The sequence below is a fragment of the Vidua macroura genome, chromosome 16 (assembly GCF_024509145.1).
Source record: "Vidua macroura isolate BioBank_ID:100142 chromosome 16, ASM2450914v1, whole genome shotgun sequence".
Classification (NCBI taxonomy): domain Eukaryota; kingdom Metazoa; phylum Chordata; class Aves; order Passeriformes; family Viduidae; genus Vidua; species Vidua macroura.
The window spans coordinates 16,668,500-16,927,821 of record NC_071586.1 but is presented as its reverse complement, the minus strand read 5'-3'; the positions used below and the strand labels follow the sequence as shown (position 1 = coordinate 16,927,821).

The window sequence follows — 259,322 nt, the reverse complement described above, 5'->3', positions numbered from 1 at the left end:
AGAAAGTTAGGAGAGAAAGAGAGTTAAGAGAGAAAGAGAGTTAGGAGAGAAAGAGAGAGTTAGGAAAGAAAGAGAGAGTTAGGAGAGAAAGAGAGAAAGAGAGAAAGAGTTAGGAGAGAAAGAGAGAAAGAGAGAAAGAGTTAGGAGAGAAAGAGAGAAAGAGAGAGGACAGAGAAAGAAAGTTAGGAGAGAAAGAGAGAAAGAGAGTTAAGAGAGAAAGAGAGTTAGGAGAGAAAGAGAGAAAGAGAGAAAGAGTTAGGAGAGAAAGAGAGAAAGAGAGAGGACAGAAAGAGAGAGTTAGGAGAGAAAGAGAGAAAGAGAGAGTTAGGAGAGAAAGAGAGTTAGGAGAGAGAGAAAGAGAGTTAGGAGAGACAGAGAAAGAAAGTTAGGAGAGAAAGAGAGAGTTAGGAGAGAAAGAGAGTTAGGAGAGAAAGGGAGAAAGAGAAAGAGAGTTAGGAGAGAAAGAGAGAGTTAGGAGAGAAAGAGAGAAAGAGTTAGGAGAGAAAGAGAGAAAGAGAGAGGACAGAAAGAGAGAGTTAGGAGAGAAAGAGAGAAAGAGTTAGGAGAGAAAGAGAGAAAGAGAGAGGACAGAAAGAGAGAGTTAGGAGAGAAAGAGAGAAAGAGTTAGGAGAGAAAGAGAGAAAGAGAGAGGACAGAAAGAGAGAGTTAGGAGAGAAAGAGAGAGTTAGGAGAGAAAGAGAGAAAGAGAGAGTTAGGAGAGAAAGAGAGAGTTAGGAGAGAAAGAGTTAGGAGAGAAAGAGAGTTAGGAGAGAGAGAAAGAGAGGAGAGAAAGAGAGAAAGAGAGAGGAAAAGAAATAGGAAAAGAATGGCAGAGAGTAAAAAATGAGAAGGGTTACAGTGAAAAAGAAAGAGGGTGAGAGTGAGAAAGAAGACAAAAGAATAGAGAAAAAAAAGAAGAGAAGCTGGAGAGAAAAAGAAATAAAGAGTAAAAGCATCAACTAGAGAGAAAAATAAATAGTTAGAAATACTGAAATAGACAAACAGAAGAAAAGACATACAGGGAAATAGAGAAGCAGAGAAAGACACTTAGAAACAGTGAGAAACAGAAACAAAGTTAGGGATGGACAGAAATGACGAGACAGAAAGAAAACTAAGAGAAGAAGCAAAGGAAGAAATACAGTGGGGAAAAAAAAATGACTAAACCACACCAAAAAAACACAGGAGCCAAAGGGGGAGGGGGAGGGAGCGGGGGGCATCATTATTAGGGTTGATTCAACTTTATTGAATGAATTCTTTTATTTACACTCCAGCAAAACGCATGGAAACGATGTATACAAATGGGAGCGTAGATACAATCCGTACGCTGACCGGTAGAAATCCCGCTTACGTACTGAGCCGTATGTGGAAATGCGGCGCCAAATGCAAACACGGAACGATACGGGGCGATAGAAACCGAACGCATATTAACACAATATAACCTTTTTTCTATTTACATTACATTTTGTTTGATTGTTAGAGGAAAGACCAAAACAAAAATAGCACACAGAAACCAACAGTCATCCACCGTGACCGCCTCCTTCACATTGCACGCAAACTCACCGTCGCTCTCGTTGCAACCGCTCCGTTAAGCCCCGGCAATCGTTGTTCCTCGGGAACGTGGTTCCCGGGAGCCTCCGAAAAAATCCTCCTGCCTGACGAAAACCCCCGGTCCCGGGACGGTCCGCCTCTGAACTTTGGCGATGAACTTCGCCTCGCGGACCGACCGGGACCGAGGAAAAAAAAACCCAGCCGGGGGGAAAAAAAAAAAAAACCCCCCGGCTGGGGATTTTTTATTCTAAATTTAAAAATGAGCTGAAAAACCTGAAAGGCAAAGGCCATACGCACAAGGTTAGAACCGGTCCACACGCACACACACACAAACACACACGCACGGAGCCCTCCTTCAGCTTACCCACAAACCCACCCTCGCTCTCGTCTCAACCGCTCCCCTAACCCCCGGCCGTCGACACGCCTGCACGACGCTCCTCGGGAACGTGGTTCCCGGGAGCCTCCGAAAAAAATCCTCCTGCCTGACGAAAACCCCGGTCCCGGGACGGTCCGCCTCCCAACTTTGGCGATGAACTTCGCCTCGCGGACCGGCCGGGACCGAGGAAAAAAAAAACCCAGCCGGGGGGAAAAAAAAAAAAAACCCCCCGGCTGGGGATTTTTTATTCTAAATTTAAAAATGAGCTGAAAAACCTGAAAGGCAAAGGCCATACGCACAAGGTAAGAACCGGTCCACACGCACACACACACAAACACACGCACACGGAGCCCTCCTTCAGCTTACCCGCAAACCCACCCTCGCTCTCGTCTCAACCGCTCCCCTAACCCCCGGCCGTCGACACGCCTGCACGACGCTCCTCGGGAACGTGGTTCCCGGGAGCCTCCGAAAAAATCCTCCTGCCTGACGAAAACCCCGGTCCCGGGACGGTCCGCCTCCGAACTTTGGCGATGAACGTCGCCTCGCGGACCGGCCGGGACCGAGAAAAAAAAAACCCAGCCGGGGGGAAAAAAAAAAAAACCCCCCGGCTGGGGATTTTTTATTCTAAATTTAAAAATGAGCTGAAAAACCTGAAAGGCAAAGGCCATACGCACAAGGTTAGAACCGGTCAACACACACTCACACCTGCGGACACAAGCTCTCACAGACAGACACGGACAATCACGCTCTCTCGCACGCTCTTCCGCTTACACGCTGACCGCGACCCTTACTTGAAACCCTACGTTGACGCTTCGACGCGTCTTCTGACCGCGGCTCTTCCATGTCCGGCGGTAGATTCCGGGATAACGTGTAGGGATCCGGGGACCTGCGAGACGACAGAGACGACGGGAGGCGGTCGACGAGTGACTATCTGACGGCTAGGAGCTGTTCCCGCTCCGGGCCCATAAATTTTGTACCCAAAACCCCCATAGAAGACAGATGAACTGTAAAGTTTTATAACTGCTCTACCTAACCGTGACTACGTGCCTGGGCAGGGCAGCTCCGATCGTAAGTGGCGCGACAGAGGCGTGTACAACATAAGCCAAGGTAGGTACATACAATATATGCACAATATAAGCCAACGTAGGTACATACAGTATAAGTACATACAATATAAACCGACATAGGTACATACGACATAAGTACATACAATATAAGCACATACAGTATAAGCCAACATAGGTAGGTACAACCTAAGCACGTACAATATATGCCGACGTAGATACAATATAAGCGAGGACTTGACGTAACTCTCCGGAAGATTAATTGTTGAGCCCTATACCCTTTGAGAAGGCGCAAGCTACGGAACTACTGCGGTCAGGTGATGAGGGTCTAATATGCTCCCTCTAGAAGTCCGAGAGAATAGCATGTGAAGAGAAGGCGCTACCAAAGGTGAGAAGGAAGATGGATGAGAACGTCTCCTGTACTTCTTCCCGTCTCAAAAAGTAAAAATGTAACGATGCCGGAATAAGCGATATCCAGGAAGGTACACGAGTAAAATATGGCCGATACGGCAGAGAACAATGCCGATAAAGCCTCGAGATGTAACAAAGGCCTATGACGCAGAAATCAATGGACACGGACGACATAACACAGACACGGACGACATAACACAGACACGAGTGGAAACTGCCTGCCAGTTCCACCTTATGGACCCAAGATTGCTAGTCCAAGATGAGTCATAGGCCGATGATGCCAAAGGAAAGAAAGCCCTAGGGCAATAGCATGTGATGATGAAATTTAACTCCTTTCAAGATGTTAGTGCTAAAGGACTTAAGAGGAAGCCTAAGAAGCTCAGTAGGCCTAGACAAGAAAGCGATGACTACGGCGTGACCGTGGCTAGAGCTCCGGACGTGAAGGCGGGCTCCTCGGGTGAAAAGATCCACGACGATGTCGAGAGTCGAAGAAGGCCGCCGACGCAAACCTCGCGAGGACGCGAAGATGGATCGGAACTGCCCTGCCCGGCGAAGACTCTGGTGAGGCTGAGGAGAAACCCTCTCCCTCTGCTTCCGAGGGGCCCGTCCCACTATGGGCCTCTCCTCTAAGCTAACATCTAATTGTCTCCTGTGATAGTAAAGGTTTTTCCCCTTCTCCCACCTACTGGCCCCGACACTTAGCTTTTGCAAGACGACCGGACAAAATCCATCGTCAGCCGGACGTGGACGGCGACACGTTCTCTACGTCCGCTTCGGTGCTGCCGTTTCCAAACTTCAGCTATGCGCCTCCTCACGGTACCTAAGACAAAACAGAAAATGCAACTAGCGCCCTGCAAAAGAGGAATCCCCGGAACTCTGACGCACCGCTGCCCCGGCTCACCTGAAATCTTGATGCGACTCAACAGGCTGCCAGGAGGATACCTACAAAAGGAAAAGGTACAGGCTTAGCGTGCTGCCGCATAACGGTCACCTATGAGTCACCCTGCCTAAATGCCGACTCACCCGCTTGACTCTGTTCCTTCACACGCCTAGAGCAGCAATGACACCTGCAAAGAAACAAAGCAAAAAAAACCACACTGAGATACTAAGAAAAGACCACCACCCTGACCCGACAAGTACGCCCACCTACACCTTAAGCTTGCACCCACCTGGCCTCAGACACCTGGGATCAGAGACATCTCGCAAGAGGACTGCCTAAAATAAAAAAAATAAAAAAAAAAAAAAGGGGATGCTTAGACTTTCACCAGAAACTGAGACCTGTGCGAGAACAACTGCCTCTGTCCACTGCTCACCTGGCACACTTGGCCTTGACTGCAGCTATCTGCCTGGACTGCCTAATAATAGACAAAGAACAGTGCTGTAACATAGTCACCATGTACGCTTCCCCTGCAAATACAAACAGCGACTGACCTTCTCAGGGAAAACCCCCTGACCCAGGAGGGGCGCTCTGCCACAGATCTTAAATGTCTGCATCTGAAAGAAAGTTAGGAGAAAATTCAAACAACTGTAGGATAACTTAACAGGTCCCAGCATCCTGTGTGAATCTAGGAATACCATCTAGAATACAACTACATCCCCCATTCCAAATTGCAGGTCTCCAGGACTTGTGCAATTACACCAGGCTATGCAGCAGGACAGAGCAGCTCCGGGACAAATATGTGCAGACACCCGTGACACAGGACAGGACACGACAAACGAGGGGACGCCACAAGGAGAAAAATCTCTTGGCGAGAAAAATGCCCGCGAGGACAGAGAGATTGCGGAACGAGATGACCTAGGGGAGACGGACGGCTCGGAGCCGATGAGGCTCAAAGAACCCTGCAGGAAGAAGATGCTAAGAAAACGATGTCTTCCGAGAACTGCACAAGCGGATGCCTGAAAAGCCTACGGTAAGAATGAGCTACCTAGCTCGGCGTTCTCACGAGTCCTAAGCCGCTATAATGGATCCTTGGGGCGTGCGGCTGTCGCTACCGCTCAGAACGAGACCTTCAAAGACATCCGACCGGATGCTTCTAAAGACAGATACCACTGCGATGCCTGTCGGGACTCCCGAGTCAAAAGGCCTGTGGCGTTGGGGCCGGGCCAAGGAACGCAAAGATCACAGATGCCAAGATGACCCTCAGACAGCTAAGGTAAAAAAAGACAAGTGACGTGACAGACCCAAACAACACAGAATGCACAAGAGACAAGTGACACGACCCACACCGGAACTGCTCTGCCCTGCGCACCTCAGCGCTGAGATCAAAAGAGACACTTTCCCTTTAGGTGGCCTAAGGAGACACTTCTTAGACATCCCCATCTCCAAAGCAGACTCAAAAATCCCTTCCGGGCAGTCCCAAGCCAGCACCCCGCTTCCCTCCCCTCAGTGGGTCGTAGCCCTCGACTTATCTTGCACACTTCTGGGCGTGCAAATCCCTGTCGAGTGCAAAAGAAGGCCACCTCCCCGTCTGGGAAGTTCCAGCTGTCACCAGGCTCTTATCTCTTCGTCTGCCAAGACAAAGAAAAGGAAACATCAGTGCACAATCTTAACAGCACATGGGCTAAAACCTGACAATTCTGCTACTCACCTTCTCCTAAGAGAGCCCTGGCGTTCGGGCCGCACGCTTCGGCCGTGCTCCGAGGCCGACGCTGCCGTCACGAGGTACGCCTAGGTTAAGTGGAGACAAGGTGACTGGGCACGGCTGAAACTGGAGTGGACCCCCTCTCCTCCTCCCTACCTCCCCGACTCACCGCAGCTCCTCGGCCGTTCCCGTGAGCTACCCAGACGGGACCTTGAAATACAAGATGCGTGGGCTTCATCACGGGGTCCCGTCATACTTCCGGAGGGCTCACGAGTGCAGGAAACCCGGTCCGTCCGCCACCTGATGACATGGGCTTAGCGTACGCCGAGTGGATGGCCTAAAGCACGCAAATGAGAACGGATGGTTAGAGGTGCACCAGAAACTGAGACCTGTGCGAGAACAACTGCTTCTGTCCACTGCTCACCTGGCACACTTGGCCTTGGCTGCAGCTATCTGCCTGGACTTCCTAATAATAAAGACAAAGAACAGTGCTGTAACATAGTCACCATTTATGCTTCCCCTGCAAACACAAACAGCGACTGACCTTCTCAGGGAAAACCCCCTGACCCAGGAGGGGCGCTCTGCCACAGATCTTAAATGTCTGCATCTGAAAGAAAGTTAGGAGAAAATTCAAACAACTGTAGGATAACTTAACAGGTCCAAGCATCCTGTGTGAATCTAGGAATACCATCTAGAATACAACTACATCCCCCATTCCAAATTGCAGGTCTCCAGGACTTGTGCAATTACACCAGGCTATGCAGCAGGACAGAGCAGCTCCGGGACAAATATGTGCAGACACCCGTGACACAGGACAGGACACGACAAACGAGGGGACGCCACAAGGAGAAAAATCTCTTGGCGAGAAAAATGCCCGCGAGGACAGAGAGATTGCGGAACGAGATGACCTAGGGGAGACGGACGGCTCGGAGCCGATGAGGCTCAAAGAACCCTGCAGGAAGAAGATGCTAAGAAAACGATGTCTTCCGAGAACTGCACAAGCGGATGCCTGAAAAGCCTACGGTAAGAATGAGCTACCTAGCTCGGCGTTCTCACGAGTCCTAAGCCGCTATAATGGATCCTTGGGGCGTGCGGCTGTCGCTACCGCTCAGAACGAGACCTTCAAAGACATCCGACCGGATGCTTCTAAAGACAGATACCACTGCGATGCCTGTCGGGACTCCCGAGTCAAAAGGCCTGTGGCGTTGGGGCCGGGCCAAGGAACGCAAAGATCACAGATGCCAAGATGACCCTCAGACAGCTAAGGTAAAAAAAGACAAGTGACGTGACAGACCCAAACAACACAGAATGCACAAGAGACAAGTGACACGACCCACACCGGAACTGCTCTGCCCTGCGCACCTCAGCGCTGAGATCAAAAGAGACGCTTTCCCTTTAGGTGGCCTAAGGAGACACTTCTTAGACATCCCCATCTCCAAAGCAGACTCAAAAATCCCTTCCGGGCAGTCCCAAGCCAGCACCCCGCTTCCCTCCCCTCAGTGGGTCGTAGCCCTCGACTTATCTTGCACACTTCTGGGCGTGCAAATCCCTGTCGAGTGCAAAAGAAGGCCACCTCCCCGTCTGGGAAGTTCCAGCTGTCACCAGGCTCTTATCTCTTCGTCTGCCAAGACAAAGAAAAGGAAACATCAGTGCACAATCTTAACAGCACATGGGCTAAAACCTGACAATTCTGCTACTCACCTTCTCCTAAGAGAGCCCTGGCGTTCGGGCCGCACGCTTCGGCCGTGCTCCGAGGCCGACGCTGCCGTCACGAGGTACGCCTAGGTTAAGTGGAGACAAGGTGACTGGGCACGGCTGAAACTGGAGTGGACCCCCTCTCCTCCTCCCTACCTCCCCGACTCACCGCAGCTCCTCGGCCGTTCCCGTGAGCTACCCAGACGGGACCTTGAAATACAAGATGCGTGGGCTTCATCACGGGGTCCCGTCATACTTCCGGAGGGCTCACGAGTGCAGGAAACCCGGTCCGTCCGCCACCTGATGACATGGGCTTAGCGTACGCCGAGTGGATGGCCTAAAGCACGCAAATGAGAACGGATGGTTAGAGGTGCACCAGAAACTGAGACCTGTGCGAGAACAACTGCTTCTGTCCACTGCTCACCTGGCACACTTGGCCTTGGCTGCAGCTATCTGCCTGGACTTCCTAATAATAAAGACAAAGAACAGTGCTGTAACATAGTCACCATTTATGCTTCCCCTGCAAACACAAACAGCGACTGACCTTCTCAGGGAAAACCCCTTGACCCGGGATTGGGGGCTCTGCTACAGATTTAATCTGCCTGCATCTGAAAGAAAGGTAGGAGTAATGTCAAACGGCTGCAGGATAACTTAACAGCACCAAACATGTCAATCTACGAATACAATCTAGAGCCGAACTACACCCCGCAGCAGAAATTTCAACTCCTGGGACTTGTCCTGTTACAGGCTATGCAGCAGGGCAGAGCAGTTCCGGGACAAATACGTGCAGACACCCGTGACACAGGACAGAACGTGACAAACGAGGGGACGCGACAGGGGGAGAGAGCTCTCGGTGAGAACAATGCCGGCGAGCGCCGGGAGAATGCGGAACGAGATGACCTAGGTGAGACGGACGGCTCGGAGCCGATGAGGCTCAGAGAACCCTGCAGGAACAAGATGCTAACAGAATGATTTCTTAAGAGAACTGCAGAGAGGAATGTTTTACGGTCCGAAGGCTCTAGCTAGCTTTGCATTCTTATCGGTCCTAATCGGCTTTAAGGGATCATTGCGGTGTGTGGCTGTTGACACAGCTCAGAGCAAGACCTTAAAAAACATCTGACTGGATGCTTCTAAAGAGAGATGCAATTCAGATGCCTGTCTGACCTCTGGAATCAAGAGTCCTATTGCACTGGTGCCCGTCCAAGGAATGCGGAGATCACGGATGCCAAAAATGAGGCCAGGGTTTCCGATAGGGCCCTCAAAGGGCTAAGGTAAAAAAGCCATGTGACACGAAATACCCAAACACACAGAATGCACAATAGACAAGTGACACAACACACACCGGAACTGCTCTGCCCTGAGCACTGTGATCAAAAAAAACCCTTTCCCTTTAGGTGGCCTAAGTGGATACTTCTTGCACATCCCTGCCACCAAAGCTGATTCAAAAAACGCTCCCAGCGCCTCGCTTTCATCCCCTCTCAAGGTCGTAGCCCTCGACTTATCTCTCGGACATCCGGGGATGAGAATCCACGTCACGTGCGAACGGAGGCCGCCTTGCCTGCTGGGAATTTTCTTACGATCACCGGGCTGTAGTCCCTTGCTCAACTACAATCGAGAACACCAAACATCACTGCGTGATCTTAGCTGTACAACGGACAAAACCCAGCAATTCTGCTACTCACCGTTCTCCTCAGAATGCCCGGCTCCTTGGGCCGCACGCTTTGGCTGTGCTCGGAGGCTGACGCCGTCATCGCAGGGTATGCCTGGGTTGAGAAGAGACAAAGTGACTCGGCATTGCTGAAACCTAAGTGGACCCTGGCTCCCTCTCCCTACCTCGGCGACTCACCGCAACTCCTCGGCCCTTGCCAAAGGCTACCCGGATGGGACCTTGAAATTCAAAATTTCAAGGCTTCATCACGGCCCTGAAATACTTCCAGAGGACTCACGAGCACAGGAAACCCGGTCCATCGGCTGGTTGGTGACGGGGGCTTGGCATACTCCGAGTGGATTGCCTAAAGCACACAAACAAGAATGGAGGCTTTAGAGTTGCACCAGAAATTGAGACCTGAGTGAGAACACCTGTTTCTGCAACCGGTCACTGCTCACCTTGACTGCAGAGATACAGATTTAATGCCTAAAAATAAAGACAGAAAACAGTACTGTAACACACAGTCACCATTTATACTTCCACTGCAGAGACAAACGGTGACTGACCTGCTCAGGGGAACCCCCTCTCCAGGGACTGGGGGGGCTCTGCCACAGATTTAATCCACCTGCATCTGAAAGAGAGTTAGGACAAAAGTCAAATGGTTGCAAGATAACTTAACAGCTGCAAACACCTTATGCCAATCTAGGAATACCATCTAGAGTCCAACTACACCCTGCACTGCAAATTTCAAGTCCCCAGAACTTATCCTATTACACCAGGCTATGCAGCAGGGCAGAACAGCTCTGGGACAAATATGTGCAGACACCCGTGACACAGGACGGGACAAACAAGGGGACGCTAAACACAAACAACACGTTATGACACAAACAACACGTTATGATACGAACGGCGTGACACAAGGATGATAACTTCCTGGCAAGAAGAATAATGGCGAGGAGTGAGAGGATGCCAAAAGAGATGACCGATGCTCTGGCAGTGGTGGATGGAGGAGGCTCTAAGGAGCAGAAGAGCTCCTGGAGAAGACTGGAACAGAGTGACCCATTAAAAGAACTGTTGGTCACAATGATCAGGATGGCTGTGAGACAATGCTACGTTTAGAATGCTTTCCATATCCATACAATCTGGTAAGCCCCAGGATGTTACAGCTCGTGGCTGGAAAGGATGGATGGTGATACGGCCGGGAAGGAGGCCTCAAAAGACGTCCGACTCGATGCTTCGGAGATGCGACCGAGAGAGACGGCCGAGCCCGCCGGTAAAAGAACGAACGATATCGGCGTCGTGCCGAGAAGTGCGAGCGTTCGAGAACCCAGAGATGCTGGCTGATGCTTGTGTTAAGGCCCTTGAGGGGAAAAGGCAGGGATATCTGATCCAAGGGACCCCAAAGACACACCAGATAACACGGTACATGGGACAACACAACACGGACCGGAACTGTTCTGCACTGCACACCCTACAGCTGCAATCAAAAGTAGAGCCTCTCCCTTTAGCTGTCCTAAGAGGCCCCTTAGAAGATATCCCTTTATCCTCTGCTAGTTTTCAAATCTATCCCAGGAATTTCCAATCCACTACTCCCATCTCCAGGCTGTGGCCCCGACTTATCTTTTGGGTGATCAGTGATGTGAAGCCAGGTTGGACCTGAAATGAGTCTACCTCGGAGGGCCGTGTGATCGCCTGTTAGCCTCTTAGTCGGTTACAATAAAGAACAGCAAAATCAATGCATGAGTTTAGTGTTACGTGGGCCAAATCCCAGCAAGTCAGCTACTTATCCTCTTCTGAGCGTGCCTGGGTCCTCAAGTCTCCAGCTTCATCCTGAGTCCAAGGCTATGGCTGTTATTATGAGTGGCACCTGGATTAGAGAGAGGCAAAGTTACATGGCATTTCTGTGAGTGCAGTGGATGAGCTCGTGTGCTGTACGACGCACGAATGCCTCTGCTATGCTTGTGAAAAGCCTTGGGGGGGTCCTCAAATAGACACCATTTCTCACCCTGCTACCTTCAAAACCCCCCACAATAACTCCTAACCGGGCACCCTGCTCACTCTCCCTCTCCTAGTCACAATCCTCAACTCATCTGAAGCCTCAATCTCAAACATCATCTTTGACACGGGGCAGATACCTTTTGTGACGCAATGAATCTGCTGAAAAAATGTTGTACTTGACACAACCTGGAGTTGCAGGAAGTTGGACTCCTCCTAAAAAAAAAAAAAAAAACAACAAAACAAAATCATAAATTACAAAAACACCTTACCACCCCTGAATGCAAAACCCAAATCATGAACTTAAATACTCCCTGTATTCAACGTTGTTTTCTTCACAGTCTCTTCAAAGCCTCTGTTGCTTTAGATGCTCAAAAGCACCTGCTGAAAACAACCTGAGATAAGCTGAAAGAGCCTCTTCACCAAAATGAGAGGAGAGCTCTTACCCCAGCAGATTCCAGAGAGGGAATGAAGGCCCCTGGTAAAGGCTGGGGTTAATATACCCCTGATTGGGCCCGCCTCTCGTTCCCACAATGCCTGGGAAAGGAGAGGGGCAAATCCCACCGGGTATAAAAGCCCTCAGAGTGGCTGCAGCTGTTTGGCTCCTCTGACTTGAATTCGAGGGGAGTAAAGGGCTTGCTACAGAAGAAAACTCTCCAGGGAAATGACAGCACTTTCTTTTTTGCTACAACTACTTGGAACAAAAGGGCAGAAAGCTGGTAAGAAATAAACTTTGTTTATTTGAAAATAAAAAAGAAATAAAACTTTGTTTTTAGGCAGCATAGCTAGATAAGTTGGGTAATTTGCTGTTAACTTATATAATTATTCCTCAGTGACTACTAAGTAGTACTCCACTTGTGACTAAGTAGGGTGGAGAAGAATACTAATTATATGAACAGTCTGTCTCCTTGGGACTACTACCTAGGGCTATCTATATTATAAATAAAAATAAGAAAAATAATAGCCTCCCAGGCAGCATAAAGATTAAGTACATGCCAGGCTTGCCCTGCTCTGAGATATTTAGTCCTAGGGTGCAGAAAGAAGTGCCCTGAAAGGTAGTTTTAAACCCTTAAAATGCTGAAAAAGACAGAGCCTCCTTCAAGTGAAGCCTTTAACAGCAGGAAATGGGGCAGTTACCTCCGCTGAAACTGATACAATGGCAAATGAATGTCTTCTGCCCTTTAATTCAATCCCCGAGAATATTGGGAAAAGAGGGGTTTTCCTCACTTTAAATCTCTCCAGTGATGAAGAAAGAGGGATTTTCCCCTCAATCCAAACCCTTAAGAAGGAGGGACAGCTGGGCTTTCCCCTCAGTTTAAGCCTTACTACAACACAAAGGGTTACCCTTAATTCAAATGCAGTTACCCTTAATTCAAACCCATAAAAAACATTATCAAGGTTTTCCCCTTCTATTTAATCTGGAAAATAATGGAAAATGGGGATTCCCTGTCAATTAACACCCCTAACAGCATAGAAAAGGCAGGGATTCTTTCCACTGAGACCATTAAAATTGCAGGGAAAGTGGATTCCCTCACGATTTGAACACAAGAAATAATGGAAAAGGAAGCTTTTTCTCTCAATTTAAACTCCTTTTCTCCTACTAAGCCCTCTCTTTTCTGGGACTGCTGTGGAAGGTCTGGGGGTTCTAGGGAAGGGCTGACACAATAAAAGGGGAAAGCTGAAAGCTCTCCCCTGGAACCCCACATGCTGCCTGGCCTGCTCAGGTGCTGACCCTTGGCAAGAGGGCTCTTCCCTTGGCATTTTCTCAAAGGGATGCTCCGTGCCCAGGTGGGTCTGGCTGCTCCCCAGTCCCTGCTGGATGTTCCAACCATAGTTCCTGGAGGAACGCTTGGAATAGCCCTGTTAGGCCCTCTGGACTAGCAGCTCCCTATGCAGGTGTGCCCAGGTAACCCTCTGAAAGCGGCTTGTCACACGGGGGGCTGCGACACTTTGGAGTGGGGGATGAGGTGAAGAAAGGTCCTGTGGGGAGTTCCCTCCCCCACGCAGCCCTTTGTCTGCCCCTTAAACAATGGGGTGTCAGACTTTGCTTTCCAAGGAAATTAACAGTCTTTCCTCTCTGTGTGCCCCTAGCCAAACAGGAATTGCATCCAAAATTGCAGACAGCGAACGATTTCTCACAGACCACAGATGCCAACACCAAGAACTCTTGCTGTCCTCGGGGTGAAGCACACCACCAGTGAACAGACATCAATACACGGTGAGAAAGAGTTTGGTTTTACAGGGAAAAGGACCAGCGATTGGGTCCAGAGGTCAGTGGCCCCAAATGACATTATGCAACCTCAAGGTCCGAACGGTGCAAGATTTACAAGGGAGCAAAACTGCCCCCACCGAAAATTCGGGCTGCCCTGGCAGTGACAAGAACCTCCTGCAAACTAGCATAAAAATTGGGAGTGGTGTTTTTTGTTTCACAGGGAAAAGGGCTGGGGATCAAGTTCAAGGGGCCTGTGGCTCTGAATAGGCGGCTCCCTCCACAAATCTCAATAAGGCAGGCTGACTCCCACACCCAAATTGTCACCACCAAGAATTTCTGCTGCCCTGACAGTCCCAAGGGAACCCTGCAAACTGACATCAGGAACCTGGGCTGGCCACTTTTCTTTCCCAAGGAAAAAGGACCGGTCTGTGTCTCCAGGGGCCTGTGGCCCTGAAGTGGCCGGACACCTCCAAAAATCCAAACGATCGAAGATGTGTCGCAGACCCAAGCTGCCCCCAGCTCAAACCTGTGCTGCCCTGACAGTCCCAAGGGAACCCTACAAACTGACATCAGGAAACTGGGCTGGCCACTTTTCTTTCCCAGGGAAAAAGGCTGATCTTTGCTCCAGGGGCCTGTGGCCCTGAGTGGCCGGACACCTCCAAAAATCCAAACGATCGAAGATGTGTCGCAGACCCAAGCTGCCCCCACCTCAAACCTGTGCTGCCCTGACAGTCCCAAGGGAACCCTACAAACTGACATCAGGAACCTGGGCTGGCCACTTTCCTTTCCCAAGGAAAAAGGCTGATATTTGCCTTCAGGGGCCTGTGGCCCTGAGTGGCCCGACACCTCCAAAAATCCAAACGATCGAAGATGTGTCGCAGACCCAAGCTGCCCCCACCTCAAACCTGTGCTGCCCTGACAGTCCCAAGGGAACCCTACAAACTGACATCAAGAAACTGGGCTGGCCACTTTTCTTTCCCAAGGAAAAAAAGGACCGGTCTGTGTCTCCAGGTGCCTGTGGCCCTGAGTGGCCGGACACCTCCAAAAATCCAAACGATCGAAAATGTGTCGCAGACCCAAGCTGCCCCCACCTCAAACCTCTGCTGCCCTGACAGTCCCAAGGGAACCCTACAAACTGACATCAGGAACCTGGGCTGGCCACTTTTCTTTCCCAAGGAAAAAAAGGACCGGTCTATGTCTCCAGGTGCCTGTGGCCCTGAGTGGCCGGACACCTCCAAAAATCCAAACGATCGAAGATGTGTCGCAGACCCAAGGTGCCCCCAACTGTGGGAATGGTTGGAAACCTTTTTTTTTTTTTTTTTTTACGATTCCTCAGTAGTCATATATATTACCCAAATGCATTTTACCTAATTTCCAATTTATAAACAATGGAGATAAATGTACATCAGAATTCATTGCAACAAGTGTTAAAATAATTTCCAACTCTTTTCATAGTTTCTTTTTGTCTGAAAACAGCACAATTTTAACTTTTTTTTGCTGCCTGCCAAGATTCAGGCTTTGATAGTAGATTTTTATAAAGGATGGCAAATAGTAGTATTGCACTGTAGGAACACAACATGCTTACCACACATGGAGACCGACAGGCTCTTAAAACTATTTCAAAGCCAGGAGTAAAAAAAAAAAAAAAAAACCAAACCAAAAACCAACAAAACTCCCGAAACAACCAACAAATCAAACACAAATCCGAAACTCACTTAACCAATGTTTTGATTCTCTCTGGTAAAGCAAACGCTGTGCAGCAATTCAAACATGTTTCTTGTCGCCACCAGAGAGCTTAGCTACTACTATTCAAAGAAAATAAGAGTTTAGTCAAAGAGATTATTTGCATAACCAAGGAGAAAGAACAGCTGCCCCAAACAGCATTTGTCATTCAAACTGAGACAGTTACGCTACAGTCAGCTCTCCATTAGTTTAAAACATAGAATTGTTCCAAATACTGAGAAATCCTAAACTCAGTTGATATTGCAAGTACTCTTTAAGAACTACCATGCAGAAATGCCGCATGCAAGCGTGTGAACTTGGAAGTCAGTAGCCCTTAGCAACAAGACAGACATTCAAGAGCAACTCTACTTCCAGTATAAATCGCTAGCTCACCAGGTCCTGTGGCAGGTATCAAATGCACGCCTTTTAGTGACAAGCATTTAAGCTCAGCAAGAAGTACAGAAACAGAAGCCTACTTGACCCACACTGGCCAGCTGCAGATCAACATCACCTTAACTGCACTGATTCTCAAGAAGTTCTGGGCTTGGTTTGGTTGGAGAGTGAACCTTTGTCTTGGCACAGCTCTAGTAAGGTTTTGAACTGGCACAGACCAAGAGATGAACTACTACAATGAAGTTAGTTGCACTAACACCAGGAATTTGCAGTCAAACCAAAACAGCAGCTTAAGAAGGAGCCAGGTCACTAACCATTCTCTGTGGTAACACCCGTATGGGAACTTCTGTACTTGTGGATATGTTCAACAGCCTCTTGAACGCTGTCCACCGCCTCAATGCAGCACTCCAGGCCCCCATATTCTGTGTGCAGCGATTTCACTTCTGAAGGACTGAATGTCAAGTAAGATGCAAACTTTGGGCCAGCATGAATCTTCACCTGCAACACCAGAAATATTTTGTTTGTGGCTACTGACCATACCAGAGCCTTTCAGGTGAAAGTGTAGCTTCTTGTACTCAATATGGGATAGATAGCAGTCCCTGTGGTGCTATGTTTTGGACTTCTATGGACTATGTTTTAACAGTGTTAAAAACACATCAATGTTTTGGCTGCTGCTGAACAGAGCTTGCACAACGTCAAGGTTCTCTCTTCCCCTCTGTTCCAACTCTGTGCCCCTAGCACGAAGATTAGGAGTGTGCAGGAATTTGGGAGAGGACACAGCCAACAGCTGACCAGAACTGACCAAAGGGGTGTTCCATGCCGTATAATGTCACGTGCAGCAATACAAACTGAGGGGAGGGGGTTTGTGAAGACGGTAGGCATTGCCCAAGAGACTGGCTGGGTGTTGTTTTTTTTTGTGGCAGACAGCAAGTAATTAGCTTTGCCTTGTGGATGTTGCTGGTGGGTTTTTAGTTTTGTTTTGGGGTTTACTTTTTTATTGGTTATTTTCTCCCCTTAGTCCCCTTTCTTCTTCCTGTTTCCTTCGCTTATCAAGCTATCTTTTAAGCTACAAGCTTCCTCAGTTTTGTTCTAATTTTCTCCTCCTGTCCCACTTGGAGCAGGGGAAAGCAAGCAGGCAACTGGATGGTGCTTAGCCACTGAGTGGAGTTAATCCCCAACGTGCATGCAGTGTAAGAAAAATACACCTACACTTTGGGAAACTTGGCACATAGGTGAACTAGCCACAAGGTACAATAACTGACATGCCAGGTTGGCTACCTACCATGACAAGCTCTAATTCAGGACTCATTTGAAATTAGTTAAAGCAATTGCATCAGTTAGTCACCAGGCAGAAAAGGCCAGTACAGCACTGCTAGGAAAACAGCTAAAATTCTGATGCCAGCCTTTGTTTTAAGACAGCAACTGCAGAGAATAGCGAAAGGAATGCTTCCAAGTTTGCACCTACGGAAGTCTTAAGATCTTGAATTACTTTTATCCTTTTACTCTATTAAATGATACCAGCCATCTCTGAAGCACATCTCAGACACAAAGGAGTTACTGGGTCCAAAACTGAAAAAACTCATGCAGATATTTTTCATTTGTTATAAAGAAAATTTTTACACACTATCAACCTCTGTCAAAACACCTAAACAATGAGAGATAATTTAGAACACATACAGCACAGAAATTCCATGCAGATGAATTTCCATTCAAACAGGAAATTTTGACAAGACAAGCATAAATGGGAAATAAGGCACAAGTCTACTAAATGTGAAGGCTTTTAAGACAATATCTGTAAACCAGCATTTTCTTGTGCAACTATAAAATTACTTTAATTGCGTAATCCTGCCCAATATTTCTTGTTGTCAGGTTAGATTAGACAGAGGTAATATCCTCCCCACTGTGTAAGGAGACGGGTTATGGTTGGTGGTGGAATTGAACTGGTACACATATTCCTCCCATTCAAAATACAAACATCTACCCTGCACTCTACCCTTCCCAAGAAACAACTAAACAACACATTAAAAAGCCCCAAACATTGAGAACTTGCTCCTTGACTACTTACCAGTTTCTTTTACTATAACCCTTTCAACAGCATCAAAACGTATGACCTCTCTATCTTGCGTTAATCACCGCCTGTGCACTCTATTTGTCAAATACACAGTGCTGTGTGAAAACCCTTGATTTATGTGCAATTCATACTACATGGATACTTCTTCCTGATGCATCTCTGCTACCTTTACTGAAAAAACATTGCTTGTGTCTAGACAACTGTGAAAAACGCCAATCACTTGGTTTTTACAAGTTTTAAAGTTTAATAATAATAAAATTGTTATAAAAATAGTAATACAATTAGAGTAATAAAAATTTAGAGTTAGGACAATTGCAAGACAATAAAAAGCAAAGAGTTACGGACGTCCGGATGCTCTCGGGCACTTAAGCCACGACAAGCATGTCTTGTGAACAAAGGAATCACCTTAAAAGCAACAGCCTGTTGCATATACGGAACACTTCATGATTATGCATATATTTTATTTAAAACAAGAACTTCGTCTGGTACTTGTCCAAAAGTTTCTGTTAATTCCCAGGTGCCTTTGAGTCTCAATCAGGCTTGAAGAAGTTCGTTTCTGTTGATAAGGAAAGCCATAAATTCCTCTCCTCTGGAAAATTTAGGGGTTTCTGTAATTGTTATCCTTGTGCAAAGAATTCCTTGATTATCTCATCTCTTTCTTGAGATAGTTAAAAAGTATCTTACATAGTATAGTTTCTATTTTAACATTGTGTTATAACCTAAAAATACATTCAACACACTACTTGAGAGAATTAATACAGCATAACTTTCCAACAATACACATATAATATTCATTGTAACTATTGCGTAAAGCCAATCATAAAATATGCATTTTTCACAACAACTAATTAGTATGCTGGCCTTTTGATATCCTTTGACATACCAGGAGGGAAAATGGGTGGGAACAAAGGGCATCCAAGAGGAGAATTTAAAAAAAACGCATGCATGAAGCAAATTCAGAAAGCATAAAAACAGACGGAAATTCACTTGGGTAAGAAGCTAAATTAATAGATTCAGGAAGACAAGGCTTTGCATCTGACTGAATTTGAAAAGGTAGAGAAAGGTGGTGCATATTCTTTTGTGGCAGAAGATTATTTTTGCTATATACAAGGAAGTATATAGCAAAGGTATCCCAATAACAGACTGCAGCTGTCCTGAATAAGCTGCTTTCAGATCATTTCTACAGAAACACTTGACGCTGTGTGGAGAAGCAAAGTTCATTGACATGCACAAAGACACAGATGAGTAACTAAAATGTTATGCCATGTAAACAGGGCTACACCAGCCAGACCAAATGCTTCTAAAGTTTTAGAAAGAAACCAGACAAAAACCACAAAACAAAACTCAAGTATGAGTGACTAACCTGTTCTACTCTCAACATGTCTATCATCTGATCAAACAACGGGGTTCTCAGCAAGTCTCGATGAATTAAGAGAGTTTCCTGAGCATTACAGGCAGCAGGATATTCACACTTTGAGTCTTTGACTGAGGTTTAAGAGTACATAATTGGTTACATAACATTTCCAATGAAGATTTTTGGATAATATATAAATTATAAATCACCAAAACTACATTGCAGAATCCAAAGTTCAATTACACCCATGAGACTTATATGATGGAAAAACGGGGATTTCCCTCAATTCAAGCCCTTAAAAACCCTAACCCTAACCCAAACCCTAACTTAACTTAGTCCCCCAAAATACTGGGAAAAGAGAGGTTCTCCTCACTTTAAATTTCTTATATGATGGAAAAAGGGGGATTTCCCCCTCAGTTCAAGCCCTTAAAATCCTAACCCTAACCCTTTTCCTAACTTTCTTATATGACAGAAAAAGGGGGATTGTTCCCCTGAATTCAAGCCGTTAAAAACCCAAACTCTAATCCTAATGCTAACCCTAACTCTAGGCATAATATTAAACCTAGGCATATCCGAAACCATTAGTGAGGGAGCAAAAGGTGCATGGAGGTGAGGCTGGTGCCAAGCAGAAATGTGGGGAAGGAGACATGTTGTGGCAATTCTGTGTTCCCCTTGGCGTGTCTTTTGTAGCTACAGCAGGCCTGGAGCTCTGGGCTTTGTGGTTTTCAGAATCCTAACAGTAGGCAGAGCAGTAAAAGCAGCTTTGGGCTAAGGCCGGTTCAAAGGAGAAAGCTGTGGAGGAAGCTGTGTTTGGGCAGTTCTGTGTTTGGGTTTTAATTAGGGATTTTCATGACGCATACGTGATTTTCCGTTTTTACATTTGAAAACTTAAGAAAAGCCTCTAATTTTGAAGGGAACTAGGTCGTGTTAGTACTTTACATTCCTCCTCTCCAAGAAAAGTTTCCAGAGTGCAAGCTTGAATATCTATGAAGCTGCACAAAAAGCCTAGGTACTGTATTGTTCAATGCGACATTCTCAATGCAAGCCAAACGTTTTTATTTTGGGCAAAATATTCTCCTGCCAGTGTTGACCATCTAAATCAACCATGCCTAGAAAGTTCTAGTCCAGAAAGCATGCACCCTTGAAGGTAATTTCTACATTAGTGAGTGGAATTACACACAAAAGGAAAAAAATTCAGAACACAATTGCATAGTAAAGAATCATTCCTTTACAGTTGTCTTCAATATAAACTGAACATATTCTGTAACTACCAAAATGTCAAATGAAAGTCACCTTAAGCAGCAATTTCACAGACAATCACATTAGGTATTTTTTAATACAACAATCCGCTAAGAAAAATGATCCATAGAAAAACGATGGGTTGTATAAAACTTTCCTTCAAGTTCAAGTTGATTTGCAATACATCCTGTTCATCCCTACCTGCACAATTCAGAAACGACACCTTTTCCTACCAGTGAAATTACTACGGCAAGACCGGCACAGAAAACAGCTTGAAGAAATCAAACTTTCAAGATAAGGCTGCCGAAAAACTAGAAAAACAAGTTTTTTTTCATTACAGTGCCAGTACAGCTTTTAACCAGGTGAATGCCAGCAAACTTTTGTCAGCTCCCTCACGGCAGCCGCACTCCCGTCCTCAGTCCTCCTTCAGCAGCTGAAGGGGAGCACTGCTTTCCTGGACCGTGTCTGAGACCACGATCTGGCCGGAGAGAACTGCTTCCAGTCGCTCGTCGGTCTCCCTTTTCTCTCTGAACACACACCATAGCAACAGCCACGTGCCTAGTGCACTAAGGGGCAGCACGTTCACCGACGGCCTCTCGTGGTCGCTCCCCATCGACCGGCCGACGCTCCAAAACCGCGGACTGGCCTTGCTGCCGGAGAAGGGAATGGGCCCCCCGCCCTCCCGATCCGCGCCTGCCGCACCCTCCGGGTTCCGCTGTCGTGCCAGACCCCGCCGAGTCCCGGGCCCACACGGGGCTCGCCACGCCCTGCAACGACACACGCGTGAGCGTCGCGAAGGACTCACGTAGCGTCCCGGCCTCCGTCCTCACCGCCAGCGGCCCCGGCCCCGGCCCGGCCCTCGCCGCAATCCCCGTCCTCATCGCCGGCGACCCCGGCCCGCCCCTCTCCTCACCGCCAGCGACCCAGCGCCCACATCATCCCGCGCCTTACGTGAGCGGAAGCGGAAGCGCGAGGGCTAGGCGGGCTGGGCCGCGGCTCAACGCAGCTGCCGCCGCGAGGGGAAGGCCGAAAGGACCCTGGGCTAAGGGGGTCGCGAACCGCACCACAGGAGGCGGCACAGTGACCGCAGATGGCGTGCTCGGCGTTCACCGACTGCTGCAGTGATGCTTCCTTCCACAGTTTGTGTTGGAAGAGTCCATTTTATGCCGTATTAGGTACAGAGAATTGCCAGGTATTTCCTCAACACAGCTTGAGCTTTTGTAACAGTTCAGTGATTTCATTGCACCTTTCTGTCAGATTCTGACCAACTTCCATTTAACCTGACAGCCAAAGACGACATCGACCTTTGAACACGAGTCGGTGGAGTGGTGTGGTCTGCACTGCTGTGGCAGAAAACGTTTCTTTTTCCACTAAAGTGTGCCGAGAAAACTTCTTAGCATATACATGAAATAGCATGTTCTTAATACTGTATTTAGTACCTTTCTTACAATATCTTGCAGCACTGGTCTTGAGCTGGTTTGTATTCACTCCAATTTCTACTACACTTGATCAATAAAAATAGCAGAAGCTGGGACTAGGCACACAGAATCTGTAAATTCGTGCCAAATACTGGTCTTAGCAAAGTGTTACAAACGTTGTCAGGAACTAGATAACTATTCTCATAATACTGTGCCCTCACTCGACTACACTGTTTGCTTTAGGGCAGAAATTGAAATAAAGTCAAGAATACTCACAAGAAGGTAAATCTTTGTGGCATAATACATGGTTAGTTTAATTTACATTCTGTACCACCCGAGTTTCTTCATAGAGTGTAATTCCAAATTCCTGTATTGCCATGCAGGTGCTCATCATCCTTTGACCCATTAAGAACTGATGCCACTGCAGTTGCCAGTTGGTGACTTCCATACTCAACACTGGTATTTCCAGCTGTAAAATTTAGTTTTTTAATATGACATCAGTTATTTTCGCTTTTAAACACCAAAACATTTTTGCCACAGAATTCACTAAATAATTTTGAAATAAGTCATCTACAGTAAACTGAATTCTGCTTTTGATTATAGAGTGCTAATCTGCAATAATTAAAAGAACTACTGCAATAATGACCTACCAAACAGGCAGAATATACTATGCAAATTACATCGTTAATATTTTAAATGTGCAGATAATATGTTCTACAAAATTTTTCTATGAATTTTTTTCCTAGAAAAGTTTCTCAAAGCAAAAAGAAAAAAATTAAGCGTGTCACTAATTTTAAGCTAATTTAATTAGCTCAAAGGTTCTTTGTTTTGTTGAAGTGCCAATTCTGAACATACAATCTGTAAAAAGAAAGATATATGTATTTATGTATACATGTGTATTCCCGGACATTAAATTCTCCTTTGACAAACGGTTCATGTAATAATGGGCATGATAGTCTGGAATGAGGGAAAACAAACAAACAAACAGAAAACCAAACTACAAACCTCTCTCTCTCAAAAAAAAAAAAAAAAAAAACAAAAAAAACCAAACAAAAAACAAACAAACAAACAAACAAACAAACAAAAAACCCAAAAAAAACCCCAAAAAAACCAAAAAACAAAAAACCACAACAACTTGTCTGTAATTAATCCAGATAAGCTGTGCCCCTTCGCAGCCAGCACTAGTCTTTCCTACTAGAAAAAAAAAAATGTGGTATGGTACTTACCTAACAGAAATCAAAGAGAGGGAAGAAAGAAACAAAACAGGCAACTTCAAAAAGGGAAATAGCAATACAAACTTATACAGAGAAAACTTCAAGTGTTATGAAAGAAATCAGGCCTTGTGGTTAAAATACAGAAGTGGAGTTACTTAACAGACACATTTGTGCTATTAATGATGTAATATCAATTTCCTTTTAAATTGGCACCTTAAGGACTGGAGAGAAACTTTAGTTACAACAGCAGTCAAATTTTTTCTATAAAGCTAGAATTTCAAGTCATCAACAGATTTTTTGAGGACAAAGTAAGTCCTTGTGCACAGGAATCAAAACCTAAGTACTCATTAAAAACTTTGTCTACTGAATTTTACCTCCATATATGACAGATTATTTAACTGTTACTGTAACTGAAAACAGCACTGGGGTATTCACATTCTGAGCAGACAACAATGGAAAAGAACAATACCAGAAAAACTCACCAGAATTTCCTTTGTATGCAATACCATGCTGACCTAATAAAACTCTAAGTTTTTTTATTTCTTCAGAAAGTTGCTTGTATTCCTAAGAAAGAAAATACATTAAAAATAGTCCTTCCACTTTTCAAATACATACCTAGATTGGGAGCTTTTAAGAAAAAAATGCCTCTGTGCACAGCTGTTACAACTTTTGGCTTTGAAGAACTTAAAATGCTTGTTCCAAGAACACAGAGCAAATTTTAGAAAAAGATACATGTCTGTGTTGCCAAAAGAGGAGCCAGCTTTTTTCAAGCCCAAGAGTAAAAATGAGAAATGCTTTCCGTAACTATTTCAAATCTGTCCTGTAACGAGCATTTTGTCATAGAACAAATCTTAAGTTTGCTTCAGGACTACCCTTATTTTATAATTATCGTAATTCTGCAGTCTGGAAATTTGTCAACTCCTCAGCTCTTGACCTAGTAACTTCATGTTCTTGCTCTCAGCAGTTTCTGTTACCTTACAGACAGGGACTGCTTAGTTCTTTTGAGACTTAGAGCATGTACCTGAAATATCAGGGAAGCCCCTATTTTTTGCCGCATTTTGGTGTTTACATGAAGAAAGATAGAGCAAAAGAATAAGTATTTAAGATTCTGTGTTTACCAAACCAGCCAATTTATGTCAATTAAGCTATGATGAAGCCAGAAAAAGAAATAGAAATTATTAAATACTGTTTTGTTAATGAGTGAAAAAAATTAGTCATGTGACTGTTCCAGCTCCTATGGAATCAAAATGGTGATTTTTATATTTAAGTATATTCAGCTTAACCATGGTTTTATTGGGTTATATTCATGAATTACGATATGGTGTTTTGTCTTTGCAACATTTTTCAAATAAAAAGACAACGCTTCTCTGCATTATAATGAATGAATTCCCATTCATGTTCTTTTTCTAATGGTCAGGTTGCACTCTTTTAGGCTGAGCACACCTTCTACCTCTATTTTCCCCATTCCAACTCTGTTGCAGAAGAACTGTTCACATACACAAGAGTCATTCAGAAATAAATACAGCCATTCTGCCTTTTGCTTGTGCAACAGCCAGTGCATTCTTACACAAGTCTGGGTAATTATCCACAGAGATAATTAAGAGTGTCAACATTCTCAAGGTTGGTTACACATTTATCTTCACTAGTAATTCCTTCCTGTCTCCAGACTGATATTCCCCAGAAAGAGTACCTACAAGATGTTCATAACCCAAGTGCATACACCAATTCCTTCATAACCCCTATCTTCTAACTGGGCGTTCATTTTTGCTGGTTTGTTTTTGACTTAGGGGCTATAATAAAGATACCGAATCACACTACATGCAGGCTGTTACATACTGAAACCAGAAAAGAAAACCCCATGAGGAGATTCAGCTGAACACCAAGGGCATTTACATAATGCCCTCCCAATGATACTGTAATATAGTGAAAAGGTGCCAATGCCACATTGTAAATATTATGCTCTATACCTTACTGCACTTTTCCACTGTTTCAAATTCCAGAGTTATTTTCTTACTCTGTTTTTCAACTTCATTTTCTTCTGTTGCTTTTAGAAGTCCTGCTTCCTCAAAAATCTCTTTCAGAATTTTTTTGTAACCCTAGAAAAGAAAGTTTCCAAAAGGTGACAGATCAATCTATTCAACTCTCATCTCTGCTTGTAATTTGCACTGGCCATTCCAAATCCTCAAGCTTCATTATCAGTTCATATAGCAGTTACAGAACATGAAAATTACTTTTGCCAACTGCAGAATAAATGCACCTACTCCGAAAGGAGAAACTACAGAAGCCAAGTTTGGCTATTAGATAGTAATTGTTTTTTTTTACCAAATAGAGTTGGAAAGAATTAATAAACCTGGTCGGTTATTAGTTCATCGTACAAAAGCTGCTCTGCTTCATCCCACTTCCTTTGCAGTGCTTCAGTCAGAGTTGGATAAACTGAAAAATGGAAGTCAAACCATGTAAAAACCAGGAGCACTGTCCTGCATTAGTTAATTCCTCTTCTAGTATCATGCAAGAGTATTTGTTTTAGGAACTCAATGTTTCTATACACTACACAGTCTCTACTGCTTTCAAGAGCCGGGCTTACGCATAAATTGCACTTCACACATTTAAAGTTTCTGGAGAATGACCACAAATTTTTCTTATTTCCAGATCCAAGGCCTCATATTCCTTTGCTTAATGTAATTCTAATGGAGCTTTTTTTGTAATGTAAATAAATGGGCAGATACTACAGGGCTTATTCCTACGGTCCAAGGAAAGAAAAGAAAAAAAAAAATATTCACTGGGTCTACACCAGCAATAACAACAACAACAAAAAAAATTTATAATCTCAAAAAAATTATTTGAGAAATACCTATGTGTTATAATGACTGGGATTTACAAAACCCCTTCATATAATATGTTAACATTTAATACTAATTTCTATTAAGGTACTAACTCAACCTAAAAATAGACACTCTGAGGATAGCTGTTCCATAAAGTATTTTTTAAATCTTACCTAAAAGTGAGTGGGGATGGCATACGAGAGGAGTCTCAAATGTCAGAGAGTAAACACAAGTACTTGGCTCAGACACATAGGCCAATTTATTGCTCTTTCCACAAACAAGATGAACCTAAACATCAGTAAAAAACAAAGATGAGCAAAAAATGTCTACATGAAACAATACTATCACTGACGATCTATTTGCTGTGTCCCAATGCCAGTAGATAGATTTCTGTACATACTGTCATGTCAAAGCTTCAAGCGCCTTTTTTTTTATTTTTTTCCGTCAAAAAAAAAGCATTACAGCAAGCACATCATCCATTTATTTTATCAAATGTGAAAATTGTTTTCTCTAATGGGAAATGATTCTCCCCACCAACCATTGTTCCTTGGACTACTAAGTACCACATTTCCAGCAAGAATGAGAGTAAAAAGGACGGTGAATAGGACACCTTTAGAATCTCATCTAACATAAGCACAATCTTCTTAAATTTTATTTCTGACCAATGTGCTAATTTAAGAATACAAGACACATCCAGACTGCAGAGAATTGTTTCCATCTTTAGATTTGCAGCACCAATATTTTCTGTCATGAAATGCCAGTGAAAAATGCAATCACAATATCCAAGGTCATACAAGAATATGAATTCTTTCTGCAGCTTTTATGGGAAATAAAGATGTTAAGCAGGCACCTCCATTAGAGTATAACATTTTCACTGTGGCCAGGATATGGCAGCCAAGTTGGCAGTCAATTGCAAGAGATTCAACAAGGTAAAGTGCTGGGTAATGCACTTGTAACAACCCTGTGCACTGTTCCAGGCTTGGGCAAGAATAGCTGGAAAGCTGCTTGGTGGAAAAAGACCTGGGGATGCTGGTTGACAGGTGCTACTCAGCAGACTTGTGCTCCTGACCCTTCCACAGCTCCAGTGCCCTTCTCTAGACAGGCTCCGTCACCTCAAAGTCTTTTCTGAAATGTCCCTAGTGCTGCCTGTTCTAACACCATGCTTAGCTTCTCAGCATGCTATTGTTAACTGACAAATTCTTTTCCCTCCTTTTTCCTGGATGTTTTTAATAGGCTGGCATCTTGAATTCAACAAAGAGCTCTTTATTTTGCCTGACACAAATTACAAAGCACGGTACTGTATTTCTTCAGTAGTAATTATACTACTCTATCAAGGAAAAAAGAGCTGTAAGTAACCAATGAAAATACATAAGTAAATGTCCTCAAAATTTTATCCTGATTCTAGCTTTCCTCCTCCAGTCATTCACATAGTCCCTGCAGGAATTCATCTTTATGTTTTCTATCACAGTTTAAATGATGACTTCTTCAGGGTAGGAATGTTTCAGTTTGTAGTCTCACAAGTGTAAGTAGAGTCATGCTGTCTGAATTAGCATAGTCTAAGTTGTTATACCTTTGTCTGTCTGCTTTTAGTTTCACAGGAGTCTCCTTCCCTCATCCACATTCCAACAAATGTGTTGTTGTCAATTTCCCATTCGTGCCAGATTCTGAAAAAAGAGGACACTATTTTGTTTTAAGTTACTGGACACAAAAGGATGAACCCTCAGGAAGAAAACCAAAACACCCTTATACACCATGTTCAATTTAAGTATATATAGTTCATTTTTGTTGTCTCAGTATTTCCATCTCCTACAGCAAACACCTTGGAAGCAGTGTAGTTTGTGATCCAGGTTGCTATATAGGACACATCAACAGCACCTTTTGAGAGCAGAGTTTTGGTGGATCAAATACCAGTTTGCAAACTATTTGCAGGTAGAAATCTGTGTTTAAGTCTAGTAAAATAAAGTTTATAGATCAATCCCACAAGAAATTCCATCAGGCTAAGTACCCTGTGCAACTCAGTATGATTGCAGGATTTTTAGTGCTGGTGAGAGCACCTACAAAAACCAGGTGTAGTTTTTGCTAGTCCTAAGGCAAATGATACCCTCAGCATGGTGATGTACCAGTTTCCTCTTACTGTTTTGCACATACGAAAAAAAGAGACACCTATATACAAAATATCTAGAAAAGCAATGGTCTTGTTTACACTTAGATTGATTTTAGGTATTATGATTTGGTGGTATTATGATCCAGGGTCTTTACATACTTTGGGATACTTTTTTTTTGGGTCTACATTGAGCGTTTTATAATTTTTTATATTGTTTAACAACCATTAGGCATAAAGCACTGTTTTAATTTTGTAATATTTGTATTTAACCCAAATGGCAAATAGTTAATGGCCATGAAATCTATGTTAATATAAGCTGCAGTTAGACATTATTGAATTTCTCACATGAATATATCACACTTGCAGTTGGCAGGGGTTATTAATCAGTCTCCAGCTAAAATAGGAGGTTAGTATTTATCAACAAAAAAAACCCTGAATTTTTCAAGACAGGGTATTTTTATGTATAACACCTTGGGAACTACCATGACCTAAGCTGATCAAAGGAAGAATCTTAATTTTAAAACTGCCTCATTTTTACAATCTATGGCCTGCTGACAACATAGCTAAAACATAAAAAGGTCTAAATGTCTCACCCTAAAATCCCACTATAGGCATTCCATCGAAAAGTCTGCTCATGCTGAGTGACATTATGGAAAGGACAAAACTCATACTTGTACCTTAAAAGGAGAGAAAAGAAACAGAAAATAAGAAATGTTTCAGATTGGAATAAAAAACTAGTTCATTCCTAGTAAGTATATAAACAAATATCCAAAGCCATTACTCACGTGGATTCCACAAAACTGAAACACTTGCCAGCAAGCCTAAAGAGATGTGCAGGGCCTAAAAACATCACAACATGACATAAAAGAAAAAGAATGTTTTGGTTAAATTTAAGCAAACTACTGTGGTAACAAAAGTGTGAAGAGTATGTGACAAATTAAATTTTCTGCTGTACATAAGGAAATTTTTATCTTCCATATGAATTACTGTAAGTTCCCACTAGCACTATACTGGATTGTGTCACGATCTTTAACGTTTTTCATTCTCACTACCCAGTGAAATAGATAAGTCTAATTTGACAACAAAAATGAGAAAACTGCATAAAAATAAACATTTGGAGGTCGGGTCCATAAAAGGAATCGTCAGTGCAGATCCTGCCAAAATCTAACATTGAAATCACTGAAACTCTTGCTTGGCAGCTGTCTGTCTCCAAATTCATACAAACTCTGCAAGTTTATACTAGTAAAGCTCGTTTGTTCAAAATGTTGATGGTGCTGCATATTTAAGTTTCACTGAGATTCTCAGACTGGATATTCTTTTTTGCCATTTGCCTTCGTGGTCTGATCCAGGTAGTATTTAACAAGATAAAACTTTTGCTGTCAGACTGGTCAGCAGTTGCAATTCTATTCTTTTAGTATTGACTACAAGGCTTGCTGTCAAAGAAATCCAAGACAGGTAACTTGTCATTAAAAAGAGGGCGAAAAGTTCTGAACTACATGCTAGAGGAATATTTCAGTATCTCTCGTATAAGGAAATTTACCTTGGAATTACTAAATATTTATGAGGAAAGAGGAAAAGAGATTACAAAGCAAATAAAGTAAAATCCCATCCTGGATTCTAATTCCCCACTGTCAGGATTGTGTGGGTACTTTTTCCAAGTATCTAGACAAGCAATCCTACAAACAAAAAGGTCAGACTACCAGAATCACGCCCTCCAGAATGCTTTAACCACTGGGATACAGGGATACTGGGATACAGGCAGGTGCTCTTTCCCAAGTGTTCTTGTGACTGCATGATCTTGCATTTCATTCTAGAGATGGGCTTGACCCGAGGGGTTTGCTCCTCTATTACATGAAATCTGTGCCTCAGTGATTAGGATGCTCTCCCCGCAAATGAAAAACAGCAAATGTGAATGTGTCCATAAGGAATGCATTCAACTCATGTCTCCCTTTCCAGGGCAGATGCTGTAGAAGAGAAACTGCCAGAACTATTACCCCAACTGTTTTGTAGAAGAAAAGAACAAGTATGGTTTCCATGCTAAAGAAATAATTGTGCAAGGCAGGGTCCCATGCCCTAGGTTTGTGTTCTATATACATTCCCAATTTTTGGCTACATGTAAGATCCCACAACAAAGACAGAAGGATTTCTGGTGTGCTGTCCTTTTTTCCTACTACTTTTGGCATCTTCCCATTCAGCATTCTATTACTAATCCCATTTCTAACTATTTCACATTTCACATACAGTACATGCAAAGTTATACACTTAAGTTTATAAAGCGTGACAGAAAACATTAAGCATAACCACATTCAATGTTGTCATACCAAAATGCCTATCTTGAATCTGAACAAGGTTTAAGTTTCCGCCTAAGGTTAGCAGAGAGACAAGAGTCCTCCCTTTTGCTTAGTCTTCAGTGTTTATCTGCTTTCCTCTAGAGATGGCCTAGAATTTTGTACATCCCTGTTCATTTTGCTTAAGGGGTGTATTTATGTTGTAACACCGAGGCTGTGTGTGAAACTGAGCCCCTCTGACTGGTTCCAAGACTACTGGTAGGACTTTTTTTTAAAACTATTTTTGGGTATTAAGTACTACCAGACAATGGGATGACTTTTATACGATAATCTTAATGACGTTAAGGATTGTGTCAAGAAAAAAAGAGTGTTTACTGTGGATCAAAAGGATCTGTTACAGGCTAGAAAAACACAGAATAAAATGTATCGATAGTCCCATCACAAAAACAGTATTAACAGCACGGGGACCTGGAACCACCAGTGAAGTTAATATAGGTTTTAATTCTTCAGGAGGACAATGAAATATATTTGCCCGTGCTTATTTTCCACGATGCTTCTAAAACCACACGCAAAATTCGGTTTTGCATGCATAAAGTCGAAATAGACTATTTGCACTGCAAACAACTGTTGCTAAATGATAAAAGCTGTATTAAAAAAAAAAAAAAAACTAAAAAAGTAACGGTTACATATACCTGATACTGCAGACGGAGACATCTTTGGCTGCAGCCTATTTGTTTGAGGCAAGAATGGGTTATTCAACCTTTCAAAAGAAGGAAAGTTAAACGTTTAAGGCTGAGTTATGCATCTGGGCGTCCGTACATCCTCTCCTACCTGTGTGTCTCAACACTGACGGCCGATGCCCGCGGGCCAACAGTGGGGTCTGCGGCAGCGGCCCGGCCCGGCGCCCCATCCCCGTTGGAAGAAAACAGACCCGAACCCGCCCAGTGCAGGTGGATCGCGGGACGACAAGGTGAGCAGGCGGCCACGTACCCGAACGTATTCGGCTCCTCCACGATCTTCATTTTCCCCGCCGAGGCGAAGAGACCTGCTAGGAGAGAGCAGTTGGGCGCGGCGGATGGACCAAGCGACCGGCGCGCCCGCCCGCGCCGCGGCCCCCGCACCCACCCAGCGCCGCGCTCAGCGCCGCTAGCAGCACCCGAGCCGCCATCGCCTGCTCCGCGGGAAGCGGAAGTGCGCGAGGCCGCGGGGCGGTGTCTCCGCCGAGCGCGGCCATGGAGCGCGGCCGGCGCGGGGGCCGGCGCGGGACTCGGAGCCTCGAGACTTTCGCGGCGGAAGCGGAGGCCGCGCTGACAGGTGCGTGAGGCGCCGCGGGACGCGGGCAAGAGCAGGTGGGTCCTGCCGAGCTGTGCCGCGTCACCGCTGGGCATTGATGTACTACGCCTGCTGTTTTCAGCTTGCCTGGACGACGAGAGGGCCGCGGATGGGGGCGCTCGGGAGGCCAAGTTCCCCTGCCCCCTTGCCATGTGGGAGCTCGGACACTGCGATCCCAAGAAATGCACCGGGAGAAAACTAGCCCGGAAGGGGTTGCTGCGAACCCTGCGCCTCCGCCAGAGATTCTCGGGCGTCGTCCTGAGTCCGCTGGCCACGGAGTACGTCTCTCCGGCTGACAGGTGGGGCCTCGGTGCCTGTTGGCAAAACTCGGGCGGCGAGGGAAGTGGGGGAGATGCAGACTGTGAGGGAGAGCACTTGGTTCAAATACTGTCCTGATGCTGTATTAGAGAGAGCATTTGAACCACTGATACATGGCTGAAACTCATATGGAGTAAAATTGACCTTCTTACTACGTTACACTGATGCATGAACATGAGAAACAGAGTCGTTTTATCAAATCAGCTTAACATTTTTACACAGCTAGTACCAGATGAGAAAAGCATCTGTAGATCCCAATGAAAAAGCAAAGTAGCAAACCTACGTCCTGTAGGTTAACTTCTTCAGAGCACGACCCTATAGCTACTGTGTTTTTCATCATGCTGTATTTAAGTTCTTCGGTTAGACAACCGAAGTTGGTGTTAACCAGAAAACTTTTTGCGGAAAATGAGAATTTTCTTCAAACGTGCCTGCAGAAAAAAAGATTTGTCTCTAGAAGCAGAGAGAACCTAGCAGAGAACCTAAATCGGAACTTCGGTGTAGTTGAAGGTGTGGACATTACTATTAACCACACTTCTGTCACATTTTTAAACCTAGAATTATTCACATTTCATTTTGAAACACACGGGTAAAACCTTTTTTTGCCATTTGTCTGTTTGGAGGAAAACCATGCTACTGTTCTTTCTCGTTGCGTTTCTGTTATAGGTTATTGGAAAGCATATGGGTTTTCATTGACAAAAGCAGGGGATATATGCAAGTTTGTTGCCAATATAAAGCAGCAATTGGAATTCTCACTTCATCAGTATAGTGGTGACAATTTTTCAAATACAGCGACGTTTCTTTTTTTCAGGCGTGTCATTGCTCAGAGTGGAATTGCAGTCATAGACTGCTCATGGGCCAAATTAGAAGAAACTCCCTTTAAGAGAATGAGGGGGAGTCATCTGCGGTTGCTGCCTTACTTGGTGGCTGCAAATCCTGTAAACTACGGTCGGCCGTGCAAGCTGTCCTGTGTGGAAGCTTTTGCTGCAGCGTTTTGCATTGTTGGTAGGCTCAATTTGTCTGATGTGAAATATGGTGCTAGCAATTGCTACATCCTTAATAAATCAGAAGAGATGGTCTCCGACAAAATAAACTGTAATGCTGTCGATATGGGTCATCACTTTCTTGACTTTGGGATCAGATTGTCTAGCCTTCTTCCAAGTGCACATTACCAGTCACACTGAGGTATCCGTGGAGTATTCACGTCAGCTACTAAACAGGACGCAAACTGATATTCCTCATTTTGTCTGGATGGTGTGTAACGTTAGAAAAACTGTTAAAAAAAAGAAGACGGAACACGAATCCTTAGGCAAGTTTACCTTAATGAGAGGTAGCAGCTGGCTGTTGATAGGTCGAAGTCTGGGTAAGAACAAAAGAAATTGCCCCCTCTTGTGATGTTTTGTTCTCATCACAGAACTTTGATAAGAGAAATGCTCTACCATACTGCAGACAAATCTTACCTTCTGAAAATACTGGATGTACAATTGGTCTTGTACTGAAGGGCTGTGGGACCTAGAGCTCGAATCATTCATTACCTGTACAAAATACTTTTATGTAGCACTTGCTAGAAGGCTATGAACTACTCTTGGATTCAGTTCTTGGATTCAATTCAGTTTCAAGTTAAACTGAAATTTGAAAATATTTGTAGTCTTTCCAAAAGTTTTAATCCTTGAACACTGAAAGAAACACTGGCAAACATCTTTCTCTTGTATTGACATGAATGCACATACTGAACTAGAAACATGTAAGCCGAGTGAAATCTCAGAGTAAAGAAGAAAACTGATAATTTATTTTCTGTTTTAGGATTCCCAGATCTAGCCACCATTCTTCTAAGGAAATTTAAATGGGGTAAGGCATTTATTGACCTGAACAAAAATCTCTTGGAAAAATATGCAGCCTGCCATTGCCAGGACGACATGCTAATAATTGAGAAGGACTTTTTAGCCTGTGCCCAAGAAAAAAAAGACGAAGAAGTAGGTAAGAGAAAAACAGAGAAACATTACACATGCCCTTTTTCTAACTAGTTTCTTCACAGTCTTTTCCTTAAATCTCATAAAGATATTAGCAAGGTGGAAAATAAGTGCTTTGCAGATAAATGTTCTGTCTTTATACTATGCTAAGTGTACCTGTTTGCCCATTTTTTTCAACTCAAATAGGGTGAAAATAACTAAAGCAATTTAATGCATAGAATATTCACAGCTGAACCGTAAAGCAGATACCCTTATTCAGCTAACCAAATTGGAAAACTTGGGAGCAATAAGAAAATACGATGCTTCCTTGTTTTCTATACAGATGTTAAAAGCGGAGTATGAGTAAAAAGACTAGTAATTGAGAAGGAACTATGAGAGAAATATAGGCATACAGTCAGACAGTAGGTTAGTTACACATAAATCTAAGAAGGGCCTTTAATAGACATATTTATATAATCCTCAATCAAGATGTTTAAAATCAGGCCTATAATTAAAATAATTTGTAATAAGTACAAGTAGTTTATTCCCAAAGTCTTACAGTAATTTATCGCAATACCAGTATTTCAGGCTGTATTCACCAGTGAGTGCTTGGTCTCATTCAAGACAGCACAAAGAAAGGCAAATAATCAAGAACATATGAAAAGGGATTATCCTAATTAACATTTTCCTTTCATGGTGATTAAGCCCTTAATATATGAGCCAGGGGCTCATACTGTAAGAAGATGGTCAATAGCCTTCACTTGCTCTAAAATTTGATCTCTTTGCCATGATACTGAATTAAACCATCCTCTTGGTGGAAGCCTAACTAGTTAGATTAAACTGAAGACAGCTCTTAAGAGGCAACACGGCTGTGCCACTTAAAGCACACTTCCACCTACAATCCTATGTATTTTCTGGTTGAACTGCAGAACCAAGATTGGTTTGACTTTTCTGACAGTTTGTCCCAGCTACTTCAGCCCAAGTAAGCCCAGCCCTACCCTTACTCAGCAAGAGCTAAACCTGGACAGGTAGAAACCTACTTATGCAATCTGACCACCTCTAAAGAGCTACAGAACCCCTTTGCAGGGGGTGAGGGAAAAGAGTGAAAAGCCTAGACTGGGCAGGCAGGACTTGGGTTATTTTCTCATCTCCCCCGGTTTCTCCTCAAACAACTATGGTAAACTTGTAAGAGATGTGAACTAGCCTTTCTGTGCCTTTCCCTCCCTGCCATTAATCCATCAAAATGAAGGAAGACTATTATGAAAATGCTTTTTTCATCTTCTGCAGCTTTTCCTTCTTTTTCCAGATCCATTTGATGTTGACTTAGAAAAAGAATTTTCTAATCCCAACAGGCCAGTCAATTACTCAGGGTAATGAAATTTAATTTAAATAACAGTTTTACTTACTATAAGTTATTTTGCTTTTATAATGTTGACAAATGTTTCCAGTCTAGCACAAAGGAAGGAAGACTCTGAGGAGGACAGCGTGAGCAGTCCAGATGATGCCACTGAAAGCAGTGAAAGCATTGATGAGAGCAGTCCAGAAGAAATAAAAATCCCCAACAATCCCAAAGATTTGTAACAGCTTGTATAAAGAAGTTTTCTTGTGAATACTTGAGTGTGTCTTGTTCACCTGTAACTCGGTGCTTAGCAAACCTCAGTCTTTCTGCAGGTTTGTAGGTATTTTATGCACGAGGGCTCTAGGTTATTTAATTTTTAGGTAAGTATGGAACATTAAATTAATTCTGTAACGAGTTTGAAGCTTAGTTACAAGTTTAAAAATAACCCAGTATTCTCATCAATGTGTCTGGAAAGTGGTTTATAGGGGATTATTTTTAACTAATAGTGTATTAGGTAAACTTTCTTAACTTCTGGTCTATATTTCAACAGGAGAACATGACTAAGTTGTTGCCCTGTTCATGGTACCTACCACATAGGGAGTCTCTGACTTTGTGCAGGCTTCAACCTGCCATATGTATTTCAACTACTTCATCTATTTAGAATAAACTGAGCTAAACCTGAAAGGAAAAAATGCTTCTTGGAATTGCTTTAACATTTCAGTATGTCTTTTCAGGAACTTTAATTGCTCATTTTATTTACCCTGATACAGTCCTAAGCAACAACACAGTGTTTTTGGCACTTCATATTCAGAACTGTACTGTGAAATTTCACGTCACAGGTTCAACAGTGCTATCTCTGTGTATTTTCATCACTCAAAGTGGCACTGTACCAAGTACGAAATACACATTGTCTGGTCCTTAAAGCTTTGTGACACTCGTACCAGCACTAGTATCTTAGGTCACTTTTCCCTACGCCTGCCAATTTGTATAGTGAAAATGAGCTGTTAGCAGTTGTTTTATGTATATTTAAATAGAATACTCCTTGGAATTTCAAGCACCCAACTGAAACCTAAACTTTAGTGATCCTTCAGTAGAATTGGCAGTACTAAGGACAATTCGTAGACTCACCTTCACAAATCAAAGTTCTTCACATCATAGGACTTCCTCCTCTTGTCCCTCTACTACTAGAAGGATTAAATACTAGTGCTACTGGAGCTAGAGCTGGGAGTAACAGCAGCAGTTTGCGTGGTACCAATACTCAATTTCCCTTTTAAAAACAAAAAGCACAAGTAAATTAATTCTACAAGGAGACTTTCCTTTTTGTTTTTTTCAATAACCTTCCCACCCATATGAAATCTGTCCCAAATGTGCTGCTTTAGCAAGGATTTCTTACACAGTGACAAGAAAGCAATGAAACGTAACTTTTAAAAGCCTAAAAACCATGTGAGCATGTCTCACATGGTTTAGCTATTCTAATTTGGGGGAATGCTTTTATATTATAAAGCTGTAGTGATCAAATGCAGACAAGCAAAACAGATCTGGGAACAGAGCTGTGTAATTAACTTAAGTGCTGAGCTGTAGCCTATTTTTTAATAAAACCACTGAAGAAGCTAAGCTCAGATGGAACAAAGCTTTTCACTTTTCTTTGTTTTGCAGAATTATTTTGACATTAAAATATAATTAAAAAGCAGTGAAAGTTTAATAGAGGGTGTATCAGCTTGACATACATGAAATTAACTTACATAATTTAACAGATTTCCTTTACAGAAGTAAACTAATTGCACAGAGCACATGCTTTCCCTAGAAGCTGTATGCATTAATATATGGAAAGAGAAACAAAATTGTTTCTGATAAACAAGCTCCATTAAAAATCCTCAGCATTCCTTGGACAACTTCTATTATTGTTCATATCAGTCTAAAGCTCACGATTTTATATTAACATGGTCACACCAGTATGCTGATCCCATTATACACAGTAAGCAGCTGATCTCTGTTTGAGGAACTGATCAGAATTGACTTGCTGCAGTTACCACACATGGTAGTGTGTAGTAAGGGCGGGCCACATACGTGCTCCAAGTGAAGGACAGGCAAAACAAATGAATGCAACATCTAAACCAAAGGCAAACGCAGCATCACATGCCTTAAAAACGGAATTTGCACTGAATTGTGTTCAGAGCCGTTTAAATGGCAGTCTTTTAATAATTTTAATGAAGATAAATGAAACAAAGCCCTTTATATAAACAGTTTATTTACTCTAAACAGCAACACAGACAGAATGCCATATAAACACAAAGAAAGTGATGCAGAATAAGGATGCTGGCTAACTTTGGATCTCAGATGCTCTTAAGCAATAACAACCTAGTTTCTGAAAGATAGAAAAAACAAATTCAGGGAGGGAAGGGGGTGGAGGGCATGATTTTTTTTCATACAGCCAGCTAGAGGCTAAATATAGGTCTAACATTTTAAAGCATGCCTGCATCAGATAGCAAAGTAACTAGAGATACTAGTGAATTTATAGAAGTATAAAAGTTTATAATTTTACAGCAGTTGAAATACTGACATCAATATTAAAATAAAAGCAAGTTTTACATAACAATCAAAAATACAAAAGACTGAAGGAAGAGACCCTGTATGAAAAAACTGGGGGCAATTCAGCAAATTTAGAACTGTATACAACTGGCGAATATGGAAAATGGCACACATACAACCCCCTCCCCTTATGTGGATATTAATTGTACATAGCAACATTACATTTTGCAAAAGTTTTGTAAACAAGTTCTTGCCAAACCAATCCCTTCCTTTTTAAGATGCTGTGTGACAAATGCTTATGATGGTGCAAACTTCTTGGCTTGTGCTCGAACCCTCTTTTCATATTCCACTCTGTTTTGGCTGAAAAGAGAAAGGGTAATTATAACTGGAGAATTCAGAGGCTGCATTACAGAGTTAGTTTCCTAATGAAGAGGAACAGAAGTCATTGCTGAACGCAAACCCTTTTGATAGCAATTCACGGAACACTACAATACATTAAAGACTTTTCTGGACAAGTGTGGTACTGTTCAGCTAGTTACTTCCATCACCTGTTGTCAAATGATTGCACTGACTTTGTACTGTACTGGTCTCTTAGAACAGGCTTGCACCTGCTCAAGACCAACTATACCTCATGTGCAAACATTCCCTCATTCATCTTAAGTTTTCTACTCCCCACTCACATTAAGACCTGAGGTCATTAATAACAAATTCCAGTACCTTAACAGTACAAAGTGAGGAGAGCAGTTCACTAACAGCTGGTGGACTTCATACGGTTTTAAATTATCATCTTTACTGCTTTGAAGAGAGAATGGAAACAATCCTAAGAAACAGGAAAATGATAATGGTGTGGTAATTTCAGCCTTTATCTCTACAGACCGTGACTCACAGATTTAGGTTTATCCTAATCTTCAGTTGGGAAAAAAAAGCTAGCTCAACACAGCTAAGTGTAGCATAGTTACTATACTGATGAGGGAATTATGTCCAGTCACCAAGCCTCAGACTCAAGATGTAAAAGGGCAAGTTCTTTGTTTTCTGTTCTTGTGCCAACAACGGATAGTAGCAGCATAGTAAAGCATTCATTTATATTCAGTTGTCCATTCTGTATTAGCTGTCAGAAATGTGAGTTGAGCTAAACAAAAATTTGTAACCATTACTCTTCTGCCAGAAATAGTTTAGAGTGACTAGATTTTGCAGACAGCTTTGCAGTAAATTTAACTTACTTTCAGCTATGAAGGCTTGCTGCAGTGAAAGAAAAAAAAAAGGCAGCAAATTATATCCTCAGAACTTGACATATCGAGGGGGAAGAAGAAATGAAACCAATTCTGGTCACCTGCAATGAACAATTGCTAGCAAAGAGACTGAAGATGCTCTCTTCTCATGAAGAGATTTAAAACTTTATTCTCCGTTTTTTCCTCTGAAGTTATATTGCATTGCCACATGAGAACATAGCCTAGCTTTTAAGTCTGGTGCCCATAGAATCCACACAGAAGAATGCCTTCCATAGCAGACCCTGAATGCCTAGAGCGAAGAGGAGGAAGTAGGCTAGCACCTTAGGAGTGCTAAAGTTACTGAACGACAGTACCAAAGGAATCCTGAGAGTATGTATTCTTATTCTGAATGTTTATTCTTGAAAGTTTAACAGCGTGACTAAAAGACATCTATGTAAACAATGGTGCATCTTCTGCAGTATTTATCAACTATGCCAACATTACGGATGTGTGCACAATCCTGCTCTGTTTAACTTATACCAGATATCATAAGCAGCAAGAGAGACACACTCTCAGACTGCAGAATAACAGTAAACCATCTGAAATACTCTGCATGTCCAAAAGCATAAATGGGAGACTATACATACTTGAAGTAACATAAATCCTGTAATATTTTAAGCTAAACATTTCTTCCCCCTGGAAGCATTTTAAACAGAAACAAGACTAGCCAAGACTGATTTTGTACATACATGCATGTGGGAGGTGATTAAAAACAATAAAACACAGACTATCTATACATGTACAAAAGTATATTATTGAGGCCTTCTTCATTCCTGGCTCCTACAAATGTGGCCACTTAACCGTCTTCCATATGCACTCAACTCCATCATGCCATCACTAAGTACTTTAAGAAAATAACACTGAGTGAAGCCATTATTAAATGCAAAAAACACTATCCATCCCTATGTTTCCTTTTCACTACGACCCTATAAAAAAACATATTTAACATAGCTTGCAAGTGCAGTCACATAAAATGTTATTTTTCAAACTTGGCACTCTCCTGGAGGTCTCTTCTGTCCAGAATTGTAATTCCACAATTCCATCTTGGTTACTATTTCAGTAGCTACCACTGCCAAAAGCATTTGTTTAAAAATGTTTTGCTTCCCTAAAGATCATAGAACAGATATCCATTTTTAATGGTGGGAAAACTTTTAAGACTAAGCCTAAAAAAAAAAAAAACCCAAACAAACCCAAAAAGTCTCTTTAGCTCACAAATTATCCCCTTTCCTAAGCAATGCAAACTTCATTCTGCTAATTTCAACCTACTCTTTTGGAAGATGTAGTTTTCCCAAAAAGCCGTATTTCCTACAATGACCACAGCTCTCCTCTGTCCTTCAGGCACAACTTCTTACAGGTATGCACTACTGGGCAGAAGTAAGTTACTCCTGTACTGACGAATGTGCCTCGTCACCTAATTCAGTCTCCTCTCCTCTTCTCCTGCTCTCTCTCTCGCTCTTCTCCCATTACACCACATTGTTACTATTCAGCCTTTAAGGGAAAGGACTCTGTGTTAGGCTAGAACCAGGATGAAAGTCATGATATAAGGAGTCTTCACACCTTATTGCTGTTGCTTTGCTATTAAAAGCTCCACTAGCCTAACAACCATGAAGTTACCATTTTTGTTCAAGTTTAGCACAATCTAGGCATCTCCACAGAATACAGTAATGAAGGTAAGACAATTCCCCATGTCATTTGTAAAAACAATTACATGTTATACTACAAGTAACAGACACCTGTAGGCAATATGACAGCTTTCAGGCTCATATGCAAAGACACTTACCAATAAATTGTGTAAGCCTCTGCTTGAGCTGGGTCTTGAATATTTGGTTCATTTAGAAGTTCTTGTATGCCTAACAAGATCTATGGAAAAAGGAATAGAAGTAACAGGCATATGGTATGGGTATTACTAATAGAGATTGAGTGAAAAACTCTTAGAAACCAATTTAGGTACACAGAGTGAACATCTTATATTCACATCAGATAAGCAAGCAAAGCAAAAGTATTAAGAACATGTCTAAGTACAACTAATGACCTGTTTAATTGTGATTGCTGGCCGCCAGTCCTTATCCTCCTCTAAGATGGAGAGACACACGGTGCCTGAAGGATAGACGTTTGGGTGGAATAACGGTGGTTCAAATTTACCTGATAAAGAAGAGGAAATTACTTGCATACAGTGTTAAGAGGAAGATCAGAGAGTTGGGTTAGTCAGTTGGGGGAAAACAAAACCCAAAAATCCCCAAACCAACACTGGCAAAAGATCCTCAAATAAAACCCCACCAGTTTCTGGAACGATTAATACCAGTTTTCTTCTTGGCTCAGTCCACACCTAAAACAAACTCCATCACATCTGTGATATCAATCCAGGCAATCCAACATTATCTTTTTGACTGGTAATCTTTTGGTTTAGGAATGGGAACGGACAAAGTAATTCCTAGTAGCATTGTGATAAAAACCTTTTAAAAACAATTCTGTCTTTTCAGCTTTACATACTACTACATAAAGGAAAGATACTACCCTTCACTCATCTTTTCTCTCCTCACTTTAAAATAATGGAAGTTTCACACAAGGAAGACTTAAGTTCTTAGCATTTTTTTCAGTTTCATATTTTCCTATATATAATCAAGATACACTGAACAAAAGGAACCAAGTTTAAATTATAAGACTAACTGAAGGCTTGTGCAGCTTTCCTTCTGCCACTCAATCTATATTCTGGTATTGCTTTTAATCTTTACAGGACTTAAATGCAACAGCTAGCATCTTCAGTAAAGTAATGAACACTCCTCTTGCAATACATTAAATATCTACGTATTAATGCAGCTTTCTCATCCATCTGACATCGCAAATATTCACAAGACATAACAGTCTTGCTGCCCTATGAAGTTCAGTGGTACTTCAGAAGCTGCACTGGTAGGGAGTCTTATTAGTTACATATCTTCCTTTAAGGCATGACAATTCCTTTAACACTGTCAGGATGTGAAAACTGGTATTTTTCAAGGAAATAATGTGAAATGTTTTCAGTCACAGGAGATGCTTGCCCCTGTGTTACATGTATTTAGGTGGTATCAAACAAAAGGAGAAGCCAGGAGCTGATAGAGCTGAAATATGCTAATGTGATGAGAGATGAATTGCTGTCAGAAGAGCAATTTGTCATCACCATCATTGATTTGAGAAGGTAGCCAATTCAAGAACCAAGAAACCATGCAATGTAATAAATGTTTTCAAGTTTCTTTAATAGGTGAAGTTTGAGATTATATAAGGAAAATTCAGTTCAAGAACTTAAGGAAAATAGGTATCTGAAGATCTACTAAGTTATACACAGTAGCAGAAAAAGAACAGATTAATATTTTAGAGAAAGTTGATTAAACGGTTCAAGTTAGAGAACCCTTTTTTCCAAGTTCCTGTCTTCTGAGTTCTCAGCTTAGAAGATCAACTTCACAGTAAGAACACAGGGATTTAGTCTAAGCGTGCCTACATATTAGTTTCCAAGGAGAGCTGATAATGAAGTGAGCATTTCAAGTGATGCTTTTGTCAAACTTTGAGGGAACCTACACACCAATCTCCCTCCCCTCCCAATTCTGATATGCTGAGCACTTAGCTGATTTCATCACAACTTTCTGTGATGAATTGCAAGTGGGTGGGGAAAAAAAAAAAGAGCAATGTGTCGTTAAAAAAAAAAAAAAAAAAAACCAAAAATCAAACAAAACTGTAAGAAAGTAATAACCATTTGTAAGAACCTCATGGATTAATTCAAAACTGTTCTAATAAACCTGTGGTTTTTAATTACCTGTGGTAATTTTACTTACATTTTGGGGGTGAAGAAGGGTAGTCATCCTTGAAAAGCATCCGTAGTTTAAATAAGCCTCCTTCCCACGGTGTCTATCAAGAGTTAACGCAGAATTTTGGTTTCAGCAAGGAAAAGTCAAAATTGTGGAAAAAAAGCTTACCAAGAATATAGTTTCTCAGGCAAAGCACAAGACCTTCTTCTGCTACACATAGAAAATAGCTGTCCTGCACTGTAGCACACTGTCTAGACTATGGTAAGCTATTCTACCTATAAAAGAAGCTGAAGTGGAAAAGAAGGGGTTTCTGTCTTCAGCTAGTAAGTGATGTCAACTCATCAACACAGTCAGGGTCATCACCAGTAATTCCATATAAAAGTAAAATTTTCACACTACGTAAGAACAGAATACTTCTGAAGTTTTACACTATACATGTACAACGAGGAAGGGGCTGTTGTACCCCCACTAAAGTTTGAGAAGATAGGATATGGATACACCCCTTAAGCACATGAATGTAAATTGCTTCTCTTGTGCCTTATGAGAATGTGGCTAATAAAACCACAAATGAAGTAAAAATGTGGACAGAACTGTACTACCACTACAGTTAATGAGATTCACTAGTCTAAACTAACCCTGTTTGTGTTCGGTAGAATGTAGTCTCACAGATTCCATCCTTCTATATAACAAGAAAATTTAAAAGGCTCTTTTATCCCCATCCAAAACTGGAAATGGCACTCATAGGAACAGCTCCCATGACACAGAGCAAACCAAATAAGACAGCACTACTCAAAGGGGTCATATAAACAAGAAAAAAAAACATCTAGCAATAGAGAAAAAGACTGTCTCAAATATACAAAACACATAAAGAAAAAGCCCATCTTCTGACAAACTGAGCTCTGCTACGAAGTGTAGAAAAACAGAAAAGATCCTTATAGCTGTAAAATTTATTTCTCTGATGCTTCTCTGTTACTTGCCCTTGCTATGGAAACACTGCAATGGAAGTAAATGTTGGGTTGATTCTTTAAAACAACTGGAGTAAAGATGGTCTCGCATCTTAAAAGCAAAACTGATCAAATCTTATCCTCACAGACAGACAGATATGTTTGAAGAGCACCTTAGAAGGAAATTCTTTATTATTTCCTATCTGAACTATGTGAGTTTTAGCTGAACGCAAACCAAAACACCCAGAAAACCCACATGAAAAGAGAAAAATCACTCCATTGTCATTGGTATTCATTATGCAAAGTCTCAAGCTAGAAAAGGGAGAAAAACATGCTAGGAAGTAATAAGATAACATTTCCAAAAGTGAATGAGTTTGATTCTATTTGCTATAGTGTATTTAAAGAACTCGTTCTAAATTGCTGTGGTCAGTTGTCAACAACTAGAAAAAGCCATACCTTCTCAGAGGAGTTCCTTTGTAGAAAATACAAGCTTTTTGATAGAATAAACTACTGATTTTATTTGCTTTCAGTCACAGGAAGACAAATAGCTTTTAATAATTTACACAGAAGAAGAGAACAGTTGGTGAAGTTTTTGTCATTTTTCTGATAGAGCAACATACCTTACAGGTGAAAGACAGCAGACACTCAGAAACCCTACTAAGGCTATCAGTATGACAGCAGTATCATCGAGACCATACTGCATTATGGGAATAGTTGCAGATGTTTTTTGAGTCAAATCATAGGTAGTTAACAAGTCATTTGCTGTCAAATGAGTGAACGGAGTATCCCACCCAGGACTAACACCACTTCAGTATCTAATCTGGCTGACAAGAAAACATTTTGGTGGTTTCAACTACTCATCTCAGAGAAAGCAGCTGCAGTATAGGATGCCTCCAAACATATAGGGAATAGAGAGCAACTGCTTGGTCTGGTAGAGATGAGTAAGTCATGCTGCTTCTTGTTAAATATAATTTTTTTAATCAGCAGGAATCACATCAGCCTAACTGATCTTTTCCAGGTGTGACACATTTTCTAGTACACATGAAGCTGGCTTTAAGGCCTTGTTCGCTCCATTTTGTGGTTTACAAAACTTCAAAGCAATACCATGAAGATTTTGTATGGCATATAAATTTTACCTAAGTATTTAAAGGTGACATCTCCACAAGGTATATACACTGTTACGGGGAATAATCTTGTTCTGGCAGAACACAAGGGGATGAGTTTTTCCTTACACTGAGCTAGAATATTTGTCAGTGCTTCTTTAAGAGCTAACTAATGCTTTGCACAGACAATGACCAAAACTAAGCTGTAACTGTAACAGCAATGTTATGTCCAGCATTCAACTTAGGCAGCATCACAGACCCTGCAGGTTTTGCCTACACACAGATTCTTCTGAGAATCTAAGAAACAGGATCATTAGGGTCTTTAGGCAAATTGGCAAAAGACACTAGAAAAGGCAAGGCAAAAAGGTCCCACACCAAAGACCCAAAAGAAAGAATTAAAACCCCTAAGGAATTAATAGTAGTATTTCAGAAGAAGCAGAACACAACCTCCAGTTTCAGTACAAGACTCTTAAACACTCCTCTGAAAACTTGTATTCTTAAGGTGCTACGTGCCAAGAGTTGAACAGGCTTATGGTGTACTTTGTCCAATATTCCTAGTCCACAGCACTTTTAATTCCAAAGTAGCAGCAGGACACAAACTTCTTTATCAAACTATACGTAAGGTAAATCCTCAATTGTCAGTGTAATGCATAAGCAACTTATGTTACCTTTCACCATAAATGAGAACTCAGGAGAACAGTAAATCTTACCCCTTTCTTTCCTGGAATAGCACACTCCCAGTTCATTAGATTCATTGTGCCATCTGGATTTTTGGTAGGTACTGCTACAAATCCCTGAATCAAGGCAAAAAGACATATAGTGAGGATTTTACAAGATGTACTTCAAGTACTTCATGAAATATTTTATCTTTACACAAAGTTACTTCTTTTTGTACTACTTTTTTTTTTTTAATTTAAAAATATTTATTTTAATTTTTTAAAAAATCCTATCAGGGTAATGAAAAAGTCACCACCAGAACACTGAACAATTGCAGAGTCAGATATTTGGTGGCTTTCATACTTACAAATGGATGATCTTTTCTCCAGGCTTTTCTCTCCTGTGCAAGTCTGCTAAGAGCTATGCCAGACATATTCAGAGTCCCTCTAAAACAAAAGTAATTGCTGTTAGCATATACTTTTACTTATAGCATAAACAATGCATTATGTGTTTATAAGCCCCTACTCACTCAAGAGTAATTTTGACCTCTCATTTTCACTTCAATAGCCTAGACACATGTTTCTGCACAGCCAGCAGAATTTATCATCAGGAATAATATCAAGCTTCACCATGCCATGACTTGACCTACAAAATTCCATTCTTACCTTATTGCTTTATATTTGAACCCTATCTTAGAAGAAACTTTGACAGTAGCTTGACAACTGAAGCAGTATTAGTAATGGAAAAAGTGCTCAGACTTCCTACTTGTGCAACTGACACACACTCGGTTTATCTCCTTCCTATGCCACATGAGGCATGGGAAGAAGTTTCTTCAGTAGGCAAACACCTGCATTACTCTCATTTCTGGCAAACGGGAATAAGAAATACTACTTTCTGGGTAAATTCCCATCGAAAGCCAGTATTCCCCACAAAAGCAACAGGGGCACAGAATTTAACAAAGCCATCTCAGCTTTACAGTGATGATGCTATAAAACTTCTAGACAACATCAGGAACAGGCAGCAACTCAGCTAAGGAAGAGCCAGCAGCTCAGTCCACAAGACAGATTTTCAGTTCCAGTATAAACTGAAGATTATTTCTGCACCTTCACTGCCTTAGTAATAGCCAAGCATGGTGACCATGACTACAGAAAAAAATATGCAGAGCACAGGTCATTCACTACTGCATGACACAGAACAACAGTTCCAAACAGGATGACTGCATGAGTGGTGCTTTCAAATTCAGGGGAGGATTCTCCATTCACCCAGAACAGTACTCAAAGCGAGAGTTTATTTTTCATTGTCAAACTGTATCTAAACTCAGGGTTTCACTAGCCACATGCTCAAATTCCAATTAAGGTTTTTAATCCTCCTCATAACTGCACTTTCACACATTTTAAATAAGAGATGATAATTGGCAATGGGAGAAGTCAGGCCAATTTGTTCTCAACTCCACATGTACCTAATAAGCCTTTTTGACAGCAGAATTGTAGAATGCTTCCACTTAAGTCCACAGAGTGACAGAAAGCAGTGTTACCACTCTATTAAAACAAACCCTTATACACTGGTTAAGAATTATGTAAAATTTCACAACCTCTCAATATGTTGATTATTTTTAAGAAGTACTGCAGTCTACTACTATTATAAGCATATAAATTGTAGATCTTTAAAAACACCAGATTAAGCAATTTATGCAGTTCCTAGGACAGTATGTATTTTAAATCCGTTCTCCAACCTTTTAGGCCTGTTTTGCCTAGATGGCCATACTCCCTAATTCACGTTCAAAACAGCAACTAAATTAATGTCAGATAAAGCTTTTTAAAAGGGACAATTCACACTCAGTGGACATGCACACACACAAAAATATTCCTATATTCAGTCCAATTTTTCTCTAGTATTCCCAACATACACATCTATCTTAATTATGGCAGAAGACTTGCAGGACATGTGTACACATGACTTCAGATTTTAGTCTATTCACAAGCAGGAGATGCAGAGCCATTGAAAAAAAATACCAGCAGAACTGAAAAAAAAAAAACAACCCAAAAACCAAAGACAACAAAAAACCTCTCCCTTAACCAAATTATACAGGCACCAAGTTTTAATATGTTGTGAGCAAGTTTTAATATTTTGTAAGAGATGTAAATGAACTGCATATACAGCAGAATTTCAGCTGTGCTTTTGGTACCTGGTAGTCCACTGTACTAACTTTCCCATCACAGGCCGAGAAAACCATATTTGCTTATAAACCATCCAAATATTCTTACATAGTTCACCAAACTCAGCTACCCTTTCTGCCAAAAGACACATTACAGGATGCTTTCAAATACATTTATTCCACTTCCTGTGGCTAACAGCCAATTAATTACAACATGAACCTCAAGGGAAATGCCAGTTTCTCACTGGGTAAATAAGCAGTGGATCTTCTGCAGAACACCAGTAACCCAGTAACTTTTCGAGTAATTGAAAAAAAAAAAAATCCTGAGTTTTCAGGCCATGCATCCTACTTCCTTTTGTTACACACTATACTGTGCCCTAGTACAATACAGGTTTTTCTAATGCTCTACAAATAGCTTTCCAAATCTTGAGGCATTTGACTTAGTTAAGCATTGAAAAATTTCAGCGTGTATGAGAAACAGCAGGCTTCACATACATGGCTTCCACAGACTTCAGTTACATCGACGAGAACAGACAAGCACCTAAAACCTCATCAGTCTATCAGAAAATAAGGATAAAACAAGACTGAAAGCCCATTTTCACAAACTAAGATCCCATTAATTAAGCATCCCCTCAAAACCTATAAAAAAAAAAGCTTACTGTCACTATACATTCTCTATATCCCAATCTATTTATGTACTACATTACCAGAAAGAATTTTACACCAGAGGAAGTCTATTCAATCCTATTTTGTGGCACGTGCCACAAAAGCCGAAGAGACCATTCTTCACGTTTTGAGTTGAATCCCCCAAATTCACCCCTGCCATTAAGAGGTAGTAACGTCCCTTTTACTGCCATCAACTCAGAAAGTTAACAGAAACTTCCAAATTTACTCAGTAGCTTGCCTTTGCTGCTGCCACTATTTTAAAAAAAGGCCAAAATAAAACCATGACGCTCATCACAGATGCAAATTTTTGTGTCCCATTACGGAATATCTTACCCATTTAAACCCTCCAATTGGGTGGAACAACCTATTTCCACACACAAAACGCACGTCTTGCAAGGAATCGTTCCCGTGCCACAAACAATTCCCTAAATACATCAACAATATGCTCTTTGAGGTTCAAGAACTTTCAGTACGACTTACTGATTCCAAGCAGCGAGAAAAAAGTCCCCAAAACGTTAAGACTGCTAGCCTCACATTTTTACTTTGCAGGTCAAATACTGACATAGAAAGACATTATTATGGAAGTAGTTTGCCCGGACCTATACAAACTTTATATTTCAGAAGGGTGGAGAAAGCCACGGTCTGAGCTTTAATCAAAGCACGCTAACTCTGGACTAGGATAGAAAGTCTCCTCTGTTTGCGGCAAGAGAAAGGTAGAAGAGGCCGAGCGGCGACCGGAGTCGCACATTAAACAACAGAAGATGCCGCGCGGCGATGGGCTCGGTGTTCGACGGCCAAGTAACCGGACAGGGCCGAGGACCGCCCGCCACCGCGGAGGGCCGCTGGTCCCGTCGGCCCCGCGAAGGGCCGGGGCAGCGCCCAAGGCCTGCACGGGGCACCGCGGGCCCGCCCGCCGTTCCCGGGCAGATAGCCGGCGGGGCGGGACCGGCTCGCGCAGGCCGAGCGGTTCCACGCCCTGGTCGGCGACCTCCGCCCGCCACCACCGAGACCTGCGGGGCGCTCAGAGCCTCAGGCGGGCAGCAGTGCGCCGGCCGGCCCAGCCACAAGGCAGGCGTCGCCAGGCCCGCACGCCCATGGCCACCGGTCCCGTCCCGTCGCAAGCGAGGGGCGCCAGCCCAGCCCAGCCCCGCTCCGCTCCCCGACCCCGGGCCCACACCGGCCCCACTCCCGGCCGGGCCTCACCGAGAGCCGCCGCCGCCGCGCGTGTCCCGGATCGAGGCCGCGCGAGTGACCCGGATGTTCCCGCTCCCGCTGCTTTGTCTCCACTCCGGAGTTTCCCTCCCTCTCGCCTCGGCGCGGAGCGCGAAAGCGCTATTCTGTCCCTCGGCCCGATCCGTCTGTGAGCCTATCGTCACGCTTTACGCTTCTTCACGACACAGGACCCAGAGGTGCCCCCAACAATGCCTGAGTATGAAGCACCAGAAAAACTCCACGCGGGACTATCCCAAAGCCGAGCACTTCCTCGTGCCTCTCGCTCCCACCAGCTCCGGCCGAAAGCTGAATCAATTTTTACCTCTGGCGCTGTGGGAGCCGCCTGCAACTTAAGAACGCCTGGTCCGTCGGCGGGCGCGCGCAGGTCTGGCGGGCCGCACTCAAGCCGGGCCGAACCCCGCCCCCTGTGCCCGGCCGAGCCTGATTGGAGGCGGGGCCGCTGCGCCGGAGGGGCTCCCGCAGCTGCGGGCCGGGCGGAGCGGCCTATCAGAGAGCCGGCAGGCCGCAGGAAGGCGGTCTTCAGTTCACCTCCCGGCCGCGCTAGTTTCACTGACCTTTACGGGATTTATGACCTAGGTTTTGTTTCTCGTTGCTTTGTTGGTTTGGTTTGGTTTGGTTTGGTTTGGTTTGGTTTGGTTTGGTTTGGTTTGGTTTCCTTTCCTTTCCTTTCCTTGGCGGGGGGGGAGGGATGTTGTTTGGGTTTCTAAGAACGCATTTTTAGTCGCCAGTAGAGTATGAATCACATTCTTTTCTCATCTTGAACTTCTCTTTCTTAATGAAACTGAGGAATTTTTAGTCCTGAAATCACTGCCTTGCGCTAGTCTGTGTCAATGTTACTTGAAAGATATTCTGTGTAGTATTAATGCTCAAAATGGTTTCTTCAGAACTCTAGAATTGACTATTTCAGTAAATAATCACCTAGATTCCAATCATCCCTAATCAAAATGTATGCTGAAGATCACTCTACCTAAGAAACCTTTCACCAGTAGCAAATGCCCACCGTAGACCAAGATAAACACATACTCCCCTGTGTAACTTTCCACACAATTTCAGTGACATTACGAAAAGCAGTGGAAACTGTTAACACCTGGCTTACAGTATCTCTCTCATGATATTGTACACATTACAGTCTCTAAGAATGTCACATACATATGGACTATGTGTGTATGACTACCAGGCAAGATTTCAGCACACTGAAAGATGAACAGCATCCTAAAAGGTGAATTTGCAGGATCATTTTCATCTTTCTGAAGTGAAACTTCCCACTGAACTAGTGCCAAATGAACCCTAGATGTTATGAAAGATCCAAACAGATTGCTAATGACTTAGTTGTTTATGTCTCCTTTATAACCTGTTTTCTAGTTCAGGGTAGACACTTGTCCCTTTTGTGCTCTCATTTTTCCTAAATGGTGAAAACACTTGCAGCAACAAATATGTAGAATACGAATTTGGGTTGAAAGTCATGCTAGCTGACTCTAAAATACCAATACTTTTAGTAGGACAGTCTGATGAAAATACAGATGCACACATTGATTACTTAATTACTGTAATTGCTGTACTTGATTACTACAGCAGTGTTTGTTCCTAGCACTAATTTTAGTAAAATTCAAATGCAGCAAATTAGTTTAGTAAAATTACAATTTTACTGATGTTGCTGGATATACAAGGAAATAATAGAATGTGCTTTGCACTTAAAACTGACATGATGAAATTCACTTCACATGTAACTATAGAGCCTCTAGGAATTTAAAAATCATGGGTCTTAGCTTCTCAAATTCTTACTAGCAGTTCAGAAAATAAGAGCTGTCCAGTGGTCTTCTCAATACTAATACTCAATTATAAACTTTTCTATAGTTGTAGAGGACACAGCTGTCAAATTTTCTGGATAATTTCAACAACCTGTACTTTGTACTTAAATAATTTACTTCCTTCAGCCATTTCTATCCTTGAAACTTATTATATGTTTGCCTTATTACAAAGCATCAATTCCCAATAGCTTCGTTTTTCAAACAAAGGAAGCACTTACATTAAAAAGCAAAGCAGTGGATTCTAGCATCTTTGATGTTAGGCAGGGTGGTTTCTGAGTTGTGCAAAAGAAAAGGTAAGCAAAGTGATTAGTTAAAACTTTTTCATGTGATTATATATCCATTAAAAGAAACAACTATTTCCTCCTACAATAATCAGCATGTCACAGAAACTGCAAAGGAAAATAATTTCCCAACTGGTATATATCTGAATAGACCTAACTTTTTTGTTAGTCTTTGGGGCAGCAGTGAAGGATACTTCTCCTTTACAGAGAAGAAAGCTTTACTGCTTTGAATCACTGCACAAATATGCAACTACATTTTACATCTGAAGTGCTAAATTAGGAATCATCATAGGATATGACACTATTAATATCAGTTAGTGCATTTAGAAAAGACAGATGTAAGACATCACACTTTAAAAGGGAAAAAACAGGTTTATTCCATGCAGTTTACAATACACTAGTGTTATGAAAAGAAGTTAAAAAAATACCCATACACATTTCATTTGTTTGTTTTGAAAGTGATGGTTAACTGTAACCACCTTCAAATTATTTGGGAAGCCCTAGCAGATTTTTTTCCAGGGAAATTTCCGTGAATTCAGTTTCTTGTCTGTGTCTGTGCTATGAGTTTTGGTTAATGCAAATGCATTAAAACCAAATCATAACTCAAATTTTGCTGCAGTAAGAACACTTCAGAGATAATGAATTGGCACAAAATAAAGTGTTATTGCTAATCCACTATCCAGGAAATAACATGTTGCAAGTATGGCCACTTAGGTATAAGCACAAACAGCTGATGCACAACTAATTTTGAGACCAGTGATTTGGAGGAAAAGGTTAAAAAGAACACATTTGTTGAATTGGGTAGGTGATCCTAAAGAGTGCATAGGAAGTTGATTTCTCATAGCTAGGTTGAGGTAAGGATAAGGGCAGAAGCAGGTGGAAAAAGCTGCCATTTGATACTCCTTCAGTTTGGTGATCTTGTTTCAGTTCCAGTAGAGAGGTTGGTAACATTCCTTTTTTTAAGAGTGCCTTGGCACTTGCTTCATTCTTGCAAGTACACATGAGCCAAGTTAATGTGAGTAAAGTTGTGCATAAGCTTTTGGAAAATCTTCAAAAGTAGCAAGAATCATGTACATAATAAATACATTTACTCTTACTCTACTTATCTCAGATGATGAGGCCTCAAAATCACAACAGGTCTTGGGTCAAAATTTAGGCTCAGCTTTCTAAGGCAAGGAGAGCTCTGTCACAGAACCTCTTCCCTTTCCATTCACCCCCAAAATAGCAAAATAACTTTAAAAGAAGTTTCTCTCGTTATAGTACTTATTAAGACACAATATCCTGAAGATTTTGTGAAATATCTTTCCAGATAGCCTCCAGAAAGCTATATTTGCAGCAGTATCTACTCACTGAACTTCTGAGAAGTTTATGCCTTGGTAGACATCACTAAAGTAAAGGTCAACTAAGTTGCAAAGAAATATTCTGTGATTTCCTGGGGCAGAATCTTCCTCAAAGCTTCTCTATTGCCATTGCTGTTCATAAAAATTGTTAGATTTCAGCAAAGGTAATAATAAAGTGGAGGGTAAGTGTACTGCCTTCTCTAGTGTGCTCTTATCCAATCTGGATATTGAAAATCCAAGCCATATAGGAACACTTACATCTGCAATTGGTTCAGACATTTGCAAAAATTATTTTAAGAGTCCATGAGTTGAAATGAAAACTGACTAGTTGTTTTTTAGACATTGTATGTCTCTGAAACCTCAAATTAGCCCTGGAAAGCATTTTAGCCCTTAGCATTTCTGCTCTGAAAATGAAAAGAGTTCCTTCTGTCAGTCATTTAGGCAAACTGGACAGTAAGATCTATGTAGCCCTTTAAAGCCTCTGTTCATTAAGAAGCCTTTAAAGACAGGTCCTGATTTTTGTGAAACAAAAGAAAACTTGCATGACACTGAGTTCAGAGAGCCTTCCATGTTGTTTTTTAAACTGAATATTCATGCTATTTAAAGAATCAATAATTCTACTCAAAGCCCCACATAAGATCCCAAGATTGTCCTCAAAACTGGAGATAGCTGCAGTCTAAACTACAATAAAGTAACAGGCAGCATCGTAAGGCTTAAGTATTTCAAATCTGTTGTGTTAGAAAAGACACTTCTCCAATGACCACTCAGGTTTTAAGCCTACTCTCTTAAGATAACAGACACTGTTAAAGGCATAACAAAATTTCATCTCTTTCAAGAGCCCCACAGTTCGAGGGCTGATTGAAAAAGTTAATTTGAAAAACTTGAAACTTTTGATGTGCTGAGAGAGTAAAAATAGGAGAACAGCACTTTCTGATTTTATCACATCTTAAGTGAACAAAACCCCAGACTTCAGGCTTTCATTTGACTTCCATCTTCTTCAAAAAGCCCAGGACAACTTCACTCTTCTCCCAGTACTTTCCAAGGAATACATTCTAGTATACCTGGGTAATTATAATCCAGATTCTATTTAATTCCACTGAAGCAGATACTACTGCATTTTTGCACTCCAAGTTCATTTTTGTAATATTAATAAAAATTTGTAAGTAATGTATGTTAATTTGCTGGTGAGAGCTCTCTACAGTTTAAACAGAGATGACAACTCAACAACTTCAACAGACATTCACAGAATAGTGTTCTGTTATGAGAAGCACTCTTCTGGTAACACTATCACCCTCCTCAGCAGACTTGTTCCCTTGGTTGCATGCCTGCAACCAAGTTATCTTTTGTTTAATCTGCCAGTTTTCATTTTTCTCCTGGAAAAAAAAAAACAAAAATACCTCAGAAAAAGAGGAGATTGATTCAATTTTTGCATCTGCAGGAAATAGTCCTGTTTCTAATCCATCATAACTGTGCATTCCCATTGCTAGAAATGGAGCTACACAGCTAGTGTCTAAAGAAAATCTCAAAACAAAAAAGTCAGATTCACTGAGCTTCATTTTTAAAGAAATGCCTTCTCCTAATGCTACAATGCAGGATGAAAGGAACTTTTATCATTACAAGAAATCTGAGTTTGAAAAAAACACAGTACACTTTCCAACTTTTATGAGTATATGATTGTGATGATGGAAACTTTAGTAAAGAATCAAAAAAATAAATTCAATCAAGTCTTTGACACACAATTAAATTACTGTGGGATTTAAAAAATGCAATTAACTGTAATCCATGGAAATCCCACACTAAGTAGGACAAAATCCCAGGTAACCTTTGGGCTGGATGCTGCTGAGTCAGAGTATATGTTTGGACAGTTATTATGAACCATGTGGCATTCATGTCTTTAAGCTCTCAGAATTACTTGTTCATTGCAGACAAATTCTGATTCACTTGCTGCTTGAAGAAGTCAAAAGCATGTAACATAAAAATGGCATCTCCAATAAAGGAAAAAATAGCCTCTGAGAAAACCTAAGGCCAACAATATGCTGTTTCCAAACTCAAAGCAAGAAATTGCTATAGCAACTTTGAAATTCTGTTTTTAAACAAGTTTTGCAAGAAGTGTGTCATGTAAATGCCTTTAAGGAATTTCATCTCTCTCCCTTCCTGCTTTATTACTTCTGCTATGATCTTTTCAAGCTCAGGATCTAAAGTTCTAACCTGGAATACTGTTCTGATTTAACAACAGAGGAGCTGTGTATGTCCAGAGTTAAGTCCAAGTGGTTTGCAGCACAGCTTTGCAGATCCAGCCTGACAGTGAACCCCTCAGCTCTGCACAGTCACAGACAATTCTCAGGTACGTACTCTCCAAATGGCAGAAAAAGAACAAAGGACTCCAGTTTTAACTGTACAGGTACATTACTTCCTTCTTGCAAGATCTTAACAGATGAAGCAATGTTTGCAAAGCCTGGTCATGCAGATTGGACTCTACTACAATTACCTTGTTACTGTCACTAACTTTATTTGAAACTGCAACAGTCAAACAAAAATAAACAAAACTTATTTAGGGATAAATGCTTAATGCCTTGAAAAAAGCTGAAGAGAGCATTTCCATCTATCTGAAAGCCTCACATGATCACAAAAATTAAAGCAATAATGACAATAGCAAGAACAGGAAAGTAGTTAGTTCAGGTGGCCTCAAACAACAGCGTATTTAAAATAATTTATAAGGTACCTGCCTACTAAAGTTCTCTCTTTTCTTTCCTTCTTAAAATCTTTGTGAGATGTAGGAAACAAAGTGCAAAAAATTATTAAACACTCATTTCCCTAAAATTAGCTATGACAGGGATACAATGTAAACTAAACTGCATGTAATCTCAGCATAGAAGCAGGTTTTAAAACTGAAAATATTCCGGTCGGGAAAAAAACCCCATACTTTGAAAAAGCCACTCTTTTACATACTCTAGATTTGTTCAGTTTGCTCAGTTTGTTACTCATGCTTTGCTGATGGCATTCAGGAAAATTTAACTTTATTAAACAGTCTGGCCTTTTTGGGTTTAATAAGAGAGGCAACAGAAATGCTGATTCAGAAGGATCACTGTAAAACTGGTATTTTAGGCATTAAAATCCACTTAGATCAATGCTGAATTACTCAGTAGAGCACACCAAGAAAACAACAAGTAATACAGTTGGCTGCAATGAGCCGGAGAGCTCAGAGAATTTGGTGGAGTCATACTGCTTAAAAACACAGTGACTACTGCAGCAGAGGAAATGTTTTAATATGCAGTTAACACAGACAATTGTTATGCTTATTTTCAGATACACAAGATAATCCATCACTATTTACGGGACATCTGTGTGCTCAATTTAAGCTGATAAAATGTGGGTACCTAAAAAAGTATAAAAGTATAAACATTTCCCCCTACACAATTACAGTTTTAGTAAATTAAATTCAGTTTTAACTTCTTAAAAAAAGACAAAAATTGTATGTGTTGTGGAGGGGCCAGCAGCTTCCCGTGCAGACCACATCCAAGTCACAAAATGCATTACAAATCCTTTCAAGCATTAGGCACACGGACAAAACATTTAGCCCATTGCTTAACCTGTTTAGTAGAAATGTTTCTTACAAATTGTTTTGCCAAACTTTTATCAATGTCTAAGTCCTTTAAAAAATGAAATAATAATTAAAAAAAAGTAGACCCTGGGTGTTTGAAAATCAGGCTTTTGTGTAAAGGATTACCTACAGTATATGCATAAATTCTGAAATTACTAAGAATGAAAACTGTAATGTCTTTAGAATTTAAAACCATCTTGTAGCTTTTTGAAACTCCCTTCCATTGGTTCCATGAGTCAATGAAGCCAAGTTTTACACTGTCCATTTTGTTAAGTGTTTTAAAGATGTGCTAAAGATTTTGCTCAAAACATAGTGTGTGTCTTGTGTAGTAGCCTTCATCAAGGACAAACTAACAAAGCTGCACCACATTCTGTTCAAACACTGTTCTTAACTGCATAGCTGAAACTGTATAGAGTTTCAGAAAACAAAGAGAAAGGTTTCTCAACAAAGAGAAAGGTTGATTAAAGGGAACCTGAATATCCAAAGTAATCAGGTTTTTCAACTGGATGAGTTTATGTTCACACTAAGGTTGATTTTAATCCGAGTCATAGAGACAGGGACGTAGGACTAGCCAGCTGTATTTCTGTAAAACCTTCAGCTCTAGAAATATCTCTACCCTAATCCACACAGTTCAATGCTTACAGGCATTTTATAGAAGCACAAACACACATATGAGTACAAACACCTCCAAAGAAACAGAATGTTCAGTTGGTCATTTTAAGTGAATTTTGATTCCACTTTCAAGCATGTGATCAGGACTGGAGCATAACTTTTGCAGGAGACTGTTTTAACAGAGGGAACATTAAGAATAACTCAGAGGAAGGCCATTTTCTCTGAGTTTAGTCTTCCCTTTGGGTATTAAAATAAGCTATACATCCAGTCAATATATACACCCTTCAGAGAAACCTTTTCTCTTTTGTGTAACTTTTACACATGCTAGTTTCAGTTGATCTCCGAGGCTGTTATTACATAATAGATTATGTCACAGAACCATAAGGAATGTGCAGTATAATACAGTCAACTGGGGCTGACACTGATTCTGAAACAACGTATGCCCAAATACTTGCGTTTCTGGGCTGTAACATTTGTGTGTGTGTATGTGTGTGTAAGTGTGTGTATGTTTGTGTGTGTGTGTAGCACCAATTACATTGTCCTTTTAAGGTTTACAATGATTAGTAGGAAAAGGTCTCCAAACTGATCAACATTGGGTCATCCAGCACCAGACATCAAGTGCTACATGTCTCCGAGGAAAATATGAGTGCATGGTCATTTCTTTTCAAATGACCAGTGTCAATAAGCCACCAAGAGAGCACAACCATGCACTACAACCAAAACTTAACACACATTCCCACACCATCTATTCCCATTATGTAAACTTGCAATGCTTCCAGAAGTTGACACCAGCTTATAGGCAAATACGGTTGAACCCATATCAACAGAAAATTGTCTAAATCAGATTTTTTCTTTTGCAGCCAAGCCTCTTCAGTGTGACAATTCACTGCATCTTCGAATAAAAGAAAAAAATTGTCATCGTTCAATACTGTCTTCACATCCTGGAACCTCGTTCTTGCAAAATCTGAAATAGACCAATAAAAATTCTATAAATGAAAATTAGCTCAATGTCATTCCTAAAGCATGGAGATCAAAGAGCAACATAATGACTACTTTAAATTACTGGTAATGTGTCAGGGACCTGGTTCGAGGAAATTCCTGGGATCTGTGCTTTAAAGCTGAAAAAAGACAAGATTGATATGTACAATGTCTATTATCAAATACCATTAAAACACTGCTAGGAAATGAGTATGATTAATATAATTCATTAATACATTAATAAGACTTAAGAGTTGGCAATTGTAAAAAGTAAGCCACTGCACCTCAACCTAGTTCGGAAGATCCTGAGGTCCTATGTGGTAAATTAACGTGGGTACTTTACTAGGAACTGAATTTAATCTTAATTTTTCCTGTTCCAGAAAAATGTCCTTAACTTTCTGAAGTTTCAGATGCAAATTGTGTTCCATAGATTAGTACTGAAAACATGAACTAGCAAGTTAAAATGTGCAGAAATGTCACACTGGGTGTGTTGATGCAAGAAGCTTTCAAAGGCCAAATACAACCTGGCAAGTTTTAAATCAACAACATCCATTTTACTTCCAGTTTGACTATTTTTTGTCCTTTTCTGTTTCAGTTTATTTTGTCCCCGCCAGAGAGGAAAGGATTCAAGTCTTAGGACTGACTGTTCAAGCAATTATATTTTAATGTTGCTGCTCTAAACTGAATCACAACCAGCAATAATGAGGTAAACTGTCAAGCTGCATAGTACTCTAGACTGTGTCAGCAGGCTGTAGAACCAATCATGACAAAAGGCAAACAAAGCATTAAAGCAAAGCTTCAAACGTACTGAGCATAAGTACTTAAGAATGTTAATCTGTAAGTAAAAGTCTTATGATACTTCATTTTCTTTTGCTTCTTGATAATTTTGTTAGTATTGGGAAGGGCTCTTTATTTCAAAAGCTGAAAGAAAGCAAAGGCACAATTCCTGGACAATGGCAGAGCTGCCCTCAAGATGGATTTTCTTTCTATTATGATCTTGGTGTAGCCTGATGTTACAACAAACACTCAGTAGCACATTCCAGCCCATAGAATCTGCCAGCACACACAACACTTCAGTCTCTGTGCTTGTAGGGTAAAGGCTGGCAGTTGATTCACACAACAGTTTCAAGTATGGTTTTAAATTTTAAAAGCTGAGCTATTTGATTTCCTTTTAATATTGTTAAAATGGCTATATTGTCTTCCATAGTGACTGAAGTTAAGCAAGGTCTCACCTGCTTTGCCCAACTCCATGGGATTTTTTAAGGGCTGGAGTTCATGAAACACCCATTACCATTTGTGTAGCTCAGGGACAGTTCAGAGGCAGTGTGGTGTTAGCTCAAAAAATTAAAAATCCACTTTATCACTTGCTCACTGCATTCCCTCCTACACCTGGATCTAGCTTTGTGCATACAAAGTTCTTTTTAATTTCAAATTCAGCATTATTGTTTTGAAGTTATGAAGCCAGATGTCAGCGTAACTACTTTGAAAAATTTCCAAAATACAGAAAGACATTTTCCACTGTCCATATCATGCTTTAAGGTACATTTTAGAAGAAAACACCTCTTATTTCATTAAGGTAATTTATGAATGTTACACATGACTATGTGTACTAAGCAAAAAGCATTCATATGAAACTGTACGAAAGAGATAAGTGAATTCTGTGGGGGAAAAAACAGGCTCTATAAATTACTCAGCAACTGCTTGTGTAATACATGCCAAAGGGACTAGATAAACTTACAGATGATAGTGCCACTGATACCAACTCATGGTATTACAGTGTCATTGTAGCTTCCATAAAGTGACCTGGATGAAGGCTTGAAGCCAAAATTCACAGACTGAGTTCTACTGGAAGGTGGGGAAATATATCAGGAATAGATATCATAAATGCTTCATACTTAAACTCCTTCCCCAAGTATTTGCTGTTGATCAGAGTAGAGAACAAAGTGCTGGAGTAGACGCCCACAATTGAGGATAACAGTCTGATGCAGCAAATGGAGTCAGTAAGTGAAACCATATCCAACAGAGACAAAAACATGGCTGAAACAAATACCTGTGCAACTAGAAAATAATACTGGATCAATTACTTTTGTTATTATTTCCAAATTAATATGAAGTATTTGAGTTCATTTATTCCTAGAAGAGTATTTGCAAGATTAATAGCCTTAGAACTATTTTCTGTAGCATCAGGAACACATGCAGTAAGATAAAGCAGAGCCAGATCTGGACGCTGAACTTTGCGCACTTTACTGAACCAGTAATCCCAACATAAAGAAAAAATTCTATTCCATCAGGCAATATTTTAACACACTTTTCTTGATGCTTCTTCTGTAACCTTCACCTCTACTGAAGGGGAAATCATAGAATCACAAGAGTGGGTTTGGTTGGAAGGGATCCTAAAGATCATCTCATTCAAACCCCTGCCCTGGGCAGGGACACCTTCCACTGTCCCAGGCTGCTCCAAGCCCTGTCCAACATGGCCTTGGACACTTCCAGTGATGGAGCAACCCCAGCCTCTCTGGACAACCTGTGCCAGGTGTCTCACCACCTTAATGGTAAAGAACATGCTCATCATTATATCCAATCTAAAGCTAGCCTCTTTCAGTTTAAAAACCTCACCCCTTGTCCTGTCACCATGAGCCCTGCTAAAAAGTCTTTTTTCATCTTTCTCCTAAGGCTTTTAAAGCATTGGAAATGCAGTAACATCGGCCCTGGTGCTCTCTTCTCCAGGCTTAACAATCCCAACTGTCTTGGCCCATCTTCACAGGAGAGGTGTTCTAGCCTGCAGGCCATTTTCGTGTCTCTCCTCTGGACCCACTCTCACAGGTCTTGTACTGGGAATCCCAGAGCTAGATGCAGCATTAAAGGTGGGATTTAATGAGAATAGAGTTGAGGGGGAGAACCACTTCCCTCAACCTGCTGGCCATGCATCCTTTGTTGCAGTCCTGGATAACTGGCTTTCTAGTCTGCAAGGATTGCTGGCTCAAATTCAAGTTTTCACCCACCAGTATCCCCAATTCTGCAATGCTGCAGTAAATCCATCTATCACCCAGTCTGTACTGACACTGGGGATTGTACCAACTCTAGTACAGATCTGCTGTATAGAGGATTTTCCTTATTTTCATATTTCTGTTTTATTTTCCCTATAGGTGCACCAGATCCAAAGCTGCCTTAAAAATTCTCAACAATGCTGAATGAACTCTCATATTCTAGGGGCCTGAATGTGATTTTTTCTTAGGGAAGCAGATCATGAAAACTATTTCTTCCCATTCAAAATAAAGCTGCTGCTGCTGCTAGAAATGTGTTTTAAGGACTGTTTGCCTCTCAGGCAGCTTAAGAATATTACATTCAATTCCAGCAAAGTGCCAATTTACTTTGTTTCAATAAAGTTTCAGATTTGATCGATTCCTTTCAGCCATTCTGAAGACTGTCAAAAGGCTTTGCACTACCCTAGCAGTAGCTTCTGTCAGCATCATTTCAGAAAATAATATAGGCTCTTTTTCAGCCATGTGCAGTGACTTCATAGAATCACAGCATATCCTGAGCAGGAAGGGACCCACAGGAATCCTTAAGTGATGATCCTGGCCTTGCACAAGACAACCTCAAAAATCACACCATGTGCCTGACAGCATTGTCCAAACTTCACAGATAAGTGTTAAGGCTGCTTTACAGCTAAAAAGTTCAGGTGTATAGGTGAGAAGCTGAAGTTTCATCTCATGCAATGGTAAAGATCTTCAATTTATACAGGCTCAAGTGACCACCCACACCATACCACTGAACATTCAATGGTATGTTATCTTCTAGAAACTACAGTGGAATAAATATGAGTAGTACTTAAAGACACATTAGGAAAAGTGCCTAAGTTGTTTTTCCAGATGCAGCCTTTTTTGTGCTCTTCCACTTGTGACTTTTAATGTAGCTTGATCTTCAATCAGATGTCAAACTACAGCGGAAAGGATCCCTCCCCAGAGTTGTTTCCAGTTGTTTCCAGGAAACAACTGGAAACAACTGCAGAACCAAGATCACACTATTTACTTCTATTTGCCACATCTTTACTAAAAAAAATACTTAGTTTCAAAATTACCAGTTAAGACCACCTTTGGACGACGTTGCACTTCAATCAAGTTTGTTAAATTATTGCCAAATAAGACATTTACTGAAAAGGTATACAGTAAGTTTGTATCACATGCCTCTGCATGTAAAAAAACCTATCTCACAGAAAAGCTGGTGCACATAAAAATAAGAAAGAAATGAATGAATGAAAAGCAATTATGGCCCTAGAATCTACATGAAGAACTTTCCTTCTCAGCAAAGCTTTAAAGGTACTTCTCACAATACAGTTTATAAAAGCAACACTAATTATTCTGTCAAAGAAGCAATATCCAGAACACAAATTCTACCTTTGCCAACCATGCCACAACTATAATCACAAACACACACACACCACCAGGACTAGCCGAAGGACAGCACTAGTGGGGGTGGGAATTGGATGGGGCAGAAAAGAATCTGGTTAAAATCCTAGGGCAGCTAGTGCTCACCATGACATTTACACTTAATCTGAGTCATTCATATCGTAATCCGTTTCTTCATCCTCACTCTGAGTGTCATGCAGCATGCAGCACGTATAGAGGAAGGAAGGGAAAAGAAGAGATTGCAAGTGAGTCAGAGCTGCAACATGAGTACATTCCACTTACACCTGAAGAATGTCGCAATGACATTTATTTACTTTTACCTGGGACCTCCACTCTTTGTATAAAAAAGTATGACAGCTGACCATTTCAAGAAGGAATGTAACAGATTTCATGACAATTTCCTCTTTCAAATATCCTTAAGTCAGCATTTAGAAGCCAACAGTCAGGTCCATGAAGTGGTTTGAAAGAGAAGACTGCTTGTGGGAATACAGGTTATCTTTTGGTTGTGCCATGGCTACCAGTAAAGGCCAGTGGAATCATTTAAGATTAATTTCCTCTGTTTAGGTGTATTAGAAGGTTACACAAAAGTCATCTACTAACTTATTATGCTGTTAACTAAAAAAAGAAAACACAAGAAAAAAGTCCCAAGAAGGAATGGAGGTGAAGCTTGATTAGATGGCTTTGGAAGATTAGAAAGTATCAGAAGATACTTTCTCCTATTCTGAAAATCCAGAACTATTAAATACAACTGAAGTGCTTGTCAATAAAAAATACATACTGGCACTGGCAGCTTTTTTTTTTTTTTTTCCTCTAACTCAGTCTGCTGTAAAATAGGAGGAGTTTCTTGTAAGTCAGTCCCACTGTATGAACATATTATTCTGTATATAAAAGTGGATACAAGAATTTCAGTCATATGTACTTCATGAAGACCAACTCAGACACTACCAAGGCTGGAGGATAGTGCTTGCTAAGAGGGAACTATGGAGACACCATCTCCCAAAGTCAGGACTCCAGAACACAGCTGTCAGAAACCTCTCAAGTAAAAAAAAACTATTATTTTTCCTTTTTTTTCCCCAATCACAACATATACCTATATACAAAAATATTATCATTTAGAAACTTAATATGTAAAAGAATTATTCTTCAAGTATTGCCTATTAATTGCTAGGAACAGCTTAACTCTTCCAGGACAAAATGAGGGAATGTTTATATCTCCAACCAAAATTAACAGTAATTCCTATTCATCACAGTGGTCAAATGATGCTTTGCTCTCTTCTCTGAAAAAATGACCAAGCAGCACAATAATGAAGATGTCTAAGGCAGCCTCTCTTAGCACTACTCCATTTACACAGTCATAATGCAGTCTCAACTAGCTTTTGGTTTTTGTCTTTAACACTTATTTTTGACCCATATTTTCTATTACATTAAGGATGCAACCTAACTCTGGCAACTTCTAAAATTACCTGAGGATGCACTACCATTCCTTATGAAGATATTTATTACACTCTAGAATTCCACATTTTATTTCAAGTAGATATCGCATCCCAAAATTATTACCACGCACCTCTGACATGTCAACTTTCAAAGTCTTCCTCAAGCATCCTGGCAAAAGCAGACCTTAACTAGGGTTTTGAAAGAGTAAGACATTGCTTACCCAGTTTCACTGTTTACCCCTAACTACATTAATCCTTTACAACTCTTTGGAAGTTTTATCTCAACAGTGATGAACATAAATTACTCATTTCACTAGGAATCCAACATACAGCTTAGAGTATTTCTATAGTTCAAATGATAAAAATTATTCCATATGTGTAGCTGCATAAGCATGCTAGAAAGCACAGAAAGTAATGAAGCTTTATCTGAGGCCTCAGTACCAAGACTCAGACCCATTCTTAGCATTATTTCAAAATCAATTTCTTTGAAGGCGATTTTTGAAAAAGCAAGCTTTGATGATTTACCAATTGTTTTCCAGCTACATAAGGGAAATCAAAAGCTTTTAAGACAACTACAGATGTATCCAGTTTGTCTGCAGTCATCTCCTCATACAAAGCAGAAATACAATGATAAAAGCTGTTCACTATTCATGACACTGAATACACTTACATTACAGAACTGCTCTGCCTTATGGTTAGTCAGCTGTGGCTTTATGTTTTCCTTTGTACAAATTCTGAAATACAACTGAGTAAAATGCTAAGATACTGTGTCCATTACAATCTTTTTGTAAAGTTGGTTACAGAAAGTAAACTTGGTAGAATCCTAAAAACATTATTAATAAGTACCCTCATTTTATAACATATTGCACGTGACTGTTTTACAGAGATAGCATCTTTCAAGTTCCATTCTCAGCAGCAAGATTTCTTCAGCAGAAGTCAAGCAAGAAGAACGGTTTTTAACTGAACCAGTGTCATTCAAATGTATAAGAAACAAAACCTATTTTCTCAGCTGTAAAGAGCAAGTATTTGCCAATGCCTGAAAAAAAAACAGATACTGAAAAAGTACAGAGTACTGTATTTAAATAATTCAGGCATGCGTAACAAATGTATGCTGACCATTTACAGTCCCTCATACAATGGACAGGGAATCATTATAAGTCCTGAACAAGGGGGGAAAAAGGACAATGAAGTAATAGTCCAGAACAGAGGTAGATCTATCATGACTTGTGAAGCCCACCCAATTCAACACCATTTCTTTAGTCCAATGTCTAGTAACTCACCTTTGCTTTTTCACTGGGTTCACTGGTTGTGCCATAAGGAGTGTTATGCAATTCCTTTGAGACAACACACAGAAATTCAGCCTGATCTTCATTGCCATAGTTATAGGAAGAACCAATACTGACCAGCTGAAAGACGAAATTAAAAAAAAAAAAAAAAAAAGAAGTCAATTGTATCTCCACATTAAACCAATTCCATAAAGTCTCACGATTAGTACAAACATTCCTCCCTCTTCAGACTGTAGGTTGTGCCTGAAGCATGATTCTCCACTTCAATGCAAATACGTTTTGATGCTGACAAATACATTGACAATACACACTCTGATGATAAGATATACAGTTTTTTTGAACAGTTAGAGAATTAATGATTCACTGTGAAAGAAAAGACTGTGGAGGCAGGCCAGTGAAGAAGTAGCCTGTTCCCTGTTTCTGTTATTTACTAGAAACCTTCCTATCCTCCAAAGTTAATTTTTAAAGTGGTATCTTAATGTGGCATGATTTAACATGTAAATGGCTGCATGCAGGAACCTCTTTAGCCTAAAGGGATACCCATCACTACTTACAGAATAATGGTATTTCTATTAAAACGTATTTTGAACAAACAAACACAATATTTGCATCTGATTGGAAAACAACAAGACACGGTATGGTGGGACATCAAGATTAACATCTGAAATTCATACATACTGCTACAAGGAAGCTAATTAAGAAAGTGCTACAAGCAGAAGCCATGTATAATGAAATGTGACATATTTACAAGTTTCTACAGTCTCTACATTGAATGATAAATGACAGTTTACTGAGAAAGAAGAATATACTCAACATAACTACTACTTTTTATGCAGCATGTTTATCAAATGGCAGCAATTGTCTTACCTTACACACAATACACTTACCTAATATGCTAGAAGCTTTACATGCTTGCCTGCCTTTCCAAGCCAGAATCAATTCAGATGTAGCTGGTTCATTTATTTTAAAGTTTTATTTCAAAAGCACAAGATAATGTGTGATCTACAAGATAATGTCAGATCTACTGACACAGATCAAAGTCCTAAAACTAAAACTGTTGCACAGATACACTGTGTCAATTTGCCATTACCCAAACTATATTTAATCTATCTACCAAATCACCACACATATACAATAAGACTGCCCTATTCCCCAGTCTCTACTGTACCATTTAAGTGCTCTAGAAACGGCCACATAGAAAAGGCCTAACTTATTTTTTTAGGGTAACAGCACTTAAAACACTGTAGTTACCTCTGTAAAGATAAATAGTGTACTACTGTTAGCCTAGCAGACCGCCAAAGGGTGTAAAAAATTTGCTAAAGCATGAAAGATGAAGTCAAGATGAAATCCTGATCCAGAGTTTGCACTTAAGGGATAAAATTATTCCCCCAACAAAAACTGAAGTTAGACCAAGGTTAAAAGCAGCTTCCATATAGCACTGTCAGAAGAAAACAAAGCCTCACTGTACTTTCTAAGGAGAGGAGAGAGATGTTCAGATGTTCCTGCACTGCAGTAAGCCAAGCAAGCACTTCCACAGATGGACAGAGCCAATGTCTACAAAGAGCAGCAGGCAGTGTGTCTACATAATGAATCAACTTGATGTCAGGCTTAGGCACCATCAAAAATTTTTGGAGCCTGATGATATTACAGCATACAAGGCTCAGCCTTCCATGAGCAGCACTGCCCATCAAAATTCATCACTCTCAAATTACGTACTTTAACTACACTGAATGTGATCACCAGAAACCTCCCCTGCCTCCTCCTCTTCTAACATCACTCTAGTTCTGCAAAATATATACATAAACAGTAATGAACACAGGCTGATCAAAAATTATTGTTAAAGACATTTTTTCCAACCAAAACTGTAATGAAGTTACAAACACCCAGGTTTTCTAGAAGCACCGATGCATATGAAGACTTAATTTACCTTGAGATGTTAAATCAGCTAATCTTTCACAATGAATACTCTGCAGTCTGCAGCATAACGTATTTGTGCAATACACAATCATGGAACCCACAGAGTAACTAGCTTCTCAGTTGCACAAAATGGACTAAGAAAGTCTACTGAAAAGCTGGAAAATCAACTCAAATTTACTTTGTATATTAAGATGATCTGTTGATTGTCTTCCCTATCAACAAAAAATATGCACAGATTTTCAGAAAAAAATAGCAATTAAGTTGCCTTAAACCCAAAAACGTGGCATAAAGTTTACACTATACATTATATAGCAATTATAAACTATTTCGTACAAATATAGTAACTGCTTCAATTATTAAGGTAAAAGGTAGGACATTAAACAACATTTTTAACCCACTTAAAGCCTAGAAAACATTCAGAAAGCTTGCATACATATTTAAATAAAGCCACTCAAAATTCACCTTCTCTGAAGTTTGAAGAGTAAAACTCAAGCATACAACTTAATTAATATACAGTTGACTCTTCTTCTTGGAAAATGGCAACGACTCATTATGAGGTCAGCTATGTTAACTACCAGAAGGAAAAATACTTCTTTACTTATTGACACTCTAAAGAAATAAATTACCTCTCTGAAAGTAGATACCATACAAGACCCAAACATCAGCCAAATCATCAATCCTGTTTCAACCACAGTGACAGGTCTTCAGTTGATATCTACTAACAAATGCTTCATAATCCAAGCATGTAAATCAAGCTATTGCACATAAATCTTTTTAGGAGACATGGCAGATTGAATATTTTTAGCCAGTTGGATAGGACTATCAATTTACCTGACTGCAAAACATCTAATGACTTTTTGCTACTACTGATCAGTTGATAAAGTTGCTTTTGCAGAATTAGACCCAAGTTCTTCAAAACTCCAACTCACAATACTCTCATAAGCAGTTTCATATGTGTGCAGCCAAAAATGTAGCATTTGCATAGTAGCAACTGCATGCTAGAAATGTCATTGTAGCTTTCTGAAATGATCAACAACAAGGCTGATGGCAGAAAAAGAAACAATGGAAAGTGATTGCAGATTAGAACTGAACTGTTCTGTCAGGAACAGCGATCAGAAATATGTTTTAGTGCTCCTATTCCAAAAGTCACCAGTACTGGTGACAACACTTTAAGAAGGATGCTGATAAAGTGGAAGACTACCCCTGCCATGTCCATCTGCCCCCCAAACTACCACCCCCATTCCACACCCCAAAAGAAGCCACAGCACATCAGAGTAATCTGAGGTATGAAAAACAGGTCAAAGGATTTCAGATTATCCAGACTACTGTTTCTCGGACTTTCTGAAAGGATAAACTGTTTTTGTTTTGAAGCCACAGTTGCTTCATGTAGCTTAAATTACCAGGAAGGATAAAATAACATGTTGAAACTGTAAATTCCATAGATTTGTATGCTTTTATATATATACGTACGTACGTATACACGCATATATCTATTGTTCTGCATTGGTTTATTCCTTCCATGGCTTGTCTCATTACACTCCTTAATAAAGCAGTGTGATTCTGTTTAAGCATCCCTGTGAGCCCCAACAGTGTCAGAATTGAGCACAGGAAAATACCAATGCTACTTATCACAGAAAATTCATTAGATAAGGATCCATTACTGCTTGCATGGAATAAGGGTTGATGGTACTAGCAGGCTGTCAGCTACAGTTAAAAGAAGGCAGGAATGGAAAGCTGCATTACTTTTATTTTTATTAAATCAAAGGAAATATAATTATTGCTTGAGGTGCCAATAGAGATCACGATTTTCCTGAAAAGAAATCACAAGAAGGAATTTCCTGTCTCATAATAAGGAACCTTATTTTTGAAGTGAACAAATCTCATGCCTAACTGAACTGAGACAGATCTCTAAACGAGACACATTTCAGTAACATGCCTATACAGATTTGCTGCATTGGTTTAATAATATTGATTCAAAATCTATATAGTATATTTACCAGACAAATCAGCAATAGTATTACTATCTCAGACCACTCCAGCCTGCACAAACAGCAGCCCAGTCTTCTTCTTCTTCCTTCTTCTTCTTCTTCCTCCTCTTCTTCCTCTGCTTACCACTGGAGTTACTCATATTAACCACTAGTAATTTCCTTCTTTATTTTGTGATGGTCTGATTTTCAAAACCAAGTAAATTCTATAACAATTATTCTCAAATTCTAATTTAAATATTCTTGTACTTTGAATATTACTGCTTCTATTTCAGATGTGCTGAATTCCTTGTACACTAGAAAGCTTGAAAAAACAGTCCTTTCAAAATTTTTAATCATACTATCAGCTAATAGAATTAAAGAAAATCTTCCACTCAATTTTTTTACAGAATCAAGTTGTATGAATCTAACAATGGACTGTATGCTTTTTAAACAGATAATGCATTTGTTCTGCCTTCCCAAAGGATTTGCAAAAGGTTATGAAGATACACACATATCAGCTCTTAAAACTCAGCTCTGATGACTGACACCAGGCCTGAAAGAATATTTATTTTAGGTCCCTTAAAGCAATAGTCAGACTTCAAAGCTTACTTTTTTTTATTATAATTTTTATTTTATTTTATACTTGCATTAATTTCTTCACTGCCCTCCCCACCTTCCATTTTACAATGCTGTCTTTTACTTTGAGCTATCCAGGGCATGAATGCATGAGTTAACATCATTCTGCCTGTACCCTACACGTCACTAACAAGCCACAATTCTCTCTCTGTTGCCGGAAGTATGAAACCCCCACATTTCACATTCCAAATGTTACCTATACAACTGCAAGAAACAGACAATGCTTGGTACATTGAAAGCAGATTCTGCTATAAGGCTGGGTAACACTCCAAGTTTCAAATCTAGAATTGCATGATTATGTGTCCATATAAAGTCACAAGCAAAGGTTTGTTTTTATTAAGCCATTTCACTACCATGTTATCTTCATAATGTTATACACATCTTTCAGACTAAATAACCATATATGTTGCAAGAAAAAGAACAAGTACTCCAGGCATTTTGTTGATGAAAAAAATTACAGAGCACCAGAGCACCCAAATCAATTCATATACAACACTTTGAAATGTAGCACAGATACTTAAAGAAACAGAAACTGCCTCCAATGTTACTGAGAGAAAAAAAAAACCTTCCCAAACTCACAAATATTTGGAAGTAACACAGCAATCAAAAAAGCAGAACAAGGGGAAAAGGAAGGATGAAAAAAATAGAGAATGAATGAAGCTAGGATTCTCCATTTGGATTCCAAGAAAATTTCCCAAGATGGAAAAAAAACCCAAATCAACAAAACAATAAAGCCAAGGAAACACCCAGCATGTTTTTTCAACTTGACACAAGATTTAAAACTGTCTCTTTTGTTCTCCCCTCACTCCTCCATATTTTACTTCTAAAAAAATCCTGTTACTCATTATTCAAATCTGAACATATCTCATCCACCTAAAAAAGAGTTAAGTTCTGAGTTACCAGAAATAAAGTGTTCAAACTCAGAACTTAACTGTGGTGGATGAAATAATAATTTTCCTAGTTTACCAGAAATGTCCCCTTCTGGGCCCACTGAACTCAAAGGTGTATTTTTAGGGCTCCTTACGTTTGAATTGTACTTCTTAGTTAACAAGTATAGATCAAAGGCTGTTAATTTTGGAAGAAAATGTAAGGAAAAGAAGTTACTGTGAAGGTAAGACCTCTTCCTAAGAAAAACCTTGAACTAAATAACCAAGGGATTTTTGTTTGGTTGTTTTTCTATTATTTTTACAATGTGGACATTCATAATGTGTAATGAAATATCGCGAATATAAATAAAAGCCAGTCACAAATACACACAAACTACTATGTGCTGTACATCCAGAAAAAAAGTGGAATGATCTGAAAGCAGCAGAAACGCAAGGAGGCCAAGCATATCAGTGTGAGGGCAAAAAGAATGGTGTGACACACCTCACTGCAGCATTTCTGGAAGCATCTCTCTTCCCCTTTCACTTCCCGTGACACTATCAGCAGAAACTCTGACTGCTGAGCCCGGCCACAGCTGTACTGGGAACCTATACTGACAAGCTGAAATAACCAATCAAAGCAAAACACAAAAAGAAACCTTTGTAAAGCTGAAGTACAAACCGTTATCCAAATTGTACAAGTAACAATGAGCTCAAACGTTCAGGTAACACTTACTTGCCACTAGAACAGGTTGCTATCAAGCTACAACTTTCATTTCAATGTAAAATTTACTGAGGCAGTTGCAAAGCCCTTTTTAATTTAAATGGAAGTTAAGAATTACTGATAAGAAGACAGAAAACTCCCCATATAACTGTATTGTAGTCAACTACTCTGTAAAACAAAGAAAGTTTGGTGCGTCATAAGAGTAACCATTATTTTCCTGTCATACATTGACACGTGGAGAAGGTAGCATGGATTTAAGACTGGAAGGTGTTATGTAAAGCAATTATCTTGGTTTGGAAAGACTCTCAATCTGGGACAGCAATATATAAAGCCCGGGTATTAAAGGGCTTCATCTTGTTCCAACTACTGATAAAATACAGCTAAGGAAACACAAGAAGTCAACAAGAGGAAAAAACATTGAGCGGTCTAGATTAGTTTTAGAAGGAGTCATTTACAAAAGATCCAAGAAAATAACTGGAATATAAAAAATTGTCTTGTTCCCACAAAAATCTCAACCAAGAACATTGGCCAAATGTCTAATAACTTAGAATCCAACCTCAGCTAAATTTCTCAATCTCTTATTACAAAATATATTTTCCCTTAATAACACATGGCAATTCCTAGCCCATTTAAATTAAAGCACAGTTTGTCAGCACACTTTAGAGAGATTATAACATTAATTTATATGTGAAGAGTTAGACAACAATTGCCTATTCTGAGTAAACTGTAGATTACAACATATGAGAAGGCCCATGAATAGTAACTTTATATGTATCCTGCTATTGCGTGTGAATAATTTTAAAGACAGCAGTTAAACACCATCCTCCTCATACACTGAACATACTTACGATTGCTAAGTATTATGGTGCCAGACTCAGGTTACATTAATCATTAAAATTTACATGATCAACACTGCTGCTGTCTAAAGCATTTCTATTTAACCAGTTTGTATAGCCCACAGTTTTTTATTCTGTTGTATTGTCAAAATACTGTTTTTTTCTGATTGCCTAAAGAGGCAACAATTGAAACTAAAAAAAATCCTCAACAAAATAACCCACGAAAGTTGGGCAGCATAATTTTTAGTAATAGATTTTGGACTGGGACTAATACATTACTGTACTGTTCTAGCAGAGGTTTCAAATGTGTTCTTTGGTAAAGGGCATCAATACAACTGCATTAGTGCACCAACAGTTCAGCTCCTTCCACTCCTATTTAATAACCATATACAATCATATTTAATGATAAAATTTTGAAATGCTAAGTGTAAAAAATCATTTTTTTCAAAACCAACCACTTGAGCACGTTATATATGGTTCAGAGCACAAGGACTCTTAATCTGTAAAAATATCACCCTGAAAAGGCTGATGAGTCCATCTTTTTTCACATACAGAGCATGGTGAGTACCGCACCAAAGACTGCTTCTGAAAGAAAGCATGCTGCTGAGCAGCATGGGCTTAGAAAAAATTACAGAAATGCTACAGGGTTTGAAGGTATTAACAATAAAACTGTTTATGTACAATATTCTAATCCTGCTTCAAGTGAGTACAAAGGAGGGAATGGGCTACTGTGAGGTAATGAGATGCTATGTATTATGAGATCATACAGCTGTTGTGTTTAGCTACTTCAAACTATGTGTCTAAATATATTCAACATGGGAGAGGGAGGAAGTAGGGAGACAGCTGGATGAAACAAGTTGTAATGTCCAAGAGAACCACTGGATTCTTCCAGTTCTAAAAGAGATTATAATAGGTCTTTCAGCAGTTGCACTGTCAAAGCAGTATTACTCCCAAATACAATATCCCCAAAGGGTTTAGGAAAGGCAAAAGATATGGTGTCATTTAATCTGCTAAGAAGTAAAGGAGTTCTATTTGTAATGAAAGCTAGTTTCTCCTGACAAAGAAGAATGTTGAAAAACCTTTTTCCATGCACTGGCCAAAAAACAGTCGTGTATTAAGTGAGAGGTTTTTTCGGAGACTTAAACAACATTTAGCTTGTGGCATGGCAAACATACCTGGTAATACTTGAAGTGGAGTACTGAAGCATGGAAAGCTTGCTCTGCGCCTGTTTAGTCTATTTGCTCACAGCTGTCTCCACATTACTAGCACCTTATATATTTTATCAAATATAAACAAAATGTTCTGTTTTCCCTTTGTGTCATAAACATTTTTTAAATGTTGCTTTGTTGTGTTATTAGAGTGAGACTGCACAGGATAGCGGGCTTGTGCTTATTTCAATTTCTCCTATTGTAAGCATCAGACACTGAAAAAGGTGCTAGCCAATGAACACTTGTGTTTCAGAGTTAACAGATTCATTGCTCCAATGCAGTTTAAATACTCTACTGGATTAGGAATGTGAAGGATAAAGCAGCTGTGCAGTTCATTTCTTACTTACAGAAATTATCAAAGATAACAGATAGATCTTGGGATTTTACAGTGTGTTCTGGAATGTACACACAAAGCTATTTTTACGCACTGCAAAGAACAAGAACATTCACATAGCTCACAGCTATCAAGCTTCACATCTACACAGTTAAAATCCACCCTCCTTTGTGTATCAGTTTTTCTTCTCTGAAGAACCACTCTTTGGGCCTGGCAAACATTTATATCCCAAGCGCATCTCTTTTACCCAGAGCTCTTCCTATCCAAGCTATCATTAATATAAACTTGTATTAGTTAATTCTGGTTGATTCACCCTTCAACTGCTCATGTGTACATACTGAAGAATTACATTTCAGACATGTTGCAGATGTTTGTATAGAAAGTCAGCAAAATTTACCTCCTGGAAAGCTGAATTTTTTTTTCTGTTTTTTGACAAATGCAAACACACGTATCACATTTTAACTTTGCTGTGTATGTTTATCCAAATTCTGAAAATGACTGAATAAAAAAAGATGCATGGAATTTCATTTATATTCCTCTTTCACAAAATGTACTTCATACTGATTTCTTAGAAGACTGTGTTAACCATATCCCATACGGATTTTTTACCTGTTCAAATTTCCAGCCATCGGACATTGTGGAAACCATTTGAGTGAGCTCCTCTTCCTGACACTGCAGCACTCTGTATACATGTTTGACTGGCACCTTCAAGAAGAAATATAAGATGCTCAATAGGGCATGGAATTCACTATGTTTGTGACTTGTCTGAAGTTGCCCTTACTCTCTAGAAATGGTAAGCAACACCACTTTGAACCCATTCAGAGCAACCAATAACTAGGACCATTTTAGCTGAGACCTATAGTAAATGCTATCAGAGAAACCCCGCAATCCAACAACCTAACTTCAAAAGAAATTTGTCAGTAACAATGTAAGTTTGTAATATCTCCATGAAGACTCAGTTACCAGGGAAGTTACCAGTTACCTGAGTAGCAGAGTTAACGAACAAACTTTACCATATTCACTTTCATGGAGAACATGAGGGGCTATGAGAAGAGGCAACCTCCTCAATCACAGAGCATTACAAATAAAGAAAGCAACTTTGCTACAAAAACATATGACAGGAGCTAAACAGCATCTGTACGTATGCTACATAAACATACTGTATAAACAGCAGTTATACCATAGTTAGGCAACCTCATCATATTCAGAACATTTAAAAGTCAATGAGAAAGCTATGTTCTACAAAAGCTGTTCTCTAACGTAACAATTTCCAGAAATGATATTAGAACAAATTCTACTATTACCGAACATTTGTGAACAATTACTCAGAATGTTTTCAGTTTGTAAAAGAGATCTGTGAACTTTGTAAGCAGACTGGCAGGAACCAGCAATTAAAAATATTAATCTTTGTATACTAGTGGTTCCTGATCATCCAGTGATGGAGGTAGCCATTCAGTATCTTACTGGGGAAATCAGGAGTTACATAAAAAAACAAATGGAACCCACTCACTGCTTGTCATAGAACAAATAATCAAAAGCACATGAGAAAACAGCCTCACCTGAGAGATTCTGCTGTCTCTTTCTCTTATTTTGTCCTTTACCAGTTTTATTAGAGATGTGATATTGTAGAATTCAGCCTCCTCCAGTACACCTAGTATGAAAACATTTTTTGGAAGACAGTGTAACTAAAGACTCCAGGCCAAAATCACCAACCAGTTCATAAGATCATCTTCTCAACATCTACAGGAAATTATTTATTTTTCCCTATGACAAGGCAGTTCACCAACCTAACAATTCTGGCTTCTTTCAGGTACATGTAATTCAATGTTTGGCTCATTATAAAACATTGCCCTAAACATATCTCAAAGAAAACTGATGCCATTTCACATAAAAAATGAGACAAGAAACAAAAAAATGTGCACAGATACCATTCCATAGCAGACTGATAGGACTACCATACCTACCCGTTCTCCACACACAGTATGCTTAACAATGCACATGGAAATTATATTTCATACTATTTCTCCCTTGTTAAATTGTATTTCTCTTTGATAGATTTCTTCAATATGCTATCAATACAGTTTTATTACTTTTATTACTTATACTTTATTTATATGTTTTAAACATATAAATATAAACATATAACATAAAACATATTTATATGTTTTAAAACAGTCATCCTCCATTAGGATAAAATTGACACAAACTGGGAACAAGGAGGAAGAAGCTGGGGGCAGAATTCAGTCTTTAAAAGCATATTCTATACATCTGAACATGCCAGAACTTCACTTTTAGTTTGCTTTACATCTTCTAAAGCTTGCTTCCTAGGCAGCAATCTTTTGCTTAAAGAGAACTAAACCCAAATATTTCACAGTCACACAGGAAAGATATAAGATTACATAATAAAAGGCATCTCCCCTCGTGTTTGAATACTTATGTTCCAATGAAGAATGGGGGTTGTGAAATCAGGAATTCTACTCAAAATGCTCAAATAACCCCATACACTATAACTGCATGATACCTATCACTTTTGCTTGAAACAGATAGAAATGCTATACTGGTTAAGGTTTGCCATCTTGTTCTAAATTAGTTTTGGTGATTCAAAAGAAGTGAAAATAATAAGCAAGTGGCAAGCAAACGAGATATTCAGAGATGTCTTACCTTCCTCAGCTAGGTCCTTGTTAATAACCAGCTTTCCGTGTCTGAGATAGTTCAGTACTGGCCCAAAGTAGGTTGGGTCTCTGTCTATTAAATAGGCACCTGTTTCATCCTAGATTAGAAAAACAAACAAACACAAACCAAACAAACAACCCAAAACAAAGCAAAAGAACACCAAAGCCCAAACCAACCAAACAAAAAACCTCACAATGATTTCAACATCCAAGTGGGAACTGCAAGCTAATATTCATCTTGCAGTGAGCAGGTATTCAGATATAGCCACATCCCTGAAAGCTGGATTTATTAAAGACAATAAAAGGAATTAAACAATATAACCGTCATGGTATCAGATTGATCAATCAAATAATCCAATACACAACTTCTCTTATCTGATCAATCCCCCTAACTCCTTATCAGTGATTAACAACATCATTAGCATGAAAGATCTAAGTGGTAACTGAGAACACCAAAAGTTAAGGTTAAAAATAGCACTTAAAACCAGGAAATCTTGTTTGGGAGCCTGCAGAGTCAGAACAATGGCTACATTCTAGCGAGATTCAAGTATCAGTTTTTCCTTTCACTTCTTTCTTTTTTTTTTTTTTTTTAATTAAAGGCAAACCTAATTTTTCTTAACCTCAACACTTTGCTCTAAAAACATTTGCTTTTGTCTTTGGTCAGATGTACAAATACTCACAGGGTACTGAGAACTGCTATGTACCAAGCAAGAGTTGTACATGCATCTTCTAAAAAAAAAAAAAAGTACACTGAAGATGCAATTCCTACCTATCTCATGCGGACAAGTGAAGTAATAGATGAATAGATGAAAACTAATGCTCAATTTACCAAACAGACTACAGCGTTTTGTGAATTATGAAACAATTCAAGAAATTCACCTGCAGAGCTGATATTCTTGACAAAGAGATAAAGAAGCAAAATTGGTAATTCCTATGTTATTTAGAATCTATGTGTGAACCCCTGCAATCAAGACAGTACTGACATACTTTGTGCTGGCTGGAGAACTAAGGAAGATTCATAGAAAGATTTCTAACTGATCCACTGCTCCTTTCTACTATCAAGTGGAGTACTGACTGTATTAATGCATTAGTACATAAGGTTTTGGTGCAATGGATATCCTACAGATATATACTAGAGAGATGCGGCAGCACCCCAAATACTTTTTTACTTATTCTTATTTTTAATATTCTAGTAGTTTACAGGAGATACTAAAAAAATCATCATTACCAATAATGTGGATCATACTCCCCTCAAAACCATAGGTAGTAGCAATAATTGCTACTACCAGTTTTATGGTATATGAAAGAAACTCTAGTTTCTTTCTAGTTTCTAGGTAGTATACGAAAGAAACTCTACCGACTCAATCCTCTGCATTTGAACATTAATGCTTATATGGAAAGGTTTGATTACCTAACTGTGATATCTAAAAAATCTCTCTACTTAACAGTATGTAGAGTTCGTAAAATGTTTCATTGGAAAAAAACTTAGAGGATGTATTTTCAGGTACACAGATTTAGTTTCTGAATAACTGCACTTGTCCAACTAGGATCGGTAGAATGCAGAAAAACCACAGCCTGAACTACAAAAGCCATAAACCCTTTCTATAATTACAATTAAATGCTTTACACACCTAGACACAGTGTCATTTCAAAAGAAGTGAAGTAGTGCATAATTTTGTATAAAATTACCTGTTCAAGAAAATGCTAACATATTAAAACCTGCTGGCAGTTAACCTACACTCAGACCAGACAGTGCTTGATGGAGTCTAATCACAATTTCTTCTGCACTAAGCTCATGGTCTCACAAAACTATGCATCAAAACCAGTAGATAGATAAAGTAGTATAGTTTTAATATTTAATCTACGAATATATTTACATAACCAAAACACTTCAAGAATGTGCAATCTACAGATATAACCCAAGAAATTAGAATAGCTGACAACTGTATGAATTATAAGCTGAAAAGTGTTATTTAGTAAAGGAAAAGAAACCAGTGAGGTTGGAAAGGAAATTCCAAAACAGATAAAAAGAAAAGCTGTTTTAAAGAAAAAAACCCCGTCATCATCTGAACTGCATTAAGAAACACAGGGCTTACAAAACTGGGAGTCTTCTGGGAGATTGGTAGGAAAAATCAATCTCTAGAAATAATCTTCTTCATTAAGATGATTGTAATTTTTCACACTGCAGTGCTTTCTCACATAATCTTCTGAAGCAATACTGGTCATCAGCTCTACACCACTTCAGAGATAGAGAGGTGGGTGACAGAAGGAAAGCGATTAAAAGCTCTAAATGAAATCTTAAGTAACAATGACTTCACTCCTTGCACAAAAGGCCTGAACATTTGTTTTTTGAAAGGTCTGCATTATCTGAAATTGTATTTTTCTGAGTTGATTTCTATATACTAAACAAGCTTCCAACAAAACCACAAAGGGAAAAAGCTATGTCAGGCCTTTTCTTTCAAATTCCACCTTGAGAGGTCATACATGAAAAACATACACATCTCAGTAGTGTCATGGTTTACTCTATGAAGCCTTTCAGACAAGGTGCCTTGAAAAATAATAAAAAAGAAGGCACACAAAAGTCCTATAATTTTTGCTATAATCTATTTTTTTAAAAAACATTAGAAAACATCAACAGTTAAAAGAACTCTGGCTAAATTCTAACAGTGTGCAACCCAAATTCTGTCAACAGGATTCACTTAAGCATCTAAATTCCATGCAAAAGTTGCTTACCCAGATTACAGACATAGAAAATATGCATTAATTTACATTAAGAGGAGGATGTATGTCTTGAACATTGACCTGACAGCTCAGATATGCTACACACTAGCACCAAGGAGTCAAGAGCCTTATTGTAACCATATGCAAACAACGCACAGGTGAGTGACACAAAAAATTTACTTCCTCAGCATCTTCCTATACAAAATGCCTTATCACTCCTCCTTTTGAGTGAGCTGCCTGAATATCCTTCAGTGTATGCTAAGCACTTCATGTTGAAACCACTAAGAAAGGCCGATTACACTAGATCTGTAAGGATATTTACGTAAACATAAATCCAATACAAGCTGACACAGAAGCTCTACCTAGAACTCTAAAAATATAGGTCGTAAGTCTTTCAGAATATTATCAGGACTGTTTTCATCCATACGTACATGAAAACACACTGTATTGTCACATGTAATTAGCTTTTTGATACTTTTTAATATAAACTGTTTTACTGTAAGATAAAAAAATAAATTGTAAATGTGATCCAATGCAAACTGGACAATTTAAAGAGGTAGCTAGTTTGCATGTACATAACTAGCTTTAGGCTTGCTAGCTTAAGTATTAATAGACTTTGATGTCCCAGCTATGCAATTTCCTCTGCTAAAGAGTAAATTGTTTTTTCTACAAACTTTGAGAAAGTCTGCATCTTCACTGACACAACCAGTGGTAGGTATTTTGAAGCCATTTCCTAAACTTCAGGTGAATACCACAAATGTCACAGAAACCTATATTCTAATAAGGTTTCAAAGTTCTCTCTCCTTTAGATGTATTTTATAGAAACAGGTGTTACTGTTTACCAGAACAGCAGCAGAAATTCAAGTTTCCTCTCTATTCAGTATAGTAATACCACCCCTCACTTAGAGGTGTTTCCTGCAAATGTTGACATTCTTCATAAGAAAATTCAAAACAAATGCACGTTGTCTTTGTGCATCCAACCCTAAACTGCTAGTTAATCACAGGACTGTTTGTATCTTTACCCATTTCTACTTTTGCATTACATTCTTCTCTGAAGAGTTTTTTTCTTCATTGTCTGTAAATTCTAGGCTTTTTTCATGCATATTTACAAGGACACCATTTAGAAGACAGCATTGTCTACATACAGTGAAGACTGCATTTATTTATTCCCACACTAATGTTTAGCTCAAGTTACAAACACCATGGAATTTTAGAGGAAACCTAGTAACTTGGCCTTAAATTTTCAATCACCTGGTTCAGCATACCAATGAAAAGTCAGTGTAGCTCACAATTACATTCCTTTGAAAAATACTGACCAAAGCAACTAAATTATGGATTCCAGCTGCAAATGTTTTCACTTCCGACCTTTATAGAGACTGAGGCTCAAAGGAATCATAATGAATGCTTACCCTGATCTTAGTTTAAAACACACAAAGACCTCAATTTATTTATGGTGAAATGTAACCTTTAGAAAGTAGCAGTGAAACCTAACCATTCCAATAAGTAATTACTGTCACTGCTAATATTATGTACTTTCTAGCAAGGACATCTATAGTTTGACACTTTGCTAGCTGGATTTCACAACACCTTTGCTAGACTGAACAGGCTTCACTATTAGATTTCTTGTCTCCATGTATGTACCTCTGGACTGAGAAATCACTCCTTAAACTTCTTCCCATAAAAAAGTTTTGTTCTTTAAAACTTTTTACCAAATCATATTTCACCTTGTGACTAGTCACTGCCCTGCTGTGAACCTTGAATTGCGGATGCTAGAATCCAGTACAGGATTCCAGTAGGACTCAAAAGGTGCACCAAATACATACATCTCCCTAATCCCATTTAACAATCTCCCCAAGAATTGCATTAAAACACTGGCTGAAATGTCATAAATTTATTTCCAATTAATTATCTTCATTGGGATCAAGTCATACCATCAAGCTCTTGGCTCAAAGCTGTATGCTCTAACATGAATATTTTAATTTTATATAGTTTTTAAATTTTACATAATTTACTTATTCTGAGTTCTGATAAAGGCAGCAATATGCACAGAAATACAGTAGTATTTGGTACTAAATTTGAATTTATAAATAATTGTCATCCCTATCATCTGTGCTTTTTAAATATTGAACTAGTGAATTTTTCACAAACTGTGTGGCCTAAAAACTTTGAGTGTCTGCAGACTAGCAGTACTTATCAAAACTACATCAGTAACACAACCCACCTGAGAAGTCATAAATCTCATGGACAAATTACATATATCTGTTACTTCTTAGAATAATGACTACAATTTAGATATTTCTTAATGCTGACAGTCAAGGTTGCACTACCAGGAAGACTTTGATTTTTCTAAACCACTCAGTGCTTGCGTGCTTCCTTCTTTGACAGATTCTATGGCAACTTTAGTAAGCCATTAAAAATCAAGCATGAATACTACAGCCAAAACATTATTACAAAAGTTTGACAATCTCCTTCTTAGGGGAAAGTTAAAAGAATGCTATAACAGTTTGCAAACAAAAAACTGGTATATAGCTAAAATAGGAAGATGCTAAAACAAGGAAATATATGTAAATTGTTAACAGTAACGCAGTAAAAGCATTAAAATAAACAATGATGACAAGGTGAGCAAGGCTCTGCTTGTCTATTTTATGTATTCATCTCTAAACCAACATTTAAATACCATGGAAAACAAATCCTATTCTGAACAGTAAATATGACCACTACTGCTCATTTATTTGCTGAAATCTGAAATGCTTCTTAAACAGTTTTAAAGCTGTGAGTGACATTGTGAAACCTACTAAATTCAGAGAGTCAATGTCACTATCCTAATGTATTCAACGCTAGTTTGGCCACAGGGTGTGCTAAAGGTTAGTCTTTCTCCCATTACAAGTGGAAACATACCTGACAGCTGGAGACAGGCTGCCCTGTCCTACTCAACATTAGTACCTGAAGGCAGTTTAAAGGCCAACATGCTACCTTTCTTGAAGCCTCTCAGTTCTTTACAGTAGCAAGCAAGGAAATCACAGAATATCCTGAGTTGCAAGGGACCCACAAGGATCAAGTCTAAGTCCTGGCCCTGCACAGCACAGCCCCAACACTCCCACCATGTGCCTGAGCTTTGTCAAGCTCATGGCTTGGGGCCATGACCATTCCCTGAGAAGCCTGTTCGTGTTCAACCAACCTCTTTGGAAAGAACCTTTTCCTGAATATCCTACATAAACCTGCCTGAGACAGCTCCATGCCGTTCCCTTGGATCCTGTCAGTGGTCACACAGAACAGAGATCGATACTGCCCCCCAAGAGGAACATGCAGACAGCAATGAGCCTTCCCTCAGCCTCCTCTTCTCAGCTGAAGAAGCCAAGTGACCTCAGCTATTTTTCATATTGCTTTCCCTTCAGAAACTTTGTGTTCCTCCTTCAGATGCTCTCTAAGAACCTTAGATCCCTCTGATATTGTGGTGCCCAAAACTGGCTACAGGACTCAAAGTGAGAACACTCCCCAAAACAGAGCAGAATGGGACAATCCCCTCCCTTGCCCAGCTGGCAGTGCTGGACAACAGTGCAGGAGACTGTTGGCCCTCCCATTTGCCAGAGCATATGGCAGTGCTTTATGTTTTAATTAGGAAACCTTAGAGGAATCCTTTCTTACTCTCTCCCAAACAAAGACAGTTTACCTATCAGCAAGCCACCTACATTTTTAAATTTAGTTTTATAGGTTAATTTAAGCTCTCCATAAAAACCTCAACCAAAACCAAAGACAACTACAAAACAATTCTCACACCACCACACTTCAACTTTTTTTTCTTCTAACTCAGGAACATTACATTCTGTTCCCTATCTTAAGTGTTCAAATATCCTTTCTGGAAGTTATGCCTGAAAAAACGATTAAATTTACTAACCTCACTGAAAAAAAAAAAAAAATCAAAATTTATATATAATAAGCAACTCCTTATTTTCAACCTGTTGGTTATAGTGTTATAAGCTGTTCCTTTCTTTTCCCTAACTGTACTGGAAAATGGTTTTTGTCCGTGATGCTCCAAAATTTCTTTCAGAGCCAGCACTATATACTTTATATCCATTACTACATAACATATCACAAATAAAATCTTAATAACTTTCTTACCCTACTAAAATTGAGTCAGAGTGAATACCAAAATATTCACCCACTACTTACAATCTATGCAGAATATGCAACATTTTTCTCTAAGAATTGCTGAAAAGACAGAATACTACGTCTAAGTGAGAGATTATTATCAAAAGTACTTTGCTCTGGTTCTTGTAATTGAACAAGAGAATAATGACAGTGCAGAATAATAACACAGTGTCAGTGCATGCAGATATTTCATTAAAACGCTAGAAGTAAACCCCGTCAGACAACATAAAAATATTACACAAACGTACAAACGATACTGTGCTGTCTGCTCTATTTATGAGCAGTTTTGTTATTCACGGACCCAATTGCTTCGCACGACATCACTCATTAAGCAACACTCTTCAGGAAGACTCCCTCCACGGCAACAGAGTCGTTCCTGCCGCCCCTCACCGCGGCACCGGGCCCCGCGTTCCCTTCACGCCAGCGGCCGCCTAGGCAGGCGCCACAGCGGGACCGGGCGCCAGCCGCAGCGCACCCTCAGCGCGGCAGGCGGGGAGCGGGCCCGGAGCGGGCGCGGCGGCGGGGGGAGCGGGCCCGAAGCGGGGAGCGGGCGCGGCGGGGCCCGCGCTCACCTTGTCCGAGTCCAGGTCGGGGTCGGCCTGGCAGAGGCGGAAGAGGAAGGACTTAGGGTCCCTGCAGAGGGTCTGTCGAGTGGTCAGGAAGCAGGTGCCCCCCACGTTCAGCCTGACCCACTTGCCGGGCCCCGCGCCGGGCAGCGGCGCCGAGCTACACCGACGGCAGGGCCCGCCCGCGCCGAGGCCGCCAGCCGGGGGCACCGGGAACTCACAGTGGTTCTCCGCCGCCATCCTCGCCACCGCCGGAAGGGGCCGCCCCGACTGCCTGGCCCCCGGCGCACCGCCCACCGGAAGCGTCGGCTGGAACAGCGCCGTGCCCCTTCTCGCCCGCCGGCCGAGCGGCTCCGGCTTGGGACCCCGGGAGCAGCGGTCGCGTCTGCGAAGGGGCCGCCGCCGAGCCGGAGGCCGCGGGCCCGTCTGTACCCCATGCCCCTCGCCCCACGGCGGAAGGAAGAGGCGGAGGCCGCGCAGAACCCTACATGCCTTTATTACAGACTACCAAGCATAAATGAAATCCGTCATCCAGCCACTAACTACACATCTACAGCACAGAGATCTGTCGAGAGGAGAATAAACAGTCATTAAATTATGAGATATGATTAAATCATCGACCAATAGAAAATTTATATAATAAAGCCAGAAAAAAGGTGTAAAATATAGTTTACAATAATTATTCACATTCAAGGCTGTACATCAATACATACAACACCATGGCCCCGAACATGAATTCAATCCAAATAATTCATATATTAGAATTTAAATAACACAGACTGAACTAGAGGCCAACAAGAGCCAGCAAATAACCTTAGAAGAATAAAAATACAAAAGTGTGTATCATATCATTGCATTATTTGCTTCTGTTTTCACGAGTTCTTGGAGGAGGGGAGATTGTTTTGTGGTTTGTTGAGGAGGGGTCAGGGGTTTTGTTTCTTTGGGGTGGGTTTTTTTCTTTTTTTCTGTACATCACAGTTACAGCTACAAACCAGGTAGAGCATATTACACATGTAACTGACTGCCACCAACCTGAAAACAGCATACAACTATCAAAACTGATTATGGTTCCTGGTTCCTAATTTTTCTCTTTTGTCAGAGTAGTTTTCAGTTCTGCTACCATTTCGAACATTCACCACACCAAGTCAGTTAGTACATGGCCACAGGAAGCTTTGTCAAATGGCAATCATCTACATTCATGGCCCAGCTGACAGACAGATTTCTCTCTTGACCAGGGACAGGACTCGAGGAAATGGCATGAAGCTGAGAGCTTTAGGGTTAGGTGTCAGGAAAAGCTCACAGGAGCTTTAGGTTAGGTGTCAGGAAAAGGTTTTTCACTCAGGGGGTGGCTGAACAATGGAACAGGTTCCCCAGGAAGCAGTCACACTATCAAGCCTGCCTGGGTTCAAGGTGTCTGGCACATGGTGGGATTGCTGGGGAGTCCTGTGCAGCGCCAAGAGTTGGACTTGATGACCTTGATGGGTCCTTTCCAACTCAGTATATTCTTTTTACTCTAAAACGAGGCTATTGGGTGTTTAAGAACCTCTCCAACTGTTTGTTGCATAACGGTAATTTCTTCTATGAAAGAGGAAACACTGTGAAATTATCAATAAAAAATGAAAACATGCCATTTTGGATTACAGAACTACTTGTCTGTAAGCTCACTTGATCAACTGATAAACAATCTGCATCATGAGGCTTTGCAGGAGCATTTCCACTTGATTCACAAAATATTTCCATGAAGCATTACAGGCATTCTGCAAAATTTCAGATAAAAATACTGCACCTATTTGTGCAATTTACTAGTAGAAAGAATGATCAGAATCCATCCAGAGGCCACATCTTTAGGCAACTATTAATACACAAGTTCTCTCCTCAGCAAGGTGTTGAAATCAAATGTTTTGCCCACAGGCCAAATGAAGTAATTGTCTTGACTTTACTAAATCATTCAGAAGAAAATGTACAGGTGGGAAATTCCCATAATTCTTCAAAGTTCCCAGCACAAAAAACAATTGTATCAAACACATTGAATTAAGCATCTTGAACTAGGAAAGCTGTTTCAATTCACAATTCTTTTCAGACTTATATAGAGCAGATACCTCACAATTAAATCACATCAGAAGGAGAAAAGTAGAGCACAGTACTGATAATTTGATCTTTTCACCACCTAAGTGCCTAGCAAATGGAATCGTAATAGGCAATATCAGTCTGCTAACAATGCCTCAACATCACATCTGAAGTAACTCTTTCTTAATACAAAACCTTTACAAAACTGGACTTTACGGCAAATGGTAATTTCTCAGTTTATTAAAGTAGTCCTAAACTTCTTGTGACTGGGCAGTAGTACTTCATCCTTTTTTAAGCTCCACACCACAGAAAAAGATGAAATAAATACCTTTCTGAAGTTAAATACCAAGCAAAGCAAAATTACAACATTATTGACCAGATTCTTCATAAATGATCGAAAATTGTTGAAATTTCAAGAGATGGAATGAATCAACAGATTTGGTTTTCAGTAGGTCTGCAGTAAGGAGAAATCTTAAGAAGAGTCTTCAAGTACCTATTTTTTTATTTTTTTTTTCTGCTTTGAAAACCTTGGATTAAAAGCAGAAAAATCACCTGGCCTATGTGCAGCTCTGAAGAACCTCCCTTGCACATTTCATTCCATGAACTCCCATGAACCACAGGAGTGATCTTCAGGACAAAGACCTGATTCTACCCCACATCAGGTATAAGCATTTAAAATGGGTACCAGCCCTTCATAGTATGCAGCACCTCTCAATACACATTTAAGTGGACAAACTGGTAAAATATACTTGAATCCATGATTGCTTTGTGATGCCTCACTCTATACTCTTGCCACCTTTCAAACCCACAGATTCTACACATAGTCCAAGAAACAGAAATACCTCTCCCAGGAAAGTTCTAGCCCCTTCCCAAAAAAGCAGTAGCTAAGTAAGACTGGATTAGGAATACTGAAGCTCTAAGTGGAGTGATGCCTGTAAGAGATGCTTACGGTTTTCCAATAACAGCATTGTCAATTAAAAAAGAAAAAAGGACTTCTAGAATGCAGACATCAGCATTCCAGATACCTTCTTGACAGCTTACTGGTACCAAGATCTACGAGGCTGGCTGAAAGCTTTTGGTGGGCAGAATGAAAGCCTACTGAGAGAAGATTTTCAAGGCGTGAAAATTAATTTGCTATGGTAAAATAACTAAAAATCTAAAAATTACAGAAAACACATTTAAGCAACCTAGATCTCTACCTAGTTAACAAGCCAGTGGAGGTCATTTTGCCAGACTTTTTATGTGATGCCAGGTTTTGTCACACTGAACAGCAGTGGCACTGTGAATCTCCATCACTGCCAAACTCTCCTGTATTAAGTTGGGAATACGTCTGTCTAGCTCTCAATACCAGAGACTAAATTCAAAAGTGGTAAAGTTGTCTCCAGTGGACACAATACATGGCTGGAATTTGACAGCTGGAGAACAAATGGACAGCACTGCAACAGACTTAAAATACATGTCATCTTGGTTAGAACAGCATGTATAGCTTACTACAGGCAGAGATCAAAGGTACATTGTGCTATTCAAATTTGAGTGACAAGGAGTATACTTTGTATGTGATGGAATTTCTCATGGTGCAAAGGGAACATTTTTCTGTCTTCCTCAGCCATTTACAGGACCCCTTCTTCCCCTTAACACCAGACACAGTAAGCCAGGGATTTGCTTCTCTCAGGTTTCCGTGTGTGGTGAATACAGAAGACTACAGGAATGCAGTTGCTCCAAAAGAAAAGGCAACTGCACTGTCTCTTTTAAAGACTGGAAAAGCTGAACTGCCATCAAGTTCAACTACGTAACACAGTTTTTAAGATATCAATAATAAAGCTCCTTCACCCTGTAAAAGAAAATATTCTACATTCACATATTTTCTGAGAACTCTGATAAGCCACTGTTCTTAAAATACTGCTTCTTCTAGTGAACAGTAGCCTATGAGTTTTTTCAACATTGTAGAGAAACCTTTCTTTGGTGGAAGGAAAAGCACATCATAGTATGACAACTCAAAATGCAAAGTAATGGTATATGCAATGAGTGAATAAGTAGGTGTGATGTTTATACTGCTTTTAAAACAAGGAAGGAATGCCTTTGTCCAGACCTAGGTCATTCTCCTCTGCAAGGTTTAGGAACACAAGCATGTAGAAAATACCACTGGGGAAGTTTTTTTTAGCACACAGGAAGTTGTGTCTTTGTAACATGACAAGAAATGTTTGACCACAAAAACAGCCACAATTTGAAGAGGATAAAGGAGATCAATATGAAAAATATTTTCATTTAATAGATATGCTTTAAGTACCATATATTTTCCCCTTTGTATCAATATTTGCCTTTGATTTTCTCACCAGATTACTTTATTATCTGTATTTCAATTCCTTACATTTTTTCCAGAGTTCCTGAATGTTTGGCCAAGGACCAAAAATAGAATTGATATCTCATTACACAATGAGACAAAAAAAAAAGTCAAGTAATCAATTGTACAAAGTTTTCACACTTCCTTCTCTATCCAAGAAAATAGGTTGGCCCCACTAAAGTGCACAACACATGCACACCCTGGAAAGAAAGCTTCTAGCCCTCATCTGCTGAAAAGGTGAAAAACTATCTACTATTTCAATAGTAGCCTTTTCTCCCCCATACTAACTAGTTTCTCTTTTAGTTAGCGTAAGTTTAAAAGCATGCTGGTAAGTTTATTGTCCCTTGATTAAACACACATATTACTTATATTAAAATTTAAACTTCATGTTTAAAATGCTTCAGAAGCCAACATTTCAATTTTGGAAATTTCAGTGCTATGTTCAGCATTTTACTCTCTCAAAACCTTTACCATTGGAGCCTGTCTGCCAGACAAATACATCTGATTCATTCACATAATTACTACAGTACCACACAAACCCTGCAACCAGAACTATGTTAGGAATTACACAAGGGTGCAACCAACCTGGCTATAAATGCCATATGCCAATAAGCTGGGGGACTGTGAGGAAAGGAAGAGAAAACAAAGAGGTGGTACTTAGGAGAGGCATATAAAAGCTCCCTGATGAAACACAGTTTAATGATAATCTGAGAGTCACAGAAAACTCCAGCCCCATAAAATGCAAGGCTGGTCCATGATTCGGCATGTGTGCGTGTGGATTGCTTTTAATTCATCTTAACTGAAGCTGGTAATGCAAGGTCTATCCACTAGTCTGCAGCAGAAACAGAACTGAAATGCACAAAAGCAAGATCTTCACAGCAATGATATGCATATGGAAGCCTCAACAGAAGCACAAAGAGCGAGCAAAGCAACCCTGAATTCCATTAGGTTTTTGCTTTTCTTCCTTTTTTTTCTTCTTAACCCCCCCCCCAAAAAAAACCAACCCCCCCCCCAAAAAAAACAAAACCCAAAAAACCACACAAATGAACAACCAAAAAAACCCCGAAAAACAAACAAACAAAAAAAAACCAAACAAAGAAGAAAACCAAAAACAAAAAACCAAAAACAAAAGCAAAAAAAAACATCAAAAAAAAAACCCCCAAGAACATTTCAGACGTATGCTTCCCCTTGAGATGGTAATAGGTGGGTTGAAAAGATTCCTCTGATCGGCTGCACACGGAGTTCTAGCAGCAAGTAGGGAAACTGGGAAATTTTGGATGAGCTTTACTATTTTGCAGCATTCTGGTGGTATCTGTGCCGCCAAACTTCATGTATCTTTTTGCACCATTTATGAGCATTCCCACTTGGGTCCATCAGGTAATATGTCCTGTTTGGCTATAAGTGAACAACATTTTAATGATTATTCCAAACATTGTTTAACCAAAAAGCAGTAGTAATTCTGCACCTACCAATAAAATAACTATTCAGAATTAGCTCATTGACTTTCCTAAAGTTAAATTCAATTACAGCTATATGACATTATATATTACTGATTACCCATACATCTGGCACCTGAATATTTTTAAGCAGTCAACTGACAATATTATACACCTCTCATGATTCACTACATACAAGGAGGGCTAAATGTTAAGTCCTTAAGAACATCCTTCAAAGCCCAAAATCCACTTATGGTTTATTTAAACACTAATAATAAAAATACAGTTGCATTTTTGTGATAAATGTGTATGTCAGAGCGACATTTTGTGTGATTTTTGTTTTATTATTATTCAATTTTGTTTGCGGGTGTGGATTTTAAGTTTTTGTTGGTTGACTTTGTTCAGGTTTTTGTTTAGTTTTGCTTTAAATTAGGACTATGAAATTTTGTATCTAAGCAATTATACTTTCTCCAGAAAAATCTTTTTGATAACTTACAGAAATTGCCCAAGCCAATTTACAAAGAAAATTCAGAAAATAAACTTACCGTGTGAACAAAAAATGTCTTAAAATTCTTGGCTTCTGGACGCAACTCTAAAGACCATGGAATTTCTCCTTTTAGAACTTTGTTGACAGGATCCACATAATACAGGTGAGGCCCTTCTGTAAGCAGCAATTGGCGCCGACGTGCAAACAATCCCTAACAAGAAAAGTAGAAGCAGCAATGCAAAAAAACAAAACAAAAAAAAAAACAAAACAAACAAACAAACAAAAAAAAACCCAAAAACAAACCCACAAAAGAAAGAAACAAAAAACAACCACGACAAAAAAAAAAAAAAAAAAAAAAAAAAAAAAAAAAAAAAAACAAAAAACAACAACACAAACCAACCAAACCAAACCAAAAAACACAAACAAACCATGAGGGAATTAAAAATTTAAATTTACACATCTCTGAACTGAACAACAGAGGCAGGATAAAACCAGCTCATTGCTAGGATGGTATATTTGAGTTTTGGTGGGAGAGGGGGTGTCTTTAATTTTACTTTACCTATTTGACCTCTCTCCTTTTTCAGGGTGTTGCAGTGCATTATTCTACTACGTAGCGAAACAGAAGTACTATTTTAGGAAAGTAACTTCAAGTTCTAGCAAAACCTGAAACACCTAGCAGCACAGAGTGAAGCAGAATCTATTTCTTAAAGAAGTCAATAGTCATGATTTTGTAGAAAAGACTACAAAGAAGCAGGTAGTAACTTAGATGAAAGAGAACCTTCCTTCTGCTAAAGCTGATGCAGACTATCCTTGCTTATCTGTAAACTGCTGAAATTAACACTTAAAGCTGTTCAAACACCACCTCTGCCTCTTTCAGGATAAAGGCACAAAGATCCAGGAAAAAAAGCACAGTTGAGAACAACGTTGGTAACTTTTTTTGGTGTTTTTGGTTCAAGCCACATTCAGACATGCATCAAGAAAGAGTGTTTATTAGATTATATCAGATTGGGAGGAGGAGAACAAGCAAATACTCATTTGCTACAATCTCAAAATGAAAGCATCAAAAGCAGATCAATTTAGGCTTTTCCAAGAAATCAAGAGCACATCACTAAATCAAAAAAAAAAAATCCAATCTACTCACAAGAAAACACTGAATTTTTAAAAATAACTTGTTTATAGGTGACAAATTGTTTAAGCAAGGAAGCTTTAAAATAGACTGCTTATCTATGCTGCAGTTGTACAAAAATTTGACAGCTCGATCTTGTTACAGGAAATTAAGAAAAGCCCTTACCTTTCTTTTGTCCACTGGACCCATTTTTAGGATTAAGTTATTTTCTACAAACTGATGCCTTAGAAAAAGAAAAATAACTATTACTCCAGAAATAATTCTTTCACAGAAACAGCTATAATGATCAAGCAGTTTTTCATGTCACTCCCTAGCATGTCCTTTTCCACGAGAGTCCTGAACAACTTTAGTATGTGAGTTTTGGACTCTTCCTTAGCCCAGACCAGTGAGTTTTTTCTAAAATTTGACAGAGGGTAAAAAAACCAACCAAACAAAACCAAAACCAAACAGAAGAACCCAAACCAAAACAAAAAACCAAAACAAAAAATTAACAAAACAGGAACAAAAAATAAACAAGATAAAAATAAACCCCAAACAAACCAACCAACAACAAAAAAAACCCCACACACACAAAAAAAAACCCCACAACCAAAAAAACCAACCCCCCCCCCCCAAAAAAAAAACCCCTTAGCACCCCCCTTCCACCCCCAAGAAACACAAACAATGACAAAAATTCACACATGAGAGACTTCTCTAAAGAGTGAAAAGAAATGCTGTCACATAGTCTGGAGGTATTTTGGTTAGATATCCACAGAATATTATCATGCAAAAAACTCCAACAACTTATGGCATCTTTAAAAAAGGAGGAACCTTTTCTAGTTCTAGGACTGTAGAGCGAAGACTCCGCAGCACTGGATAGCATCATTCTGCCTATCTTATAAACATACTCCACATCATCTTCTAGACCTTGTAAATTTTAGAAATATAATATTAGGGTTTTGCTGCTATTGCTTTAAAAATAGAAGCCAAGAAAAATCTAGTTGCTAATTGTTTACTTGAAAATACTAAGATTGACAAATATTAATTCGAATCAAAAGCACTTATTTTCCAGGATTCTTTATTGCTGTGCAAGTTATTTAGCTACATTCAAAGATCCTACCAAGGATTTCCACCAGCTTGTTTTGCCAGAAGTAACCTCTTTTCGTCTTCAGAAAACTGTAAATCCAGCTCAAAGGAATTGTTGTCAAGATCATGAATATACTGTTCAATATTTCCTCCTGATGTCTGTGGTGTACTTGTCTCTGCAGCAGACAGTGAATGGGAAGAGGCAGAACTAGAAACTTGCATGCAACCGAACTGACTCAGGAGATTGTCATACTAAAGGAGGAAACAAAATGAAGTAATTAAATATCTTTTATTAAAAGGCTTATTTTGCACTAAACTGTGGCTTTTAATTTAAACGTGCTTTAGTTTATTTTGCTTTTGGGACAAACCTCAGCCTATTCCCTATAGATCAGCAGGCATTTATGCAAAAAAGTATGATTGATCAAAAGCAAGCCAGTCTTGTTTTTTCAAAATAATCACTTTATCAGAAAACAACTGCTGATTTAAGTAAAAATTTAACCAGCAATATTTATTACATTCTTAATAATTAAAATCTTCATTAAAATATAACTAATCCATAGTTTCAGTAAAAATATTTATATTAGTATTTATATTAATATTCAATATTTATACTATAATGGAAGTCTCAGGCAGCGTCAGAGCTGAATACAGCAGTAGACAAACATACATTTCCATAACAGTCTTCATCATCCTCTGACATAGCAGGTAAATACGCTGTAAGTTTAGGGGGTGTCTGAAGATGTAGGTTCTCCCACACAATGGATTCGAAGAAGGGGTGAGCCTTAAGAGGCCCATATCCTCCCATTTCTTCACAACCTAATCGGTTGGTAGCATCTAGAACCTAAGCAAATTAAAATTAAGTTAAGCTGCATAAAATAATGACAAAGGGCAAGCATTATTCACATTTGCAAAGCACCATGTGAAAACATAAAACCAGTTTGTCCCCCTGCCCTAAGCATATGTATCTATAATATAAGGAGGTTGTTTATAATACAAGATGTTATTTGTCAGTATGTCTTGTCAGCAACATTTTGTATTTGATCAGCTCACAGATCTAAGGACAGGAGCACTTATTTAGGTCGACACAATTTTTTGGCTTTGCTTCTTCATAAAGACTGAAACAAACATACCAAGAAGGCCTGATGAAGCACACCTAATTTAAATTTAGTCCACCATCACATTCTAGTGATGCAAGAAGCTGTGGAAACTACAGTGTGTTAAACATCAGCCTCTCAAGCACCTTAAAATGACACAACTCTCAGGATACAACCAGGTTCACCATTCAGGAGATGCTGGCTTGGCCATAGAACTGGTCTTGGACCCAGGAAAGCTTTAAGTTGTATTTATCATCATCCACAAAGGTTAGTGTTTCCTCCCCATCCCCTGCTAATATGATAGATTATTGAACTTTAAAAATCTTATAACACCTAAAATGTTCTCTGCATGTTCACTTGAGTGTCGTGACTATAATCTCACTGATGGAACAGAATTACTTTTTTTTCCTACTTGTCAAACCTTCACAGGCACAGTAATTGTTAGGCTGATACTACTGAGACATGCTAAGTGCATGCTAAAATGCAAGGCAACTGGATTTATATTGTAATGAATATATCTGCCTGTGATGTACAGGACGCTGTTTTCAACTAAATGATCCCTTATACAACTCAAAACCAATTAATCTGAGAATTATGTAAGCCTAAGTATTTGAATCTTAATTTCTCTTTGTAATGCACAGTATCTAAAATTGTTTGCTTCCATTTCACAGAAAGACATTCCTTGTCCTTCTAACAATTCTTGTTAGAATTCAGATTTAAAAAAATAAATAAAGTGATGTTTAATAACAGAGGTTGATTTACAAGACAGTACCCTACACAGTCAATAATGCTCACAGATGTTCATATTATAAGATTTGCAAGAGTGCATAGAAACTTACAGAAAAGAGAACTACATAAGCTGAATGTTTTCCAATGTCATCAAAGCATTTAATGACAAATCAATTTCAGTGATACCTTTTGGTTCAAGAAGTTAGGCATTTAGGTACTTGGTCAGTTATTAAAAAAAAAAAAACAAACCAAAAAAAACCCAAAAAAAAACAAAACAAAAAAAAAAAAAAAAAACCAAAAAAAAAAAAACCAAAAAAAAAACCACCAAGACAAGCATACTACATTCAATAAGAAAAGCACAAATATTTACCAATAGCTTTTCCACAAGGTCTTTTGCCTTGGGAAAAAATTTTTCTGGGAAATCATATTCCAACTTTATTATCTTCTGGAATATAAGATATTCATTTCTGCAGAAGAGAAAAATATTAACTCTTGTTACTAGCTCTCCATGGTTCTTTCACCTTAACCTGAATAAAGCAGACAAATATTAAACAAAAAATCTACATGTCAAGTTACATTCCCATAAATCTTCCTAGGATGAAGGGGTATTATGATCCTGTAAGGACCAGATACTTAAGCAATAACAACAAAAGCTCAAATGACTCAACAAAGTGTTGAGGATATGCCTTATAAACCTCTTCTCACACAGTTATATAGTTACCATCATGGCACAAATTACATGTGAAATTCTAGGATAGCTTAAGGAATCTCTCTCTCAGGAACTCTAGTTATAGCTGTCTAAGCAACTTAATGACATCAAAAAGGTCAAATAAAAGCAATGACATTAATACCAGCTCTGCATAATGGTAATACTTCAGAACTGGTAGTAAGGTAGAAATCCAATCAGAGGCAATATATTTATGATCCACATGTAAATAATTAGCTCAAATCTCTTACCCAGCTCTAAATGGAGGCAATCCAGCTACAAGTTGATATATTATGCATCCCAGAGCCCAGAGGTCAGAGCTTCAAAACAAAGAGGAAAAAACACAGAATCTTTTTTGTAAAATAAATCTTTAAAATGAAATCTAAAAAGAAAAATTCTTAACCTTCTGCTACTTAAAACATAGCATGAAGCCAGTGGACAAACCTGCTTTGTATATCTTCTACAATATTTTTACTTCAGCCCTTGACAGAAGAGTAGGCTAGCATGACAACTCAAAAGAAAAAACTGTAGAGTAACAGTCCCACAAAAACTGACTCCAAGCACAAGTGGCAGACAGGTGAATTCTTAGTCAAAATAATAGGGTAAGTAATGACTTTGAAAAGAATACTGATTATCCACATGGTGATTCAAAGATGCATCCAGCTTAATTCAGTATGTGCCCCTTCAGCGTTAAAATACTTCCCACTAAATATTTGATTAAAAAAAAGAGACTATATTACAATATGGTTTTTTTGCCTTTTTCACTTTAAAGCTTTTCTTAAGACACAAACAGACAGGCGACAATGGTGAGGGAAAGCTATGTTCTAGTGCGGTGGGTAAAGGAAAGCTTTAGTGTGTTGGCCTGAAAGAACACTTTTAACTTATTTTACCTCGAGGTAAGCTACCCACAGATTTGATTAAAGCTTCAAAATCCTCATGGGAAAACTAAAATACTAACAAAGACTTAAAACTACTCAAATTAAGAGTTTTCTGAACAGGTAAAGCATTATGCAACTTCTAAAAGGAGATGATATTCTAATTAAGTCTTTCCATTAGCCAAAACAGTCAAAAGCTCTTCACTAAAAGAAGATGTGAAAAGTCTGATAGTATCTCTTATCACTTCAAGAAATGCTAGCACAAATTACTACACCTATTCACATAAATGATCCTTTTAACCTGTGATTTGTCAGTGACTAGCTTACTCTTCCATGACTGCGGTAGAATAGATATACACATTCAGTAGGATACCATCAACAAGCAATTTTAATGAGTCCAGAAATTTCTTAAGGGCATCACTCATACCAGGCAGAGAGATGAGCTTTAAAATGTTGCAAATCTTAAATACAGTTTAGGAAAGATAACTGCAAGTTGATCTAAATACAAGTCAAAGAAAGCTGCAGCCCTCTCCTTAACTGAACAGCATGTGACATTCTGTTTTTCCTACAGCAGGAAATACCATGTTTGAGCAATCTGATATAAAATAGAATTAAAATTATTATATTACTTGGATAATAGATTTTTCTGATTTATTTATGAGTGAGAAATCCAACTTCACCTTACACACCTCCTTCTCCAACAACACCTAATCCTGTTAGTAAAACTCAAAAAAGTAGATGAGCTGAGGAAACCAGCTCTTAGACAAGAAGCAATATTTAATAAGAAAAGAATTTTCAAACTCTCTTAAAATACTCGAGCATCTTCTTTCTTTAAAATACTGAGGTTGCTTGCTTGATTTATCCACTCCTCCCCATTTGACAGTTTCCTGACAGAGTCAGTAAAGTTCTGGAATACAGAGCCCTCACCTTTTACAGGCAGATTTCTCTGTCAGCAGTTCTGGAGAAACATACTGTGCTGTCCCTACAAATGAGTTTGCCCGTGCTGTTAAGGAAATAGAAAGAAATAAGCAAACACATACTTATGCATAAGCCAATATTCCCCTTCCTCCCCTGTCACCAGCCAGTTAAAAAAAAAACAACAAAACAAAACCCAAAAAGCATTCCACTGCAAGTTACATAATGCTGCAAAGAACCTATGAGAATTTAACTTCTCTACCTATCCACAAAACCTGCTTGGAAGAAACAAATCAATCTCAGTGACACCTATTTGGTTCAAGAAGATAGGCATTTAGGTACTTAGTTATAAAATCTACCAACACAAGTTTGCTACAGTTAAGAAAAAAGTGTCAATTGAATTCAGTTCAGCCTAGTGCTTTTTTCAGGCATTGTTTGCAGCATCTATTTACAAGCTATTAGTAACAACTGCAGACACATTAATTCTACAACCTTCACATTTGCACAATTCTTTCAGCCTCTGGAGTTAAACATGTAGGCAAGAGTTAAAATTTACTGTATCAGGTGAGCCATGGTACTTACTTGTTTGTATTCTTGTCTTGTAAATGAAAACTAAGTAATCTCAAGTAGTTCAACTTCCCAGTCTATTTGGTAATCTAGCTGGTATTCCACTACACCAAATACTACCTCCTCTGATATAATCTAAGTAGTGACAGTCAAAACTTTCAAGATCTTTCAGTGATTTAGGTGAGGTAATGACATTGGAAGGTTACAATCTGATAAATACAACACATACACATTTTCAAAGGATCACTTGCTATAATTATTGGTGTCACATAATGAATAATGGCAAACCTTGTCTGCTATCTGCAGATAATACTTTTGCTGTTCCAAAGTCTGTTATTTGAATGTGCATATCTTCATTTAATAAGATGTTCTCTGGCTTAAGGTCCCTGGAAAAGACAGATTTTTATACTCAAACAGCATACAAATTAAAGTTGAAAAACTGTCTAGTGACTTAGGTACATAATGCTATAATAAATGATGCATATAAACATTGTTACAACATTCTATAAACATTCTATAAACATTGTTACAACAACTTCTCTAACATGTAGCTGTCAACCTGCAGACTAACAGATTTTGTTAAATCCGTTAACTTTTTTAAAACATCATGTAAATAACCATCTCAAAACTATGCTACTGTGTATGTCACATGTTCAAAAATTTAAAAAAACAAAACAAACAAAAACCCCAAACAAATCCCAACAAAAACCCCACCTCACACACACACACAAAACCCCAGGCCCCTCCACTCCAAAGCCTTAATTTAAATAACATCTGACAGATTGATATGGCATTAAGATTTTCTACGTCTGTTTCCTCAATGCAAAACCCAAGTTAGTCAAACACTGGCAAAGCCAGCCCCAACTAAGTAGATCACCTCCATGCATAATTTGCATTTCAAATGCATGCCTATCATTTGCACAGACACAGCCTCCAATTCTGAATAAAATCAGACTTCACAGTATCACAAACACACTAGATAGCAGTACACAGTTAGATGTCAAGTGGTGCATTAGAAAAAACTTAAGAGCATTCAGTTACACTGATACGATATGCCTTTGCATCAAGTTTCCTTAGCTGATCCAAAAAACAACCTACATACTTCCGGATCTTTGAATGCTCATAAAGAAATCTAGGAGGATGGGAGGTGTTTTGTTTGACCAGTAAGAAAAAAACAGAAAAAACTGAAAGCTGTTTCTGTCAATCACTGTGCAGCACTATTTTCTTCAGATTAAAGCCCCCTACTATGGAAAAGTATGAGTTGTACAGTTTAAAGTCTGGAATCTACCACAGAGAGCAACAAGCCATAAAAATCCTATTGATTTTCTTGTACCTGTCCTACGAGAGAAGTAGAAAGTACGTGAATGGAATGGACCCTTTTAACAGTTCTGTGTAGGGCTTTTTTAAGATACATATGTATGTAGATATATTGTACTCTATACACACTTCATATATACTGTTTACATAATATATTCTATACCTTCATTAATACTGGATTATTGATCTATAGCTAGATATCTAAATACATCGAGAGAGATCTGTAATAAATTTTCTGGGGTAACCTGACATGTTAAAGTGGTTCTATCTCATGTCCTATTTCTTCAGGCAGCAAAAAATCCCAAGAGTTTTCAGGCATTGCTAGAGCTGTGTCCTCATAAACTTCATACTAAGTTCTCCAATTGCACAATTTTACTGTTTTCTTTTGAGCTCCTTGTAGGGTCCTTCATATAAAAACCAGTATAAAGCAACTCTTCTCCAATATGAGGTTTCCGATACAGGCTTAGTAACACTGAAGATCATGCCACATTAATTTAATAAGCATCCTCTCAGCCTAAACACAGGAACTGTAAAATCAAAGTGAAATTGGGAGTTCTTGAACTTCCCCCCTGCCCCTGTAGAAAATATTACACTTTCAGTATGCTCCACATCCATCCCCCTTAGATTCAAATTATTTCACAAAAACTTGTATTTAAAAGGAAAAACTGTTTTTGTAATAACTGAAAGAAATAATGGTATCAGAATTATAATCAGTCTGCCAACTAGTATCTAGTGTCCCATGACAACTGCTTGGTAACCTAAACACAATAGATTTCTTACCCAATAAGAAGTTCTGCAGCTCAGATGTCTAGCACTTAAAACTTTATTTAATAAACATGAATGACAAAACATGACTATCCAAACAGTATCTTACATCAAGAACAACTTCGAAAGTACTACTCAAAACTTCGTTAATTTCACCACTTACCTAATTACTGTGCAGCTCTGTGGAAATTGTTCATTCAGTGAAAACTGATATAGATTAATTTCATTTGATTATATAGTACACATTAAGCCACACAAAAAGAATTCTAGTTACTTTTGCTATATAACAGCACAGGAAAAAAAGTAGTTAAACAAAAAGTCAGTTTCTGGTTTTCAGGTCAACTGATGAAGCTTGAAAGTCAAGCTTTTGGTAATGTTGATTCAAGGCCAGAAGGTTTCTTTACTTTTTCCTGCTCCAGCAGTTGGTATAACAGTGATTGGCTCTCCTCCTCAACTTTGCCATGTTTAACTACTGATGTTAACTGTGCTAGGGCTGATCAAATGCAATTTGTGCTCTTTAGCTTTTCACAAAATCTAACTTTGCTTTTAGCTTCACAAAGAACATTTTTAGGAAAACACCCACCGCTTACATGATCAACTGCATGTCTGTCTCAACTTTGTATTACCTGTGAATGATTCCTTTGCCATGCAAATACTCCAGGGCTGATACAATTTCAGCAGTATAAAACCTTGTACAGGTCTCATCAAATGAGCCAATTTTGCGTATATACTTTAGCAGCTCTCCGTTTTTGGCATAGCTAAGTCCAAAATCTGAATGTAACTTAGTTAAGGTTTATCTCTAAGCCACTCAAAAACAAAAATCCCCACAATCTTATTCCAAAGAGAAGAATACTACTAAAAATACATTAACAACAGGGAAGAAGTTGGTTAACTTGAAACTCTACAAGTAGCAAGCCCAAGCAATTTCTAAAATATATCAACAACCTAGGACATGGGTCCAAATTACTTAGCATAGCAAAAACTACATAAAGGGTTAGTGTCATAGTTTTCCCAGAGAGTGACCTGGATAATTAATTTAAATGGCATACAAAATTGCCCTCAGAGTTATTTACAGTAATAACTGATAGAAGTTAAAAATTGTCCCATCACCTAGAAAGTACCAGAGCAAGTGTTTACACTACAGAAGAGGCCCCGTGAGCTCATACTGTATGATATATAGGGCTTGCCAGCACTATTAGCAGCTTTTGTGAAAACCAGAAAACTACTTACTCACCCCAGAAATACACTGATCTATACCTTTATGCTTGGCACAGCCAATTCCAAGCAGGAGGTTTAAGAGGAAGTTCACATAATTAACATTTTCTTCACAAAAAAAAAAAAAAAAAAAAGCCAACTGCCAAGCAGTGAGCTTCCAGGATGAAACTGCACTTCACAATTACTGCTAGAGAAAGCTGGGAAAACAGCAGCTCAAACAGATGATTCACATTATTCTATAAGCACTTTCATCTTTACATAAAATATTTTAATAATAGCTCTAATTGTAGAAATGAAACTAGTAGGAAATATAGCTGGCTACCCCCATTTTAAATGCAGGAATTACTGTGTTTTACTACAGATAGATAGATGGATATACACACAAATATATATATATACATCAGGAATAAAACATTTCTGAGGAATAAAACATTTCTCATATAACCCACCTCCCCCCTCCAACCCAATTTAGAATTTTAAAATTATTTTTAAACTTGGATTGTTACAAGTCACCCTTCAACCTTTACCACATGGACAATTTGTTTAATTGCTCCCCCCTGTCCCACAAGACACTTACTCTTCTCTTTGAGAGGACCTACTAATTCTATCTGCTTAGTTTCTGTTAAAAGCATGACTACAAAAATTGCATCACATACATTAAGATATTTTGAATACCTCAAGTTACTTCCATCATTTCCGTTAGACCATGTTTCAAGGAATCAAAACTGGGCATTGTTATTACATTTAAGAAAGTGTTACAGCAAGTTTTAATATGCAAAGGATACATAGCTTTTCATCATCCTGAAAGGTGAAGTACAGTTTCACAAAAAAAGGGTGATCCAGACGGGACATTACATCTCTCTCTCGTGTCACATATGGTACCTTGTTTTCTTTTATGATATGACGTTTTTCTAGAATTTTAACTTAATGAAAAAAGAGAGTAAAAATGCAAGAGGTTCAAGTAAATTAAGCCCATCTTGTTTTGGAGTTTTTTGGTTACATTTAATTAACATGAAACCACTAATTCTGTTCCTTCAACAGATGTTTTGTAACTAGACTACATTGATACTACATTTTCAAAAAGTTCATGTTAAAGGAGTCAATACTTACTGGCATATTCTCTAGAACTTGCCAATTCTCGAGCCAAGACAACCTGTTGCCAGAGGAAAGAAAGCATATTGTAACTGGCCACTAAAGACATGCACTAACATTGACCTTCCAGTAGGTATTTGGAACACAGCAAAATATTTAAGCATGTGTTCATATTATGCTGGCTTCAGCAAGACTTCTGCAGAAACTCAGTTCAGCCAACCAATGCTTGTTTTGCCAAAAGACTTATACATGTAAGAGTGTAAATACCAAATTTTTTTTTTTCCAGAATTCTGAAGATTGTAACTTAAGTCAAAGTAAACTGCCAAATTTTCTTAAAGGGGGAAATAAAAAGCAGCAAGTACACTGAGGAATACTTGTAAAAATAATTGTCATAGTACTTTCCTTAATACAGATGGCAAAGATTGAAAGGCAAATTTTATCCAAACGAGCCAAAGTAAGAAGTGAGACAGAACTTTCAACTATTTACAGTTTGTTAAGAAAAATATTTAAATAAAAGGAACAGAAGACCTCCAATTAGTAGAAGCAAGGGATGAAATTTCAGGCAAGCAGGTTTACATTTTTAAAGAGAAATGCTTTTGGAGGAACACAAGGCTCAGTTTTAAGACAGAACTCTATAAAAGGCAATTTTAGAGTCAATCTGAAAAGTCTTCTTGCATGAATTCAACCAATAACCTTGTAAGTTACAAGGTTATTGTACAGTTCTTTGTTTTTCTCATTTTAAGTTTATATGCATTTCAACACCTTGCTAAAATCTCAACTTCGTACTATTTTTTTTAATCACTGCACCAGGCTTGCTTCTAATCCCGTGCAAAATCAGTTATAACAGAGTAGTCCAAAATGTTACTACACACACCTGATGCTAAATGTTAGGTATTTAGGAAATCTAAATAAGGCATTTCTTCAGATGGAAGAAGTGCATGCAGTTGCACTCTTTAGTACTAGAAAATTGACCTCAGTTCAGTAGTAATAGGCAGCCTTAACTTTCTTTAAAATTTCATCTCCTAAAAACACATTGACATTTACAGTATTTGATCAATGAAAATTTCTATTAGAAACGTTACAAACAACCAGTCTGTTAACATCTGCCTCTCTGCAAAATGAATTTTTGAGATCCTTCTGTGTACACGTGTGACACTAGATAAGATGTGCAGCTGAATGAGAATGTTATTAACTTTTCTAATTTTTGTAACTAGGTTTCATCAACCATATCTATCATGAAAGCTTCTGAATGCAGGTCAGTTTAAAAGACAGTTATTAAATAAAACCCCATATACACAGAGACCATACTCAGATGGCAGAAAGGATTGGCTGACACAGATGAAAATACATCTTGGCAAATTAAGCTAAAGACTGACTCTCTTCCAGTCCTCCACTGTATCTAATTTTTTACCATTGTATTTCACAGGTATTACCCACACACACTGATATTGAACAGCTGTGTTCTAAGTACACTGAGCGCTTACCTGATAGCAGGAGTACTTTATACCCTTCAAGCTCCTTCCTCACCAATCAAATCTGAGCATACGTCTTAATTTCCTCTTAACTAATAATCCAGAAAGCCACAGTAGATATGCACAAAAACCAACCAACCAACAAACCCCTCAGAGGTACATATTAATACAATGTCTCTGTTATCAGGGGCCTGAATCTTATCCACCCTATGGGAAGAAGTAATATCAATAAGGAATGTAAATTCTATAGGAAGAAATTAGACATTAACTGGATAGCTTAAAAAAAAAAAAGCCATAAAACTAACAGAAAAACAAAAGCATTCACAGAACTTGTAAATGTGTAAATTGTAAATTCAGAAATGTAGTTAAACATCCGAAATCAAAGGAAGGGAAGAGGAAGGGGAGATAGGTAAAGCAGAGAACCTTCAGAGGCTACAAAGCTACAAATAACTGCCAACATACCTGACATACATCATGACCAAGCCCCACTCTAAACTTAAACAAATACTTCAGGCTGCTAGAGATTAAATCTGCATTTAAGAACTGGTTTTGGTCAGACAGTGATACTTCCTTAGAGATCCTGTTTTTAATGCCTCATTTATAGGTGGAGACAAAACCAAGGTGGAATATATATGTACCCACCATTTTGAAGGGGGTGAGCTACACAACATGCTCCCTCAATCATGAGAATTACAATTTTTGCACCAATAACAGATATTATTCTGAAAGAAGCCTGAAGCTGTCTACAAAGCAAGTAGATTCTCATTAGTTTAAAAGAGCAGAACAACAAGTAGAAGGCCCTGTATTTGTGTGTTTGTTTATATCAGGCATGGGTCCAAGAAGTTGCAGCTGCAGAAGAAGATCCCACACAACTGGAGAGTGCTCTGAAGAAAAACTCTGAAGCCACATCATGTGTATCTCTGTTGAATTTAAAATGCAGCCCTGGCATTAGGTAAGAGCTTGTGGTAGCTTCACGGAAGTCCAAGAAAATGGAATATATTCATCATGACCTTGAAGAAAATATTTTTTTTCATCTGGAGCTGTCATTGGATATACGGTAATATGAGGGCACCTATTTTTTGAGATAAATACTTTTTAGTTAGAATATTGGTGAGGATCTTGGGGGGTACAGTCAGATCTCTGAGTCTACAACCGTATTTAATATGAACAAATTATATGCTTTTTAACAAGACGTTTTGATGACGACAAAGATACATGCCACACAGAACAAATACTCTGAAGTTAATTCATCAGAAGGTTGTGCTCCCATCCAGGAAGACAGGTAGCAGGGTGCTGGACAAAGTTTATTCAGAGTCTGGGCTAAGCCCTATGAATTTCTCTACCTACATGGAACATGGCATTAACTTTCAGAGACCAAAAGCAGAAATGAAAAGTGTACTACTGAAGCAAAGTGTCCTGGTATACCCAAACCACCACAATTCTCTTGGATGCTTTAGGGAAACCTGCAAATTATGCAAACTACGTCTCTGAGCACAAATTACTCTTGACGAGTACTAGAGGCCTGCATCCTAAACACTGCAGTAGGCTGTACTGGAAGAACCAGAAAACCCCAACCTTTAGAGACCTACAACCAAAAATTGTATACAACAAGCATATGAAAAAGATACAGAAGTATTATTGTCTTACAACTGGGAACGTACCAAACCATCAAATGAAAGTATTAAATGCTTCATGGATTCATTAAGGTAACACTTAAGTAATTCATTTTTGTGCAATGCTGTGGATGTGAGAAACAAACCATTTAAGGCTACTGAACACAAACATACTGACTGTGACTCACTAAATCCTCAAGGACCAGGGGCTGAGTAAGAATACTGGAGAAGTATCAGTGCTCTTTCTTTTGAAAGCATCTGGCAGTACCTCCTGCCATAGACAGGACATCACATAGTTTTTACCACAAGCTCCTAGACCAGTTCCAATCCTTTAAATCAAACTTTTTACATAACCTACTATGGCTATCACACTTACATTAGAAAGCAATGTTGATTAAACATCCAAGCATCAAGTAATTAGGATACAACAGGACTTTTGATCAATTTAAGAGGAGCTTAAAAAAAAAAAATCACTACCCATATTTAGGGTGACAATTTTAATAGTTAAGCTTAAACCTACTATATCCTATTCATTTACTCTTCAAGCTATTCTCTCCACATTTCAATCCCATCAATCTAACACAAAAAATTTTCAAGTTTATCTAAGATATGTCACTTCTTATGAAAAGTAAAGTTACCGTTGAAAAAGATCCTTCACCAAGAATTTTCCCAAATTTGAAGTCATCAGGTCGTTTCTTTCGAGGCTGCGGAGGCTGCTGTCCTGTATGCTGCTGCAAGGAGTTTGAATTAGATCTTGATTCAGGTGCTGTGCCCTCCATGTTAGATCCCTGTCTGCTGCCACAAGCGGAAATGACAGGAGTGCTGGAATCTGCTTGGTTCCTCACCATTGAAGGGGATGAACAGGAGCATAAGACCACGCTTGACTGGATTGGAACAGCATCATACTGAAAAGAGAAAATTAAACTATTATTCCCATACCTGACATAATTACCATGCACAACTGTACTTTATTTCCATACCAGGATCATAAAAATTCTTCTTTGAAAGGGTTATCATAAAAAAAAAAATCTCTTTAGTATTTATGTTGGAAATGGCAACAATTTGCTAAATAACTCTTTTTAGGTCATGCTGTCATATAGCCATAGGTCAAACGTCTGAACATTTTAATTCAAGAATGCTTTTTTTAAACTCAAAAAAATGCTCCTAACACAAAGTTATCAAATTTCATGGCATCTTCTCCTATGAATAACATGACCTTAAATTTCTAGTCATACAATAAACATTTTATGTACCAGTACCATTAGTTCAGAGATCCAAGTTACAATGAACTCTAAATGAACACATGAAAACTTTAATGGAGACAAAGGACACATTCTTAATTTTTTACTCAGAATTTCACTTTCTCTGGTAGTATTCCTCTTTAGTACACATTGGGGAAGGACATACCATAAAAAGGCAGATCAGGTGGAGGGTTTAATAATCAGCAACACAAGGGAGATTGCACTACTTAAATTGTACATATGGCCACATAAAGACAACCCAAGTGCAAAACAAAAAGAACAGACATAGCCCAGAAAACAGCAAATACAAGAAGACACACTCCTAAAACTAACTAATGTAATATACAAAGCAAATTGTCATTTGGTACCCTTTTATCAATTTTCCATAAGTAAGCTCAAGGAACCTTGTGAGGTTGCTTTCTGCCCCTTTTGGTAATACACCACAATTAGTCTGTCAGGGACTGCTTCTGATGTTTTACTTGAAACTGGCCAGAAAACATAAACAAATAGGAGAGCTCTGCTAAACTACTGCTGACAAAAAAAAAAAAAAAAAAAAAAAAAAAAAAGTATGTAAACAGAGGAAATATTTAAGAAAGTTAACACCATTTTTTAAATCTCAGTAGTCTAACATACATCCAGCAGAATGAAACTATGACTTAATGAAAATCACCTAATCTCAAAACACATGTATTGTACAACCATGTCAGAGAGTCTGTAACATACATCATGTTACCAAATTAAAAATTACTTCTCACAAAAAGAATATTTTTACCTCATGAATTTCAATTTTAAACAGTTTTCTGCATTTTTGTCAGAAATCACCTTGGAACGGTATTGGACTGGCACTCACTCATGCACATGGTCTTAAGGAACCTAGCTCCCAAATAAGCGATTCCTCACTTGGCTGTGCTCTGTGCAGTAGAGAAAAGCTGCCTTTATTTACTGCTAAAACTGATACTATTATTATGCATATACACATTAAAGTGTATGTGCTGTAGGTCACAGTTCTTTTTATGCCTTATATACATATATTTTAGCTGACACCTTCTGCAGAGTAACTACTGTCCCCAGAATTTTCATATCCCAGATGAATCACCTCTCCTTCAGACAGCTACTCACACAGCAGAGTGTGTCTAAAGATACACACTAGCTAGAATTAAAAACAGATTGTACCCTTTCCCATCAAGACTGCAGCAAGACTGACACAAGCATGAGTGCTCAGCAACTGAAGCGATGACAGTATAAAAACCATCCCATTAAATGAAATACAGTAAATAAAACACACACACAGATTAAATATCGGGATCTAAATTATGAACTGGCTCCAGTCATAAATGAGGTTTTACAGGAAAATAAAGCAGTAGCATTGCAGGGGTGGGGGGTCTGATTAGATTCCACAGCTAGCAAGATCACCTTGGAAAAGCAAACAAGAAAAACATCCACCACAAAAGCATCAGAGCACTGTGAGAAAGGGGGGGAAAAGGTGCTGGATGCAGTGTGTTTCGTTACACAGTAGCTGAAACTAAGTCACAATGAATATCAAGTACAGAAAAATCCTGAGGGAAGAGACAGGAGTAATGGACTTGGTAAGAAAAGAAGGTTATTTTCGGCCAGAGTATAACATCAATTAGTCCCCTGACTTTCTCAAAGGAAAGTCAAGATTAGGAACAAGGAGGACAGAGGAACATGCAATAGATTTAAAAGGATCAGTTACCTAAGAAATGACAGAACTACGCAACTAGGTCTGCACCTCAACATCTACTGAAAAAGGTAATTCCTACATTTGCCCTTTCACACTCCATATATTCTTCTTTAGTACTTTTTCCTGTATTATTTACCTTCTCAGTTTTATTTTGAAAGGCTCAAAAAAAAAAAGTATGCAGAAACCATATATGCCTCTTCATATAGGTTTTCACATATGCCTAAGACAGAATACAGGCCAGCTTATCTGATGTAACCCTACACCATACTCTTTTGTAAAAATCAGACTTAAGATCTTTCTTCTGCCAGATGCAGACATTTTTTTTAGTGCGATATGAAGTCAGTAACTGAAATTTAAAATGTTCTAAACTGCATCTGCAATTCTCAGAAGCTTGAGGATGCTCTCCTTCTAGCAATTATCAACATTTCTCAGCTGGCAGCCAGTGAAAGCACAGATCCTCACATGGTAACAACAGACTGACCTATTGCATGTCATGTATCACCATGGACCATACTGATAAACACTGATCTAGTAATTCTATCTCTTTAAGAACTAGTCTCCAACACTACTTTCCCAAACCCTTAAGAGTTCTCCTTTTCATTTGCTTTCATATAGAATTAGTTTCATTCTAAATGCAACATAATTGAGTTTGAAAACCTTTCAAGGAAAAAAATAACAAATCTGCTGAATATGTGTGGCATTATAGATTAACAGTCATTTCAAAATCTCCATGAAGTAGTTTTCATTAAATAACCAGAAACAGGATTCCTTCTATTTATACATGAAGTAAGTACTAATACTGTTCTCTTCCCCACTTGTCTGCAAGCAGTAGAAATAAACTTTAAGTAAACTGGAATCAATGCAAAAAGCCGACTAGATAGGATCACATTTTTCCTTTCCTCCCCGCCGCCCAAAAGGACTCATACCTTTTCCCTTTGCAATTTAGCATTTTGACAACAGCACTATCACTGCAATTGTTAATGTATTTGTATGCATCAAACACATATCACATTTCTCTAAAGCAACTACAACCACAACTGCATCTCCACTAGCTGTTTCCCCACCACAAAATCTGCAAGAGTATTTTCCTGAGACCATTCTATCAACACTGACAGCAGCAAAAAACCCCAAAAAATTTAGAGACTGAGCTTCTAAAGCTTCCAATATCCTTCACTTCTGTACTAAGTCACAGGATATTGAACAATGAAGATGACTGAGAACATCTTTGCTACTGCTGAAATTCTACTAACAAGATCTATTACAAAGAAAATCAGTATGAACAGGATCCTGACCTCTTAGCTGTCTGATAACACAGAGTCTGACTGCTGACTATTACGGAATCTCAAGCTGCATTAAGACATGATCACAAAACCTCTTCCATATAACGATGTATAAAGCTAATTTTTTTGGAAGCAGACCTTGGTAACAGAAAGTATTTTTTACATAAAGCAACATGACCTTTAAACTTCAACTGGTACATTTGTTTTGATTATAAATAATGCTAATGAGACTACAAGCTAGAAGATTGGCACAACCCAAGATTCTGCTAAAGGCTGTTTAAGTGAGACAGGTCTGGCCTGAGCTGTTTTGTAAACTGTTTTGACCTTGTCATGTAAGCTGAAAGTTCTGTAAGTGAAATTTATTTTGTATTGCTTAAAATTTAAACATTGACAACCTAGAGTGTTAAAGTGAAAAAGCTAAAAGCTAAGCAGTTATATTTAATACATTCTTTTCATGGCACACTGGTGTTTCAGACGGTTGACAAAAATGCACCAACTGCATGTGACACACATCTCATATCTGAAAAAGAGCATCAGAAGGGATAAAGGGATGATTAACAGATACTACACACAGCTTTTCCACTGGCCTCCTCCTCCCTCATATCCCACAATTAAAATGTTAACCTTCTCTATGTTCCCCAATACCTAGTTGTGACAGTCTCCAGTTCAAAGGTTACAATGTAACATACCCTGAGAGCTCCAGCATATTCCAAAAGAAAAAAGCAACTGATCAGGTCAGATACTTATATATGGGCCTGAATATATGTCCTCAAACTATGCCTCACAGTACCTAAAATGAGTCAGCAGGCAAAAGCAGTGTAGTTGAGGTACAAGAAACTGAAGATACAAACCCACTGACTCAGAGTAACAAAATCCAACTAAATGCCTCACATTTCAGTGCAGAGAGCACAGTACAGTTTGCACCAATAAATACCAATCCCATACAGGAGCTGTTTGCAGGAAGTGTAATGATTATTGTGTGATCCCTATCAATATTTAACACCAGTTTTCCTTTCATAAATCCTGCTGCTGCACCAGAGTGAAGTACCCTCAGTGAAGAAAACCCAGAGCAATAATAGATAGTGTGCTTTCATAAACTGCAGTAAACATCAGTTCTCAGACCTTATATGCTCATGTCTAGTTTATGCTCTGGATGTCTCTCTAAAAATGGATTGTCAGACTTTCTGCTAAGTGACTAACAGCATCCTCTTTCTATTAACCAATTGTACATGTATCTGTATAGAGAGAAACAATATACTGACTAATGAAACTCCATTGTGTGCCAGTTTCTCTTTATATGCACTTTGAATATGCTTAGAAGTTTGTCAGATAATCTCAAGAATTTAACAGTACAGCTATCTGCCAACATTATTATTGCCTTTAAGTAATTAAAATACTAGCCTAAAGAGAAAAAAATGTTAATTAGAAAAGGTCACTAGATGCTATCAGTCTGTCTTTTTACTGTAACACAAAATCAAGCATGTAATGAACAGGACAAAACTCACAGTAAGTCAAGTCTCAGAAATACTTGAATGCATTGCACAGCTCGTAAACTGTTCACCCACTTAACAGGTTAACTTTGACACCAAAATACATACAGCCATATTAAAACATCACAGTAATTGGGAGGTATTTAAAGACATGTACTCTGCTCACACTTTCAGCTTGACAGAAGTTCAACATGACTTCTAAGAGCAAACACTTCTCTCAAAAAACAAACAAACAAACAAACAAAAAAAAACCCAAAAAAACCAAAAACAAACCAGGACACACTTTTCTGTAGAGTTCTTTGAAGACAATAGTAAGTAATTTTCTTCAAACTGCAGCAAACAAACCCCACTCTATGTATTAGTTATTTGTAGATATTTAAAAAGCATTAACATCAAACATTAATCTTGTGATCTCATGTAGCAGTGGTTTGCATTTATGTTGCATAGAGCTGCATCAGCACTCTTTCAAACCTCATCATCAAATGACATGCAAAAGATTACTGTAGAGAATTTAAAATTCAGCACATAAGCCAACAAACTGCCCCTTTAACACCACATCTCTTGAAGAAATTGACTTTCACAGTCAGCAAAACAGTCTGAAGCAAACAATTTGTCAAAATCTATACTTTGATCAAGGTTCATAAATGGTTACCAACTATTACATTTAAATGAACATATTCAAATATCATAGTTCAATTATAAAAACTATTTTAACAGAAATTCATTTTGCAAGAGAATCAGAAGTCATATATCTATCTATGGTGAAGTTTTTTGATCTCAGAAGTTGCCATGTGAAAAAACTATTGTTTAAAGACCATTTTTATGAATTAACCATGCAAATTTCAAAAGCAGTTAGCTGCATAAAAGGAGTGAGTTTTTGTTGTTCTTGTCCAGACAGACTGCTATGCTAACTGATTAAAGAAGTCTAGGCTCTAACCCACCAAAACAACTATGCTCACCTTCATGCCCAGCGTCATTTGAAATCTCTCTAATGCTGAAAGGTAAGCATTCATTGAAGTACTGCATAAAACTGTTTCCACCAAAAAATCTCTTAACAAAATATATTGATAGAAATAACCATAATTTAAAAGACAATAAAACAGCTTTAAAAATCATGTCCTGGTAATACATTTCAAGATTAAAGACTGTACAAATGAAAGAAGGAGAAACCTTGAAAGCTTCAAGCTTTCCCCTATTTTACCTAAAATGGCTGGTACCTCTGCAGTAGTGGCAAACAGAAGTACTGTTCATCTACTGTCATTTCTTGCTTTGTGCAGTAAATCCATAACACAGTTCATCCATAAATGAGTAATGAGGATATCAGCTTCATATTATATTAGCAAAAATATAGCCAGGAGGCTCAATGCTTTGGAAGCACAGAGAACACCTCTACATTTTGATTGTTTGGACCTTTAGGGAATAAAGGTATTTTATCCACAAGACTGTTTTCACTTCTAGAGAAATTAATTTTTCACGTACCAAGTAATGCTGATCCAAAATTTTAGTTTATGCAAATGCCTTTCTCTAAATTTGACTACTTTATATACAGTGGTATTTCTTGCCACTGACTTCCAAGATTCTAATTCCAAAATCAGATAGGGATTAAAACTAATGAAAGGATGTATAAGAACCTGCATATCAGCCAGTTACCCTCTAACCTCCTCTACTGCTAAGCAAAGCATTAAGTTCCAATCATCTTCAGAGACAGACTATTTAAGGCCTCCTTCCACTGCCTAGTATTTCAAAACAAATCAGAAACAGGAAACCACTAAAATCTCCAAGAACCTAAAGTCAGCCTATGGCCCAAACAGCCATAATGTAAACAAACCACTGAGAATTAATTTCACATAAACAGATCTAGGCTGGCTCATAAGAAAACAAAAGCCATCTGTGATCGCAATAGTCTAGATCCCAAGATAGACCACCAGCTACCTCACAAGGCACACTGATAATCAGGTGCTGCACAGCATAGATGGGGGCTCAGGCCCCCACACAAAAGTGCTTCCTATGCCAGGTTCCTTGCTAGCAGCTACAGGAGGCAAAGAGAACAGCTTGGGGTGAAGAACAGAGAAGCAGACACACCAAGGTGGCAGTATATAGATGGAGTGTATCTAAAAAGGATTCATGGCAGAGTTAAGAACTGTAAATTCCTGCACGATTACTAAAGAACCAAACACTGAATTTAGTATTTTTGCAGAAGAATGTGCCAAGCAAGTTAATCCTTTCAATTTTTCACCATAAAGAATTATAAAATATTTGCAAGTGAAGTATTTACAGCTTATCTTTTAAAGCAGAAATCAATTCTCAAGTTCAATATTTACTCACACAGCAAACCACTTATTTCCTACAGCAATTTTGAGGAGAATTCATATGGCGTGAGAAATAAGGTTCTAGACCAAATAGCTAGCTTTGTGCATTTTGTTTCCAGTCCTTTCAGGTGCTTTAGACTGCAGTAAATTTCCACAAGCTTACCTGCAAGTAAGATGTCAGAAAGGGAAGTGGGAAAGGAGGAAAATCTGCTTCTTCCCCTTTTTTCCTTCTTTATTATATATACATAATCTAACCTGGCCACTTGAAAAGAAAGTTTTTTCCATTTGAAATACTAGAAACAATAATTCCTTGGCATCATACATATTCTTTGGAAAGCTCCAATATGAGGAACTTGGAAAAGGATTTTATCTTTCAAACATAGTGCTTTTCTAAATTAAGATCACTTGCATATTTTATGAATGCCATAAATGTGCTAGTTCTACACCAATCCATACAGCTTTTCTTGACAAATATATATATATATATAAATACAAGTTTACTGTTAAAAAACAGGTATTACTAAAATATTTCACATACTCACAGACCAAATTTATTTTTATTACTTTGCCACTTGACTACATTTTTCAGTCTAACAAAGTGATTGTGCCCCTGGTTTCATGCCTTCTGTACAAAAATTCCTGCAAGTACCTCAGTAGTCAGCATCCCTTTCCAAGGTTTCTGGCAATGCCACCTTCTAACTGATCTGCTTTAGGAAAGTGCAATGAGCTTGAGCCTGCAGGGTATCTTACAACATCCAGCTACAGTAGTCTACCTGTAGAGTTCCAAGAGCTAAATTAAACTTTAGTTCTGGCACTGTAATAGATCAATAACCTAAAGAAAAATTTGTTAAAAAAAAAAAATAAATAAAGCCTACCCACACGGTAGAATCATTGTTCAGTAGAACATCCCTATTATACTCAGATTATTCTGTGGATCATGTCCTTTCCACTAGCTCTAAGAACTTTTAATGTTAGAAATATGAATGCATATAAAACTGCTCCTCTTAAAACTTCTGATTTTTCCACCTTTGAGCACCTTTTCAACATCCATGTCTTCTACTATCTTCTATTCCTGCAGCCTGCTTTGGTAAGGGATTTGATGCCTAGAACATTTACTGAAAACTTATCCCAGTTAAAAGCCCATACATGAATGATAAAGACTAGTCATGGCTTTATGATGAAAACCAAGGAGAAGAGAACATTAAATAGACAGGTTTGAAGGGTTTTCCCTACATATGTATCTGGAAGTTTTACACCTACAAATAACTACAAACAGAACTCTTAACATAGTGTAATCTAATTCTTAACATAGATGCAAAACATACTCTGTGTAAGCTCTGTGAGCCCAGTTCTTTGAAAAGTGTAGTTCATATTAGTTCCACTGGGGTAATAAAAAGAATCTAGCAATTTTGTTCAGCCAGATCCATGATACACTATAGGCTTTATCAGGTCAGAAACACTGGTATAATCTAATAATTGCTAGTGCAGCTGAACAGTCTAGTGAAGATGTTGCTACAAATGGAGATGTTAATTACCATACTTCCAGACTCCTCATTTTGAGAGGACAGGCACTTCTTGGTTTGAGACCCAATATACTCACAATAAGATTAACAGCAAATAACTAACACCACACTGGAATCTGCAACTAAAGCTGCACTAAAATACTTTCCTTCTTAGAAGTACAACTCCCTCCTTATGTCACGTCTTCAGAAAATAATGGAACATTTTAGGAATTATCCGTGCATACAAAAATACAGAAAACTGTATTGGCAGAGAATTGCTAGAACATTCTTTTCAAAGCTGTGCTCCCTAATCCCTCTTATGCATTTACAATTCAGTAATCACAGAATTCATTATGTCATTAATGCCATCACATAAACATTAACAGTAACCTGTTCAGTCTCAGAAATACTGGATTTCCCATATTTGAAAACATCTGAATTACAAAAAGGTTAGCTGAATTGGGCTACCTGTATCTAGTACTGCCTGTCAGTACACTCACCTGACCAGGAAAATATTAAATAGAATGGAAGAGAAGGAATTAAAAAGAATTAACCTGACAAAATATCCTAATTTTTACCTAAATAATCATCAGTTGCGTTCTTAATTTTTCCCCTCTCTGCATGTTTTTCTTATGGGCAAGGACCTAAAGTGTATATAGAAAAGGAACAGAAATGCAAGTATTTTTGAGAAAAAGAACTCAAAAAAGATAATAAAAATTGGTTTATCTCATAGTCCTTGATGTAGCATTTATGTGCTCTGTAGAGCTAGTCACACAGTACTTCTCATCGTCAGTGAATAAGTATGATTTTGGGTAACACCCTGATGAAAAAAATCACTGAGTATGAAGTGAGCACACTGAAACAGCATGTAAAGAATCAACACTACTGTGCTATTCTCCACAGAAAACCCACCTTAACCAATTCCAACTGATGAAAAGGTTTTAAGTGCTGCAGAATGAAGCTTGGCAACTTGCAACTGACAGAACACAAGACCCAAAAGCACAGCAGCATGCACACCAGGATAAGGGACATATCACTGCCAGGTAGTTTTGCCAACACGAGTGAAAGCTGGCAATTATTTTTCTTTTCATGAGGGAATGTCTACACTAAATTAACTGTATAACTTACAACACAAAAGAAGATTTACCATTACTACGTCTGTATACCAGCTACAACTCCATCTTCTAGATATGTCACTGCACACAAACCGAGTTTACGCTGTCAGACTAATGTAAACAACTGCGTTTGAACCGGCGTCCTACTGTGACCCTTGCGATGTTCCTCACGCGTTTGTTCCTACTAGAAAAGAAATCGATTACAGAGCGACAGGTAGCTCTCACAAGGCAACAACGCCTGTCCTCCCGTCGGGAGACGGCCCGGCATAGCCACGCCAACGCCCCGTACCGGAACCGAAAACGGAGGTCCGCGAGAGGCCGCGGTGCGGCCCCTTCACCATCAGCCTCACCTCCTCCCGCGAACGGGCCACGCTCGGGGAAGAACGGAGCCCCCCCGCGAGACCCGCGGCGACCCAGGACCGGGGGGCGGAAGAAGGACCGCGAGCAGCAGAGAGAAGAGAGGCCCCACGAGCGGTAGCGCCCGCTCACCCGCCCTGCTCCAGCGGGCGCAGGAGGCGGGGCCGTTCGCGAAAGCCCACCGCGACCCCGCCGCCGCCAGAGCGCTGGGCACGGGCGGCCACCTCTCACGGGCCGGCCCTTACGCCCGGGCCTACTTATTCCCCCAGCATCCCGAGGGCCGCGGCCCCGGGCAGACTCACCAGGGGGCTGCCGGTGTTGGCCATGGCCCGCCTGGCCCGCGGGCCGCTCCCCGCGCCCGGACTCACCAGGGGGCTGCCGGTGCTGGCCATGGCCCGCCCGGACCGGGGCCGCTCCCCACCCGTTCCGCGCCAGGCGCTCGGCCCAACCTGAGCCAATGGGGCGCCCGCGTCCCCCACCCCTGACGTCACCACAACAATCCCCCCGCCGTAGGCGGGTCTTCCGCGCACTGCGCTCGCTCATTGGTGGCGGTAACTGTTACTCACACCCGGGCCAGGCCAGAGCGTCCCCCGGCAGCCTCAGCGCCCGAGCCGACCAGAGGATGCGCAGTTGTGGGTGACGCCCCCAGGAAGTTGCGTAGCCGAGGGCGGAAGAGGGCGGGGCCGCCGGCAGCACCTACCCCGGCTCTCGCGGCCGGGTCCGGGCCAGGGCGGCGGCGCGCCGCGGTAGCCGAGGACGGTGGCGTCAGCGCGGCGGGCGGGGGTGCCGCGCCCTCCGCGCAGCTCGGAACTCAAGTGCGTCATAAATACAATTCCAGTGCGGGTGCCCGCTCCTGAGAACCCGCCTCGTCTGCGTAACACCCGCGGTCCCTCGCCAGTTCCGACAGGCTGTTTTCCCTGAGGTCTGGTCGGGCCCGCCGTGCCCGTTAACGGCTTTCTGTCAGTCTTTGTGCGAGCCCGCCGGCCGCAGAGGCCGGGAGGGACGGGCCAGCGGTGCACGACACTGCAGCGAACAAAATGAGTTTGTCAAGGAATTCCTAGAATTGTGAGGGATTACTCAAAAGGGTGAGGCAGGAAAAGACCATCTAGTTTACTGAACATCAGAATCTGCAAGATACAGATATTTAGCTTCAAGTGGGGGTGGCATGGAGGGCCAGGGTAACTGCTGTGTACCAGGGTTGATCCACTTTTTTCAGAAAGATTTTTTAAGAAGCCAGCCTAAATCAGCTTTCATGTATGACAATTTTCTCATCCTTCTGCAGATGAGTAGAACAATTGGTCATAATCTTGTAGTAGGTTGGATGTGTGTGTATATGTGTGGGGGGGGGGGTGGTTACTGTAAGCCTACGTTTGCTATTTGGACTATCGATATTTTAGACCTCTCAGAGAAAATGCCGAATACCAAAAGGTTTTGTGTGACTTAGGGCACTAGTGCTGTAACTGTGTTTGTAGCTACTGAATGACACTGATGGTTTTCGCATATGTGAGTTCAAAGAGATTATCCTGGAGAAAAGGCAGATTCTTTTCCATGTGATTTGGTAAGAATTTTCTCTCCTCTGTTTACAGTTTTGGGTTTAACTAGACAGTATCATAATAATCCACACGGCTGCATGAGCAGTTGGATTTATGTTTATGTCCTTGGATACTTTTATATGGCTCAAAAAGTATCAGGCTCATCACAAAACTAGTGAAATTTGTGGATCATACACAGCAAGTTTACAGCTATTTCAAACATCGTATTGCCAAGAGCTGTGAACACAAAAGGAAGGAACCAAAAACAGACTTGCAATAATATTACATGACTACTCAGTTAAGCTGTGTGTGTCAAGACAGTTGTGTGCAGGCTCACATCCTATTCCAGCAGGGCTTACTTGGGCACGTGTGATACTCTGATTCAGCTTCCCTGGACCTTGGATCATCTGTACAGACTATGGTATGTATGAACCAAAGCAAACACAAATCAGGCAACAGTATCACTATAGGCAATTTGCTAGGTTCTGCTGCTTAATATCAGCAAACTGTAACATTTTTATTTCTAGAAAAGCAAATGGTGCCTTTAGAATAGAGGTAATAAAGCACACAGTAGCATTTAAAGCCATGAAATATCAATATATCATATGTAATCCTTTGAGACGACAATGCTGTAGAGTCCAATGGCTTCATCTGGCAGAGTTTAGGGTACCAAACCTGCTGGAAAACTTGGACAGTAGATATTTTTATCTCCTGTTCAGTTGAAAACAAACTGAGAAACTAAAATCATTTAGAAAAGGGGACAATAACAACATCTACAATTTTTTTCATCAGTCTTCGGAAAAAGGGAGAGTAAAGACCTGCTGTTGTTCAGGAAAGGGAGTGAATGGTAGATAATGTGTAATGGATTGAAGGATAGAGCACACCTTTTTTCTTCCAGCGTTACAATCTAGTTTTAACAATGAAGGTAATAATATTCTTTTCAACAAGACAAAGCACACAAAAAATTTGAGTTGAAGTCCTTAGCATGTGTGTTAAATTCTGCAGTGACAGATGAAATTTGCCCTAAAGTATTTTTTGGGGAAGGTGAAAAAAAAAACAAAAACACCAAAACCAAACAAATGGAACAACCCCAAAGAAAAAAAACCCAAGCAAAACGTAAACAACTGAAGCAGTCTCTGCAATGTTAAAAGTTATTACTGAGAAGCCATTCAAGAAACCTGGAGGACTTCAGAATGTTGGAGTCTCATCTTCAAATGTTGGAAAAGTAAGGCCCAAAATAATGCTACACCAAGTGGATAAACAGAGAAACAATATAACTTTCATCTTTGACAAGAAAGTTTACTTGTTGCTAACAGGGTAGGTAGTATGTAATTTGAATTTGCTAAGATTTTTGACACAGTTTAATTTTAAAGAAATACTAAGGAAGCTAGTTGATCTAAATGGTAGCAGCTAATCTTGTTAATGAATTATTAATTTTTTTGATAATGTGTTTGAGTCTAAGCATTAGCAGTTCTTTGTTGAAGTGGAATGGCATTTCAAGGGGCATTCCAGGCTCAAACTTGGTCTGATTCAATATTTTCATCATTTCTGGTAATGAAATAGAAAGTATGTATACAAGATTTGTGATATTGTTGTGGGAAAGATTTTAGTCACTTGGAGAGATAAAAATGAAGAGGAAAAATATTTTGACATATTTGAAATACACTCTAATATGGAAATACCTAGAGTGCAAAGTAAAGCACTTCAAAAAAGAAAGCAAATGTATTAATATAAACTCTGAAATAATAGTTTGCTAGCAGTATATTGAAATAGGATGTGAGACCTACAGGGTACCAGAATTAACGTAATGAATTAATAGTGAGTTATTGCAAATAAATACTATTTTAGCACGTAATGACATACAGAAATGGAGAACGGCAGCTAGTGCTTATTTCATTCTTCATATAACAAACGAAGATGCAGTTGAATAAGTATATCCAAGTCTAGGCATGATGCCTTCAGGAAGAGGTGAGGCAGTTGGAGAGAATCGGGCGAAGTGAGCACTGCCTGTGGGGGGGACGCGGGGGGAACCGTCCGGGATCCGCCAGGAGGGGGCGGCCACGCGCCGAGAGGCATCGTGCTGGGTCGGAGAGGGGGGACACTGCCCCGGGGAGGGGGAGATACTGCCTCGGGAGGGGAGACACTGCCCCGGGGAGGGGGAGATACTGCCTCGGGAGGGGAGACACTGCCCCGGGGAGGAGGAGATACTGCCCCGGGGAGGAGGAGATACTGCCCCGGGGAGGAGGAGATACTGCCCCGGGGAGCGGGGACACTGCCCCGGGAGCGGGGACACTGCCTCGGGGAGGGGGAGATACTGCCCTGGGAGGGGAGACACTGCCCCGGGGAGGGGGAGATACTGCCTCGGGAGGGGAGACACTGCCCCGGGGAGGAGGAGATACTGCCCCGGGGAGGAGGAGATACTGCCCCGGGGAGGAGTAGATACTGCCCCGGGGAGCGGGGACACTGCCCCGGGAGCGGGGACACTGCCTCGGGGAGGGGGAGATACTGCCCTGGGAGGGGAGACACTGCCCCGGGGAGGGGGAGATACTGCCTCGGGAGGGGAGACACTGCCCCGGGGAGGAGGAGATACTGCCCCGGGGAGGAGGAGATACTGCCCCGGGGAGGAGTAGATACTGCCCCGGGGAGCGGGGACACTGCCCCGGGAGCGGGGACACTGCCTCGGGGAGGGGGAGATACTGCCCTGGGAGGGGAGACACTGCCCCGGGGAGGGGGAGATACTGCCTCGGGAGGGGAGACACTGCCCCGGGGAGGGGGAGATACTGCCCTGGGAGGGGAGACACTGCCCCGGGGAGGAGGAGATACTGCCTCGGGAGGGGAGACACTGCCCCGGGGAGGAGGAGATACTGCCCCGGGGAGCGGGGACACTGCCCCGGGAGCGGGGACACTGCCTCGGGGAGGAGGAGACACTGCCCCTGGAAGGGAGACACTGCCCCGGGGAGGAGGAGACACTGCCACATCCACCCAAGAGGGCTATCCAAATATAACCTACCTAAAGTCCGGGCCCAGGGGCCATACAGGAAGCAACACAAAAACAGAACTGAAGACTGTGTCACTCAGACCTAGGTGGAGGCTAAATAGAATTCCCATGCCCTGGGCAGTTTATGTGAGTAGAAGTCCCAGGTGAGACAGACAAATCAAACCAAACCAACCCAACAACCCCCAAACACAACACCAAAGAGCATACCTACAACTAAACCAAAATCTTTGTCGCAGAACATTTCCAGCTCCTTAGTGGCTTACAACCACTACTTAAATATCTTCCAAAATAGTTTGCTTTTGGCAAAACTCAACAGAAAAAAAAGAGGGAAATGCTGTCTACTTTGTTCTGGTTGCAGGTGATACATATAGCATGCACTCAGTAGTCCCAGGATGTGAAAGGCTTCACAGGTTTGACCATAGCCAATATTATGTCTCCTTATTAGACTGTAGTTATCTATCTTCCACTTGAAGGATATGTATCACTCTTAGAGGCAAAAGTAGCCTTAGAATAGTTCAGAGATTCTGGAAGAAGCTGTGAAAAACCATAGCTTGAACCTAATACCAGTCTCAAAAATTACACACACAGAAAAAAAAAATTAAAAGAAAAAAACAAAGGAAAGGGGGAAAAAAGGGGAGAGGCTATAGTTTGCTTTTTTAGAAAAATTCGTAGTATTTCAGTGGCTGAATAAAAATGAGGCTTTCTTTTCCAAAGACCTAATTATAAAGAAGAGGCATTTTGGTTTTAGCTGCAACAACTAATATTTTTAAGTAATTCCACAAAAGCAGAAGCAGCTAAAAGTTTTTAAGAGTTTCACTTGGAGAACTGCTGATGCTGGAATATCATTTCAGCCTTTTAACCATCAGCCTGTCATCATCTGCAGACTCAGTTCTTATAGCTTTCCAATCTTGCCCTAATGGACACAAGCAGCATGATCTTTGACTTTTGATTTCTCTCAAGTAATTTCTGACTACATTCAATCTCAGTTTTCTTTTGCTTCTCTATTAATGAAGTCTGGCGCTCTCCCTTTCCTAGAAGCCTGACCTGCTTCTCCTTACTCATATCTGAATATAATTGTTCCCACTCTCATTTTGCTAATATAACTGGTACAGAATACCTTATTAAAAAAAACAAGATTTTATGAAAATGGTTATATTTCTGTGCAGACAGAATGTTCATAAGAAAGGGCTGCCAAGATCTGATGAATCTAAGATACAATTGATCTGAAAATTTCAAAAAGCATCCCTCAGATACTGAAGATTTGAAATTTGGGACAATACGTCAAACTACACTATGGGGTCTAAAAGTTTGGGGTCACCAAAATCCTTCAGGTATGTGGCATTATTTTACTGATTTTCTCATCCTGGGGAAATAACAGCAACTGTTAATGACAGCAATATCACGTTCTTCTCTTGCCATTAGATTGTGGCGGAGTAATAGAAGCACCCTTGAATATAGTTTTTGTAAGTTAAAAAGCACCAAGAACCAGAAGTGAGATATTTTTTTCAGGTATCAGAAAAGCCCTTTGCTTAGAACACTGAAAAATAATCACTGCTATCACCTCCTGTAGCTGTCACACAAATCAGATGTTAACTCCTCTATCTGTTCCTGTTTTTCTCACAGATAAAGACTGCTCACAACAGTTTAGCACACTTTTTGGGAAGGATTAATCAACCCATTTTGTTTCTTCTAAACGAAATCTTTCTTTGCCTTGTCAAAACTAATCTGTGCTCTCACCAGAGAGACAAGGGAAGCACTCCAAAGAGGAAGGAATGAATGTATGTGTCATCTAGTTCGGATGTATGTGTACATATCTCAGTATGTTTGCTAAAACTGTTGAGCCCATTACATCTAAGAGATGCAACTAAGACTCCAGAAAACTGCTTGGTAGATTATTAATCATATAGAGGATTTTCTGTGTCTAGGGCAGAAAGTAAACCTCCAGAGATTCAGCTCACAAAGGCTGTACCTGTTGTGCAGATAGGCAAAGGACTTACGAATTCCGGAGAAATAATAGAAGCCCTGGAGAGGCAATGGGCCTAGCCTGTTCTGTGATTAAGTAAAGGTCATTTGTGCTGTTCTTATTTTTCCTTTTTCCATTAAATCAGCCCAGCCATTTAGCCTTGAAATAAATTTTGGTTAAAGCAGTACATGAAGCTTAGTTATTGCAAAATAAAAAGTTACAGCCATTCAAGATAATAAAGAACAAGGCGTACTGTCTGATTATCTTTAAACAGAGCAATCACAAATTCTGATCAAATCAGGAATCCCTTTAATTCATCAACATCATGTTAAGAAGCAGAATTACTTTCTTAAGCAAAAATAGTTTCTCATGATTTTGTGAAAAATCATCATATTTTTTCAAAATGATGGAGTTTAAATCATGGTTCATCTCATTGAAAATACTGCTGCTTCCAAGAGGTACACAACTATAATAGTTCTTCCTGAGGAAAACAGCAGGTCTGCTGCTGCCTCCTTAGACAAGAGGGTTACTGGATCTTGCAGCCAGGAGGTTAATTTAGGGAATGGCTGTAGGGGTACTATTTGCTAGACAGGGGACTTAGTCACAATCTTCTTCTGAAGTACAGAAGTTGAGGATGTGTTTTAAAATGATACATATTTGAAACTGTCTGCATAGTCACCATTTGTGCCACTTGGGAGGACAGTGTTGGGAGGTGATAGGAGAGCACAAGGAACTTTGTAGGCAGTATTCCTCAGGGAAGGTCACTGATCTTTCTGATGTTTAACATGACTATTACCATTAGAAAGCTTCAGTAATTCAGCAGAAATCAAATCTCCTGTGGTATCATTGTCACACAAAGTACAATAGTCACTGCCACTGAAGGACACATCTTTTATCCCCAAAGATTCTCGAAGCATAAGAAAGTCACCCTTTCCATGTTGTGAGTGAGAGGGATAATTCCTTCCAATACTAGGGCTCTCAAGGTTGTCTTTAATTATTTCAGAGATTTTCGGGCCAACATTATCATCAGCATGGTTTGGTGCAAACAATAGTCCCGGCCACATCTCTATCTCTTCTGCTCTTATGTACCTGCTGGGGACATACTGCTGGCTTGGACCTGAGGCAAATGCAAAGCTTTCTTCTGCAGTAACCACATCTGTGCTTCCTGTAGGTTTCAATGAGATTTGGGAAATCAGTTCTTGGGTGTTCAGATCAGAAACTCCATCTGCATTCACTTTGCTTGAGTTGCTGGCCTCTTCTCTTTCAAGTTGGCTACAAGCTTCATTCGGTCCAACCCAGTCCTAATGAAAGCATCAATAAGTTGGGGTAATTTTGCAGTTATTCCAAAATAAGTTTTCTTTCTTTTTATGGCTTTGGCACAATAACCCAGATGTTTAGTGCAAATCTAACAGGCAAAGTTAGAATAATAGGGTAAAAACCTAGCAGCTAATTTCACAAATTTTTACAAGAATTTTTACAAGATTACACCACCAGAATACCATGCAAACTGCTGGTATTGCTTTGGTTTTGAGAAGGTGCACCTTCTGCATTCAGTCTGAGCTGGGAGCCACTGGAGGAGTTCCACTTCTAAGGAGCAAGAGGCTGGACAAAAGCTCTGGTGGTTAGCTAGTATGTGGAAGCAGTAAAATGAGAAACTATAAACTTTCAGGAAGATCAGAATCATGTGTCAGTAACTCTGCTCAGGAGCTAGAATTATTAATCCCAGAAAAAAAAAATCCTCCTGTCATGAATGGAGGGTCATAAGAAAGAAATGAAATTTATTTCTTACCTTAAAATTCCCATTATGCAAACTATAGAGTGGCTGAAAGAAAGCAGCTGGTGTGGGAATGTTTAAGCAGGCGAGGCTTTTTGCCCTAAAGTGAGAAAACAACACTTTAAAAATATAGAATTTTTCTGTGTTCTGTCTCCATGATGCTGGTTAGAGGAACCCCACCCCACTTATGTTAGTAAGATTGCACAAGAAGGCCACTCATATCTGACTTCTTCTCATGCAATTATTTTTCTGCCACCTGTGCATGCATTCAGTGTTTCTAACCTGAAGCACAGTCTCATAAGTTTCTTTGGAATATGTCACAAACTTAATATACTGGTCTATTACTCATTATAGACGCTGAGCTATTTAAGCATTTGTTTATCAGCTTACTTGATCTAAACCACTGTTTCTGAAAGTGTTTTAAAGAGTTCTAGTTTCATTACATTTAAACAGAGAAATTCTGCCAGACATCCTTGCCCCTTTATTGGAGCCTATCCCATAAAAATATTTTATCTTGTGGACATCATGTATTCTATTTCTCTAAAAATGATGTGTTTATGGAGCACAATAATGTATGTCAAGGTAAAAAAGAAAGAGGTACCTATGCTCTGTCAGCATAAAAAAATGCAGAGGATTGTTGAACCAAGGTTCTAAAACCACTATTTTTGTCTGTACAACTTGGTCTCAAATTAATCAGAGTCAGTTTATTTTACCTATATTGGTATTTCAGCTACTGACTCCTGCCAGGAATATACCACATAGCTTAGCATTGACATCAGTTTAACCCCCTTTATAGGTTGCTGTGTACTTGCACTTTTAATTTATCTACATGAAACTTCAAATATTTCCATATGCTTAAATTTCTTTAACTTCAAGATGCCATCATCAGTTTGGACTTCAGCCAAATTTGGGAGTCCCAAAGGCACTTTGATCTCCTTAAGGACTGTATAGTGGATCATTAACTATCATCATCTGAGGAACATGTCACATTCCAAGATTGTCAGACCACCTCTTGGAAATGACTGAGTCTGTGCAGCAGAAACAGGAAGGAAAAGGAATATAACGACTCTTGATTTACCCTTTTCAGGCCATAAAGATCAAGGGGGACTTATTGAAAATCACATACCTTGAGGAAAGCTTGCAGTTCCAGAATAAATAGACTAGAGTGCCAAAACTCAGAGGAATGAATAAGTACTGCACAGTTTTGATATTTAGAATATTTTCAGAGACTTTTGGGACATCTAGGAAAAGAATCAGCACAAAAATTTATAACAAAAATCTGGAAGTCAAGATAGAACCCCAAATAACCAAGTGCTGCAAATGAAACAGGCAGCTAAAGGCCTTAAGAAAAATAATTTGGCTATGAATACTTGAAGAAAGCTAGCTCTGATTTGAAAAGCTTCATTTGACCACATATCTTCTCCTTTTTTTGGGAACATGGACATGAAAAGAAATCAAATGAGATGAAAACAACATTCTTTGTACCTGCTCTTTGAAACACTGTCGTCTGGCTCCACTCACTCCATTGACTGTGGTACGAATTCTCATTTTCAGAAACTTTGCAGCGAACTCTTGCAGCGTAAGCAATGCCAGTGTGGAGCTCTGTGGCTTCAAGTTCTACTTGTGGCAGTGAACTGGGCAGTGTCTTGTTCAATGCAACCTGCAAAGTATTACAAGTGCTGCTGTTAATAAGATTGGGCAAAAGGATGGTCTTTTAAATATTCCTTTTTGTTGGTTTTTCCCTTCTCTTTTCTTTTCCATATTTTCTTTTCTTAGATGCAAGAAGAGGGCCTGAATGATGACACAGGGTTCCTAAGAAGAAGAGCTATTGAACTTCAGTATTGATGTTTAATGTAAAATCTCTCAGCCTTAATATGGAAAACCAGAAAGGCAGTCTTAAGTCAGCTGGTGGAGCTCAGTGGCAAGGCCATTGTACCCAAAGAAAAAGGTAGGATCACTGTATGCCTCATCCAGTTACCTCCCAGGACATGCTGTACTCCTTATACTGCAACTCATATTGGAGAATTTCAGCGAGGTACCAAGGCACATTCCACACACTCCACCATATCTGGCACTTGCTGGCAGTGGCATTGCTCTGGATGTTCAAAGGTGGATCAAGTTTTACTGCAAATAGAGGAGGCAGAGTTTTTTTCACCATGTTTGGGACACCACAAAAGAAAATGCATGATATTAGGGTGACTGAAATAATGGAAGATAAAGCTGGGTCTAAAAAGGGGTACTAACACTAGCAGTAGACCAAGTTAGCTTACAGCATCTAACAGCTACAGATCTGACATAAATTAATGAGAACTCCAGTAGTCCCTAGGGTTAATCTTGCAAGCAAAGAACCACTTTGGATATCACATTCTGCCCTTACAACATACCACAAATATGGACAGGTTTTGACCATTTCTCTCTGGTACCAGGCCATGGGACATTCAGTTAAAATCCATGACCCTGCATTACATAATTTCTTAGAGAAAAATAAAACAACAAAACAAACAAATAATTGAAGCAATCCAACTGCAAATTACCCAGGGCACAAGAAAACATGGTGCAGATGAGAAGTGTTGTTGAATGGTGCTCCAGAGCCAGCCCCTCTGAAGTCCGGGAAAAGTCAGGATGGAGAGCCTCAGCGACTGCATCCTTACTGGTGCAGTTCACACAGTGCACTCTCTGGGGATGGGTAGTCTTGATTGTTTTCATTATTTTCCCTTGCTATATTTGGGACATCCTTTGTTAGACAGCATATCAGACCTATCCTGAAGCTGCTGGGCAGAGCCTCAGCTCACAGCTGTCCTGGTTCATACTTACTGTGCTTGCGGGGATTGTACTCTGGAAAGGTCACATATGTCTGATTACATCCGAAGAAGCTTCCTTGGAGAGAGACTCTATAACCATCTGTTTCCAAGATCTGGCTGGCTAAATGAATTGTGCAGTGGTACTGATTCTGCATGCTCTCTGTGGCAGTCAGTTTGCAGCTGGCATTGTGGCCCTTTGACCAGAGGCTAGAAGAATAAAAAGGCTGAAAGTTTCTTTTAAGTCATACAATTAAGTGTTTTTCAGTTTATGCACGTGCAGCACCTTAGCATAGCACTACACTCTGGAAGACCATGAACCTCTTTAGTGCAGACAACAAGCAAACCAGCAATTTCAAAAGCTAGATGGATGGCAGGGCTGGATAGGAAGAAGACACCTTCATATAACCTTACTGCTGAGAGCACCAGATCTCACAGGAGTTGCACATTGCATCCAGTAATTGTTCCCTGCTCCCTCTGAAAGTGAGAGAGCTGCTGTCATTGCAGGAAAGCAGGTGGGTAGGGGGAAGGAATGGATGGACAATTGGTTACAAATGCATAGTACAGAGGTAAAAATAAGCTGTACATTAAGTCCTCTTTCACTACAGACAAAACCAATACTGACAACAAAATGTGTTTGAAGTTGCTTTGTCTTTTTGTGGTTTAGCCATTCATTAGCAATTTTTTCACATTGCATGTGATCCCACAGGAAACTGGGATATCACAGTTTATCAGCTTGCCCATCTTCCCATAGATTTAAAATCCAGTATTAATAAGAGTAGGCTATTTTTTACTTAACCATAGCAGAATATGAGGCATCATATTGGCTTAGCATCAGAGTGGCTTACCGTTATATCATAGTTACTGGTGGTCAAGACAATATTTCTACATAACTTAAAGACATTAAACATCAACTCATCTAACTTATCCTATCAGTTAGAAAACTATTCACCTGATTTCTTCTATTAGAGGAAAAACTACTCAGATAATATTCTAAATCTCTTATTAAAGCTTATAACTGGACTTGTATTTATATATTTACTAATATACATTAAACCATTAGGTGTTTAATTCCTAAGCAAAAAGGAAAGAAATTATTAGAAGTTGATTAGGCAGCTTTACATAGGATGGGCTCTGGAAGTTCCCAGGTCATGGGGACCCAGAGGCCAGGAAGGAAAGGTTCTCTGCTCTGAGATACCTGCCAGAATGATTCACTGAACAGATGGAGAAACCACAGCTGACAGAAGATCATGCAGCCATGTGCACTTGACCTTTACTGCAGCCCCTGAGGCTGTGGGACCACAATAGAGAGCAGCTTCTGAGGTCTGGGGCGATGGGGTGGCAGTGCTAGCTGTGCCACAGGTCTCCTGCTGTGGAGGGAACAAAGCCCACAGCTGGGCTCCGTCTCTGCTTCTCAGTGCTGTCCTGTCCAAGCCAGGGCTGGGGCTGCAACAGACAGCTCTTAGTGTGCAGCTCTTACTTGGTGAAATGCAGGTGGAAAGGTCCATCCCCCATGGGCTTCTCTGTTACCCACATGCAGCTCATGGTAGTCACGTAGTTATTCAGGCAGCTCAGGTTGCCAGAGAGCTCTGCAGAGGAAGGAGACCAGGATTCGTATATCACTGGATGATGCCTTGCTCAGCACACTTAATAAATGCATTACTTGCTAGTACTTCCTTTGCTGACACTGCATCTGATCTTCCTCATCATGTTCTTACTCTCTTGTAACACACTTCACTGCATGAGATGAGATCTTAGAGCTGGGACCTTGGGCAGTGGCTGCACTTTTTCTGGTGCCCAGCTTATCCAGTATGTGCTCAGTCCCCTAGGCCTGACATTGTCAGCCAGCTGTGCTGGTTCCTGGGACAGGGCAGTCACAAGATTTTGGATTGCATACTGAAGGGTCTGTGAAAGAAAAATGAGCACAGGCATGTGCCTTTGTACAGCGGACCTATTCCAGATCTCCTCTTACCTCTCCCTGTTCCTCCACCAAAGAGTAGTGCAGCAGCAATGCACAGCTGGAGGCCCACCTGCCACACAACTCCTCCCATTCCAGATAGAATCTAGAACAGATAATCATTAAGAGCAGTTTTGTTGGTAGTTTTACCAGTAGGTTGAAGTGTTAGCTGCATGCTTCTGCCAGCCTGACAAAAGCTGATCCTGAATCTGTCAGAGAGGGCACCAACTCAGCGATATAATTTCTTCTATAGGAACTGTTCTTCTCATAGCAGTAAATAGTACATTGCACTAAAGCACCAGCTGCCTGAAAGAAAATCTACAATTCCTGCAATTTAATCAAGGGTGGGAGAAGGTGTGGGTGTTCTCTCTTTCTTTCTTCCTATATTTTTGTCATCTGGTTTATGACAATTTAAGAGCAGCGAAGAGCCACAGTGGGTTGGAACTATTATTCATTTTCCCCCAAATCCTGTTTCTGACCATAGTCAAAACCAGATGCTTAGAGAGAATCGTAGCAATAGAGCATAGATGTTCCTCTCTGAGCATTCTCAGCCCTCTGGACATTTGCAGCTCAGAGACCTCCTGGAGCAACGTTATTTCTGTGTATTCAGAAAACAGACAGAGAGTAACTGATATGATCCTCGTCAAAGCACTCATTGAGAGATATAGAATACTTAGGGCCTAGTCATTACCCCAATTCACTGAAGGGTTATGCAAGGATGTTTGAAGAGTATCTTCTGCAATATGGGACTCTACATCTCCGCAAGGTTATACTGGGCTCACTCTCTTTTTAATCAAAAATTCAGTTCTCTGAATTGTCTCCTGATGAAGTTTTAATTTAAAATTATACTTTTTCACTAAAAGTTTCTGATTTGATGATTTTATGGCAACATTTAATATGAAGAATATGGACCTGATCTATTTAGCAATATGTGTTGTTTTAAAAAGATATTTCCAGTTTATATTATTTGCTGTTACCTGAACACAGCCAATGAGCCCAGCACCACTGCAAGGAGAGGGCTGCTCCAAAGGGCCTGAAACCCAGAAAACTTGGAGTAAGTTTGTAGACAGAGACCACTAATCAGGATAAACAAAAATAGTTTCTTGAAAGTTAAAAAAAATATTGAAGGAACAATGTTTGCACTACTTGACTAGCATAGACACTGAACTGAGCTTTACAGCTAGGGTAACAAGAGGGTGGAGTGTTCAGTCTCAAAAGAGCTTGGGTTAGTTATTATAAGAAAAAAAAGGAAAAAAACCAACCAAACAAAACTTGCCAGAGATTATGATCTCTCAGAAGAAGCTGGGGAAAAGGGAAGGAATGTCAGGACAGGAGAAAAAATAAGTACAGCATTAGCACAGGAACAAGTGTATATAGCCTGACTATAGAATAATATTGTGATTTCTAAACAACAAAGGATCTGAAGCAGTCTTGAATAGAAGTGTGCGAGAAAAAGCCTATGCTTAGCAAGGGCTGTGATATCATAATCATTAGGATTGTTTCACTGAAGAGATTAAGCTACCTGATCCACGACCAAGAATACCCTTCCACTCATGAATTTCACAAAGCTAGACAACAGTATCCATGTATAACTTACATGTGATTATGCCTGTCTATAGTTCCCCTTGTCTGCATTAAATTATAAAATAATTACAATGTTTCAGAAACAGATCAAGAGAAAAGGAGTATTTCTGGCTTCACCACCTCTTCAGTTATGGGTTTTTCATAAATATCCTGTTTTGCTGCAGACTTTCTTCAGGGTGGGGGTTGTTGAGAGGAAGCATCACCATTAGCTGATTTTAGCCGGGAGGCTGGGAGGCGTGAAGTCTCTCGTGCTTATCATTCTAATCAGGTTTGCTTATGGTCCCTGTGATAAATACAGTAATACTGACTAAATATGAAATAGAGATAGCTGCATGAAGTAGAATTATTCATGTGCTTACAAGAACTTGTTCAGGCACACAAACAAGTAAACAAACTTAGGTCAAGATAAGTAAACCAGGACAGAATGTTTCCAGGTAATTGCTACTAATTTGATAAACTCCCCTCACTCCCACGGAAGAAGTTCTTTGTTCAGTTCTGCAATGTTTGAAATGTTTTAGACATTTCTGGCTGTCTAGCTCTCCTGGAAACAAATACAACATGTTTAAATGCAAATTTTTGTGTTAGAAGCCATAAACGTTAGTCATAATTAGGTCACGGAGCACTGAATTCTGAAAGACTTACCAGAAAATAATTTCAGGAAGTAGCACATAACCAGCTGAATGAGATTCTGCAGAACAAAATACAATTAGAGGAGCCAACATACAGATTGTGGATACATATAAATTAAAAGAAAAGTTATTGCAACTACATGTAGCATTTGAAACACTATTAATTATTTTCTTCTGTTGGAATCAACATTTTAAACAAGAAATTGCTGTCAATATGAAAATGCTTCTGAAAAGGGAGGTGTGAATTATTTAGTCGTGGATAACTTTACTCAGAAAGCAACAATTACAGACCAAGTAAATCTCTTTGACTTAGCCAAAGGAAAGGCTAAGTAATCATTTCACACCAGCCATAAGTATCTTACATGAGAAGATGATTTCAGGTAGGAGAAAAGTATTTTCTTTTCTTCTTTTATAAATCTATGAGGGAAAGATGGAAAGAGTCCAGTAGTTGGACACTGAAGGTAGATACAATTAGACAGAAAGGAAGTGAAGAATTTTTACAAGGTGAACTATCTTTATTGGCTGAAACCTCTTGCCTAAACATATACAAGACTTGTAGTCTTCCTATTAGCTCAGATGGAAGCCCAGTACTAGCAATGTAGGTACAATTACAGCAGCTTCTAGCAGTGGAAGACAAATCAACTTAGCTGGATGTCTTGGGGACCAGACTGCTTGCTGCTTTCTTGTGTTCTAATATCCAGTTTCTGCAGCACTGCAAAGTTGTGGGTGAAGGCAGAAAAGCTGTATGAGAACTAGAAAGGAGAACCACCTTCATTCTGCAGGAAAGAGACAAAATATCTGAGATGATGCCCTGAAATGATATATCAGGTGTGCTACCAGCAGTCTATTAGCACCAGGAGGTGGTAGTGACCTTGATTTCCAAAGTGGTCTCAAGCTGTTTGCAATGGTGTTTCCATCCTTTCTGTATGTTTCTAGGGCAGAATCCTGCCTGTTATCTGCTCAAGGAAATGAGGCCTTGCATCTTTACCTTTCCCCTCCCCTCTTGTGGTTCCTGTCTCCATTTCCCAATAGCAATTTTAAGTAATTTTAACCAGAATTTGTACAACACAGATTTTCCAAATGCTCTCAACTGCTTATTAACGGAAAGACAGATGACTGACTGTTACTGCTAAATCTATCACCAGAAATTAATATTCTGGGATTTACCCCCAGATTTGGGGTCCAGTTGAACACACAATAAAAAGGTAACATTTTCTCATAAGAATTTATAAGGTGAAATAAATTATTTGACAGATACCACTGAGAGAGGAAGTAGTGCAAGCAGTTGACAACAGTCTCAGCATGTGGGTAGCCTAGATATCATCTAGGTTTCAGAAACTCTGTAAAGCAGAGCTTTACAGGGAGACTTGAAGAATGAGGTTGGTGTAGCCCAAGAGAATTGTAAGCAGCACCTTCAATGTGTAAGCAGTAGCATGGAGGATGATTAGGAGAAGTAGATTAAATGATCTAGTGGGAGGTAGAAGCTGACATCATAGAGTTAACTTCTAGATGGGGAAGTGAGAGATGACAAGAAGACAAGAAGAGGCTGTCAGTGACACTAAAAGTGGGGACAAGAAGCTTATGCTTGATGAGATAGAGAGATAGAAAAATGTATAGATAAATGTAATGGGCTCAAAGGGATGGACATAAAATAGGATTTTTGTGTCTCTGGTTTTTGGATGGCTACAAGTAAGACCAGTTTTACAAAAGCCTGATAAAACATGAAGTATCGTATAAGAAGAGCATGAGCAAGAATTTTGCATAGAGATATGTGCATAAGATTCTTCAATATGCTTGGGTATCCTTTGATACATATGATACTATATGCCAGCCCACAGCAGACAGCTGAGAGTTCTAGGTTTTATTCCACTTCTGACATCAACTTTTTTATAAAGAATATTGCTTAATCAATGTAATTTTTTCTTGTTGCAGCTCATTCACATGATCTTGTATGCTCACCTGAATCTCAGAGGAAGTCAGAAGCTTCAGGCTCTGGACTCTTTCAAAATGTGTTTTGCTCCTTCTTGCTCCCAGAGCAAGATTCTGATTTTGACAAGACACTTGACAAGGTCTAGCAATGCATGTTTGCAGCCCAGAAAGCCCATTGTATCCTGGGCTGCATCAAAAGCAGCATGACCAGCAGGTTAAGGGAGAGGATTCTACCTCTCTACTCTGCTCTTCTGAAACCCCCACTTGCAGTACTGTGTCCAGTTCTGGGGTCCTCAACCTAAGAAGGACATGGAGTTGCTAGAGCAAGTCTGGAGGAGGCCACAGAGACGATCAGAGAACTGCAGTCCCTCTGCTATGGAGAGAGGATAGGAGAGCTGGACTTGCTCTGCTTGGAGAAGAGAAGGCTCCAGGGAGAACTTAGAGTCCTTTCCAGTACATAAAAGAGCTATAAGAAAGCTGGAGATGGGCATGTATTGATAGGGAAAGGAGGAATGGCTTCCAACAAGCAGAGGCCAGGGTTACATGGGGTATTGCACGGAAATTCTTCCCTGTGAGGGCAGTGAGACACTGTCACAAGTTGTCCAGAAAAGATGTTCCTACCCCATCCCTGGAGGTGCTCCAGATCAGGTTGGGTGGGGCTCGGAGCAGCCTGGTCTAGTGGAAGGTGTTGCTGCCCATGGCAGAGGGTTTGAAGATCTCTTCCAACTGAAGCCATTCCAGAATTCTGTGATACAATGAGTGGTGCACAGTGGGAGCAGACACAGCAGATCTGGACCCTTGAATGCTCAGTTTCCATTCCTTACATCTTAGCAATTAGTCATAAATGACCTGCTCTCCCTTGGCCATAATCCCTTCTTAGCTTATATCTCTTCTGGAGGCAGCACCAACAGCCACTAAAGAAAGATAGGACACTGACTAGCACTTACAAAGCAAAACAGTGACAGGCAATAGCATGTCTGTACCAACAGGTACACCCCTTCATCCACTAAGATTATCCAAAGTGCAGAGTCTCCAGAGCAATCTGGAGTCAATGGGGTATCAAGTCAATGGGGTACCCATTGTAAGCAATCATCCCTGCCTATAAGAAAAGATTTTTGTAGGCCCTTTAAGAAAAATTAGTGATATCTTATCTACCTTCTGAATATCTAGGCCTCTAAGCGCACGTCTGACAGAAACACATCATATGTGCACAACAGGTTCACAGGTTATCCTGGGGAATAAGGAAAAAGTAGTTGGATTTTCTTATCTGCATAGATTATGAGAGAACCCCATATAACAAGCCTTTTTCTCTCTTCATCTTTGGAGAGACATTTTCCCAACAATTTGATGCCCACAAACAGCCATGTACTTTTAGATGTGATATACTTGGATCCCAGAAAGAAAGCTGCTACAAAGCAATGAATGCAATAAAGCAATATTCATACACACACACATATATATACACATGCATTAAAAAGTATGTTTATGTCTGCAAAGTCCCAAACACTGAGGACTGTTTTGGCTGGATTCCTTTACATTCATCTCTTGCAGTCAGAGAGGAGATGTTCAAGATGGCCTTTGTTTCAAGCACAGTCCATCAGAATTATTGCAATAGTGGTGTTTTGTGCTCAGCAAACTATCAGAACAAAAGTGCAAAGACACTTCTGGTCTTCAGGTTCCTAGTTCAAGAAACAATATGGAATTCCACATTTAGATAAAGAAAATATTTTTCAATATTTTGCTCAGTAGAGGTCCCCTGATATTACATACTGGAATGCATAGAACAGAAATATGGTAAACTGTCTTACCAGCTCAAAAGAAATGTCACTTTTCACCTTGCTTCTGTCCCTTGATAGTTTAAGCTGTGTGGTTTGATGATCAGGCAGTAGCAGCAGTGGCATAATAAAACAGAGCTTACTGTACCTGATTTTAAAGATAACCTCAAGAACCAATGAAAAACTGCTCTGATTATCAGATTGAGTTAAAGTAGCTATATATGTAATTTCTCATTAGTCATGGAGAAACAGGAATTTCTGCTAAAGGGTTAACATTTAAAAGGCCAAGTAATTTGCTGAATAGAAAAGTATCTGCTTGCAACTTTTTGCCTAAAGCCATTTCCTAGCCCTGTGTGGATGTGGGGCTAAACTGTTTCCACCCAAGACCTGTGCCCAGCTGTGCCCAGACCCCTGCAGCACCCCTGAGCTGCCCTGTCCTGTACTTCTTCCACAGCCGATTTCTGCACTGTGCTCAAAGGGCAGCTCTGGAAGCAAAGGCAAACAACCATTGCAGTGCTTCCTTGTCCTGATCCTAGAGTGTATAAGGAACAGATCTTCCCATGCCCAGCAGCAATGATGCAATGGCAGTGTTACAGCCAGGATCCATCAAGTCGGTCCTGTACGTGGGTCTAGTGCCAGGGAACAGAGAGAGAGAAGCAGTCAAAGAACAGACTGAGTAACAGTCTGTCAGTATCAGCTTCAGGGGCCAAGAGACAGGGAGGCAGGGGCCATGCAGAAATGGAGATGGACATTTCCAAATTGGTACATCAGAATGGATTGTCGTGCTTCTCCCAGTACCTGCTTTTTGACCCTATTGTTCCTGGGGAAAAAAATAATTCCAAATCAGAACTACTAGATCAGGGACATTTTCAGTTTGCTCCTAAGAGGCAATGAAAACCCCCCACCTCAAACCCCTCCACATCCACAGTGACAACTCACTGACCAAAAGCTTAGTTGTTATACCTTGCTTCAAAGGGAACAACTTCCCTTATTTTAATACCCTTGTGTCACACACTTGTTCATGAAATCTGCCTCCTAGGGTGAACAGAGATAACTTCCAGCCCAACATAACACCAAACCACCAGCATGTATGAGATGTACAGCCAGATAGTGTTCCAGTAACAGAAACAGTTCCTTCAGCAGTTCTGGGGCCATCAATACAAACGGAAACAGAGCATACAGGACTGAGATGTAAAGGGCCCCAGAAAAGCAAGTTTCTCCCTTAAGCAGCCTGGGGTCAGTTACCATAGTGTAGTTTCTGAAGTGAAAAGAGCTGTGAGATGAAGCTGCAGCAGACTGTGCTGAGACCGTCAGAAATGCTTCCGTCCAGCACACATTCACATCAACACAATCACAATGCAAGCAGCTCTCATGGGACAGTGTGGGGCAGTCAACTCATCAGGGCAGTGGAGCTGAGGAGATTCTCTGCTGCCTTGTGGAAGGCATGTGAGGGACCAGTAGCAGCAGGGAGCATGCATCAGCACATGAAGACAACACTTCCCATGACAAGAAAAATGGAAAATAAGGAGGGAAGAAACCAAAGAAGCTAATATATCTTAGAACAGTACCCAGAAAGCCATTGAGCTAGGGATGTATTGAGGGAGTAATAACAACATGGACAAAACTAAGTATGTAGGTCCAAAATCAACATAGCAAATACCATGGTGGATCTGAACAATCAAACCAGAGGATGTGAATATAATGAAGTACTGTCCCAACATTCACCTACAAAAAATCAGCTTCTCTTTACTATAGTGCTCTCTCCCATTCAGGGAGCTGTGGGGTTGCCTATAGTCTCAGGTAAGAGAAGGGGGTGAGGAAAGGGAGTTTATTGGTATCACAGCAACAACAGATTATTACTACACTGCAAACATGCATCATTCATCACAAAGGTTCTCTCAAGATATGAGCTTCTGGAGCCAAGCAGTCTATGGGTTAGTAGCACTATGTCTATGTAAGATGAAGGTCTTCACATCCAATTTCAGTATTATTTTTCAGTGTCTTTTGAAGACAATTATCCTGAACAAATCAGAGATATGGAGATGTCAGAGAGAAAAACAGATTCAAAGTTACAGTGCAGTTTCATATTTGGCTTTATTAGCTAGCAGAAATTGCTCAAAATTTGTGCTACTGACCTGTTAACTGAAGAAGTGGCAGGCATATCCAGGTAGGACAATGTTTCAATAATTTTGGCAAAATTCTAAAAGCTGCTCAATTAAATTGCTTGAAAAGTGCAGGGAGAGAGTCTGACTCAATAGAAAAGCCTAGTAGTGACAATTTGTTTAGAATTATATATATATTGAAGTCTTTTCTTTTGCAGACTCCACCTGGAAAGTCTTTGTGAAACCTGAGCTGTGTTTAGTCTCTAGTACACTCATTTTTGCAATGATTACATAAGAATTAGTTTTGATCCTCATGGACAGGTCTGGAGCCCTCTGTAATTAACAGACTACTACAGCTGAGTTTAAAGAGCCAAAGATAGCAGAAGGAAAAGTAACATCACATGTTGTTTGGAAAGGTAGGGGAACTTTAACGTAGCAAACATGCCTGCCCATCGGTTATGATTCTGAGGTTCCATGTGCAACCAAACTCTTATGTCATGTGAGAATACCAGGGAAAATAACTTAAAGTTCTGTACTCTTTATAAGGTTACTGCAAAAAAATTTGCATATCTATATAAGCCAAAGGATAATTTTCAAGGTACAGTTTCTGACATTTTTCTGACATCTTTTTTTCTGACATTTTTCTGACAACAAGGGAGGGTTGATAGATGAGTCTAAAAAAAACCAAAACCCAACAAAACTCAGGAACAATCAATCACAACAAATTTGAGACATTAATAGGATAAGTGGGAATATAAACAAGCATATTTCTGTGGATCTAACAGGTGTCAGTTTATGCAATACAGCTTACACAAAGTAAACTTTGTTTCTCTTATGAATTTTGCTAGCAGTTTGCTCCTGGCACACTATGGAAAAGGCCCCACACTCATCCAGTCCTTAGTTTGTCTGTGTCCCACTGATAGGGCTCTCAGAGCGACAGGAGACCCACTGCTTAACGTAGCTCCGTGTAAAATCTTGCCCCTCCTGCTCAAGAGGGATGGGCCCACAAATGGTCTGACTGTTTTGCCCAAATTCAGAGTCAACTGGACTTCCACAGTCTGAGTCCACAAAGCCACTGTCAATAGTGTCCAAATCTACACAGATCAAAGGATAACTGTCACCAGGCTTTGTATTGTGAGGGAAGAAGTCATAGGAGCCTTCACTGTAGGAAACACTTTCACCATCAGGAGAAGGTAGAGAACCTGGATTTTCCAAATCCCACTGATAAGGCTGCAAGCAAAGGGCTTCTAGGATGCTCCCCACCCCTCCTTCCACTCCCCTTTCTCCTTGCTGGTTGACTGGGACACTTGTGCTCCTCAGGTGGTCTGTGGACACAGAGCCTGAAGCAAGTATCTTGTCCTGTGTACTCAGATCAGCCAAATGCAAGTCACTAGACATCTTTCTGTCTTCCTCATCAAGGTTAACCTTGGGGTAACCGTGTTCTCCAGCACTATCATCTTGCTTGTTGGTATGCTCATGTTCCCTGTACACATGGTTGCAGTGGCAGTTACAAGATGTAAATTCATCAGCCACAGTCACTGTATCAATTGACAAGTGCCCATATGACTGGTCCTCAGTCCCACCACAACTGTTTACACTATGCCACAGCGACTGGCTACCATGACCTGGGGTAGTCAGGCAAGACACACAGGGCTTGCAAGACAGATTCTTTCTTAGCTCATGCAGCTCTTCCTGTGGGGTGCTGTTGGAAGGATGCATGGTGTAAACTTCTAGGACTTCTGGAAGGACTATTCCCCATTCAAAGAAATCAAAGGTCATTTTCATATGGGATGCACCAACCCACTTCTGCAGAAAAAGAAACACAGGGAGAGAGAGGTTAGCATCACAAGGTTTGAGGTTCCACAGAAATAACCAAATTTCTTGCACTTTTGGAGGCAAAAATTAAACTCTAAAATCACTGACTCCTCCAATATAACAAGAGGATGCTGTTACTATGAGACATGAGCAACTGCAGGAGAACTAACTGAAGTAATTAAAAATAATTAGCTCTGAGAGTTTTGCATGGCTTTGCAGTTTTCTCTGACACTCCCGTCAGGATCTCAGGCTTCAGAAATCACATGAACTCAGCTCACACATTGAGACAGCACTTATAGAGAATAGGGAGTATAAATGTAACATAAAGATTTTAATGGCACTGAACAGGTACTGGAAACCTCTGGTTCTTATTTCTGGAGATGTTTGGCATTCATTTGAGACAGATTTCTCCTTCTACTGCCCTAATGAGAAACCCTTGCTCAGTATAGCATGATGGCCTTTTAGTTTGTCATATACTCCACTCACTTGTGTAGCCCATTATTACCTTAAAATCTCCATTATGAGCCATGTAAAGAGGTTTGAAAAAGGGAGCAGGGTCTGGGATGCAAGCCATCTTCTTCCACAAGCTGGAAGAGAAAAAAAAAAGGCTTTGGGGTTAAGCACACATTACAAATGCAAAACAAGGCATCTCCAGATCCATTTCAAGCAACTGGAATTACTTGCCCAGCCTTGTGAGTTAGCAAGCAGCTGAGGTTCCAAGGATGTCTTGTGCTGCCAGAGCCATCTAATAGCCTTTCTTGTGAACCTCACTAGAGGTGAGACCTCAGCACTTGCACACACACATTCACACTAAGGTAAGAGGTTCCAGTTTTTTCCTTCCTGGAAAAGCACCAAATGCTAGAAATGCATTTTCACTGAGGCTAAGCTGGTTTGTGGTCTGCAGGCCAGAACTTTTCCCTATACAATTCTTCTGGACCTAGGCTGTGCCAGCCCTATTTCTGCACCAGCCCAGCCTTCCTCCATGTCAGCACCTCATATCTCTTCAAGGGCGTAAGAAGCTTCTGAGAGGGACAGAGGCCTCCAGCCAGCATTGAGGGACCTATGTCAGCTTTGGAAAGGGGCAGCTAGCTCTGGCTACTGCTCTATTTGGCAACTGCAGAGCACAGACAAGACCAGGAGAACAGCTCAGAAGGCTGTGTGGTCCTTGCTTCATCCCCATGTGCCACCATCTTGGCCCAGCCAGCTGACCCAGAGAAAAGCAGGTCACTCAGGGCAGTACATCAGTCAGTGACCATTCTTGGCTGTCCCTCACAGGCTCATAGCTGCCCACCCATAGATATACAAGACTCAAGGAAGGCTGCATATGAACACCCCATTTTTAACAAGATAGAATAAAAGCATTAACTCCTGCCTCCTGAAGCATTCTTACCTCTGCTGTTTGGCCAGAAATGTTGTGATTAAGGCCATGATTGCCACGACAATACCAAACAGCAACAGCCATTCCGTGCCTGCTGTCTGTGTCACTGCTGGAGAAAGAGACAAGGTCATTCAGGCTCACCTTGCATTTATACCCTGATCAATAAACAGGAGATGGTGAGAGGAAAAAGCGTTTTTGGAATGGAAAATGTTGTCAAGCATTGGAATGGACTGCCCAAGGAGATGGTGAAGTCACTATCCTTGGAGGTCAAGAGACTGGACATCACTCTTAGTAGTATGGTCTAGTTGATTAAGTGACCATCAGTCAAAGGTTGGACCTGATGACCTTGGAGGTCTTTTCCAACCAAAATGATTAATTTCTATCCCAGAGTCTCTCACTGGGATATTGAGGCTGTCACCTGGGCATCAGTACTCCAGACAGGCTTGATTGAGGGTGCTCAGAGATGACGGCATCAATGAAAGGAGCAGTACATCAGCCCTATAACCTGGCTGCACCACAGATAGACAGCCAACATAGTTAGGGCAGGACAGCTCCTTCCCACAAAGACCCCTGGTGTTCTGACTCCTATTTTAGGGACACCTCCACAGATGATCTGTCAAGTGAAAGAGTGCAGCTGATTAGAGACAGGTGTTGACTAGATGACGGTTTGGTAGCTGCTCTCCACCTGTGATGAAAAGGAACACCTTTGAGATCCAGAACTTGGATATCCCTTGGCAAATGGAGTCTGGCCATGCTGCCACTGCACCAGGTAAACCCTGTAATACTTCAGTTCAAGCTGCAGATCAGTGAGAGCAGGGAAGCTCAGCACATACTGCTGGCATTGTCCACAGTAATTTTGCACCTGCTCTATTGGAGCAAAGGCTCCTTATTTTCATAGCCTCTGTCCCACCATGACAAGCATCAGTGTACATCCGTTTACTGTGAACTCCCTGCAGAGTACTGCAGAGTGGTGGCTACCAAACAAAACATCCATGCCCAGCATGACCCAACATCACAGTCCAGACAAAGAACTTGGGTTTGAGAGCAGGATCCCCCTCCCCTCAGCTGAAGACAACATGAAGACCCAGTAGAGGAGATCTCCCCCATTTCTGAAAGCTGCAAATAGGACCCTGGACATTTGACACTGAAAAGGAAGCTGGAGGCTGCACTCGTGCAAGTGGCATCCAAATGTACAGCCAACCCCACCAAACACTCTTCTTCTGCCACCCAGTGAGAACATCAATATTGACAGCCCAGGTTTGGGGTTCACATAACCAGTAAGGAAGCTAACCATACCTATCTTCACTGGACTGTTTAAAATTTGTTCTAATTAATTAGATTTTATTAAATTTCTGAAAGCATTCTCTGACACTGGACTAATTGAAAGGGCAAGCATGTACCGGTAGGGCTGGTTTTCAATGACAGCGGAGAACTCCATTCACTCCAAAAACCACCATAGCCACTGTCTTCCCGGGGTCGAGCTCTCACTTGGAACTCGTACTCAGTGTTCGCCTGTAGTTCCCACGGCAGGATTACCAATGTCCGTTTATCTTCATGAACAGCTTTAATCTTCTGAGTCTGTGAACGATTAAACACCAAACACTAGAGTGACTGCTCTTACTTTGCTCGCACTGCTGCACAGTGAGGATGCCTGCAAAGTAACCTCTTCTGCTTTCATGTTGTTTCTGCAAGGCCATGCTCTGACTGGTCAGCAGCTGCACGTAATCCTGGGGGAGCCTTCCAGGCAGGACAGCATGAGAATCAAATGAATTATCAGCCTTCCTCACACAGCTTCTGCTTCTCAATTAAGTTTTGGGTTTGCCTGTTTTCAGTCCAGTCAAGCAGCAGAGACATTTTTAGAGACATTTTTTCTAAACCATGAAAACCCTTCTTTCCCACCAGTGCTACTGTCCTAATTGTGCTGGCCTCTTCTTTTCTGGTACACCCTACTTGATGGTAAACTGATATCTCACTTACCTCCCAGGTATCAGTTCTTCTTTTGTAACGCAGCTGATATTCCAGCTCCTCATTCAAAAAGTAGAAGGAAGAGTTCTGGTAGATGGTTTCCCAAGAAATATTGTAACCCTCTGAGAACAAAGCGGTCAGGTTGAATGGAGGCTGTGGTTTTACTGAAAGACAGGATGGTGTTACCTTTTATAAGATTACTACAGTTAAGAGATGGCCCAACATGGTATCAGCAATGCAGAGTGAGTAGGGAACAAAGCTGCCCTTCCTACGCTAGAGAACATCCACAGCATTCCTGTCTTCAGCCCTGCACAGAACCTCACATGTGAGGAGTATAATGAAGTCAGGACTACATTTCTCTGAATATCTTCTGCTTGTCTCTGACCCTCCTCTGCCTATAGAGAAGGAAAGATAGTACACAGAGCTAATAAACTCCTGGGAGATTATTCCGTGTCCCATCTGCTCAAAAAGCAAGCTTCTGTATCCCTGCAGGGAGTGTTCGTATATTGAAAAGCAGTAACGCAGAAGTCCAGCAGTCTGCAAGGCCCACCACTGAGCTATGATGCCCTTGGATGAGGGCCTCTAGGAGATATGCAAAGCACCACTACCCAATCTCTAGTCTGTCAGTGGGAGCAAGGAGGCTTCCTGAAATGTTAAGGCATTTGTCAAAAAGATGACACTTCTCAAGTAAAGTTTCAGAAGAAGCCAAATAGAAAAATCCTTTTCCTATGTCTGCGTGGTAGCCATCTGCCTGGCTAACCACTCCTTTTCTTCACAGTTTGATACACAGCCCAGAACATACCAACCATTCCACCAAGTCAGCTATGTAGCTGACTTGCATTCAAGTCTTTGTATCATGCAGGAGAAATGATTAGGAATTGCCCCAGAAAGGGGAGCTGCCACATCCAGTACATCTGGGACACCTTGTGCCACCCAAAATAATGTCATGTTGGTTCAGGTGTCCACTGCAAAAGCCTTTTGGGAACCTCCATCTTCTTGGATATTACAAGAGAGCTGGAGAAAGATTTTGACAAGGGCATGTAGTGATAAGACAAGGGGCAATGGCTTCATACTGACAGAGGACAGGGTTAGATGGGATGTCAGGGAGAAATTCTTGTCTGTGAGGGTGGTGAGGAACTAGCATAGATTGCTCAGAGAAACTGTGGCTGCTCCACCCCTGGAAGTGTCCAAGATCAGGTTGGATGGGGCTTCGAGCGACGCGGTCTAGTGGAAGGTGTCCCTGCCCATGGCTGAATGATCTTTAAGGTCTCTTCCAACCCAAACCATTTTAAGGATTCTGTGATTTGTGACATTTGTTATAAAGTAATTCCTCCTGCCCTTTAGAATCCAGCCAAGAACAAGCTCTTGCATAGCCTAGGTATGAGACTGCTCTAAGGTGGATATTTATTCCCTACTGCTTCATGGGGAAAAGGAATTTCCGCACAAAAAGCCTGGACCAAGCCAGCTCGAAGCTCAGCCTCAAGCATAACAGCAATAATAAGAGCACAGTTCTTTATGTAGATGAGTGTACAGCAAACGTAGCCCCACACTGCTTGCTGCCACTCTCACTCCTTGTCCAGACTATGCTAGCACATAAAGTCAAACAGTATTTATGGAATTCACCATTTTTATACTTACTGTTGTCTGACAAATAAAAGACTTTGGAAAGCACATGATGCCTATCAGCTATCTCTGTAACATCCACCTGGACTTTGGTATCTGCCAGGAGTTCAGTCATGTCCACAGTGCACATGTACTGTATGTGACTGGTGTTTCTTGACAATTGCAGGAGACTGCAGGCAGCCACAGTATTTTCTGGATCTTCCTCAGGAACCCTAAAAAAGCCAAAACGAAGAAGTCTGCATGTATCACATGCTGTAGTTGGATTAATTTGTTGCTGAACCACCAAGCATAGGAAATTATTAAAATGAAAAATCAACATGTTCAAATAAAAATTATCTTTGAACTTCAACAGATTTTTTTCCCCTTCTACTTGCTCAGCTTAGCATCTTTGAGAGAAATAGGAAAGTGTTTCTGGAAAGGAAAGGTGCTTGTCAGGGCTACACAGCCCAAGACTGCATCCACTTCCTTGCCAGGGCAGAAGAGCAGCAGACTGGACAATCTACATGAGCCCTGCCAATACACAGGGGTGAATTTTCACTTTTAACAGCAGCAAAGGGCAAGGTATTCACATGGCAGCAAAGAAGGCAATGCTAAGGAAGCTGGAGTCAGCATAGCAGTCAGCAGCAAGAAGCACAGTCAGTGGAGGCAGGAACCAGGGGTCCTTTGCTAGGGAAGAAGTCAGTTTGTAACTGGAGTGCAAAATACCAAGTGAAAAACCAGCATGGCAGCAAAAACAGGATTTCTACCTAACAAAGTGGACAGAAGGTTGCCACTGTGCTATGGCCATGTGGAGGCTCCTGCTAACTGGACTTCGCTCATCCCACCAAGACATACCATGTAGCAGTGAGATTGTATGAACTGGCACCCAACTCATTTCGCAGGATACAGGACAGGGTCTCTACATAGTCCACAAAACAAGTGAGGCTTTCACAACACATAGCTGTAGGTTTGGAAAGAGAAAACACAATATCAATTTCTGTGATAAATCAACATATGCACTCCTCAGGGTTCCCACTAAATCTGAAGGGAACAGACCAGCCTCTGACAACCGTCCTCCCTCCCACTGAAAGTCTCCAGTTTTGGAGCATAAGATGTGTTCCAGCTCTACAGGGTGACAAGTCAAGGGTGACAGCAAGATAAGTGTCAAACAAAAACCTATTAAAAATGCTGTGGCAGCCAAAATCAGGAAATGCCCAAATTGTGATTCTCATAGAATCACTACAGCAGAGTCACATATTTCTGCAAGAATCTTAGCTTATATGGCACATAGAAGAGGCCTGAAACCCAGTAAGAAACAGTAGCATATTCAAACATTTTAATGATACCACTTTCTAAATTGAGTGCTGTTCATTGCTAGTCTAGTTTTCTTTGTACATCTACATAGCACTTTACACATTTTTCCAGTGCTATTTTAATAATTTTTTCTTTGCCATTCTCTTTTCTGTTTTCTAAAGCTTGATATCTGCATTATCAATACTTTTTATGTCCAGCTCCAGAGTCTTGAAGTATGTTTTTCATTAAATTTGAGAATAAAAAATACTGCAAATTTGTAGTTACTATAATTTCTATAAAACATTCTAATAAGCACAATTTATTAATTACAGACTTCTCAAGAGAACTTGAAACGCAATTGTAGAACTTATACTGGTCATTAGGAAAATCAAATAATTTTTTGAAAGGGGTCACAAAGCATCATTTATACTCTTTGTACTTGTTCTGCAGGAGCTCTGCTCACAGAGCGGTATCCAGTATGTGTTTTATAAAAGTACAATTGTCCTGTACATAGCACACTTTTCTTCCTGGATTTCAAGGCAGGCGAGATAGTAGCACAGTGAGAAAAGTCTGCATTGACAAGTCCCCTCCTGACAGCTCCCTGGGCTGACAAGAACTATCACCATTACACTGGGAATGGCTGAATGAGGAAGGGCCTGCAGGAGATGCAGCATGCCATGCTGGTTCAAACCATGCCTACTGCAGTGACCATTCATTTCTGACACATAAAGTATTACCCATTTTCGATGGAAATAAAATGGCCATCATCTAGGAAAAGACTCAAGACTGTTACATCCATGCTTAAATCAAGCATGTGTCCTCCCCTGCTGTAAAGGCTGCTCCCAGCCTCCTGAGAACACACTACTTTGCAGCCATCAGGCAACCAAACCCTTTGATGCTAACCATGCTGCAAGCTCACTTCCCTTTGTTGTTCTGCTGCTTTCTTGGTTAGAGAAGCTGCACTCCCTGCTTCCTCCTTCCCTGTTGCAACATGCTTATGTCCAGAGTCTTGTTTGCTAATGTGATATGCTCAACAACTCCAATGCCCAATCTTACATCTGAAGCTGTACACAGAGAACCACCATGGAATACAGACAGTGTGTGCAATGATGGACCAGAAACATCTGTTCCAGATTAAATGGCTGTCCACATAAACAAGTTGTCTGCATTTACAGTCACAACGAACAGCAGGTGTGTGCAGCGGAGGGTGCAGCTTCCTTCTAGGGTGGGGTAAGTCCAGAGGAAAACAAAGTCCAACTTTTCCTTGCTGAAGTCACCCATCACAGCATTTACTTCTTTGTCCTCACATATCAGAGCACACACTACTCTCCTACACAAGCTCTGGGCAGCACTGACATTTGCATACAAAATCATCCTCAACCCAAAGGTTTAGGATAGTGGCAGAAGAAATTTGGGGATGTTTGCAACAGATTGGTCCCAAGGATGTACATATGATTTTTTTAAACCTTTATTTTGACTTTTTAATTTCACACCAACTTCAGAAATTCTTTCTAAAGTTTTCATTGAGTTCTCATGTTTTATTTTGAACCCTCAATAGACGCTTCTGAGGGTCCTGGACCAAGCACTGTTTAGTTCAGAATCCTGAGCAACATACTTTTTCTCTTTTAGCCTAACTTTATTCTCCTAGAAAAAATGGGGTTAAGAATCTCTTGCATGCCTTTAGAAAGGGCAGCAAGTATTAATAGGCTATTAAGCATCAGTAATTAGTGTTCTTCTATGCTATTATGTTAATTAGTCAAACAGATTAATATTCCTAGGTAGACAGACTACTATTCCTAGGTAGCTGTTAAGTTGCAAGGGTATCTTTGGGCAAGAATCTGTTAACAAAATTAAGAGGACAGTTTTTTACTGGGAAAGGAATAATTAAGTGTCCTAAAACCAATTAGTTAGATCTAGGATGAAATGTCTCTCCTTGGCAGCTTCAGAAACAAAACTCGAATACTTTTAACAGTAAGATCTAGATTGATCCAAACTGAAATTAGTACATGGTAATTCCCTGGCTTGCATCACACAAAATTCAGATCAGACATCACAGTGGTCCCCTATGACATGAAGATATAATTCTGAATGCATCTTTTTTTCCTTATTTAGGTCTGGGGCAGGTCCAATGCTCTGCCTACAAGCAGCAGGTAAGCAGCATGATTCCCTGCAGACATGGTTGTCACTGCCTTTTTCTGTCCAGCTGATCTGTTCAGAAAGTCAGCTCTGAGTCAGCTGGAGTTTGCAGTCTGGGTAGGAGCCAGAAAAAGAGTGGGGGGGGTGACTGTATGCACAGTCCAGTCCTAAGCAAAGGGACTCAGACTAGGAGAGGTTCACTACACTGACCCTGGCTGACCAGCAAACAGCAACCCTGGGGATATCCTGGTCTTGGCCACCAGAACCTTTTCTACAGCAAAGGGTATTTTTGGTGGGGGAAATCCTACTCTAATGTCACTAGGAGACATTTCAGTGCAAGGCAGGCACTGCCTCTGCAGGTTCTCCACTGGTGCTGCTCCCCAGAGCCATGCACAGCCTGGCTGAACTCTGCCCAGCTGTGCACCTTCCTGTGCCTGTCCTCCACTCATTACTGCATGGAACTCTCTCCCCGGGGACCTTATCTTGTGCTTGCTGTCCCATGGCAACTTTATGCCATGCACATCTCATCAGAGCTGGCACATATGGCCACCAAGATAAATCCTGTGGTTGTACAACCTGAAAGAAATATCTGAGGACTTACTGTACTGGAATAAAAGGCAGAAGAAAATATTCTGGAGCCACAGTTTGTTCTTCATGGTAGTTCCCACTGGATGTCCTAGGGAAGAAAAAAAAAAACAAAACAAAACAACCACAAACAAGACTCCCACAACCAATTTAGAGCTCTGCTCAGACATTTACTTGATTAAGGTTGAGGTGGAATTAATCTTGCTTTCATTTAAACGTTTAAAAGTAGACTGCCTTATTTAGACAATTAATTTCAGCTCTCCTGTGTGTATCTATTCCATGGGCTAAGGGGGGTATGACCAACAGCCTGCCAACTTGCCATAAGCAAGGTCAGTGAAATCTTTGCTCCTTGCTAGCACATGCACAGAGAAAGCAGCAAAGTGACTGCAGCTTGGGCTATCCAGGCAACAAGAAAGACTCTTAGCTTAATTGCTAACGCATTTTTTCTTCATTAGTATCTTACAACTAGGAATGGCTTGCCACTAGAAGTGACATTGCTGCAGATTAAACAGCTATGCAGTGAATTAGCCAAATGGAGTCTGAATATCATTGTGGGTCTGTGTGAGGAAAGCTAGTGAGAACTCATTGATTTGGCCTACCTGTAGTTAAATAAGCAAGAAATATCTAGTTAAGGGACTCCAGAAAGACAGACCAGAGAAAAAAAGAAAAAAAACCCAGCCTCCCATGTTGCATCCAAGAGAACAATGTACAGTACTGACTGCAGGGAAAGGCTGCCCTGATGGTATAATGAAGAGAACCTACAAGAAAGTCTTCAGAAAAGATGACAGCAGGATGTTTAAAACATAGGAAATGGCATCACATACAAATGACTGTTCAACCCACAGCTCCTGCTCCAAGACAAAGCCCTCGAGTCATATAATGTATTTAAGGCTGTGTTTTCACAGCATTTAAATATTTATGGAAACACATGGATGTGCACAGAAAGACTTAAAATGTGCTCTCTGCAGAGGATTGGCTGTTGATACCTGGTACAGACTTCAGCACTGTTTTCTCAAGGTATTCTTAAATGGGACAAGACTTTGGAGAAGCAATGTGTATTACATAGTTTAATTGAAAGCAAGTTGCAAGGATGCACAGACAGCAGGAAGGGCCCATATGTCATGCCACAGAGTCTGATCTACCCTTTTAATTTAAAAATCATCACCCCTTGTCCTGTTGCAACAGACTCTGTTAAAAAGTTTGTCCTTATCTTTCTTACTGGCTCCCTTTAAATAATGAGAGGTCACAGTAAGGTCTCCTCAAAGCCTGCTCTTCTCCAGGCTGAACAAGTCCAACTCTCTCAGCCTGTCATACATAGCAGAGGTGCTTCAGCCCTTGAAGCATCTCTGTGGCCTCCTCTGGACTCAATACAGCAGCTCCACATGCTTGTCACATTGCGGGTCCCAGACCTGAAGGCAGAACACCAGGTAGGATCTCAAGAGAGAAGAGTAGGAGAATCCTCTGCCTCTATCAGCTGCCCACACTGCTGGGGAAGAACCCCAGGATACAGGAGCTTCCGGGCTACCAGCACATATGGCCTGCTTATGGCCAGATTTTATCCACCACTTCCCACAGGTCCTTGTCAGCAGAGCTGACAATCTGTTTGTCCCTCAGCCTGTATTCATATGGGGGGTTTCAGGTATCCAGGTCCTGGAGTGCCTATGCAGCATTCATCACAAACAACAAATACTCAGGCAATCACCCAGCAGAGAGAAACCCATGAAGCCTTTAAGACTTGGAGAACATTTGTGGTGTTTAAAAATTTCCCAGGTTTACTCAAATAAGGAAAGCAAAACAAATTTTGCAGCCACCAGAAAGCCCCTGCAGCCTCATGTGAGCTCACAGATGTGCTCTCAGGGTGTCAGTGCCCAGGTGAGACTAGAAAGACTCGCTCTGGAGGTGCCACAAACACACTGTGTCACACCTTGCTGTGGGAGCAATGATGTAGCTGTTGCCCCTTCTTTTCTGCCAAACAAACCCTGCCCATGAAGCACTGTTCCAGCTCAGCAAGGAGCCCCAGGCGCCCTGCCATCCTCCCTCACCTGTTGCCAGTGGCAGGGCAAACTCTCTGCCTTCGTACTCCAGCCCTTCTTTCTGCATCACACATTGCCTTGAGTAAACACCTTTTCTTGACCCCTCTGGTCCAAGCACCTCTCCAAGTTTTCTCTGTATAATAACTCTTGTCATTACCACTACTTCTGGCAGCGCAGTCCCTAGTCACTGAGATACAGTCCACTGTCTAACTCCACTTTAACTCCACCTTGTGATCTCACCCATCTTCCACGGCTCTTTTCCAAATCCTCATTCCTTTGAGGAAGGCTTGCTGTCATCCTGCCAGCTGAAACTTGCTCAGCTGACTTCATGCTAAGACTGGCTGCACCATGAGCCCATCTCAGCATCACTTAGTATTGTGACTGTCATGTTCCACGCTCTTGTCCACCATGGAAAACAAAGAAAGGCAACTTGGAAAAGGAAAAGGAAAAGGAAAAGGAAAAGGAAAAGGAAAAGGAAAAGGAAAAGGAAAAGGAAAAGGAAAAGGAAAAGGAAAAGGAAACCTGGGCCCTCAGAGAGGCCTGCAGACCCACCACTTATTTCAGAATCCAACTGGCAGAGCCTCTGATGCTTCGTATTCACGATATTGCAGTAGCTCCCTGCTTTTATGCTTATTCCTGTCTAAATGAACAGACCAATGCAAGGAAAGTCTTTGCTGCTTTTACCTATTGGACTGTGGTTTCTTTCAAGGGCCTCCCCTACTTTTCTTTCTCTGCTCAGAGAATGGTACCATCGACCTGAAGGGACAGGCAGGACTGAACTGGAAAAAGTCAAAGCAACGAGCCCAAGTAGCTCATTGGGTAGATGTCTTACAGAGTTCCCAGAGACTGCCATTACACAATGGGGAGAGGTTAGCATAAAGCCTTGTAATCTAGAAGGAAGATTCATGAGGAAGAGCACAGTAGCAAAAATAAGAAAACTGGTAGGATCTGCTAAAATAGCTGAAACAAAGAGACAATACTTCCTCAGTTGGGATGCCACTGTCCCATCTCTTAGCCTCACCAGTGCCCACAAATTAGTCCAACATTTATCTCTTTCTCTTTCCCTACCTCAGTGTGGTAGGAAAGGACTGTGACCTCTAAGAGCACCATAGACAGTTTCAATACTGCTGAAACTGTCTGACTCCTGGATGTGCTCCAGATTATTATCATAAGGCATGGACAGACAAGACATGTGCAGAAGAGCTGGGAAAGCTGCAGCTCTGCAGCAGCGTCTTTGTGGTCTTTGATACCAAAGACTTAATGACTTCAGTGGAAATGTATAGCAGCCCTAATTCTGAAGCATGCTCCAGTCAGGCCCCCTGCAAGCTTCAACCCCAGTCTATTATTGGGACCCCCACCTTTCCTACGTCCCTCCATTTGTTACACCCTTCCCATTTGCTTCTATCTGTCAGCATGTGATTATTCACCTGGAGGAAAGAATGGCAGTGAGCAATGAGCAGAGGCAGGAACTTACTCCCAGTCTGGCATTAGAAAAGTCCTTTCTACTGCTTCATTTCATTTTCTTGGTCTGTGAAATGGGGACTCAGAATCATCTTCACGCATCCTTGCAACACAGACACTTGTTATAAAATGTCAAGCATTGTACAGCTGCCAAGTACCACATCTGCAAACTCTGGAACATCCTTATGAGACCACAGCAATAAAGCTGAGTAGCCATTCATAATATACACATGTAAATGATGCTACTACAAGTTTTTAATATACCTGAGAATAGGAAATAGGACCAATACAGACAGACATTTATGAAGATTATTTTTGTTAAGGATCTGGAAATATGATGCTATAAGCTGCCAAACATTGATGCAGTCTAAGCTCACAGTTTGAACTGTTTTCAGGAAATGTATGTACTTAAAAAACATTAAAAAACAAAACAAAAAAACCCCAAAACCCCAAAACAACAACAAAACACACACACACACAAACAAACCCAAAAACCAAACCAAACCAACAACAAACAAACAAAAAAACCTACCAGAAAAAACATCCCCAAAAAACCAAAAAAAAAACACCAAACCCCAAATCAAAACTAATTATGAACTCAGTTTAAGTAAAAAAAAGAAAGTGAAAAAAGTATTTCCAAGCATGAGAAAATTAATTTTTTGCACCCAAGCAGAAAAGGAATGGAAGACACAGTCCACCAGTTATATGCCCAAATAAGCTTTCTTCTTGAAAAAAAATCATTATCAATGCACATTGCCATCTGATCAGAAAGCTGAAGCAACAGGGAGACAAAGGGGTGCTCTGGCTGTCCAGAGGCTAAGAGCAATGACAGCTGGGGCACAAGAGCCACATCAGCTATAAGAAAGATTTACAGTGAAGTTGCAACATCAAGCACGAACAAACTGGCAGCAGGGAAAATTGGTGGAAACATGGATATTACCTGCCCTGTTCTGTGCATTTCAGCCCTCCAACACTTCCATGACCAGCCTGGCTAAATCATTACTGCAATTGTGGACCCCGCCTGGGCAGCTGAGGAGCAGGTGGGTCTCCTCAGCACCGAGTAAGAGCAAAGCCTACTTGTGCACAAGCAAGGGCCGTGGTGTATTGGAATACACAGCGATAAATGGAGATTGACGTCACCACTGTATCAGTATTACTGTGCCAACAGAAGGATGTGGTGAGAGGAGGTGATGAATTAAGACCAAACACCCACACAACATTTATTACTGTACTGCTCTGCTTTCTTACATGAGAAAAGGGTGGGAGAGCTGATAAAAACTCACAAGCCTCGTATCTAAAAGGTCATAGTGGGGCTTAGATTTGTGCAGTGAGGAGGCATCAGTGTCAAGGTATTAAAGGGCTAAGCCAAACTGCATAGTATGGCACGAGCCACATTGGAGACAGTCAAACACCACTGTGTTCAGCTTCCATCCATTCCCAAAATGGTCCCAGGATCAGGGCAACAGCACCTGTCCTTAGACCACAGGCAGGGAGGTCATCTGGCTCCTACACAGGTGAGGGGCTCATCCCTGTCGTATCTCATGCCCGTGACTTGTGTCTGGGCTGGGTCTCTTTAGATTGCAAGGTTGACACTGAGGGAGGGTCCATCAACTCACCTAATTATACATTTAAAGGGTCTTCAAGGAACCCAGGCACACTCACTGTATCCTTGGACAAGAGGGAAATGAGCAGCAACTATGGAGGGATTTGGCACACAGAACGCAGTGTGAAGGTAGGAGGAGCTAGGAGGAAGAACAAAGAGCTGTAATTACCCAAGAAGACTGCAGCAGTGAAGTTAGCACAAAGCAGCAGGGTGCAGGATGAGGGAGCTCTATGTTAAGCCCTCCGTACCTCTGACTCACCCTGTGAAAAACAGATGTTTTGGAATGTTCAGGCCAGGGCAGGTGGCTCTTGACCATGCTTGCCAGGTAGTTGCTGGTAACTGAGCTGGTTGTACACTGTTAGAACATGCATGGAGAAGGTCACACAACTTAATCCAGAAGCTACTCCTCATTGTGTTTGGAGCAGCTTCTGTGAAAAACCAGCTCTCTCTTCTCAGGCCTTGAGGATCACTTACAGGCACAATGTCAGGCCCAAGCTTCTAGAAAAGACTTGTCTCAGCTGATGGTGCCTGTGGGTTGTGGAGATTGTCACCTCTCTTGAGTGCAGTGTGGGACAGTACAGGGTTAATGAGGCTGAGTGGCTAAGTCAGAAATTTCCTAGGCTCTTAGCAATATCTTTCTGTTGTGAGGATAGCACACCAGGACAGTGGTGTAGCTTTTGTCCCCTTATTACACAGGACTCTCCAAGGTGTGCCAATATTTTTATTTGTGCAGAGGAGGGAGGGAAAGAGCAGCATGTGTGATCAGTCCAAAGAGTGATAGTCTGGCAGTCACAAGCCACACTACTTTTAAACCATGCAATAATATGCATTTGATATTACAGAGCTAATTTTAAAAACAGCAACACTGGTAGAACTGTAAGACCAATGGCTTTATAAATTTAAACATATTGCACCAAAAGGCCTGTTTTCCTCAAATTTAACTCATAAAAACTGTAATTTCAGCCTAGCCTGCAGCAGTAATATTCATCAAGAAGCAAGCGTGAAGAGCACACAAGGGAAGGCTTGGTAGATTCTGTTATTCATGACTCAAAACCATTTTGCCATCACTGGAAGAAGGGCAACATCATTACGTATTTATCAGCAAGATAAATAATTGAAAAAACAACATTCAGAGCTGGTAATTCCTTTCTCTAGGATATAAAACCAGTCATGCTTAGAGTTATCAGGTTCATGATTTGACAAAAAAGAAAAATAAAAAACTCCAGAGAAACAGTACTACATCTCTACTTTCTTCCTGTCATAACAGAATTAAACCAATATCCCCAGCAGAGTCAAAGATACAGACCTGGCATAACTTTAGGGTCAAAGACACCATTACTGGCTGGTGACATTTAGGAGGAAGACAATCATACATTATAATAAGTGAAAAATGGCAGGAGAACAGCTGAGACATGAGTAACAGTGTTCTGCTGGAAGGGAAAGCAATAGAAGAAACCACCTCAAAGCCCAGGAAACAAGCTAAAATATGAATAAGCCAGGCAGAAAGCAGAGGTGTTAGTCAGCAAAGCAGCAGGTTAAAAAACACCAAAGCTCCACAGGTGGTGGCTGTGAGCTAGCACAGAATGCTGCAGGGGAGGGAGGAGTGCATTGTTTTCAGTCTGGTGAATACTGAATGTCACCTGCAGAGACCCCGGCATCCTGCCCTCCTGCCTCCCTTCTGCCTTTGCCAGTTATCTGTAGCTATCAACAGTGGGGTCAGTCTCTTGTTTTCCCCAATATTCATCAAGTCTGAACCCATACTGCATGAATGCTGTAGTAAGAGGACATCACTTTGGCTCTAGCCAGAGGAAAAGAGCTTACCTTCACAGAGCTGTGGCTATGTACGTCTTGCTCGCATGGAGGAGATTGCACAGAGGCTTTTATCTTCTCTTAGGAAATCACCCAACACATGCTGGTAAAGAGAAACAGGAATGACTGTGCTTGTGAACTCACCCTGACCATCTGGAACAGAAACCTACAGCTCTGCTCAGGCTCAAACCCAACATCCGCAGCTGCACCATGCAAAGCATGCCCAGAGCATCTCTGCACGAGGTCAGCAAGACTCACGCATTCCCACAGTGCTCACCTGAGTTGGCAATGCTGGCAGAACTCCCTGCTCCTTCCATGTAAGTTGGCAGAAATTGACCCCCTTAAGGCAACATCAATCAGCTTGTCCCCAGATCTCTGCTCCTGGCACATAGCTGTTTATGGCAAGATCCTCATCTGCATCTTGTGGAGCTCTGTTTTACCACAGCTGTCAAAAATTAGCATGTCCCACCTATCCTGCCTGCAGCTCTTCCACACTTGGGGCTGGTGCAGCAATGGAGTGTGCCTTAGGCAGCTTCCGGCACCTGTCACAGGGTGAAAAACACACCAGCTGTCTTCAGCCTCTGGCTGTGGCAGCATGTGCAAAGCAAAGCAAAGGCCTCACACAGCACACTGCAGGGAGGTGGCCAGCTGCATCTGTAAATCACAGAACATGCAGTCCTAACAGATTTGGTGACTTCTCATGTCACTGGCAGTGAAGTGATGTGTCTTTAGGAGAAAAGCCAGAAAGGGAGTGGCTTCTCAGAAAAGCCACCCTTGTAGCCCCTCTCCACTATAAAATCTTGCAACACAAACCCAATATAGAAGCGGATCCAGAGGTTTTTAAGTTGTAAGAACAGCAAAGGCAGCTTGACCAGAAGTGGGAAGAATTCCTAATACTTCTGAACAACAGTGTCTTTTGCAGGGGCCCAGTACAGCTCAGAATGAGGCCATGAAATAGTCAGCACAGGCCAAACTGTGTATCCTAATTCCTGCTGTAGTAGAGGAAACAAGGTATTTTGTGGCTTCATTGCCCCCCGTCATGTTGTGGAGGAGCATGCTATGTGTTTCTGAAGCACCTCAGCCAGGCAGTGGAAGGGGAAGACCGCCCAGCAGTGAACTGCCCTGCACAACCTTCAAGCCCAGGGCCTGTCAGGCATGTGCACTGGTCAGCACTTGCAGCACAGTACAGGCCAGCTCCTCCAGACCTCAGCTGGCTGTTTACCACAGGCACTAGCTCCACAGCCAGCCACGGCCAATGCACATCTGGTTCTCACAGAAACTCCCTAGGGCGTCAAAACAAGAACTGGGGACCGGTTATGAGGTTGACCCAGGCGTGGAAATTCTACCCCCAGAACGCTGTCCAGTGCTTTCTCACCTCATTATAATTCTTGTTGCTGTGTGGGTGGCTCATTGCAAGTGAAACCAGCAGTAGCTGAGCTGGGGAGAAGCAGTCAACCTCAAACCCTTCAGCTTATAGCAAATTTCCCCATTTCTAAGAGCTGGGGAAACAGCAACAAGTAGGAAAATCCCAGTACTACGTATTAGTCACCAACTTGGTAGCCTTCAATCAGAGGACAAATACCACAGTGTTATGAATGCCCTGCTCTTTACAACTGGGTAGAGACCGAATGAAGGAAATGGCTGATCCATCACTAAACTGGGGCAGGAACTCCTTAGGACGCCTGCTATGCTCCTTGGACTGGGGCAGGTCTAGCACAGTAATCCCTCTACCGAAGACAGACTGTGGCTCACAGGCTGTACTGTAACAGCTTTTGCCATGACAATTGCCTCTCTGCATTCAGAATATAGAATCTTAGGTCTCATGCAAAGATGGTCAGTTTTATAGACAGCATTCTGACTAAGAGCAAAAAAAGACCAAAACAGCTGCTCCTCCCGTCATACAGCTAAACATGCCACAGCAGCCAGTTCCCCATTCTGTTCAACTAGGGCTGTTGCCAGTTTTTGTTCTCTTTCATCTTGCAGTCTTACTGGAGGGACAGTATGGAGTTTTCAATGTTATAGAAAGCTACAGCAGGGGCAGATTGGAAGCAGGACAGCAAAAGGGACAAATAGAGCAAAGTGCCTTTGGCCAGAGTTCTGCAGAGATGTAAAGTTCTTCTCAACAAGCTTGTCATAAGGAATGAAAACACTCAGGATTTAGCAATCCAGCTGTGCTACTGATAGCTGTTATTAGGCACTCTGGGAAAACAGGCCAATGTATGGTGATTCATTAGACTTTAACTTTGGTTGTGTTAGTGAGGTATCTGGAAAGTGCTCTCTTCCTCACTTGACTGTGTTTCTTCCTTTGCTTTGGAGCAATCTGCTTAGAAAGACAACAGTCCCGCAGTTGAAAACCAAACCAGTTCACTGGTCTCCCTGCTTTTTTTACCAGAAAGTTCCTGCTGAGCTGAGAAACCAGCTTCTGACCTTATGACTTAGATGCAGTAGGAGAGGCCTTGAGGGCTGTGGCCATGACTGCAAGATCTCAGTTGCAGAAGCGTGCTGAAAGAAACGAAAATTCTGGGTAATGTGAGATCAAAATACATCATCACGTGGGAGCCTGGGGCAGACCTTGTATTCAGCAATCTACAGAGGTGAGATATGATCTGTATGTTTATGTGCATGCATGGCACACATGCCTGGGCATTGCCTAGCCATAGTCCTCCCAACAATTAATAAAAATTACCTATTTTTTGTAAAAGCAACTGCATACAAAATAACACACTTTGGAAGCACCTCTGTCAGGGCTAGAACACAAATTGCATGAATCACGCTCCCTTAAAAGGTTTTCTACAGAGAAGACCTGGTTAGGAGAAAACAAACTGTTCTCTCAGCCTCTCTTCATTAAGGAGTTTTGTCACATAATTCCATGGTCAGAGGTAAACCTTAGGGAGCAGGGTTTTGGGAGTTACAACCATTTAGTTCTCTAACCCTTTGTTCCTTTGGCCCTATCATTGCAACACTTAAAAGAACCGGTTTTCTTATATAAAGTTTGTAGCTCATGGTGGCAAACACTTGGACATCCCTGAACCCTGCCTCAACAATGTAAGGTCACAAAGCAAGATGTAGAGTCAAGCTATTTAAAAAGCTGACCCCTCCTTCACCCTAAATTAACTTGTCCCTACCCCCAGGAACCTGACTCCACATCCTCAGGGTCCTGCTCTATACTAGGATCACCCTTGTCATGTGGTTATTGTTAGTTTTCTATGGGCAATGATAAACCTCATGATTCATGGGAATTTGCCAACAGCTGATCCTTACAGGTGTGTATTTCCAAGAAGCTAACTCTGTTCAGAAGAGAAATGAAAAGAAGCCAAGCCTGTGGCATTTCTGCAATGGGAAAGGAGTGAACTATTTCTCCTGAAATGTGAATGCACTGGCTTTTTTTCTCAGGAACCTATTTCACTCATGGTGAGTCAGGTTGCTAGTATTTGGTAGATAGACAGGTGAGAAAGATGTGGAGCGATTGTGAGCAAGTAATAAATAGCACTATAACTAGGCTAAAATTTGGCACAAGCCTTCACTTGCACGGCAGTCTTTCAAAACAAACTGAAAACCAATGAATATATGCTTACCATGATCAGTAATTCCCTGTCCTGGTAGGAGCCCTTCACTCACAAAAAGGACATGCCTGGAGGGTACCAAAGCTCCTCTCTTGGGAGGTTGAGCTGCCTCTCTGTATAAGCATGCAGGCACAGGCTGGTCCCCAAGTGGTGACCTCCAGAGCTCTCAGTGCCAGCTCAAAGTCACAGCTCCCACTCACCACGCAAGGGGCAGATCACCAGCTTGGGCTAGAAATCTGTCACTTGAAACCCACCTGGGTTTCATAGCCTGGCAACAGCTATGGATGGCAAAAGTGGTAGGGTTAGAGGATGGAACAGGAAATTCAGCTCACACTACAGCCAGGCACCATGCCTGTTGTAGGGAGAGGGCGAGCCAGACACCTGCCCCCTCAACCCCACCATCTGTCTCCAGTTCTGGGTTATACAAAGACATAGGAACAGGGATCCCCCTTCTCTGAGAGTTAGGTTCCATTTCACCAGAGAAACACTGAAGGGAGAGAAAGGGAAGAATAACCCCACACAGAAAACCATCATATGGAAATGTGCAGACTGGAGGGCATAGCTATGTGGAACAAAAAAGCCAGGGAAAGGCAGAATGGAACTAGGGCTCAGCAGAGAAGCAAGTGCTGCAGCAAAGTTGGCCTGAGCAGACCTCTCCAGCCAAGCACAAGCCTTCATGGAGGCAAAATCTTTCTTCTCACAAAGAATGCAAGAGAGAGCACAGGTGTAGAAGGGAAAGAAAGCACCACGGGTGCTATGTATGTGTCCCTACATAGACACCTCTACTACTTTACCAACTTGGAAGAGAGATTTGCAGTACCAGTTGCTGTGCTTAGCATTATGGTTTCCTTTCTTATGAATAGCATTACAAACAGAGTTTTCTAAATAAGAATAGATGTATAGATTTCAATAGAAAAACTCCATTGCTTAACGGTTCTTGTTTGTTTTATGCTGTTGCCAACAGGGTGGAATTTACCATACTGAAATATATAATTATGCTGTAGAGAAATTGTCAGTAAAACTTCCTGAATAATTATCCAACAAGAAGTACATAGTGCCTTTAATGTGTGGGCTAATTCCCATTCTGATTGGACAAGAACAAGAAGCTAAAAAAAGTATTTCACTAAGGTAGGGTGTTGGACCACACATTGGATAATCCTTCTGGGAAGAAACACTGCTTAGAAATCCCTGATTCCTTTAATAGCTGCTGAAGTAACTGCTTGTTTCTACAAGATAAGAAACTAATCAATGACCAATAATATCACTGTGTAAGTGCAAATGATGGTAATCTTTATTTCAGGTCTTGATTGCGCAGGTATAGAAACATACACCCCATGCCAGGGCTAAGCACACAGGACAACATCCCCCACCCCAAAAGAAGTAAGCTGTGGAAGCTGTGTGATAAATCAAACACCTTCCCTTTGGACCTGCACCTATATCCCACTTTCAGGTGTGTCAGCACAATCCACATAACCTTTGTGTGCTTCCCAAGCAACACACAGCCAGGGCAATAATCACAAGAGCTGTTTTAAGAACTCCTGCAGCTGCTGTTCCCTTTTAGAGATTTCTCACAGTTGGAGACAGCAGCTTTGACTTTGTCCCTGTAGAGCTGTGGCTGCCACTGCTGGGTTCCAAACCCAACTGTGCCCAGGGGTCTGCACCATGTCCCAGCTGCCAATCCCAGGCAGGTGTAAGTGCTACAACCCAATGAATAATGGGTGACCTATAGCAGCCCTCACTTCAGTCAAGATTGAAATAACAAGCAACAATTCAATTTGCCATACAGTTTATTTCCAAAGACTAGTTCAGTCTTGGCTAGGCTACCTCCATATAGCAGTTGTCGTCTTGGGCAAGGGTTTGCACAAAAGTTTCATTTTTTCCTCATTCTTCCTGCTGTTTTCCATTAACAGTTCCACTGGTCTTTTTTTTTAACTGCAAGTGCCAGTCTGGAGTCCTCACTGTGAATGGTGTGAGAGTCAGAAGGATAGGAGTTACTCACAAAATGACAAAGTAGCACCTTGTCTGAGCCATGGAGCTCCAGGGGCTCTGCAGTTTTTCTGTCTAAGTTGCGCTACCAATACTGTCCAGTAATGCTGGTAAGCTGACTGTTGAGCCACACCCCCCGCCCCCGTCTGCATGCTTCAGCACCTCTTCACTTCCTCCTGCGTCTCCAAGTTCCCTCAAGTGGTTGTGTGAGTGGCAGTGGAAGTCAGTATTTTAGCCTGTTATCACCACCCTCTTGCATTACTTTACCAGTAGGGTTAAAGCTTTTCCATTTTGTTGCCTTTGTAGCTCTTTCTCTGCTGTTTAAATCTTGACATTTCATTTCTAGTAAGTGCAACAGCTGTTCATCTCTGCTGGTATTTTCATCATTGCTATCACCATACAGATCGTAAATGCTGTTGATCCAAGAGCTGCCATCACTAGTCTGTGTGTCATTCTCACTAGATGCTAAACCCGGGACAATGGTGCAGTCAGAACCCTGAACAGTCAAACACACACTGTCCTTTATCCTTGGGTCCGATTCATAGATTGCAGGATCTGGAGGTACTTCACTCAGGTTGCTGCACAGATTAATAAAGGATTCATATAGAGATGTAGACATAACCTCATTGTCACTGTCCCAGTATAGACCATTACATTTACCTGCACTACCAAAAGGCTGACAGCCAGATGGCTGAGGTGTAATGGGGCAAGAAATTATATTGCCTTTCCTTTGAACATTTTGATATATTACTTGCTTATGCATTTCTTCCTCTGAAAGAAAAGCTGAAGCACCTTCATTTGCATGTGTGGAGAAAGATGGAAAATCAGAATGTTCTGAACAGGTGCTTGGAAAATCAAGCTCAGTGCTGGGAGATCTGTAGTTGTTACAACACAACTGATTGCTAGCAGGCTGAGCACTTTGATCTCTGCAGCTGCATCCGGGCGTCTCTGACAACTGTCTCACAGGCGGTGAGGAAGGCACGCTTTCAAAGCCCAGAGTCAGGCTACTGTCAGCCATCGACTGAGACATGAGGGCATTGAAGCTCTTGTATGCAGAGCTGCTTGGCTCCTTGCATGCAGACACAAGCATATTAAAGCTCCTGTAGGCAGAGCCACAGGGTTCCAGGGATGGAGACAAAAGGGTGTCATAGCTCTTGTAGGCAGAACCACACAATCCCATGGATGCAGATACAAGGGTATCAAAACTCTTGTATGCAGGGCTGTTTATTCTGTCTGTTTTGGTTCCAAACAATGATTTAATTGTAGACTCCTGGATCAGGACACAAGAGTCAAGCTCACTTTCAGAACTACATAGAAAAAGGCTTTGATGAACCATTTGTTGAAGGTCTCTTGCATCCAGAGAAGCAGAATTTATGCTGGAGCTCTGATAGCCAGATTCAAAGGATTCTTCTGATAATTCTGACTCTTTGCTGGCTGTACTACAATTGTAGTCATCTTGAGAGGCTTTGGTGAAAAGGGGAGCTGTATGAGAAATATCACATGGTTGTGGACTCTGGGCTGCACTTTCTTTTGGATTTTGCTGTGATGGATTTTCTGACCCAATGCTCTCTAAGGTTTTCCTCTCAGCTGTGGGGATGTTTGGGCCTTCATTGTCTGGCATGTTGTTTTCATTTGCCAGGAGTGCATCAAACATGTTAGCTAGTAACTCATTGTGTTCAGGGTGCTCTCTGAAAGCACCAATGCTGCTCTCATAAGGCTCAGACATGGTGATCTGGTTGCCAGTTTCTTCTTGACTCTCAGTTTCACTGTCTGTTAAACATACACAGATTTCTATACACTCTTCAACTGGTATTGTATCAGGGGTTAAAACTGCACTGCTGCCTTTTGGCAACCACTCTTCAGACTTGCTGTGGCAACTGCAAGATTTCTCAACATTTCTGATGTTATCTTTTCCGTTGAAGTTTTGGCTTGACAAACTTTGAGCCAGACAGTTCTTGCAGCTTCTGTTTTTGGAAGTCAAAAGGAAAGGACAGTTAATGTTTATGGTAGAGGAAACAATTTTATGCTGTAAAGCAGAGTGATTTTTTAAAAAATCTTACTTACATTTGTTGTTCCATGTGACTTTGCTTTAAGTCCTGGAACGGGAACTTAATTTCATCAAAGTAGCACAAAACTGAAAACTAATAAAGATACAAATGAGATTTAGGACACATATGAGCTGTATTTAGTATCCCTTATACTAGACAGACAATGGAAATTTACTATATATTCTACTTATTATGATCAGGAAAAGGTCTTTTTTGCAAAGCTTTTAAATTACCTTGACATTTTTTACAACCAATTGGCTCTTTGCTGGATTTGGGATTTGATCCCACCATTCTTTCTTCACTCTGCAAGGGAAGAATGAAAATTACTTGTTTTGACTGCACTTGGGCTTAATCAGTGTACATTTCTCTCTTCTGTTCTCCTTTCCCTCTTAGGCATCAGCAACAGAAAGTGTTCATTTTGGGCATCTCCTGGTTTTCATTAAACCAGTGCAAAGATGTTTGTATGTTTGGTATGTGACTGCTCTGCACAATGACAGTCACCTGTTCTTCTAATCATGTTTAAAAGGATGTGTGAAATAGACAGGATCTCATTACCATTTAAAAATTTCACATTACCATTTAAAAATTTTTGAAAGAAATGAAGATATTTAGCCATCATTACTTGGAACTCCAGCAAAGACCAGGGTCTGACAACCCCTACTGTAATAAGTCTATTCTAGTAAGACTAATCAGACTATTCAGAAAATGACAGGGTTTATAAAACTGGCTTGTGTTTATAAAATCTCTGCTCACAGACAGCTAGATAAAGGTGCTGAGAAAACCCAGAACATTAGATTTCTCTGCTACCAGGAATTTGTCACCAATAGCAATACTGATATGTGTATAAACTGTTACTCTATAAACTCTGAAACAAGCAGGATATTTACTTGGTGAAACAGAAGTAACAAATTATGGATCCTGCCAAGATCAGTATGCAGGATGTGGGCACAGCCATCTGCAGAATGTCTTCAGCCTTCACCTGGTAATCTGTTAAACAAGCAAATATTTACATGTGAATGTGCATCTAAATGCAAGTACTGACAATACCAAATTATTTGCTGCTCTTCTGCAACTCAAAAAAATGCTCTTCTAGAGGATGTAAAATAAAGCTTCCATCACGTTAACAAAGACCCCCACAGCTGCCAGCAGCGATGGTGTGCAGTGTGTCAGAGACCTGGCACAGGTACTGTAAAATGGCATTATCATTGTCACTGTAGTGCAGCTATGTTTCTTGTTTTCTCTGTTGCTCTTCAGGGGTTTTTATAAACCCTCCTACCTCTATTAAAATACTGCTTTATTTGCAGTATGTATATATATATATATATTTCATTTATACTCACTTGCTCTCACATCAATGCTGCTGTTTAGTTCAAACATCTCTTCTACTTCCCTGTTGTCTATTTCATGAAATATTTATAGAGAATAAACAGATTCCTTTCAGCCTGTTTTTTCACAAGGCTAAGCAATCCAACCTCCCTTGGTCTTCTCTTCCTTGGTTTCCCAAAGATTTGCCTATCTGTGTTTAGTGTCTTTGGAAGCCTTTACAGATGTATTCACATTACATTCAAAATGATGAAGATGATGAGTCCATAACTTTCCTCCAAGAGAGCAGCAGAGTATGTAAGACTATATACCATCCTTTTACCAAGCTGTTACTTCTGACACTATTACCATAGCGAAATTCAACTTCTTCACTCCATTCACTCCAGTAGGCTGGGTAGTCCACGTAGTTACACCTGAGACTTGCAACATAATCGTAGCCTCTCTTCAAGGAGCTTGCAGTAATCTCAAAGCTTTTTGCCTGGTAGTTAATTGCTTTTACAGAAACCTGAAAAGAAAATGAGAAAGTTCACTTTGATTTCTTTATAGGGTGAAGGGTTAGTGACAGCAACTACATATCAATAGTGTTATGTGTTTCAGTGACCTTTCACAAATGAACAAATGAATGACTGTGTACAATACTGCAATTCATGTCATCAGCAGGTGGCATTTTTTACCTGCCACATGCATATTCTTCTGCTACCAGAAGCAGCTCAGCCCAGAAATGCTGGATTATTCAGAACTCACCTGCCCCACAGAGCCATCAACCTCCAGCTTCTTGATATCAAGGTGCAAATGAAGTTCAGGGAATAGAAGCATTGTATTTTCAATCTCTGCCCTGCCTACTGCAAGCAGCAGACCATTTTGGGGTGGCAGTCAGAAGAGTTTCAATTCTTTGACACCCAGCTGAACCATCTTGGTGGCAAAGTGAACTGTGGCAAGTGTGTAATCAGGATCACTGTGCTCTGGCTGGCCCTTACATTATCATTAATGAAGTGACTTTCCAGAGGACTTTTTAAACCTTAAAGCTCCAGAGACAGAAAATGAAGAGACTGAATGTCTCTTACCTCTGTCGGGTGCTGCTTCCTCCAGTATTTCACTTCATAGATGACTGGCTGTCCAGAGAGAAAGGATGGATGAGAGTAGCTCTCCTCCCAACTCAGATTGAAATTACCATTTTCAGCTTTCTCAATGGCAAGATTTTTGGGGGCTCTCGGCTTAACTGTGTGTTAAAAATACAGAACAGGGTAATGGGAGAGCACTAATAGAGAGAAGCAGAGAAAGAAGCATTCACCAGAGCCCAGAATATCATCACAGTCAATGCACTTAGCCCTTCTCACTATGCTGCAGCACAAAAATAGAGAGGCTGAACCTGAGCAACTTGAGGGTATTTATTAAGCACTGATTCCTCAAGCTGGCTGAACCAATTGCAAGCATGGTGTTTTGGTGCACTGGATGCAGCTTTCAGCCTGGAGAAACAGGAACAACTGTGCCCTGACAGTAGCAGCTGTGAGGCCAGGTGGACACAGAGCTCCAACATCACAGCCAAGCTGTCCTGGCTCCCTGTCTCTTGAAAATCGATGTGGACCTCTGCTTATTTGGCAGATAAGCAACAGCATCAATCAAGTATTCTGAAGAGAACCAGCTCTTTGGCCTGCCTAAGGTATGAAAATGTTTTTTTCTGAGTGTTTAAGGTAACAAGTGTTACCAACAAGCACACTGTTCTGACCAAACTGGGGCTCTAGGCGGAGACATGAACTGTGTCTACACTCTGTCCCATTTAGGAGCAGTCTCTTCAACTTCTTTATCACTGGCTGTTAAAATCCAACAGCAATTACTGCAAAAAATCTTCTGCTCATGTGGCATGGTTCAACTAGCATGAAAAATAAGAGTATGACAGAGACAGGAATGGGAAAAATTTCAGTAGGGATAGCCTAGTTTCTTTCTAGAAACTGAAAATAGCATGATTCCTCTTCATCTTGTAAGCCACAAGTAAAATGCACTAAAGATAATCTAAGTCCCCAAACTTCTTTTGGCTCGCAGCTGAGAGGGTACAGCTAGAGGAACAATCACTCTCTGCCTTCCCCATTACTTACATTAATTCCTTAAGAATCTAATCCAGAATCAGGTTTCTAAAACAAATGGATTTTGCATTTAAGCTGCCATGACATTTTGCCCATCTGACAAGCAAAAACTGTTCTGGGGATATGAACGAGAAGTTAGCTAGGATTGCAAAGCCTGGAACCAGATGTTACAATGACAAAGTAAACAAGTTCTTACCAACAAGGGCTGGTGTTACATTGTAATTCCACGAATCAGTGCCATTGAACTGTAGGGCTAGAATATACGTGAGGCCTAATACAAAATATTCCGGATATATTGTACAAGTGCACCTTAAACTGTCTTTTTCATTCTCAGGAACACACGTGTTTCTAAAAAACAGGCACAAAATTATGTGATGTTTAAGAGAATGTGACACACTATTGCTTGAAAAGGTGAAATCAAGTTTCCCAACATGTGTAACTAATCAGAACTGAGAAAAGTCAGTTCCCCGAAATGTTTCCAAAACAAAACTGAGATGCCCAAACAACCCACCCTTCCTAGCTACCCCCTGGATATCTGTATCACACAAATTAAAAACTTGACAGAAAGGCCAAGGATTGATCCCAAATACAACCTTTTGTCACACTTCAGCTTCTAAAGGAACATACTAACAGCTTGTTAGTAGAGAAACAGGTTTATTGCAGTGTATCAGCAAGCTTATTTGAATGTTGGTGTGGTGAAATCATGCAGCAAGGGACAGAAGAACCCAGATGCATGTTCTTGTCTAAAAGATGATGACTGGCTCTGCTCAGAAAAGGGACAACAGTCTGTGCCTGAACATGGAGCCACACTGTATGCAGAAACAATCACCTGGCCTTCAGTGGAATGTGTCTTTCACACATTCTATAGACCAGTGAACCAAGAAAGATTTCTCATGAAGAAGGTAAAATTTTGCACGAAGTTAAGGCTTTGTAAACTTCTAAGAGCCCTACCACTCCTACCAGTAGGACTTGATCCCTCCTCTGACCTAAGAGAGCAGAGAGTTCTACAGAAGAGTAAACCACTGAACTGAGGGTGCTGTTAATTGCAGAAACCCATTTTACTTAAAAGGAAATAATCCATTTTACTTTAAAAGGAATAATCTGAAGTACATTTTGTCCCAGACGCCCACAGTAGAGGGAGCGAATTAAAGCCAAGAGTGGCTATAGGATATATGAAACTCTAACAATGGCAGTGTTAACATCTTATTAAACACTTACGACACAGAAGAAGTTTCCTTGCTGTAGCAGAGCACGAATTCTTTGGAGCAATTGGTTTGTGCAGGCACCTTCCATTGACAAACCAGTTCTTTGTCATAGTCAGTGAAGCATGCAAATTCTTGTACGTGTCCTGCAGTCAAAACTAGGGGAAAGCAGCATACAATGAGAAGCAAGAGAATCAGGAGACTACATTGGACTAAGCAGAAATACTAACTTTTCCATCTAAACAGAGCTGCCACACCTCTACAAATTAAGTGGAAACACTGGGTTTTTTTTGTGTCTGGGTAAATGGAAAGAGGGGCATTAAGACTGTCTCCACCTTTCTGGAGACAACGTCTATGGTCTTGGACAGGAAGAGTCTGCAGTAGTAATATTGAGATAGAAAGGTACATTTCAGCCAACACAGACTTCCAAGAACAGAAAATACAATTGTAATGGCTCTATTTAAGACGTATCAGCATTAAACTACAAAAGAGCATCATCCCACCTATTAAATACAAAAGGTTCAAAAGCCAAAAATGCAGATAATTAACAGAGTCAGACCAGGACCACTGCTTACAGTTGTGACTTGTGTCTTACCTACAACTAAGGTAAAAGGTTCTAAGGGTCTAAGCTTCCCAAATGCATGGGAGAGCATGCTCCCAAGAGCAGCTCCCCAGTGCCTAGAAGATCTCCCTGCCACAGTCTTTCTTCTAGTATATACCTTTACTTCATTTCACTCAGTACTTCTTGTTCTATCTTCTATTCATCATTGTTATGAGAGCATTCAAGACTGAGGAGAGATGGAGTCACACTGAGCCAGGCACTGAGGAGGTACACAAAAGCACAGTGTCTGCACTCCAACGTTCAAGTTTATAACTATTTTCACTGGCGGTATTTAACCAAAAAATAGAATACACTGGTCAAAATATCTTTGATAGAACTGGAAGTGGAAATAAAATCCACAATCCTCAGTATCCCTTCCAGCCTCACTTTCCTTTATTTCAATGTGCTCCACAAGAGTGATACACAGAACAGAAGAGGAGAAGCTAGGTGACAGTAAGGCCATGTTATTATTTGGACTAACAGTGTGCCAACCCTGATACTGGACCCTGGAATGTGATCATAAGAAAATAGCTAGAAATAGCTAAAACTTTTATCATCCAAGACAATTATTTGCCTTTTCTGATGTTTGACTTCTCTTTCACAGGTAAATAATAACAGTATCTCCCTTTTCTTGCACAACCTATACAAATATAAATCCTTTTCTGCTTTACATGTCAATCTCCTGTAAAAAAATTAAAATACCTGTTTTTTTGAATCCTATTAATTAAGATTATCTGAGATTTTCCAAAGGGATTCCACTAGAACGTTTTCTGTGGCAATTATACAGGACCAAATTTTGTGTACATGGCTCAGTACATTACCAACTCTCCATGCTGGTCATTTACATTGCAAATTCAAGACTCATTTGCCAATTATTCACATCCTGCAAGGCCTTTGTCCTTCAGCCACTTCTGCTTCACAGGCTTATTCCTTCCAATAGGTACCTAAATTTCAGATTATTCCTCCCACACTTTTTTTGCTGAAAGTACCAAATTTCATTTTATCTTCCCTACATTTCTATTTTTTTATAGTCCACTTGTGTTATTTACTATGATTCGACTTCTGCATACTCTGATACAGTACAGGATCTGCAAATGTAAGATGTGATGGCCAGATACCTTTTAGTGGATATGATATATAGCACAATGGGATCTAAAAATTTTGGATTCTAAGTTGTCTGGTATATTGACTGTTTATAAACCTAGAACTGACTGTGATTCATGGTTTTATTAGTGCTCAAATACTTAGAAAATGTTTTGGTAGTTACTAAGGCTAAATATTTATCCTGTAGATAACAATTATTGCTGTTATGTCCTTTCTGCATGGCGGTACTATGTTAGGTTCCCGTTTTTTCCTGCATGGTACCAATTCTTTACCACTCATCAAAAAAGCAGCAAGTCAAATTCCCACAACTCTTTAACAGTCATACTGCTTTTTATTTTACGATAATCATTGCTGTGTTGATGTTGTTTATATTTGGTTGCCATTTTTAATTTTATTAATAGTTTCCTTTTCTCACTTTAAGATGTACTTTTAACAGAAGTACTATCAAGTTAAGGTCCTTAAAGATGAATGACATTATTTTTAATCTGTTAACCATCTTGCACTTTCAAGAATATTTCAATTAAATGAAGCTCTTCCCGTTGTGATGAATAACACTTTTACTTTATTTTGCCATTCAGTGCTGTCATGTCTTTTCAGAACTCTAAATTATATTATCTGCTCTTTTCCTGTCACCTTCTCACTTTTTCATCTCTGGTACACATATTTTTTTCAAAAAGCTCAGATATTTGAGAATTTCCTTTTGAAACCATATACAGTACAGGGTTTGTTTTTACTTTGTATAGTTAAAAGAGAGAATTGAAATACTGAATTTCTTTTTTAATCCTCAAAGAGTACACAATGCTGAACAAACTTAAAATGCATAGTTAACTAAGCAAACAAACACAAACAAAACACAATAAAATTAAACTTTGATAAATATAATTTAGGGAAATGAAAAGGTGATATTACCTAGACCAGACAATCCTGCCAATGTGTTCTTGCAAACCTTGATCCCTCTCATTAATTCAAATTGCACTATTTCATAGTATGTAAGACAGTAGCTAATAAACCTTCTCTTTTAGAGATAGGGTACTTTAAATTGTCTTTTAACTATTTTGGTTTGTTTTATAAAACAAAAGGAGATCTAAGAAACTATAGACTACTGTGGAACTAGTTAAGAAAGTACAGAAAGCAAAGTGTGAGATTCATTTTCCAGAAAATAAAAATGCATTATTGAAAACCATTACTATATATATATATCTCATTAGTATTTTTAATCAAACATCATAAAAGATGCAATGAAGACAAACCATGTTTATGGGTATGGGAAGTCAGCTTCTGCCAACTTAGCTTTATGAATTAACCCTTAAGGAACCAGCAGCATCTGCAGGCTGACAGAACCGTGGAGAGGGACACACAAGAGATCTGTCCCCTGTCTGCCCCTGGCAGGGCAAGTCAGAGCTGCTGCGTCCCACAGACAGGCCTGCCCAATCTGCTCTAGTCCAGGCAAGCAGGCAGTCACCCTGCAGCCTGCGGAGAGCGCAAACCGGCAGCAGCTCCGCAGGCGCGGCTCCGGGAGCACGGCCCCCCGCCGACCCCGGCAAACCGCAGCAGCCAGGGCACGCCGGAGCTTCCTGCACAGCTGCCTGGGCTAGCTGAGAGCTGGCTCAAAGCCAGGTGTCCAGTGCAGATCACATACTGGGGAACGAGGAGATGGCTTTCCAAACCTGCTTCTCCTTTCTGCAAATTTCTAGTTTTTTCTTGTCCAGATAGAAAAGGTCAATATAAAGATTAAAAAAAAAAAAATCTAATATTTTTTTCTAGTACAGGGATACTTCTGACATTTGAAGTTACAAATTTTACAGTAGTTAATTAGTGGTAACAGTGTTACACAGTGGTCATGGAAAAATGTTATCAAGAAAAATTTCACTATAATAATTTAAATTATTGACAAACATACCTTCATTTGTTGTATATGAAAAGAAAAGGATCCACAGGGTATATGGTGCAGCACTTGGGAGTCTTGCCATTATTGACAATAGTCAGGTTCAGTAGGAAAAACTGTGCTGCAATTCTGCCAACAGAAAATATAATAAGCTTACATCCCTGTCTCAGTTAAGGTAAAGGTGTAGTTTTTCCTACCACTCTGCTAGATGTTAGAATTCAGACTCTCTGCTGTACCTGTTTCCCACCTTTGGCCCCTAAAATTATGTCATGGAATGAGACATATAGAAGAATAAGGAGAACAGAAATGAGCTAGAAGACTTTTCTGCAAAATTTTAATTACAGGGGATATAGAACTGACATTAGCAGTGGAGCTACTCTCTTTAGCTACTAGAAAAGAAAGGTTGCTAATATGTAAAGGGTAAAAAAGGGCAAGCACTAGACCAAAATCAGTGACATTGTCACCAAAGCCCTGTGATTCCACTCAGATAAATATAAGAATTTAAGAATGAAGTGTCCAATCTATTGACTAAAATGTTTTCTCCAAGTCCTATCACCAGTACCTTGATAATCTGAGTATCACCTTTTTAAAAAAAGAATTTTAGCAAAGAACTCTGAGCATTGCTCTAAAAGAATGCAGATTCATTAAAACACTAATTATTTAAAAGTTGTAAAACACATACCTAATCATGATATAACCAACTTTTATAACCAATCATGATATAACAACTTTGGAGAAAGAAAATAATGCAGCTTTTATGTCCCTAAGCATAGCAAAACTGCCTAGGTAAATTGAAAACAGATGAAATAATTAATTTCAGACTTAAAAATAGCAAGTGTCCCCAAAATTTTTTTACCAATGTAGCTACTTAATGTGTAAGACAAGGCTACCAGCTTTCATATCACTACAAATGGATATGATGCATTTAAAATTCTGGTAAATTTGTAAGTGAAGTCATGCTAACTAATATGCTTTTGGCTTTGCTTTCAGTATAAAGAGGGATAAAATTTGTTCAGCAGCACATTGTTAAGACACAACCCATTGGTCCCTTCATCTCATGCTTTTGGAATTTTCTAACTTTCATATCTGGACAGAGTATTTTTGCTGCCTGCAAGCTTCAGGTATTCTGTTTATACCTGTAGGGCTCCCAGGTAGTACACTAGTTTTTATTTCAAAGCCTCGTGAGGAGAGGAGAGGAGAGGAGAGGAGAGGAGAGGAGAGGAGAGGAGAGGAGAGGAGAGGAGAGGAGAGGAGAGGAGAGGAGAGGAGAGGAGAGGAGAGGAATCTCCTTCAGCAGGTGAATGGTATTGGGTGTTCTGCATAAGATTGGTCAGATTCTGAAGTAGAAAAGACCACTGAAAGGTATTTGTGGATGGTGGTTCAATACTCTCTTCCCCAAACCAACCAAGCAGCAGAATCATATTACATATATCTGACAGACGTGAGTCTGTCTTGTCTGAAAATATCCATCTTAGAAGTTAAGGGATAAGGACACTTATAGTAAAAAGGCAGCGGACCCCGACTCAGGGAAGAAATGATGATCTGGCTCCAGATCAGAAGGCTGAAGGATAGCTTTATTTAAACTATACTATATTGCATTATTATACTGTTTAACGAGATACTATACTATTCTACATACTTATTTCTTACTTACCTAACTCAAACTTGTGACTCTCTGCTGAGAGTCCGAGCCACAGCTGGATCCGATTGGTCATTGAACCCAAACAACCTGCACCAGAATCCAACCCAGCAATCACTTCAGGTAAACAATCTCCATCCCATATTCTACATGGGGAAAACAAAGGAGCACAGATAAAGATTGTTTTCTTCTCTCTGTGCTTCTCCAAGAAATCCTAAGAGACAGAATTATGTCTCTCTGTCTAGAGAATGTGAATGTAACAGACATTGTTAGTCAAAATAGAAGATCAGAATGGAGACTCTTCTCTGACCTTCTCTGGGGCAGTTACTGCTCATCTAGTAATAAAGAACAAACTTGAAAGACAAATTTCTCATAAGAGCTCGAGAAAACTGTTACTCAAGAGCTGAGTTTTTTTCATAGTCTGAGAAGACGTGAAATGTGGCTAAGCACAGTAATACATTTTTTTTAAAAGAACACAAGCACCTTTGCTGTTGCTCAGAAAAAAAGAGCCAACTGCTCTTGAATTAAAAAAAAATCCTTCATTTCCCTTTTTCCTGGAATTCTCAAGAGAGAAAGCATTTGCTTTCCACTGTTAGCTAATACTGCCACATGGCTGGAGTTCCAAGAAACTCTTGGAACTCTTAGAACTTTGGCAAAGAATCCTGAACCACGTAAGCATATCCAAATGAGCAGATGGCAGACCAAAACCATCTTCTCATGGAAGAATGGATCTGCACATGTGGATGAAAATGGAATTAAGCCAGAGCTTTAATGAAACTGCAAAAGGAGAAAATTTTAAAACATCCACAACTCTTCTGCCTGTTACCTCTTAAATTTTTCATTATACCAGACAATGAAATACCAATCTTAAAAAAAGTATGTAACACATATAGACAATACTAAAATTGCAGCAAACCTAGTAACTCTGATATATTTGAGAAAAGTAAATTGTAAACACATAAGTCACTTCCCCAAACAAGGAAAAAAAATCTCTGTCGGGGTTAGAAGCAGATCTACATGGTTACTGCCACAAGCTACATGCTTTGATCACTTAACCTTTCTGTTTCTTGAAAAAAAATATGATATGATTAGGATTATTTCATTTACTATCAAGAAAAACGGTACTAACTTTTGGTTTGGTCTTCTAAGGAAATTAGGGTCACATTCTATTAACAGGTATAACCTGCAAAACTGTTATGTGCAAAGAGTAAGTCCTGCCCAAACCAAGAGGTCATGTTAAACAAGACTGCTTAATGCACCGTTGCGGCAACTGTACAGCTGAAGCATCATTCCCTGTTTAAAACTGCCTCTTTTTAAAACTGATGCACAACTTGTCTTACTCTCTAGTTTAAAGCACTGACTATAAACGCTAAATAAAATGAGACAAGCGGTACAGAGTAAAGCAGAAGTTTCACCAACAGATTCTGCATCAAACCTTGAAAAGAAAATCCGTGCAGAGGGTAATGCCTTCTGAGCAGAAAGCGCTCCTTTCCGGGCGCTCAGCGCGAACCGGCCCGAAGCTCTGCAGGGCACACGGGGGGCGCAGCCTGAGCCCCGGGCTGGGCCCGGCCGGGAGCGGCTCCGATCGGCAACGCGGCCCGGGAGAGGCGCGGCTGCTGCGCCCACCGCGCAGCACGTCCGGCAGGAACAACGCTTCGGAGAATTACACCTTTTTGTGTAAAATTCTGTAAAATGAGCACTCGCGTTAAACAGCCTCAAGGAAAGAGAAGCGATTCTGGCCGCGGGTTCCAGCATGAGCCGCCGCACGGGACGGCCCAGGGACATACGGCCGGCCAAGCTCCGGAGGGAGCACAGACCTTCCGCCCTTCCCAGAACCGGCACGGAGGAAAACACAGACCGCACAAACGGCACGTCAAGCGCAAGTAACGAGAAGAAGCCGGTCCTGACACCAGGACGAAGGAGCCGCCGGACGTACCTTGTGTCTACCGGCCCCCGCTCCGGACCTGGGCGCTCCCGACCCCGGACGCGGCGCTGCCCCGGGCCCGGTCCGCCGCCATCCGCCCCCACACAGCGCCCGGCCGGCGCGGGGCGGGGCCGGCGCGGGGCGGGGCCGGCACGGGGCGGGGCCGGCGCGGGGCGGGGCCGGCGCGGGGCGGGGCCGGCGCGGGGCGGGGCCGGCGCGGGGCGGGGCCGGCGCGGGGCGGGGCCGGCGCGGGGCGGGGCCGGCGCGGGGCGGGGCCGGCGCGGGCGGGGCCGGCGATGGCGGGCGCGCGCAGCCGTCGCTGAGCCGGCGAGCACGGGCAGGTGCCGGGGCCGCAGAGGGGGTGGTGGGAGCCCCGGGGAGCCGCTGTGTCCCGGCAGGTCCCGGCGGGTCCCGGCAGGTCCCGGCGGGTCCCGGCAGGGCTGAGGGCCGGCGGGCCGGGCGGTTTTCCGGGGCGCTGCCTCCGTGGGCTGCGGCTGGCCCGGGGCCGCGCGGGCGGCGAAGCGGCGGGGCCAGAGCTGAGCCAGAAGCGGGCAGTCGGTTGGTGCAGCGGTCGGGGAATTTCCTGAGCTGCCTTTAATACTTCAGGCGTTCTTCGAAACCTGTAGAGGATTGTTTTCTGTGCAATTCACCCGCTGTGACTGACGATGCTCAGACCAGGCTGTGTGGGGAGCAGGAGCTTTATCTAACGTGGAGTGGCAGACGGTGTTGTGTTTGTCACCCAACGCGGTTGTTTTCAGGTTTGTAAATACCGCGGGGAGCGTAATGGTTAATGGGAGGTTGTGTCGCGGTGAGTGGGCCGTGGGGCGCTCTCCAGCTCCAGTTCCTTACCAGCCAAACCGGCCCAATCCAGTTTGCTCAGCAGCACGCTGTGCAGCTTCGATGAAAAGCACACTGCATAGAGAAGATCAGTGTCGAAGTTTAGAGGCTCAGTGACCACCAGGGGTGCCTAAAGACCCTCCAAGAGCACCGGCTGAGACTAACTGTGCAGACTCAAGCGACTACTGTGTGTATAACCTTGAGCCAATTATGCACATTAAGCAAGATTTATTCCCCTGTGTATCCAGTGCTGCAGTAAAGTATTGCTTGCTTCTTAATACTACATTGGTGTTAAGAAGGAGTTTTATTCCCGATTTTGGGTGACAACGACACAATGCCTAGGTTGTTTTTTCTGTAGCTAAAACTAGTTGGACTTTATCTCTTGCACCCTTCCAGAACCTCAGAGCTGGTCACCCTCTGCATTCTGAGGACAATCTTGGGATCTGCTTTTTTTGCCCTCATTCAATGTAATAGAAAAAAATTGAAATCTTGTGTACACTTGGATTTGTTGTATTCTTAATTTGCATTAACATGTGCATTAATTCCAGCTTAAACCTCCTGCAGCACTTGAAGCCTGGTGAAACGCTGTGATGGCAGCTCAGATGACCGATGCTCATCGACGGTTCTTGCAGGTTCTGATGTCTAATGGGATAACAGAAGGATCAGAGGCCAGAAAACTACACCAGCACTGCTGTGAAACTGATAAAGGTGTGTCTGTCTTGGTGATGAAAGAACTGAGTTTTTTTCCTGCTGCAGCTTGGAAATAAATTGATTTCTGAAGGGCATGCACCAGCTAAAAATGTTAAAAAACTGTAATGATATGAGTGTTCCATCTCTTTCTTGAAAGATAAAATAATATAGCAAAGAGCAAACTAACTTCTAATCAGGCCAGGTTCATATATAGTACTTTTTATTTTATCAAGGTTGTTGTTTATAGGTTATACATATAAATGATTTAAAAAATAATAATTTTTAACACTGGAAGTGCTTCACTTTAAGTAAATGCACTTCAGTTATTTCTCCCAGGTGTTGTGTGAGAAGTGACTGCTGCAAAAACATTTCTGTGAGGATGAGATAAGGTTTCCTGGTGATTGCTGTGCTTTTTTCCCTCCTCACCTGCACTGTATTACCCATTCCAAGTCCTAGAAGCTGTGCTCCTACCAGGCTTAGGAGTGTTCCTGTGCCATGCCTACTCACTCTGCAGGGTCTCTTCTGATTTTCTGTGAATTTGTACCTACTTACTCATAGATGGAAGGTCAGAATGAAGTAATCTATTTGTATGTCTCTTGAGTCAGGAACTGTAACTTGACCTACTTCTTAGATGCTAAAATTGTGAAGTGCAACTTCAGGTGTTCTCTAACCCCTGTTCATTTTTTATGGAGAATTTTTATCCCTTTTTTTCCCACATAAGATCTATTCCAGCAGCCACTTAACATTAAAATGTAACATTAAAGTGTTACAACTGTCATACAAGAGAGTATTCTATTACCTTACCTTTCATCTCTTACCCTCTCTCACTAAAACTACCTGGCTGCTGTGTGCAGTGTTTCCTGCTGACAGGGGCCACGCAGGTTGCAAAATTATACTTCATTTTGTACTTCGTTTACTATCGTTCTTCCTGTTTGTTGACTTTGTTCACTGAAGGAATCTCGTATATGAGAATCAGGAATTCCCGGGGGGAGCATCTTATGAGTGCTGTGCAGTTTGGGAGCAGGACCTTGGCCCAGTGCTCTTACGCGAGTGAGGGACTCCTGTGACTGAGAACAGGATTAATTTCATGATAACTGGTTGGATTTTTGAGACATGAATCATTTATCTAAAATTATGAGCTGTTACTTTGTGGCAGCAGCTCTCTGGTCATAGAGAGCAACAGACAACTTTCCCAGAAAGATAGATGCCTGGGAAAGGCTGTGAGAAGATCAGAGAAAAGAATGAGAAACAATTCTTATCTTAACTTGCTGCACCTGGTATTTTGAGCATGTGGAATGTGGTGTGGAGAGTTGTTTACCAAAGGGTGGTTTCTTATTTAGCCAATGGTGATGGTGTTTTAATTAGTGGACCAATTAGGTCTCCCTATAGTGAATTAGGGTATAAAAAAAGCAATAGGTTTCTTAATAAAGAAACCATCAGCCTTCTGTAAATGCATGGAGTCTGTGTAACTTAGTACCTGGCCAGGGGCCTACTGTAACATTACTTAGCTCTGGTTTTTAAACCATAGCCTGATGAAGGCAAACAGGAGTGTTGCCACTGACAAAGTCTTGTTTTGGATGGATGTGAGGTTTGTGCTAGTGGTGTGCAGGCAAGAACCATTGTATACTCTTCCACAGAACGACTGCAAAGTCCATTCTAATTATGTGTATTATAAAACTGCTGCTAATATTTGCTTGGTTTGTAAAAAGTGACTCAAGATATTTCTTGTGTTTCTACAACACTAGAATTTTAGGTTTTCTGATATGTAACTTGAGCACTTATTTGCCATTAATTTGTGAAACCGAGCATACAGAAACAAGAAATCCCTTGTCTATAAAGGAATTCAAGTCAGTGTATTTTTCTATTGTGCATAATATTTTTTCCCCAATCATACTTTATTTTCAATTCTGCTTAGTTCAGGTCACTGTAATTACTGGATTAGTGCTATGGGTTCCCTGCAACAAGGCAGACTGTCTGGACTCTGTCAACTGATTTTTAAGGAGCTGAGCATCTCTGAAGGCCACGACACAGCAGCACAAGGAAATGATATGTCTGCTGAATAGAAGAGTTTGAATTCACGTTTGAATTCTGCCAGAATTGAAGTTTTAGCACTCTTGCCTGGGAAAAAATGTTTCACATAAAAAGATCTGCCTGATGTGTAGTTGTTTGACTTTTCTCTGTATGTTGTTTCTCTGTATGACTTTTCTCATTCATTTTCAGTTTACTATGCACAGGATAAACTGGATGATTTCATCAGCACTATTAATAGCCACCTGCAGCCTTTGTTTATGCAGATCCGGAAAGGAATATCAGAAGATGACGGGACAGCACATTATGCTGTAGTAGGTACCTGCTGTGCTGTGTTTGCATGGGGCTGGCAGTGACTGCAGGAGCTTCTGGGAGGATAAACTGTCACAGCCCAGGTGTATGGGAATAGGACATGGCAGCAAGGATGACAGCAGTGTTGGAGTTACTTAGCATAAACATTGCTTAAGTGCTGAAGTGAGATTTCCACAGGAGACTTTCTTTCCTGAGGCAGAATTTTAAACTAGAAAACACAGAGAGCTGTCCAACATCAGTTTTCTTTTTCTCCCATTCAAAAATCAACCTAGCATGAAAGGGTTGCTGAGGAGTAGCCTGTAAGTTGTTTCCCCAGGTGATCTGCAATGTGCATGTTAGAGAAGGTTATCTAGTAATTTCAGAAGACCAAACAGAAGGTATTCTAAGCTTAGCTGCTGCTTTTAACCTTTCCTTTTTCCACTTAAGTTGAGCTAATAATTAATAGTAGTAGCACATGCAATAAGAGTAGAAAACATGGGTAACTGGTTTTCACAGTGAAAAAAAAAGGTGACTGATAACATAGTTCCTGCTGCTGTCTAGCACCACACCTATCTAGCACCTGTGATGTGTCAGCTCTGCTGCAGCACTCTGTGTCAGTTCTGGGAGCTTGTGTTGTGGAATGGCTTTGCCTGGGCACAGGAAGCTCTGGAGAATTTGTGGTTGGAAGATGAGGGATTGTAAAGAAAGAACTTGAATACCATCAAGTGCCCCTCAAAGAACTAACATTTATATTAATTGTAAGATGATGTATTCTTAACCTCAGGGTTTTTTTTTTTTTACAGTTTCTGATATGAAACTACATCGGCACTTTATATCAATTTATTTTTTGTAGGTGAATTTGGCAGAAACTGAAGTAACTAAAATGGCATCTGACTATACAGAAATCGAATTGGAATTGTTCAGAAAAACAGTAAGTATGACAGTTATCACTTAATAAATCATATTATTTGTGAAGCTCTCATCTAAAAATGAATGGAAATGGAAATGTGGTTGAAGAAGTAGTTGCCATTTTACCTAAGTTTATCTGAGATCAAATGGGTGGGGTGGGCAGGGATGAAAGGATGTGCAAGTAATGATTTGCTGTTGTAAGTCAGTTATGGGTAAGGCAAAATCAGCACCAGGGAAGGGCTCCCTGGGTTAGGGACAAGACATGACTACTTTTAGTTACACAAGCAATTTTCTTCAGGATTTTCAGTCATGACTGCTGAGTTTTTCACTGGCTTCAGTAGTTTAGTAATATACAGTAGGTTTTAATGCTAGTAACATACAAAATTATTTTGCTGATTTGCATTTAAACATTTGTCTATGGTTATTGAGGTTTTTCCTCAAAAGAACTTTGACAAAGAGCAGATAAAAAGAAATGGATCTGTCAACACCGAGTGTGGCCAGGGGTCCCTGAATGCAGCTTCATTTAGGCAGCATGTATATTTCTATTTGTGGAAACGTTTTCATGGTCAAGTTCAAAACTGTCAAGGAGACAATGATTGTTTCAGCTTTTGGCCTTTGTTTTACAATTCTGGTTCAAGCCATATACTGTAGTATCGCTCACATACATGGATGCAAAAAAAAGCATATCGGCACTGTATTACTGTAAGGTGTGTCTGCCTAATTGCAGTGTTTCTAATACTTGGTAATGTTTTTTCCTGTAGATGGACCTAATAATTCTATCAGAAAATGGCTTTGCCTCATCTACAGATATTTTAAACTTGGCTGACCAACTTAAGACAAAGAAAATGAAGAAAAAGGAAGCAGAACAAGTGCTGAAAGTTTTTGTGGAGGATAAGTGGCTCTCTGAGGTAACTGCATTCAAGAGTTCTTAGTTCAATGTGTCCAGCTACCATGTTCTTACAGATGTGGTAGCTGAGACTGGAGCTCTTTTTGAATGAATGATGGCAAAAATGGTCTTATGGCATCCATGCTTATTGCTGCTCCAGTGATTTTTGCAGAAAAGGAAGTAGACTTAAATGGAAAAACCCCTTGGGTAGGTCTGTACAGGACCATATGGTTTCAGTTTCTTGTACCTAAGCCAGGTGGGTTTGTTTGTCCAGTGATGCACAGACACAACAGCACAGCATCCTTCAACCTGGAACAACAGCTGGGGAAAGCTCTTCAGAGTGATCAGTGCTGTTGCATTTAGAATTTCCTGAAAAGGAGTAAGGCCAAACATGTTAAAAACTCCTGTACCAGAAATGCTTGGGCCACTGTGCACATGATTACACCTGTTTTATTTCATGAGGGAGAGTGGAGATGAACTCACCATGTTGACCATGGTGGACTGACCATGTGGATACTGCAGTTGCTTGCTAAGTGAGGCCTTAATCCCTTTTCTGCTGGAGTCATTGCATCATAGATCTTCAACCTTCTGCCACACAGCTACTTACATGTTGAGTTGATTTAGCAGATATTTCCAAAGATACATCAAGTAGGAAATGCCTAGATTTTGTTGAAAGCTGGGAGAATTTCCTCTAACACACTCTTTGGGAGGATCCCAAAACAGCATGCCTCTATTAAGGAGCGCATGCTTGCTCACCTATGCTTTCCAAGGACTAGATCTCTGTTAAAGGTGTGGGATTTTTATTCTTCTCCTCTAAACAAAGGAATTCTGCTATTTCAAAAGTGTTCTGGCATTGCATTGTACCACCATGTTGGTTTCATGACAGTAGAAAACAGTGGCTTGTTAACAGGTGGTTAGCAAAGTCAAAAAAGGTAAAAGGAATTAAAAGAAACTCCTCATCTCAACACTTGTTCCTTAGAAAAATGGAGAATATACTCTGCATACTCGTTGCATAATTGAGATGGAACAGTACATTCTCAGCAACTACCAGGATGTGGCAAGGAAATGTAACATCTGTCACAGCCTCGCCATCCAGGTAACATGTTTTATCACCTCAGCCAATGGATTTGCATGGTCATAGCTGAGGTTTGTGATGCTTTCCCTTGGGTATAATCTTGCTCTTGTAATCAGGTCATGGTGCTCATGCATTTTGTAAATTTTTTTTTCTTTTTCATTTTAGGCATTTTATCTTCTGTCTTTAGAAAAAAAATTGTCTTGTAGGAGTGTCTCCAAGTATAAAATTGGAAAAGTGCACTCCCACAATGAGGAACATGGGTGTGCTGTCTGGCTTTCCAAACCAGCATGTTAGAGATGAACTCCTGATGCTGAAAGAGTTTTAGCAGTGAGGTATTAGCAGTGTCCTCTTCGGCCCTTGCCAATAGACATCATCGTGTGACACATTCATTCTAGGTCCTGGGATTTTAATTCAGGAATTGCTTGTGTTTGGACCTCAGAAGGAACATGTGTGCTATGTAGAGCATGCTAAAGCACTGTGTTTTGATAGCTGGGATGTTACCTGTTCCATCTTGCTTAAGTAGTTACAGCCTGGATTCGTATTCCAAAACTGCTACATTTTCTTGCTCTGTGAGCCTCCATCTTCTGATCTGCCCAGCTAACAGACTTCCATGTTACTTTTTCCACCCCAATTACTCTCATTTATTGCACTGAAATTGTTGTCTTTCAAGCTAAATTTTGTCCATGTAGGGAAATAATATTTCCTAGTTTACAGAAAAAGATCTCCTTTAACCATTTACCAGCTTTGATTGTTGAGTGTGTCTACCACCCGTATTGTGGGAACCATTCTTTGGAACAAAGCGTTGCATATCTACTGCTCTTCGTAACAACTTTCTCTTAAATTGAAGGACAGTTCAGAATGATTTTATGAATCAGCACTCCTGATTTCAGAGCCAAGTATGTGAATCCTGTGGAATTGGAATGCACTTACCTTGTGTCAGAAAGTACTTCAGAGGCCAGACTGAACGCCGCTGTCCCAAGTGTAATGAATTCTGGTCTTGTGACACCCCAGGTACTAAGCAATGTATTTTTAAAAAATTGAATGTAATAATACTAGGAAATGGGCGGTGATATTCAGTGACATTGCCTGTATTATTTATGACTGTGAGTGTCAGCTATTTCTGACTTCAGTGGTATGTTTCAGACACTAAACCACACACAGGCAGCACTGAGCCCCCACAGTGCCCAAAGAGTGCTACAGCGGCATTAGCAGACCCTGTGCATATTTTTTTATAACTATCATTAGGAGGTGGGGGGAGGAGGGAAGGAATAGAGGCACACACAACCCATGACGCTAAAACTTCTGGAAATACCGAGCTTCTAAGAATCTCTATGGAATTCCTCCATTTGTCCAGGGAAATTGGACATTGTGAACAGCAACAGAGGAATATACAAAGCATGTTAGAAAAGGTGGCTATACAATATTATCTTCTTTGTGTGTGTTGTCCATTAACCTTCCTTTAGTTTTCTTTACAGGTGTGAGTCGGATGGGCTCCCAGACTTACCACAGAGCTCCACTCTTGGCCCTAGATGACGCCAGTAAAACTTGATGTCAGTGACATCTGTTTGCCCCCACTCTGGCAGAACAGCCAGACTGTATTGTATTCATTAGTAACAGTGCTCAGTGTACTCATTTTCTAAAGTTCTGAGACTCTTACAATAAAATTATCATTGATGTTACTGTTCACAGGAATGCCTGCACAGCTTTCTTGGAGGCTGTTTTGTGTTTGTAATTTTCTATATTCTTGGGTTGGGACTCTCAGTGCGTGTTTGGGGATGAAAGATGCAAATGTTTTAGTCAGCCTGCAATCTGATATATGCAGCTGAACTCTTGAAAGAAGCCTTTCTCAGCAAGTGCTCCCTGTTTGTACAGGAACAGTACAAATTCAGTTGCACAATGGAAATCACACCTGCTGTAGCATGTCAAGCAGGTGAAAAATCAGTGCAGTGTGTGCAAGGCAGCTGGCTCAGTCTCTGACCTAGGGCCAGAGTTGGAACACTTCTTGGCACTGTGGTTGTGTTTTGTCCCTTCTTTAGATGCAGAAGAATTTGTCTTGATGTAAGGCCCTGTCATGAGCAGCTGTGCTCTGTAAGGAGGGAATATTGCCACAGAAGGATTGGGAAGCAGTAGGACAGGACTTGGGGCAATGTTAGCTTATGTCTGCAAACTGCTGAAAACATTACCATACTGAGATTCTTTAGGTTTTTAGTCTTGGCACTTCTGTCTCCAGTTTTAAGTAAGGATGTTTTTTCCTTTAAGAGTGACTTGGAAAGGAGCCAAGGGCTGGCTATTGCCAGACACCAGACTAAAATGGCAGCATTCTTGTCCTTGGTAGAGATGTGTGACACAGCAGAAGGTCTGTGGCAGATGATGGTTAATCAAAGTATAATTAAACTTCAGGTTATCTAACTGCAATTAAACTATGGATTAACTTCAGTTATGTTCTAGGCTTTAACGTGATGATGTGGTTTAGAAATGGTACTACCCAAATTAGTGGTCCCACTAAAACTCTCCAAACCACGAGATGCTTGCTCATTTCCTCCTCCCCCTACCTCTCCCCTCATGGACATGAGAACTGGGAGGTCCAAAAGATAAAGATCATGAGTTGCAATAAGAATAATTTACTCAAAACAGCAATGGAATAAGAAAATGAGCAGTAATAGCAGTAATATCAATAACAGTGTACAAGACAGACAAAAGATTCGCACAAAAAGATTCACAAGATTCAGTCACTAAGAGACCAAGGAGCCCCTTCCTGCCCCAGGCCTGCAGCAGTGGAAGGCTGAGGTGGTACAAAATAACCTCTGGGTCTGGGCCATGCCCCTCCTGGCTACTGCAAAAATTAACCCTATCCCGGCCAGAACCAGGACATTAATAACTTTTTCCATGCAGGAGACTAGAACCTTGCTTGGTGTTAGCTTAATTTTTTAAGGGACTGAACCTTCAGGTAGCACCATCCCTCTAGCTAATTCCAGGGTTTAGTGTTACTAAATCCAAGTAGAAAACAACACTGACCTGGTTATTCAGACAGAGGCTCAGGCAGAACCCTGGCAGTGCCCGTACAGAGGCTGTTTCTGATGGATGCACACACAGGACAATGACCTAACATATGGTCTTTAGGAGTTATTAGAAACATCTACAAAAATGAAGTGACTACAACATATCTTTCCACTTACCCCTTGTTACTACTTCTCCATGCTTTAGCAAGAGTTTGTTGGGTTTTGGTTTTGCTCCACCTCTAACCTCTTCTCAGAGAGAGATGCTACTTGCCTGATTTTTAATCTAATTTCAGTGCTGCTGACTACATTTCAGGACTATGACCACCAGAAACTAACAGAGAAGCTGAGCTCAAGCGATCGCACGTAGTGCCAATATTTAATTGGAATAAACAGAATCTGTCCAGGCATCAGAATGCAGGACTGAAATGCAGCCTTTGTGAAATTTGGAAACTTGACCAAGTCTGGATCTTCCACATCAACCTATAAAAAACCAAACAATCATCAGAAGAATGTCTTTACTGAAATACGTTTTGATAACATTACTGATATTAAAATTTCAGGCAACTATTTACCTGACTAGTGTTGTGAAGAATTTGGCTTTCATGGGGGTACAGGTTTTCTGAATCTTGTGGTGAATAGAGACGGATATACTTTCTTCCAAATACCTGTATATAATAAAATAAATGTTTTCCATTGGTCATTAACTGGCACATTACTGGAAGCTGTGGGCCATAGCTGGCATTTAACAGTAAAATATACCTGATTACAAGGAACATAATTATTGTTAGTAATAGACACTGCTATAATAAAAAGTTAAATCAGGCTACTGGAATTCAAGTACCTCTTCCCTTGGAGCAGATAAGAATTCGAAATACCATTGGCAAGGAAATGTCTTTAACCAGATTGCTTTCAGTTCAAAGTTCAAGGTACCCAATTTAAACATCATTATTTGGGCTCTACATAGCTAGAAATAAGAACTGAGAATAAGGAGGCTGAACCTTCATTGCTATTCACATCAACAGGCAGAGGTACTTGCACAGTGACTACTAAGCTTCCATATACCCCTCAAACGCTTATTCCTGTGTCATCATTAAACCAGTTCTTTCATTGGAGTGCTGAAATGAGAATTTGTAAGGCGAGTGGCCTGGCTTCCCGAATGCTACATGAACTGCAAGTTTTTGGTGTCAAGATGTGGCAGCATGAACGAGTCAAAGGTGAGTCCTCCACTGATACCAGTGGAACAGAAGGTTTAGGATGAAGATTCATACTCCTTGAGCCAGCATTCCAGACCACCGCAAGAGCTAGGCATGATCATACTTGTTGCAAACTGTCCTATTGTGGGTACTCTGACTAATCCCAGCAGCCTTGAGTAGCTACCCAACCACTCCTAACCAACTTGCTTTTCCTCTGTCTTAACATCCCTTCCCACATAATAGAACAGGATTTCCTGAAATCTTACCAACACCAAAGCTGTCATACTGGCTATTTAGAGTTTGTTGCTTTCAAGGATATCACGTAAATATATTCTACAGACTGGACGAGTACCAAGTACTCCTGCCCTGTCTTGCTCTTCACTATCACTGATTAAACTACTTGATCTATATAATTCTGGCTGTCCATGTGTTTTTAGGATGTCTTCCATACCCCAAAGGGATTAAGGATATTTATTAGCTTGCTAAAGAACCAAGTATTACATGGTATTTTTGGTGACATGTGGAAGTGACAAAAATGCTGGTTATTGCTCCAACAGCATGTTCTCTGAATGCTTGAGGTTTTTTTTGGGACTGCCATCAGCTGTTAACACCTCCTTCCTTCACCTGCCTCACTGGATTAAGACCTTGTATATTATAAGATGGCAGGCACCAGTTAATGGGCAATAGCCTGCATCTCCAGAGACTGCTTTTCTCATTAATGGAAAAACTATGATCTCAGCACCAGCCACCAGCCAGGATAATTTCATTTTGTTACTTGTGCTTGTGTCTTCCTGTACTCCACAGCCACAGTTTGAATGGCATCACAAAGTGTGGTAATCACACATCCTCTGAACAGAGAGAGACATAGCTCTCCCAGGATTTTCCTGAGAAGCTGTGAGAAAGCTCAGAGAAAGAATTAAAACAATTATTATCTCAATCTCTGCACCTGGCAGGCAATCTCTGTCAAAGATCTTTACAAGTAGGAGTTGTCCTTTCTTGACCAACAGGTGAAAGAAGATTCCTAAAGGCCAATCAGGTCTTAGGTCCACCATTATTTCTATAAGAACTGTGGATTTCTAATAATAAAGTGCTTTTTCATGCCTTCTGATGATGGAGTCTCTGTATCACCTTTGTCTGTGCCCGATACCCTTTCGGTGACAACAAAGTAGGGCAATTTCAACTGAAAGCTGCCAGATTACAAAGACTCTTTCACAGCACTGGCAGATAATCTCCCATTTTTTCAGGCAGAAGAAAACAAGTTCTGAGGTTTGTAAGGGAAGTATCTTTTCCAAGTCCAACAGCTCCTATAAATTTTTCTTCCACCAAGAAAAAATCCCCTCAAGCTTTTCATAGCATGAATAGTACAGTACTTCACTTTCAGAATGCAGCTGTATGTGTGTGCTGAGGAGGTAGCACACAAAAGAAATACAATCCATACAAAGTTGCACAGCAGTTGTAAAAAACCATTCTAGGAATGCCTGAATTAAGCCTCAGTTTCAAGTGAAAACATAGGTTAGCAAGATACAAATGGGACAGAGAAGTTAAAGCTCAACCCATAAATAACCATCAGTAGAAAGTAATGTCACAATCCTGCTGGAAAAGTGTGAAAGTGTAAGCCTGTTTTTTAAGAGTCTGATGGGACAGCAGTCTCCTTCAGTAAACAAAACACCTCCCAGTGTTCAAAGATTCACAGTGGTCAACTGCTTGGATCCAGAAGAATCCCTTTGACCTGTTCAGTGCTTACCACAAAAGGCCCCAGTATTTTATTGGGTTATTCTGCACTAAAAGTCATCATCAAAAAGCCTACCAAGAGGAACTCAGCAGAAATTATGTCAAAGTACAAGTTTTAATTCCTATCTCACTGCATGTATGAATATTTTACTGGGTAACCTGAAAGAGACTAAAGTATGCACCTAAGTCCACCTCAAAACCTTGCTTTCCAGATGTTCTGGCTTTGGTTGGGGTAGAACTATTTTTCTTCCCAGTTGCTGGTATAGGACTATGTTTTGGATTTGTACTGAACACAGGGTTGATAATATAGAAATGTTTTTGTTATTGCTGAGCAGGGTTTACACAGATCTGAAGCCTTTTCTGCTTATCATACTGCCATGTTGGCAAGGAAGTTGGAGGTGCCTGAGAGACTGGGAGGGAGGAGGAGAAGGAGAAGAAGTAGAAGAAGGAGAAGAAGAATAAAGGGGGGATGTTTGGAGTGACAGTGTTAGTCCTCCCCAGTAATTGTTAAGCATGATGGGATCTACTCTCCTGGGAATGACTGAACACCTGCCTGCCCATGGGAAGCAGTCAAGTAATTCTTTGTTTTGCTTTGCCTACATTCACAATTTTTGCTTATTAAACCTCAATCCACAAGTTTTCTAGCTTTTACTCTCCCCATTCTCTCTCTCATCCTGCTGGGTTGGGGGATGAGAAAGCGGCTGCATGAGGCTTGGGCATTGTCTGGGCTCAAACCACAAAACCAGAAAAAGAAACTCCTTAGTACAACATGACAGGATCCAGATTCTTCCCAACTCTGTTACAAATTCCATGTGACCTTGGAAAAGCTGCTTCTTGTGATTTCTATCTCTCATCTGTAAAACAAGGGTAAGTAATGGTCTCTCAACGAGCAACACTTGTGGTCTGTCAGATTACATTCAGTATTAAGTTGCAGTAGTGACAAATGCAATAAAGAAGCAAAATAGTATCTGCATGTTCTCTATCCTTCGATTGTTCAAGTTGTCTGCTCCCCTTGCTCTAACACACACCATAAACATTTTCTCTAAGTATTGCATTGATGGCATGTGTAGAGTAACTGGAGTACATACCTGGGCTAAAAAATTTTGCTGGGGATCCTGATGAAGAGGTGAGATTGTGCCTCCTGGACCAAACCAGGCATTAATGGTGATGTCATCTTCTTCCCCTTCCCCCAGGCAGCAGTAATCGGGGATACTGATATCTTCTTTCAGTTCTGGAATCTATTTCCACAAAGAAAGAAACATTAAAAAGGGTATGTGCTGACTTGCCAAAATATGTAATTCATAGATCAGATGAGCAAGGCTGGATGTAAAGAAAACCAATGACTGGCTGGTCCAGCAAGAGTAGGAGAAAAGTAGCTGACCTGCTAGGAATCTGCAGGAAATGTTCTCAAACTTTCTGTTCTAGTGAGCAGACTCTGTTGGAAGGAGAAGCGGGAGAAAGAAAAGGGTTTCCTCATTCTTCAGAGACCCTTTGCTTTTGCAGAAATAAGAGACACCCACAAGAATAAGTATGTTTGCTCTTCATGGAAAAGCAGCAGCTGATCTCTTCTATACTATGCTTGCTTCTCTGAGAAATTCTATTTTATGTCTCCCACCAACATAAGCTCTGGTAAACTGGAATGACCTTTCAGATTATGGTAAACATATCAATGTTGAAATCTTTCCTGCCCAAATCTCTTCCCTGACTTACGAAAGGGGCTTTCCAGGTGATATCCCCCTAAGTATATGCTACATTGTACTGAAACAGCACTAGGATTGAAGGTCTTCATCCCAAAAGGGTTTTGTTTCCATGTCTTGTAGCCAAACGGAACAAACTTCTCCCGCTGTTCCTTCAAATCATGGGAATAGAAACTTAAGAATTACTGCGAATTCTCCATATGCCCTTCAATCTAGTACAGTCAACATCTTGAGAGACAACTTGTGCTACAAAAGGAAGACATGACTGTAGGAAGATAAAAACATTCACTCAGTTTTACCTGATCAAAAAGCTGGTGCTGGGCAAGGTATCCTACATTGTTCTGAAATAAAAGCAGAGAAAGAAAAAACATAGTAATATACAGGGAAGACAGCGAGTTAATTTACTTAGAGGTGAATAGAATTTACTTACAGTAAATTCCAGTGTCATGTTCAGAATACTATATATAACTATTTTAACAGTATAAGGTGTCTTCAGAAATAGCAACTTACAGCTCTATTGAAATTGTGAGAGTGTAGGTGTGTCTCTACAATGAATAAATCATCCAGCTTGAGTTACTGAAGGAAGCTGGGACTCCCTATGGAGTCTTGACAGCTGACAATACGCTGCATCTTTCTAGCCAGACCCTGCTGGCACACAGACCAGTTCTCCTTCACGCCCTGGAACTACTCCCATACTCTATTCCAGGGTGCACCACAGTTTGTTATGGCACATAGTTCTTCCTGCCAGAAGGCCAGGAAACAGAAATGGGGGCTTGGGATCCTCACCTGTGAAAGGAAAAGGACATTCCAGATGCAGAAAGAGGAACAACACTGCTGGCTGAGGATCCCTTATTCTTAGATTCCACCAGTCAGGTTTTTGCTACATATGTATGTGTGTATATATTAATCAAATTCCAGCTACTGTACATTTGATTATAGGTAAAAATCAAACCTATTGTTGCAATAATTATTCCTAGCTTCAGGTCGTTAAAATATGTCAAACCTTTTAATTCAAAGCTGTGCTTACAGCACACCCCCTCCCTTGATATTACCTCTGAGTAGGTTTGTTGTAAGCAGAACTGTTGTCTGTACCAGTGCCATGGTGCAGTGTTTGGAAATGAAACAAACGAGTGTAACAGACCTCATCCATGATATACTGGCTGATGAAGTCACTGACAGTCATGAGCTGCTGAGACCATTCCTCGTCTGTGTACCGAGCACCCAGCTCCACAGGGACCGTGCGGCACCCTGCGACTTCACAGAAATAGTCCACACTGAAATAAAGAAATTTCCGTTAGCTTCTATATTGCTCTAATTTTGAATATAAGGCAGTCAACCCAAATCAATATTGCTCTTACTAATTTTGAATATAAGGCAATCAACCCAAATCAATCTTGTTGGGTAATAAAATTCTACTACCCTGAGTTTCTCCTGTCTAAACCAAACCAACCAGAAGAAAAAGGCAGACTAAAAGAATGCAAGCAAAAAGAAAATCAGCAGGCAGGTTTGTGTCTACATGACCCCACAACTGTCTGTTTTGTTTTGGTTTAAAAACCTGTTTGCCTCAGTTGTTTCCTTCCAAACTAAGAAGATTTAAGCTGTTACTGTCTCTTGGCAAGGGATGGCCAATCTTTTTGCTGCCTGCTGCCACATTTGATAAAATGTTGTATCTTTTACTCAGTAGTATTAGATCAACTCTCTGTCAGTGTCTATACAGGTGCCAATAATACCCATTCGAATTGTAGCCAGAGGGATTAGTTCGATGGGTGAAATACATCTCTCCATGGACAATGGTATTAATTAAACTGAGAAGTTAATCTTGTTAAGTGTCCAAAGTTAACCAGTGCAGTACCTTCCCTCAAAAATGAATAAAATCTCTATGTTATAACAAGTGTGTGCACTTAATTTTACCTTTGGTTGTTGAACTAAAGCAATTACTCAAACTAAGCATGAGTAATTTTTCCCCTTTTCTGGGGAATCATGACCTTCACCTCACAAATACTTGCGTGCATTAACCAGGCAGCACAATGCTGTTACTCAGTCCTGCACAGTGGTGTCTGAAACTCAACACTCAAACACAACACTGAACAAACATCAGTGTTTGGACTTACGAATGACAAAGTCAACCATGCTTACTCTTGGCTCTGAAATTCACTTTCCATTACAGTAATTATCAGAAAGCTCCAAGGGGTAAAAACCACTGATGCGTGTGCTTGACACATCCCCTGAGCTGTGAGCAGCTCACTGGCGCTTTGCAATGTGCACTCCTCGTGAGTTCCCAGGTGTTGCCACTGGGCTCCTGGGACGGCTGAAGGCTGGGATGGCAGAGGGTGGCCTTCACCCATGAAGAGTCAGAGGCTGGTCAAAGAGTCACCCTGGCCCCGAGACAGTCCAGCACCTGCTTCGAACGCTATGAAGAGCTTCCCTCATCTATGAAGCAACTTCCACACAGCAGTAGGACAGTGCTGCTAGCAAAATGCACTGCCCACGGTATCCATCGCCTGTGAAGGTCTGCTGCTCTATCGAGCATCAAGATATCCAACAGAGGGAACGATCGTGCCTTTACTTGGACAGGGAAGGAATTTACTTCTCACCTCCACTTCTTCATACACGGCCAGTGGTCCATGACGCCCTCCAGGACCACAGGCCGCTGGGGAAGGAGGTAGTTGTCTCTGAAGTGCTCCAGCGAAGGACAGCGAAGGCGCGGAACGGCCTCCTCCGGCCGCGCGGCGGGCGGCGGCGCCGGCCGGCCGCTCTGCAAGGGACGCTGGCCCTCAGCAGCGCCCGCGCGGGGGCGCGCGAGGCAGGCCGGGGCGCGAGGGGGCTCGCGGGGGGCGGGCGCTGCCGGCGCGCGGGGCAGGTGCGGCTGCAGCGCGCGCACCAGGCGCGCCAGGACGTTGTCCAGGATGGCGGCGCCCATGAGCAGCCCCAGGTCGCAGAGTCGCACGGCGCGCGCGAGCGGGCGGCCCGCGGCCACCTCGGCCAGCGCCCCGAAGAGGCAGCCGTAGGCGTAGACCTGGCGCCAGCCCTTGCCGACCTCCCTCCATGGCCCCGCGTTCAGCTTCTCCCACGAGTAGTCACGCAGGACGTCGCTGAGGCGCTCCAGCGCCGCTGCCGCTGCCGTCCCGGGCCGGCCCGCCGCGCCGTAGAGCAGCGCGCGAGCCCGCCGCAGCAGCGGCAGGACGCAGTCCTCCACCTCGCCGCTCAGCGCCAAGGTCAGCCCGTCCTCGGCGCGGGGCAGCAGCGCCCGCACCTCGGCCCACAGCGCCAGGCCGTCGCGCGCGCCCTCCGCGCTGCCGGCCGCCGCCATGGCCGCGCCTGCCCCGGCGGCCGCGAGGCGGCGCTGTCGGGCCGGGCCGGGGCCGAGGCGGGGCCCGGGACTGAGGCGGGGCCGGACGCGGTCGGCGCGGGGCCGGGACCGAGGCGGCTCCGGAGTCCAGTCGGGCTGCCCGTGCCGGGAGCGGAGCTTCTGTCGTACCGGCGAAGCTCGGTCTTGTCGTTCTTACCTATGACTTGACCAGCGAGTCAGCGGGAATTGCGTGACTGTGATCGGCGCTGCTTTCGCAGTAAAGGGGAGCCCATAGACGCGGTGAAGCCACGGTCTCTTCTCCGGCCGTTCACCGAGGGCCGGCGTGAGGAGGTGGCTGCCTGCGCTGGGGAAGCCTCTCAGTCCCGGTCGCGGGACAGCGGAGCGCAGGCGGTGAGTGCTGGGGGAAAGGGAGATGCGCTCTTCCCAGCTGACCTTTTGTGCTGCAAAGAAACGTCTCTGCCCGTCGCTCGAGGAGCCCGAGCAGAGCCCAGCGCGGCCCTGAGCCCGTGTCCTCCCGCTAGCTCAGCTGCTTGGTGTTAATCTGCACACAGGACGTGCTTTCTGCATGGGATATGCACGAAATTTTTCTTTCTAACGCGCTGGGCACGGCATCGCTGAGCCCCAGCTTGCTTTGATAATGTGCCCTGAACGTTCTCAGGACTTAATACTTGACTGCAAAGGCAAAATAATATTTTACTTAAAATTCAGCAACTGAGGAATGTTTTAATATGGTGAACCAAACTAAACCCCCATAAGAAAAAATGAGGAATTTTTAGCTCCTAGTTAGGGTTGAAATCTTCGGATTTGAGACAAATCCTAATTCACAGAAAAAGTTAAAATCATCATTTTCTGTACTTAGACACTCTCTCTTCTTTGTTCCATGCTCAGTCACTAGTGCTTTCCAAAAAGGAAAAAAAAGTTGATCTGAATCCTTCTGTTGCTGCTGGTGGTGGCTCTCCCCCTGCCCCCCCCCAGCTGTCTCCTCAAAATGATCACTTCTGCTCTCACACTTCTCACACTTCAGACTTGTGCATTGCTTATCATGCTGGCCTGTCTATTGCCTGTCTTCTGACTGCCTTTCTCTTGGCATCTTAAGTTCCTTCTGTGACAGTGTGATTTTAGCACCTTCATTCAGTATTTTCTCCTTAACTGCTAAATGTTAATATATGCTGCTGTAGGAGAAAGTATTTAAGTAGCAAGGGGATTTTCTTGTTAGACTGTGTTCATTATTTGCAATTTAGGATGCTAGCAAGTGTTGTTAGTCTTGTGTCTGTGGACTGTCCACTTTTTATAACCATTTACATTGACTTTTCTTTGCATTTAGGTTAGTTAATATAATTCTCATTAAATAATAGTTTTTGTAGTTTAAATATGAGTAATATTTTTCTTGAGTTTCACTTTGAAGACTAGGATTTTCTTTCTGGAATTTCAAACAACACCAAGGTCTGAACAAGTAATCTCCAGCACAGCAGTGGGGCATTGAGGCCATGATGAGCTTTATCAGTTTCACTTCAGGTGATTTTAGTTTTTGAGTATTCAGGGAGGCTCAGTGTTCCTCTGTGAGCATACATTGGAAGGCAATTATTTCTAGTCAGTTTTGGTGCAATAGTTTGAATTCTGATACAGCATCAATAGTCTTGAATCACAGAATCAACTAGGTTGGAAAAGACCTTTGAGATCATCAAGTCGAAGCTAAGACCTAACACCGCCTTGTCACCTGGGCCATGGCACTGAGTACCGCTTCCAGACTTTTCTTAAACACCTCCAGGGATGGTCACCCCACCACCTCTGTGGGCAGCCCATTCCAATGCCCAATCACTCCTTCTGTGAAGAACTTCTTCCTAATGTCCAACCTAAAACTTGCCTAGTGCATCTTAAGACTGTGTCCTCTTGTCTTGTCAGTGGTTGCCTGGAAGAAGAGACCAACCCCACCTGGCTACAAACTCCTTTCAGGGAGTTGTCATTGCAGTTAAAGGGGCTGTATATCTACTGAGCTAACGAAGCTCAGGTCTTAGGGTGTGTACTGAGTCTTGTGTGTTTGGCCTCTAACCTTGGAGGAAAATCCACTACAAGCTCATAATACCATGCTGCATCTTAACAACTTGGTTGAAATTATCCTCACTGAGGAAAAAAACCCAACAGATTTGCAAATGCTGAATTGGGAAGTTTAGCTCTCAGAGCAGTTAACCTTGCAATAATGCGTGCTAGTTTTGAAATGCCTGTAACCTACTGCAGATGTTTTGTGTGAGCTGGCTGACCAAGGAAGTGGACGACTTCAGTGCTAGACATTTCCATTTTAGGTCAAGAAAAGAGAATTTAATTCCTGCTGCCAAAGAACAAAGATTACTGTCATGTGTCTAACCTGCAGAAACTGATGGCAAAAAGAGTTCCACGAATTATGCCACCATCACTGAAACTTGTTTTCGTCAGAAGTAAATTTTTTAAAGATTGTGGAAAGCAGACTGCTCAGCCTTGTAGAAAGATGTCCCTTAAAGCATAGAAGAGAACTTGGTACCAAGACTTCCCCTGCTGCTTTCTGGGTTATAGTCTGTGCTTTTTGTTCTCTTTTATATTCTATGCATTTTTAAATATGCTCCAGCCACCTCTTTTTCTCCTAGCATGGACTTTCAGAAAGAAATTATTTACTTAAAAAACCCCAAATGAACAGGCACACAATTAAGGGAGATAATGCCATCTGTATACTATACAGATAAGACCATCTGTATTTCTCTCTTTTATTTACAGTCATAGATTCCAGGACCCACACTTGATGTTACCTTGTGTGCCACTGGTGAAAAAGTGATTAGTTACACCAAGTATAAAAAAATACAGTCGCATTTTTTGCATTTGTCTCTGTATCTTGCAAGATACACTGTATCTTGCATTTGTCTTCATTGAAAAGAGTATTGGCCAAAGAGTATTTGGCCTGTCCAGAATTTAATTTTTAAAAATTTCTATTTATAGGAATATTCTCCTTTATAGCAGTCTTCCCTCACTTGCCAATTTGAGTTAATGAACAAAGTCCTGTGATTTGTTTCTGGATTTTATTAGTTACATCAAGACACATGCTTAGTGGTTCACCACTTAAGTCCAAAGCAGGATGTTTGTATTAGGTGGATCAATTTTTAAAATGACAGCATCAGCTTGCTTGTACATATTTATTTATGATTCTTCCCTAGAATAGCAGAAGTCTGGTGAGGAATAGCCAGCTGTTGGAATTAGCAGATAGAGAAAGCAGTTATGTTCTATGAAGGAGTGTGAGGCCAGGAGTAATAAAAACTAAATATCTAAACACAAGTCAGGACATGTAAATTGCTTGCAGTGGTGAATGGTGAAGTCATCTCAGATGGGTTGCCTTGTCTGGAGTTCTTGTTAAAGATGAAACCTTCTTCAGTGCAACATCATGTCTAGCAATCCAGAGCACAACAAGTAACACTGAAGATTTTCTTTCTCAGGGCTCCAGGCTGCTGCTCAGCTCCTCGGGAATGCCATATCCCTTTTGGCAGCCTGGCACTTTGGAATTTATACCCTCCTTAAAGGGAGGATGGCAAGAAGATGGAGCCAGGCTCTTGTCAGTGATGCCTAACAATAGGAAAAGAGGTAAGGCACAGAAACTGATGCATAGGAAGTTTCACCTGACCCTGAGGAAGAACTTCACTGTGTGGGTGAGATGCCCTGAACAGATTGCCTGGAGAGGGTGTGGAAAGTCCCTCACTGGAGATATTCCAGAATGTACTGGACACGATCCTGTGTCAAGTACTCTGGGATGACTCTGCTTGAGCAGGGAGGTTGGACCAGATGACCCATCTGTGGTCCCTTCCAACCTGAACCATTCTGTAATTCTGTACCAGGGAGGGTGATCTGTTCCCTCATTTCCAGGGCTTTTGGAATGCCTGGGCATGTGCCTTCACCAGCCATCACAGAGGTAAGTGCCTGTCAGTGTTGGCAGCATCCAGGAGCAGGGATGAAGTGGAGACAGGCTGATACTTCTGCTGCCCTGCCACCAGTGCTTAGACTGTTTTTGCTTCCAGGAGTGGTTGACTGGTACCTTCCATGAGCAGTATACACAATATACTCACTTAACATTGCCCCTGTGCCTCCTCACCCATGCAAAAAAAAAAAAAAAAAAGGTAAAAATAAGTGAAAATGGAACCTAAGATGCCCTCTGGCACTTACATGGGAGTATAAATTGATGACTGCCATGAAAGCCATAGTTTTATTTTCCTTTATAGGAAATGATTGTCTCCTCTTCTTCAAGAACAAAGGTGTGAACACATAAGACTTTAAAGATTTTGGATGTCTTTCCAGGTTGCTTTTTCTGTTCCTCTGAATAGGAGATGAATGATTCTGATTAAAATATGTACAGAATTAATTATTAAACATAATTTTCCTCAAATGAGCAAGGTCTTCCTGATGGAGAGTAACACAGCCGTGTATTTTCATGGTATCTTGGAGTTGAGTGTAGATGTGCAGCGACAGTGTAATGATGGATATATCTTTATCAACCTGTTCCCTGAACTGTTTTTATCACACCCATCTGCTTGGCCAAGAGTGGCAGCTGCCAGGTCTCACAAATAGTGCTGTCATGTACTTTCATGTAGAACAACATATTATTGTAATTTCCCTGATATTACTAGATGAAATAACTTTAAGTGAGATAAGGTGACATTTTGCATGGCACTTTGGAATGCGTCTCATTGCTTTGGGTATAGGACACACAGTGTTCTTTCTGGAGCAAGCTATATCAGCACACCCAGTTCTACTTTCAGAAATCACTGGAAAATACTTACTTTACAAAAACATTATGTAACATCCATCTGGGACATATGTGTCGGTGCTGAGACACAACTGAGACAGTATTGCTTACACATGTAGCCTTAGTTACCTTTGCTGGATAGAAGTTATGTAAGACTATTTTAAAGTTCTTTTTCCTTATATCAACTTGAATCCCCTTCATATTTGCAAATACGTTCAGACAGCTCCTTCAACATTAAAGAAAACATAAAATCTTTACAGCTGTCATGAATGAGTGCTTTAAGGTTGCTTAAAGAATCACCAGCAAAGGTATCAGAAAAAGCATGTTTAATATAAAAGCGGAAGCATGAAAAAGTTTGTTCACAAGGTTACTACTACTTGGTTTAAGAACTAGAAAAAGAAAACGAAAGTCTAAAATCAATCTAAACCCAGAATCAACTCCAGAATTATCTGTGTGAAAGCTGGGGGGTGGAGGGGGAAAAAGGGTAAGGGTAGAAAATGATAAGGATAAAAAGGAATAAGGAAGACTCTTCTGCTGAGCCACAAGGTTCAGAATGGACCTCTCTGCTAAACTGAGCCGGGGTGTGACCAACGGTTTAGGCCCAAAGGTTTAACAGCTCTTAAATTTAACAACACTTAATTGACAGCTCAAGTTGAACGATTTAACAAAACTTTAATTTAACATTTATATAGGGCAACAGTAACTACCAGGCCTAATTTACTTACATATCTAAACTTAAGAATTTGAGAGCAACATTTATAGTACATTTTATATAGCATATTCACATTTGCACGTACAGAGACCTAAACACCATGTACAAGGTATATACCTGTGAAAAATCCCCCTCGAATTCAGTGAAGGATTCACACTGGATGCCTTTGCATCTTCTCAACAGGCAAAGGGTTGAGCCTCACGGAGTGGAGGCATCAGCCCAGGATCTATCTTGTCATTCAACAGTGATTGTCTGAATATAGCGAACGAGAATTCACTGGCTCTGAGGGGTCCCACTCAAAAGGAGGTCACTGGTTGCAGCCTGCTGCAGTCCAGGAGAGTTCAAAGGGTCTCATTCAGGACCATTGTTTATAGGGTTGCAAGAGAGTGGCTTCAGTCACAGTAATTTTTCATCCTGGCTGCAATTCACGTTGGTAACTTCCTTTGACATTTCGATAACAAAAATGTTGTTCCACTCAGGTTGTTATTCGGGCAAGAAAAATAAGTTTCCAAGGCTGTTTGTTAAAAACAGGAGCTCATTAGACAGCACCACTTCCTGGGAACAGACATTGTTTCTGCTAAGCTCAAGAGGAGCTTGGCACAGGTGCTGTTTGTCAAGGCCAAAGCCTAGCCAGCATTTCTTGGATCATACTGTGGCCCAAGAAGGAGTGGAGCAGATGCACTACCACAAGAACAAACCTTTAAAACAATCACTAGAGCTTCAGGTGCAAAGAAAACTGAATTGGGATATTTCTTATTGCTAATGAGTATTAGTGAGAAACAGCCTTTCTCGTGAGGCAGAAAACCGTGTTGTGATGAAGAAGGTAGAATATGTATTCCTGATTCTTCTATCATTTTCTTATTCAAGTGCTATAGGATGTCAGCTGCTGAACAGCTGATTGGCAGCCTGAAGGTCTGAGGCACAGAGACAGCTGGCTTGTAGTCAGCCTGTTTGGAACACTGCTGCAGGTAGAAAGATTTCCTGACAGGAGTGTGGAAGGAAGTGACGGCACAGGTCCTTTATATTTTTCTGTTTTATCTGAATGGATGTGTAGCTTTGGCACTTCATTGCTAGTGAGGCAGAGGCCACTGGAATTGTGAACAATGTTCTCCCAATGGCAAACAGAGGGCCAGGCCGGAGGAAAGTCTCTTGGCATTTAGGTGATGTTGTACACTCTGGAAATGTAAGGCTTACCTGTCATTCCACTAGTGCATTTCAAGAACTGATGCAGGCTCCTGCCATTGTACTGATCTTGAGTGCACATCAGATTCCCTTTTTGTGCTAAGGGCTGGGGCATGTAATTTTCATTAGCCACACTTTATAAACATTTACGTACCTTAAGAGGAAGAATATTTATACATATATATAAACATTTTTGCCTTCCTCCCAAGATTTAAAAAATCTCATTTGAAACTTGTGTTTGATTCATCCCCTGGACTAGAGCTATAAATACTGCATGAATTTGTTTTGTGCTCTAAGTATACAATTTATCTCTGTTCCTAAATCATATTCTTATTAATGAGCACAGTTGTTGCACACCACAATTGTTGGTTGTTTTGCCTTTTGTTTCTGTGGATGCTTTTGAAAGATATTTTAAAGTCTTTGTTGGAGTTTGCATGTGCTTCAAAAATTAAATTTAGTCTGTGATTTTATTACACTTTTAATTTAATTTATTTTAACTGGTGCTTTCAAGCTGTGAACCAGCTGTTGACTTTGAAAAAAACATTGTTCAATTTGAAAGGAGCATTTTAAAGCTTAATGTAATGGCTGTAAGTAATCACTACAGCAATTATATTCTCTGGTTTTGTGCGTCACTATAGTAATATTGGAGGCTGTTAGAAAATGCAGGAAAGAAACCCATCAGGTTCATAGGTCTCAGTTTTGTCTGCAATGCCCAGCATCTGTCTGTTCTGTGTAGCTTGGTGTCCCTGCTTGAATTGTGTCAGAAAATCAGAAGTTTCACTGTGTTGTGGCTCCATGTTTGCCCAGCAGCAGTCAAGGGCTCTTGGCTGTGCTCTCCTTGGACTGGAGACAGGTTTTGATATTTCCTATGTGGGCAGATGGTAGATAAGCTGCTCTGCTGCCTCCTCCTGACCCATTCCAAGATATTGTGTGGAATTTTGAGGTTGATTTTTCTTGAGCAGCTGTGTACCCACCTTGCCTGATGCTCATGATAGCAAAGCTCCTCACAAAGCATACAGTGAGTCTGGCCAGGATGGGAGATCTTGGTGTCCTGTAAGGTCAGGCCATGCTCCCACTGTACTCTAGAAAGCATGGTAAGGAGAATTAATAGAAATGGGTGTCTTTTCATGCATGTTCTGAGAAGGAACATCCTCCATTTATTTGTGAGTAACACTCCAGTTCAGACAGGCCGGAGCTTTTGGGGAAGAGAATTTTCTGGATCACTGCAGTGAGAATAAGGGGAAAAGCATCTATTCATGTTGTAATAATCTATGAAAATGCTGTGCAGCTTCCTCTGCCCTGGAGATTCTCTCCATCATTATTTTTAAAGGAATGTAATACACATCACTGTGGAAATAGACTATATTTCCCAACGAGGAGTCACCCAGCCATACTTTACACAAAGCTTGTGTTTGAGAGCTGTGGACAACATTACTGCTCCAAAAAGGCAGTAGGTGCAGGACTTAAGCTGTCTCTCCTTTTCACAGAATCCCAGAATGGCTGGGCTTGGAAGGGGCCTCTGCAGATCATTTAGTCCAACCCACTGCTAAAGCAGGTCCGCCTAGAGCAGGTATTTTTGCCAGTGTGTGTTGCAGAGCAGGTTCAAGTCACCTGCCTAGCTACCATCAGTTCCCATTAACAGCTCTGTGAAGTAACAGTGCAGGTGGGAAAACCCAGTAGGAAGCTTAGATTCATCAACATACTAAACCTTCCCTAAATTTAATTTGTAGCAAGATCCTTCAGAATACGTATCTAATGACAGCAAGATCTGAACTGATGCAGTATAATGACAGTAACAGGAAGGACAAGTATGCAGGGAGAAGGTGGCATTGTGAACTTTGGATGAATGGGAGACCAGGCTTACTGTTGAGGCATAATTACAGATGTTTGGTTGCCATGGCTTTTAAGAAAGAATAGAATATGCATCTGAAAGTGAGTTTTGCAATGGCACTTGTAGTAGATGGTATTTGTGATTACGACTGGGGTGATCCTCTGCTAAGAGGTAGCTATGCCTTGACATGGGAACACCCTGCTGGAACGTACGTTGCTGTAAAATGAAAAAATGAGATTCTCACAAGAACGAAGGCACAACTGTCTGTGTTTGCAGTGTGCATTTGTGGGACATTCCCAGCAAAAGGAGTTTCAGTGTAGTTTCCCACTTCTCCACCTGTGTGTAGTGCAGAGCAAAACAAAAGCTACAAATCCAAGTGTGCTTCAGAGATCAGGCATGTCCCTTCTGGACACATGTGCCAGAAGCTGGGGTAGTGATCACAGAGGTCACAAAGGGACAGAGACAGAATCCTCATTGTGACAAAGCCAATATCACATGTGAATTACACTATATCTTGTACATGTATGTTAGTGTATAAATGAGACACTTAAAGGAAGGAACTGCTGGGATGGAGACAGACATGAGACAGTGTGTTCTGGAAAGTTAAAAGCTTAGCCAGCGTACCAAGGTATTTCTTAATGTAGCAGAATGAAATTCCTTTGGGTGCAGCAAATGAGACACATGAAGTGTAATGCCCTGTAAAATCACAAAGAGCCAATTTCAACAGATGGAAAAAGCAACCTTAATACAAAACCAAAAATTGATAGACTCTGCCTTTGATAATCCAAGTACCAGCTTACACTTTACAGTATCCATTACTGGCTGTGAAATGTATTTTGGTAGTTAAATGCACTTGCTAGTTTGTCACTATATAGAATTTAAAAATTTGAATTCTGTGTTCTGCTGTTTTCTTCACTATGAGAAACTAAAAAAACTCTGTGACAAATAGCTCCCAAGTCACACATGCTGTTTCATTTTCCTGTCTGCTGCACCAGTGTGGCTGTTCTTAGTGTGGAACTGAACCCCTGGGCTTGAAGCTAGTTTTAGGAGTCCCCGTGGTAGGGATGTCAGGAGGCATAAGGGGACATGTATGAGGAGCCTATGGCCAATGGCAGAGCTTTAGGCTGGCACTCTGGAACCAGGGAGCTTTTCTGCACTCTCAGAGAAGCAACATCATAATGTAAGTGGGATTTGAGTGCTCACCTTGCCTCACCACCTCTGACCGTCTTGCTATGTCCACAGAGGAGTGGGGCACCTCTCCCAGCTGTCCTGTGCTATGAGTGACTGACGTGATGTAATCCAGTGTAGAGAAACTAGGAAGTGATGAGCAGAAGGAAGAATAATCCTAATTTTGTGTAGACAGTCAAAAGTACAGTGGTGATTGTTAAGTGATGAATGAGACCTGGGATAGTAATAAATACTTACATGGAAAAGCTGGCATAGCACTGAGTCATGAGAGTGAATAACATATTAGGAGTTCTTAGAGAAGCAACAAAACACGTAACAGGACTGTGTCCTTACCTAAATTCTCAGTGTTGTGCACCTTGAATACTCTGTGCAGTGCTGTTCCCCCATTTCAGAAAGCAAAGAACTGAACTAGAAAATGTTAGCCAAGACAGACAAAGATAATAAAAGATTTGGAATGGTTTCTTTATGAGGAGAGCTCTGCCTTGGAAAAGAGACAATTAAATGGAATATATGTGTATAAAATCATGTGGAATAGGAAGGATGAGGAAGGAATGACTGTTCACTGTCTCTGTTGATGAAGGGCCTGGAGGTGGAGGGAAGGACATGAAAATACATGAGTCAAACTTGAAGAAAAAATCAAAAGGGAGGTGCTTCTTCACACTATGCATACTAAAGCTGTGGAACTCCTTGTGTCAGGATGTTGTAGGTGCTAAAAGTTTCAAAAATTAAAGCAAAAATTGTGGAATTGAAATCCACCTGTGAATATTAATCACCAAAGTCCCACCACATTCTCTCTTTGGAATTTTTCAAATTGTATGTGCATCACTGGAGATTGGGAACATGCTGCTATGTGCTTTTCTATTTCTTACATTCTTTGCTAGACATATTTCTTCTGTTGCCAGAAGCAGGATATTGAGTTGAATGGACTTCAGATTTGAAGCCATGTGGCTACATTTACATGTCTATGTTATCCTCAACTTGAGACATTCCAGGGAAGAAGCTATGTATGATGCAGATTTACACTTAAAGCCAGTATTTTTTACTGTTGCTTTATTTACCTCTAAAATTTTCCTCTGGCTCATCAGAGATAACTGCAGACCTAAGCTGTGGTGTGTTTAATTCTTGCAGTGGAAGTTGTATTGCCAGCAATTGAAGTCAGGTCTAAAGTTGGGAGACAAGTGCTGTGTTGCATGGATGTCACAGATGGGCAGGCAAGGCCCTGATCCAGTGATGTTTTGGTGATTGATTGGGGTGAAGGAAGAAAGGGGAAGAAGAGGTTCAGTCAGCATCTAGGATCCATTCAGAGTTCTCTGTGAGATGGTCAGTTGAGGCCCTGGGAATGTTTATGGAGACTCCTGTGCAGTGGACGGTGATCGAAGAACATGCATTTATATGCCTATGGAAGGGGCTAGCAGCCTGCTAGAGTGGAAAAACTGAGACAGGAGGTTGTGTATAGATGGAAATTGGTATTGGATTAAGCAGACACTCACTCCGGTCTCCGCCATTCCCACTGCTTTGCACACTTGGTTGTTTACTGTATAGCACAAAAGTCCTGTGGGTGAGTTCAGGGCTGCCTCTTGCTGCATTGTCTGTGTTACTGTCAGGAAAGGAGCCAGCTCCCCAGATTTTCCTCTGCAGGAAGCTGTCCATTTACATGCCACAGAAATAACTCCTGTGAAATTAATTAATCACAATTCACATGGTAATAATCCTTTTTTTATGGGTAAATAATGTGTATCCTCTGCTGGAGTGGGGGTTCTGCTCTTTCCAACATTTGATTATTACAAAATCTTCTTCCCATTAAATGATCAGAGTGAGACCAGAGGAAACTAACAGTAGCGGGAGTAATTAGCATCTGCCTTGTGTTTGGGGCATGGGCTTACCCCCTTAATGCTCATTCAGAAGCCCATACAGTTAAGGAGAATGCAGGTTTTCTTGGTGCTGCCAAGCAAGTGCCACAGAATTTTGGGTTGGCACCATGGTGCTGTGCAGAGGAGCCTGGCTAGGCTTTAATCACAGGGAGTTTTATTCCTGAGAAGTTCCATGCAAACAAGGCTGCTCAGCCCCTGTACCTGCCTGAGTCTGTTTCCTTTTCTCACTGCACATCTGCTGAGAGCTGCATGGGAGGGTGCCTGGGAATGCTGGGTGACAGGGCTTTGTTCAGTCTCTTCTCCTATCAGACAGGCTCAGTGCAGGTCCAGGCAGTCACAAATGTATCACTTTCCTGTGTGTGTGAGAAGTGTCATTGTCACCCAGTGCTTCTGACAGGGAAAGGTGAAGAGGCTTGCCCAAGGCTGCGCGGTATGTCTGCAGCAGAGCAGAGTCAGGGCTGCAGGTCTGCTCCTAGGAGGGACCAGCCCCACACTCTGCATGCAGGCAGGCAGGCCCTTCTGCTGAACAGTGGTTCGGGAGCCGTCCTGCCACCACAGCTCTGGAGAGGTGATATGCCAGCCTGACTAGCAGCCACATGCGTGATCACAGCATGCATAAGGAGAGGTACTCTGAAGTGAATGGTGTCTGAATGGTGTCTGTCTGGGAAGTGCTTGCTCAGGAGCACACTCTAGTTCCTGCACTCTGATTACCCTAAGCACCATTTTATTTTTCCTGGTTTATGTTTCCTTTTCCTCCCTTGACTTTGCTGCTTTTGCTTTCTTTAACATTGGATTCTCTGTTGTAATTACTGCTTTAATCTATAACGTTGCCACCTGTTTGCCTGCCCCAACTTCTGGCCAGTTTTAGGGCCAGTGCTGGTAACAAGTCAAGGTGCCTCTCAGCTGCAAGGTTCCTGTGGAAATAACTCCCTAAATAAATAACAGGCAAATTGGATAATTGGAAAAGAACTTTAAATAACCTCTGAATTTCTAGGGAACTACATCTTACATCTCTGTTAGGGACAAATGGGTTCAACATAAGTAATGATCCTCTGAAATGAAAAATAAAGTAACATTGTTCATCAGCCTCTGTGGGACTGGAATGAGAATAGACTTTGGTGATAAAAACAAAATGCAAAGATGTCCCTGGGTGATGAGAGCAAAAGAATTAAACATCGTTGGACTATAAACATAATCTCTGACATGTGCCACAGCTTGCCTCCAGATAGCTGCTTTGGATATGATTGCTCTAGCTTTTTCTTCTCGTGCCATGGGAAGAAGCTAAAGGCCCTTTACTGTGATACCATTCCTGGCAGCCCTTTGTGGCACATGCCAGACCATGACCTTCCCAGATGGAGTTGCATCTTTCAAACACAACCTTATGCTGAATTCTAGCTCTTCAATGAAACATAACTAGCTGGAGTTCTCTCAATGACTTTCTGTTTTTCCCCATACTGATGTAATGCTAAAATCCTCCTTGTTCGACTTCAGGTGATTCATTGATGTTTTTATTTTGGTTGCTATCTCCCTGTTGTTTGATACTTGCCCCTTTTCCCCTTTTGGAGCTCATGACTGGACAAGCCCCTTTTGGTTCTGGGAAACATATTCCTGTTAGTGGGTGGACCAATTGCTTTGTCTCTGGATGTTTTGCTTTCTGAGCTATAAAGTTATCTGTTGCAATAGGACGGTGCCAGTGTTTTGAGTCTGTGACTGTGATTGAGCAGCGGAGCTCACTGTGGTGTGGGTGTGATGGCATGTGCTACGGAGAAATCCCCATTTGTGTGCATAAGGATGTGAAGCAGGGAGTATGGGTTTTACTATCTTTAATCTCCATCCAGCTGTTTGCTCCACCAGGTGTATGCAGTGGGTGTTGCTGCTGCCACTAATGCAGCACCTGCTCTTTTGTCTCCCTTTGCATTTCCTGAGTGTATGTTTGTCCCAAAGAAAGGCTTATTCTCACTCCTTGAGCTTCAGCTGAAGACAAGCATGTTTAGTGCTGTAGACAAGGCCCTTCCTTTTGAGAAGCTCTTTAGCTTTTACTAGAATGAAATTCTTGGTGTGCCTGTTTATGCAAAGCAGCCCATCATTCCCTGTGCAGGCTGTGCTCAGCTCCTGAGGAGGGCAGCATGGGTTAGCTGATGCTCCTCACCTGGAATTCTGCTTTACATTCCAGCCATGTTTAAGGCAGAGCTAGTGAAACGTAAAACACCACTGAAGGAATTGGTAGTAAAACTCTTGGCTCTGTGATGAGATGCCTGGGCTGAGCAGAGTGATCCCCACTCCTATTCTTACAGGAGAAATTGCCTCTTCGTAGTGGTTGTGCTGCCTGCTGCGGAGTGACACCAGTGTCTGGTACCGGGGGACCTGCCTGCAGGCTGGTCCCACACTGCTCCCCAGGGAATAGTGCAGACACAGAAAAGCAGGTACGTGAAACCCCAGTGCCTCCCTCCCTTTGAAAGACTGACCCTGCGTATTGGAAGGACTTTGTGACTCCAGTGTTGTGGACAGGCCTCAGCTCTGTGGTATGTGTACAAAATAACAATATGAAAACACAGATCACCTATACCAAGGAACTTGCAAGGTGGTGGGATATGATGTATGTTTTTCACTAAGAGGAAGACACTGGGAGACCTAAGGAAGGGATTCCTTAGGTTGAAATCTGACTGTCTTACAGGTGATGAATGAACAGCTTTTTCCTTGAAGCAGAAACCAGGATGGTCTTAAGCACACAAGAAGCCTCTGCAAACTCATGTGGAAATACTTGTGACATGTACATTAATGCTACATGTACTGGTAAGGATTAATGTTAGCAGGAATAATGCCACTGGATATCACAATTATTAGACTATTATAATAATGAGTTTTCCAGAGAGGATGATGACAGGTGATTTATATACTGTACGGGTATTTCTTCTGTGTATCCAGATGATAAGCAACTCTGGCACTTTGCTGCAAGAATCTGGGACTGCTCCTTATAGCTGAATTTCTCAATTCTTCTGAATAGTTAGTTAGTCAAAAAGATCCCAGACTGGAAGGGAGAGAGTGCTGAGTAGACAAAAAGGGTGCTGGTGTCTCATTCTTTGCCTTCTTGGGGAGAGCTGTTGTGAACCTAGCCCTGAGATGTTTTTGGGCCTCTTTGGGAAAAAGGAGGAGAAATCTGTCTGGAGGCATGATGCAGGGACAGTTTTACAAGCACCACTCAGATGCAGTAATGTGATAAAGGTCTGACTGCTGTTCTATCACACGCTCTACCTTTCTGCTCTGTAGGAATCAGCTGCTGTTTTCTGCTCTGGTATTCAGAAGAAATAAATCCAGTGGGATATAAACTTCTGTTGCTATAGACTGTTTCACACAGTGTTTATGTGTACGGCCTTTGGCTACAGCAAGCTGTGGTCCAACAGAGCTAGTAGTCACTGCATCTGTAATTGATTGAGCAGCGAAATGAGAAACCTCAGATAGTAAGAAAAGGTAGTTGCAATTTTCCATGCATGGCATTCCATCCTTGTTCATTTTGTCTCTGACTTTGCTGTGCACTGGCTGTAGTTGTTGCTGTCTAGGATGCAGTCACTTCTCCATAGATTTTCCACCATCTCTGTAGGTTAGCAGGAGAAAAGGATATATGGTGAACTTATGCAGAGCCTATTCTGCCACTGTATTGTCAAATTGTTCAGAAGAAGTTTATATTTCTCTGCAACAGAAATCAAAGGCAGGGAAGCAACCTAGTAACTTGTTGAGGATGACAAAATGATGCATCATTTGAAGCTCTCATGGTTGATATTGAGCTCATTCATTGATTTGTTGACAGAGTGACAAGTGCTGCAATAGCTGCCCAATTTTTTTTCCTCCCCTTTCTTTTTGAGGGATACCTGCATCTTTTCTAGAGACCCATTTCAGACTTCAGAAGCTGTGTGGGTACCTACATCTCATTTGTAGATTTGTGAGTTAAAGACACAAGTTTCTACCTTTGATGCCCCCCTTGGGGAAGGTAACACAATATCACCATTATTCTCAGTTTTATATTCATTTTTAAAATTAAGTCAGATGCTTAGTAATAACAGTAATTATTTCCAATGTAAGCCTGAAAAAGTGAAAATAAATTCAGAGCATTTTCAACACTGAATTTTCATTATGGGTTCCTGTAATGCTTCCCTCTTAGTGGGTCTTGTTCTTGCTGTGTTCTTTGCACAGTGAGACTTGGGCAGCTACTAAGTGGCAAAGTGCCACAGATACTGAACAAGCCTTGTTCATCCCGCTTCCTGTAGAGGTTAAGTTTAAATAGGGAACTAAAAAGCCAAGGCTGACACTGGAAAGGTCAAAGACACAGAGATAGGGTTAATGTGTTACCAGTGTTATGCCAGAGAACGGGATATACACCATTGTTTTGGGTTTGAGTGGCCAGGTTTTAGTAGCAGGGGATGGTAACAGGGACTTCTGTGAGAAGCTGCCAGAAGTTTCCCACAAGTCCAACAGAGTCAATGCCAGCTGGCTGCAGGCCACTGGCCAAGTCTGAGCCCAGCAGTGATTGCACTAAGACTTCTGGGATAACATATTTAAGAAAGAAAAAAAAATATTACTCATAAGTAATTGCAGGCAGAGAAGAGAGGAGTGAGAGTGTACGAGAGGAACATCTCTGCAAATGCCCATGTCATTGCAGGAGTCTGAGTGCTCCAAGTGGCAGAGCAGACATTTCCTTGCAGCATGTGGTGAAAATCATGGTGAGGCAGCTGTGCCCTGCAACCTGTGGAGGTCAGTGGGGGAGCAGAAATCCACCTGCAGCCCCTGGAGGAGACCACACCAGAGCAGGTAGATGCTCAAAGAAGGCTGTGACACCATGGGAAACGTGTGCTGGAGCAAGGTCCTGTGGAGAGGGGAACCAATGTTGAAGCAGGTTTGCTGGCAGGACTTGTGACCCTGCTGGTACCCTGGCTGGAGCAGACTGTGCCTAAAGGGCTGACCCCTTGGAAAGGGACCCATGCTGGAGCAGTTCATGAAGAGCTGCAGCCCAAGAATTCACACTGAGAAGCCTGTGGAGGACTGTCTCCCTGGGAGAGACTGCCGCTGGATCAGAGGAAGGAAGCAATGGCAGAAACTAGTTAGGGTGAACTAACAGTAACCCCCATTCCCTGTATCACTGCACTGCTGAGGGAAGCAGGTGGAGAATTGGGAATAAAGTTAAGGCCAGGAAGGAGGGAATGGTGGAGTGAAGGTATTTTGGGGATTTTTTTTTTTTTTGCTTCATATTATTTTGCTCTGATTTTGATTGGTAATAAATTTCTTCAAGCCAAGTCTTTTTTGCCTGTGACATTAATGGGTGAATGACCTCTCCTTGCCCACATATAAATATACAAGCCTTTTGTTACAATTTCTGTCTCCTGTCTACTTGTGGAGGGGAGTGATCAAGCAGCTTTGGTGGGCACCTGGCCTCCAGCAGGGTCAAACCACCACAACCAAATTTAGATACATGAACATATTTTTATGGAAAATGTACCCCATTGGTGCTTCTGTTTTATTTTAAACAGCCTGAATGATGAAGGATAGCTGGCAATTGACATTAAAGTAAGATTGTTCTGTGCTTTATTGTCACCTGAATTCTTAAATATCCCAGAGGTTCTTCTGCAGATTTGCTCAGGTGACTGTGTCATCCTTACATACAGCTTTGAGGGTTTCTTGGCCAGGTCCACAATGAAGGGACTGCAGACTAGGCTTGCTTACTGATCTCCTGCATTCTGAACTTGCTGTATATAATGCTTAAGTAATATAATTTTAAAACTGTGATTAGACTTCGTAGTTGTCTCACCAATAGGCAAATGTCAGTCTGGGAAGTGGCCTGGCAGCCAGGGAGGGCTTCTGTGAGGTGGTTGTTCCCAGCAGAAGAATTATGATCTCAGGGTGTTCTGGACAGGCACTTGGGTTTGACAGGTGCTTGATATTGCTCTTTCAGAGAGATTCTGCACTTGCTTAACCTCTTTCCTAGTGCTTTCTGATCTGTATAGCTGTATTGCAGAATGAAATGCCTGGCTCAGTTCTAGATTAACTTGGTTTCTTGGATTAACTTGGCTTCACAATGCAGTTTTACAAAGGATCTCTGTTGAAGAAATAAAATGAAGTGCCCTGACGAGTGATAATGACATCTGGGAGCTCTGTGTCATCTTGCTGAAGCATATTAGGTGTTTTGTCACCAGCTAAAGATCAAGATGTTGCATTCAGTTCATTTGTTTCAGAAGTGAAATAGAAATACATGAGCTCTGCCAAGGCCCCTTTTTGTGGTGCCAGGATAGCTCCACAGTGAGTCACCCCACAGACAAGAGTGGGGCTAGTATGATTACACCAGCTGTGAATCTGGTTCCCTGCACTCACTTTTTTTGTGCTCTGCACTCTGGTAAGAAGAGCAATTTGAGCTTTTGCTAGGGTGCAAGTCAAGCTTGCTATTTTTTCTCAATGTTGAATGAAAGAAGCAGCAGTACTACCTGCAAGATGGAACTGGAAAGTTCAATAATTTTGCCACCAGAAACCTATTAAATAAACCTGATAAAGTTATTAACTGATAAAGTGATCTGTAAAGCAAGCTCTTGTCATGTCTGTCTTCTCAGCTGTGAGTTTGTCAGGCATGGACATTAGACAGTATTCATCCAGGAATAAATTACATTTGTATCTCCCTGGTTTGTGCCCTGGGATGAGATGACAGTACAGCACAGCTGGACCAGCTGTGACAATGACAATCTTTCTAGTTTGTTAGATTACTGAAAAGGAAGGGCATGTGCAGCAATTGTCTTAAAAGCAGTTGAGGAGGGGATGATGGATACTAGGAGGACTAGGGTGCCCAGTAAGGTCTCCAGGACCTGTGCAGAGCTCTGCCTTTGGAGGCAAACAAAGGAATTACTGTCTGCCAGAAAGAGGTTTTCCCTGGTCAGGACCTGGATAGAGTTCTGGTTTCACTTCTCTGCATGGATTGATGTTTTCTTCCAGATAGTCAAGTACATCCAATGTCTTTGGGGGCAATTTTGGCAGCCTGTTTGCATAGCCTGGCTCAGTTGCTGAATTTCCAGCAGCTGTCTGGGTGCCTGGGGACCCAGGGAGAAGGGGTTCTGCAGCCATCAGGGCAGGGCAGGACCATGTGAGCAGGGCAACCACATGCAATTTTGAAGAGACAGAGGCAATAAAAGCCACAGCTCTGGTCGTAATGGTAGAGTAAGGCTGGGAGGCACAATGAGGTATCCAGGCAGTGGACGGTGAGTGTCTTTGTCCAATTGCCTTGTGCCTCCAAAGCACTTCTCTTCATTAACTGCTGACACTTTCACATGTCCTCAGACCCCAATCCTTGCATCTACCCTTGCTGGCCTTTTGTTCTTATTCTCTTTTTTGGCTCATCACTCTGTGTTCTGTCTCTTGATCTTGCCATGTAAAACACTGTCCATAGGTAATAAAGTCAGTGAAATTTCTACTCAGATGTAACATGTCAGACGAACCAGTGGAGCCTGAGCAAGGCAGAGGCAGCTATAATTAGCACCTATTATGGAAGTGTGGAAAGGTGGTCTCACTGCACAACAGCACAAGGGCAGACCCTGGCTGGACATGCTGGTCCCTGTGCTCAGCTTGGCTTGTAGGAGCCACAGTTTAGTTGGTGGCACACCTCTGTCTGTAAGGATTGGCAGGGTGACAGCATTAGCTTAGTGTCAGCTGCTGTGTAACCCAGACTGTGCTGCAGGATGATCCCAAGTATCCCTGGGCACGGGCTGAGCTTAGCAGCATCAGCCTTACACCTTTCAGAAGCAAACTAATCTTGTCCTATATGCTCCAGGCAGTATAGACTATTTCCAGTGCATTCAGACCCATGTGACTATTTAGGCTGAAGACATTGGTCTATTTTCTGTCATTATTTTTTATTAAGTTTTTCCACAGTTACAGCATTATGCTAAGGCAATTAAAGGAAATACTGATTTCATTCTGATACAGAAGCTTGAAAATTTATTAACCATTAAAATTCATGTACAAAATATAATGTTTTTACTATTAGTCAGATGTTCAGAGTTGTTAATTTGACTTTCCAGAAACAGTTGCCAGTAGCATAAATGGACCATTAACTAAATACATTAATGCAGTTTGTTTCAGTGTAATTAGAGACTTGTAAGGTACATTTTAGCAAGTTGAAAGTGTTAATACAGGCACAAACATTTTCAGCCCTCATTGAAAATATTCATGACAATGTCCCAATTAACAATCTATTCAGACCCAGATTTCATAAAAAGGCAGAAGAGAGCTCTGAGGCACTTCCAGGTGTTCTGCTTAGTCAGGTCTGGAAACCATCGTTTGAATGAATATTGGTCTTCAGAGCGCCAGTGACACAGGGCACAGATAAAATTACTCAGAGGCCTAGGTGCAGGAGCTGCTGAAACATGCCATGTGCCTGAGTTCAGGGTCAAACTTCAAAAACAGATTGTCAGAATAAGTCATCTGGAGACCCCAGTTCTCAATTTCCCAGAGCTGTTCTCAGCGCAGAGGCCAGCACACGCATTTTATCACCCTTCTGCTCTCAGAACCCTTGCACTCACAGTCAGTGCCTCACTGGAGCCTGTGGAATGTCATCTTACATGCTTTCAGATGTTTACCAACAGGGAATTTCCCATCTTGGTGTGGACTGGTTGCCTTTCTTTTCTGTTAGCTGTAGACTTATAATGAGATGTTCATATTTTAAATATGGTGCAATGACATCAATAGTAATAATTATTGCATGCATCAAAGCTTTGGAGATTAGCCATGGATCATGCACCTAAATGGCATTTGGTTATAATAGCTCTGTACATGAAACATCACATTCTGAGGAAATGTTGCTCTGTTATAAAAAATACATCAGAATGATCATTCTGCTCTAAGCAAAGTACAGAACTGTAAACGTGCATGGAACAAATGCAATACATTTCATACTCATTTGAGTGTTTCAAGTGTGGGAAAAATTGATTCCACAGCTCCAATTACCAATCCACATCAAGTGAAGACTGTATTGAAAGTATGAGATTTCGCACAATATTAGGCTTAAGTTGACTCCTCCTTTTGAAAATGTATTTGTAATTAGGGCCTAGAAGAGCAAGAAGCAATATTTGGGGTTTTAATTTTTTATATGCTCCCTGGCAGAGAGAGAAGTGGCTGAGATTGCATAAAATTCTCAAACCCATGATGTTTCAAGTATCGTTTTGCTGAATCGAAATGACTCTCTTGTATATTAAAGGAACCGCACTATATTTTTCTTTGTTAGGAGAAAAGTATTCCAAGCAGAGTGAGCATGGGCTCTCTCTGCTGAGCCTAGGGGCAGCTGCTGAGATAAAAAAATGCAGAACAGTCACTAGAAAAACAGAACCTCTGAACTCAGTAACTGAAATTCCCAATTACAGACATGCTGCTGTTGTTCCTGCCTCATCACAGCTGTTTTGCTTGATCACTCCCCCAGCGCCAGTGGGATGAACAGTGTGAGGATGTGGTGCCACGTGTGCTCCCACAGCCAAATCAAAGGCCCAGCAAAGCCTGTGTCTCAGCCATGAGTCTGGAGGAAATTAAGAGACCCTCATTAAAGTTTCAGAAAAACCTAACTGGTATGAGGACAGCATTCAGAAATATTTTTGGGGCAAAACAAATATTGTTTTAACTCTGTTAATAATTTATGTGTTGCCAGCAGAGATCCTCCTAGTGTTAAGGGAATTGAAAATTAAAGGCACAGAGACACTACTTTAAGAAAACATGTTGATAAATAATTAATATGGCATAGACCTACTGGAATCTGAAGAGTGTAGGTTTTAGCTTGTCTTGTCAAACCTATACTTTCTAATACCACAGTTTCTTCCAGAATGAGAGCATGGTCATTTTTGGTTTATATCGACAAAAGCTCGAGTTGTTTTTAGGCTCAGCTGGAATAATTCATTGTCTTCTGTCAGTATCATGTGCAAAGCCCTTGTGATCCTAAGCAGAATACATCCAAAGATTGTGGCTTTCTTAAATCAAGATGGACAAAAGATTGCTGATTACTTAGAAAACAGAACAAACTATGCCTTTTTCAGGGAAGCTACTGTTTTTCAGGGTCAGACTGAATCAGAATAAAAAAACACTGGTGGAAGAAGAAACTCTGGCAACCCCTGTTTAGCAATGTAATTTATAAATAGCTGGGAGAGGTGCTTTGGGATACGTAATCCCCAGGAACAGCTACTGCTTTAGTTTGTGTATCTCTAGAGAGATGCATTTTCAGTGGTGAGGCAAATCTTGAGGACCACTCTGAAAAATCCATGGCTGTCACTTCCCCATAGCATTCTATCTGATGGCGATCTTAAGGATGAGAAATCATGCAGCTCAGCATTCCACAGAATACAGGCTCATCATTATGACCAAAGAAAGGATGGACACAGAATGTGCTAAGGGAAGTAAATATGGAATGTCTTCATTTGTCTCCAAAGCAGTTGTAGCGCAGAGCAGAACCTGCCAAGCAGCATTCTGTGACATCACTGAAGGGTTCAGCTGGTGCACAGTTCTTGACAGGAAGAGACATTGTCATTTCAAAGCAGTATACTGAGCACCATGTTAACTAACAGAACTGCTGCCACCTCTGAAGGTCTGTGTCTTGATGAAGGGCCTGTGGGCTCTTTAAACTCCCAATTTATTTCACTCCACTCCTATCTTCTAGGATTGGTATAATAAAGCAGATAGTAAGTCAGGTATAATGTCTGGCAGGCTTTCAAATTGAAGAAGCTGCACAAGAGCATCCATAGAACTATTGCTATCCTTTCATTCCTTTAAATAAAGCAAAAGTGAATGCTGCTTCTTCATTAGAAGATCTTTAGTTCAGTACTTTAATGCAAAAGATTTGTTGATATTGATGGAATTCCTAAACACCTTTTTTTTTACTACAGCAAAGTTAATAATTAAGGAGAAGAGAGAATATCTGTGAATGCTGTTGTAAAAATAATTCCTGCCTTAGTTTGAAGGAAAACTCCCATGTAAATTGAGAACATAAGGGTTACTGACTTGAAGTATAAAGGGGAGTTTTTTCCATTCTGAATAATGTAAATGCAGTAGTGAGGTGCTGGCGAGTACAGACTATGCAGACTGCAGTTTAGTGTGTTCTAGCTCATGTGGGTGCCCCTTTCGCTGTCCCTGGTGCACCGATGGCATCCATGGCACCTGTCCCACAGCCAGCTGGAGCTCGCCTTCCTGCTCGCTGTTGTGGCTGCACTCAGGCCTTTGTTGAAACTGCAGCGTAAAGCTCGTGGACTTACAGTCCTGGGAAGGTTGGGCCTGACATGCCAGAGGAAGAGCTGTGGAAAATTGCCTCTTGCCCACAGTGATTCCCCCAAAGGAGAATCCGTTGGTCTCAGTAGAGTTCCTTCCTCTGACTGTGGCTGGTGGCAGTGGGCAGAGTGGGTGTGAGTGCTGTGCAGGAGCTCCTGGGCAGCCCCAGGAGCCTTCATTGTGAGTGCCATGAAGGCCAGAGCTGGTATCCTGTAGAGAGTGGCCCCATGCAAGGCTACATCTTCCCTCAGTTGGTCTTCCTGTCCCACTGTTGCCACTGCAGCTGCTTATCCTTCTTCAACATGTCCTTGCTTGTGGCTCTCTGTCTATCCGCTGCCACAGAAGCCCTGCTGTACCCTGCCTTTCTCCCACTGTCCCTGCCCACTGCCTGCCCTAGCTGCCACTGTTACCTCTGCTGTGTCTTGCTCTCCTGATGTGGGGACACCATCTCCCAGTCCTGCTGCTGACTGCTTGGATAAGCATGCCTGTCAGACAGCCCTGTTGTTAGTTAAAGATGCTGACTCTGGGAGCTCCATGCCCATTAGGCAAAGCTGAGAATCTGCCTGATTTAACAAGGCAAGGAAACAAGCCAGTCAGTTATCTTGATCTGAAGCATATTCTAGAAGTGATTAGCTGCCTAAACTTACTCTGTAATTATCTGTGCTGAGTGGTTTCTGCACATCATTGCCCATTTTTCTGAGTGTTTTTATCTAAGTTGATAATGGAAAATGAATAAAGTCTTAGTTCCACTCTGATTTTGACACTTGTGCCAGAAAATATCTGAAGTAGAATATTTTTGTTTTCACAATAGTTAGATTAATATTTAATTTGTTGGCATACAGCAAGCTGATTAGTTTCCCTCTAATATGACTCCACTTTGTAATTACAGGAACCAGCTTCTCCTGGGGACGGGGGTGTCTGGGGTAAGAGGCTCAGAGACCATCCTGACATCACTGCAATCATGATTTCACCAGGATACTGTACTGCAAGCTTATTGTCATATGAAATCTCTACTCCTGGAAAGAGGTAGAGGTGCAAGGGATATGCTCGGTATCTTCTGAGGACAGGGAAGATCTGCCCTTGATTGCGTTTAAACTGAAGTGGGAACAAGGTGCAGCTGTGTCAAGTCTTGGGGAATGAGTGACCCTTGCCTGCTGCTGCAGGACAAGCCTTCTTTGATGATGTAGCCTACCTGATGCTGCAGGTGTAGGGGACGAGCGCTGCAGGGGGATGGTCAGAGGTATCTGAGACACAGGGCCTCCCCTTGCTGGGGATCCTCTGTTGCTTGGGGAGTGCTGCTGTTGGCTACTGGCAGTGACAAGCCATGGCAGGACCCTCAGCACCACCATGGAACCAATCTGAGAGAAAGCTCCTTGAGGCATGGGAGGCTGGCTGACTTAGGGCCTCTCTTTGGCCACAGCCATTAGCAGATGCTTCTGAAAAGCCTGTGGCAGACAAGGTGAGGAGTTCTTCAGATCATGATCAGAGTCCTTGTGGAGCAGTGTCTGTGTTCGACCACTGCTCAGAACTAGCAGGAGTGTCGCTGAAGCCTGTTGAAATCCTGAGTACATCTGGGCTCCACAGGATTCCTGGTAAAGAGCACATGTGATCCCGGGGTCACACTGGCTTTCCTCTGTCATCCTGATAGCAAATAATTTCCCTGGCACCTTGTGATGCTTATGCTATGAAAATGGGCTAATGAATATTTGGTGTGTGATGGTGATCCCTCCAGCTGGGGACAGTCCTGCCTTCCTGATTGCAGTTGTAGGCGAGTTGTCCACTTCTATTTGGCTGGATCCTCCAGGGGTGGGCAGGGGAGTCAGACTGCTCTTGGGACACAGAGGCAACAGGCAAATTTGCATCCTTTGTTCCTAGGATTACCCAATGCTTTTTTCATAAATGGGACTATCATCTGCAATTCAGTGTGTGAAAAATGTGATTGACCCTTCCCTATTTCCTCAGAGAGCAGCTATGGCTCAGAATAAAATGCTGCTTTTAGAATTAACCCATCTGTAATGGCAAGTAAGTCTGAATTCTCCTGACCAGCTATGCGTAGTAACATCTCCGTGCCATATTCATCTTGCAGTGTCAGTTTTACCCAGCTCCTAAGCACTCAGGAGTAGCAGCACTGTCAGGGTGTTGTTACTCATTCATTTTCACCCACTTGAAGTATATATTGTTGTCATAATCCGGCACTTTGCACTGGGAACAAACTCCCCATGTGGACAGGGATTAGGGCCATTTTTCAAATGCTGCAGACTGTTAATTTGTACTGTATGAAGGGAAAATGTTTTGTTAGAACTCCGTTGTGAACATTACTTCAGCAGAGCATAGTGGGCATTTGTCTCCGTTAGCCAGGGGACAAATGGGTGTTGGTGACAGGCACACTGAGCATAACCTCTGTGGTAGTGTTAAAAATGGGACCACACTCCCGGTACTAAAAGTGATTTCAGCATTTATTATAATAAGGCCTAAAGCAGGGGGGCCCGCGGGTCGAGCAGAGTTCCTGTTGAGGATGCTGCAGCTCTGGTGCTGGGTCTTTCTTTCTTGAGCAGCGATGTCCCCGATGTTTCAGGTAGAGCAGTACAAATTCACTGGGTCAGATTCCCCCTTTTTATCCTGTTTTTTATTCCTTTGGATTGGTTTCTGTTTGGATCCTTCATTTGCATGAAGGTTTAAGGCACTTGATTGGCCCATTACAGTTCTGTCCAGGCCGGCTCGTTTTGCTGGGGGAGTGGTGCACTTTACTTAGGTGTAATACGGTATGTTCAGTACCGTATTTCTTATAACTACCCTTTTAACCCCTTTTACAATAACCAAATTAACAGTACATGCTTAACAATTATCAACTATTTTACAACAATTTCTAATCTATTTTTGATACACCCAGCAGCTCTCACAAGCTGAGCTGTTTTGCTTCTACACTAGCAGCAAGTAGAATGGCTACTACTGCTGAGCCATCCTGAGCTGTGATGGGTCTTTGATCTTCCTTCACAAAAGGCAGAAAAATAAAAAAGGAAAATTAATCTCTCGGGGGAAAACAAAGCAAACCAGCAATCTCTGCTACATCTCATGGCCTGCTTAAGCACAGGTCTGGACTAGAACATTTGCTGTGACCATTTAGTGACCCATGCTTGTCCCAGATTCATCTTATTGGAAAAAGCAATTTGTCTACCCATGTGTCCTGAAGTACTGATATTTGTCAAATCTGCTGCTTTGAAAGCCCTAGATTTGAACTATTGGATATGCAGAGAGAGAAGCAAATAAAAGCTGTCTGTGATATGTGTGTTTCATCTGGGTAATATCCTGGTAAGGCTGGATTTATTACTTTTATGTCTTAAGGCCAGGCAAACCTCATGAGGTCAGTCATAAAGTAGAATGAGGCAGGAGAAGAGTTTGAAAAAGGAGATCCAGAAATCCTCTTTGCCAGTAGAAGTGTCTTAGTTTGTCACTTTCAGAGTTTCTATTTGGGCCATGCTGTCAGGTCCACCATCTGTGTGGCACTTCAGCTGCCCCTCTGTTTTGGTGCCAGGCTGCTGCCCACTGCCCCCGGCACTGCAGGGGACCCTGCTGCCTTGACTCTGGGGTGCCAGCATGGTGCCTGTGGTGCCCCTGGCTGCCGACGGTGACCACAGCACTTGCCCTTGTGCTCTGTTCTCCTTTTGGGAATATAACTTCCTTATCTGAAAACTGATTACAGTAAAAAGCACAGGCTGATACGAAGTTATCAATGACAGGAACTGTGCAAGTGTCACCAATGAACTGGGGTTAACAGTAAAAATAGACAAACACAGGCTACACAGAAGGTATTTTAAACCACAATACCTAGGGCTATTTCTAAATAAAAAAAAAAATTCTACTGAAATTGAAAAATTATGCATTTCATTGTGTTAATTCTGCCCAACTGGCAATGCCTAAAGAACTGTGACATTATCTGCTATCTCCAGGGAGTCTGGTGGGGTAAGCAGAGCAGTAGAGCTCTGGTATCCCCTTAGTGTGGCAGGGTCTTTGGGACAGTGGTTTGGGAGGGAGCCCTGCACCTCTGTGTCTGTCTGCCTGCTGGCCTTGGTGCCCTGAGCTGGCCTCAGTGCTGCTGTGCGGGGCAGACACAGGAGCCACCTGTACAATGTGCAGGTCAGCAGCTGCTGCCTGGCTGCCATCCTGTCATGTTAGTCCTTCATGTTTGAAGTAGGGGAAGAAACTGGAGCACATGAGGATCAAAAGCTTTATGGCATTAAGTGCCTTTTGTGGGGAGCTTGGAGTGAAATCACAGAAATCTTCCAGAAGATTGGTTCATTTTTAATGATCTAGGACTATAATTTGTCTGTTTAATTCAACCTGAGTGACCTAATCGCTTCCATTTGGACTTATTACCAGCAGAGCAGTCAGTCAGTTGGAAGCAGACCTAGGGCAGGGCATTTTGTCATTATTTTAAATTTTCTCTACTGACAAATCTGAAGGTCTTGAAGAGACTGAAGCCATTGTAAAGGATAGAGCATAAGAGACTAGGTCACACAGTGTGTTAAAGAATGAAAATTGATTCATTCTTTCCTCTGTTGAATAAGCAGCTGTACTTTGGTCCCTGTGATCCATGAAATAAGCTGTCAGAGAAATAGGAAATGTGCCACATTTGAACTTCACTCATTGATTCTGTTCTGATCCAAGGTGTAATATTAAAATGCAGTGTGGTTGGTGAAGAATCAGCAGCAGTGACAGCAGCTAGGTCCAGCTTACTTATCAGTTGTCTGGGCTATTTGTAATTAAATTATTCAGTGCTTTGCAATGCTGGGACTCATTTACTTAGGTCATGTGGTCAGAGCCAGCGAACAGAAGAAATTTCACAAAACCAAAATTTGTTAGTTTTAAATAAAACCAAAGGCTGCAGAAGAGGATCACAGTTCTATAATTGTATCCCCTTTAATTGGGACTAATAATTTGCAGGCAATTCAGAAAATTTTACAGTAGTCAGAATGGGTAGCAGAGAATTCTGGAATTTGGGATTATTATCTGGAGCATGTCAGGCCCATTAATGCCTGCAACTTAGATAGACCTAGCTGTGAAATTAAATGGAGGACATTCCCATTATTCCCTAAAATCGACACCTGTTTTTATTTCTTGTAACAGAACACACCTTCCTTTACACACCTATTCCTAAGTAAAACAATTAACCTTGTTATGCTGTTCTCAAGTAGTATCCAGAGGACTGCCTGCAAATATGATTTGCTGTTTTAAGTCTGTTTTATCCATGCTGAAATATTTTGCTTCATTGGTGAGTTTTTAAAAGTTTTATTAACTAAAACATGATTTTTACTGCCTTTGCTTTATTTGCCTTAAAATTGTGATTCATAAAGATGGATTTTTATAATTAAGGTAGAAATGAGAAATAACCTCCTATATATAATTTAGAAATGTCGGAATTACAGGCACTATCTAACTTCTGTTTTAAATCACAGGAACAAACTGTTCCCCATTAACAGCCCTAATTAAATCCATTTTTCTGTGAGTCTTTGGCAAATTCCATTTTAGTAAAGCTGTGTTAAACTCTCTTTTATTTCCTCTTGCTTTGCAGAATTCTCTGTTTGAGATGAATAATGGTTTGAATATGGTATGTGATGGCTCTGTAGACTCCCTCAGCTGTATAACTTGAATAAATACATTGTTCTGGAGAGATGGTATAACAACACTGCTGAAGATTTAGAAGCATTCCAACTACCAAACAGGCAGGAGCAGGACCATCCTGGCCTGCGGCGTTTATATGCGATGCAAGAATGGGCAAACATTTGTGCAGCAAAGAGGCTGTGAAAAGGTGAAGGAGGCTTGCAGAAGGGGAGGAGAGGGAGCATGCTAAAACAAGCAGCATGCTGTTCATCCTGACTCAGCACACTGGGGTCTTGCTCTCCTGAGGTCTGAGATTCCACCAGCTATGTCCTTCTGGTCTTGTCCTATGCCTTGCAGAGGAGTGAAGAGAACTTCCAGAGGTTATCCAGCTCTGCTTTTCCTCAGTACATTCTCAGCCATCACATGGAGATGTGTTTTCTGCAAGGCTTTGCATGTGGCCTGTAGCATCTGTGTGGGTTGTTGTGTTGAACTTGTCTAGACCTGTTTCTGCACATGGATCAGAATCTGGCCTGGGTCACTGCTCCTGTGCACAGACAGTTTTGTTAGGGTGATGCTCCCTGGTGACTTAACTGAGCAAGCACTGCACATACCAGAGAACCCACTTGAAACAGCTACTCCTTTTGCAGTCCCTATGCTTGAAGATTAACATCCTTTCCAAAACCTGCCTCAGTCCCAGAGCAACAGGCTCTGTTCTGTCCTCCAGCATCTCCATCACTCATTTACTGCAACAATTGGCTTCAGCCTTCGATTTCCTCTGTGGAGCATATGGGAAAGAGACAGGCTGAGTTGTGAACATTAATAACAATGAATAATAACAGCACAAGTTTCACAAGCTTTAACAATCAAATGAATCAACAATCAGGAAGGTTTCATTAATAAATACCTGCAGGAGTTAGATGACAGGGGTGCTAGTGCCAAAGGTGTGTGTATCAGTTAAAGGCACTTATCCAGTGTGATCTGAATTCTTAGTCCCTCTGTTTACCTGGTGGGTTCCATGCTCTCCTCCATGACCTGCTGCAGAGGGGAGGCTTCTGCCTGCTTGGCATGGAGGACAGGGAGGATCCGGGCACACTTACTGATCTGCCTTCAGTTCGCATCTGTTTTTTAGGCTGCTTGGTCCTCTGGTACAATCACAACAATGCTAGAATAATGCTTTAAACCCAATCATTTTTATGGGAACACACATAGTATAAAAGGTCTGACTGACTGTGCACACCTACACTGTCTGTGGCTATTACCCAATAAAGTTGTCAGAGAGAGAAGTGTCACAAGTCCTTGAACAATATCTCCTCAAGTTTAAACAGAGGGAAAAATGCCTCCCAATTAATTTCTCATAAAAATAACAAAAAGAGGATCAATACAAACTGACTGAATTAATCAGGGTTCCTTCCTACAGACAAGGAAAGAACAGGCTTTGTGGCCACAGGTGCTGGCTCTGGGGGGGCAGCCAGTGGCTGTGTACGACTTCTGCAGACCTGGTGAGAACCCTCAGCTGTTACTGACTGCTGTGCTGACAGCGTGCATTGTCTTTTCCCAGAATTTCACTTTATTTTGAAGGAGAACAAGAGCCCAGGGTTTTTCCAAGAGCAGGTAGGCCAGGGATTGCCAGACATCCCTGTTCCCTGCTTCCTGCACAATGAGAAGTGTTGGCACAATGAGAAGTAACAAATCTGGAACAGCAAGCAGAGTTTGCTGTGCAACACTGGTGTTCTCCTGTCTGTAATGGCTGTCAGCACCCTTCTCCACCCAGCAATTCTAGGCTTCCTCATTTTCACAGCAGCTTTGGCCCCAAAAGGAGCTGTAGAAAGTGCTTTAGTTTCTGTGTAGTGATTAGAAACACAGTGCTTCCTTTATGACATACTTCATTCACATGCTTCTGAGGCTCCTGCACACTGAGCCTTTTGTATTTCTCTTCTCACAGCATGAATTCCACAATGCTCCATTTAATGGATGTTATTTGGATTGAAAGGTAAGCAGCTTAAATGCTTTGCTTTCTAGCATCCCTCTCCTGTTAGAACCATCTCTCACTCACTCTCAATTGCACAATTTGTTACATGAACATGTTTAGATCAAGAGTTTTTCTCTCCTTCAAATATTTATAGTGATGACTTGTGATGTAATCAATAGGGTTTGCAGAATCTCACCCTGCTCCATCACATCTCTATTCTTCAGAATGATGTTTGCTGCAGTGTTTTAGCTAGGACTGACAAGATAAAGCTGAATTAAAACAAATTGCACATTATCTGCTTCCATCCTGTTGCTGGGATTAGAAAAGAGAACAAATGAAATTCTGTCAAAGAGGAGCTCTTCTCCCTCCTCCCAAGCAGAGGACTGGTGGCTGCTGAGGCAGACTGAGAGCAGTTCTGACAGAAGCTGTGCTGACACAGGGCTTCTCTTCCCTCACCTCTAGCAGATGAACACAGGGCTCTGTGCCAGGCTTCCAGATCCAGATCCATCTTGCCTCTGTGCTAGAACCCAAGCACATCTTTACCAACTCCTCTTCAGTATTGGCTCAGCCAGCTCCTGGGAGATCCCCAATGTTCAGCCATCATCACAGGTCACGACGCAACATAACCTGAGCTATCCTGCTCCTGCTGCACACCCCAAGAGGGCCACCCACAGCTTCCTGATTTCTTTCTATCCTTCTGCAAGGAGGAACAGTTTCAGGGAACTACATTTGTAAGAGAGTTTTTTTCCCTCTCTGTCACAACCAGCTGTAAGCCACTTTTCATGGGCCCAAAGAATGCTGGTGTCCCCACAGGAGATGTTAACAGAATCCCTTTTTTGTCAGTCTGAATGCTGGCTGTCTGCTCCATCTGGCCTGCATCATAAAGTCCAAGTGTTTGGTGCTGCAGGCCTGCTAGGACTCTGTCTCTTGCCAGCACACACTGGAAGGACTTTTTAAAAGACTTTGGGAAAGCAGGCAGCATGTGAGCAAAGTGCTGTTCAGTATGGATATGTGTACACTGAACTAAGAGAAAACAGGAGGTCTTCATGTAATAAAAGATAAAATGCAGTCTTTTCAGGAAGCCACATGCTCATGAGGTTGATAAGGAGTGACAGCATCCTGCCACAGAGCTGCCCAAATAGGGGGTTCAGCACAAAATCTTTGGTCAGTGTATAATAACATCCATATACTTCCTGTGTACCATGGAAGTATCTGACACTGCATTAAAGAATAATATGCTATCACTGCTTTGGATGGATCTGCCAGAAATTGCCATTTCTTGCTCTTTGCTGAAAGGTGGCTTCACTTTTTTTTGTTGTATGAGGTTGGTATATTTAAGTTCATGTGACAGGAAGCCTCTTGACTTCAGTAAGAAGGTATTGCAAGGAATTCTGTCTTAGGTGCCAAAGACTTTCCCACTCTTGTTGTTGCTGCTATGAAAGAGGAAAAAACAGATTTCTCAAAAATAAAGCAGATTTGACCGGAAAGTGGAGAGGGTAGCTTGGTGGATGTCAAGGGAGCAAAAAAAAAGGATCAGCACTGGGAATATTACAGACAAAATACCACCTGACTTCTGTATACTTTAAAGGGAGCTTTTTGTTGGGACTCTGTCTCTGCACAGTTCTCTGCCTCAGTCTGTGAGTGCTGAACTGGGGACTCCTCTAAGTCTGGGTGAGCTGTGATCCTCTGTCCCAAGGGATGGTGACTGCTCTGAGGTTCTTGACATGCTCTTGGAAAGATGTTTAGCTTCAAAGACATTTAGCTAGCCGTTAGCAAAGAGTAATTTTCAAACACTTTAGGAAATAAAATTCTACAGATTTTGAAGATACTAAAAGTCCTGGATCATTATTACCTGGTATTAGGAATTATGTTTCCCAATCCTGTGTAGAATAGTCAGGCACATACTGGTAGGTGGAAGGAACATCAATCCTGTGTAGCCTTAGTGCCCTGGTTCAGAATATCCTGGGCATAGTGGAGCCAGGAAAGTCTCTTCCTCCTTCTTTCTAGGGATGATCTCCAAGCCCATCATTTCTGAAATGCTTTTTAACTGCTGAAGGAACAGTCTTCTGGGGCAAGTCCCTGAGCAGTGTCTTCCTGGGCAAAAGACTATGGTGAGGTCTGCCAGCACCCAGCCTGGGACAGAGGTCCACGGCAGTGGAGCCAGGCACATGCCACTCTACTGGCATCCTTCAGAAGCACACAGAACCTCGGGAAGAGCAGGGGCAGCCAGCCCCCTCACTGATGCACCTGCAGTACTATTTCATTCTAGTAAGGATGCTGAGAATAAATGTAGGGCTTGAAAGTACCAGCTGGAGCCACAATAATAATGAATGCTGCATCATAAATGCAGCAGCAAAGCTGATGTGGTTCCTGTTAGACAACAGCTGTATATCCCCTTTCATGGAGCTCTGAGGAGGCACTGCAGGTTCCCTCCCCGATCCTTGCTCTGAAAGCAAGCATTTTCTTCCAGAATATCAAGGGTCTGGTTCTTTTGGGCCCAACTGCAAATCCAGGAGCCTTTGTGTGTATTCTACAGAGCACTGTCACTGCAAACAGACTCCTTTGGTTTCCAAGTAAGTCAAGCCCAGGACTTGTTCTGTGTTCTCTCCCTTTATATTTGTATTACTGTTCCATTACATACAGCAGGGTGCTGCAGAGAGGAGATGAAAAGAAGCTTGGAAGTCTGCCTCTATGAATGTGTGAATTTCTTTTTAAACCTCTTGAATTATTTACTTTGTCTGCCTTTTTTTAATGACAGGTGAATATGTTTGTGACTTGTTCTCTTTCCCAAGGTAGCACTTGGTTGAAGTGAATTAATTACTTGTAGAGTAAATACAGCTGATGTTAATTTTCAAGTCAAGTTTCAGCTTTGCTGAAATTTCAGAAAGAAAGTAGTGTTTTATAAATTAAATGCTGCTTTGTGTGCTTTCTTTTTAAAGAAGGCTTGGCATCTGGAAAGGCAGCAGGGAAAGAAAACAAACATACTAAATTATGGAAACTTGTCTTTAAGGATATACTCCGTCAGCTATCAGTACACAACTGTGAGAGACCCATGTGCCAGCCCAGCAACTGTATATTGAGTGTAACAGGTTCCAGCAGCACCCCAACACCTTTGGCAGGAATTGGCTTCAGTGGCAAATTGCTGGTCTCTGGCAGGAGCTGCTGCTTTGACCTGACAGTGTGATTAGACTGGTTGCTCCTCTCTGTGACAGCACATGCCATGTGCTCTACCAGTAAAACCTCATTCTTCTTCAGAGTGGTGTAGATTCTGATCCCATGAGAGCTGAACTGACAGGATCCTGGGCTGCCAGGCATTGCCAGTGTGATAGGTGTGCCCTAGTTTCCCTTTGCTGTTCCATCTGAGGCTCTAGTGAGCTTTTCAGATCCTCCCTCCAGAAGGTTGGGCTGATCTTAGAATAACTCCTGTGGTGTGAGTTGTCTTGGGAGCACAGCACCTAGCTGGATTGGTGCAGTGGGCTGAGACAGTGGCTCTGGATCTGGCTGGACTCTCCTGAGGCAGGAGATGCCCTGCAGGTTCCCAGCAGACGGACCAGTTGTGAGAACAATGATTGTGGCAGATGCTTTCCAGCCCTCAGGCAGCTAACATGGAAAGGGTCATCATTAATTTAACTCTGTATCCATCAAGCCCAGTTTCTGTCCCTGGAATGACAACTCATATGTGATGCTTTGCAAGAAAGCAGTTCCAGCTAGCCTCCACTGCTGCTGACAGGCAGTGGTGCTCTGTGCATCTTAGCTGAGAGCTTATCTGTTTTAAACATGCTCTTCTGATTTTTTTTGGGCTGCAGTATTTATTGTCCAAGTTCTTAGGTCCCAGATTCCCAGCTATTGTGTTTAAATTTGATGGAGATGACCCTGGGAGCAGAGGGAGAAGGTCCATTGGGGTGAAACACTGAGCTGAGCTGGGTGCATTGCAGTGGAATCCATGTATCATCAGTATCACTGTGTCCTCTTTGAACAAGCAGACTGTAGTGTGCCTTGAGTTAATTGATTTCTCTGGGCTTTGTTCTGAGAAGCAATGACCACTGTTATATTTTAGCTCATGTATGTATGAAACAAACAGTGATCTCCTGTTTCCTGTAGCTTAAGGCCCATATCTGATAGTGGAATATAAAATTAGTTAATGATTTGGAAGTAGAAAAGTTTAACACTAAATAATAATAAAATGTAAAAATGCAGAAGAGAAATGTTACTCTAATTTCTATGAATTCTACATAGTTTTGTCTCCTTCCCTGAAAGACTTAGTATACCTCAATGGGAAAAATGCATTTAAATCCTGTGGGCTGATCTGCCATGACTGAAATGAAATTAGGGGAAATGTACGAAGTAGTTTTACAGAAGCTCTTTGGATAGATGGCTGCAGGAGGAGGCATTTGGTGTCTCTTGAACAGGCCAGAGATGGGACAGCAGCAGGCAGGACACAAGTGCATGCTCTCATGGCCACAGTGCTGCACTGATGGTCCTGGGGAACCTGAGTGCCCAGTGGCCTCTGCCTTCTGTCGGTGCCCCAGGATGCTTGCTGAGAGTGACTGGACGGGAGCAGCTCCTCAGGCAGCTTCTTGCTCAGAGGGTGGGTCTCATTTTAGCTGTGTTGTTGGCTTGTTGATGCCAACTTTACCTGCCCAGGTCTGCTCAGCATCCAGTGCTCTGAGGCTTCCTAGTGGGAGACTGCCATCTAACCCAGAACCATGGGCAGTGCTTTTGTCCCCCTCCTTAGCCTTGCTTTGGGTGTTTGCTGAGCTCCAGAACTTCGTGGAACTCCCATGGGCACATTTACCACCAAGTTGTGGCTTTGCCTGACCTACACATTGTTCAGAACACCATAGAAGGCTTATCCTGTATGCAGACACAGTGGTTTTCCTTCCTCTCCTGCAGCACACAGCTGGAAAAGTCTTCCCAAAACATGAGGCAATCTTAGCTCCTGTTTCTTTGGGAACAGAGGGATTAAAGTGAACAGGTAAGTGTATGTCTCTGCCCATGCAGGGTCCTTGGGAGGGACTGCAGGGTGAGAAAGACTGCTGACACTCAGCTCACAACACAAGCAGCCCTTGCAAGACGTGTGACAGAGCACAGGGCTCTGCACAGCTGGTCTGGTGCTGCAGCACGAGCTCTTGGGGCTGTGAGCACCAAAGGACTGGGGTTGTTAGTGCTGACATTCCAGACATGATTAAGCCATTTTGATGAAAGAAATGGAATCTGACACTTTTGCTATTTAATTGTTTCTTGTAAATTTCAAATAAAAAATAAATTGGCTTCTTTTAAAAGAACAAACTGTGTAAAAGGTTTGCTGAGCAGAAGTGAGTGGCCCCTGAAGCATGACAGGCAGCTTCGTGATCACAGCCAGCTAACAAGTTTTCAAGGCACAATGCAGAGGAGGCTGGACTGAAAAGCAAATGCCTCTGCAGCTCTAGCTTTGCATTGAGGCACTTGGGGATAGAAATGTGCAGGAGGAAGGGGAGGAGGTTTTGAGGTCTGAGCATACGTCAGTCCTGAGCTGGGCTGCCCTGGCACAAGTGTTGGCTGGGGCAGGACTGTGACACCTGCGGCCACTGAACTCCTGGATCCTGGGGCTTTTCTCAGCACTTTTGTTCAGGTAGAGGCCACAGAGTCTGGCAGTTCTTGTCAGGCTTTTTGCACCTTTAGCTTTGCTCCTAAAGCCTGGTATGTTCTAGGGTATCTGGGGTATCAGCTGCACTTTGCCAGTGAAAGCATGTTCTGGATCCTTTGGTGGACTTTATTTGCAAATACCCTGAGATCCATCAGCAAATGGCTGTAAGGAAAATGCCTTTCATCATTCAGGTTAAAGAACATCACAAAGCCTTGGAGGAAACACTTCACTCGGGAATTAAAATTGCTGGAGTCATCTGGTGTCAAATAAGTTTCATTTAATAGGTTACTCAAATAAAGTTTCTGTAGAAATCAATATCACTTTCTCCAGCAATTGACAGCTCAAGACACTCCAAATGGCATTTTTCACATAAGGTTTATTTAATTTTAGGAGGAAGAATCCCTCCTATACTTTCTACTTGGCCTACACAACTCTGCAAGTTTATCAGCCTGTGAGTTGGAAACATGCCCTGCACTTACCCAGGGGGACAGTGTGAGGTCTCTAACACTGACTTGCCAGCCTCAGGTGCAGCAAGGATGCCATTGTCAAAGGGCTGTATCAGAAGTGTGTTTACAGCTCACTGAAGGAAACAGGGACCAAGTAAATTTGTTTCTTCTTACAGGTGAGCTTGGCAGGACAAAACGCCTCATTATATATATCTTAGTAGAACTGGACTTTGTGTAGAGGTAGGGGTCTGTGGGCTGTGAAGACTGGAGATTTCAACAGCAGTGCTTCTGGGTCCAGGGTAGATGAATCCTGAAATTTCTACCTCCCTTAAGAACATGGGACACCTTTGCTCTGTGTTTTTCATTTCAGTCTGATGGTATCCCATGAGGAAGGGAAGAGACTTTGGCACCTTTCTGCACTGTCTCCCTTGAGAAGGAGCTCTGTTTCTCAGACTTTCTTTGGTCACATTGGCACCTGCTCTGCTGATGTACTGTCCTCTGAGGTGCTGGTTCTGCTCTCCACATCTGTTTATAGTACTGGCAGAGCCCCTGTGATTGTACATCCAGCAAGGGCAGATTACTGCTAGGCTGCTTAAGTACCATGAAGAGGCATTTAGCTCTAGGAAAGGACAAGTTCACCTTCTATCTAACATCCTTAATGCTTGTAATTCCTACAAGCAGTAATATTGATTCCTGGATCTATGCTGACTATAGCACAAATGGACAGCAGCTGGTAGGAGGAATTTCCCAGCCCTGTGGTATTGGGTTCCCTGAAGAGGCACGGAGTGATTTGTATGTTCCTAGCAGCTGCAATCCAGTAACGACAGAGGCTTGTGACCTGCATGCAATCAGGTACATTCTGGCTGCAGGTTCTGTGGCAGAAGCTGGGTGGGGAAGTGACTTTATACCATCAGTGCTTTCCAGTCTTCTGTTGTAGCCCAGTGCCAGGGAGCCTTGTCCTGTGAGAAGACTTCATGTTTCCCATCTTTTCATAGCTATAGGGCTTCCAATAATATAAAGCTGATTTTTATTTGAACATGTTTGTGCTGTTAACCTAAACCATGGGCCTGGGCTGCAGTTTGCCCATCTGATAATCAAGGATAAACATAACCAGTACTAGCTGAGAAAGGAGATCTGGCAGTAAACAGAGTGTTGTTGAAGAATGTTCTTCTCAGAGATGCAGTTACTTGTCTGACAAATTAAAAAGGGAAACATCTGCAAGGCACAATGGGAAGAAAATACTTCAGGAGAGGTTTTATCAGGAGTCAGAGGTAATAGCCCTGTGGAGACAGTCTTCTGGTGCTCTGCAAAGTATTATAATGCTAGATGATAGCATACAGAGAGCCAACGTAGGCATTTGTATGCATTGTGCCACGGACAGTGTGTTATTTAATCATGCTTTCCTCTTACACTCTGTGTTGTCTAATTCTCTGTCAGTAAATATGAAGTGTTTCTTTCAAATGAGGAGGGAGTTCAGCCTTCAGTGTTTCTGGTAGGAGAGAAGATGTAGTGACCATCTACTCGTGTCTTCCCCAGGCTGATGCCAGCCTCTCTCTGTGATTTTGTCTGGACATTTTAATAATGGGCCAAAGACAAGCCCAGGAAAACTCCTACCAAATAGCCCAGTGCTCTTGCTCCCTGTGGCACACCTAGGAAACACCTCCTAGGGTCGTTGCCTAGAGCAGGCTGAGCTGATGGTGGGAGCAGGTGACTGCAAATGAAATACTCCGTCTCCTGCTGTCAGGCGTGTGGTGGACACTGCTGTTATTGAAAGGAGTATTCATGCTTTGTAATGCAGAAGTATCTCTCCTGGAGATGATCTGTAATGCATCAGAGAGAAATGCACTGGGGGAGGTGTGGCAGAGGTACAAGACTCCTGCTGTTCCACACTTTTCCTTAACAAGGTGAGCTTCAGAGATTTATGGCCAAACAAAAGGTGAAGATGAACCTTTTGTAAATGGTAGTACTTGAAATTTCTGCTGCTTTGAAACTGCAGGCTGAGTAGATGCTGCATGCACAGCCATTTGCCTTCATGAGACGTGGGTTTTAATTCACCTCCATTTATGTCATCTGTTCTCTCTGTGCTGATGTGACACTGTAAAACATGTTCAGTTCCCAAGGTGCCTGTGGACCAAATGAGCTTCTGTTGCAGCTCGTGCTGCTCATGTCTCGCTCATCCTGTCACAGGGTGTTGGGCAGTACCAGCTGTGGCCAGGCTGAGCCAGGCATTCTACATCAGTCCCACAAAGCTGTCATCTGAGGAGACTCTTAGTTATCTGTTCATGTTTTAACACCTCCTGCAGCACATGGTGTGGGGGTCATCAGGGAAGTTAACAACAAATTTTCAGAGAAAAAGAGCCTTTCTGGGGGTTCAGCCTTCCTTCCTGTGTGAGGGGAGCACTGACTGCAGTGATGCCTCTTTGTGGAAACCCCCTTGCATGGGGAGCAGATGGCATGCTCTGAGGACTTTGGTGTGTTTGTGCTGAGCTGGCATTGGGGGTGACACAAATAGGTCCTTAAGTTAAATCAGGCTTGGCTCTGATACTTTGCTGAGTGCCAGACAACTCCTTGGATGGAGGAGGAAAAACCTGGGGATCAGGCAGGAAGGCAAGCTCCCTGGTCACCCTTGCAGAGGTCTTGTCATTTGAAGCCCTGAGCAGTGTGCTGCAGAAATAAGTTTTCCAGCTCTAGGGTAAATGTTAAGCCTGGAGACAGATGTGGTTCTGAGTACTCAAGGAGCTTCTCCTCCAGAACTGCATTAAACATCTCCTGTGGGATTCCAGGGAGTCTGCAGAGGGGAGCTGGAGTGCCTTGTGGGCTCACTATAGCTAATTTTTGGCATGATTAGTAATTACTGTAGGGCTCTTGAATCTGCTTATTGCCCCAGGGGTGTGTCTTGCACCTCTTGGGTTGAAAAACTGTTGCTGATGGGCACAAGGCTGTATCTATTACACCAGGCTTCTTGGTTCTGAATAAAAGAAAGCCAAAGGCTCTCACTTTTGTACTTGTGGTGAACAGAGATGCAATATTTTGTTGAATTACCTCTAATTCTCCAGCATCCATGACTCATTCAAAGGGCCAGTGAAAGGGTAGCATGAGCTCATATTCCAGAGAAATGCTTCAGGGTATCTCAGGCTGGCTGAGCTAGAGCTCTGACCCTCATCTCTAGGACTACAGTCCTCCACACTAGTTATGTTCCCCTGGACAAATCCAGTGAGATGTAGAAGAACATGAGGCAAATACAGTTTCTGTAGTCATTGTCCTTTCCTTAGCAAAAGAAACTTAACCAATGTAGTTTATTAAATGTCTTACAGTTCTTGTTCAGTCATGTTTATCCATAGGTGACAATCTATTTCCAATATGATTATACTGGAGGGAAGTGGCAGAGTTTGATGCAGCAAGTTCTTTCAGCTGCTCAAAGCCAGGTCTAGGGCTTGGTGCTTAACATGCTGCTGCGGTACAGACACATCCTTTAAGCATCAAGAAAGAGACGTGGATTGGCTTTTTCTTTCTTCAAAAAATGACATTTTGAAGTAGGTTAAGTCTACTACTTTTCCACATTTTCTCAGAGAGAGATTTTGTCTGGCTGGTGTACGTGCTTTCCATGAGAAATTATTTATGAGCTCTTCCATCCCTGGTCTAGTCTTCTTCATGTAACAATAGTAGATCTGGAGGAATGACCAAGGTTAGTTTTATGGTCTCACTTCAGATGTAGTGCCAAGTTATTCAGCACTTTGTTTTGTTAGTGCCTGAACCAAAAAGCAATTTATCTCAGCAATGTCCTTCAGATTATACCTATATACCATGATACCAATAAGGCATGCACTTGGTTGCTCCAGTCCCAGAAGAAATCAATGTTTCATTTCAAAGATGCCAGTTCTTTCCTCTCCCTCCTTCTGCCATTCTTATGAAGAAAAGCTTTTTTAGGGGACATGGGAAGAAATACAGAAGGATTGTGGAAAAACCTCCTCTACTTCAGCTACGCATCCTGTTCAATTATGAATCACAAAGGAACTCACTGAGGGCACCGTTGTCAGGGCTTAAATGATCGAGATATGTGAATGAGAAGGGGCATGCCCTTTGTTGGGGTCCATATGGATGGACTGGGGCACACCCTTTGTTGGAGTCCCCTCCAGGTGATGGGCCTAGACTGCTGCAGTCCTGTAGGGATGTGTTCAGTGTGACCACAGCATTGCTGTCTTTACAGGGAAAAGGCTGCAAAGATGTAGCTCAGTTCCTTGCTCACAGCCAGTTATCTATCCTGGCACCAGTGTAATTATAATACATACTTTATTGCTTGTCAATATTTTAACCTTTCTGACACATTATCCCTTAGGGCAACTGAGCAGCCTTAATAATATAGCTGATAATTATCCTCCTGGTGAATAAAGTTATCACTGGGGTCCTGTATAAATCACATGGAAAACATGATGGATTTCAGTGGCTGGCCATCACAAAAATGGGAGGAGGCACAGATTGTGACAGCTTAATGGAGAAGGTAATAACCAACAATAAAGTCATTTATAATATAAGCAATGATTTTCAGGCTTTTCTATTTCTTTTCATGCTAATAGAAGATAAATGTCATATTAGAAACAAGACTTGAAATTTCTATTCAAAATATTTTGGAAATGTCATTAAATATCAGCAATTCCCAGTGCAAGAAGTGGCAGCATGGGTCTTAATTACCTGTCTTAATTATCTGTATGAGGTCCTTGGAACCAAAGTGTCCTTGTGGTCAGCAATAACCCCTCACTTTTGTAAGGGGTGAGATATGTGGTGCCTCAGTGGGAGGAAGTCTCTTGGCCACTGGTAGAAAGCAGGACAGCAATCCTGGCAGGGATCCTGAGTTGGGTACATCATGGCTGTTCCATAAGGCTGCAGGTTTCCTATGAAATCCAAGCTGTCATCATAAGCAGAAAACAAGACTTCAGCACAGATGTGAGAAAGCCCGGCAGCAGTACTGGAGTGGTGAGAAAGGGAGGGTGCAGTACAGTGTGGACAAAGGTCTAAGATATGCTCACTAGAAGCACATGAAGGACAGGTGTTGGCACCTCTAAGTTACCTGTCAGCATTACTGGTTGGTCCTCTGGATCGCATGCTGTGAAAGTGAATGTATGCAGCCTTCAACATTTATACTCCACACTAACTAAAGGTTTGGGGGAGTGAGTGAACCATGGTAGGACTCTGGAGTGAGCAGGAGTGTTCTGGGGAACAGCTGCAGCTCCCTGGGTGAGACCAGGTTACAACCGCCCAAGAGCAGTGCTCTGTGCTGAATGGGTGCTGGGGGCTGAACAGCTGGAGGCTGGTGTGCTGCTTCCCAGCAAAGTGGGGTGCTCCTCCTATGCACTGGCTGCTTGCAGAGACAGCGCTGCTATGCCTGCGAGGGCAGGAACAGCTCTTCCCAGTGAGCAGCCTGACCTGGGCTGGCCTGGCTCTGGAGGGTGTCCTCAAGAGTGATTAGTGCGAGGATGTCTCTGGGATGCAGGCTGGGGAAGGGGTGGTGAAGGGAGAGTGGTGGAAGTTGTATTTGTGTCTGTGCTTAACATTCTTAGTTCATTCTCTTGCATTTCTTCTAAACAAGCACTTTGAGGTCTGAGCCCCAGTGCCTCTAATCTAGTGAGTGCCTTATTGATCAAGTCTTGCCATTTGGTCCCCTGAGCTGCCTTGTGTTGCACAAAAGGGATAAATTACTCCTTATACTTTAAAGAGTAAGGATGTTTTTAGTGCATGTAGACCCATATGATAAATACAGAGGCACAGGTGGGATGAGAATAGCAAAAAGCAGAGGGATAATTAACAGCTGGAACAGCACAAACCAGTTCCCAAGCCCAAGCTCTGGAGGAACACAATAGATTCATCATGCTGCTCTCTGGGCTGATGCTACAGCTCTGGGGTGTGAGGTATTGAATTACACTCTCTAGAAAATATTGTTTGGGGAATGTTGAGGAGAGCTGGTAAACAATGTGCTGGAAGGTGACAGATATGTTTGCAGCTTCATATAGGGCTATCACAATAAAAAGAGCCATGAGGGGTTTTCCCGTCTCTGCCTACCTGTCAGGCCTGGCAGCAGGCAGGCTGCCAGGCTTCAGTGGGGGATGGCAGACCCAGAAGCCAGTGTACTTGCTTTCTTCTGATGCCTATTTTCTTTAAAATATTATTTTGTTACTGTGTGAAACACTAGCAATGGCTGACGAATCTCAAGCTTGATGAAGCAGCATCTGTGATTCAGCTGCTATAGAAAACAATGTATAGAGGGCTCTTAACACTGGATTTCGACTTGGCCTGGCCTGGCCACCACATCTGGGCTCTCCTACCCTCAGTGTGGTTGTTATGGAGGATGGCACAGAGGCTCCCAGCTCAGAGCTGCTGCCCACACAATCAGGGCACAGCCACTGTATCGGGAGCTGCACCTCAGTCACACAGAGGTGGGGAAGGTGAGGGCAGCTATAATCTGCTTTGTCAGATGCTTTCTTTTCTATCCCCTTTCTTCACAAAAAGTCACTCACAAGATTTTGATCTAGGATGACACTTCATTCCTACAAACCTGTGACAAGTGATGGCAGTGTCCCCCAAGTGAGCTCACAGCATGCTCAGGGGCTGCCTCCTCTGGAGTGTCCTATGTTACCTCCTCAGTGGCCTGAGTACAGGGCATATCTATGAGCCAGCAGTAAAGCACACACCAAGGTAAGGAAGGGGGAATACTGTGTTCTTCTCAAATGTCACATTCCTCTGGCAGCACAAACTAGGTGCCTACTTATTTCGCTGAGTAAATGGGGGACTCCCACAGCTGCAGTAACCAGAGGTGTACGTGCAGACAGGATAAACAGGGGATTAATGGTCAGATTTTGTGTAATGATCATTTGTGTTACCATCATTTGTGTAAAGATGAAAGGGGAAGTTTTAAGGTGATTTACTACCTGTTAAAAAAACCCCACAAGAACCAAAAAGAAAGGAAAAGACACACAGACTCTATTACATGGGAAAGTCTGCAACAGCATTATGCTGTTTCTAGAGGGATTTTTCTGCACAGGGAGTGAGTGGTCCCAGAAGTATTGGAACACATGGATATCTGGTAAGGATGCATCATATGCTTTCTGCAGAAGATGTGGCATTTAAGGTTGTTCCATCCTTGCCAATGTGTCACTCCCAAGGGGTATGTGTGATAACAGGTATGAAAATACAAATCCTGCTCAAGAAATCCTGGCTGCTTGGGAGGTCCTGATCCAGAGAGCTCCAAGTCACCTGCTCTATTAGCTGCTGTTGGGCTTACAGCTCCTGAGCTCCTCATACCAGCAGAGTGGGAGAGTGCAGGTCCGCCTGTCTAGGCTGGCTGGCTGCAGAGGGGAGCTGGCTGTCATCGTGGAGAGCTGGGCACCCATGGTACCCCAGCAATGGGCAGCCAGGGTTGTTTCAGGGGCTGCAGTGGGACAGCTTTGTCTCCTCCAGCACAAGCTGACTAAGGCAGCAGCAGTTATGGGCTCTGCTCCTGCTTCAGAGGAGCGCTGTGATTACAGCACAAACATAAAGTCTCAGAATCACCATCAAAACCCAAAGCAAAGAATTTGGCTCATAAAAAAATGTGTCACCTGAACAAAGAGAGGAGTTATGGTTTTCCATTCTCCTTCTTGTAGTCAAGGGGAGATTGTACCACTATAGAAGAAGCCTGAGGAGCTGACAGTGGCCAAGGCACAGGATTTCACTGCCCCTGGAGAGGATCTTTCAGAGTTATTACTTATATGTTTATATTTAATGCACTGATTAGGGCCAGGACTTGTAGACAGCCACTAATAGTACATGTGAATTGGCTTAAGCATTATTATGTACAACCATCGTCAGCTCTGCTCCCCAGGAAGATTGATACACTGAGTGAATCTTTTCAAGCTGTTTCTGAAAAGATTCATGACACTGCAGTGAAAGTGGCTTCCAATGGGAATCTCTGTATACTGATGTCAGCATATATTTTATTCCCTCTGACTGCAAGGGCTGGTTAGGTTATGAGCCTCTCACTGAAATGGACTGCATACAATTGCCAGATAATTGGTTCTTTTCCTGGTAGGCTGATGAAGTTATGATTCACCCCTTACTCCCCCAAGAGCAGCAGGCACAGCACCATGGCTTCCTTATCTCTTGTCCAGGTTGTTAGCCTTGCTTTCCTTTCCACCTGGCAGGTGCAGAGGGGATGGCCCAAGAGCAGAGGGCAGGAAGTAGCTGGTGAGCACAGATTTAACCCTGGACTCGTGGCCTGAGCCAGCAGCGGGGCTGCAGGACTGCACAGGTGTGTAGGGTGCTGGTCCAAGCAGGCTGTGGATGGTGTGGCTGATTCAGCTGTGGAGTGATGCTGAAATCAGACTGCTGTGATCATTGGTCCTTGGCAGGTGCTGCATCCCAGCTGCTGGCCTTTGTCCCTTGGACCATGTAGTTGTTTTCTGCTGTGGAAGAAATGTGTCATAGCTGTTGCTCATGCTGGTGCTGCTTATTGCAGAGGATGTGTGGAACCCTTCAAATCTCAAGCTCATTGTATCTGCAGCTGAGGACTCAGGAAGCCTTGGGAAAGAGTGTACCTCTTGCTTGTTTCCCTGTCTGATTTGATCTTACCAAAGGGCCATGGTGGATCACGAAAATCTCCCTGCTCCCAGTTGAGCAGTCAGAGAAGCACTGGATGTCCATCTTCCTCCTTTGGCGTTGTCCTCATTTGGATACTGACCCTCTCCCCAGCACAGATCCTCTCTCCTCTGCTAGATGTCCTTGGTATGCAAAACATGGCTCCTCTGTCCTGGTATTCCAGAGTGGGACTGAGAAGTGCTGGTGCTTGGAGCTGTCCTGTTGCTTGCTTCTCATCTCCTTTCAGGTTTTGTACAGCATCTTCAGCCAACATGAGAGGACACTGTGGGGGAGGTGGCATAGGATGGTGGGAATGCTGCTGCTGGGAAGGCCATGCATGCCAGGGAGCAGAGGTTCAGTGGTTGCTGCTGCTCTGCACTGCAGTTTGCCCATGTCAGCATCAGTTTTGTTATCTGTTTACATTTGCTGCTTAAAATTTTCTCTTAGGTCTTTCCTGTGTGAAGAAAATCTGTTCAGTTGTCCTGTGCCCTGAGTGCTTTTTCCTGCTGTGGGGAGGGCAATGCTGAGATGCTCTGGGAAGATCTGTGGCACTGCTACCTGGTTCCTTGTCCCAGCTCCCCCTTGCCCCATTTGCTCCTTTCTGCAGTGTTCCCATGCCCCAGTTTCCCAGGAATGGATGTGAATGCAGCTGTTGGAGGAGTTGGGCTTCTGCGGGCCCATCTGCCTGGGTCAAATGCTGCTCTGGGAGCAACACTGCTGTTGCCTGGGGGGCAGAGCTGGCATGTGAGTGAACACTTGCTGTTCTTCAGAATCAGGCTGGGGTGTGCAAGTTCAAGCACGGGTAAATGTTTCATTAACATTTTGTTTTGTTTTTTTTAACCTCAGATGCGCAGTCCTCTAATTCATTCAAATTTAAAAACTAGTTACTAATTAGTGTTATAATGCCAATGCCAAGTCTATCAGAACTCCAATTACTAGTGCCCATAGGCAGTGCTCACTGTATCAGTCAGAAGAAAAATCTTTTCAGGTACACAAAAACGTGAATAGTTGTATTTAAATCAGCTTTTCAGAAAGCTTTCTTCTATTACAGCAACTTGAGAGAATCCATCTTTAATAGGTTATAATGAAACTTGAAATACTATGTGTCTATTAAGCAGTATGCTTGACCTGTATGTTAATGTAACTCTAAATAATTGCCAGAACTATGGGCGAGGTACTTGCCTTTCACAGGCATGAGCTTCTCTGTCAAGTACAAAGTAGGCAAAGGAAGTGCAGTCCCAGGAGATCCATGGGAATGAAACCAACTTAAATTGTAACACTGCTGCTGTAGCTTCTTTCGTGGTACGTGGCAGGTCATGGATAGGTTTGCCACAGCAGTCTCCACCCAGGACTCCACCCCAAGGCTTGCAAGTCCTGCTCAGAAGGAGCGCAGCAGGCTTGGGCAGCATTGCGGTGTTTTGCTTCAGGGGAGCATGGATGAAAGTAATGTTTTTAATGGTTTCCATTTTTCTGCCAATTAATTTGCAAGACACATAGATATGAAGCTGAATTAATCAAGACTGAAGAGAAGGGCATATTAAAAAAACAACTCTGACAAGAGAAGGATTTCCTTCTTTGGTCCATGACAGCTTCACTGGAGAGCCAGACACTCCATGCTGGACTCATCCTATGCTCATCCTATCGATGTGGGAGAATTTCACCTGCATCTGAGGTGACTTTCCATTATTTATATGAGGGTTACGGTGCATGGTCCCTTCAGACTAAGGCCAGCATAGAGAGGGGCTGCTGCTCCACTGCCTGGACATGTGCCCAGGCCTGTCCCTGGCACAGCAAGCTCAGGGTATGTGCCCAGGCTGGAGTCAGTGCTTCCAGCAGACCCTTGCTCCTTTCCCCTCACCACAAGTGTCAGAGCAACTCCTGCTCTCTGTGGGGCCTCAAGGTTACCATGGCTGTGGTGCACGTGGCTCTTCTTCATGTCACAAGATACTTCCAGTGTTCCTGGTGTTGCAAGAGCCAGGCTGCCAGGGCAGGATGGCACACTGTGGTGATGGAGCTGGCTGGCACCACCATCTGTAACTGCAGGGAGGGAGGGCCAGCCCTCTTGGGCAAGCTTTGGGAGAAAGGGGCATGCATGCTGCCAGGTTTCACGTGAGAACAGGACTATTACAAATATTTCCCTATTGAATGGAGATATAACACACGAGTTATGGACTACATTGGATGCTTGGTCTAGTAGCCTATAGAGGTCAAGGCTGAGGTGATTAGGGGTCTGCTGCCCACCCCACAATTTTTTCAAAGAGGGAGGAACCTTTCATCACAGAAGACCCTGCTCAGAAAGAAGCAGCAACAGTGCAGCACTTTGTACAGCAGCTGGTGGGGAGTGATCTCATCTGCAGCAGAACAATCTGAGACACAGGAGAAAGTGATTCAATGATCCATGCTGGTGCAGACCATCTGAAAATGTGATCACATTTGAATTGCAAGACACGTACTCTGCTTCCTTGGCTGGGTATCCATCTCCTGGAGTGTCTGTCTGAGAGGTGATGATTGGTGAGGGTCACCTCAACAAAGCCAGTTCCTCCAGCAGTGGATAGACATGTGCAGTAGAGACTTCAACCAGGAGTTTGTCTGCCATTCTCCTCGTGGAAGTGCCAGCTGAGAGCAAAGTGAAATGAAGTGTTAGCCACCACTGACAAATGTAGGGCAAGGCACACTGGAATGACCAACCTGAATCATCCGTGTACCATACAGATTCTGAATTCAGAGCAGCATTATTGCAGTCAAGCCAAGAAAACTGGTCAGTCTACACCTGTAGTCAAAATATGAAACATTGTGTAAGAATTCACAGGAAATGTAATAAGAAACAATATTAAGTGCATCCCACCTTCATGTCAATGGCTCCTCCACTCTTGCTCTGCATACTGAGTCCTTGATCATTTCCCTCTCCAAAAGACACTGCAGGCAGAATGAAGGGGAGAGAGAGTCATCACAACTGATGCAAGAGAAATGTGCTTTGGCTCACTTGAGCAAGATCAAGTATAAAAGGGGATGTGGGAGAAGATGCAGCACCTCTGTTCAGAGGATGTCATGTCCTGGAAGCACACCACCACACGTGAGGTGCGTGTGTTGTATGGGTTATGTGATGGTGTGTTTAGAAGGTTTTTCTCAGATACACTGGCTAAAGAGAAATTGGCCTCTGAAAAGTGCTGGTTATTTCTAAGCAAGGTAATCTACTTTAGGAACATAAAACTTTTGCAAACTGCTGTCCAAACATTGTCTCATCTATCATGACAGATGCTCTTCTTTCTTCTGGAAACTTCTCATAGCCAAGGGAACATGCACCAACATCTTCACTACCGGACTGGTGGCAAGTTGTTGCCACAGAAAGATGCCTAATTTTCAGTATTATCAGTCATTTTTATGGCATCACTCACAAAATATTGCACTTGCTTTTCTCCATCATGTGCAATGAACAAGGAAATCCTTTTCAGGAAGACCAGCAGAGTCCTGATCTCAGATCGCTTCCCAGTGAGTACGCCAAGGACATCTTGATTAAAGAGGGAACCTCACTATTTTCCTTTCCCCCTGAGGATGCTGTTTGATTGTACATATTGCCACTGCAATACTCTGCTGGTGTGTGTGTATTCAGAGTGTGTGTGTGCTTTCCACAGCTAATGAAAGACATAAAAACTTGCCTCTGTTGCAGTACAGGACATGTCTTACCAGAAGCAAATGTATATGTGTAGCCTCTTCAGGATAATTCTGGAGAAGTTTTGGAGTTCATTTGTATCTGTCACCCCTTTCTTTAGAGAGAAAAAATATTTTTTTCTGGCCAAATTATATTCTTTTATAATTGTGCATATATGCCTTTGTGACAGTGCCATAGAAAAGCACAGTAAAGAAGCAACTAGTTCCTCAGTTAGTGTAACACTTCGAAGGAAAGGCTGGTTCATCTTGTTCACCTGTTCATTATCCCACTAATACTTCCTGCATATCTCCTGCACTGTGTTTGACAAAAAGTATAAAAAATGATCACAGCTTGCTTTGCTAGAGAGTTTATCATTTATTCATCAGACACACCACTGAGCCCTACATTGTCCCCACAGCCTCCTTTCCCTGTGTTGTAAAGAGCATCATCTGACTCCCCTGTCCTGTACTTCAGCAGTGATGGCAACACAGTTACCTGTATTTTGCAAGCTGGAGATACCTGTTGTCATGAACTTGGGGTTTTGGAAGTGCTTCCTGGTGGAGATCACTGGAACACAGGGATTATTTGGATGGCAATAATTGAGAAGCTCATTTTATTCCAGTAAGAATCTTTCAACTGCAATCAATTCACATGCCATCCCAAATAGTGGAGGTCAGCAGAGCACAGCAAGTACCTCAGCAAGCACTGTTGACAATGTTAAAATGAAATAAACAGAGAGCTGTGGCTCTGCATGAGGGGGTGCACATTAATCCTTGTTTGGAGAGGGTGTGATTGGCAGACTCAGTTCTTTTAGGATCCTTCTGATGGAAAATGCTTCATATTTCTTTAGTTTTGACTTGTCTACTTTTCTTGGCATGCTGTGGTGGAAGGACTGTCCAGGACTGCTGGCACCTTCTCAATACATCTCCCCAAAATATGTCAGGCACCTAAAAGCTGAGTGTGCTTTCTACTGTCCCTGCTAAGGCTTCCTCCTCGTGCTGCCAGTGTGCAGTGCTCTGGAATATAAAGCATGGAAATAATTGAGTAGATTAATTAGCTAATGTTTGCACAGGACCTGGAAAATATAAAGAACTATATAATTGCTAAGTAGAGTAGATTAATTAGTTAGTGTTTACCCAGTGCTTTGTAAATGTAAAGGCATCACAGCAGTGCTTAGTGTTATAATTAATTAAGTTTTCACTCTGGGATGCCCTGCTCCAGTTCTGAGGTAGGACCATGGTCTTCTGTCCACTGGCAGCTGTGTGCTGCTGTTGCTCTGGCCCTGCTCCCTCCCAGGCCTGTGTGCCCAGGCTTGAGGCTGTGTATGGAGGTGTGCCAAAAGCCGTGCTTGGCGTGAGCCACTGATGCTCCGGGTAGTAAATGGCAGAGGGAACAATGTTACTTTGCTGAGCATGGGAGGAGCAGTTCATACCGAGGCAGCGCTGAGCAAATTTGTGCTGCAGGGCCGTGGTCTGACCCTGCACTGCTGCATCATTCCTGAGGGGTTAAGGAGCTGCTCCAGTGCCTGTGTCTGTAGCTTTGTGGGAGGAGGCTCGAGAATGTGCTGTGTCCTGGGAGATCTAAGTCCAACGGGTGCTGGCAGCTGGGAGCCAAGGCAGTCAGGCAGGCTGCTGTAATGACTGCCTTTGACACGTTCTTCATCTGCCAGGGAGCAGTGCCTCTGCCATCTGCTGTCACTTCACACGTGGAGATGGGCTTCGCAGTGCCTTCCCCCACTTCTGTTCAGCTCTCTTTTTGCACTTTGGTCTTTGCAGAGAGAAGAAATGCATGAAGAATAGGAGGCTGATAGAAAGGGAATGGGAAGGGAGTGCTGTCCTTCCCTGAATGGCAGCCAGGACCTCAGAGCTGGCACTGGGGAACTGCTGTCTGCAGTCCATGCCTCCCTTCACAGGGAGCTCTGCTGGCCTGGCCACAGGCTCAAAACTGACTGACAGGGGGCACAGGAAAGAGCCAAGAGGAGCTCGCTCCATCTGCTGAGAAAGCAGGTCTGCCTTCAGCTGCTTGGGCAGGTGCTTGGAGGACTGTGACTGGGTGCAAGTTTGGGCACCCATCCTTGCCACAGGCTGGGCTGTGCTCGTTCATGGACTCTGCTTACAGGACCATGAGGTTTTCTGTCCTCAACTCCTTAGTGAAAACAGGCTTTGTGAAATAGCTGGGAGGTGAAAGCACAGAACTTGCCTATTAGCTATATCTTTGATTTATTCCAAAATTTTCTTCCTCGGGTTCAGTGGATGGAGGTGTGGAGGAAGTCTGAAGCAAGGAGGGAAGCAGAATGCCAGGCATGGGAGGCCTGGAGCATGCAGCCGGTCCCAGTCCTGCTGCCCTGGGAATGCTCTGTAATGCCTGCATGCCAGGCAAGAGGGAGTGACTTCAAAGCACATCTTTATTAGGGTACACTGCTTAGCATCAAAGAAATGTCAGGGCTGCTCTACACTGACTCTCTGCCTGCGGCACTAAACTAGCCTGTCATTCAGAAGTCTGAGTACAAACCACAGCTGCTGACAGAGTCCTGGAAAAATTTATTTTTCCACATCTAATTGCCCTTTTTGCTTTGTAAACATAAAGGTTGAAGCTTAAACTCTGACAGCTCCAGTAGCCTTTTATTTAACTCCTTAAAAAAATGACATTCGGCATGTTAAATTTTGCTTTTACTGCAGCCTGAAATCTCACAAAATCTGCACAACGTTTTTTTAAAGATCATTGAAGCATTTCAGTACTCACTTTGGGAAAAACCCTTCAGCTCACAAAAAGACAAAAGCTGGTGTCTGAAGAGCCAAGACCTTTCCCCATAGCAATTCAGGATAAAAATGCTTGACCAAAAGAGGCACAGCAAGCAATCAGCATTCCACCTTTCCCTGGGAGCAGATTAAAGAATGCCTATCTGCTCTTGTTATTGTTCCAGAAAGAAAAGAAAGACCAAAGACAGGAGAAAAAGGAAAGCAACTGTTAAAAAGCAAAATTGAATGTATCATAGCAGCCTGAAAACTTCCAGTTCAGTTTCTTCAGTGGCGTGGGTTCTCTGCCCTGGAGGAGGGTCTCCCGAAGTGGGGGATGCACTGTTCCCCAGACTCTGCACTGCCTCCTCTGAGAGCATCGTGCCTGCAGGAGCCTCCTCTGGGTCAGGGCTTTGAGCTGCTCCTGCTGCAGTCCTTCACCATTAGAGATGCACGTCCTGAATCACTTCAACCACAGAGAAGTGATTTCATAGCTCTTGAAGAAAGATCCTCTGTTTTTCTGGGAGGTGCTGCCCATTCCCTCCATCTGACATGAAAACAGGGCTGTTGCATCACCATCATTGTCTCTGCAGAGACCCTCCTGGCCTGGGCTCTGCTTTCACCTGCCCACAGGAGATGAGGACCAGACTGCCCTGCCCACAGCCTCTAAACCTGCATGGCACAGACACTGTGCTCATCCCTGTCCCTGCAGCCAGCCTGGCCTGCACCCAGCTGCCCCTGGTTTATGGATCTGTGTCTGTGAACAAGTGACAGGGTGGCCAGCATTGTCCTGAGTGTCAGATTCTCCCTAAGTGGCAGCTCTAATGGGGAAAGAGGGGCTTTTCCTTCCTGTACTCCCTGGTACTCTTTCCCTTCTGCTGTGATCCATGAGGGTGTTCAGTGTTCCTGGAGTTAGCCATTCATCTTTCTCAAGTGCAACATGCTTTCTGTTTCCCTAAGTACTGGGTGTATTGACTGTGTCTTGGCCGAGATCAGCACACAGGATTCATGTTGACTTGTGGAAGGCTGTAGGTATGATCCAACACCGTGTGTTTTATGGCACCTGTGTTGCTGCACTACCTTGAATGCTGAAGCTGTCTGAAACGAAGCTGTTTTGGAAACAATTAAAGCTTCTTACATACACAACAGAAATGCAAAAAAAATCCTCAAAATACCTTTTAAGCAAGTCCTTTGATTCAAACTGCAAGCTTGAAATGAAAAGTGGAGGAGACATTTCAGGACAATCTATGTTACAGATCCCAGATATCATCAATAAGGAAACAACAATGACAGGCAAATTCTACATTTCCTGTGCAGAGCTGAACACAGACAAGACTGTGCTTTGTGCTGCTCAAGGAATAGCTGTTATACCATTACAGCAAATAATGTCTCTGTTAAGTTTTTCACCTTTTTTATCTTCCAGTTTGCCCAAAATGATATTTCATTTTGTTTAGGTGCGGCTTTCAAAAAGGCATTGAAAGATGACAGTTTTGCAGCAGGCCAGGTCCAGAGAATGGAGTGGAGCTGGGGAATGGGCTGGAACATGAGTCTGAGGGAGTGGAGGAGCTCAGCCTGGAGAAAAGGAGGCTCAGGGGAGACCTTCATGCTCTGCACATCTCCCTGACAGGAGGGCAGAGCCAGGTAGTGGTTGGGCTCTTCTCCCAGGTAACAAGTGACAGGGACAAGAGAAAACAGCCTCCAGTTGTACCAGGGGAGGTTTAGATGGGAATAGGAAATTAGGAAAAATTTCTTTCCAGAGAGGGTTGTTCACCTCCTGACAGTGGTGAGTCAACATCCCTGGAGGGATTCAAAAGATGCGTAGATGTGGCACTTGGGGACAAGGTTTAGTGATGATCTTGGCAGTGCTAGGGGAATGGTTGGACCTGATGGTCTTAGAGGGCTTTTCCAACCTCAATGATTCTGTAACTCTGTGACGCCAAGTAGGTTGTCACAGTAACTAGCAGTAGTGTATTTTTCCTTGGCATTCGCTATTTCACCCAGTGAGGAAGTGACAAATTCATTTCGGATTTGAGTCTTTTCACAGAGAACTGTCCTGGGGTCAGTTCCCCAGTATGTCTGGAGTATCTACACCCACAATGGCTGTGGATGATCAGATGCTCCTGGGATAACAAGGTTCTGGAAAGAGATAAACACAGCAAATGTGTTTGAACAGCAGATATTGTCATGGCTTAACCCCAGCCAAAAACTCAGTCCCACACAACTGTTTGCTCACCCTCCCCCCACAGAGGGAAGGGAAGGAGAATCAGAAAAAAGGGTATTTTTTCTGTAGACTGAAATAAGAACAGTTCAATAATTAAAATAATGTAAAGTACTGCTACTTCTACCCTGGAGTTCAGTAGAGCTGACTTTGGCCTCTTCAGAGATCTGCTGTTAGTGTCCTTTTCACAGAACACCTTCCATACTTTCCCAGAGATTAAGTTTCTCTACCCAGTGCATGTTTTAGTTCCTGTCCTCCAGAGTTCACATGTAGTGCTTGGTTCCCATCTCTGCTGTAGGCTTTCGTTTTGTTCCTGCAAACATATTTGACTCCTTCCTGGCCACTGTTTCACAGAGGATATAAATTTAACCAGAGGTGTTGTTGTGGTTTTACACTGGCCAAGCACCAGGCACCCACAAAAGCCACTTGCTCACCCTCCCCTGCCACAGGTGGGCAGCGTAGAGAAAAAAAATTAAGGAGGGCTTTATGAGTTGAGATAGGGACTGGGAGAAAACTCTTCAAGGGCAAAAGAGGCTCAACTTAGAGGTACAAAGTACAGGTGTATAGGTGCAAGTGGAGGAACCTTGTGTAGATGTTCCCTGGTTATCACTGGACCACATCACTCTGCTCTTTCATTAGCCTTGTTTTAGCTACCCACTCTTGTCCCTCTCCCTCAGTCCATCAGACATTTCATTTCTCTCTTGCAGGGCTTAGCTGATAGGCATTTTTGCTCTTCACCAGACAGTGTGTGTTCTTGTCAGCTGCCAGGCAGCTGATCATTATTAGATTGTAGTTGTGATAGTGATTTCCTGTCTTTCAGGCCTGAACAGATGGTGTGCTGCTCCCAGTCCAAGGTTTGACTTTCATAGTGCTTCGTGGCTTGGCCAAATGACAGTTGTGGAATCTGTGCACATGAAGCCTCTCAAAGAGACCATTGTAAGGGAGAGGAGCAACTGTGTCCTCTACGGACTCTGCAAAGTTATACCCACTTCAGAGGAGAGCTGGGATGCTTTTGTTTGTTGGATTTAGTCCTCCAAACTACAGTTCTGTTCCCCACCTTAGAAGTCTGTTGCTGTCTAAGTCTCTCAGTATCATATTTAAGCTTGATATTTTAGAAAGTAACTAGTGTTTTATCCAGTAAGAGATACTACTTTTGAATTTTATGTTACAGGATCCATAAGGAGCAAAGGAATGGGGCCCCACATGATAGGCCTGATAATGGATTTGCTCCCAGGATTTCCAAATTTCCTTCTTCCTCCTGCAGTTTTCCATTCTAACATAACAGGTTTTCCTATCTAGCAGCTGTACAGGGTAACCTGATGTGGCTTCTTCTGTAGATGTTATATTGGGGCTGGCATCAGTGACAGGAGTCCCCCATGCCTGAGGAGTCTGGTGGTGATGGTGCTGTCAGGAAGGGGCTCCCCTGCACAGTTCAGCAGACTTGGCAGTATTCTGACTGCCACGTGAAGATACGTAAAATGAAAGATCATCAAATGTGGCCACTGCCAGCCAAAAAATAACATTTCTCTTGCACCTCATCCTGTAACAAAACAGCTTCTTCTCGTAAAATAATAATCTTCCATCTCTTCATTTATTGCATTGCATGGGAACAATGGCAGCTTGCTCACATGTGCCAATTTATTAACTAAATCTCATTTACTTACTGGGAACAAATTATTTTTCTTGTAGTTGCTGAATACAAATGAGGATGGGCTTCAGAGCTACCCAGGTGCCAGGAAGTTTCCTTGGCCCATTTGTCCCTGTGTCAATGACAGTTTCACTCTGCCAGTAGAAAACTTCTTTTCTGATGGGCCCTGCTATACATGAGAGGGTTGCTGAGCCCCAGGCTAAGGAATGCTTACACAGGAGGAAGACCAGGCTCAGAGACCTATCCTGGTGCTGAGCTGCAAGAGCTCTGTTCTAGTGCAGAGGAACACATCTCCAGCACTGGCAATCATTTCTTCCAAACTGTGTGCCCTGCCCAAGTGACAAAGAGAGAAGGGCCAGCCTTGGAGCAGGCCACTTCTAAAGGGCAGCCATCAGCCGTGGCCTGTGCCCCATCCTGACACAGGTCTCTGTAGTGACACAGTACTGGAAAGAACGATATTCTGAGAGCTGTGGGGGGTACAGCCAGGCTTGCCCCATTATGCACATTTCTGACAAGGGCCACCCCATCCACTGCCTGCCACTGCAGTGGAGCTCCTGTCCTCAGGACGAGCCAAGGGCCAGCAGAGCCCAGGTGGAGACTGAGGGGGAAGGGGCATCTATTAGCAGGTTTCTTTTTCACAGGTGCAGGGTTTGATAGGTTGCCCAGGCTGCTCACTTTTCTGAGATCTTCCTCCAGTTCTCCCATAGGTAATTTTCCCTGGGTACACCCTCTTGGCTCAGCATTTCCAGTTGCTCCCTGGGGGAGCACTGCACCCGTCGGTCCTGTGCCTACATGCAGTTCCCAAACAGTGGGTCAAGTGACCTTCCTGAAACAGCCTGGCACTCACTCCTCAGGATAGGGTCATTGTGCTGGCACTCACTCTCTGCCAGGAGACAGTCTCCGTGCAGAATATGGTGGTGCCTTTCAACAGAGGCTTTGGCAGTGGGCAAACAGTCAGGTTGAGTTTTGAAATCTCTGGGGAGGGCCAGTCTGTGATGAGTGTTTTCTTCTTCTTCATACCTGCCTCCAGGTTTAATGGTTTTTCCCAAGAAGGAAAAATAACAAAAAAGATAATTCTTTTACAACTGTTTATCTGAGAGCCCAGGTTGTCAAGCTTTATGCTGTTAGATAAATCAAACTAACTAACTGAGTTAATTTGTCTGACCATAAAGTGGATTCAATAAGTGTAAAACAAAACTAATTGGTTTGCTTCCATACAAATTTAATCATACTATAAAATGTGATCAATGCAAATAAAAAGCATTGAGTAGGTTAATTATCAAGAATCTATAAAGGAAAAAAATGTGCTTTCTTTCAGAAATTGAAAACTGTGTGGGTTTCCATCTCTGTACTGATCATCCCATGATGTAGACCCAGTCCAAGTGTGCTGGTGTCTGTGTCACGTGCTGTGTGTCACAATTAACTTGTCTCTCAGACTTCATAGTTTCTGTAGTTGTATGGCTTGAAGCTGTTGGTGGGGTGATACACGACTCTCGGGGATGCTGTGTTTCAGCACCAACCAGGAGCACAACGCCTGTCAGTGACTCTCATCTGTGTGGGGTCTGCTGTGGCAAAAGGGCTCCTGGCACCTCGCAGAGACCCAAATATAGATCCTGTCTTGCAGGTGATGCCAGGCTTGGGCTGCATGCAGAGCACCAGGACTTCTGCTGCTTGTCCTTCTGCACTCCTGCCCTCTTCCCTTCCCACCAGGGAGTTGTGGCATGGCTGAGACCCTGTGTCCTTGCTGATGAGAGCCCCTTCTCAGGGCTCTCCAAAATCACCTCTGTAGCATCCCATGAACTAGGCTCCACACACCTCGAATCCCAAACAGACACCTTCTGCTGATTCCTGCAGAGAACCTGACTTCATGGCCCCTCATCAGGGAACTGAGACACTGCTTGGGGCTCCCCAGCTCCCTTCATACAGACCAGCTTCAGATGAGGAGAATAGGAGTGCCATGCTTGGGCCCATCTGGGGCACGCTGTGCCCAGCCCTCTTCAGCTGAGAACAATTGCCAAGGCAGTAATCTGGTGAAGTGAGAGGCTGCCAGGAACAACCTACTGCTCTGCCACAGCATCCTGAAGTGGTTCAAAGCAAACAGGACTCAATCAGCAAACTGAAACCTTTGAAATGAATCATTGCAAGGCCTGCTGTGAGAGGCTGACACAGACTGTGGTTGTGGTGATGACTGGAGTGTGGCTGGGGTTGCTGCAGCTGATGCTTATGCAAGACCTGTTGCCTCTCTCCCATCTGCAGCTTGCCAAGAGCTGACAGCTTTTCTAGACAGCATCGCCTCAGTTTCCCCGTGTGGATATCTGGCTTGTTCAAGATACGGAGAAATAGCAGCTAGGCAGAACAGAGAAACAGGGAGGGAGGGAGGGAAAGGAAAGGAAAGGAGCAGCCTGAGACTTCTGAGAAACTAAAGGTTGGTATTCTGACACATATTCCACACCAAGTTCCTGCTGTGGAAATTGTCAGAGCTGGGGTGGGAGAGAGAAATGCCAAAGCTAGAGGGGAGGAAACGGAGCTGTTAATAACACTTTTTCCAGCCCAGGATTCCTCACCAGTAGTGCTGGGACTTTGGTGGTTGGCTTGGATGGCAGACGTGGTAGCCACTGCCCACAGTTTCCTCACTGCATCTCCCAGGTCAGGAGTACTGGAGGGCCCTACGGAAGCACAGGGGTGCTGGGGCCATTGTGATGGGCATGCCCCTGCTGCCCTGCATGGGGACAGCCCTGCCTAGGGAGGGCTGGTGACCCGGGAGCCTCCTCTTGCCCAGGCAGGGGCTGTGGACAGGATCCTGGGAGGAAGCACTCAGCTTTCAGTGAGCTTTGTGTTCACTGCTGCAGAACTCTCATAGAGGCCTCTGAGATCTCAGGAGGGACGGGAGGGCAGGGGTCAGTCCCTGTCAGTCCCTGAGCCAGGCAAGTCCCTCTCCTGCTCAGGAAGGAGGAGCAGAGAGGAGCACTGCAGAGCCACAGTGGGTGCCCTGACCAGAGGTGACAGTCGTGTTGGTTTGTCTGCTACTGCCCCACCATCAGCTCCTGCCCCTGAGCTTCTGGGAGAAGCACAACTGGGAGCCTCTTGCTGTGTCAGGCACCCTGGAGAGCTTGCTTCCCCTCACTCCTTTCTCCCTTCTCCCCAGATTTTGAGGTTAAGTTCTAGTATCTCATGGTCATATCATATTTTCAGCCTGCAGAAAGTCCTTTCCATGCAAGGGCTAGGATCCATACGAATTGCCCATTTCTATATCTCCAAATACAATAAGGAAACTTCAGATGCTGATAGGGTTTTGTTTTTTTTTTTTTTTTTGATAAATACCTAATACAGCTTAAATAATTATTTGATGCAGACAAATAGAAAAGAGAGCATCCATATGCTGTGTTGCAATAAATAATACTTGTGACTCGCTGGGCAAGCAGCATCAGCATGAACAAAGGGCTCTACCATGGCTAGAGAAGGAGGAGGAGCTGAGGAGTCACCACAGGAAGGCCCTGCTGGGTTCTTGTGGTGTTGAGATACAGGCTAAGGAGGGATAAGAACCCTCCACAAGCCCAATTAATACAGGGCTGTTGAACCTGGTGGAGTAGAAGGAGCTCTTTGTTCTGCTGCTGGTGCTAAGTGAGGCTGGTGGTGCCAGGAGCTGGCAGGGTCTGTGGGTGGAGGGGCAGCATTGCCCAGCAGAGGTGGTGGGAAGTAGGAGAGGAGTGGGTAGCTCTACACAGGCTCCCTGGGCAGCATCTCTGCTCTCTCCAGCTGCAGCCACGTCCCAGAGGTTCTGCACCACCTGCCCATGCTGTCTGTGCCCCCAGAGCAGGGTGCTGGCAGAGCCTGGATTCATGTGCAGCCTTGTCCCGCAGGCTGGCACAGGGTCGGGCAGTTGCTGCAGCCTGGAAGGAAAGCATAAAAGAGTATAGGGAGGCAAATGGCTCCTTGTGAATGGAACAGACTCCCAGCAACGGTGCTGCTCTGCCCGGAGCAAAGTCTGTTCACTTTTGAAGCTGCTCCTCCATGACTTTCCCAGGCTGATGTTGTTGGTTTTGTGAGTATAGCTCTCAGTCTTTCTTGGAGTTCCAGAGTCAATGACTGCTTATGGGTTTTTGCTTTGCTTTATAAGCTCAGTGGTATTTGGGAAAGCATCTGGATCCCCTCCACAAGCTCTGACAGATTACAAGGCCTGCACTTAACTGAGTTCACGGTGTTCCACTGTGTCAGCCACACAGCAGCAGGCTGCAGAGATGTGCCTTGGCATAGCACAGGATAAAAAACTGCAGCAGAGATGGAAGATAAGTAGCAATAAAAAGTAAAATGTGGAGTGTCTGCCCTTTAAAATATATTAGGCAGTTTATAAACAAGCTCTGTGTTTTTAGGATGAATGCAGAATTGTTCAGTCCATGAAGAATCTGACCTTGAAGAGAAGAAATGCTGTGAGCAGCTTTCAAAATGTTCTCAGAATGATCAGACAGGACAATTGCTCTTGCTTATTATTTCAGCAGTAGGTGGTGTGTTTGGCTGGTGCAGTTTGGGACGAAACTTGAGCTCCAGCCTCCTCTTTCTCTTAGGTAACCTCAGTGTGCAGTCAGAGGCAAAGAACTTGGGGGTAAAGTTACCAAGTGTCTGGTGAGATTTCCAGGGATGCGTCACACCTGGCAGTTGAGACAGTCTTGGCTGGGTGACTTGTGTTCTGGTTCTGACAGCCAAGCTCTGAGAGTGTGAAGCTGAACCAGACAGAAGTGTGCAGCCTGGTTCTCGCCACCTCGCTTGGCTGCCATGTGCTGCAGAGCTCTTGCCTGGTGAGCTAAGCTGCGCGGGTCTGCGGTGCCAGCAAAGCTCCTGCCTGCACCCTCCTCCTGGAGGAAGGAAAGAGCATCTTTCAGGATGTGGGTGCCTGAGCTGTGCTGTACCTCTCCTCCAAAGGTGGTTGGACATGCATCTCCCATATCTCACAGTAGTGAGGCAGCCTCTTGGAGGTGGGGAGGACTTTCTGCTGATGCTGGAGATGTTCCCATTTGTGTTAGGTACTTAGCTTTTTGGTGGGGTGAAGTAGTGAGCTTGTGAGCTGGAGACTGTGGGGAGTGGGGAGAGGTGGGTTTTGGCTTTTGTTCGGTAAATGCTGAGGAGTCAGATGCTTTCTCTGGACAGCTAGAGGTTCTGGCCCAAACTGGAAAAGGCTGCTGCTGCTTTGGGATTCTTCTGCTTTCAGGCAGCCTGGGGTGAGGTCCAGGTCTTGTCTTCTGCTGCAATATCCCAGTCTTGAATGAATGCCATCCTACCAGCCTCTGTTTCGGCAATATGAAAAAGAGGGGTCCTGCATATTCTTTTAGGGGTGTGGAGTGAGTGGAGCGGTGAGGTGAACCATAGCCTCCCTATTTTAAATATGCTCTTAGAGAAAACAGAGATTATTCCCCGTGTGGAGAAATAACCAGCAAATTGATCCCTCATGTCCTGATGCAAAGAGCCAGAAGCCCCTTGTGCTCTGGGCTCTGGCCGAGAAAATGTAAACAAACTCCAGTTTTATGTCTGACCAAGGAGATATAAACCAAGCATGTATTGTAGCCTTTTAAATATGTTGACATTTTACAATCCATCAAGGCCTTTAATTGTATTTTGAGAGAGTTGTTCTATATGTAAATACTTGTTAATGTTGAAATTGTTTATAGCCAAATTGTCTGTTTATGCAAATTGTGTTCCAAGATCACAGAGCTTCTATTGTACAATAAACATGTCTGTTTTATTTAATGTTGGAAATGCTTCCTTTGGCTGCTGTAGCTCTTCAGCACTGCTAGTGTGGGGGCGAGTGCCAGCCTCCCCGTGGGGCAGAGAGATGTGATGGCTGCTCCAAGAGCTCCTGCTGTGGATCTTACTCTCTGAAGCTGGTCCCCTGGGATGGTGTTTGAACTGCTTTTGTGCCTGCATAGCCCATGGGCTGTGGTATCCTCCACAAACCTTGGGGAGCCCAGTGCCTCCCTCCACTCGATCTAGGCTGTGGTGCAGAGCCCCCACAGGTGCGGATGCTGCTATGTGAGGGGAGGTATCCCCCACACTTTCTGTCATTCCTCAGTCTGGCTTGTGTTAATTCGACGTTTTAGTGCAGAAGATGGCCATTATTAAAACTCAGACTGCTCCTACTGGGTGTGAAGTGCAGAGAAATCAGCATGCTGCTCCTGCCAGTGCTGCACCCAGGCAGTAATCGAGATCACCACCCCGAGATAAATCTCTTCCTGCCATCGGACAGAAGAGAGAAGCAGTTACAGTGGGCTTTGCCTCTAGGTTTATTATCACGGGGAAACACATGCAAATGAATGGCTCACCCGATACAAATCAGCGGTGCCGGAGCGCTTGCCGGCTGCGATGCAGACACGCGATGTCTCATCCGCAAGCGAGGAGCGAGCTCAGTCGTGCCTTTGCAGTCCCGTGCAGACGCTCCCACTGAGTGCAGCCGCCTCTGAGCTGGCCTCTGTGCCCAGACCATGCTCCTTTTCTCCTGGATTTTTCAATCTAATAGCACTGTTGATCTGGCCTTTTTGTTTGCTCAATGTCAGCATTCCTCGGGGAATGTTGCAGAGCACTAGCAGCTACACAGCCTGAAAGTGGGCTCCCATATTATTTCTTCATTAACATTTGTTGTTCGTAAATATATATTCACTCCTATTTATCACAAGAACACCGATTTCAAACCATAAATTCTAACTGTGGGGAATATTTCAGTCCAGTTTTATTAAAAAGTGATTTTTTAAAATGTTGCCGAGGCTTTTAGCCAGTTATGTGCTACTAAATATTTAAATCTATATCTCTTGCGGCATGCTGAATTACAGCAAGGGGATATTTAATGTTCCCATTTCTCCAGCATAAATCTGTGAAAGATTGACTGCAAGAAAAATACAGTCAGGAACAGCCCACACACTTGCCGAATGCTCTCTCATGCCATGCACCCACTCGCACATCCCTGCCGCTGGCAGCAATCCAGCCTGGAGGCGGCTGATTGCCTCCCCAGCCATGCTGCAGTCACCCTGCCACACTGAGCTGGGCCGGGGGCTCTGGGGGCTCTGGGGGCTCTGGGCCGGGGGCTCTGGGCCGGGGGACGTGGCAGAACCTCTCAGTCACTGGCCATCCTGGTGTGGCACACGGCTGTCAGCGCCAGGAGCTATGAGCGCCGGGGGGCCTTTACCCTCCAATTACACCGCGGGTTTATTGTTCGACCGTGTGCCTGCTTTACGACGTGAAAAGCTTTCGACAGTTAAATGGTACTAATATTAACCTCTCCCTCATGGGCTCTAACAGTCTCCACCATTAAAAGTGTGATTAACAAATTAAGTCATCTGGAAGGGATTGGCATGTGGTGTTAAACAATGGTATAATGAATTTTTTTATGAAATCTGAACCCCTGGCTGCATGAGAGGAAGCCCTGTTGCTCTTGCATGATAGCTATGGCAGCAGCTAAATGCAGTGGGAGGACTGAGCCCTGGTATGGTGCTGGTTGCAGGTTCCTAGGGTGAGGAGGAGGCAGATCAGGACAGCACTGAGGCTGGTGAGGCCGACAGGCTGCCTGGGTCTGCCTGAGGCTCTGGGGTTTCTCATGGTCCTCACTGAGCCCTGCTGCAGGGGCACAAGCTGGTTGCTGCTCGGCTTTGTGGCTCAGTATGGTGCTTGTAACAGTCAGAGAGGCTTGGAAAAATGGCTATTGAGGAGGCTGCAGGGCAGTGATAGAGAATCTGCTCTTGTCTGGGGTGGACACCTGGATGCCCCAAACACAGCCCTGTGGGTACGTGGATGGCAAGCACTGCGATGTGGGGCCAGCCCGGAGTGAGGCACTCCTGGCACTCTTCTAACCTGCTAGTGCTAACCACTCAGCACACAATATGTGGCAATTCTATTCTGATGTGGAAAAGCTTTAAAGTACATACACTTGCTGGCAGGTGACTCTAAAAAGCTGTTATTTGCTTCTGAAAAGCAATCCAAGATTGCCCGTAAACAGCCTATTTGGGAAAAAGTAGGGGCTGGGGCTGGCAGTTCCCTTCCAGTATCCCCTTCTTCTTCTTTCACCTCTTCTTTTGCTCTCATTTCCTGGCCTATTCATGGTCTGTTCTGGGGCTCAGAAGCTGAACCACCATGAGGAGCAATCCCCCGTCTTGCCCCCTCCAACTGTGTCCCAGGCCTGTCCCCATCTCTGGCTCTACAGTGCCCCAGGCATTGCCAGCATGCGGAGGATGGTGCTGCATGTGGCTGTGGAAAACACGCACTGCCTAAGCGAGCTTCCTGACTGAGGAAAAGAGTCAGAGAACTTCAGTGCTGGAAACACAGCTGGGGGCTGTCAGACTGGGGGAGGCCGACCCCCTGCACAGGGGCTGTGCTGGCCGGTGAGGCAGGGCTGGGTCTGAGGCCAAGGGTGCTGGAGAACAAGCCGTGTGCCCGGGACAGCACGCCCAGGCTGGCCACGGCAATGCTTCCTGCCAGCTTCCCGTGTCCCGTCCGGGCACACTGACCCAGGGAGGGAGGGCACAGCCTCGGCACCGGGGCTGCTGGAGACAATGGAGGGCTGGAGGCTCCTCCAGCCTTGAAGGAGTCACTGTTTAAGTGCTGGCAGAGCCATGTGCTGCGCTTCAATGAAGGCACCGAGAATATTCATATTGTGATTTATTCCGTTCTGTTTCTCCATTGATTTTAATTAAGTTCACTCTCTCCTGCCAAGCCTGGGGAACACAAGCAAAAATTGAAAATGTTAAAAGTCAGCCTGCTTTGCACTTGAGTCTTTCCATCCTTCCACAGAACAAGAGGGAAAGGGGCCTGTACCACCACAAGGGCATTTCCTGTGCTTTGCTGGTCCCCAAATAATAAACATAAAATTAAAATCCTGTTAGGAAAGTCACAAAAGCTATTATAGCTCAGCAGCTGATATTGACTGTGATCAAATCTTTTATGTGATTCACAGCATTCTGGCTGCTCATGTTCACACCTTGATCACATTAACTCTGGCTTGATTTTTTTTTTTCTCCTACACTGAAACAAAGCAAAAATATTGACAAAAGAAAAAAAAAATCCAATCTAATCCTGCTGTATCAGTTTGTGTCATACTTTTGCCATGAGCAGCTGTATCTGGTGCTTCTGCGTGGCCTCTAAAGACAGGGTCCTCCTGGGAACAGGTGCTCACTCTGGCAGTGGATGTGCCATCCCTGTCCTACACAGCACTGGGGCTGTTGGCCTGGAAAACCCTATAAGGGCCCCGGGAAAACCCTATGGCCAGCAAGGGTGTCATTGCTTACGTGGTGTCCATGGCTTGGGGCACACCAGTGATGACACTGCTGTCCAGGGGAGAGGCAAGGATGCTCTATAGGGCCCCTTCATGGAGTCATGGCTGATGTTGTACTTCTGCAACATACAGCTTTTAAATAATCTTTGCATGTCTCTTGAATATTACAGGCAAGCAAAAGTAGTCCCCAAAAGTTACAATTCTTAAATCAGAAACTGGTTTCAAGATCCCAAGTTATACAGTTATCTATCTTCATTATATTTCTCAAAAGTTAGACTCATTCTTCATATCAGATAGGGTGATAAAAGGGTAAGGGTACCACTTATTCAACCCTAATTTTAAGTAATATTGTCATCAAATTAGACATGAAGAACTAGGAGATCTCAGCAAAAATTCTGAAGGGATATAAACCTGGGCGATTTACTGTTTGCCAGCCTGTGCTCTCCTCTAGTCATCGGCAGTCATGGTGACTTGGTTTCTGATGGATGTCTGGAAAAACCTGCACTGATCTCTTCAGAAAGCTTAACGACCTTGGGTCATTCACTTTTTGGAATATTTTAACTAATAGTCAATAAAAATGGCAAGATTGTTGCAATAACACTCCAGGTCACGCCCATCTCCCTTTGGCTAAAGGTCTGGATTCTCTGAAAGCAGCCCCCCTCCAGCAGGAGGTGAGCCTGCTGTCCACCTTGCCCACCTGGTAACTGATGAAATGCCAGGGAGGATGCTGTGTGCCATGGATCTGGCCACTAGCTGGTGGTTGTCAACTGCCCTGAGGGGACAGAAACTCATCACACTCCGTGCTCTCACTACTGAACCCACTGGCTATTTCAGGAGAGCAGGAATTGTTCTTAGGGACGGGGTTAAATACACAAGGAAAGAGGCTCACTGAAACAGGTCAGGAATGGAGCCATGGGCAGGATGCCAGGTGACAGGGTGCATGGCAAGGGACTGTCCTTTCCTGCCTGTGTGTCATCCATGGGCTGGGACACCCGGGTTCAGCATTGCAGGAATTAGGCAAAACTGCTCGAGAAAAGTTGCCTGGGGCAGCTGCTGTGACAGAGCTTGGGAACACCAGAGGAAGAACACTCAGAAGAACTGTGGGGTACTGCAGACAGCCCTGGCAGTCCTCAGACCAGCAAGATGGACCCAGGCTCCCTGGGATAGCAGATGCAGGCAAAGAGGAAGGGCTGGGTGACAGCCTGATCCCTGCCATGTGTGAGCTTGGCACCGGCAAGAGTGAAGTGTAGGCTGGAGACTGCTTCCATTTCCTCCTTGATGTGACTTCCCTGACTGCCTGTCACGTAGCTTGGCACAGAGAGCAGGGGCAAGGCACGAGAAAGAGGGGCACCAGCAGGCCCATCTGGCAGGGCTGGTGGGCACAGTTTGAGCTGGCTCAAAGGCTGAGCCAGTCCTGATAGTCCCAGCCAGGAGTTTTGGAGGAGACTCTAGGTTTAGTGGAGACACACTGGTGACAATAGGGCAGGTAGCACACTCCCCACTTAGGTGAGAGTGTCCTGTGTGGCTCTGTCTTATTAGATAGAACATTAACTTTGGCGTAAATGTCAGCTGGTTCTGAGCTGGTGTTACTCAAACAAGCTTCTGAGCAACAGAAAGTCTCCATTAGGCACATTTCTGGAGTCCTCTTGAAATGAACAGGGCTAATGCCTTTATTAATGTTCAGCTCTTTATTAAAAAGATCAGCTGGGCAGGGGGCTCGACGCAGAGCTCGCCCCCGCGGTCGTAGCTTTCCCAGGCAGCCGAAAGGAAGGCGGCGTGCAGAGTCGGTCACTGGAGTCCCGAGCAGCAGCTGTCCTTTCTCCTTTCCTTGTGGCACACCGGTGGCCCGAGGATGAGGAGGCGTGGTGTGCAGAGTCTGTTGCTGAAGTCCAGAACAACAGCTGTCCCCGCTCCTTCCGTGGTGGCAGCACCAGGGCTCTCTGTCTCTATCTCCCTGCTTCTCAGAGCCTAATATAGTCTGTTCTCTCTTAGGTGATGGCGACGGTTAAAAGCCAGTCAGGGGATGTGTTTCCCTCTTCCTCAGCTAGGGCATTTATCTAGACTCCTCTATTGTGTTCAGTTTTTGATTTATATTCATTTTTATCTCCTAAAAATACTCCCATGATCCTAAGGGGTTTTTATTTGCATGTTAGTCCCAGAATGGCAGCGTGGAGGGGTGGGAGGCCAGGTAGTTTAGAGAAAACAAACAGAGCAATTAGCTAATTAGCATTTCAATATCGGTACTTAGCTAGAGTTAGTTGTTTTCTTTTAGTGTTGCTATGGGAACTAGGAAAGCCCTGCCCGTGTCTCTGGGGAACACCTGGAAACTGTTCATAACACTCTGGCTGGCTCTTGTCAGCATATATACATATATATATATTGTCCACAAGAAGTACTGCAGTTTGGGGCCCAGGCTTTGGATTACCTGATGAAAATCAATTAATTAATCCTTTCCTAATTGCAGCCTTGAATCACGCATCAGTTACACGATTCTGAGAGGGTATAATGACACAGCCTCAATAAGTCATTCCTGGTGGGAGGGAGGGAGGTGATCCGGCTCCTCCCAGCCGTGGCCTCTGCCCTGTCTGCCCTGTCCCTCATCAACCCGAGCCGACGCCACTCTCCAGCTGGTCCCCAGGGTAGGTGTCAGCAATTGTTGGTTCTGCTCCGGATGTGGGGCTCGGTCTGCCTCCCCCAGACCGCGGGATTCTGCATCAGAAAGCACATACTGTGGCACTTCCATTCCCTCAGGGCAGAGCTGTCCAAGTGTCCCAGCCCCTGAGGGGTCTGTGCAGAGCTGTGTTGCAATGAGGCAAGGAAGTTTCAGAGCCTCCTTGCTCCTTCAGTGCAGTTCCAAGGAGCCTGTTTGCTTTGCAGCAGCTCCTTTGCTGACTGCTAAGCTCTATTGCTAAGCTCTACTCAGAGGTGGCTGCTGAGGGGATGGTCAGAGCCCCTCTAACCAAGGGGGCTAATGGCAACTTCTTAGAGTTGCCAGGAAAGGAAACATGTGCCGCGGTTTGCTGTGTTTGATCCTTTCCTCTCTGTGGCGATGGTCTGCTGCAGGAACGACCCTCATGCTGCAGTTCATGTTTGCGTTAGCCGTAGGACAGCGCTTCCAAGCCAAGGCAAAGCCAGCCGGTGTGGCCCACACCAGCATGCTGTGGCCCTGTCGATACCGTTGTCTGGTGCTGAGGTCTCTGGTACTGTTGTCACTGCTGAAGTGGCCCAAGAAGCAGGGCGTCCCTGGACCACGGTAGTCCAACCAAACTCTGAGTGCTTTTGGGAAGAACTGGCTGCTCTGCGTGGTGCTTGACACCTTGCTGGCCATGGGCCCAGCGATGGCACCCACCACACCAGGGCACAGTGGCCACATCAGTGCCTGCAGCACTGAGCTCACCCTGCCATCATGG

The 259,322-nt window shown here is 42.1% G+C and overlaps 11 protein-coding genes and 5 long non-coding RNA genes across 47 annotated transcripts; 6 read left to right on the top strand and 10 right to left on the bottom strand.

The window, feature by feature from the left end:
• Positions 1 to 4,137: 4,137 nt before the first annotated feature.
• LOC128815474 (uncharacterized) lies at positions 4,138 to 4,452 on the bottom strand. Its single transcript, XR_008439654.1, has 3 exons — positions 4,423 to 4,452; positions 4,301 to 4,341; positions 4,138 to 4,219 (listed from the first exon to the last, which is right to left on the bottom strand). It is a non-coding gene; the product is annotated as an uncharacterized LOC128815474 (long non-coding RNA).
• Positions 4,453 to 17,937: 13,485 nt separating this feature from the next.
• LOC128815202 (uncharacterized) lies at positions 17,938 to 21,610 on the bottom strand. Its single transcript, XM_053991703.1, has 3 exons — positions 21,576 to 21,610; positions 21,262 to 21,408; positions 17,938 to 21,077 (listed from the first exon to the last, which is right to left on the bottom strand). Exons 1-3 carry the CDS (start codon positions 21,608 to 21,610, stop codon positions 20,726 to 20,728), a joined length of 534 nt encoding a protein of 177 aa, XP_053847678.1. The 3' UTR covers positions 17,938 to 20,725.
• Positions 21,611 to 22,011: 401 nt separating this feature from the next.
• GNPTG (N-acetylglucosamine-1-phosphate transferase subunit gamma) lies at positions 22,012 to 31,407 on the bottom strand. 2 transcript variants are annotated; one of them, XM_053991653.1, is made up of 11 exons: positions 31,282 to 31,407; positions 31,147 to 31,201; positions 30,849 to 30,916; positions 28,654 to 28,708; positions 28,462 to 28,545; positions 27,335 to 27,428; positions 25,938 to 26,052; positions 25,293 to 25,375; positions 24,910 to 25,038; positions 23,425 to 23,506; positions 22,012 to 22,197 (listed from the first exon to the last, which is right to left on the bottom strand). In XM_053991653.1, the coding sequence occupies exons 1-11, from the start codon at positions 31,388 to 31,390 to the stop codon at positions 22,073 to 22,075; spliced, it is 999 nt and encodes a 332-aa protein (XP_053847628.1). In that variant the 5' UTR covers positions 31,391 to 31,407; the 3' UTR covers positions 22,012 to 22,072. The 2 variants fall into 2 exon arrangements, with proteins under 2 accessions (XP_053847628.1, XP_053847627.1); XM_053991652.1 differs by having other exon boundaries at positions 31,147 to 31,204; positions 31,282 to 31,339.
• Positions 31,372 to 35,364, top strand: TSR3 (TSR3 ribosome maturation factor). Its single transcript, XM_053991654.1, has 6 exons — positions 31,372 to 31,470; positions 31,571 to 31,787; positions 32,615 to 32,808; positions 33,607 to 33,780; positions 35,059 to 35,122; positions 35,201 to 35,364. The coding sequence occupies exons 1-6, from the start codon at positions 31,389 to 31,391 to the stop codon at positions 35,331 to 35,333; spliced, it is 864 nt and encodes a 287-aa protein (XP_053847629.1). The 5' UTR covers positions 31,372 to 31,388; the 3' UTR covers positions 35,334 to 35,364.
• Positions 35,365 to 37,319: 1,955 nt separating this feature from the next.
• Positions 37,320 to 49,822, bottom strand: UBE2I (ubiquitin conjugating enzyme E2 I). 4 transcript variants are annotated; one of them, XM_053991660.1, is made up of 7 exons: positions 49,724 to 49,822; positions 45,736 to 45,814; positions 45,422 to 45,505; positions 42,692 to 42,764; positions 40,921 to 41,030; positions 40,669 to 40,748; positions 37,320 to 37,980 (listed from the first exon to the last, which is right to left on the bottom strand). In XM_053991660.1, exons 2-7 carry the CDS (start codon positions 45,799 to 45,801, stop codon positions 37,917 to 37,919), a joined length of 477 nt encoding a protein of 158 aa, XP_053847635.1. In that variant the 5' UTR covers positions 45,802 to 45,814; positions 49,724 to 49,822; the 3' UTR covers positions 37,320 to 37,916. The 4 variants fall into 4 exon arrangements, with proteins under 4 accessions (XP_053847635.1, XP_053847636.1, XP_053847633.1 ...); XM_053991661.1 differs by lacking the exon at positions 49,724 to 49,822 and adding an exon at positions 49,393 to 49,555; XM_053991658.1 differs by lacking the exon at positions 49,724 to 49,822 and adding an exon at positions 48,789 to 48,995.
• Position 49,823: 1 nt separating this feature from the next.
• On the top strand, positions 49,824 to 58,805 carry LOC128815185 (uncharacterized). Its single transcript, XR_008439570.1, has 4 exons — positions 49,824 to 49,998; positions 55,088 to 55,195; positions 57,925 to 58,129; positions 58,638 to 58,805. It is a non-coding gene; the product is annotated as an uncharacterized LOC128815185 (long non-coding RNA).
• KCTD5 (potassium channel tetramerization domain containing 5) lies at positions 51,864 to 84,082 on the bottom strand. 3 transcript variants are annotated; one of them, XM_053991655.1, is made up of 7 exons: positions 83,770 to 84,082; positions 76,317 to 76,425; positions 75,215 to 75,306; positions 74,265 to 74,360; positions 71,059 to 71,175; positions 65,165 to 65,290; positions 62,556 to 62,636 (listed from the first exon to the last, which is right to left on the bottom strand). In XM_053991655.1, exons 1-7 carry the CDS (start codon positions 84,001 to 84,003, stop codon positions 62,592 to 62,594), a joined length of 819 nt encoding a protein of 272 aa, XP_053847630.1. In that variant the 5' UTR covers positions 84,004 to 84,082; the 3' UTR covers positions 62,556 to 62,591. The 3 variants fall into 3 exon arrangements, with proteins under 3 accessions (XP_053847632.1, XP_053847630.1, XP_053847631.1); XM_053991657.1 differs by lacking the exons at positions 62,556 to 62,636; positions 71,059 to 71,175 and adding an exon at positions 51,864 to 58,028; XM_053991656.1 differs by lacking the exon at positions 71,059 to 71,175.
• Positions 84,083 to 89,439: 5,357 nt separating this feature from the next.
• Positions 89,440 to 116,402, bottom strand: PDPK1 (3-phosphoinositide dependent protein kinase 1). 16 transcript variants are annotated; one of them, XM_053991637.1, is made up of 15 exons: positions 116,208 to 116,298; positions 115,317 to 115,468; positions 105,284 to 105,550; positions 101,579 to 101,621; positions 101,254 to 101,391; positions 99,880 to 100,024; positions 97,460 to 97,557; positions 96,617 to 96,692; positions 95,066 to 95,134; positions 94,479 to 94,575; positions 92,953 to 93,126; positions 92,320 to 92,537; positions 91,386 to 91,443; positions 90,153 to 90,305; positions 89,440 to 89,566 (listed from the first exon to the last, which is right to left on the bottom strand). In XM_053991637.1, the coding sequence occupies exons 2-15, from the start codon at positions 115,317 to 115,319 to the stop codon at positions 89,459 to 89,461; spliced, it is 1,647 nt and encodes a 548-aa protein (XP_053847612.1). In that variant the 5' UTR covers positions 115,320 to 115,468; positions 116,208 to 116,298; the 3' UTR covers positions 89,440 to 89,458. The 16 variants fall into 16 exon arrangements, with proteins under 16 accessions (XP_053847612.1, XP_053847621.1, XP_053847614.1 ...); XM_053991646.1 differs by lacking the exon at positions 115,317 to 115,468 and having other exon boundaries at positions 105,284 to 105,373; positions 105,491 to 105,550; XM_053991639.1 differs by having other exon boundaries at positions 115,317 to 115,465; positions 116,208 to 116,269.
• Positions 116,403 to 116,466: 64 nt separating this feature from the next.
• On the top strand, positions 116,467 to 133,266 carry LOC128815186 (uncharacterized). 4 transcript variants are annotated; one of them, XR_008439572.1, is made up of 5 exons: positions 116,467 to 116,726; positions 117,526 to 117,594; positions 125,360 to 125,442; positions 125,685 to 125,856; positions 132,809 to 133,266. It is a non-coding gene; the product is annotated as an uncharacterized LOC128815186 (long non-coding RNA). The 4 variants fall into 4 exon arrangements; XR_008439573.1 differs by having other exon boundaries at positions 117,523 to 117,594; XR_008439571.1 differs by lacking the exon at positions 116,467 to 116,726 and having other exon boundaries at positions 116,993 to 117,594.
• LOC128815187 (uncharacterized) lies at positions 120,365 to 122,295 on the top strand. Its single transcript, XR_008439575.1, has 3 exons — positions 120,365 to 120,581; positions 121,338 to 121,949; positions 122,097 to 122,295. It is a non-coding gene; the product is annotated as an uncharacterized LOC128815187 (long non-coding RNA).
• On the bottom strand, positions 122,448 to 129,676 carry LOC128815179 (interleukin-9 receptor-like). The gene is made up of 9 exons (XM_053991651.1): positions 129,641 to 129,676; positions 128,679 to 128,769; positions 128,187 to 128,295; positions 126,723 to 126,916; positions 125,887 to 126,032; positions 125,394 to 125,568; positions 125,035 to 125,149; positions 123,924 to 124,008; positions 122,448 to 123,435 (listed from the first exon to the last, which is right to left on the bottom strand). The coding sequence occupies exons 2-9, from the start codon at positions 128,755 to 128,757 to the stop codon at positions 122,896 to 122,898; spliced, it is 1,443 nt and encodes a 480-aa protein (XP_053847626.1). The 5' UTR covers positions 128,758 to 128,769; positions 129,641 to 129,676; the 3' UTR covers positions 122,448 to 122,895.
• A 3,301-nt stretch (positions 133,267 to 136,567) lies between the features above and the next one.
• On the bottom strand, positions 136,568 to 151,972 carry IL21R (interleukin 21 receptor). The gene is made up of 9 exons (XM_053991633.1): positions 151,891 to 151,972; positions 147,473 to 147,547; positions 144,298 to 144,403; positions 143,479 to 143,675; positions 141,853 to 142,004; positions 141,276 to 141,453; positions 139,888 to 139,984; positions 139,003 to 139,084; positions 136,568 to 138,488 (listed from the first exon to the last, which is right to left on the bottom strand). Exons 2-9 carry the CDS (start codon positions 147,525 to 147,527, stop codon positions 137,580 to 137,582), a joined length of 1,776 nt encoding a protein of 591 aa, XP_053847608.1. The 5' UTR covers positions 147,528 to 147,547; positions 151,891 to 151,972; the 3' UTR covers positions 136,568 to 137,579.
• A 7,722-nt stretch (positions 151,973 to 159,694) lies between these two features.
• On the bottom strand, positions 159,695 to 173,824 carry IL4R (interleukin 4 receptor). Of its 4 annotated transcripts, XM_053992180.1 has the most exons (12): positions 173,731 to 173,812; positions 173,230 to 173,479; positions 171,810 to 171,940; positions 170,171 to 170,284; positions 166,582 to 166,723; positions 165,560 to 165,711; positions 164,347 to 164,501; positions 163,631 to 163,787; positions 162,847 to 162,946; positions 162,193 to 162,262; positions 161,976 to 162,052; positions 159,695 to 161,875 (listed from the first exon to the last, which is right to left on the bottom strand). In XM_053992180.1, exons 4-12 carry the CDS (start codon positions 170,238 to 170,240, stop codon positions 160,135 to 160,137), a joined length of 2,664 nt encoding a protein of 887 aa, XP_053848155.1. In that variant the 5' UTR covers positions 170,241 to 170,284; positions 171,810 to 171,940; positions 173,230 to 173,479; positions 173,731 to 173,812; the 3' UTR covers positions 159,695 to 160,134. The 4 variants fall into 4 exon arrangements, with proteins under 4 accessions (XP_053848155.1, XP_053848156.1, XP_053848157.1 ...); XM_053992181.1 differs by lacking the exon at positions 173,230 to 173,479 and having other exon boundaries at positions 173,731 to 173,824; XM_053992182.1 differs by lacking the exons at positions 171,810 to 171,940; positions 173,230 to 173,479 and having other exon boundaries at positions 173,731 to 173,817.
• Positions 173,825 to 174,036: 212 nt separating this feature from the next.
• On the top strand, positions 174,037 to 182,126 carry NSMCE1 (NSE1 homolog, SMC5-SMC6 complex component). The gene is given in 10 exon segments (XM_053991798.1): positions 174,037 to 174,126; positions 174,157 to 174,476; positions 175,104 to 175,263; positions 177,466 to 177,587; positions 178,418 to 178,495; positions 179,235 to 179,381; positions 180,339 to 180,455; positions 181,325 to 181,445; positions 181,910 to 181,935; positions 181,938 to 182,126. Coding segments are annotated over 8 exon segments (759 nt in total). The 5' UTR covers positions 174,037 to 174,126; positions 174,157 to 174,476; positions 175,104 to 175,145; the 3' UTR covers positions 181,968 to 182,126.
• Positions 182,127 to 183,032: 906 nt separating this feature from the next.
• Positions 183,033 to 191,364, bottom strand: KDM8 (lysine demethylase 8). The gene is made up of 6 exons (XM_053991797.1): positions 190,649 to 191,364; positions 189,196 to 189,328; positions 188,354 to 188,395; positions 187,446 to 187,595; positions 184,006 to 184,098; positions 183,033 to 183,913 (listed from the first exon to the last, which is right to left on the bottom strand). Exons 1-6 carry the CDS (start codon positions 191,362 to 191,364, stop codon positions 183,749 to 183,751), a joined length of 1,299 nt encoding a protein of 432 aa, XP_053847772.1. The 3' UTR covers positions 183,033 to 183,748.
• Positions 191,365 to 200,385: 9,021 nt separating this feature from the next.
• On the top strand, positions 200,386 to 221,007 carry LOC128815253 (uncharacterized). 5 transcript variants are annotated; one of them, XR_008439590.1, is made up of 8 exons: positions 200,386 to 200,473; positions 205,199 to 205,327; positions 205,579 to 205,697; positions 215,062 to 215,095; positions 216,135 to 216,194; positions 217,063 to 217,481; positions 219,365 to 219,441; positions 219,742 to 221,007. It is a non-coding gene; the product is annotated as an uncharacterized LOC128815253 (long non-coding RNA). The 5 variants fall into 5 exon arrangements; XR_008439594.1 differs by having other exon boundaries at positions 200,416 to 200,473; positions 205,219 to 205,327; XR_008439593.1 differs by lacking the exons at positions 216,135 to 216,194; positions 217,063 to 217,481.
• The last annotated feature ends 38,315 nt before the right edge of the window (positions 221,008 to 259,322 follow it).

Bases quoted from the DNA above. Each gene is read 5' to 3' on its own strand.
- GNPTG (XM_053991653.1), bottom strand. From the start codon at position 31,390: ATGGCCGCGCTCGGCGGAGACACCGCCCCGCGGCCTCGCGCACTTCCG. The intron at 28,546-28,653 runs GTGAGTAATGGC...TCTCCTTTTAAG, and splicing joins TTCAGTTTTGTGGAATCCAC to GTACAAGTATGAGTTTTGTC. The intron at 25,039-25,292 runs GTTTATTAATTC...TTTCTTTTCTAG, and splicing joins ATGAACTAATAACCGACCAG to GGTTACAAAAAAATTCTGAA.
- KCTD5 (XM_053991655.1), bottom strand. From the start codon at position 84,003: ATGGCGGCGGAGAACCACTGTGAGTTCCCGGTGCCCCCGGCTGGCGGC. The intron at 71,176-74,264 runs GTAAAAAATCCG...TGGTTATTTCAG, and splicing joins ATGGCTGGAAATTTGAACAG to CTTGTCAGTATAGGTTCCCA. The intron at 65,291-71,058 runs GTGTGTCACACC...TTCGTCTTTCAG, and splicing joins TCCAGAAATGCTGCAGTGAG to CTGGTCAGTATTGGTTCTTC.
- IL4R (XM_053992181.1), bottom strand. From the start codon at position 170,240: ATGGCAAGACTCCCAAGTGCTGCACCATATACCCTGTGGATCCTTTTC. The intron at 163,788-164,346 runs GTAAGAGACATT...TTTTCTTTTCAG, and splicing joins GGAAGCAGCACCCGACAGAG to GTTTCTGTAAAAGCAATTAA. The intron at 161,876-161,975 runs GTAAGTAAGATT...TTCCAAAAACAG, and splicing joins AGTCACATGGAACAACAAAT to AAGCTGCAAGAACTGTCTGG.
- IL21R (XM_053991633.1), bottom strand. From the start codon at position 147,527: ATGAAGAACAAACTGTGGCTCCAGAATATTTTCTTCTGCCTTTTATTC. The intron at 139,085-139,887 runs GTAAGAATGCTT...TTTCTCTTCCAG, and splicing joins TTTCTGGCCAAACAGCAGAG to CTTGTGGAAGAAGATGGCTT. The intron at 138,489-139,002 runs GTAATAATGGGC...CTTTTTCTGCAG, and splicing joins CTCATAATGGAGATTTTAAG to AAGTGGGTTGGTGCATCCCA.
- KDM8 (XM_053991797.1), bottom strand. From the start codon at position 191,364: ATGGCGGCGGCCGGCAGCGCGGAGGGCGCGCGCGACGGCCTGGCGCTG. The intron at 189,329-190,648 runs GTGAGAAGTAAA...TCTTTATTTCAG, and splicing joins CCGTGTATGAAGAAGTGGAG to TGTGGACTATTTCTGTGAAG. The intron at 184,099-187,445 runs GTATGTACTCCA...TATTATATACAG, and splicing joins AGCAAAATTTTTTAGCCCAG to GTATTTGGAAGAAAGTATAT.
- TSR3 (XM_053991654.1), top strand. From the start codon at position 31,389: ATGGAGCGCGGCCGGCGCGGGGGCCGGCGCGGGACTCGGAGCCTCGAG. The intron at 31,471-31,570 runs GTGCGTGAGGCG...TGCTGTTTTCAG, and splicing joins AGCGGAGGCCGCGCTGACAG to CTTGCCTGGACGACGAGAGG. The intron at 32,809-33,606 runs GTAGGCTCAATT...TTTCTGTTTTAG, and splicing joins TGCAGCGTTTTGCATTGTTG to GATTCCCAGATCTAGCCACC.
- PDPK1 (XM_053991634.1), bottom strand. From the start codon at position 116,033: ATGGCCAGCACCGGCAGCCCCCTGGTGAGTCCGGGCGCGGGGAGCGGC. The intron at 101,622-105,283 runs GTAACTTTACTT...CTCTGGCAACAG, and splicing joins GTGAAGGATCTTTTTCAACG to GTTGTCTTGGCTCGAGAATT. The intron at 89,567-90,152 runs GTAAGTTTATTT...GTTCACTTATAG, and splicing joins AGACATTTTTTGTTCACACG to CCAAACAGGACATATTACCT.
- LOC128815202 (XM_053991703.1), bottom strand. From the start codon at position 21,610: ATGTCGTCTTTGGCTGTCAGGTTAAATGGAAGTTG. The intron at 21,409-21,575 runs GTCAGAATCTGA...GTGAACGCCGAG, and splicing joins GTCAGGTTAAATGGAAGTTG to CACGCCATCTGCGGTCACTG. The intron at 21,078-21,261 runs GTAAGGCGCGGG...GTGTCGTTGCAG, and splicing joins GCGCTTCCGCTTCCGCTCAC to GGCGTGGCGAGCCCCGTGTG.
- UBE2I (XM_053991660.1), bottom strand. From the start codon at position 45,801: ATGTCTGGCATAGCTCTTAGCAGACTTGCACAGGAGAGAAAAGCCTGG. The intron at 41,031-42,691 runs GTAAGTAAAATT...CTTCTTTATCAG, and splicing joins CCCTTCTTCACCCCCAAAAT to GTAAATTTGAACCACCGTTA. The intron at 40,749-40,920 runs GTCATTAGTTGT...CTTTTTCCATAG, and splicing joins CAGCAATCACAATTAAACAG to ATCTTGTTAGGCATACAAGA.
- LOC128815179 (XM_053991651.1), bottom strand. From the start codon at position 128,757: ATGGGAGGAGTTGTGTGGCAGGTGGGCCTCCAGCTGTGCATTGCTGCT. The intron at 126,033-126,722 runs GTAAGTATGAAC...CTCTATTTGCAG, and splicing joins GTACAATCCCCGCAAGCACA to TAAAACTTGATCCACCTTTG. The intron at 125,150-125,393 runs GTACAAAGAATG...TTCTTTTCCTAG, and splicing joins GACAGTGTTTCAAAGAGCAG to ATGTCCCAAAAGTCTCTGAA.